The sequence below is a fragment of the Giraffa tippelskirchi genome, chromosome 8, assembly GCF_054371585.1.
Source record: "Giraffa tippelskirchi isolate mGirTip1 chromosome 8, T2T-mGirTip1v1.2.pri, whole genome shotgun sequence".
Taxonomy (NCBI): domain Eukaryota; kingdom Metazoa; phylum Chordata; class Mammalia; order Artiodactyla; family Giraffidae; genus Giraffa; species Giraffa tippelskirchi.
The window spans coordinates 155,657,509-155,883,414 of NC_137282.1; the positions used below are offsets into that span (position 1 = coordinate 155,657,509).

Consider the following 225,906-nt stretch of genomic DNA (forward strand, 5'->3'; position numbering starts at 1 on the left):
TAGAGGTTGAGAAAAATCACCAGTGGCCAACGAATTAATCAATCATGCCTAAGTAATGAAAGCTCCATCAGTTCAGTTCAGTCGCTCAGTCGTGTCCGACTCTTTGCAACCCCATGAATCGCAGCACACCAGGCCTCCCTGTCCATCACCAACTCCCGGAGTTTACCCAAACTCATGTCCATCGAGTCACTGATGCCATCCAGCCATCTCATCCTCTGTCGTCCCCTTCTCCTCCTGTCCCCAATCCTTCCCAGCATCAGGGTCTTTTCCAATGAGTCAACTCTTCTCATGAGGTGGCCAAAGTATTGGAGTTTCAGCTTTAACATCAGTCCTTCCAACGAACACCTAGGATTGATCTCCTTTAGGATGGACTTGTTGGATCTCCTTGCAGTCCAAGGGACTCTCAAGAGTCTTCTCCAACACCACAGTTCAAAAGCATCAATTCTTCGGCGCTCAGCTTTCTTCACAGTCCAACTCTCACATCCATACATGACCACTGGAAAAACCATAGCCTTGACTAGACGGACCTTTGTTGGCAGAGTAATGTCTCTGCTTTTTCATATGCTATCTAGGTTGGTCATAACTTTCCTTCCAAAGAGTAAGTGTCTTTTCATTTCATGGCTGCAATCACCATCAGCAGTGATTTTGGAGCCCAGAAAAATAAAGTCAGCTACTGTTTCCACTGTTTCCCCATCTATTTGCCATGAAGTGATGGGACCAGATGCCATGATCTTAGTTTTCTGAATGCTGAGCTTTCAGCCAACTTTTTCACTCTCCTCTTTCACTTTCATGAAGAGGCTCTTTAGTTTTTCTTCACTTTCTGCCATAAGGGTGGAGTCATCTGCATATCTGAGGTTAAAAAGCTCGATAAAAACCCTTAAATGACAGAATTCAGACAGCATCTGGGTTGGTGAACATAGCCACTTATTTAGTCAGAAGTACAATCATCCCTTGGTATCCACAGGGCACTGGTTCTGAAACCTCTGGATACCCAGATCCACGGATTCTCAAGTCCCTTATATAAAATGGAGTAGTACAAACAAGTGACAACCTGAGACTTGAAATTGGCTTGTGGGACTGAGCTCTGAAATGCATGTTGTCTGACACCAACTTCCCAGAGTTGCTGAATTGAATTCTAAGACATCCAGTTGGTATCTGCAGAGTTGGAGAAAGTGGCTGTTGCAGAAAATATCCCCACCCCCATGATGTCAGAAATGTGAGTAAAAATGGCTCAGAGAGGATAATGCCATTTACTGAATGGGTGACACTGGAAAAATAGAGCACCTGAAGTCAATTGGTTTTCACTGGTTTATTAAAAATTGGATAAAATACAGACCAGCTTTTATGTCACATAAAAGCATAGTCACAAATGCAAACCACACATGTAATTTAAAGGTGTTTTTTTTTAGTAGGCATGTTTTAAAAAAATAAAAGGAAATACATGAAGTTAACTTTAATAATATATTTCATTTAACATAATATATCCAAAATTATCATTTCAACATGTAATCAATGTCTAAAAATACAGGAGGTATTTTGTATTCTTTTTTTTTTTTGCAGTAACTCTTTGAAATTCATTTTATGTTTTACACTTACAGCTCTTCTCAGTTTGTACCAGCCACATGTGAAATGCACAAATCACTGAAGTTTCTCTGGTCAAGATTTCAAATGAAACTTTTTAATAATTTTCATGACAATTTGCATAAAAGATATATACTCTAATATTTCCTTTTTGCAGCTTCTTCTCTATTATAAAAGCAATGCATGTTCATTTGTAGAAAATTTGAAAAACAAAGTACAAAGAAAAACAAATGCATCTATAAACCCTCTTTCAGAAATAATCATTGTTAAATATTTTAATACAGGTGCTTCTAGAATAACATATCTTTATATATACTCAGCACTTCAACCTAATTCATTTCTCCCCTACATTACCACAAGAGTTACCTCTTTAATCTCCCTGAGTCCAGTCTCCTCCATTTCAATCCATCTTGACTACTGATGCAAAACTAATCTTCCAAAAATGCTATTTTCCAGCTATTGAAGGAAGGCAGGTAAAATGAGAGCTTGCATAGCCAGGTGTGACTGACTCATTCTAACAGAAACATACACTCCGGGAAATTTTTCCTTCTAATGGAAATAGAATTACTCCTCTGTTACCTCTTCCTCATCATCTAGCCCATTATGGTGATGCAGTCTATTGCAAGATACTTAATAAGATCTCAGAAAGATGTGAGAGTACAATCTCTCTAAGAGAGGCTGGAGGCAATAGCAGCTGAGCTCTCTCCCTTGAGTGTTACAGCTTCAGGCCATGGCCCAAGCTGAAGTACAGACATTGAGACAAACAGGTCTCACAGGAAAATCAGTCAAGATGTGAGGCGAGACCATCCAAGCAAACTGAAGGTCTGGTTAGGGCTGCCTACATTAAGTATGTGTGTGTGAATGCTAAGGCGCTTCAGTCATGTCCGACTCTGCGGCCCCGTGGACTGTAGCCCACCAGGCTTCTCTGTTCATGGGATTCTTCAGAAAAGAATACTGGAGTGGGTTGCCATTTCCTTCTCCAGGGGATCTTTCCAGCCCAGAGATGGAATCCTGGTCTCCTGCATTGCAGGCAGATTCTTTACCATCTGAACCACCAGGGAAGCCCAACCTTAAAATAACTTCAGGCAAATATTTCCTTTCTCGTATTAGCGTACAGCTTTGTGCCTCTTGCCTTTATAAGCCTTTGACTCTCTTCCTTGGAATACTCATTTGGTTTTATTTTAAAAAGTGTCTCTCAAATTGCAATTTTGAAGACAGCAAAAAAAAAACCAACTTTCATTTCCAGCCTTTCTCAGTTTTTTTGGTTGACGTTACATGGTGTCAGATGTAGGTGTAGGCTTTCTGGTTTTTTTCATTTTTGATTGACATTATTCACAACTGTTGCACATGGTGTCTAAGGAATTTACTGTTTTGCAATAGTAAACAACTCACACATTATTGTTAAGTGTATACACATATACATACAAGATACAACATGTGTGAGGCATGATCCTAATTCTTTACACTGGTAACTATGTAGACATTAAAAATTAAAACTGCAAATAATTTCCCAATACAAAAAGATTTACATGATTATATTCAAATGTATACAAATTAAATAAACTGTCAACTTTAATTTTGAAATAAAATTTTGATTTTTAATTGTAATTATTTTTGTCTTTTAAAAGAGAAATTCCATAAGACTGCATAGAATAGTCTTATGGACTCTGAGGGAGAAGGTGAGGGTGGGACGTTCTGGGACAATAGCTTTGAAACATGTATATTATCATATGTGAAACAGAACACCATTCCATGTTAGATGCATGAGACAAATGCTCAGGGCTGGGGCAATGGGATGACCCAGAGGGATGGGATGGGGAGGGAGGTGGGAGGGGGGTTCAGGATGGGAAACACATGTAAACCCATGGCTGATTCATGTCAATGTATGGCAAAAACCACTACAATATTGTAAAGTAATTAGCCCCCAACTAAAATAAATAAATTTATTAAAAAAAAAAAGAGAAATTCCAGTATTTTCAAAGAAAATATATAAATTATCAAAGCAATCTACTTTTACATTTTTTGCATTTATCTGATGTTTTTGATGTAAATCGTTCAACTTTTGTTCAATTTGAGTACATTTGGCTTTTTAATTATTTAGATCTTTCCTATCCTAGAAAACAAACTATGTGAAAGCCTCCACTATACCAAGATAATTTGATTTTGTTGAAATGAAGGAAAAAAATTAATTTTATAGAGTAGGTAAAAATGCATAGAGTAGGAAAGTGTTTCAGTACTCATCTAAACATCACTGGTTCAGGAACAAAACACTCAAATGTGCCAAATGATAATTACATTCATCATCTTTAATATTTTGCCAAATTTCAGTTATGTAAAAATGGCAAAACCATGAAAAATCAAAAGTTTTACACATTTTCTATTTTTGTAGTCTGAAAGTATATTTGTCGAGTGTAAGGGAAGAAAAACTATTTTACCATCTTAAGAGTCATAGGCTAGGGCCCTGTATATTAGGCTGATTAAAAAGATAGATTTACAAGAGAAAAATAGAGAAGCTTATTAACATGTGCGAAGAACATACACATGGGAGTACTCAGAGAGGAGTAACACAAAGGAGTGATCAGAACTTGGACTTACATAAGATCTGAGCAAAGAACAATAATTTTTCAGGGAAGTGGTAAGACAGAGGAAAAGGACTTTGAGCATCTAGGGCAGCAAATTGTGGGAAGGTCAATATATGGAAAGTAATGGTAGATAAGGGCTAGTCTGAGTGAGCTGATCATATCGATTCCTCAGATGCTGTCTCTGGGCTGCTAAGAGTTCTCTCTGGTGATTACCTCTTCCCTTCACAGTAGAGAGGGGAGGGGGGACACCCTTTACAAATTTATGTCCTGCTTTTAGGCCAGATTGAGGGAGAGTAGAGAGATTTTCTTGTATCAACTTTTTCTTAACAGCCTTCAGTTCAATATAACCTTCATGCCAAAGTGGTGTATTTTGGGGTGGCATATTCTGCTACCCTTCAGAAGGAAAAGGATAAACCATATTTTATTTAACAGTATTTTAGCTTGATTTTCTCTGGTATAGCTAATTTACATTTCATATGATTATTACTGTATTTGAATTTGGGTCTACCGTTTTACTATTTGCTTTCAGTTTGTTTCCTCTGGTTCTTTATCTATTTTCCCTTTCCTGTCTCTTTTTGGGTTATTTGAAAATTTTTTATTATTGTGTGTTTGGACTATATCTCTTCATATAATATGTTTATAGATTACTTTAGGGATTACAGTGTACATATTTTTTAACTTTTCAAAATCTATTTACAATCAGTATTTTAGCACTTCAAGTGCAATGTAGAAAACTCACCACCACAAAGATCTCTTTATCCCCGCCCCTTTACTTTGTAGTTACATTACAGAGACGTCACCTTCAGGTCACCACATGGTAACTCACACTGGCCAAGCCCAGGGCCTCCAGGGACAGCCCTGCCATCCTTCACTCTTTTCTCCTTGGTGACCTCGGAGTGTGTGAGGCCTGCCTAGCGATCTCACAGCTGGTGGGTCTCAGAGCATCTGCTCTATGAACCCAAATTGGCTCATGGAAGTCCCCAGGTCCAGTTGTGGGGAGACAGCAGGAGGGCCCCATGTCCAAACATATTCTCCAATCCAACTTTGTCAGAAAGTTCTGAGCCCTAGGGGCTGTTTGGTCCCTGCCTGAAGCCTTAATTTGTAGATACTTCTTTTTCGTTTGGCCTTTTAATCCCTGTATCTAGTCTGTCCATTTATTAAGATTTCTGTGTTAGGATAAGAGACAGAAACCTTACTCTATCTGGTTTAAGCAAAAACAGTTTATTGATTTATGTAAATAAAAATGTTGGTTTCAATCTCATTTTTTTTTTGTATCTCCTAGGCTGGTGCCTTGGGGATTTCATTCCTTCCTTCAAGGAACACCTCTGAGTTCACACAATGGACCAGTAACTGAGACAGTAACCTCAGTAACTGAGGTGCAGCGGGCATTCAAAAAGCTCACCGAACTGAACACTGCTAGTATCAGATATCCTTTTATACCAGTAGGTTTCATTTAACACTCAAACCCCCACGTTTTAAATTCCCAGATTGAGACTTTCTCACTTGATCCACTAATCCGGAAACAAAAGCTCTGAAAGTTTAGATTTAAATGCGTTGACTACCTTAAGTGCTACACCCTCGGCCCTGTTAATAATCTTTAAAATGCACTCCGGCGCCAACACTCTGAGGGACTTCAGACCGGGAAAGTCAGGAAAACCCAGGGCAGTTCGGTGGACTTTCCACGGAATTCTAAAGGGCCCCAAGATAATTAATGTCTTTATAAGGACATCAGTGTAATAAAGACGCAAATCGTGGCAGTTCCGAGCTCATTCCAGCTCTGTGAAGGCCCACGACCACCTCCTGGTCTCCCCGGTCGCCGTCATTAAGCAGGATGCGGGTTTGATCTGTACCGGACTCTGAATGAACTGTGATGTTGGAGAAAACTCTTGAGGGTCCCTCGGACCGCAAGGAGAGCCAACCAGTCCATCCTAAAGGAAACCAGTCCTGAATATTCATTGGAAGGACTGATGCTAAAGCTGAAACTCCAATACTTTGGCCACCTCATGCGAAGAATCGACTCACTGGAAAAGACCCTGATGCTGGGAATGATTGAAGGCAGGAGGAGAAGGGGACGACAGAGGATGAGATGGTTAGATGGCATCACCGACTCAATGGGCATGAGAGTTTGAGTAAGCTCCGGGAGTTGGTGATGGACAGGGAGCCCTGGCATGCTGCAGTCCATGGGGTGGCAAAGAGTCGGACACGACTGAGCGACTGAACTGAACTGAAGCCTCGCCTCTCTTCGGGTGCTGGCTCGGGGAGACTAGCCCTGCCCCGCCCCCAGTGCGCCCGGAGCCCCGCCCCTCTGCCCTGCCCCGCCCCCCGGCGCTGACCTGGAACCCCGCCCACCCACTCAGCCCTGCCCCCAACTGCCCGGAGCCCCGCCCCTCTGCCCTGCCCCGCCCCCGGCGCTGGCCTGGAACCCCGCCTACCCATCAGCCCCGCCCCGCCCCCGGCGCGGGTCCCGAGCCTCGCCCGGCGGGCAGGAAAGGGCGGGCTTGGCGCCGCCGCCAGCGCTCGGCGCCGCCGCGCGTGCTCGCTTCTGCCGTAGGTGGCGGGCGGGGGCCGCGCGTGACCGGCATGAGCGCGCTCCCGGGCCAATGACCGCGTCGGGGATGGACTGCGGCTCCGTCGCGGCCGAGAGGCCGAAGCGCCCGTCTGGCCGCCGGCGGCTCCTGCTCCTCCTGGCCGCCGGCCGCGCTGGAGGCCCGGGCGGCCGCGGCTTCCCCGCGCGCCGCCTCCTGCCCGCATTCCCCAGCGGTCCGGGGGCGCTGTGCCCGGGCGCCCAGGCGGCCCGCGGCGGCGCGGCACGTGCCTCCCCGCTGCTCCTCCTCCTGCTGGTGCCCTGCCCGCGCCGGGCGGCCACGGCCCCGCGCCGGCCGCCGGCGGACTGGGAGCGCCCGCGCGCCGGGCTCCCGGCCCCCTTGGGCTCCCCGGGCGGGCGCGGCGGCGTGTGGAGAAGCCAGCCGGGCCTGGCCCCGGGCCTGGCGGGTGCGGCGGGCGCGCTCCCCCGGTGCCTCGGCCGGGTGGCCGCCCTGGCGTCCTCCAGGAGAGGTGAGGTCCGGGCCGGGGCGGCGGGAACTAGGCGGGCCGGCCGAGGTCGCCGGGCTCCTCCCGGGTGTGGGGACTGTCTGGTCCCGCCGTCTAGGCCGCGCGCTAGCCGGGGCTTCCCCAGACGGGAAGGTCCGAAACCCCCGGAAGGCGGGCGCACGGTGTCCGGCGCAGGCAGTGACTGATGGCTGCGGGAAGGGGGTGCGTACCTCTGCAGATCCCCCGGGTCGGGTGCACACACCGCGTGTAGTAGGCTTGCGATGGGAGGTGCGAAGCGGTGGGAGACGAACGATTGTTTCACAATTTAATTTTAGACCCCAGTTTGGGTTCGTTACTCTGCCTGGCATTTTTCTAGGTACTCAGGGTGTATCGGTCAGCAAACTCTAACTTCTTGGAGCTTAATTCGAGCAAAGGAGATTATATGCATATAATATAATAACGTTATAACACATAAATATTATATATATAATATATAAATATTATATATATTATATATAATTCTATATATAATAACATCTGATTGATGCTATCGGAAAAAATAAAGGGGAGTAAAGTTTGGGAAGTGGAGTGGTCCTCCAGTTACAAATTTAAATGGAGTCCTTGGTATAAGCTTCATTGAGAAGTTGGCATTTGATTAAATTGAGAATGTGAGATCAATCACTGCCCTGCATGAGATGAGGAAAGTCTAAGCAGACTCAGTGTACTAGATTGAAAACTGTTGATTTAAAAAAAAATCATTTGGGGTAATCGTTATTAATTAGCAAAAGTCTAACTTTGGGGAAATGGCAACCCACTCCAATGTTCTTGCCTGGAGAATCCCAGGGACGGGGGAGCCTAGTGGGCTGCCGTCTATGGGGTCGCACAGAGTCGGACACGGCTGAAGCGAATTAGCAGCAGTAGCAGCAGCAACTTTGGGGAATCTATACATATACATCAGTGGCTCTCCCTAACCACACTGATGGCTATTTAAAAAATGTTTTCCTCAACAGAGAAATGCTCAGTAAGTGTTGGTTGCTTCTGAAATTTAAGAATATCTTTGGCTGGGCAAGAAACTGGTTAGTAGGGCAAAGGTGAAGGAAGAGTTATGTAGGAGACAGAAATGAGTGGTCAGCTGTCAGTGTGCTGCAGTAATTGTGAGTCTTTATTTCTGTACTTTGGCTTTTGTTGCCCTTTTTTTGACAAGCTAGTAACTTGTGATTTCTTTTCCTCTCATGATCCCATCAGCTAATGAGAATTTTCTTTCTTGGTCTTCAGCCTAGTGGTCTGTTTGGTGTCCAGGATTCTCTGCAGAGCTACTTAGGCCTAAGGATGATTTATGAATAGGAACTTTGTGCTTAGTCTCTCCCTCTGTCCAGGGCTGACTTCAGCCTCCTTTAGTGTATGTGTTTTAATATCCTTTTGATGTGCTGAAGGTCCCCAAAGGAGAATTACACATCATAGCTCAGTTTCCTCGTTTCCTGGTTATTAATTCTGGGAATTCATAGTTCTTGGACCTCGATTTGTTGTCACAATAAAGAAGGAAAAGTGGGCCAGAGCCGCTTCTGGTGCCAGAGGACTGCTGTGTCCCTAGGCCCTGCCCTGTGATGGAGGAAGATAGACTTCACCTTCCATCAGCGGGGGTTGGAGGGTCAAGTGGCACATGACTAGGCCATCTCCATTTTTCAGCCGATAATACTTATTTAAAATAAGCTTGCGGTATTGTTTTAAATTACATGAATGATCACTGTTATTCAAACAAAGGAATTTGGGACTAGAATAATCACATCACTTTTCACAGGCCAGTTCTAGACACAGATATTTTCATGCTCTCTAACCCATGAGACACGTCCAGCACAGTTGAAATGGGTGGGGTGGCCTGCAAAGAGCCCTGTAAGAGGTGCGTTCGTTCATTCACCTGCCATCCGGCTAGGGCTGTTCTGTGTCAGGGTCTCTTCTCATAGAGGCTGGTTTTTGCCCAGGGCTGGAGATAAAGGATGAAAAAAGAGGTACCAGATTTAAGTGACCTCACTTATGTGAAAAGGGAAAACCATAGGTGAAGAGGAGAAATTAGTTCATCTCAAACTTTCTTTGTAGACAGTCTATAGATCTGGATCTAAGAATTCATACAGTTGCAGTTTTTGTTAAGTTATTTCTGGCCTGCAATGTACCAGGACCTCTGCTAAATGCTAGTGATACAAAAATAACTGACTGGACACTCTTGGGGAGCTTGGAATGATACACAGACATGGAAATAAATGTAGTAAGTGCTATGATAAGGTTGTCTGTCCTGGGCTGAGAACACATATAAGGAAGGAATAGAGGCTGCTCCCTTACCTGGGAGGAGTTAGCAGAGAGAACCTTACAGGGTAGCATAATGCCCTGCCCAGAACATAATGGATGCTTAGCACATTGTCAGATTAGATGAGGAGGGGTAAAAGGAATGCTTAAAATTTACCAGTTGAGAAAGGGGGGCAAACCAAGCTTAAGGATGGAGTAGAGTCTGAAAGTGCAGGAAACAGAATAGCTGAAAGGGAGAGTGGGCTAAATTAGGGTGAGCTTTGTGTGCCTTGCCAAGGGCCTTACTCTACTGTAAGCGAGTGCTTCTTTGAATCTAAGCAACTGTCAAGTTTTTTTGTTTGTTTTGTTTTTACTGTTTGACACACACATACACACAGTAGTTACTGCATTTTATATTTTGTTGGTCTGCAAACAGTGCTTGGTACAAAGTGACTATTGGTTTTCTGGTCCTTATCTTGGTACAGACTGTGACTGCAGCCACCCCACTCTTTCCAGTAACTTGGGAACCACTGCTATCGTCTTACAGAAAAGCATCAGATCTGTAGGATGCTGTCCATGTCACATTTTTGCTTACTTGGAACTTTGAATGTTTAGGGGATGAGAATAAGAGTTGATCAGCTGAAGGATGTTTAGGAGAGCTACTGAGAAAACCTGTGAACTCTGAATTAGTAGATGACTCTTCTGTCATCTTCCACTCTTCTACAGCACCTGGCATCTTAGAAAAGTAAGAACAAAGATGTAGTAAGATGTTTATATTCAGTTCAGTTCAGTCGCTCAGTCATGTCTTGCTCAGTCATTGCGACCCCATGCACCACAGCACACCAGGCCTCCCTGTCCATCACCAACTTGCGGAACTTACACAAACTCATGTCCGTTGAGTCGGTGATGCCATCCAACCATCTCATCCTCTGTCATCCCCTTCTCCTCCTGCCCTCAATCTTTCCCAGCATCAGGGTCTTTTCCAGTGAGTCAGTTCTTCGCATCAGGTGGCCAAAGTATTGGAGTTTCAGCTTCAGCATCAGTCCTTCCAATGAATATTCAGGACTGATTTACTTTAGGATGGACTGCTTTTTATATAGCTATGTTTATTACATTTAAATGAAAGATTTTTATTTTATATTATCCATCTCTCTTTTTCTTTTGCTGTCAATTTTAGTATGCTTGCAAGAATAAGAAATGATTATGTTTAAATGGCCTTTCTTAACAAAAATTACAAGTTCATTTTGTGGTTGTTCCCTGTCTTTTTAAAACTGTTTTTATGGTTTGTGGAATACAAAAACCAGGAAACCATTACTATGCTGCCTCCTTCAAATGAGCGCCTGGAGGGATTTCCTGGGCTGTCCAGTGGTTAGGACTCCACCCTTCAAGTAAAAGGGCTGCAGGTTCAATCCCTGGTCAGGGATCTAGGATCCCACATGTCACGAGGAGCAGCCAAGAAAATTAAAAAAAACAAATGAGCATCTGGAAACAAATTTGCAAAACGGGTTGGATCTGTGGTTAAATACACAGAAATTCATACAAAAGGTAGTATATGAATTGTTAGAACATGTCTCCCCAAAGGTAGACTTTTGCAAAGTCAAGGAAAGAAAACTACAGACAAATATCTGTTATGAAAATACTAGCAAACCAAATCCAACGATTTGGCTTCCATTTCAGGAACAGCAGGTTCACTTATCGGAAAACCGATTTGTGTAGTACACCACATTCACAGTGTAAAGAAGAGAAACCACATGATCATGGAAGAAGACAAAGAATTTGATGAAATTCCATAATCCACTCATGTTAAAGAACATGTGAGAAATTTGGATCAGAATCCTCACCTGATTAAGGACATCTGAAACACCCATAGTGAGCTTCATACTTAATGGTGAAAGACAAGATTATTCTCCCCGCAAGGTCAGGAACAAGGATGTCTGCTCTCACTATTTGACTGAACACTGTACCAGAAGTTCTGGCCAGTACAGTTAGGCAAGAAAATGAAAAGACATCCAGATTGTAAAAGAAGTAATTATTACTATTCACAGATGACATGACCTTGTACCTGAAAAACTCTAAGGAATTCATTAAAATACTTTCACAGCTAATACACAAATTTAGCAAGATTGCAGGATAAAGATCAACATACAAATTGTACAAAAACAAAATTCAGTTGTATTTTTATATGCTAGCAATGAACAGTCTGAAAATCTAAAGAACAATTCCAGTAACAGTAGCATCAAAAAGAATAAAATCCTTAAATTTAACAACAACCAAAGCACAAAAGTTATATTCTGAAATCTATATATAACATTATTAAAGGAATTAAAGACCTAAATAAATAGACATCCCATGTTCATGGCTGGACAACTTTAATATTTAAGATGGCACTACTTCCCCAAATTGACCTACAGATTTAACACAGTCTCTATCACAGTTCCAAGTAGCTTCTTTGCAGAAATTGATACGATATAATCCTAAAATTCATATGGAAATACAGTGGACTCAAAATAGCTGAGACAATCTTGAAGAAGAACAAAGAGAACTCACTTCCTGGTATCAAAACTTATTACAGAGCTAAAAGTAATAAAGAAAATGGGGCACTAGGAGATGGACAGACATATAGATCAATGGAATAGACTGGAGAATCCACAGATAAACCCACCCACTTAAAATCGGTTGACTTTTTGATGAGAGTCACAAGACAGTTTAAGGGAGAAAATAGTGCTGAGACAACTGGACATCCACACGTGAAAGGATGAAGTTGAACCCCCATCTCACACCATATACAAAAACTGTCTCAAATGAATCAAAGACCTAATGTGAGCGCTAAAACTGCAAAACCCTTAGAAAACAGATGTAAAGCTCTATGCTCACATCAGCCAGTGGCTTTTTAGATGTGACACCAAAAGCAAAAGGACCAAAAGAAAAAGATAAATTGCACTTACTTAAAATGGAAAATTTTTATGCTTCGAAAGGCACCATCAAGGAAGTAAAAGCCAAGCCACAGGATGAGAATATTTGCAAATCATACATTTGATAAGGAATATGTATCTTAAGATATGACTTCCTCAGTGATCAGTGCAAAGAAATAGAGGAAAACAACAGAATGGGAAAGACTAGAGATATCTTCAAGAATATTAGATATACCAAGGGAACATTTCATGCAGAGATGGGCTCGATAAAGGACAGAAATGGTATGGACCTAACAGAAGCAGAAGATACCAAGAAGAAGTGGCAAGAATACACAGAAGAACTGCACAAAACAGATCTTCACGACCCAGATAATCACGATGGTGTGATCACTCACCTAGAGCCAGACATCCTGGAATGTGAAGTCAAGTGGGCCTTAGAAAGCATCACTATGAACAAAGCTAGTGGGGGTGATGGAATTCCAGTTGAGCTATTTCAAATCCTGAAAGATGATGCTGTGAAAGTGCTGCACTCAATATGCCAACAAATTTGCAAAACTCAGCAGTGGCCACAGGACTGGAAAAGATCAGTTTTCGTTCCAATGCCAAAGAATGCTCAAACTACCGCACAATTGCACTCATCTCACACGCTAGTAAAGTAATGCTCAAAATTCTCCAAGCCAGGCTTCAGCAATAAGTGGACTGTGAACTTCCAGATGTTTAAGCTGGTTTTAGAAAAGGCAGAGGAACCAGAGATCAAATTGCCAACATCCACTGGATCATCGAAAAAGCAAGAGAGTTCCAGAAAAACATCTATTTCTGCTTTATTGACTGTGCCAAAGCCTTTGACTGTGTGGATCATAATAAACTGTGGAGAATTCTGAAAGAGATGGGAATACCAGACCACCTAACCTGTCTCTTGAGAAACCTGTATGCAGGTCTGGAAGCAACAGTTAGAACTGGACATGGAACAACAGACTGGTTCCAAATAGGAAAAGGAGTACGTCAAGGCTGTATATTGTCACCCTGCTTATTTAACTTATATACAGAGTACATCATGAGAAACGCTGGGCTGGAAGAAGCACAAGCTGGAATCAAGATTGCCGGGAGAAATATCAATAACCTCAGATATGCAGATGACACCACCCTTATGGCAGAAAGTGAAGAGGAACTAAAGAGCCTCTTGATGAAAGTGAAAGAAGAGAGTGAAAAAGTTGGCTTAAAGATCAACATTCAGAAAACTCAGCTCATGGCATCTGGTCCCATCACTTCATGGGAAATAGATGGGGAAACAGTGGCTGACTTTATGTTTTGGGGCTCCAAAATCACTGCAGATGGTGATTGCAGCAATGAAATCAAAAAACGCTTACTCCTTGACAGGAAAGTTATGACCAACCTAGACAGCATATTAAAAAGCAGAGACATTACTTTGCCAACAAAGGTCCATCTAGTCAAAGCTGTGGTTGTTCCAGTAGTCATGTATGGATGTGAGAGTTGGACTGTGAAGAAAGCTGAGCGCCGAAGAATTGATGCTTTTGAACTGTGGTGTTGGAGAAGACTCTTGAGAGTCCCTTGGACTGCAAAGAGATCCAACCAGTCCACCCTAAAGGAGATCAGTCCTGGGTGTTCATTGGAAGGACTGATGTTGAAGCTGAAACTCCAATCCTTTGGCTACCTCATGCGAAGAGCTGACTTATTGAAAAAGACCCTGATGCTGGGAAGGATTGAGGGCAGGAGGAGAAGGGGACGACAGAGGATGAGATGGTTGGATGGCATCACCGACTCGGTGGACATGGGTTTGGGTAAACTCCGGGAGTTGGTGATGTACAGGGAGGCCTGGCGTGCTGCGATTCATGGGGTTGCAAAGAGTCGGACATGACTGAGCGACTGAACTGATCTTAAGATATATTAAAAAATACTCTCAGTAATAAAGATAGCCCAGTTTTTAAAAAATGGGCAAAGGGTCTGAAATTATATTTCTCCAAAGATAGACAGATGGCCAGTAAGCACCTGAAAAGATGTTCAGCATCATTAACTGTCAGGGAAATGCAAATCAAAACTACAGAGAGATACCACTTGACACCCACTTGGATAATTATAATAAAAAAAGATCGATAATAACAGTGTTGAGGATGTGGAGAAATTAGAACTTTCATACAGTTAGTCCTTCAACTGGTGACTACGTTAAAAAAAAAAAAACTTGGTATATCTGTACAATGAAATGTATTTGGCAATAAAAGGAAATAGGATACTGACATAGAACATGGTGGGATGAACCTCAAAAATACCACTCTATGTGAAAGAAAGCAGTCACAAGGTATCATATACCTAATAATTCTATTCAAATGAAATGTCCAGAGTAGGCAAATTCATAGAGACAGAAAATAGATTAAGCGATTGCTGAGGTGGGGGGCCACGGAGTAGGGAAATTAGGGAGAGTACCTAGAGGGTCTAGGATTTCTTTGGGATTGATTAAAGTATTCTAAAGTTAGTTGTGGGTCAATTGCACAGCTCTAAATATACTGAAAACAACTGACATATGCATTGGAAATGGGTGAGTCGTATGCATGTGAGATGCGTCTCAATAAAGCCATTGTTAATTAAAAAAACAGGCTTTTGAGGTATGCCTTGTTTTGTTTTTTTTTTTTCTGATGCTGAGTTGCTTTTGTTTACCATCAGGTCCTGTATTGAACCATAGTGTCCTTTCCTTTCTAGAGCTGAGCCTCTGTGCTGGGAACCTGCAGCTGAACAGCAAAAGGAGAGAGTTCACCTCTCCTGGGAACCGGAAGCTCTACTTTGACACCCATGCCTTAGTGTGTGTGCTGGAGGAGAATGGTAATCCTCTGCCAGTCGTCACTGGTGCCATCCAGAAACGCTACATTACAGCTTCCTTATGGTCTTACCTAATTTCTCATGTTTCTCTTTGACTTTGAAGTCTACAGGTTGCCTTTTGATCAGTCTCCATTTTTTTAAGTCCTTGTTTTTTTCTGTTTAAGGGCATTTTTGCTTCATCAGTACAGTTGAGACTTTGCTCCTACGTTTTCTCTTTGTCCAAGTGAAGTGTATGTTTATAACATCACTCTGGAAGTATAGTGTTACAGGTTAAAAATTAGACACAAGCCAGCAACACTCAGGAATGACTCCTAGGACAGCTGTCTAAGCCCAGAAGGGACAGTTTTATTCCTGTGCATCTCGTGTGCTTTAAAATTTTTCGTGAAGTTAAAATGTTGCAGAGCAGCAGTTAATGATCATTTCAGCTTCCTGTGGTTTTTAAAAAATATTCAGCCTGACATTTTCTCTTACTGCTGTTGAACCAACTGATGTAAAAGATTACTCCAACATGTATGGCAGCTATTGAAAGTACACTTAGTATATAGGAAGCATTCTCATATTTATTCTTGTCTAGACAAATGCATGGTGTAAGTCAAATACATATTATATTGATAATTCTTGGTACCGTGAAACACATATGCTCTCAAAATCGGAATCTCAGATACCATAGCTTATGCCTTTGAAATAAATCAGTCTGTGCTATTGTATAGTCATCCATCCAGTTGTGCGTGTTCATATCTGAAAAGCTGCCCTGTGTTGATGTGCTTTATCTGCTCAGAATACGGTGATGGGGTGGGTCCTTCTGTGCCTGTGTGGGTTAGTTAGCAGCTCTGGGTTCAGGCTCTGCCAGCTTCCAGCTGCGTGGCCTCACAGGCTCTCTCCCTACTTAGGTCTCAGGCCCCCACCTTTGGAGCATGGGTGTACTAAGAATTCCAGAGAGCCCTTGTGAGTGTTAAGTAATATGCTTGAATGCACGTTAGGAAAACTGTCACATGCTCTGTGATAATTTTTACAGCTTTTTCTCCTTAAACTTGAAACAGTCAGCCTTTTCCACCAAGACTTCTTTCTACTCAGAATTTTAAAAAGAAAAGTAGAAGAGGGGCATCTAAAATTATCTTGATAAGCAGAAGACTTTTCTTTTTCTTTCCTTTTTTCTTTTTCATGGACCTTTTGTTCTTGTATTCGAAGTAACCAATTGTAAAAAGACATTCCAGAGATAATAGGAGCATCTCTACATGGACTAGATGTCTGATGATATTAAGAGAACGTCATTCATTTTATTAAGCGTGACTGTGGCCAGGTAGCTGCAGTGGACCCAAATCCTTTCTCCCATGAAAGGCGGGGTTTGTTTCTCCTGCTACCTTTCAGAATCCATTTATTTATTTTTGACAAATTAAAAATAATAGATGTTGAATGTTTCAACATCTCTATGTCCTACTTTTCTTGATTTAAAACCCTGGCCTGTGAGTATTTGCGTATTTCAAAACCAGTGATGTAAGGACCCCACTGGGTATAGGACGTGAAAGTGCTTATCTGGATGATGGCTGGGTTAGGGTAAGACCAGGAAGGACCCCTTGGGAAATGTTCGGTCCTTTATCCTTTTTTTTCCCCTCTGGAGTTATGTGTCCTGATTCACAGAACTTCCTCTGTCCATAATCTCACTGGCCCTGATTTTGTCCCACCTCTCTTTCCTGTTAATACAAAGAATTCATTTGCATCTGGTAACCCAGAAGTTGTCAGGCTTAACTTCTCCTTATTCTTATCCTTTCTCCTCCTATAGGTGGTTCTAAATTATAAGGCTGTAAAGTTTATCTCTTTTCTTATCAGCGTAAGTCCCCTTTGGTTTCTCCTATTCTTTTCTTTATAATCCCCAAGCCTAATTATGTTTAATTATGAACTCTTATTAATAAATTTTAAAAATTGCAAAAGACATGTTGATTTTTTTTAAATTAGGAAAACAAAAGAACCAAGAAAAACTACTCTGAATCCCAGTGCCAGAGCTAAACTGTTAACATTTGAGTGATGTTTTTTGCTAGCTGTTCATGCCCCACACATTGAAAATTAAAGGATTTTGAATAAAGTGAAAAGAATAGGTTTTTGGAGGTCTTTTTGTCTTCTTTGTTTCTTTGTTCTTTTTCAGTATAGTCCCATGTTTAATCTCATCCAGATTGAATCAGGTATAACTTCATCCAGACAAATATGCCATGAACTAATTATAAGAATCAGTACATTCTTCTGAAGCTCTTATAGACGAAAGTGTTTAACGGAAAGAATTATATACCAGGTACTTACGCATCTTAAGTATTTAAAATTAAGCATTTTAATTAGAATTTTCAATGTGAAATATGTTAGTACCTAAAGTTATTAAAAACAGTAGCACTGCTAAGTTGAGTCTTTAGGTAATTCAGTTCGGTGTCATTTATTGAATATAAAAGAATATATTCCTTCCAATCTGGGCTTTCCTCACTAGTGATTGAGGAGGATTGTGGATGAAAAAATGTAAGAACTGATTTTGTCTTTTAACATTAAATAAATTAACAGCTGAATTATTATATAGCCAGACTTGACCGATTTGTGCTAGAAATAAAAAAAACAAACTGTCTCTACTTAATGTAATCATTTTTTACTAATATATACATTTTAAAATTAAGTAATATCCACTGCAGAAAATTAAGACAGCACAGAAGAAAATAACAGCTACCTAGACTTGTTCATAAATTACAAAAGCAATAACTTGTATAATATCTGTATTTTTGAGTCTTGTATCTTTTCACTTGACCTTGCACAGCAGGTATCTCCTGTCATTAGACGTTCTCTGAAAACATGGTTTTTGACCCCTAGGAGGGACGTCAGAGCTCAGTCAGCCCCGCCCCTCATTTTACATCCGGAAACACTCGTGTAAACACTCAGGTATCCTGCTTGCCCCAAGTGACAGACACATCACAGCCTATGACTAGACCCCACCCTCCTGCCAGGCTAAACTTTCCAGCTGCTTCTGAATTCAGACATTCACCTGCATGTGTAACTTTGTATTTTCTCCCTTTCTATGAAGGATTTTTTTTTTCTTTATTCTGACAACTATGGTCTCCTGAGTAATTGTCTTTGTGTGTTTGCCTAGGCTTTACTGCTCAACAAGCAGAAGTCATTGTATCCGCCTTGATCAAGATCATGGAGGCCAACATGGATATCATCTACAAAGATATGGTCACCAAGATGCAGCAGGTAGCTCTGCTGGGGCTCTTGAGCAGAGTGAGTGAGTGGGCCACCAGGGAAGTCCCAGCGTGTAGCAATTTTAATATAGATGAGAGGCAAATGGCTACAGTGGCATAAAATATATTTACTCAGAGCTATTTTTGCAACTTCTATAGAAGCATTAAGTTTGAAAACTAACTCTTCTAGTCAACCATGCAGTGGACATGAGTTTGAGCAAACTCCGGGAGATGGGAAGCCTGGCATGCTGCCATCGGTGGGGTCACACAGAATCAAACACAACTGAGCAACTGCACAACAAAATGCTGTAATAGATGGAGATGTGGCCGGAATTATAGCTGGGAGTCCTCTGCCACTCGGTTAACTGATTCATCTGGTGCTGATACTGGCCTTGAGTTCTTACACTTTTCTCATTTGGAGACAGAAGAGGACCTTGCTGAACCTCTCCCTGTGTGCCCATGTCCTGGTTTCTCATTAATATGATCCCAGGTTGAGATGGTAGGAGGTGGACTTCCTAGGCCAGACTAGGTTATATGTTTCGTTTTTCTTTTCCCAGGAGATCACTCTTCAGCAAGTAATGTCTCAGATCGCTAACGTGAAAAAAGATATGATCATTTTGGAGAAGAGTGAATTTTCAGCCCTCAGATCAGAAAATGAGGTAAAACTAAAGAGCCACTCATATTTATCAAGTGCTTTCTATTAGGATATGGAGATATAATGTGCATACACAAAAGTGTACAAAGAAGTGTACATCTCAGAGAATTTTCAGTAGGGACTATCAGATGAAGAAGCAGTCCTTGACTGGCACCCCAAGACCTGCCGTCACCCCCTTCTGGTCACTCCTCCCACAGCCAAAACCACTATCCCAGCTTACATGGCCATTAACTAGTTTTGCTCTTCCAGAACTTTATCAAAGGAATCACAGTGTGTCTTGCAGCAATAGATCACTCTCTTTCATCGTTGATAGTATTATCGGAACATGCCGCATTATTCCACTGTGATGCATATTAGAGTTATTTCCAGTTTGGGGTTATTATGAATAACTGCTGCTGTAAAACAGCTCTTCATGTCTTCCTGAAAGTGTGGGCGTATGAGATCAGTGTTTAAATAGGCACTGTCTTCGCATCTTCCTTTTGTTTTCAGCCCTATTTAGAGTCCCATGAAGGAAGTTCATTTATCCCCTGTTGGTCTTGATCTTATAAGCACCCACCTAGCAAAAGATTCCTTCTTTTGCTAGAAAAAAAGATAAAGTTTGAAACTGTCTTGAAGTCATTTATTTGAGGGCAGAATCCGTTAAAAGGAAACTTGAAAGAGGTACTAAAGCATCTCTGGAGGGAAAGAGACTATTGAAGACAGTGTGTTACTAATTGTATGTGGCCTTCAACATGAACTGAAACCCCTCAAGACACCGTGACTATAGCACCATCCTGGCATGACCAGTGATCATTTCTGCCTCTGAGACTGTTCAGTTACGGTTGTGTTCTAAACGTGGCTAAATTCATGTTGAATTGAGGAAAGAACTTGAAGAACTTGCTCATAAGCACTTGTTGTAATATTTATTTATTACCAAGTTTTATGTTTTTCTTCTAACCTTCCAAACATCCTTTACTGACTTCTTTTTAATGTGTTTTTTAGAAGATAAAACTTGAGCTCCATCGGTTAAAACAACAAGTAATGGTAAGATCCTCATTCCTGTTTGCTTGCTCATTTATAATTACATAAGTTCAGTAATAAATATAATGTTCAAAATATTTATGTATTCTTAAAAACTTACTTCTGTGTTAAATATTTGTGTGATGTGTCTCAGAAGTACACATTGGAAGATTTAACCAAGGACATAGCCAAAGAATAAGTTACTAATGTCTGTAACCAGATCCATTAAGAAAATTGTGATCCAGAAGGAATGAAGTCGTTTTTAAATAAAGTTTTTCTAAAACAGCCACATGGAATCCTTACATTCTCTTAGGAGAGACTGTCTTTAAAAGAATTACACGTGATTTTAAAATGCTGACTAATGCCAGCTGCTTGATTTTTTTAAGTGGAAAGGACATTGGTGTTAAATATGAGAAAGGTTTTGATGAGTGTCAGAAAGCTTTATTTGAACCAGAATCTAATATTTCACTTGAGTCCATCTCTGCTTTCCAAAGTTGTCCAGAGAACAGCTTGATTCATAAATTCCACAAGGCGACTGTATTGGGAATCTTGATGTTAAGAGCAACAGTAACCCACTGTGATCTGACTTGAACCTAAAAGGGGATTATCTGTATAAATAACCGGGAAGTCCCCGCAGACATGGCTGAACCAGTCTCTTGACCTGACTGGTCTCCAGCTCCATTTCTCCGCACACCCCTGGCCCCCCAGTCCCCAACCCCTCCGGTGGAGCGGTGGAGACAGTGGACCAGGCTCACATCTTCACAGGCTTTGGATCTCTTACTTTGCATTTCTTTCTGTCTTTGATGTTTGCCCTCCTACTAGGATGAAGTGATCAAAGTCCGAACAGATACCAAATTAGACTTCAATCTAGAAAAGAGCAGAGTGAAAGAATTGGTATGTTTCTTTATTTAAAAATAGACTATGAATTAATTTCTTTGCAAGACGGAACATTTGGTCAAGTCTAAGGTTATTTACAATTCATAAGTACCTGTACATAAGTACAATTCATATTTACCTGTATATGATTGTTAGACATGGTGTTTCTTTATTTCAACTGTATTTTGGATTAGGACTTTAAAAAGTAACATTAAAATTAAAATCTTGGGCAAGTCAAGTTTGAATCTTGTTTGTTTCAGAGATACAAACTATTTGTCACTTAGACATGAATAAATTAAGTTTTATCTTGATCTATTTGATATTAACTTAAATCTCCACTGGTCCTGATTGAACAGAAGTTAAGTTGATTATCTGATTGAATCATATTAAATTATAAATATTAAATAATGTTAAATTATACATTAAAAATTGATGGTTTAAAAAATATTTCCATGTAGTTTTTTTAATAGAGAAATCTTAATGACTTTTTTGCATTGTTTTGAAATACAAATTCTAAATGATTCTTTAAGTTACGTTGAATTGGCATTTTCAATTAGGAAAAGTAATTGAAAAGTAAAACTTCCATTACCAAAAAGATATCACAAAATGTGGGTTGTAAATAAGCAGAAGGGATATATATATATATATATATGTATGACATATATTTGTTGTTATTGTTTACTTGCTAAGTCATGTCTGACTATTTTGCAACCCCGTGGACTGTAGCCTGCCAGGCTCCTCTGTCCATGGGATTTCCCAGGCAAGCGGGTTGCCATTTTCTTCTCTAGGGGATCTTCCCGACCCAGGGATCGAACCTGCGTCTCCTGCATTGGCTGGCAGGTTCTTTACCACTGAGCTACCAGGGAAGCCCCCATATGATATACAAAATAATTATTATGCCAATGTTATCTGCCTTTCTAGTCTTGAAACACTTTTAACCATGAAGAGGAAATCACTTAGTATCACTAAAATATATAATGATCACTAGCATATGACTAGTTTCTAGAAGATGCAAAACTCCTTTGGTAACCTTTGCCCTTAAGGGTTATATATGGGCTTAGCAGGAACTCTGAATTCACTTGATGTAGGAAGATGGCCTGTAGCAACGAAGTCAGGAAGAACTAGATCTCAAAGATTGGGAGATACAGGCTGTGAGCATGGATTAAAGTCAGTGAATTTGTGTGACTTATTAACCTAGCCGAGAAGTCCTTTTTGGTAATCCTAAATGCAGAGGACTCTGAAGTGCAGGACGGCAGTATACTAGTCTGCAACTAGCATGAGTTGAACGTGCCCTGAGGAAGATGAGCTATTCAGCCCTCTTGTTCTTTTGTTTAATGCGATAATACTGTTCCAGCAGCATTGACTGTGGGGATATTTACAGCCAGTTTCAAATGCAGTATAGCCTATAAACTGCTTTGGGGTGGAGGGCGATGGGGCCAGATAGATGCTACTTTTATAATCGTGGCAGTGTCCGAGATTTGGTCTTTTCTCTTGTGGCTGAGTCAGTATTAGTGAAAGCTGGAATTTTAAGGGATGCAGAAAATCCCATTCCACCCTGCCCTCTGGTGGTAATCTGACGCGTAGCTCTCTCTGAAACCCTGGAGGTGAGTGTTCTTTGGTCCTGCAAGTAGTTCTTGGTTTGGGGTTTGGGTTGTTGTTTTTTTTAACTCCTAAGCAACGCTGTTTTTATACTCTATCCCCCTGGTAGGCATAGAGGGACATTTATAGCTAGAAAGTGTCTAGAGACTTCAAAAGCATTAATTTTCCCCCTATAACAACAGTGTTAATATATTAAGGATGTTTTAAATTCTTCACTTAAATTACAAATTTTTATTTGCTTAGGCAAATCCTGATGCCTACCACTAAGGAAACATGCCTGATTTTGGTCTCAGTGTTGACAGAATTACAGTCATTAATAGCAAAAAAGGCAAGATATCATTTTAATTCTGAGTTGCTAAGTTGTTGCTAAGTCACTTCAGTCATAGAACTAGTCAATTCCCTTAATAAATTGGATTGTGACGGTGCCCACATGGATCTGTTTTTTGGTGTTTTTTTTTTATTCAATTAAAACCAACATGTGATGGTTTAGTGTATTTCTTGAATCTATGTATTTACATAGTGTTTTATAATCAGAAGGCAACATCTATGTCACAGAATAATCTTGAAATTATTTTTTCCCATCTTATATCTTTTCTCTTTTGTCTAAGCCTCAAAGAGTGCTAATTTTGTTTGTAGTTAGATGGGATAGCTCCTAAATTGAATTGTTACCCTACTTTTTTCAATCCTCCCAAAGCTGAAAAGCCTATGACTCGGCATCCATCTAAATTGGTCCCAGGAAATGCTGTTATAATAGTGGGAGGGACTTAGAGACATCACGGCGAAGAGATGAAAAGAAAACCAACCAAGAGAGAGGTAGAGGATGACAAAAGGAAATCTAGATGTTGAAGCAATGAGTGAATATAACGAAGATAAGAAAAAAGATCAAAAGGAGAAGGCAGGTAGGCTGCTTTATCCTAGGGGTGACTGCTAGTGGTACATATTCTTGGAAGTACTGAGACCAGAATATTTAAGGTACCAGAGGAAGAGGAGAGAAATAAATAAAGGAATAAATCAGAACCTGACCTGTGTTCCATGTTTGTTTCAGTATTCGTTAAACGAAAGGAAGCTGCTGGAAATAAAAACAGAAATGGTGTCACTGGTAAGAAAAGATTCACTTTTCACCTTGCAGAGCTGAAACTCTGCCCATTAAATGCACTAGCTCCTCACTCCTGCTGGCTACCATCATTCTGTTTTCTGCCTCTATGAATTTGAGCACTCTCGGTCCCTCATGTAAGTGGAATCATACAATATTTGTCCTTTTGTACTAGCTTATTTTGCTTAGCTTAATGTCCTCAAGGTCCATCCATGTTGTAGCAAAAGTCAGAATTCCCTTCCTTTTTAAAGCTAAATAATATTCCCTTGTATGGACATACTACGTTTTGATTATTATTGTGGCCATTGTGAATAGTGCTCTAACTGGGTATGAGGATATCTGTTGGAGTCCCTGTTTTTAATTCTTTTGGGTATACATACCCAGAAGTGGAGTATCACAGGATTTTTTTGGTACTTAACAAAATACTTAGTGATTTTAATTGAAGAATAAATAAGGAATGGAGTTGTTGTTGTTGTTTACAATATTTTTAATTTATGGCATGCATAACTTCTTTTCCGTCCTTATTACCTGGGTCCTCTGAAACCTGGAAGAGACTTCCATGAGAAAATACTAAACTCGTCCTCTGGAATATTTTACTCCTGCACGCATTTATATCCTTATTCATTTCCTGAACTGTTCACCACAGGGGACTACTTACTTGCCCTGGGATTTTTAGTTAAGTATTTCCCATGCTTTTACGCATTCACATTAATGAAATCTTACAAACCCTTTATAACATCAGCCACACTCACTACACTTTGGGTGTTAACTATATATCTGGTTTAACTATTATATTTGGGAAAGAACTCATATAGGCCCTTGGTATAACCAAGCTTCATAATAAAACACTGGGTATTTGAATAATAAAAGAAGAAAACTTTTAAAAAATGTGAATAGAAATAGTGTCCAGCAAGCCCTGTTGCTTTTAGATTACCTAAGATTCCATTCATTTTTTAAAGCATGTTTTGTATACTTTTTACTGAGAGGAATTCAGAAGGAGGAGGTATATTCATTGCCATTGAGAACAGACCAGCTTCCTAATCTTAATCTTACTTGTAAAGCTGCCTATAATTTATAAAAGCTTCCTTCCATCAGTAATCGCACTTGATTCTCTAAACAGCCTTTGTGAAGACAAGGCCAGTGTTACTTTTTATCTTTGTTTCAAACCAGAGGACACAGGCCTAAAGATAGCCAAGGCCCTGACTAGCACAATATAGCATGAGGCTAGTGGAGCTCGGGACTACAGCCCAGGTCTGCGTAACCTGACCATGGGTGTGCCTCGACTGCACCCTGTCGAGAAGGGACTCAAGGACTGTGGGCAGAGGGGACAAATCCAGTGTGGTTTAATGCTGTGAATCTCTTTGTTTTAAAAGCACGCCCAGCAGGATCGGGCCGTCACGCAGACAGACAGGAAGATAGACACCGAGGTTGCTGGCCTCAAAACCATGCTTGAGTCACACAAGCTTGATAATATTAAATATTTAGCAGGTAAGCCGTCTTACATTTAGATAGTTAAAATGAGCTGAAAATAAAATAAATAAAATTGTAAAGTTTTTTGGCCGAGCCATGCACGATCTTAGTTCCCCGACTAGGGATGAAACTCGTGTGCCCTGCAGTGGAGATGCAGAGTCCTAAGCACTGGGCCACTAGGGAATTCCCAAGATAAATAAAATGTATAGATTAAGTCAGAGACAGTGTTGCATTTCATTGATTCTAGCACATTTTTTTGATGCTTTAACAGCTCTGAAATTAGAAAGCATCTTAAACAGTTTCCAATAGATAAAGTATCATACTAATAATGTCATTTTTTTTTCTTTCTTTGTAAAGTACATGACTTTGTTTACTACTACTAATGGCATCTTAAATTTGATAAGATACTATCACCAAACAGTTTGAGTTACTATCCCAAACTGTTATTGGGAATTATTTTTAGTGACATTCAAGGTGGAATATTTTACACATAGTCGAGTTGTGATCTTTCTACTTCAGTGGGTGACACTTCTTACAAGGAGTTATTTTGCTTTTGCAATTTTTGAGCCAAAAGAGGGAAAGAAGATTCACATACCAAAAAAAAATTACTTAACCATTATTTTAACTCAAATTTAACGTTGTGGATCAATATTTTGAAGTCGAATAGTATTTAAAAGTAGAATTTTGCTCACGAAGTTAAAGGGTGTGCCCCTCTGTGGTACATGTGCATTTACTTTGTGACCACAGAATTCTTGGGATTCTGTACTTTTATTGAGAAGTTTCCTTGGATATTGAACGCATTTGTACTTTGGAGATGACAATATCAGATGTGGGGTTTTTTAATAGGAAGGTGTTTCGTGGAGTGTGGCACATCAGTGAGCAAGCCAGGTTTCTTGGGTTTGGTTTTACTTTCTTGAAGGATAAATGTCTGCTTTTTTTTAGTAAAATGATGTTCCTGCAAATAACTTTTAATAGAACTAATACTGTGCACAATTGTTTTTTTTCTTCCAGGATCTGTATTTACGTGCCTAACAGTAGCTCTGGGATTTTATCGCCTGTGGATATAATAAAGTGTCTATTTAAAGAGCGTTCTATTGTTCTGCCTTAAGAATACCAGATTCTTGTTGTACTTTTTTTTTCTCATTTCTAATTATAATGCTGATTTTTTAATTTAATGCATATTATTTATTTTATGCAAATGATGGACATATAACCAAGGCAGAGAAGTGAGAAATTTCATAACTGCTTCTTTCATCTCTTCTATTTAGTTAACTTTATAACTCTGAGTGGTGGACAAAGCAAAGAGGACTCCACTCCCCTGGACCAGTGAACTCGATCTAACTTGTAGGACACAGCAACAGTAAATATGTGTATAACTCTGCAATTTTAAATCTTCTGTCTCATCAAGGATTTGGGGTCTCTATGTAAAGGCACAGGAGCTTTACTAAGTGCTGAAGAGTCAAGGTGACCAAACCAAGAGCACCGAATCTTCTTCACCTGCTGACCCAGACCCTGACGTCAGCCGGTCCCTGCGCTAGAAGTTGTGTTTCAAGTCCAGTCCGTCGGTAGCCTCATGCTACGCTGTACTTGACACCAGAAAGAGATTTTTTTTTCTTTTAGTGTCCATTATCCTTGTTATTATTCTACCTATTGTTTATGTGCCTTCCAGCTGGAAGATCTTGTTTCCTAATGAAGTATTATGATGAGGATGGAGACTGTGTCAGCCTCCTGGTGTGCTGACTTCCTCTGCCTCTTTCCCCCTCACTCAGTCCCTCCTCCTCTCCCTCTTGATTTAAGAGCTATCATAATGCTCCAGGGGTGACACTGTCTCCCTGGAAAATGTGCTCACTCTCAGCGTGGAAGCCTACTTCAGTGTGTGTGATCATCACCCAAATGGCCTTCTTCAGCTTTTTACATGGTACAAGGGAAGCACACGGTATAATGTCTGTAGCAATACTGAGATAGATAGTGTATGTACTGCTCAGAAATATCTTTAATGAAGATGCCTTTGCCCATTACAAGCTCAGGTCATAGGCTTTGAAAATTAGAGAACTGTCCTCCCAAGTATCAGCCTGATGTGGATTGATTTCTTCGGTTGTTAAAGACATTCTCATAGCGACCTTACCTCTGCACTTAGATTACTGGATACAACTGGGGGGGTTTGGAAACGCACATTTTCGTCTTCCTTGAATGACCTGCGCTTAATGAGAATAAGCATTCAGGAAGTGATGACATCAGATGTCTCCTTCCTGTCTGCCTCACATGAGCGTGTGCACACGTGTGCACACCTGGTCCAGTGGGGAAACCACATGGAGACTTCTGGATCACACTGGTAGAATACAGTACCCATCAACACTCTTCCGTCCACAGTGGTGACTCCGTTGTCCTCTGTCCTTTGGATGCCATTTCTAAACTTTGTAAGTCATTGCCTTGTTTGAGGACATGTGTGTAGCTTAAAGATCCTAGCTCCAGATAAGTATGAAAATCAAATACTTTGGCATTTGTGGTGTCAGTTTCAAAGCGAAAAATAATCTTTTTTCAACTAGATCCAAAGTTGTCTTGACTGCCTCAAAAGATACTTTATCAGTATATTCTTTCCCTTTCAGAGAAGGCTCTCCAAAAAATACTGTTCATTTAACAGTTGCCCTGAATCTTAAAGAGTGAAGTAAGTGACCTCCCGCTAAGCCCACCTTTGCAACATAACTGGCCAGGGAGACTCAGAAGGAGGCTGGAGCACCCATGCTCCAACCAAAGAAAGTCCCTGGAGGAAAAAGCACTGTCCACAGTTCTGTTTCAAAGCGAATACTAACGCATTCGCAAAGTGACCTTATATTCTGATGAAATATTTTTTAAATAACATTCGGTTGGATGACTTTCTGTCCTCTGCCAAAAGTATTCCATGTGACATTCCTATGTCCTCCTAGTGAGGATGGGCCACACCTGCCTGTCACTTGGTCCAAGCCTCTCACTGACTGCAGTGGAGTCCTCCAAAGTACCAGCCCGCACCTCCCCGGCCTCAGGAACAACAAACTCTCCTCTTGGTGGCCTGGACTGCAGGTTAGGGACCGTGTTCTCTATTTAGTCAGATATATTCTATCTGAAAGCACAGGAGCTAGAAATGCAAGTATACCCTTCCCAGCGCTTGCCCGGATGTCTGTGAGCCTGTAAGTGGCTGGGGCTGGATGCCATGTGACAGTTCCTGAGCTCAGCTGGCTTAGAGGAAATTTGGCATTAGCACTCAGAAGGGAGAAGATGCCTGACGAAACTCCCTGCGTCTAGCGCATGGGGGAATTGGCCGTAGCAAGGTCCTGAAGATCACCCCTTCAGGCACAGGTTCCTAACCCTGAATGTCAAGTGGCCTAACGCCTTATTTCCTGTTCATGCATGAACCGCTCAGAAGGTTCCTCTGTACCTTCTCTCCACTCCCCTGCTTTTTATCTTTTTTATAAGAGCTTAAACTTCAGCCCCAATCCTCTCCTGCTCCCTTCATAAGCCAGCCTGTTTGTGCGTATGGTTCTTTAGAGGAAACGTGAATTCTGACTTCCTTGCTGGTCTTAGCTCTCCACTAAGTACTCTCCCAGCTCGGTGGCTAACAAAACAACATCTGAAGGTCTTCGTCTTTCCCCTTAAGGATGTCAAGTAAAGTACCTCAGTTGAGAAGTCTCCAGTTCAGGAAGAAAGGCTTGACTCAAACCAGCCACCTTGCTGGAATTTATCTCCGAGCTCTGAAAACCAGACTCGTGAGCCGCAGTGTCTGTGGCCCACCTGGGCTGTGTCCCTTTGCTGCCGCCCAGAGGGACGAGCTCTTCCTTCCGTCCCAGGCTCCTCTGCAGCCTCTCCTGCTAACGCTGTGTCAGCATTGGCAGGGACCTCTCTCCCCCCCGATATGCCGTGTTCTGAGAATTTTGGCGTCATTCCTGAACAAATGTCATATAGACGGCACTATGGAACTCATGTCTAGAAAACTGGCTCTTAACATACGTTCATCACATGTGTTGTGACTTTCTGACACCTAAGCAAAAACATGTTAATCAGGAGTGATTTATTCTTTATAGAAAATGTTTGAGCCTATTTAGCCTTTTATCAGGGTTTCATTTGGAAAATACCAACCTTCCTGCAGATTTATAACTTATGTTCCTCTCATTATAACCCAAATTGTTTCTTAACCCTTTCATTACTTAAGCAAATGTTTGGTTACATTTTACTGTATAACAGAGGGGGCCTAATATTCTTATGATCTAAAATAAAATATTTAATTTTATGTGATTAGAATACTTTTCTGTTTGTTCACATTGAATATGAGAAACTAGAACAACTGCCTACACCCTGTTTCTACTGTTTTTCCTTCCAGTTGTATATGATAATGATGTATTATTTTAAAAATCTAAAACCTAAACCTAGTTGAATTTGCATACAGGATACATTTGAAAGTGGTTATTTGATTTAAAAAATAAATTTTTATTCAAAAGACTCTCTTAGCTTGCTTGTGTGAAGTGTTTTAACTCCTTGTTTGAGGGCAAATGTGGTTTATATGCAAGTTTCTACAAAAGCTGGAAGATCAAGTTACAAGTGATAGAAATCCGAATCAGATGAGCTTGAGCAAAGAGTTTGCTTTTCTTGGCCTACATGATCAAACTTCAGGAAGAGCGAGACGAAGCTACCACGGGAGCTCACCTCCCGGCACCTCACGCTTCCACTTGTTACCAGGGTGGGTAGTTCTCTCAGACCAGCTTCCCGTTGGTGAAGTTGCCGGCACACACCCTGTGATTTAGCAGGGGAGAGTTCCACCGTGAAAGGGCCTGGAAGGAAGAAAGCGAAGCAAGCGGCTGAAGGAGCAACCAGAGGAGGGGTCCTGAGAGGTTTCTCCACGTTCCTTCCCCAGGACGCACCTGTTCCACACAAATGCCACCTCCGAAAGTTGGGGCTTTTCTGAGTCACCTGCACAGGCTTAGCTTCTGTGTGACAGACGCCTGCTCGAGAGGGAAGCAGAGGGATGGCTTGAGGAAGTGGATAAATGAGAGAGCGCCTGGAAACTAATTTTGGGTCCCTTTCATTTTCTCCAACCAGAAACTCCTCAAGTTAGGGAGTCACCAAGAACTGTAGATTCAAGGGGGGGGGCATCTGGTCTCTCAAAGCCCCTAAGTGACCCACAGACGCAGCCTTCCTGTGAAAACCGTGCCGTTGAAGTTCCAGACGTCAGTCTTCTGTCTGCCTCCTCACCTCAGTCCCCCTTCCACATCTGTGGCGTGCAAACTAAAAACCCGCTCTTTACCACTGCTCTTTGATTTCTTTGACACTAAGGCATTTTCTAAAAACAGCGTTGTCTCTGGACTCTAAACCCCTGGCGCTCCACAGCAGAGTCTGTGCCGGCAGCTGTGTTTCCACCTTAGTTCCACAGTTTCCACGGAGGACCAGACTAGGACCCCAGCAAGGGGTCGTGGTGGCCACTGTCAGCCACCGGGTCTGAGTTCCAGCATCTCTAAATTAAGTAAGGAGCAGGGAACTTCCACTCTTTTGCACTTTCCAGGTACATGAGGAACTATTTTTAGGTCAACACTCAGGGGTAAGAAGTTGATACATGCTCACATTTTACAAGGTTCTAACTATTCCTTTCAGTTTATTTTTTTCTTTCTTCTAGCACGCAATCTGTGTTTCAGTAAACCCTGATCTATTGTTCTATGATTCTGAAGTTTCAAGTCAGCTTAACATAAAGCCCAAGAGCTGCACTCAACAGCTTCAGGTCAGCGTGGTGTTTCTGCACTTACCATCTCTCAGGGAAGGCTTTTTAAAAAACTTTTCTCTTCAGCCATCTCCGACTCCTCAACACCCATTCCCCTAGGAGAAAAACTGCTGCTTAGCAGCCTCTTGTCCCTCAGCATGGAAGCTAGTGTCTACCTAGCACAGAGATATTTTTCACTTACCTGAAATGCTGTATCAGGCAGTGTCTAGCTCAAACCTCAAGAACCTCTACCTGTGAAAGCAGTGGTAAAAACTTTGTGGGATAAAGATGGAAGCCTGGGGGAATCAAGATACTCAGCGATCCCATGAGAACACTTAGAATTGTTATTTTTTTTTACATTTGTATCAGTTGGATGCTTTCAACTGTAAGTAGCATAAAACTAACAGTGATTTATACCTCATGAATTTACTACTTAAGTCTAGAAATAGGTGATCCTCAGGACTAGTTGGCAGTTTAACCCTTCATCTTTCCACTCTTACCTTCCTCTATACAGTTCAGTTTAGTTCAGTCACTCAGTCATGTCTGATTCTTTGCAACCCCATGGAATGCAGCATTCCAGGCTTCCCTGTCCATCACCAACTCCTGGAGCTTGCTCAAACTCATGTCCATCGAGTCGGTGATGCCATCCAACCAACCATCTCACCCTCTGTCATCCCCTTCTCCTCCTGCCTTCAATATTTCCCAGCATCAGGGTCTCTATACATTAGCTTTCAACTTCAGCCATGGGATTGCTGATCACAACATGGCTGCTACAGCTCCAGACATCACATCCTCACAGCAGCATCCAAAACAAAAAGAGAGAGATGAATAAAAGGGTTCTTCTCATATATCTCTCTCCTTTCAATCAAGGAGAAAGGTTTTCCATCCCTCCCACAGAAATTCCTTTATGTCTCAAAGGCCAGGACTAGGTCACATGACCATCTGTAGCAAGACAAGTTACCAAAGGGAATGTTTAGCTTTTCAGCCCCTCTGGTAGGAGGTGGGCCAGGAAGAAGGAGTTTGGAAATGATTGTTGGATTGGCATTCAACAGTGTTGTTTACAATGTTTGTGAAAATTTAATAAAACACAGGCTACACAGTAAAGACAGCCATAGGACTATCTTGATCTGAAATTTGAGTGGTCGCAGGAAGTGTGAAAAATAAGTCTACATTTGGTATAATTCAAGGTCAGGAAGGGATGACTGAGACAACAGCCCTCGGGCTTGTTCAGGGTGGATGGACCTAGAAGGCATCTTGCTCTCTATGGAACAATATGTTCTTTGTGAAATGCTGTAAATTATTGGTGTATCTAATTCCTTCTTGCGACCCAGGATGGGTGTACCTGCAAAAAGTCTACTGATGCACGTATGCAATGAAATCACACAAAAAAAGTGGCTGTTGAACCAAGCGTGGACAGTGGGTTCTGGGTTTTCTGCATAAATACTTATGTGAATGCCTTGACTCGGCTATGAACACCAGCCGGTGGGAGAAGCAAAGCAGTTGCAAGTCCACAAAATTTAAGAAAACCATTCCATTTTCGATGCATGAGACAAGGGCTCAGGGCCAGGGCAATGGGATGACCCAGAGGGATGGGATGGGGAGGGAGGTGGGTGGGGGGTCCAGGAAGGGGAACACAGGTAAACCCATGGCTGATTCATGTCAATGTATGGCAAAAACTATTACAATATTGTAAAGTAATTAGCCCCCAACTAAAATAAATAAATTTATAAAAAAAAAAAAAAACTAAGGGAAAAAGAGACAGACAAAAGTCTACTAACGTCTCCCTTCCAATGAATAAAGCCATGATTATTTTGTCAGGGCAGCACAATATCTTGATCTGGTTGCTACACACCAGTTTTTACAGGCAGATCATTTCACAATCACTGGTAGGATGAGTCAGGAGCCCTGGTTTCAGCCTCCAGCCTTGCCAGTTGCTTTGCTCTGGGGAAGCCATCTAACATTGCCAATCCTCAGTCCCACATTTTTAAAATAATAGCATCAACAACAATAATGACAATGGGAATAATTATAGGGCATTCGTTTACTGTCTTAGAGGCACAGTTCTAAAACCTTGGCATGCTCAGTCACTTCAGTCATGTCCAACTCTTTGTGACCCTGCTGACTGTAGCCCACGAGGCTCCTCTGTCCATGGGATTCTCCAGGCAGGAACACTGGAGTGGGTTGCCATTTATCTTCATCGCATCCCTAGGAAGTAAGTGCTATAATGATCTCTGTTTTACGTTGAAGGAATCAAGAAAGAGAGAGTGGAAAAAACTTGTCCGAGAGCACTCAGCTACTAAGCGGTGACTCCAGATTCAAGCCCAAGCCTCCCAACTCCAAGGAATAGAGACCCCACCCAACTGAGAGCCCTTGGTGAGGATCAACTGAGGTCAAACATGTGAACACATTCTGTAAACTATAAAGCCATACATTCATGGAAAACATAATGCGGTCCACGTGTAATAACTGGAATCACTTACTAGTAATTACTAGGCATATTAGTTACACCACCACCCAAATAAGTAAACTGCCCTTAGTATTCTCTCTAGCAACCACCCCAGAGCGCTGAGACAGATGATGCCATATCCCAGCAAAAGAACATCATCCTTTGAATGGCTGGTATAGAGACTGCAGTAGATATTAGAGGAATATAGATAACCTAGAGGAAATAAGTGTTATACTGCACCAGCCCTTCATAGAAATCCCAGGGTAATTGTGACTGTTCATACTTCTCTTTGGAGGTCTTTCTACCAAAGAGTTGGTGTTGGCATGGAGCCCACTGTCCAAGCCTTAGCTTCATCTGACGTTTAGGCCTTAGGTAATTCCTTCCTGCTTAGGAAGGAATTACCTTCCTTTCTGTGATACGATCATTAACTAGGATATTTCATTCTTAACCAACAACGTCAACCATCTGTAGCACTACATGAGAAAATAAAACAAATTTCAGCCTCTTTTCAAAATTTTCCCAGAAAACTGGGCTCCCCAGATCCTGACCCAGGCCCCTTGGGAACATTCACATCTCATCTGAATTCTGTTTTATTTGTATAAAATGCTTCTTGCTTGCTCTCAGCTTTCTGTGGAAACTGAGGGTCTCCTCTTCTCAAGCCAAGCAAGATTTCAGATCTCAAAGAGGTGGAGGGAAGAATTGGTACCCTTACAGAGCACACCATGCTTTCACCCCAACCTCTTGCGTGTTTAAAAAAATTATGTATATGTAATTATATATATTAAATGTTGTAAATAATATGTATATATTGTACACACACATATACACAACCTCACAAGAATAGGCAAATTCCATAAAGACAGAAAGTAGACCGATGGTTGCCGAGGGCTGGAGGCTGAGCGTGGGGTAAATGAAGAGTGAGAGCTAATTCTACAGGCTTGCTTTCTGGACTGATGAAAATATTCTAAAAACCCATTTTGAAAAAAAAAATTTCAGAGGCTGGGGAGGTGGGCACAGGGGGCAGAAGGGCAATGAGACCTGGATTTGTTTTTCTAAATTAAGCTGAGAAAGCAAAAACAAAATAAAAACCAATTTTGGTGATGGTGGTGCAGCTCGGTGAAGGTACTGAGAGCCACTGAATGGCACATTTTAAATGGGTTAATCGTAGGTTGCATTCTAGCTCCATTAAAGCTGCGCTGTTGGTTTTGGTCTTTTTTGACGTCCATTCTACACCTCCGGTTTACAGATGAAGCCCCGAGGCCTGAGACGTGTCCCTTTGACTGCATGAGTCACACAGCTGGGCCCGGCGGCCCGGCTGGAATCTGACAGGACAGCTCCTCCTGGGGCCTCATGACTCCTGACTAGTCTCCTGAGGTGATGCTTTGGTTGCTGTTAAGTCCTAAATGACTTTTTATCAGGTCTCAGTGAGAACTAGATGCCATAATGTAGTCATCCTTCTTCTCTTTGTAATATTTTACAAGGGGCGAAGTCAACTCCTGGTCAGTACAGGGAGAGAAGCAGGAACGCGGCCATTTGTGAGTTTGTCTCCTCAAGGGCACTGGACCCACCCCCTTGCCCGGGTACTCCAGAGTCAGCGTCAGGACTGGCTCCTCTCTCATCCCCAGGATGGCAGGAGAGAGGTGGTACCCACGTGGGCGGCGAGGGTGGAGAGGCGGCCCATGCTGACCGCAGAGGCCTCTTCTAGGGAGCGAGTCAGCGTGTGGCCAGAAGGGGGCGCAGTACCAGGCAGGAAGGCTGAGACGTACGCCATTCGTGGACCCCACCGCTCGGTTCCAACAGGAGCTCGGTGATGCCATCCTCACACCTCCAAATCCAGACTAACCCAGGCCTGGGTAGGCAAGATAAACGTTTCATGATTCCCCAGAGAATCAGGAGACCGGGGCATGCTGGCCTGGGCACCACAGAATCGCTTTCCGTTTCAGTTTCTTTGTCTGTAAAATAAGGAGGGTGAAGCTGGTGGTCTTCTTGTCCTTTCCAGACTCATAGCGACCTTTCAGAAACATCTTCGGAAGAACTGGTCCCTAACTGGTGTCCTTTCCCGGTGTCAAAATAATGCCCAGCACTGCCCAGCTGTTGTTTAATCGCTCAGTCCTGTGAGACTCTTTGTGACCCCGTGGACTGTAGCCCACCAGGCTCCTCTGTCCATGGGATTTCCCAGGCAAGAATACTGGCGTGGCTTGCCATTTTCTTCTCTGGGAGATCTTCCCGACTCAGGGATCGAACTGGCAGGCAGATTCTTTGCCACAGACCCACCGAGGGAAACCCACGGAGAGTCTCAGTAAATGCGTGTGCTGTTTCGTACAGAAATCTGTTTCAAATTAGGAGAAAGTCCAACACTGGATTTTTTTTTTTTTCACTGAAACAGATCATTTGGTTTTAATGAGAACCAGAGACGTTAAGTGACTTACTGTAGTTACTCGGCTAGTTAATGATAAAAGTCAGAGTCAGAATCCCGTTCCTTTGACTACCGGCCTGTAGTATTTCCATAATGGCACAATACCTTGTGAACTTCATTTTCCAGCAGAGACACAGGAACAAATTGAAGTGAGAAAACGAATTTAGGTAAAGTGACCGAACATTGAAATTTTTATCAAGGATGATCTGCCCCTATTCCCAGCTGGCGCTATGGGTAAAGTATCCGCCTGCCAATGCAGGAGATGCAGGAGTCAGGGGTTCCATCCCTGGGTTGGGAAGATCCTCTGGAGGAGGAAATGGCAACCCACTCCAGTATTCTGCCTGGAGAATCCCATGGACAGAGGAGTCTGGTGGGCTACAGTCCGTGGGGTCACAAAGAGTCGGACACGACTGAGCGACTGAGCACACATTGTAAACTCTGGATGTTTGTTGGAGAGAAGAGCTGTCACCTTCTCATTTGCCTTGCTCCCCTGAAGCCTGAAAGTGTCTTTAGCTGTGCCACTCGAGTACCTCGGGACTGCCCTAAACAGGGCTTCAGATTACAGGTTAAAATTGGCCTCCTCCCTCTCTGAAGACCAGAGGAGGCAGGAATGCGGTGGGAGTGGGTGGCATAGTGGGAATAGAGGCGAGCGTCCTCCTCAAATGTTGGCATCCACTGAGGGGTTAGGGGGCCCAGGGATCCCCGGGTTATAAAAATCCTGACTTCATGTCATGGCTCAAGTGTCTTTGCAAGGTCTGCTGCTGCTGCTGCTACATCTCAGCAGCACCGACAGCTGGAATCCTGCAGATTGTTCCCTTTGTGATTATAAACTGTCTCTGGAGTAGCGTGCTGTGGGCGGTTGCCGTTTATATTAATAGAACTGCCTGGACCAATCAGCCTGCTCCTCGAAAGAACACGCGCCTTACTGTCTTCCAGGATTGTTCTTGCAAAACAACATGCTGTGCCGATCTGTTTGGGAGGAAAGGAGGAGAGAGAGGGCATCTTCCAACTCAGGGACGTGAAGAAATACCAGAGCCCAGGCCAGCCCTGAACAGAACTCAGTGAGAACGCTGTCTTTTATCTATCACCTCTGCCCGCCTCCTGCTGCCCACTCTCTGGGCCTTCTCCCCGTTCCATGGTCTCCACCTGCTGTCAGATGCCCATTCCTTTCGTGTATTCTCAGGACCCCAACCCACCAAAGCCAAACCCCAAAACGTCCACTCTCAGCAATAGTGCACATCTCACCCTTTTGAGGCGGCCTTATGAGGGTGGGACTTCACAAGGATCCTGCATGCTTAGTCACTGAGTCGTGTCCGACTCTTGCGACCCCACGGACCGTAACCACCAGGATCCTCTGCCCATGAAAGTCTCCAAGCAAGAACACCAGAGTGGGTTGCCATGCCCTCCTCCAGGGGATCTTCCCAACTCAGGGATTGAACCTACATCATCTCCTCCATTAGCAGGTGGGTTCTTTACCAGTAGCACCACCTGGGAAACCCAACAACAAGGAGACCTGAGTTCAAATCCTTACTCCTCTGCTTCCTAGTTGTCTGAACTATTGCAAATTACCTTCCTTCTCCGATATAAAATATAGGTCGTGTGTGTGTGTGTTAGTCACTCTGTCGGGTCCTACTCGACCTTAGCCCTCCAGGCTCCACCGTCCTTGGGATTTCCCAGGCAAGAATACTGGAGTAGGTTGCCATTTCCTTCTTCAGAGGATCTTTCTGACCCAGGGATCAAACCCAGGTCTCCTGCGTCGCAGGCAGACTCTCTTTACCGTCTGAGCTACCAGGAGCCAGCCATACAGGTCAAAACACTCACCATACCTGGTAGTGTGCTTTCAGAACCAAGTAACCAAAAAGTCAACCCATAAGGAAATGTGTTGACCCATATAATCAGAAGTTCAAAATCTTTTTTTAAGGGGAAAATATTTTTTAAAATAAAATATAAAGTCTTGAGTATGAATGTAAGTGAAGAACTTAGCATAATTCAGTGCTCAGGAAATGAGTATTATTACTATCGCTATTCTTTTCAGGGAACTTTGCTTATTACACTTTAACAGTATTGAGGAATTTAAGACTCTCTCAACTAGTAAAAAATTTTCAGGCACTAGTCAGCAGGTGAGGCAGTATTTTCTCAGAGAGTGATCTTGCTAGGGTCCCTCAAAACCATACCTATAAGTAACTATTTCCTTAACTAGGAATAAGACCTGCACTCATGAGTGTTTCCAAGATACAGTGGGAAGGTATCCTTTCTATTGGCTTCCACGTGGCTCCTGGATTAGAATGCTGGCTATTTGATGAGGTTCCTATGGATTGACTGATTTTACTAATAATTATGAAGGCTCTTTTATTCTGTGTAGTACTTAGGTAAAAACTAGTCCACCAATGTCCTCATTCACATTTCAGTTATGGCAAGTCTCTAGAACAACATCTTATCAAAGTACCAGTCAGGCATCTCCACTCTAAAGACAAATACACCTTCCCAATCTGAACAACATTACCCATCCCTGAGGGCTTCCCAGGTGGCTCCAGGGGTAAAGAATCTGCCAGCGGTGCAGGAGATGTGGGTTTGACCCCTGGGTGGGGAAGACCCCCTGGAGAAGGGAATGGCTACCCACTCCAGTATTCTTGCCTGGAGAATCCCGTGGACAGAGGAGCCTGACAGGCTACAGTCCATGGAGTCACAAGAGTTGGAGATGACTTAGCGACTAAACCACCACCCAGTACCTATCACTTAGCTTCAGAATAGCCTGGTGGATAGAACAGTTTCTCTTGTTTCTGCCAAACATGTACCTATATATCCTAACTTTCTACTTCCCAGGTTGTTTTCTCCCTTTCCTTCAGAGTGTGAGAGTCAGATGGGTTTTTATCCAACTCTGTGAACCAGAGTAACTTGAGGGGTTCTTGGTTTCTGCATGTTGCTGGGATGGGGGAAGAGCAGGTGCCATCGAGAAGAATCTACCAGTTCACCAGGAAAAAACCAGGGGAGCCTGAGGACCTGGAGTGTCCCCTCTGTCAGCTAGTGTGCGCCTGCGGCCCTGCCAAGCTCTGGTGTGTTTAGACTTGAACTTCACAGGGAAGGTCGCACAAAAAGCAAGTTCCCGGGATTCGTTCCGTAGTCTGAGTGGGCTGGCGTGTTCCCGCTGGGCTATTTCTGTACAAAAAGCTGTCTGGAACCATCTGAGAATCACTAACCACTGCGGTTTATGGTAATATATTTTCTAGTCACTTTCTGTTGCATCATTTCCTCTCCATTTTATGCTTAAGAGAATGAGTGTGTGTGTGTACTTGCCTGTGTGTGTGCGAGTCTGTGTTGTGTGTGTTCCCAAGTTACGTTACCATGGAGAGTTATTTGGAAAAGGTGTCTTGTGAACCACTTCAGCTGATGTATGAAACTGCGTTTTAGAAATCAAAGCTCCTCTTCTGTGCATAGCTTCTGTCTGGAAGGACACATGAAAAATGGCAACAGTGCTTGTCTCTGGGGAGAGAACTAGGGGTTCAGTGGTTAAGGGACACTCATTCTTCAATGTGTATTTTTTTTTTTTTAACCATGAGGATGTAATCCTTTCTAAAAATGAAATCTGAAGATTCAGTGCCAAGGCTTCTCTTGGAAAATATTCACTGACTCAGATAGTCCTCTTGGGGGGCTTCCCTGGTGGCTCAGTGGTTAAAGAGTCCACCTGCCAATGCAGAAAACATGAGTTCGATCCCTGGCGTGGGAAGATCCCACATGCCTCGGAGCAACTAAGCCCATGCACCACAAGTACTGAAGCTGTCCTCTAGAGCAGGAGGCGAAACTGCTGAGCCCAGAAGCCACAACTACTGAAGCCCCTGTACCCTAGAACCTGTGCTCCGCAACAAGAGAAGCACTCATACCTCAACTAGAGAGTAGCCCTGTCTTGCCACCACTAGAGAAAAGCCTGTGCACAGCAATGAAGACCCGGCACAGCCAAAAATAAATAAATATTTTTAATATACTACTGTTTAAAAAAAAATTCCCCTTGACTCCTGCACTCAGCTCCCCAGAAAGAATCTGGGACTCTCTGAACAACCATGAAGTGAATATGAAGATGGAATCTAACTGCCTTCTTGGGTGCACGTGACTCATCGTCAAGGATACTGTCCTCAGCCCAGTCCACTGGGATGGATAAAGGTTGTTGAGTAGAGACACGGTATCTGTTAGATTCAATAGTCGCATTAAACACATTCTTGCTGGCAGTATCGCAAAGAAAGTGCAGCTGGTGGTGAATGTGGCAACCTGCTGACTGCAGGGAGCCGGGCATACACCTGACGCCTGGGTTTCTGCCAAGCCAAAGCGAGATAGCTCATCCAGGCTGGACAGGGAAGCCCCATACCTGGTCATGTAGAAGAATATTAAACACTTTCATGATGTGTCTACACATGTTTTGATTCCACAAGAGATGATGGCTCCGACTTCAGAAGTTGTGGTGACCTTATTGTGTATTTTTATATTCTCTGTGCTGAGCGGATGACCCACTTCCAAACCAAGAGTCCAAATTACAAACTAACATCCCAATAGCATGTCATTTTCCATCTTCACTAGACTGGGAGTCCATGAAAATAGAGTGTCGATACAGCACCTCCCATGGATGCTTGACATTCAATGTGGGCTAACTGAATTGCGCTGGACGCATTTCTATTCACTGGAAATCATCAGCCAGCTCAAGAGGGAGGAAAACATTGCCCATCACAAAAATAACTTGAGAATTGTGTAATCTGCCAACATCAGTCATTTGTGTTGAACTTGCTTTCAGCACTCTGCTAAATATACCACACCCTACCACGGAAGCGATCATTCCCTTCCATTTGAGTCGCAAAGTGGTGGGAACTAGAAAAGCTTCTGTGAATTTGGCAAGGATTGTGATAAATGTTTCCAGTCCCTCTGGCAAAGGTGAGGCTGGCAGAGGGAAACCCGTCTATTTATTGTGCTTTAGTGCCACCTGTTCATTAAGGGCTATGCTTTGGGGGTAAAGCTGTGCTTTCCTGTACCTGAGACAATGCCTGGACCTCGTAAACTTAGCTGACAACATAATTTTGCCACACAGGTTATTGTTGTGTTGTTCCAATATTCTTGAAGTGATCGTGGAACTTCATGGAATGCTGAACGTTTTCCCACGGGAAATACTTTATTTTGCACACAGAGCCACCAGGTCTGAGAGTCCCCTGCTGGGGACGTTGTGCTACTCCGTTGAACATGAGGGAGCAGATGTTTCAGAGGATTTCATACAGTTGGGAGGAATTTTACTGACTGCCAGCCATGTGCTAGACCCTTCTCCCTTTTTCAGGTCTGCACGCGTTGTTGACAGCCTCTCTGCAAGGCTGACGTCACTGACTGCCGTCTGAGGACAGAAGGCGGAGCACAGGGAAGGGAGGGGCTTGCCCCAGTGTGCCCCACTGCAAGCAACGGAGCTGGAGTGCTGCACACCCAGGCCGTCCTTGTCCAAATGCAAACTTCTTTCCCTACTGCAGTGACACCGCCCTCCAATGCTTCTTTGAGGCTGAAGGGCAAGGTCTGCTCACAGTTTGGACGTGACTTTCAGGAAGGCTGCCCAGACCATGGATGGGACATTGATGAGAAAGAGAACTTGGATTTTTTTTTTAGGAGGGTATCCACGAGTTGATAATACAATGACATCTGGAGAGTGAGAGGTGAGATTCCTGCTAATCGAATAGCAAATATATAGAAAGTGGATCATAGAGGCAGGATTGACTCTCTAGAAAGACTGAGGAGGAGATCACAAGGTGGTCTGTGAGTCACAGAGGCTATAAACCATGAAGGCATTGACTCAGAATCAAAAGGATCAAAGGAGTCAAGATGGAAACCCACAGGGAGCACAACATTGGCCATTCATTGACATGAGCGGCCAATGACTAGAAGCAGCAAGATCAACTCTGGCCTGCTGTATGGCAGGCACTATTCTGGTTGCTACGGAAATAGCCATGAACAAAATAGACAAAGTCCTTGCCCTTATGGAGCTACGAGTGTAAAGATGATAGAATGGCACGTAGTTTGAAAAAAGCTGAAACATGGGGCAGGAAAGTCATTTTCCAGATGTCACTGAGCAAACCTGGCCAAGCCTGGCATCGAAGCAGGAGAACAGGAGTTCAGGACCAAAAGGCCAGTCCACCCCAGGACCCAAGGGAGATAAAAGCGCCTTAGGAGACATATGGAGTGGTTTCAAGGCTGAGGTGCCAGACTGTCTTTAAAAATTTAAGGACCAGCATCAAATATACAAACAGGATCTTGGATGGCAGCCTGGGGCATGGGAACAGAATACACCCTGGAAGGGCTGCAGGGCAGATGGGCTGGTGGCTTCGGTTTGCACTAAGGAGAGGATGCCCATCCCATGCTTAGAGACTCAAGGCAGTAGGGTACCACCCTGGAAATGAGGTCCTCAAAATTAGCGGGCCTCCTCAGGGCCTTTGATGCGCTGTAACCTCTGAACTTGGCCCACCTGCCCTTCCCTGAAGCCCTGGCTGACTCTTCTTCACCCTTCAGGTCCCATCTGAAATGCCGTGTTGTCAGGAAAGCCTTCAGCCAGCCTCCTTCCACCCAAATCCAGTCGTGAGGCCAATGAATTTGAAAGCTACCAATATTTTTTTCTGTGCAATCTAATGAAAATCCAAATTTTAAAGATGGTAAGCATGTCATTCTAGTCAGGTATCATTGAGGGCCGGACCAATGCTTCGTGAGCTGGGCCATTTGTGTAGATGCTGGAGGCCAGTATAAGATTCTGGGCCCTTCCACATCTCCTGGGATTGAGGTCCATAACGTTTCTGTCCAAAGCACTTTTCCTGCTTCCCTGGTAGTTCAGATAGTAAAGAATCTGCCTGCAAGGCCGGAGACCCATGTCCCATCCACGGGTCGAGAGGATTCCCTGGAGAAGGGATTGGCAACCCACTCCAGTATTCTTGCCTGGAGAATTCCATGGACAGAGGAGCCTGGTGGGCTACAGTCCATGGGGTCTCAGAGAGTCGGACACGACTGAGCGGCTAACACAACAAAGCTCTCTGCCTGCAAAGGTCTAGAGAGCCTGCCCCTTCTTTCTCGAAGTCTGCTGAGCATCATCAGAGCCAGCATTCCTGAACTCTCTCTCTAAAAATAGCAGATGCACCCAGGCCGCCCCATCTCCATCCCTCTAAGCTCCCTTCGTGGTTCTCCACTGATTCTGCTGGCATTTTCACATGTCTGTTTATTGACCAACTTCCTCCTTCCCATGAGGGCAGGGCATGTTCACCGTTGTATCCCCAGGGCCTGGCGAGGAATAAGAGCTTAACAAATATTTGTTGAATGAGTAAGAAGATTAATCGATGGCAGACGACAGGGAGAGCAGGCTGCCCAGGCACAGACCAGCCCATCACACCCCAGGCCCCAGCCCCCAGGCTCCAGGTGAGGAAGCTTCCAGACTTCCCCTCATCTCCTTTTGTTGCTTTTTCTGCAGCAGAAGGTGGTCTGTGGTCTCCTGGATTCTCCTCCATTTCTTGGTTTGAGTCTCACCTTGAGTCTCACCTGATTTTCTGGCTCCTCTGGGATTAACTGACTTCCCTGGTGGCTCAGATGGTAAAGAAACTGTCTGCAAGGCAGGAGATCTAGGTTCGATCCCTGGGTCAGGAAGATCCCCTGGAGCAAGAAATGGCAACCCACTCCAGTATTCTTGCCTGGAGAATTCCATGGAGAGAGGATCCTGGTGGGCTACAGTCCATGGGGTCACAAAGAGTTGGACATGACTGAGTGACTAACACACTGGGATTAAAGCAAGGCTCTGGCAGCCTGTTCACGTGCTGCTGTTTCTCTCTGGCTCCAGCTGCCCATCCGAGGTCAGTCCCACCTGTTCCACGGGACAAAGCATCTCAGCAGCGCCCTATCCAGTTCCTGAAAAGATTCCCACCTGTCTGCTAGTCATGCTGGGGAAAACGTCGCAAGGAAACCCCTCACTCTCCTGGCTAGATAGTGATCACCAAAGGCTTTCCTGCAAGTAAATATTCCAAATATCACTGAGAGGCACTTTGATCTGTGTTGAGGTCACTCCTAAAACTTCCCATTGCTTCGCGACCACCTTCCTGTGTGGAATTTTGAAGAAGTTCTGACCAAAGTACCAGCAGAGAACAAATCTGTGGGAAGAAACTTCACGAGGTCCCACGTCATTTGCTGTTTCAAATACTCAGCTAGAAAGGGGAAGAATGAGAGAGGTGAGGGGGTTATCTTCTGAGGCTGCCACTCAGCGGAGCTGACTCTCCCTCACCATAATTAGGACAGGACACAGACTGTGAGCCTGTATTAGGATGCCCTGCTCCTGAAACAAAGCCAGGGCACCCAGATCTCCTAGCCCTGCTGAATTTCTACCGGGTCTTCCTTCTCCCCAAGAGACAACATGCCTGAGACCCTTCAGACCCTAGCAGCCAAGGACTTCCGATGGCTTTGGTTTGTGGTCCTGAGGCCTCTTCCTAAAAGGCCAGGGAGCCGCCAACTGCCTTCACCCACTGAGACCACAAGCCATTGCTTGTTACCACTTTAGGTATTAGGGCTCAGCCACAAAATGCCAGCTGCCTCCAAGCCATCTTTTATTTACTCCTTGAAAGCAATGCCATCCACAGGTATTAAAACAGGTAAAGAGGGCTTTGCAATCACTGAGGAATTAAGAAGTCCCACTCACGCTCTGTGGCTGCATCTTGACACGAGTGGATGTCAGAAGCCTCCTTCCCAAAGGCCCTCAATGCAGCGCCATTTAATAAGCACTGGACATTTTTCTGCGTGAGCCTAGGAAGAGGACACAAACTCTCTTTACCCATTGTTGAACATCCAGCACCGAGCAGAGTGCCAGGTATACAGAGACCAGATAAATATTTGTTTAACGAGCGAGTGAAATTTTAAGAATGGTCTTTGGTGACAAGACTGCAACCTACTAGCTGAGTAACCTTAGGAAATTTATGGAACCTCTTTAAGCCTCAGTTTCCCTGTATGCAAATAAGTAAAGGAAGGTGACCCACTGCAAGGCTGTTTCAGAGACTAAATGTGACTGGACAAGACAGCATGTAACACATGGGCATGGCAGCTGGCACATGGTAATAGCTCAATGCAATATCCTTATTATTTCATTGTTATACTTTCAACCAGCCCTGTTCACCTCCTAAGGCCTAAAATTCCTAGATCATAGATTCAGGAACCCAATAATAGGAACTACTGTCTTCTATATGTCAGTGGCACTGTGGTTCAGTGTTACGTAACTGTGCTTTCTTGCTCAGTCGCTCAGTCGTGTCCAAGTCTTTGGAACCCCATGGGCTGTAGCCTACCAGGCTCCTGTGTCCATGGGGTTTCCCAGGCTAGAATACTAGAGTGGGTTGCCATTTCCTCCTCCAGGGGATCTTCCTGACCCAGGGATCGAACCCATATCTCCTGTGTCTCCTGCATTAGCAGACAGATTCTTTATCGCTGAGCCATCAGGGAACTACTCCTTTTCAATTCCTACTGTTGAATGTTTCTGTGATGTAAGATGAGAGTTAGCTAAAATAGTTTTTCAGGAGTAAAGGACTCTCTTGTTGAAGGTGTTCTAATCCCATCCAAAAGCACTCTCACAGCCACACACTCAGAATAATGTTTCACCAAATATCTGGGTCCCCGTGGCCCAGTCAAGTTGACCCACAAAATTAATCATCACAGGATCACAGACTAATGATGAAGCAAAGAAGCATGTTCGTGTTAGAGATACTTCCTACTAGAGTTTTCCTAACGGAAAGGAACCTAAGAAAGAAATCCTCTTGGACAAAGGAGTAGAAGTGTTCCACTTAGGCCTTTCACTGGCTGCCTGATCACTTTTTATCTGAATGTCTGGAAGGCAGGGAGCTACTGCCCAGAGGGAGCAACCAATGATGATTGCAAATGGGTAGAGAAATACCCTGGCTTCCTCATCCCTCATGTCAGGCACATCTAATGTACGTGTGTACCATTTGCAACAGGAACATAGTGAAATTGGGTCCCAGTTGTCCAATGGTAACTTCAGTCTCATTAATACACCATATCCAATTCCTTTTCTTGTCTAATTCTCCACTCCGCTACTGGGGCTACCCAAGATATCACCTCTAAAATAAACTGCTTGCACTCCGATCAGGTCTCAGGTTCTGTTTCCAAGGAAACCAGACCTAAGAAAAGAGAATAAATTAGACAATCATAAATTCATTTTTACATGGGTTTAAGGTTGAAATTCACATACATGGTTCTCCAAAAAATCCTACATGGAATTTGTGTTTAATGTAGGCCAGAAAAAATGCTTGGAAAAAATAAATGCAAAATCTCTAATAAACATATTTTAAATACAGGCCTCAATGAATTATCAGAGACAGTTTTCCAAGGAAAAAAAGTCACAATAAAACTATCTGAGAACATACAAGGATTCAAGTCTTCATGCTTAAGAGTCTCTAAAATCAGAATGAAATTTTTTAAATGAAAAAAAATTAACCCATAGATTCACTGAAATCTCTTTCACAATCTCAGCACATTTTTTTAAAACATTGACAAATTCATTTTAAAATTTATATGGAACTGCAGAACCAAAAAATTTTGAAATAGAACAAAGTTGGAGGAATGACAGTAACTGATTTCAATACTAGCTATAAAGCTACAGTAATTAAGACAATGTGATTTTGGTATAAGAACAAGCATAGTAGCTATAAAGCTACAGTAATTAAGACAGTGTGGTTTTGGTATAAGAACAAGCATACAAATAATAGAATATGGTAAACAGTCTAGAAACAGATCTTCACATATATAGCCAATTGATTTTTGACAGAAGTACCAATGTAATTCAATGAGCTGAGGATATCTTTTCAACAAAATGCCCGGCAAAAATTGGATAATTGCATAGAAAAAAAATGAACCTTGGCTTTTATTGACTCCAAACCCCAAGGTTAACTTGAAATAACCAAAGACCTAGACCTAAAAGCTAAAACTATGATACTTCTAAAAGAAATGATAGGAAAAGGTTTTCATGATCTTGGATTAAGCACTTGAAAAATGCTCAGCATTTTCATTCATGAGAGAAATAAAAATTAAATTCACTAGAATGACCAAAATTTTTAAGTTGACAACACCAAGTAAGTATTGGGAAGGATGTAGAGCTGGTGGAAATACGAAATGGAACAACCACACTGGGAGACAGTTGGACTGTTTCTTAAAGTTACACTAATCATATGACCTAGCTATTCTACTCCTTTTATTGTACCCAAGAGAAATGAAGAATATGTCCACCCAAAGACTTGCACATGAGTGTTTACAGAAGCTATACTCATAATATCAAAAGCAAAACAAAACTGAAATTAACCAAAATGTCTGTCAGCAAGTGAATCAATAAATGTGTTTTGCTGTAATCTATCAAATATAATGAAATACTTGTTTCACTAGATTGTTTGACTGCTAAGTCATGTCCAACTCTTTGTGACCCCATGGACTATAGCCCTCCAGGCTCCTTTCTCCATGGGATTTTTCTGGCAAGAATACTGGAGTGGGTTGCCATGCCCTCTTCCAGGGGATTTCCTTCACCCAGGAATTGAAACTCCATCTCCTGCTTGGCAGGCAGATTCTTTACCACTGAGCCACCGGGGAAGCCCATAATAGAACACTACTCAGCAATAAAAAAGGGCGAACTGTTGGAATACCCAACATGGGTGAATTTCAAAAACATTACACTGGATGAGAGAAAACAGATACCAAAGTGTGTACACTCTATGATCCCATTTATGAAGTTCTAGAAAAGAAAAAGGGAATCTACAATGACAGAAACATTCTCAACATCATGCACAGTTTTTAAAAGGCAAAGTAAAACCACAGTGAGGTATGGTTTTTCAGTCTTCAGGATAGCCAAAGTATGTGCTTTGAACAAAGCACAAATCTACAACAGAGGTCAGTGGTGGAATTTGGGAACTGACTGCAAAGGACCTTGAGAGAATATTTTGATTATGGCAGAATACCCAAGAGTATACATTTGTCAAAATCCAACAAAATATACACTTAAAATGAGTTTTATTGTAAGTCAATTATACACCAACCAGGCGAATGGGAAGTTACTGTTTAATGATCATAGCTTCCCGTTGGGGAAGCGGAAAAAGTTCATCTTTTTTCATGATGGTGATATATGGTATTTCATGTGAATTTCTAAAACAACAACATGAATATACTTAATGCCATAGAACTATGCACTTAAAAATAACTAAAATGGTAAAATTTTTATTGTATATTTTACTATAATAAAAAAATGTATACCTCAATGATACTGATTTTGCAAAAATGAAAAGACGGTGTCCAAGGTAGAAGTTTGAAAAAGAGTGAAATACAATATCTGGAAATGAATTAGGGGTTTTCTTGATGGCTCAGCAGGTAAAGAATCAGCCTGCAATGCAGGAGACACAGGAGACATGGGTTTGCTTCCTGGGTCAGGAAGATCCCCTGGGGGAGAAAAATGGCAACCCACTCCGACATACTTGCCTGAAAAATTCCATGGACAGAGGAGCCTGTGCGGTCCTGAGGAGCTTGTGTGGTCCACAGTCTGCGTGGTCACAAGGAGTCAGACACGACTGAGTGACTCACGCATGCTCATACAGATATGAATATGTAATATTTGGAAATATCTATGGAGGATCTACTATGTGTTAGCAAGATGTTTGATGCTGTCGAAGAAGACAAAAATGGCAGCCATAGAGTAGAAAAAGAGCTGGACTTAAAAAGCCAGAGTTCTAGCACCTTCCCAGTTCCCTGTGTGGGCCAGTTACATTATCTTTCTTCCTTGAGCTTCAGCTGCCTCACCAGCAACATGTGGGGGATGGCAAGGGCTCTTCCATTGCCAACACTCTGCTTTTATGTCCACTGGGGATTTACTTTCTTACAGGATAAGAGATGGGAAAAGGAAGATCCAAAGCTTGGGTTAGACAGATGTAGGACATTGCATGTGGTACTAGTGGTAAAGAACCTGCCTGCCAATGGAGAGGTAAGAGATTCAGGTTCAGTCCCTGGGTCGGGAAGATCCCCTGGAGGAGAGCATGGCAACCCACTCCAGTATTCTTGCCTGGAGAACCGCATTGACAGAGAAGCCTGGCAGGCGACAGTCTGTAGGGTCGCAAAGAATCGGACACAACTGAAGCGACTTAGCACGCACGCCCAAGGAATGCTTTAAAGAAGTGAACGATATTTGCATTCATGAAAAAAACAATATGTCTTAAAGAAATCATGCTAGTTTTTTTTTCAATTAATTTTTATTAAGCACTCATGGTTTATCCCAGGCTTCTCTCTCTCTTTTCTCTGACTCTCTCCTGCCCTCCCTCCCTCTCTCTGATTTTCCTTTCTTATGACTCAAGTGTTAGTCGCTCAGTCGTGTCCAACTCTTTGAGACCCCATGGACTATAGCCCACAAGGCTCCTCTGTCCATAGAATTCTCCAGGCAAGAATACTGGAGTGGGTTGCCATTTCCTTCTCCAGGGGATCTTCCCGACCCAGGAATCAAACCCGGGTCTCCTGCATTGCAGGCAGATTCTTTAGCATCTGAGCCACCAGGGAAGAATCAAGCCTCCCCCAAACCTGCTCTACCAAAGGTCACAGTGACCTGCTTCCTCATTGGGAAGCACTCTTAAATCTTCGTTTAACCTGAATTCTTGACCAAACTCAACACTGATAACTCCTCCAATCTAATAAAACTTTCGACTCCTGGCTTCTCAGCTGCCAGTCTGTCTGCATCTTCACCTGTGTCCCTGACAGCACCGTCTCAGCCTCCTCTTTTTCTCTTCATCCCAGATTTCAGGAATTGACAGATGTTTTCTGTAAAAGAAATGATGGTTCATATTTTAGGTTTCATGGGTCACAGGGTCCCCACTGCACATGCTTTGCTTTTTGTTTGCCTGCTGTTGTTTAAAATCCTTTCAAATGTTAAAAGCCCTTCTTAGACGAGTGTTTCTGCTCTGTGTGGGTCCCCCCGCGCTCTGAGGGTTCTTCGTGGACCACTCCACCCACTGCCATTGTTCCAACACCTGTAACCCAAAGACCTCAATAGCAATGCCCTTTAAATTCCATCTTCCCACCAAGGCGTGTTAAGGATGTCCCATTTTCTGCATTCCAAGAAAAAGAGAAAAAGGGCCAAGTACATGAACAGATGATTTTAAGCATATGAAGACTTTCAACCTACACGATAGAAGAAAGACAAAGTCAAACCACAATGAGATGTGGTTTTTCAATCTCGCAGACTAACAAACATGGAAGAGTGATGAGGAAAAGGGTTGATGGGGTATTGGAGAGATAAGCATCATCCTTTTCAGTGGCCAATTTAGCAATATCTCTCAAAATATGAAATGCACACATCTTCTGACCCAGAAGGTCCATTTGTAGGTAGTTATATGAGAATGGCAGAATGGAGAAAACCTGGGTGGCATGTTACTACTTGTATACAGAAGGTACGGAGACAACAAATGCATATACAGCAGATTGTTAACAGTGGTTTGGGTGGGGCAGAAACTGGTGAGGAGTCAAGGATGGGGGAGAAATTGAGGTTTTCACTGTTGCAACTTTCTGTATTGTTAGAATATTTTGGTCTTAGGCATACAGTATTTTTACCAAAAAATTAACATAAATAAATGAGAGGATAGATAGAAGAATCTGATAAACAAGAAAAGGAATAGTTGAGTTAGAAGGGGCCTTTGTTGTTGTTATTGTTGTTCAGTCGCTAAGCCGTGTCTGATTCTTTGTAACTCCATGGACTACAGCATGCCAGGCTCCCCTGTCCTTCACCATCTCCCAGAGTTCACCCAAGTTCACGTCCATTGAGTCGCCGATCCCATCCAACCATCTCATCCTCTGCTGCTATCTTTTCCTTTTGCCTTCAATCTTTCCTAGCTTCAGGATCTTTTCCAGTGAGTCAGCTTTTCATATCAGATGGCCAAGTATTGGAGCTTCAGCTTCAGCATCAGTCCTTCCAATGAGTACTCAGGGTTGATTTCCTTTAAGATTGACTGGTTTGATCTCCTTGCAGTCCAAGGGATTCTTAAGAGTCTTCTCCAACACCACAATTCAAAAGCATAAATTCTTCGGCATTCAACCTTCTTTATGGTCCAATTCTCACATCTGTACATGGCTACTGGAAAGATCATAACTTTGACTATGCAGAACTTTGTCAGCAAAGTGATGTCTTTGCTTTTTAATATGTTGTCTAGGTTTGTCATAGAAGGGACCTTAAGGGCTATCTAATCCAACTGCACTTTTTGCAGATGAGGAAACTGAGCTCAGAGTAATTCTGTGACTTTCCTAAGATCTTCCTGTTACTGGCTGAGCTTGAACTTAAGTCCAGGCCTCCAAATTCCAATCTGGCCCTGGTCCTTCTACACATACTATGTCACATTTCTAAGTTGATCCCCTTGATTCGGGAAGTTTATCTACATAATTTGAATATGACAGAGAAATAAGGCATTTATAAAATTAAACATTTGCAATGTATTTTCTTTAAAAAGTCCATTCTTGTATTTTATAATATCAAAGTACAGGCATACCTCATTTTATTGCCTTTGCTTTCTTATGCTTCACAGATACTTGTATGTGTGTGTGTATGTTTTACAAATTGAAGGTATGTGGCCACCCCGCATTGATATTGGTGCTGTTTTTCCAAGGCTCTGTGTGACATTTTAGTAATTTTCACAATATTTTAAGCTTTTTTGTTATTGTTATATTTGTAATGGTGATCTGTGACCAGTAATCTTGTACTATTGTGAAAAAATTGACTTGCTAAAGGCTCAGATGATTTTTTAGTAATAAAGTATTTTTTAATTTATGTTTAAATAAAGATTAAAGGCAAAAGGAGAGGGGAGTGGCAGAGGATAAGATGGTTACATAGCATCACCAATTCAATGGACCTGAGTTTGAGAAAACCCCAGGAGATAGTGAAGGATGGGGAAGCCTGGCGTGCTGCAGTTCATGGGGTCCAAAAGAGTCAGACATGACTTAGCAACAAAACAACAACAACAATTTTTAAATTAAAGTATGCACATTGTTTTTAAAACACAGAATGCTATGGCACACAATAAGACTACAATGTAGTGTAAACATAACTCTTATAGGCACTGGGAAACCAAACCTTCATGCTTTATTGCAATATTTGTTTTATTGCAGTAGTCTGAAACTGAACCTGTTGTATCAGTTCAGCATTCAGTCATGGCTGTATTAGATGATTTAGTATCTAGAGAACTGATAGAAAATTTAAATATTGCAGAAGCGTATTGCAGTGTTTCCTCAACAAACATTCCAGGCTTTTCCCATCAGGTGGCAGCCACGAGTGATTTGCATGGGACCAACGCCACTCCTACTTCCAGGGAACACCCTGATTGATCTAAGCAAGGCTTCTTGCTACAATCATTTATTTAGAGTATATAGGCCTTAACCAATCAGCATTTGCCATTCCCCTGCCCACAGGGATTCATTTAGGATTGGTCCAATCAGTGTCAAACCTGAAGAGCTTTACTGAGAATCATGGAACAAAAACATATTCTTCTTCTGGATACCATGGTGTGTATATGAGAAGCTTGGAACTGCTGCAACCTTTTTGCTACCAAGAGGGAACCTTGCCTAAGAACTCAGCTGACACAACAGAAGGCAAAGTAGAGAGTAAGAAACCAACTCCTTGAGGACATTATTAAGTTGCTAAATCATACCAATCCTGGCATTGTCAACCGGCAAAGTCACATAAGAACTCTGGTCCTTCTAATTATGTGAACAAAATTCCCTCATGTATATTAGAGCTAATTTGAGTTCAGTTCAGTCGCTCAGTCGTATCCAACTCTTTGCGACCCCATAGACTGCAGCATGCCAAGCTTCCCTGTCCATCACCAACTCCTGGAGCTTACTCAGGCTCATATCCTTCAAGTTGGTGATGCCATCCAACCATCTTATCATCTGTCATCCCCTTCTCCTCCCGCCTTCAATCTTTCCCAGCATCAGGGTCTTTTCAAATGAGTCAGTTCTTCACATCAGGTGGCCAAAGTATTGGAGTTTCAGCTTCAGCATCAGTCCTTCCAATGAATATTCAGAACTGATCTCCTTTAGGATAGACTGGTTGGATCTCCTTGCAGTCCAAGGGACTCTCAAGAGTCTTCTCCAACACCATAGTTCAAAAGCATCAATTCTTCAGCGCTCAGCTTTCTTTATAGTCCAACTCTCACATCCATACATGACCAATGGAAAAACCATAGCCTTCACTAGACAGACATTTGTTGGCAAAGTAATATCTTTGCTTTTTAATATGCTGTGTAGCTTGGTCATAACTTTCCTTCCAAGGAGTAAGCGTCTTTTAATTTCATGGCGGCAGTCACCATCTGCAGTGATTTTGGAGCCCCAAAATAATAAAGTTTCTCACTGTTTCCACTGTTTCCCCATCTATTTGCCATGAAGTGATGGGACCAGATGGCATGAGCTGAGTTTTCTGAATGTTGAGCTTTAAGCCAACTTCTTCACTCTCCTTTTTCACTTTCATCAAGAGGCTCTTTAGTTCTTCACTTTCTGCCATAAGGGTGGTGTCATCTGTGTATCTGAGGTTCTTGATATTACTCCCAGCAATCTTGACTCCAGCTTGTGCGTCATCCATCCAGTACATGAGCATTTCTCATGATGTACTCTGCATATAAGTTAAATAAGCAGGGTGACAATATACAGCCTTGACGGACTCCTTTTCCTATTTGGAACCAGTCTGTTGTTCCATGTCCAGTTCTAACTGTTGCTTCCTGACCTGCATACAGATTTCTCAAGAGGCAGGTCAGGTGGTCTGGTATTCCCATCTCTTTCAGAATTTTCCACAGTCTTTTGTGGTCCACAAAGTCAAAGGCTTTGGCATAGTCAATAAAACAGAAGTAGATGTTTTTCTGGAACTCTTGCTTTTTCGATGATCCAGCAGATGGTGGCAATCTGATCTCTGGTTCCTCTGGCTTTTCTAAAACCAGCTTGAACATCTGGAAGTTCCCGGTTCACATACTGTTGAAGCCTGGCTTGGAGAATTTTGAACACTACTTTACTAGCATGTGAGATGAGTGCAATTGTGCAGTAGTTTGAGCATTCTTTGGCATTGCCTTTCTTTGGATTGAAATGAAAACTGACCTTTTCCCATCTTGTGGCCACTGCTTAGTCTTCCAGATTTGCTGGCATATCGAGTGCAGCACTTTCACAGCATCATCTTTTAGAATTTGAAATAGCTCAACTCGAACTCCATCACTTTCACTAAAGGAAATCAGTCCTGAATATTCATTGGAGGACTGATGTTGAAGCTGAAGCACCAATACTCTGGCCGCCTGATGCAAAGGACTGACTTATTTGAAAAGACTCTGATGCTGGGAAAGATTGAAGGCAGGTGGAGAAGGGGACGACAGAAGATGAGATGGTTGAATGGCATCACCAACTCGAAGGACATGAGTCTGAGTAAGCTCCAGGAGTTGGTGATGGACAGGGAAGCTTGGCATGCTGCAGTCCATGGGGTCGCAAAGAGTCGGGCAGGACTGAGCGACTGAACTGAACTAAGAAAGGCTTTCTAGTGCCCAGCCCTGGGGGGCTGTAACTGTGCCCACAGCTCCCCCTTCTGTGTGCCACAAGACCCTCAACCTAGAACATGCCCAGGGCAGGGAGGGTGCAGGTCTCTGGCCTTCAGTTAGTTCAGTATTTGCTGAGCTACTGAGCATGGTATTTAGCTGGGGAATACAGGAACAATACGGGATATAGAAACAATCAAGTTCCTGCCCCAAGGATGCCTGGAGGGCAATGGAGGAAGTGATACACAAAATTCCTTTCCCTTTTTCCCTTATGTCTGATTAACCATCTACCTTCACAAAACATTTAAATATAGATACTGGGGCTTCCCGGGTGGCTCAGTGATAAAGAGTCCGCTTGCCAATGCAGGAGACCAGGATTCAATCCCTGGATCAGGAAGATACACTGGAGAAGGAAATGGCAGCCCACTCAAGTATGCTTGCCTGGGAAATCCCATGGACAGAGGAGCCTGGCAGGCTACAGTCCATGGGGTTGCAAAAGAGTTGAACATGACTTAGTCAGTAAATAACAACAGCAATAACAAATGAGGTTGACTAGATAATTTTAGCATTCCAGAATTCTACCTTTAATTTTTCTCTTTGTATCCCACGCAGCACAGTGTCTAACATGCAATGGTGTTCATGAACAAATAAATAAAATTTTTTACAAACATTCACTCTTAAAAATGATTACATGTGGTAACAATAAATGTTTCTACTTTAAAACTTCTACTTTAGCTTCCCTGGTGGCTCAGATGGTAAAAAGTTTGCCTGCAGTGCAGGAGATCTGGGTTCAATCCCTGGGTCAGGAAGATCTTCTGGAGAAGGAAATGGCAACCCATTCCATTATTCCTGCCTGGAAAATCCCATGGTCGGAGGATCCTGCCAGGCTACAGTCCATGGGGTTGCAAAGAGTCAGACACGACTTCACTTTCACTTTAAAACTTAGTTGCAAGAAATAGTTAAGCTTGAAACAAAGAAAAACACAGGACACATTTTTTTACATCTGAGGATGCATATATTATGAGGACCTTATGAGGACAAGATCATTGGCATTTGGTTAATCCTGAACAGTAGATGCTATTAATAATGGTTGGTAAGGAATGTCACTGAATTTCCATATTTCTTGACCTTTCCCCTCTGTTTTGGTTCAAGGAAGTAAGTCTTGTACTGGGTTCAGTTTAAGGGTTTAAAAAAATGTTAAAAGGAACTCTCCGGCCATCGAGTGGTTAGAACTCGGTGTTTTTTAAACTGTATTCTGATTAATACAGGTAGAAGTTAAGTAAATCTCATAACTGGAGAGTCTGATATCTAGCCAAAATCTTGGCTGAACAGAAGAACTCACCGCAGAACCTCCCTTGAACAAAAGCTTCTCGTCGCTTCTTCAGTTTCCAGCTAGAGAACATTTTCAGCTGCACATGCTTCTGAGGAAGTTTATGCTGCCTGCTAGGGTCCAGCCTCCTTTTTTCAAGGGGTCTCCTTCCCATCATGAGAGTGTGTTGATTTAAAATGGTAGTTAAACCAACAAAGGACTCAGAGAATCTCAAGAAAATGTTCCTTGGAGAGCTCACCCTCTCCTAAAACACTGCAGCCTTTCCCTTTGTGCTTCTCAAGGAATAAGGACACTCAGAGGCCACCCCTGTGACCTCTGGCACCCAGAACAGTCAAAATGCTGGTTCCATTTCTTCAGACATCCCCTGGCCAACTACATGGGCAACTGTGTGTTGTGTACATGTGTATTCGATTACTTTATAAAACCAGAATCAAATGTTCTATTTAAAAAAAAAAAAAAACTACTTTTGAATTTGCTGAAAAAAACCTCTAAAAACAGTCATAACTAGCACATCTAAAAATTCTGTTTCTTTCTCCCCCGTGGTGTCTTTTGTTTTTGCCAAGAAGAAAGGGCTCTGTTTACATTTTGCATCACCCTCTTCACGTGTCCGGGATCCTCTTCGCCAGGCTCATGGGTTCTGGCAGCCCGCAGGCATTCTCTCTTGCTCCCACCCCTTAAAGGAGCCTTGTGCAGCCGTGTGGAGCTGGGGCTGTCACCCCAGCAGGCAGCAGGAGGATATGCTCCATGTCCTGATTGCATGATGCTATTCTTTGGGTCTGTTTTGACTAGCTGAGTGCTAGATCAGGGTGATTAGGGAAGACTTGATAGTACTGCTTGACTACAAAGTAAATACAGCCCAAAGCCACTGTCTTATTCATGATGAACACCAATAAGGAAAAAAAAATGATAATATCCACAAAGCCTCTTGGAAGGTGTTTCGGTCACAAGGTCAAGATTTTCCAGGTCTGATGCTTTTCAGTGACTTGGGTCAAACTAGTTAACATTTCTATGGTGATGACTAATGTTCACCCCCTACACAGTCACTAGGGATTTTATTATAAGAAAAACTTTTGGTTTGTTATTATAAATAAGTCTGAAATTCAAGTCATGTGCAGCTCCATCTACTGAATAGCTCCGAAGGCTCCACAAGAAGCAATTGCCTTAAACACTGTGGCTATGACACAATCAAACACTGAGGGTATGCGTCACGCCAGAAGATTGTTCTTGTTATTTTTTAATCGCAATCAAAGCTGCTGCCTTTCTTAACTCAGACTGTGTCAGAAGATGATCTGACTCTTTGATCCCTCTCTTTTCAGTGGTTTGCAAATGTGATTGTGCATCCATGTTCAGTGAGACTCTTTAAATTATGGCGCTCATGTTATATATGGGGTCCTGAAAACCAGGGATATAAATAAAACCATCCATCCAGTTTTATACATATGTCACTGACCATAAAGAAGGCTGAGCACAGAAGAATTGATGTTTTCGAGCTGTGGTGCTGGAGAAGACTGTTGAGAGTCCCTTGGACTTCGAGGAGATCCAACCAGTCCATCCTAGAAGATATCAACCCTGAATATTCATTGGAAGGACTGATGCTGAAGCTGAAGCTCCAATACTTTGGCCACCCAATGCCAAGACCCGCCTCATTGGAAAAGACTCTGATGCTGGGAAAGATTAAGCTCAGGAAGAAAGGGAGACAACGGAGAATGATATGGTTGGGTGGCATCACTGACTCAATGGACAGGAGTTTGAGCAAACTTTGGGAGATGGTGAAGGACAGGGAGGCCTGGCGTGCTGCAGTCCATTGGGGTTGCAGGGAGTTGAGCAAGATTTAGTGACAGAACAACAATACTGACCATCATCCACCAACCACTGGGGTAGGTGAAATATGATGTAGAGATAGTTACTGTATGTACTAAATTCTAATTCAGTCCATATTTATTGAACTTTTGAATGCTGTGCTTGCCTGCAGCCTAGAGACAGAACTAAACAAAGGAATAAAAGATGAAAGAGTTAGTGGCCACTCTTCTGAAAAGATTCCCATCTTTCTCACCTCAGCCCAGTAGCATGTGCCTACCCAGGGCAGCTGGTATCAATCACTCAACAAGCATGTGAAAGACAGAACGAAGTAGGAACTTGCTACCTAGTTTAGGAGAAAAGATGTGTCTACATAAAAGAGCTAGAGATCAATGCAAGGTCATATAGAATCAAGCGATGGAACGCGGTGACAAAGACAGGAGCATGGATGGAATTTGAAAAGGGGATAAAATGGCTGGGCTCAGGTTAGGGAGCATCTTCCATGGAAGATGGAGCCTTGGGAGCTGTCACTTGAATGAAGTGAGGAATTGAACTAATACAAAGGACAGCAAAGTGGGTTCTCTGGCTGGAAAATAGATGAGCTCGGAGAAAGCCTAGAGCTAGAATGAAAGGGCTGAGCATACTTGTTTACCTTGGTCCTTCTTTCATATTTTTTCTATTGCTTCACACATTAGACTTCCTCCAACTCCAGCTAATAGGCTGCAGATTTATAGAATAGCCACCTGTATTTTACACCATCTGCTCAGGGAATGTTTTATACCTATTCTCCCATCTTTTCAGGGAAGGAAGGAGCATCGTATCTGATGAGGAAATATAGAACCATTGAAGAGAAGTGGCTCTTTTCCTGTCTGGCCCTTCCCTCCTCTTCCCAAATGATCCAGTCATCCTAAAGCATTAGATGGGGCAGAGCGAGGTGGACATTCACGGCGCGGGAGAGAGAGTTACCTGTGGCATGTTGGCACCCACTCTAGGTAAAGAGGACCTCTGTGCCAAGGGGAATTCTGATCGGGGGTCAGAGCCCGTGAGGGTGGGGCATCCACAGACAGGGTGGCTCCCTGTGTGTGTCAGGGTGTGAACACAATGACCAAGTCATCCTCATGCGAGCGTATTGGAGCCTGAGTGGAGAGGAAAGTGTCCATAAGAGGAAGGGGTGGAGGTGAGCCCAGGAAACTGATCAGATAAATAATTCTATGAAGGTTTCTCACGCTCGAGAAAGGAGTCGTAAAGAAGGAAAGGGAGAAAGCCAGAATGAACATGGTGGTGTTGGATTGGAATTGGACGTATGAACACGAACCATGATTTTCAAGATAGAAAGACAAATGATAGAGAGATGGAGAGACTAGATAGATAGGAATATAGGCATAGATGTACATATGCAAATTTGCGCGGTAGCATATGGACTCCCCAGTTATGCACTTTAGGAGGCCTGGGTTTCCCCCTTGCCTTTGCCTCTTATTAAAGTGATTAAGTTAAAGATTCTAAGGTGGTCCCTAATGGTCCATCCCTCCTGGAGCTCATGCCCTTGTGGAACTAATTCCCTCCCCTTGAGTGTGACATGACCAATGACTTGCTCTCAACCAACAGAATACAAAACGAATAGGATGTCATTTTTGTAATCATATTGCATAAGATTATGTCTGTCTTGCTTGGAGACTCTCTCCCTTGCTAGCTTTCACAAAGCAAGCTGCTATGTTTAGTGACTTGTCCTGTGGAGAGGCCCACATGGATAAAATAATTGGAGGCAACTTTATTCTTTGTGTCCTTACCAAAAACTGAGGGAGACCCACAAGAGAGGGTCCTCTTTGATCCTCCCAATCCCATTACAGAAGGAACCCACTCCAGTATTCTTGTCTGGAAAATCCTATGGACAGAGGAACCTGGTGGGCCACAGTCCATGGGGTCGCAAGAGAGTCAGACATGCGTGAGCAACTAAACGACAACAACCTCTAGCCAATAGCCTCCAAGAAACTGAGGCTCTTTGTCCAACAAATCCACAAAGAACTGAGTCCTGCCATCACATGAGCTTGGAAATGGGTCCTTCCCCATTTGAGCCTGGAGACAAGACAGCCCCAGCTGACAGTTTTTGGGACCGTGTTGCAGAGGAACAGCTAAGCCGTGGCTGGACTCCTGACCTCAGAAATGAAACGATAATAACGGAGTGTTGTCGTAAGCTGCTAATTTGTGCAGCTATAGAGACAGAGGAACCTGGCGGGCCACAGTCCACGAGGTTGCAAAGAGTCGGACACGACTGAGCGACTACTACTCAACACTCAATGGAGAACCGGCACAAGCACTCCCTGAGGATGCCTAAGGGATCAGCACTCCAGCAGCAGTGAGCACAGATGGTGCCCAAATTTGGACTTTAAGGCCACTTTCAACTAAAAGGAACCATGGCTCCTTAGAGAGATGGCTGATTTCAGGACTGCAGCAGAGAAAGTACAAAATGAACCTGGAACATTTTGTTGTGCCAGAAAATAAGAAAATGCTCAAAGAATGATCAGGGCATGTCAAAAGGGTATAGAAGCCGAATTGAAAGGGTTCCCATGAGCCAAGTCAGGGATAATTTGAACATCAGGATGAATGATCATAGTAGCAGATTACGAATCTGTTGAATAAAATGAGAAGCCATGTGTCCATAGAGATACAAGTAAATAATCTAATGAATAAATTGAAAATTTGACAAGAAGTTAGATATTTAGATCAGCTCAAGATACTTCTTCACATAATAGTTATTAATGAGAAAGAGGAGAGAAATGTGGCAGATACCACCTTTATTCCACAATGGAAGTTCACCTTATCGTTAATAGGAGAGACTGAAATCATGCAGCCTGAGAGGATGCACTGAGAGGAACACAGAAGCATCCATTTGAGATTCCTGCTCAAGACACATAACTTCATCCTACTCATGAGGAAATATCAGACCAATCCAAATTGGGGGCTGCTCCAAAAATAACTCGTCTGTGACCTTCAAAAGTGTCAGGGTCATGAAAGTCGAGGAGAGACTAGGAACTGTTCATGACTATGGGAACATGACAAGTCCTGCAATGCATGATTTTGAACTGGATCCTTCGGCTGTAAACAATGTTATTCGAGCAGTTTGCAAAATTTGAGTAGTATGAAAAGATTGGGTGGTAGCAATGCATCAGCGTTGCTTTCCTGATCACAGTGGTCATACTTTGGTGATGTAGCAGAATATCTTGGTTTGTCGGAATTCCACAATAAAGTTTTAGAAGGTGATAGGTTGTGATGTCAGCAACTTATTTTCAAATAGGTCAGTTTTTTAAAAAGTTTTTTGTCCTTTATTTCCAGCTTCTTTGTTGTTGTTCAATCACTGAGTTGTGTCCAACTCTTTGTGACCCTATGGACTGCAGCATGCCAGGCTTCCCTGTCCTTCACCATCTCCTGGAGTTTGCTCAAACTCATGTCCATTGAGTCAGTGATGCTATCCAACTATCTTATCCTCTGTTGTCCCCTTCTCCTCCTGCCTTCAATCTTTCTCAGCATCAAGTTCTTTTCTAATGAGTTGGCTCTTTGCATCAGGTGGCCAAAGTATTGGAGTTTCAGCTTCAGTCCTTCCAATGAATGTAACTTCTTTGTAAGTTTGTGATTGTTTCAAAAATTTTTAAAAATTCATTAAAAAAGAAAAATTCCAGTCCAGGGATTCCCAGAATGTGTTGCCTAGAATAGAAGCAGCAAGGCTACCTGGGAACTTGTTAGAAATGCAAATTGTTGGGCCCCACTCTTTAGGTGATTCTGAAGCACTCTTAAAGTTTGAAAACCACTGTACTAAACAGCATTCAAAAAGCCAGTTTTTAACTGAGTAAACTTGAAATGTTGACTACCAGTAAGATTGGTCTTTTTGAATTCCTTCCTCTCTTTCTGGGCCTCCCTGTGGCTCAGATGATAAAGAATCTGTCTGCAATGTGGGAGATCTGGGTTCAATCCCTGGGTCGAGAAGATCCCCTGGAGAAGAGACTGGCAATCACTTCAGTATTCTTGCCTAGAGAATTCTGTGGACAGCAGAGCCTGGTGGGCTACTGTCCATGGGGGTTACAAAGAGTTGGACATGACTGAGCAACTAACACTAACTAACCTCTCTTTCTGTTAATGATCCATTATGAAGCTGACATTTGAATACAGAGTTCCAAAGAATAGCAAGGAGAGATAAGAAAGCCTTCCTCGGTGATCAATGCAAAGAAATAGAGGAAAACAACAGAATGGGAAAGACTAGAGATCTCTTCAAGAAAATTAGAGATACCAAGGGAACATTTCATGCAAAGATGGGCTCGATAAAGGACAGAAATGGTATGGACCTAACAGAAGCAGAAGATATTAAGAAGAGTTGCAAGAATACACAGAAGAACTGTATGAAAAAGATCTTCACGACCCAGATAATCACAATGGTGTGATCACTCACCTAGAGCCAGACATCTTGGAATGTGAAGTCAAGTGGGCTTTAGAAAGCATCACTATGAACAAAGCTAGTGCAGGTGATGGAATTCCAGTTGAGTTATTTCAAATCCTGAAAGATGATGCTGTGAAAGTGCTGCACTCAATATGCCAGCAAATTTGCAAAACTCAGCAGTGGCCACAGGACTGGAAAAGGTCAGTTTTCATCTCAATCCCAAAGAAAGGCAATGCCAAAGAATGCTCAAACTACTGCACAATTGCACTCATCTCACACGCTAGTCAAGTAATGCTCAAAATTCTCCAAGCCAGGCTTCAACTGTATGTGAACCGTGAACTTCCAGATGTTCAAGCTGGTTTTAGAAAAGGCAGAGGAACCAGAGATCAAATTGCCACCATCTGCTGGATCATCGAAAAAGCAAGAGAGTTCCAGAAAAACATCTACTTCTGCTTTATTGACTATGCCAAAGCCTTTGACTGTGTGGATCACCACAAACTGTGGAAAATTCTGAAAGAGATGGGAATACCAGACCACCTGACTTGCCTCTTGAGGAACGTGTATGCAGGTCAGGAAGCAACAGTTAGAACTGAACATGGAACAACAGACTGATTCCAAATAGGAAAAGGAATATGTCAAGGCTGTATATTGTCACCCTGCTTGTTTAACTTATATACAGAATACATCATGAGAAACGCTGGGCTAGAGGAAGCACAAGCTGGAATCAAGATTGCCGGGAGAAATATCAATAACCTCAGATATGCAGATGACACCACCCTTATGGCAGAAAGTGAAGAGGAACTAAAAAGCCTCTTGATGAAAGAGAAAGAGAAGAGTGAAAAAGTTGGCTTAAAGCTCAACATTCAGAAAACTTAGCTCATGGTATCCTGTCCCATCACTTCATGGGAAATAGATGGGGAAACAGTGGAAACAGTGGCTGACTTTATGTTTTTGGGCTCCAAAATCACTGCAAATGGTGACTGCAGCCATGAAATTAAAAGACGCTTACTCCTTGGAAGGAAAGTGATGACCAACCTAGACAGCATATTAAAAAGCAGAGACATTACTTTGCCAACAAAGGTCTGTCTAGTCAAGACTATGGTTTTTCCAGTAGTCATGTACGGATGCAAGAGTTGGACTGTGAAGAAAGCTGAACGCCAAAGAATTGATGCTTTTGAACTGTGGTGTTGGAGAAGACTCTTGAGAGTCCCTTGGACTGCGAGCAGATCCAACCAGTCCATCTTAAACGAGATCAGTCCTGGGTGTTCATTGGAAGGACTGATGTTGAAGCTGAAACTCCAATACTTTGGCCACCTCATACGAAGAGTTGACTCATTGGAAAAGACCCTGATGCTGGGAAGGATTGGGGTCAGGAGGAGAAGGGGACAACAGAGGATGAGGTGGCTGGATGGCATCACTGACTCGATGGACATGAGTTTGGGTAAACTCCGGGAGTTGGTGATGTACAGGGAGGCCTGGCGTGCTGCGATTCATGGGGTCGCAAAGAGTCGGACACGACTGAGTGACTGAGCTGAACTGAACAGAAAAAGCTGACAAACGTGATACTAAGTAAAGAAAGTGGAATACTACGAATAGGTTTTAAAACTGTTTTGGAAAAGGAAGAAAAGAAGTACTACTTACTGAGATGATGTCACATTCCAGGTTTTGTACTAGGTTCTTTCCAGTAGGAAAGAAAATCCGTAACTTTCAGGATAGCCTCCAGAAATGTTGAAAATTGATCAGAATCTCTTAACCCAATTCACTGAACATTCTAGGTTTTTAGAAGTCTATTCAAGATTTATTCATTAAGCATCTTTTGATCACCTACCATATACCTCATAGTGAGCAAAGCATTGAAAGTTGTATTGTAGCTCATTCCTATGCATGAGATTTGGAGGCTAGGACAAAAACCTCCATAATACATATAATCTTCTTTTAAATCACAGCTTGATTGAGATATATTTCACACACCACAGAATTCATCTATTAAAAGTGTACAATTCAATGGTTTTTAGTATATTCAAAAGTTGTACAGCCATCACCACAATCAATTTTAGAACATTTTCATCATCTCAGAAAGAAACCTTATACTATTAGTAGTCACTCCCCAATCTCTCCTCCCCTCAGCTCCTGGCAACCACTCATCTACTTTCTGTCTCTGTGGATTGGCCTACTTTGGACATTTCATATAAATAGAATCATAAAATACGTGGTCTTTTGTGACTGACTTCTTCACTTAGCAGATTGTTTGCAAGGTTTATCCATGGTGTGGCATGTGTTAGAATTTCTTTTTATTGCTGAATGCTGTTCCACTGTATGGATGGACTTCCATTGTGTGGATGTCCCATTGTATGGATGGACTTCCACTGTATGGATGTTCCATTGTATGGATGGACTTCCACTGTATGGATGTTCCACTGTATGAATGGACTACTTTGGTCCATGGGGTTGCAAGAGTCAGACACAACTTAGTGACTAAACCACACCACCACCATTTCCTTGTTTATTCTTCCATTGGAGGACATTGGGATTGTTTCCACCTTTTGACAGTTCTGAATGATGCTGCTGTGATACTTTTGAACAAATCTTGTTGTTTTCACCACAGTGCTTGGCATGCAGGATCATAGTTCCCATGGAAACACGAAGTCCTAAACACCGGACCATCACGAAATTCTTTGGACATGTCCTTGTCCTTGTCATTAGTCTCATCATTCATAGAAGTATGGCTTAGTCTTGTGGTCCATGGGCTATTGGAAAACTGTATATTATGTGTTAATTAAAAGAGCAAACATCAGTTCAGATCATTCTGGGCAAAAATGTATACTTTAAATTTTACAGTAAAACAAACATACCTCTAAGTGAAGATTTCCCCATATTTCCTAAAAGATAATGTTGAACAAACCTTATAGTGAATTTCACATTTGACCTTATTTTTCAGTAAATACAGTTGTGAAAATTGAGTCAGACTCTTTCTTTAAAAAATTCTCCCCTTAACATGCACCACTGTGATTGGTCAAGACAATATGGCACATTCAGGCAGCAACATCTGGACATATGTTTTCATTCCTTTTGGGAATAGAAGTGGGATTTCTGGATCACATGATTGCTCTGTGTTTACCCACTGTACTGTTTTTCAGAGTGACTGCCTCATTTTGCATTTCTACCGGCAGTGCATGAGCGTTCCAACTTTCCACATCCTCACCAACACACTACCCGTACATGTAATCTTGGCATCGTAATAGACTGAAAAACTTCATGCTTAAAATAAAAGCCACACGGTGGATTAAAGACATGGAAGCAAGTATTATGAAACTAGCTTGTTCAAGCATCAGGAAGTTTTTAAGGAAGGCCTACTAGATGTAGGGCATTGTAATAGGAAATGGCTCTTTTGAGGTGTTTCTCGCAGCTTGTTAAGTAAAGGGGACACCTATGACTCAGATTTCCCTGGCAAGCCAGGAAGTTTCTCAAGATCACCTCTACATCTGGTTTTACAGGCAGAGAAGCGTGACTGAAAACACTGGTTCTTCCAATCACCCATGGGGCAGTGGGCAGAGGCAAATGTAATAGTTTCCAAAATAATTTTTAACTTTTATACAACTGTAAAGGTTACTTTCCATTTAGAGTCGTATAAAACATGGACTATATTCAACCTATTGTACAATAATACATCCTTGAGCCTGACTTAGACCCAATAGTTTGTACCGCCCACTCCCCGGGCCTGTAATGCCCCCTCCCCACTGGTAACCACTAGTTTGTTTTCTGTATCTGTGAGTCAGCTTCTTCTATGTTATATCCACTAGTTTGTTGTATTTTTTAGGTTCCACATATAAATGATATCATATAGTATTTATCTTTCTCTTTCTGACTTATTTCACTAAGCATAATGCCCTCCAGGTCCACACATGTTGCTCCAAATGGCAAAATTTTGTTCTTTTTTATAGCTGAATAGTATTCCATCGTATATATGTACCACATCTTTTTTTATCACTCATCTGTCGATGGACACTTAGGTTGTTTACATGTCTTGGCAATTGTAAATAATGCCGCTATGAACATGGGGGTGTGTGGATCTTTTTGAACTAATATTTTTGTTTTTTTCCGTTTATATACATAAGAGTGGAATTGCTAGGTCAGATGGTAGTTCTGTTTTCATTTTTAAAAAGAAACCTCCATGCTGTTTTCCACAGTGGGGGCATCAATTTACAGTTCCACCAACCATTCTCGTGGGTTCACTTTCCAACACATCTTCATCAACATTTGTCATTTGTGGACTTTTTGATGATAGCCATTCTGACAGGGGTGGGGTGATATCTCATGGTGGTTTTGAAATAATAATAGTTTTTGACTCTTCGGGGAGCCAGACAAATGTAAGACAGCAGAGCCCATCCAGGACATCTGTAATTGGCCTGATTTTCCAGCTCTGAGCTCCGATCAGCCTTTAGGCCACTAACTGGTGACATTTTAACCGGGTCTGATCCACAGAAGTGTTTTGTTTGGCCTGTGTTGTGTTTCAAGCTTTCTAATTTGAATTCCTTTACAGTCTCTAGTCTGTGACAGCTCCCACTGATCTCTATTGCTTTATATACCATCATCTTCACTCTTTTACATTGTCTGTCTGATTCCTGGAGTTGTTTGAATGTGTGCCTCCTGCTTGGAGGCTGTCTTAGTCACATTGTTAAAACCTGGGCAATTATTAAGTAGAACATTGTTGCCATCACCCCAAAGCAAATAGGGCTTCCCCGGTAGCTCAGTGGGTAAAGAATCTGTCTGCAGTGCAGGAGACTCAGGCTCAATCCCTGGGTCAGGAAGACCCCCTGGAGAAGGAAATGGCAACCCACTCCAGTATTCTTGCCTGGAGAACCCCATGGACAGAGGAGCCCGGCAGGCTACAGTCCATGGAGTTACAAGAGTCGGACACAACTTAGTGACTAAAGAACCACCACCAAAGCAAATAGTCACATACCTATACTGCATCATCAAGAAGCAGTAATTAAGCAGATAATCGTGCAACATTAGACAACGATACATACATTGGGACCTGTCCCCACTAGGACCTTACAGACTAAAATAATCTACACTGACACAGACAGACATTCGTGTGGCTGACAGACCATGAAAATAAACATGATGGAACTCAGCCTCGGCCACAGCAGCACTACCAGACTTGTGACTGGGTTCCTGCTCACACGCATGTTCTGACAACCGACTTCTTTACAAGAGACGCTCTTCCCACGTTATTCCTATTAAGATTTGAAAATATTTGCTGATTATGTCTCCATGACATGATTTGAAAGACTCATGAAATTCCAATAATCTTTTGTAATGCAAGCATTTTTTTTTCCTTTCATTGCGTTCCCTGATAGCTGACGTGACCACTAATATGATCAACCGTATGATTAGAGACGCAATTTGAAGCAAAGTCCCTGCATCCTTGGGCTTCCCAGGTGGCACTAGTGGTAAAAAAGTCACCTGCCAGTACAAGAGACTTAAGAGACTTGAGTTCGATCCCTGGGTCACGAAGATCCCCTTGAGGAGGGCATCGCAACCCACTCCAGTATTCTTGCCTGGAGAATCCCACGAACAGAGGAGCCTGGCGGGCTACAGACCATGGGGTTACAAAGAGTCGGACACGACTGAAGCAACTTAACATGCACACACTCTGCAACCTTCGATGCAGCTGATCCCCTGATCAGTTCCCCTTTACCTGCTGGTGTGCCCATCTCAGGCTGCCATGAGCACTACTTACCAATGACTCACACCACATCCTTCTCCAGAAGGAGCCTCCTTGCCCAGAGATGCTCAAGATGCCATGCTTTCCCAGGAGGAAGGTAGCCTGCAGCTAATGAGTGATTAATACAGGTTACAAAAGTCCTGGGCTCTTGCCAGGGGTGGGGTATGGAATTCTGTAGTGCTACACCCACTCCAGCTCCTTAGACTGAAGCCAGACTTCCCCGAACCTTCATTTTTGCCTGACTTTTTCCCCTGCGGTCTTCTGCTTCCGTTATTTCCTAACAGATTTCACTTGCAAGCATACTCCTCCCAAAGTCACTTGCATCAGACACTCCTTCTCATAGACTCTTGGGGGAAACCTGATGCAAGACCCCTGACCTATCCTATAAAGTTATCCTCATAAACTCAGATGTTTAAATGGTTGTTAAAGTATAACACAGATGATATTTAGGCAGGTAATGGTTAAAAGGTAACAGCCCTGCTTCCCTGGTGGTCCACTGGTTAAGAATCTGCCTTGCAATGCAAGGGACACTGGTTTGATCCCCGGTCCAGGAAGATTCCACATGCCACAGAGCAGCTGAGCCCGTGTAACCCAGCTACTGAGCCCATGCACCTCATACCTGTGCTCCACTACAAGAGAAGCCACCGTGATGAGAAGCCTGCGCACTGCAACAAAGAGGAGCCCCTTCTCACAGCAACTAGAGAAAACCCACGTGCAGTGATGAAGACCCACACAGCCAAAAATAAAACAAAAGTAAACTCAAAAACAATAAAAAGGAACAGCCCTGAACTTTGCAGCCATGGTGACCCACTAGCAGTATTCCGAAGGCAGCGTTATGGCATTTATGTTTCTGCTCAGTGGAAGAGTAATTTCAGCTCATATCTTCATCAAAAAATTACTTTTCCATCAAACCAGAGTGCTTATAACCCCCTTTTTACTGAAGAGTGGTCAGAACCCAGAGGGGGAGAGAGAGACAGAGTAAACTATAAAATTATGAAGACAAGTAGTGAATTTAGATTTGCCTTTACTGATGCGTAAAATTTACATAACATATGAGCTCTGCGTCTTACAGAAAAATACATTTCAATAAAAAGCATTGCAGTTCTGATGGGGAAGATGCACTGCTGTATCGCTGATATCACTGATGTATCACTGTAGCTTCCACAATCCCCTGGTACTGTTGATCTTTTTAACAACATTGAACAACTCTTTTTCCCAAGACCCAAAAATCTGAGCAGTATGTGTGTAATAGTTTCCTACAGCTGCTGTAACAAATGACCACAGTCTTGGCGGCTTAAAACAACAGAAGCTTATTCTCTCAAGTCCTGGAGGCCGGAAGTCCAAAATCAAGGTGGACTCCCCCCAGTTCTGTGGTGGGGGATCCAGTCTTTGTCTCTCCCAGCATCTCGTGGCTGTTGACATTCCTTGGCTTGTGGTTCCATCTCTCTGCTCCATTTTCACACGGCCTCCTCCTCCTCCTCATCTGTCTGTCTCAAATCCCCCTATTCTTCCCTTCATAAGCCCCTGGATTCAGGGCACACTGAGATAATCCATTATATCTACTACTGTGGGCAAGAATCCTTTAGAAGAAATGGAGTAGCCCTCATTGTCAACAAAAGAGTCCAAAATGCGGTACTTGGATGCAATCTCAAAAACGACAGAATGATCTCTGTTCGTTTCCAAGGCAAACCATTCAATATCACGGTAATCCAAGTCTATGCCATGACCAGTACTGCTGAAGAAGCTGAAGTTGAACAGTTCTATGAAGATCTACGAGACCTTTTAGAACTAACACCCAAAAAAGATGTCCTTTTCATTATAGGGGACTGGAATGCTAAAGTGGGAAGTCAAGAAACACCTGGAGTAACAGGCAAATTTGGCCTTGGAGTACAGAATGAAGCAGGGCAAAGGCTAATAGAGTTTTGCCACGAGAACACACTGGTCATAGCAAACACCTTCTTCCAACAACACAAGAGAAGACTCTACACATGAACATCATCAGATAGTCAACACTGAAATCAGATTGATTATACTCTTTGTAGCCAAAGATGGAGAAGGTCTATACAGTCAGCAAAAACAAGACCGGGAGCTGACTGTGGCTCAGATTATGAACTCCTTATTGGCAATTCAGACTTAAATTGAAGAAAGTAGGGAAAACCACCAGACCATTCAGGTGTGACCTAAATCAAATCCCTTACAATTATACAGTGGAAGTGACAAATAGATTCAAGGGATTAGATGTGATAGACAGAGTGCCTGATGAATTATGGACGGAGGTTCGTGACATTGTACAGGAGACAGGGATCAAGAAAATCCCCAAGAAGAAGAAATGCAAAAAAGCAAAATGGCTGTCTGAGGAGGCCTTACAAATAGCTGTGAATAGAAGAGAACCGAAAGGCAAGGGACAAAAGGAAAGATACACCCATTTGAATGCAGAGTTCCAAAGAATAGCAAGGAGAGATAAGAAAGCCTTCCTTAGCAATCAATGCAAAGAAATAGAGGAAAACAATAGAATGGGAAAGTCTAGAGATCTCTTCAAGAAAATTAGAGATACCAAGGGAACATTTCATGCAAAGATGGGCTCGATAAAGGACAGAAATGGTATAGGCCTAACAGAAGCAGAAGATATCAAGAAGAGGTGGCAAGAATACACAGAAGAACTGTACAAAAAAGATCTTCATGACCCAGACAATCACAACGGTGTGATCACTCACCTAGAGCCAGACATCCTGGAATGCAAAGTGAACTGGGCCTTAGGAAGCATCACTATGAACAAAGCTAGTGGGGGTGATGGAATTCCAGTTGAGCTATTTCAAATCCTGAAAGATGATGCTGTGAAAGTGTTGCACTCGATATGCCAGCAAATTTGCAAAACTCAGCAGTTGCCACAGGACTGGAAAAGATCAGTTTTCATTCCAATCCCAAAGAAAGGCAATGTCAAAGAATGCTCAGACTACCGCACAATTGCACTCATCTCACACGCTAGTCAAGTAATGCTCAAAATTCTCCAAGCCAGGCTTCAACTGTATGTGAACCGTGAACTTCCAGATGTTCAAGCTGGTTTTAGAAAAGGCAGAGGAACCAGAGATCAAATTGCCATCATCTGCTGGATCATCGAAAAAGCAAGAGAGTTCCAGGAAAATGTCTACTTCTGCTTTATTGACTATGCCAAAGCCTTTGACTGTGTGGATCACCACAAACTGTGGAAAATTCTGAAAGAGATGGGAATACCAGACCACCTGACCTGCCTCTTGAGAAATCTGTATGTAGGAAGCAACAGTTAGAACTGGATATGGAACAACAGACTGGTTCCAAATAGGAAAAGGAATACTTCAAGGCTGTATATTGTCACCCTGCTTATTTAACTTATATGCAGAGAAGATCATGAGAAACGCTGGGCTAGAGGAAGCACAAGCTGGAATCAAGATTGCCAGGAGAAATATCAGTAACCTCAGATATGCAGATGACACCACCCTTATGGCAGAAAGTGAAGAACTAAAGAGCCTCTTGATGAAAGTGAAAGAGGAGATTGAAAAAGTAGGCTTAAAGCTCAACATTCAGAAAACTCAGCTCATGGCATCCAGTCACTTCATGGGAAATAGATGGGGAAACAGTGGCTGACTTTATGTTTTTGGGCTCCAAAATCACTGCAGATGGTGACTGCAGACATGAAATTAAAAGACGCTTGCTCCTTCCTTGGAAGGAAAGTTATGACCAAGCTACACAGCATATTAAAAAGCAAAGATATTACTTTGCCAACAAATGTCTGTCTAGTCAAGGCTATGGTTTTTCCATTGGTCATGTATGGATGTGAGAGTTGGAATATAAAGAAAGCTGAGCGCTGAAGAATTGATGCTTTTGAACTGTGTTGTTGGAGAAAACTCTTGAGAGTCTCTTGGACTACAAGGAGATCCAACCAGTCCATCCTAAAGGAGATCAGTCCTGAGTGTTCATTGGAACACTTCAACACAAAACTGAAACTCCAATATTTTGGCCACCTGATGCGAAGAGCTGACTCATTTGAAAAGACCCTGATGCTGGGAAAGACTGAAGGCAGGAGGAGAAGGGGACGACAGAGGATGAGATGGTTGGATGGCATCACCGACTCAATGGACCTGAGTTTGGGTAAACTCTGGGAGTTGGTGATGGACAGGGAGCCCTGGCGTGCTGCAGTCCATGGGGTCATGAAGAGTCAGACACGACTGAGTGACTGAACTGAACTGAATTGAACTGAGATAATCCAGGATTATCTCATTTCAAGATCCTTAATCACATTTGCAAAGACCCTCTCTCCCAAGAAGGTCATGTGCACAGATTCATAGGTAAATCTCTTGAGGGGGCATTTTTTGGTCTGTCACAGTGTGTACATGTGTGCAGACACAACCACACCAAGATAAAGAGAGACATGTACACTGGAAGTATCTGACCAGGGCAGTACTTGCACATTTATATATAGGTACTTACATACTTATATTGAACACCCACAGTCTTTAAAGCAGTCCAAAAAGTTCTTGATATAATTCCGGTTCATAATTGTGCCCAAGCACAAATTGCATCACATGTGTGATGAGGTTAGTGCATGACTTGGAAATATGCACTGGTCATTGAGTGATTTAGCCAACCACTCAGCGCCCACCTGTCAGTGTGATTTTGATGTTCTCTAATCATGTAGATTAGTCTCATTATATTTATTCAGTTTTATGGGGTGGCATAATGTGCTATGGTAGAATTAGGAGTTTGAGGATTTTGGAAAGGTCTTGGGCCTCTTAAGAACGGCCAAAGATCAATTACCTATGTGGGATTTTCAGATGGACAGTGGCATAAGGCATATTTGAGGGACTGAGACTGTTGATGACATTAGGAGACAGACAAGTAATTCCTCAGCAAATGCGGCTCCTCTTTAAACAATTGATATCTAAGTTAAATATTCTTAGGATAATTGCAGCCAAAGCAGAGAAAGACTGAAGAAGTCTTTGAAACAGTTTTTAAGATACAGATGTTCTGACATCTTTGAAATAGTAAAATTTTTAAAAGCTTCACATATTGCTAGGCATATTTTTCCTTGCATATCTTTAAAGGCAGCTAAGGAAAAAACAAGCAAAAATGGTTAAAAAATTAATTACCAGGCAGAAAATGACATAGAACCATGATGAAAGACATAGTGAATCATGAAATAAATCACTTCACTAAATTACTTTCTTCCTATATTTACTGAGATTGCAAATTAGGCTTTGTACCTTCTTTGAGGACCATAATGATGAAATATATACATATATATGTGTAATAATTGATGCTTTTGAACTGTGGTGTTGGAGAAGACTCTTGAGAGTTCCTTGGACTGCAAGGAGATCCAACCAGTCCATCCTAAAGGAGATCAGTCCTGGGTGTTCATTGGAAGGACTGGTGTTGAAGCTGAAACTCCAATACTTTGGCCACCTGATGTGAAGAGCTGACTCATTTGAAAAGACCCTGATGCTGGGAAGGATTGGGGGCAGGAGGAGAAGGGGACGACAGAGGATGAGATGGTTGGATGGCATCACTGACTCAATGGACATGAGTTTGGGTGGACTCCAGGAGTTGGTGATGGACAGGGAGGCCTGGCGTGCTGCAGTTCTGAGCGACTGAACTGAACTGAACTGATATATAATACATATGTGTATATATATACAGTAAAAAGTGTTAGTCGCTCAGTCATGTCCAACTCTTTGTGATGCTATGGACTGTAGTCTGCCGGGCTCTTTTGTCCATGGGATTCTCCAGGCAAGAATACTAGAGTGGGTTGCCATGCCCTCCTCCAGGGGATCTTCCTGACCCAGGGATTGAACTCAGGTCTCCTGCATTGCAGGTAGATGCTTTCCTGCCTTAGCCATCAGGGAAATCCATATATACATATAGTTATCTCCATGCTGTTACAGATACAAAGAAACTCACACTGGAAAATTCATTTTATTGATAAAGGGTTCGGCTGGAGCATTACTTTTCCTTCTCCTGGGATATTAAAAAAATAGCCCTGGTGCTCTTTGTCTCTATTGTGGCTCTTTTTATATTCCACTCTGAAAAAATGGTTGTGGAAATAATGTCTTTTTCCAGAAAACTTAAGGAGCTTAAGTTCTTTCTCTCTCTTATCCCTCTTTCTTTTTAATTTCCACATGCTGCCTGGCGCTGTGTATTGCATATATGTAGGCACTAAATGAATGATGACTGAAATGCAGCCCACATGTCAAGAAATAGGTGGCTAACTCATAGAAGGAAGGCAAGTTACAGCCTCTGTTTCTAAAGAGCTTCCCCTGTTACTCTAAGTCCTTGTTAGTCAAAGGATGGTCCATGGACAAACAGCAGTGGCATCCCCAGAAGCCTGTTAGAAATGTAGCATCTCGGTGCCGCTCAGCAAACGCCCACCTGCAGATCTGAGAAGCCCTGTTGTTATCCATGTGTACTACTCTTGCCTCTCCAACTAGATTCAGTTCACTGAAGGAACAGATTCCAAATTGCCCTGTTTGTCTTTGTAATCCTTCTTCATTCTTTCCCTGACTCTGTGCCCAGAACCTAACACAGGGTTCCAAATGTAATACGTGCTTAATAAATGATGACTGAGCATTACTCCCAACCCCTTCCCGCAGCAGTTTCCTAGCATTGTTCTGCCGTTTGCCATCCAGTTCAATTTGTCACACATTTGCGGCAGAAACATTTTGACTCTGTTCATGTATGGCATCAGGCATGTCCAGGACCCTAGGGTGAAGCATATGTCATTGGTCATAAAGTCAACTTGTTGCCTTCTGGGATTTCATTGCTAGTGGCTTGGTCTTGCCATTTAGTGTTGAGGATGGTTTATAAGAGGTGTTTTCTAGAACTGGGATCACAAAGTACAGTCTTTAGACCAAGTTCAGCCTGCTGACTGTTTTTTGTAAGTGAAGTTTTATTGGAACACAGCCACACCCATTGGTTTATGTATTGTCTGTGGCTTCTTGTCAGCCACAAAGGCAAAGTTGAATACTTTCAACAGGCACACGGAACCTAAAATATTTACTACACAACCTGTTACAGAAAAAGTTGGCCAATTCCTGGTCTAAGAAGATATATTTGATGTGTGTAAGGCAAGAGCAGTATCCCTGAGTCACTGGAAGTTGTAAGAACCCTGTAAGAGGCAGTTTTCAAAGACACCCTGCAAGGAAATTCCCTGCTGTCTGGTATCCATGCCATTGTGTCAAACCCTCCCTTTAAAAGTGGGCTGGACTTAGTGACTTACTCTGAACAAACAGATTATGGCCAAAGTAATGGATGTCATTTCTGCTATGCAGTTACTAAAGGCTGTGACTTCTGTCCCTCGGCTAGTGCTTCCTTGGCTGGCATATTTTGATGAAGCAAGCTGCCATGCTGGAGAGCCCCATGCGGCAAAGAATAGAGGGCCAATAGCCAGCAAGTAACCAAGACCCTTAGAACAATGGTCTCTAGAACACAGTCCAATCCTCCAGAGACAGCTGTGTGAGTGAGCTTAGATCCTTTCCCGTCAATCCTTCAGCCCCAGCTGGCACCATGAATGCCCATGAGGTTTGTTTTTTTTTCACCCCGCTGCACCTCTCAGCATGTGGGATTTTAGTTCCTGGACCAGGGATAGAAGGCATGCCCCTGCCATGGAAGCGAGAAGTCTTAACCACTGGACCTCCAGGGAAGTCCCTCCCCACTGCCCTCATGAGCTTTCTGACCCACAGAAACTGTATGATAATAAGTACTTTAAGCCACTTATTTGGGGGATAATTTGTTCAGCAGCAATGGATAACTAATACAGACCCTAACACCATACGACAGATGGTACACTCTGCCATCCCATTTCCCAGGGCCTGGAAGGATACTGTAATGGACATTTACTGAAACTGACGGCCCAGGGTCTGAACATCTTTCTTGGTACTGGAAAATCCTCGACTGTGGACAGCAGTGGTCCCTGTCCCATTAGGGCAATATGTTGTAACCTCTCCATGTCGTGCCAAGCATAGAAAATGAATTAGATGTGTCAAGTTCTCTATGAACTCACGTGGCTGCTCATGGCCAGAAGGTGCCACAGGCTCTAGCCACTCCAGTCCCACCCTGAGTTGAAGGTCTCAGTAACTCAGCACCTCTATAAGCTGGGAATCTCTACTCATTGGCAGCCCTTGGCAGGAGGTTGCAACTTAGGCTTGGCCAACTTTGAACCTTGAGTGAGTGATGAAAAGATTGGGGGTCAGAAAGGTGGCAGAGGTAGCATCTGATGGTGGCTGATGTAACCAGTGGTGGGGCTACTCTATTTATGTTGCCTGACCCCTTTTGGTCTTGTTTTAGGCCTGGTTGTCTAGCCTTCTGGTCAATCCTGAGACTCACCCAATATGTTTCCAATGAGTTCCTTCCGCTTAAGACAGTCAGAATTGGCTCCTAATTGTTTACTACTGAGAACCTCAGCAGATATGTGTGTATCAGTATCATAGCAATACATGGGAAGGACTGAAAATATAGGTGCAAAATGATTGTGGACAGGTTCAAGGCTAGTAGGTTTTTACCGTTTAGGTCCCTAAATGAAAGTCTCATATTTTTGTAATAAAACTTTACTTTTAATTATGTATTATAATTGCACATGGTAGAAGAATTTTGTGATTTTTTTTCCCCCTCATGTCTTTTTGGTAATAATTTTGGCAAATTATTGTATAGCCTTTTTCCATTTAGAACATCAGAATCACTTTTCCATATCTTCATCTTTAAGAGCGTATATATCTACTTCAGACTGTGCTTATGCAAGAGGCCTGGAAGGACTGGGTATGAAACTGTGCCCTATATCCACTGACTGATTCAAGAGGGAGGAGTGCCTGTTCTCTAATTAGTTGTCCACCTTCTTTTGGGGATTCCACTGCCCAGGGGAGATGCATTAAAAAATTTTTTTTGAACAAATTTGCTAAATATGCTTCTGATTCCCTTGAGTGGAATTTCTTCAACTAGTCCCTTCATGCTGGGCATTTAGTTTGCTTCCATGTTTGATCTATCACTATTTCCTATTGAACTTTTTTAGGCCTAAATTTTTTCGACACTTCATATTTTGCTACTTGGTTTTAATTTTTTGGTGGGAATATGTCAAAATGCATGGGTACCTTTATGTCTCTTTATAAATATGATCGTGCTTCCCTGGTGGCTCAGCTGGTAAAGAATCCCCCTGAAATGTGGGAGACCTGGCTTGATCCCTGGGTTGGGAAGATCCCCTGGAGAAGGAAATGGCTACCCACTCCAGATTCTTGCCTGGAGAATTCTAAGGACAGAGGAGCCTGGCGGGCTGCAGTTCATGGGGTTGCAAAGAGTTGGACACGACTGAAGCGACTAAGGACAGCACATAAACATGATAAATTTGTGGCTTTCTAAAATGGTGTTGATGTTTTCTGAAACTTTCAGTATAAGGAAGGGCCTGCTTTACAGAATCCTGAAATTTACACAACTGAAATCATTAATTTCTTGAGGCTGCCTGTTTGGTAAGTAACTAGTCACCGCTATAAAAAGCTTCCAACAAAATATCAGCTACTTTTCTTCTCTCAGTTGTTCCTAAGCATATGTAAAATTCTAAATGGTTTCTCAGTGTACTTACTGACAGGAGAAAATACACCCTCATAAATAAAACCTTGGTGACTACTTTAAGCAAGTTGGATGAGACTTGAAGCTCACTTATTCTACCTTGGCTAGCCAATATTTAAATAAAGCTTGGCTTACAGATAACTCCTTACTGTAATATAAATGACAGTCTTCAGTTCAGTTCAGTTCAGTCGCTCAGTAGGGTCCGACTCTTTGCGACCCCACGAATTGCAGCACGCCAGGCCTCCCTGTGCATCACCAACTCCCTGAGTTTACCCAAACTCATGTCCATCAAGTCGGTGACGCCATCCAGCCATCTCACCCTCTGTCGTCCCCTTCGCCTCCTGCCCCCAGTCCTTCCCAGCATCAGGGTCTTTTTCAATGAGTCAACTCTTCGCACAAGGTGGCCAAAGTGTTGGAGTTTTAGAACAATTTAAATACAATGACATCATGTAATTTTAAGTGCAGTGGCTTGAAAAAAGTCATCAAGTGCTAGGTTAGAATTATCGGATATTTTTATTAAAGAACAACAGGGCATCTAGTGGCTGGATAATTGGGGGAGAAATTAGACTGAGTGACTATTAGTTCTGGCCAGCCCTTGAGGGCCTTAAGTTAAGTCACCATTTACCTATTCTATTCAAGACAAATAATTCTCTATTCAGCAAAGAATGTTCTTTGCTTATTTGGCCAAACAATTACCAACATAATATCTTTGGAAGCAAACAAAACACCAGAATTTATATCGTGTAAATTACACACTGTAAAGCTCGATTTTGCCAGCTAAGTAAGGGATAACTTAAGGAGAAGTGGTGAAAACAAAATAGTAACCTTGGGAGGGGTCGGAGAGCAATGCTTTACCAGTTGTGCCAATCAGTCGACCAAGCAAAGCACTGTTGGAATTGCAAAGTAGAAGTCCTATTTTTGACTCTGCTGACCTCAGTGGATAGTTCCTTGTTTTAAAAATGGGCATAATTCATTGCTACCTAATAAAGAGGTCTGTTATGAAAAGTAACGAGTCTGCAAAGTGTTTGGACGCCTCTAGAAGCCCTTCCTGGAGAAGGAAATGGCAACCCACTCTAGTATTCTTGCCTGGAGAATCCCAGGGACAGAGGAGCCTGGTGGGCTGTCATCTATGGGGTCGCACAGAGTCGGACAGGACTGAAGCGACTTAGCAGCAGCAGCAGCAGCAGCAGCATCAGAAGCCCTTCCTAAATACAACTTGTAATTTCGTGTTCCTGCTCTCCGATGACATGCCACTCTTTATTAGCACTCCTAAAAAATTATTGACCCCTTCTGCCACCCAAGGTTCACTTTTAAGTCCTCATAAAGTTACTTAATAAGAGGCTCCCTGGTTTAAGTGGGAGACGTTCCCTTTATAAACGGTTATGTTAAGGTATTAAACACTGTGAAGGATGCGGAACAGTTGGCTCGTCAAGAGGGAGGCGGCAAACAGGGCTCTGTCCCGGGGCACGAGCTCGAGCAGAGCCCGGGCAACCCCCGGACGGCTCACTCACGGACCCGATTTGGACTCCGGGAGCCGGGGCGGTCCCGGTGGTCTCGGGGGCCCGCCGACCGGGCTCGCGGCTGCCCCAGCGGGGCTCGATTGCTTTCGCCTGGATGGGAAGCGGCCCGGCCGCGCCAGCGGCGACCTACAGTGGCGGGGGCGGGGCGACGGTAACAAAAAGAAGTCAGGTAGGAGGAGAGTCTGCCGGGCTGGCGGGCGGGGAGACACGGCAGGCTCCCGGCAGAGGCGGGGACGCCAGAGGCCGGCCCGCCAGCAGCCGGCGATCCTCCTCCGACCGCGCGCGTCCCACTGGCAGCCTGGACCCCGCGCCTGGACCCGCGCGGACCCGCCCTCCACCGCCCGCGCGGCTCCGCCCCCCCGACCCGCCCCTCGCCCGCCCCCGCCCCCGCCCCCGCCCCCGCCCCCGCCCCCTCGCGCTCCGGCCCCGCCCCTCGCCGCACCGCCCCAGCGCAGCGACTCGCGCTTCGGCCCCGCCCCCTCACCCGGCCCCGCCCTCCGCTCCGCGCTCGCGCTCCGGCCCCGCCCCCTCGCAGCGCCGCCCGCGCGCAGCGTCTCGCGCCGGCCCGGCCCTCCCGCAGGGAAACAGCCGCGAGAGCAGCGGCCGCGGCGGCCGGCACCGCTCTCTCACCCCCCGCCCTGCCTCGCCCGCGGCCTCGGCGCCTCGTTCCGGGCCCGCGCTCCGGCTAACGTTCTCTCGGGTCCCCCCCGGGCCCGCCGCCCACCCACTGCCCCGGCTGCGAGCCCCCCAACCGTCGCGCTCCCTCCGTCTGGGCGCGCGGCCGGCCGCCTGCTTCCGGGGCGGGCGGACTGGGCGCCTGGTGCCGGCGGCCGCCGCCACAGCGCCCCCGGGAAGCGGAGGAGGAAGGAGAGAGGAGGCGGAGGCGGCCGCAGGCTGAGTCGCGGCCGGGATGTCCGGGCAGCCGCCGCCGCCGCCGCCGCCGCCGCCGCCGCAGCCACAACAACAGCAGCAGCAGCTCCCGCCGCCCCCGCCGGCGGCCGCGGCCCCGGTGCCCGGAGTCCTGCCGGCGCCCCCGGCCGTCAGCGCAGGCTCGTCTCCGGCCGGCTCGCCCGGCGGCGGCGGCGGCGGCGGCGCGGGCGGCGGCTTGGGGGCCGCGGCGGCCGCCCTGCTCCTGCACCCGCCGCCGCCGCCGCCGCCGCCCCCGGCCACCGCGGCCCCGCCGCCGCCGCCGCCGCCCCCGCCGCCGCCGCCGCCCGCCTCGGCGGCCGCCCCCGCCGGCGCGCCCCCCGCGCCCCCGGGCCTCGCCGCGGGCCCCGGCCCGGCCGGAGGCGCCCCGGCCCCGGCCCCGGCGGCGGGCGGCAGCGCCGCGGCGCCCTTCCCGCACGGGGACTCGGCCCTGAACGAGCAGGAGAAGGAGTTGCAGCGGCGGCTGAAGCGCCTCTACCCGGCCGTGGACGAGCAGGAGACGCCGCTGCCGCGGTCCTGGAGCCCGAAGGACAAGTTCAGCTACATCGGCCTGTCTCAGAACAACCTGCGGGTGCACTACAAAGGTGCGGGGCGTGCGCGGATCGGGGGCCGGGCTCGGGGTCCGCGGGGGGCGATCGCGGGAAGGGGGTGGTGAGGGTTAAGGCTCCCTGCGTGTAGAGTGGGAGCTGGTAATCCCAGGCCGGGAGCAGGACACCTCGGGGGAATCCAGCATGACAGGACATAACTCGCTTTCCGATTGCCCTTTGAGATAAACCGTCGGGCCGGGACGGAGGAAATCTGGGTTCCCAGTTGGGTTTACATTGTTCTCCAGGTGGTGGTGGGTCAGGCGCTCTCCTCTTACTTGGGGGGTGGGGTGGGAAGAGAGCCACGCTTCTGGGGTATTAATTTCTAATCTAGGGAGAGCAGGGATGTATAGGAGGGGGGAGAAGTGATCCGTGGAGGGTTTTTGCCCCAAATGAGGCCAGAGATTGTCTAGAGGGGACGACAAAAGGACCGGCGACCGAAGTTTGTCGTCCGTGTTATCTCCATAAAAGCAACTGGAGGGTGAGAGGTTGAAACCTCAGGAAGATGAGTTGTCTTGGGGGAGCAGAAACCTACCACTACCGATTGGAAATGCCCTATATTTGTCTGTTGGCGTTATATAAAGTCTGGTGGAGAACAGGAATTTGTTAAAAAAAAAACACGTTATTTAGTATCTTAAAGAAAATTGGCTTCTGTTTTCCACCTGCAGTTTAAAAAAAGGCCTTGGGGCTAGTGCTCTTGGGTCCCTCCTCCCCTCACCTATCTCTCCTATGTTAAAACAAAGCTTTAAGCAGATTAATTGTATATAAAATTATTAATTGCCATGGGAATTTTTGAAATGTAGCCCAAATTAATAGCATGCATCAAGTTTACATGTCTGGGGGAAAAAAAAATCAATACAGTATATCAGTCAATCTGAAAACAAATCCGGTTTTTTAGGCCCAAACCTGCTGCTTTTACATTCAAAGCAGCCTCATTTTTGATTGGCTTCAAAGGGAGGGTCTTACTCAGATCCTAGTGACATGGATATAGAGGGTATAAACAACCATTGTGGTGAAATTCTTAAAGTTTACCAGACTGAAATTTGAGAAGAACCTTGATAAATAAGTTACTATTTAATCAGAAAGGAGAATAGCCACAGAAATCTTCCAAATGATTTGGCAGCAAAGAATATGCACAAAAATAGGCCTTGTTGAATATTTCTTCCTTTTATCCAGAGAAGAACTTTCAACTTTAAATGCTATGGCTCTTAGTCTAAGTGACTGAAAATTTCAAATGATTAGACCTTTGTTATTTTTTATGTTAGGGTATTTTGTTAATACCCTCCTCTGAAGGCTATTATTTAATTTTGTGTTTTGTGTGAACAGTGCTCTTAATGAAGTGTTCACTTCTGATCAGACTACCAGAATGCTTTTGGTTAGACTCGGCAGAACTTGAAATTTTATGGTTGATGGTTGATAGTTAGCTTATAAAATCAGAGACAGAAGATACAGGGGATTATTGAACAAAGAATCCTAGCTTTCTGAACCCTGCCATCGTTTGTGATTTTAGGCATATTACCAGACAGGGCCTCAGTTTCTTCCTCTGAGTTGATGAGAGAGTTGAACTAGGTGGTTGGTTGGTAAGGAAATTTCCAGCTCTGAATTTCCATGGTATCTAAGATTTGTGATTATTTAACACTGTAACATGCCTTGACTAGTTTTACTAACTCCTTTGACATAAAATTGTTGATTTGGGTCAAGGAAAAGTACAGCTTATGTGAAATTGGTTGGAGTTTGGAATATTTATGACACTGCTGTCTCAATTATTTTTCCCGTTGGCCTTTTTATTACTTTCTGTTGTGTCATACTAAGATTCACTTTCTGGAAACTTCACTATTTTGTAAACATAAACCATTATTTCTGGAAAAAAAAGATTTTGCTGTTTGTCATCCTTTCCTCTCCCTTTCTCTTTCTCCCCTTTGTCTCTCCCTTCCCCCTTGTCACAAATACAGGCCCCTTTCCCCCCCTCTGCCTCTTCCTCGTCTTGTTATTTTAATGTGTGCATGTGTGTTTTTTCCTGTTGTTTTTCTGTGTGCCTTCTGAATGGACCACACGAGAAGTTACTGGGCATCTGAGCAAAGGAGAGGTGTCATAGGCAGTGGTAATCAAACCTCAAGGCACAAAATAACATTGAAAACTACTGTTCATGAAGCATTTTTTGCATGCTGTAAAATTTCAAAAGATTGAAGGTAATTATTTTCCAGAATGGTGAGGATTTTCCCTACCTTTGAAATAGAAATTTCTTTTGCTCTGAATGTATTCTGGTTTGAAGATGTTGTTCTTCTCAATAGGAATTAACTCCTTTTGGAAGCTGTGGGGTTCCTTAAGTGATTTGAGGGAATTTATGTTAAACAATGCCAGCCATGCAAAGTTGATTAGATTGCAGGGGAATTGGGTGTGTTTACTCTTAAAATTTTTAGAAAGACTTCTTGCTTAGCAGTCATACACCAACTGTTGAAATCCTTAAACATGGCCCCTTTTATTTTTAAAATTCTTGTTAGCTTTGAATAAATACAAATATGACAAGCTTAGACCTAGTTATAATGATAAGTTTATTCCAGCTTAAAGCATTTTAACAAATATGACAATAGGTTTGATTATTCTGGATGTTTCAGTTGCAGGTTGGATTTTTGTATTTGTGAAGTTACCACAGTCTGGATACTTTGTGAAGCTTTCTGATACGTACAGCAAGAGCATGTTATTGGATTTGGATAAGATGGTAGAGCTCTCATTTAAGACGTGAGAAGGTGGGAGCACCTGGAGGTACAGCTCCCGCATCACAAGCAAGCCAGGAATGGAAACTAATTTTCACAGATTCTGAATTTACTGTTCTTTCCACTGTACCGTATTGACTGTTTCAGTTTGTATGAGACTTAATTGTCTCAGCTAGATAAAATCCAATGATCACATTTAGAACTTTCTGGAGAGTAGTTGACTTTGAAGAATAGTTGATGTTGAAAGGACTCCTCTGGGGAAGGTGCTACCTGGGGCACACTAATGCCGTGGAGAAGTCCAGACACCCGGGTTATGCTGATTTAGGGCACCTTAGAAGAAATGTGGAAGTTGGGAATGACAGGAAGAAGTGAATAGTGCGTGTCACCTTTTAATTGAAGTGTTATCAACAGTAACCAAATAGGTTGAACTATTGGTATGCCCAACTCGCCCCCCTCCCCCTAACCCGGTATCACCAGTCACTAGACCTTTAACACTTCCTAAATTTAATTGCCTATCTAATTTCTTGCACTTGTTTATGTAGAACAAATATCTCAACACATATTTGCTTGCTTACCAGTACAAATGTCTTGAGATTTATGGGAGGTGATTCAAAAAATGTTCTTTAAAATCAAGGAATTTAAAAACTGAGTCCCCCCCCCCCAAAAAAAAACTTGCTTTGCCAAAATTTTGCTTTAAGAATGCTAGTTGAGGAGACTTCCCTTTCCAGTGCAGGGTTGGATCCCTAATCTGGGAGCTAAGATCCCAGATGCCTCAGGGCCAAAAAGCCAAAGCATAAACAGAAGCAACATTGTAACAAATTCAATGAAGACTTTAAAAGTGGTCCACATCAAAGAAAATCTGTTTTTTTTTTTTTAAAGGAGTACTTGTTAATAACTTCAAGAATTAAGTGATTCTGATAATCATGATTTTTTATGTAGTGATGATTTATTAAGCAGTTGATGTATATAGTGCTTGTTGTGTCTAGTCACTAAGTCATGTCCGACTCCTTTGCAACCCCTTGGACTAATAGCCCACCAGGCTCCTCTGTCCACAAGATTTCCAAGGCAAGAATACTGGAGTGGATTGTCATTTCCTTCTCTAGAACTACCCAGCCCAGGGATTGAACCCACATCTCCTGTATTGCAAGCAAATTGTTTACCACTGACCTACCTGGGAAGCCCAACTGTCTATTTATTTAGCAAGCTTTTAGTGAGTATTTATTTTGTGCCAGGTTCTGAGTACTCAAAGGTGAGTAAGACACCATCTTTGAATTCAAAGCGCTCAAAGGACTTTGCGCAGTGTGTGGTGGGGAGGTGTGTTACCCAGTGCTGTGGAAGATGGGAGGAGTGTGCCCACTGCAGGCTGCATGGGCAGGGATGAAGGTGGTGGGTCAGGGACAGCTTCTTGAAAGGAGTGAGGCCAGTGGTCAGTCTTAAAAGATGGGTATGATACAGGGGAGGAGGAGGGGCTGGACATTACAAGGGAAAAGGCATAGACAAGAGTGTAGAGGCGAGAATTATTCTAAATGTTTGGATCTGCAAGCAATATGAGGTTGTTGGAATGTAAGTGTGTGACAAGGAACAGCTGGGAAAAGATCCAGCAAGGCCTTACAGAATATTTCATTGAGCTTGGATCTTATTCTGTAGGAGATGAAGAATCATCAAAGGATTTTAAATAGGAAGTGACTGGCTCATTTTCATCTTTGTCAGATTACACAACTGACACAACTGACACAATTGGAAGATGGATTCAGGGGCCATAAGACTGGAAGTGGCAGACTCATTCAGAAGGCTGTTGAGACCATAGAAGAAATAAGGACCTGAATTGGTTGGTCAGTGTTGGGTGTAGAGAAGAAAGGACATATCTGTGATCTGTATTGAAGTCGCCCTGACAGGATATGATAGAATGATTAAAAAAAAAAAAAATCAAGGCCAATGCTGGGTGTCTAGCCCTGTTAGTTTTTTGTAGTGAATCGTGAAGTAAATAATGATGGCAAGGAAATATTACAGTATATTTAGAGATAAGTAAAAATGTGAATCTTAGCCATGTGATCTGATCTGACTTCACGTAAACCAGAAGAAGCCAAAGAAGTAGCATTAGAGAAAGAACAGATAGTGGTCCTCTGGAGTCAGCGAGGTGCAGTGGAAGCATACAGCTGGAGTTCATGATTTTTCACTTTATTGTAATGTTAAGGTGACTCAGCGACGATGCTAGTTTCTGGTGGTTTTCTTCTCTTCCCTACTAGCCGGTTGGTCCCTTTTCCTATTTTAAGCTCCCAAGAGCCCTTTCAGGTTGGCCTGGCTAGTTGGCATCATTCTCAGTTGGACAGATGTTTTCATTATATGCTGTGATGCGAATTGGTGGCCTTCTCATGGGTACTCGCTTGTGTTGAGTCAGCTGTAGGGGTGTGATGGTTGTTACGAAATGTCCTCCTGGCACAAGGGGAATGTGGGTCCCACTTGTTTCAGCAGGGACAGCGTCGGGGGGGGCAGTTTCTCCTCGGAAGGGCTGGCACGTACCACCGTGGACGGGATCCTGGGGGAGAGGTCGAGGTCACGACTGATTTGGGAGTCACCACTAGCTGGTGGTTGAAACTCACGTGTCTGAGAGAGAAAGTCAAGTCAGAAGAGCAGTGGGCCAAAAATGCAATCCTGAGCCAACACCAACACTGGAGACTGGAGGGAGCCCAAGAGGGAGTAGTTCAGAGGCACCTGCACGGAGAGCAGGGTTGTGTCACAGAAGCTGAGCGGGGAGTGAAGAGTCAGAAACGAGGAAGTGAACCTGAGCGTCAGAGGTGACAGACAGGTGTAGTGAAATAGGCACAGGAAAGTTTCCACTGGATTTGGAAGTTAGATCATTGGGACCCTAGGCAGAGCAGTGTGAATTGGGTGGCAGGGGCAGAAATCAGGGTGAATAGAAGGGACCCAGCAGAAAGTATGATGAATACAAATTATTGTTGAGAAACATAGACGAGGAAAGAGATTAGGCAGTGCCTGGAGGGGATGGAGGATAGGGCTGATTTTTTGTTTTTTCTTTGTTGTGGCTGATACTGTTGTGGCTCACTGATACCTGAAAATTAGCTTCTAACATCAGCATATACAATGAAAATCCACATAATTAAAATTATCCCTAAGAATCCTTTGGACAGTCTGTGTTAGAGACTACTGTGTCATTTCTAAGTAGGTCTCATTTTAGTCTGGTTGTGGGTATAAAACTGAAGTGACGTAAGTTAGGTGACAGTATGATGTTAGTGCAAGGTATGGAGTCATAATAAATGTCTATAGGATTTAACATGTTTTAACAAATAAGTAGTAACGAAACCTGGTTTTATTACCTTAAAGTTAGGGGGGAAGAAGTTCGGTATACTCACCACCAACCAGTGATGTCAGTGCATCACTGACAATGGTTTATAACACAGAGGCATATAGTTTTATGAAACATGTATGCATTTTGGGGACACTGTGCCCTTATAGCTTGAAGGGAAGGAGAGTAAAGAGGAGAAGGATGAAAATACGAGCTTGGGAGGCTGACAGAGTGAGGACGTGGAGGGAGGAAAGTAGTTCAGAAGCTGAAGATGCTTGGCCTTGAAAAGGGGAGAAATACATACTGGCCCTTCAGTAATAGTGAAAGAGGCCACCAGTTAACAGTAAGGGAGCGGAGAGTAGAACATAACCATGTATAACGGTGGAGTCCCATTTAAGTCCTGTTTTGTGAGACAGGAGGCGAGGCAGTTTGCTCACTGAATTCAGATAGAAGACTTAAAGCCTAAAGTGAACAGTGAGGGTGTGAGCCATCTCCATCATTCTCAAGATGTCTGTGTGATGTGGATAACAGTGGGGGTCCCTGCTGACATCGTTTATTCACCGAGGTGACTATTTGCAAGATGTTTGGGCTTGTATTCGGCAAAGGCCAGCCACTTGGTGCAGGAGTGGGGAAGATGGCTTGTAACATTGATTTAAGGCTGTGATTTTGCTGCCTGGCTGTGATGGAAGGGTAGGCATATGAGGGAAATCAAGATATTTGAGCGCTTTAAAATAATTACCATGTATATCATCCTGAAAGAGGAAAAGCAAACAAGAAAGGGTTCAGTGAGCTGAAGTTCCCTGGATTTTGAAGTGCAGAAGTGAGTTCTTTAGGAGCAGGAACGGATAGGAGGGTGTGTCCTGGGGAAGACGTCGGTGTTGCCGCTGTAATGCCAGAGTTGAGTTGCTGGGAAAACCTCATGTTTTCCACAGAAATGCACACTAAAAGTAACAGGGCTTATGGGGAAAAAAGGGCTGGAGCAGACCGCTTAAAACCTGTGGAACTTCGTAACCAGAGCACTACAAAAAAAACAGTTCTAATACAAGCCTGGTTAAATTTCCACTCCTGTGTGTGCCCCATATCACGGGCTGCTGATCCCTCACAGTGTTCAGCCCTCAGGCTTGCTCTTCCTTATTAGAGATGTAAGTTCCTGTTTAATCAAAAAGAAGCACGTGGGGTTTCCCTAGTGGCTCAGTGGTAAGGATTCTGCCTGCCAATGCAGGAGAGACGGGTTCGATCCCTGATCCAGGGAGACCCCACATGCCTCGGAGTAACTAAGCCTGTGCACCGCAACTACCGAGCCTGTGCCCTGGAGCCCGGGAGCCGCAGCTGCTGGAGCCCGAGTGCTCTAGAGCCTGTGCTCCACAGCAAGAGAAGCCGCCGCGGTGAGAGGCCCTCGCTCTCCGCAGCTAGGGAACGTCTGCGCAGCACTGAGGACCCGGCGCAGCCAAAACTAAAATTATTTTTTTTTAAGGTGAACCTTAATACGTGCATTTTTCCCCCCAAACTTTAAACGTTTTATTTTGTATTGAGGTATAGCCAATTAACAGTGTTGTGGTAGTTTCAGGTGACTAGCAAAGGGACTCAGCCATACATACACATGTATCCATTCTCTCCCAAACCCCGCTCCCATCCAAGCTGGCACAGAACGGTGAGCAGAGTTCCACGTGCTATACAAGAGGTTCTTGTTGGTTATGCATCTTAAGTATAGCAGTGTGTACATGAGCTTCCCAAAGTCCCTAACTGTCCCACCCCTGCCTGCTGCAACCATAACTTTGTTTTCTAAGTCTTTCTGTTTTGTATGTAAGTTCATTTGTATCATTTCTTTTTAGACTCCACCTATAAAGGATGTCATTCAATATTTCTCCTTCTCTGTTTGACTTGCTTCACTTGGTATGACACTCTTTGGGTCCATCCATGTTGCTGCAAATGGCATTATTTCATTGTTTTTAATGGCTGAGTAATACTCCATTGTATACATGTTCCACATCTTCTTTATCCTTTCCTCTGTCGATGGACATTTAGGTTGCTTCTATGTCTTGGCTGTTGTAAACAGTGCTGCAATGAACATTGGACTGCATGTTTTTCTTTTGGATCATGTTTTTCTCCAGATACATGCCTCGGAGTAGGATTGCAGGTCATATTGTAGCTCTATTTATAGTTTTTTAAGGAACTTTCATATTATTCTCCATAGTGGCTGTACCAATTTATATTCCCACCTAGGGTTTCCTTCTCTCCACACCCTCTCCCGCATTTGTTATTTGTGGATTTTTTGAGGATAGCCATTCTGAGCAGTGTGAAGTGATATCTCATTGTAGTTTTGGTTTAGTACATATTTTTTTAAAAATTACTTGGGAGGAAGGTTGGGGGATCTCAGGATAGAATGTAAAGTGTGACAAAGCAATCTTAACTATGTTACAAATAGATGGAACAGTCTTGGGAAAGGAGGGAAAAGGCGCTGACCTAAGTAAACAAGTCACTGGAAATCAGTGGAGTCTGTAAAACTAAAAAGGTAAATGAAAGTAGATAAGCACCAAATTCTTGTCGATAAGCTGTACCTCAGGGGGATATGGGTTAACAGTTCTGATACTGTTATCCACATAAACTGGAATTTAATGATTAAATCAACAGATGGTGGACAGTAGGAGCTAGGTTTCTCAGCGTTGAAGTGGTTAGAATGATCCACGTGGTAATGGATTAGAGTTGGTTGTTTAATATGTACACAGGTAATTACATAAAAAGTATAGATGTGTATAGTGTGTATAGTGAAGTGAACGTGTTAGTAGCTTTCTCTAGTGAAGTGAAAGTGTTAGTGTCCAACTCTGTGACTCCATGGCCTGTAGCCCGCCAGGCTCCTCAGTTCATGGGATTCTCCAGGCAAGAATACCAGAGTGGGTTGCCATTTCCTTCTTCAGGGCGTCTTCCCAACCCAGGGCTCGAACCCATGACTCGTGTCTCCTGCAGTGGCAGGTGGGTTCTTGACCACTGCGCCTGGGAAGCCCAACAGTGAGCATACCTAGTACCTAGATCTTGGATTCTAATGCCATTTGTCCTTAAAAGGAGCCAGGGCTCCTTAGAGAAATGACTGATTCTAGGACTGGGGCAGGAAATACACCAGATGAGCTTCTAGCATCTTGCATTGCCAGGAAGTAACAAACAAAAACAAAAAAACACAAATGGAGGTGTATCAGAGCCCCAGAGCAGCCAACTGAAAGAGCACCCAGTGGCTGAATGGGGCATGGCTGAATAGCAGAAGACGTGAACCGGCCTTGAACTGTAACCCGAAGTGTGAAATAAGTAGGCATGAGATGCATGAATCCATACGGATATAAACAGAGAAGAAGTATTGTAGCACTTTTGGTCTGTACTGCTGTCGAATTTTTCCCAGATGGCTTAATATGGTGGTTAGTGTAGCAGTTCCTGAAGCCACCAAACACCAGGGACAATAGGAATGCACTTCTGTAGGAATCCCAGCTCTTTTGATTTAGGGCCTTTTGTATATTGCTAAAATTTTCCCTTTAATTCATTAATGTACTGGGAAAAGCTGTTATGAACTGAATGACTTCTTTATTATGCTGACATCATTCCCATATTTATCAAGTGCATGTGAGCTAATTTGTATTCAAGTAATGTGTTTAGTAGCAAGACAGACTTTATTAGAATTTAATGTTTCTGCGGTGGAGTAGTTTCGGGTGATGTCTGAATCCAGAGTGTGGCTCCAGGAAGAATGGTCAAAATTAGAGTGGAAGTTCATGGGGAAAAAAGAGGTCCAGGAATTGAAATGCAGAAACAAATGAGTGTTATGTGTGTGGATGTTGTGTGGAGGGCCTATAAACAAGGTAGGACTGAGTCAGAGAGATTAGAGAAAGAACTGTTGAGGAAGTAAAGCTTGAGCTAAGATAGAAAGGCTGAGAAGGAAGGGCGCCGCTCTCCAGTTCAAGGGAGCTGCGTAGGCACTGCCTGGCCTGGCCAGGGTGGCTAGAGCAGAAAGGAAGAGGTGGGAAATGCAGAGGGAGGGAGAGGTCAGACAGGGGGTTTCAGGAAATTTATCTTTTTCTCGGCTGAAAGGGGAGGACGTTAGTTGTACTGAAGGCTAGTGGTACAAGGAAGACTGATGTAGGTTTTCAGAAAGGCACTTGGCTGCTCATTGGAGAGAGGTGGGTTCTAGGGGTGGGGGCTTTATTCAGAACCGTCCAGTTAAATGCAGTCAGCAGATTGTGTGCTTAGGAGAAGCTGACCTTGCTAGCCTTAGCGTCCTGAAGCAGCACATGTATTTTCTTCTTGAACCATCTAGAAAACACTTCACCTTGAAGACTGTGGTTTTAAAAATGTGCACTTTGGTCGTGTGAGGTTGTACTTTCGTCACCACAAAATTTAAGGTCATAAACTTCCTGCTGACAAACCTTATTAGAAATAGGCTCTTTGCTATGATACTACTAGTCTCACCTAAAAATAGTACTTCGCTTTTCTCCCGGGTCTTTACCTTTTAAAGTTAATTTGAAAATGAAGTAAATCCTTTTAACCTTTACAGAAATTTTCTATAGTGTCTTGGTAGAACATAATGAATATACTAGTCTTGGAGATTTATAATTGTGTAATTCTTTACAGTTATTTTTGCACAGTAGTAAAATGTAGGGGATTTTAATTCAGACGTGGTGGCTCAGAGGTTAAAGCATCTACCTGCAATGCGGGAGACCCAGGTTCAATCCCTGGATCGGGAAGATCCCCTGGAGAAGGCAATGGCAGCCCACTCCAGTATTCTTGCCTGGAGAATCCCATGGACGGAGGAGCCTGGTGGGCTACAGTCCACTGGGTCGCAAAGAGTCGGACATGACTGAGCAACTTCAGTTTCAATTTTCACTTTCTACCAATTCGGGGTAAGTTATATTACCTCTGTAAGAATTTCTTCATTTTTAAAAATGAGGTTAAATTATACCTATTTCACAGATGTTGAATGAGAAAAATCTATACAAAAGCACCTAATGCTTTGAGAGATTGTTTACCCTCAAATATTAGTTTTCTTTTTCTTTTCTGATAGAAGTAGCTTAAATAGGAGGTGGGAATACTTGTGAAGTGTATGCCATTGTAACTAAATCCTTCCTGTGGGTTCAGGGCTGGCACTGGATCAGGCTTCTTGAATTTAAATCCCAGCACAGATCCTGGTTTGGGACTCACTCAGCAGTGAGACCTGAGTTTCTTCCTTTGGCTTCCTCAAGTGTGAAATGGTAATAAATAGTACCTACTTCATGGGTTGTTTTGAATATGAAATGAGCTAATAAACACAATGCTTTTATTTACTTATTTACCATTTTCAAAATTGAAGTACAGTTAATTTACATTGTGTGTGTATGTGTCAGATGTGCAGCATGGTAATTCAGTTATACATGCATATGAATTTTTTAGATTCTTTTCCATTGTAGGTTATTACAAGATATTGAATATAGTTCTCTGTGCTATACAGTAGGTCTTTTGTTATCTGTTTTATGTATAGTAGTGTGTATATGTTAATCTCAGACTCCTAATATATCCACTCCAGCCCCATCCCTTTTGGTAACTGTAAGTTTGTTTTCTGTGTCAATACAGTGCTTTTAGAATGGTGCCTTTCATATAGTATTAAATATATGTCATCTATTATCACATACTGTTATTAAGTATACTTTTAGATTCCTTATCCCTAAAAGTTTTGAGCACTTCTCTTCAGAAAAGCCAAAACCAAAAATGAAGGCTGGTCAATTTAGGACTCCTGGGTTAATTGGGGTTTTCTTTAGATTTATTTTTAGCTGTCTAAATTCTAAAAATGCTTTTCGTTTACAAGACCTTTTCCCAGGCTGCGCAATTATTTGAACATAATTTTACTGTAGAAGATGTTTTGCTGAAACCGTAATTTATAAAATTTGAGTTTTTAAAAAGTGATTAGCGTATCATTCTGCAGATATGTGCTGTTATATTTCTCTTCCACTTAGCTCAATATAAATATTACCTACATATGTTAAAGCAGTTTTATCAGCGTCTGTACATTGCCACTTCCATTTTTATCTTCCTAGCTAAGTTTATCACCTCTCAAGGGTCCCCCGGGCTGAAAATTTTGTATCCATAATATGTATACTTAAGACACCTATGAATGGTAATATACTAGAGTGGCTGAGTTCATTCTGTTTCTTTTAGGCCACGTGACCATGTGCTAATTTGCACTGCAAGTGTACACTCAACTGTTTAATGATAGGATATGCATTGATAATTTGACAGAGTGTATGGTAAGAAAAGATATGATCTCATTGATGTGTGATGGTTATTGTATAGCCAAGATACAATTTTTGACTTACAAGAAGGGTTTAATTTTAAAACAATCATGTTAAATTTAAGAAGGGGAATTCTGCCACCCATGAAGGTAGTGGTATAGTCTGACTGAAAGATTAATGACTGTACTGGGTGAAGCATATCTAACTGGAACACCTGAGTAATGACTTAGAGCTTTATTTCTCATCAGCTCTTTTGGGGCTTGTGGGGCTTGTCTTATTCACTCTGAGCACTTTCTGACATGCTGCTTCAGCTTCTGTCTTTATTCTTCTGGTGGTTTTATGGGCATATGTGGGCACATTTTCTCTTGCTCACGTGGTTTTGTTCACATGCTAGCTTTCAAGATAATTTGTGTCTTGGGTGGTAGACATAGTGGGGGATGTATATTAGTAAATAAAATTCTCTGGGATTAGATTGGGGAATAGCTAATATGTAAAAGTTTAAAAGCCATTATCTGATTTCCTAAAGATGTCAGCAATAGTATGGTATATTCATTTCCTTTCTTAGAAAAGACAACTGGAGGGTAGATACCTTTCTCGGTAGGCCATAATTGAGCAAAGAGCTTTTATGGACCAGTCTCTGTATAGAATTAATGATCAAAGTGTGTCAAAGAACAGCATTGTAAATTCTTAAAGGAAGAAAGCTGTTTCACCAATTCAGTCTAATTGTATAAAGTTTCACTTTAAAAAATAATCAGTGATACAGATGCTTCTGGTTTAAAAAGTAGGGCATTTGGCAAAAATGTGCTGTTTAGGAATTTTACAAATTATATGCAAGTTTAGATCTAATAAAATAAATCATATTCTCATCGTGTTCTTAAAGTGTATCCTTTTGTCTCTTAAAAATATTGTCTACCTTAAAATATTTTATTTAATTTGTATAAGGGATTACTAGGTTCAGTGTGCTTATTAGATTCTGAAATTTCACGAAAACTAGTAATTGTGTGACGAGTTCCATGTTTAACTTGTGCTGTTTTGCATATTGGATTAATTGTGATAAGTGTGTTACAAAATCTTTGATTATTTGTACTAATGAGAGTACAAATGTATATATCATTCAAAAGGTGTGTTCTTTGCTAAGTTAAGATTTTCATTTGAATATCTGTCTTGATTGTCTTTCTTCCTGTTCCTTATGCAGGTCATGGCAAAACCCCAAAAGATGCGGCGTCAGTTCGTGCCACGCATCCAATACCAGCAGCCTGTGGGATTTATTATTTTGAAGTAAAAATTGTCAGTAAGGGAAGAGATGGGTAAGTGTAAATTTTGGTGGGAAAAATTTGTTTATGGGTAATTATTTTTGTTTTCATTCATAACTGTTTATGATGTAATTGGAAAATTGGAATTTTTTCTTAAATTTTGGTAATTGAAAGAGTGGAATCTGAATATTCTAGTATAGCAGGTTTTATCTGGTTCTGCTTAAATACTCGTTGAAGTTGACACTTGATTTGATAAAATTTCCTGATTTTTCTGGTAGGTTTGTTGTTAAAACGGAGAATTGGAATAAAACAACAGAGAGATAATGACTCATTTTCCATGCCTTTCTTACACTGCCATTTTCTGAATTCCGCTGAGAAGTTAAATCTTCTCAAAGATAGTTAACCAAAAGCAAAAGGTGATTCATAGGTATTTTATAGGGGTGGAGACTCAGAATTTTAGGTTTAGGTCAGGGAAATGTATGATAGTACACTCTCAGCTGTTCACAAGGATTAGGATGTAGTTTAGAAGGTTCCAATTGACACCTTTGTGTAGATGCTGGAACTAACTTTTGTATCATTGCTTTTCAACTTAGGATCAGTGGTGTGTGGTGTATACACAGCAGAGTACACACATGTGGTGTGTACACACAGTATACACACCACTCTGTGTGTGTGTGTGTGTGTGTGTGTGTGTGTGTGTGTGTGTGTGTATACATCAGAGTCACTTAGGGGACTAATAAAAATATAGTAGTTTGGGTCTTACCCCCAAAGTTCCTTAATCAGTATTTTCAGGTGTAGAGCTTGGACATGATGGACATTTTGAGGACACTCCACAGGGACTTTCGGTGCATACCTCTCTCTGAATGAGAGCTGATTATATAGACTCATTGGATCGGTCCTGTGGTATTTCCTGATAAATTCATTGTGGTATCAGTGATCCTTAAAAGCATCTCTAGAGTTGTTGGTCCAGCTCCCAAGGTGAAGTTACTAGAATGTGTAACTTTACCTGTATTTGAAGTGAATCATTTCACCCCTTTTAGTGCTTCTTATGGGTTTAATTGACAAAATAAGTTGTTAAATAGATTATTCCTCTTACTTTATTTGCTGAACATTATCAACGTCAACAATATGGAAAGTACAAAGTGAAGCCTTGGATTCAATGGTAACTTTTTAACTACTTCAGTTTTCCCAGGGTGGTCAGGCCAAAGATAAAATCAGAGAAGCCAAGAGTAAAGTGGTTGAGAGACCCCAGATTGAAATGGCACATAATTGTAACCATTTCTAGTTCCACTGCTGCATACTCACCCAGTTCTTTATACTTCAAATTATATCATTAGCTCCATAATGCTGGTGTTGCTCAGGATGATTCCCAGAATTCTCTTTACCTTTAACTCGACATACTCTGCATGAGCTTGACCTTATATTTTCATGGCTGCCAGTACCCTGACGAGTCTTCAAATCTGAAACTGCATCTCAGGATATTCCCTTGAGCTCTGGACCAGATGTTTGTATTTGAATGTCCCACAGGCATTTAAATTTAGCTTATTTAAAATCTTTTTCTCAACCTTAGCCTGGCTCATAGTTTCACTATTGCTAGAAACTTGCAAATTTCCTGCCTTTCTCTGTCCACTTCTACAGTTTCTGCCCGAGTCAGGTTTTGGTCTTTTGTCCCCTGAATGACTGAGACCTCCCAGGTACTCCCTGTTTTGCTCTCACTCCAGTCTGTAACTGTTGTCCATCTTTCTCCTGATACAGAACTGAAGTGTCTGTCCCTCTCTTAAGATTGTTTAATACACCGGTTACTTTGAGAATAAAATCTAAAACTTCTTAGCAGGATCCTCATGATGTATGACTAATGCCTTGCTAATTTTTTAGTCTCATCTTTTTGTGGCCAGAATTTCTTTCATTTTTAAAACTAGGTACATTTTGTATGTAGTAAAACTTAAAACTGTTTTAGCGTGCAGGTCTGTGAGTTTTGACAGATGTGTACAGTCTTGTAACCATCACCACAATCAATATATAAAACAATTCCATCACCCAGATTCCTCCATATCCCTCTTCAGGCAACCTTTGCCCATCTCCAGCCCCTGGCAACCACTGATTTGTTTTCTTCCTTTATAGTTTGCTGTTTCTAGGATGGTATATACATGGAGTCATGTATTGTAAAGAGTACAGTAGCCTTTTAAGTCCAGTATCTTTCACTTAGTATAATGCATGTGAAATTCATCCCTGTTGTTGTATGTATTGGTAGATCAGTTCTTGTTATCGCTGATTGTATGGAGGAACCAACCACAGTGTCCTTACTCACTCTTCAGTTGAAGGACATCAGGTTATTTCCAGTTTTTTTGGCAACTAGGAATATAGCCGCTAGAAACATTTATGTATAGGTGTTTGCGTAAAGTGACTTTTCACTTAACTTGGGTAAATACTCAGGAATGGGATGGCTGGGTCATTTGTTAAGTGTCTTTTTAACTTTATAAGAAGCCGCCAAACTATTTTGCAGTGTGGCTCTGCTGGCTTCTATTCCCACCAGCAGTGTGTGGGGTCCCGGGGGCTCCCGGGGGCTGTGTCTCCTCAGAAGCCCTTGGTATTGTCAGGATCATTTTGTTTGTTTGTCTTTAATTTGCTGCCATTCTAATAGATACCTAGTGGTTTCTTGTGATTTTAACTTACATTTCCCTAATGACCAGTGATGTTGAAGAATCATTCATTCTCATCTGTCCTTTTTTTTTTTTTTTTTTTTTGAAAACAAACAATAATTCTATCATTTTCATTTTAAATTAATTACTTGTCAACAACTATGGACATGGTTAAGAAAGGATGTAACCGATATACTTAAGAATACTGAATTGACGACCGCAATTGAATGGAGTGCTTCTTAGGGCAATTCTCATTTTAGCCTTCACCCTGATTAAATTTAAGGTCCTTATTTCTCCTCTCTTTCCTGAGCTGGGGGGCCACAAAGTGGGGCACCCAGTTACTCTTCATTCCCACTTTCCTGCCAACTTGGGCTTGGAGAGGCAAGCCCCAGAAAACAGAAAGTAGGTGTTAAACAGAGCGGAATCAATATACAGTGACCCGACAGGAGAGGGATGGGACACACTTTAGGTTAGAAAATGTTACCTAACCAAGCTGGGGTCCACTTGCCCAGCACCCAGCAATGCCAGTCTGCTGACACCGGGTTGTGGTGAAGAACAGTGTTTAGTGAGAGCACCAAGCCAGGAGGATGGGCAGCTTATGCCCCAAGACCCAAACTCCCCAGTGGCTTTCCGGAGAGGTTTTTTATAGGCAACATTAGAGGTGAGGGCTGCAGGGTGTCTGATCAGCCTGTGGGCTGTCTTCAGTTGGTGGTGAAATAACAGGGTGATGCTTTGGGAATCTTAATCATCAGCCTTCTGGTTCCAGCCCATCCAGGGTCAGCACATAGTCACCATCCACCTCCTGGGGTGGGGGGGTCTTAGTTTCCGCAGAACAACTCAAAGATACTCGTCAGCTTGTTACATGTACCCCTTGAGGGAGACTGGGGCTCTGTTTTGTCCCTGAACCAGCAAGCTGTCAGCACTTTTTTGAATGACCGCTTTTCATTTGTTCTGCATTCCCTCACATCCCTGGTTAGTAACTGCTTGCATCTGCTCTTCGGAACTCAGGAAACCCGGAAGGGCTTTCGGACCCGGGAAGGCCTCACAGGGGCCTACCGGGCTTCAGTCTCCCTTTCCCTGATAACGTCTCAATCTGGAGGGGACGAGGGGTAAGAGCAGAAAGGGAATAAAGTTTTGGATAGAGCGGTTGACCATAAACCTGGCGAGAAATTAAAAAATGAATTTCTCTGTCCCTTTCCCCATTTGCCAAGCTTATTAGCTAATTTAATACTCTTCAAGTCCTAGTTTACAGGTACTTTTTTTTGGTGGCACTTTCTCCTTCCTAACATAAGATTGTGCCTTTATCATGCTTCCTTTCCTTTGGGGGCAGACAAATTATAGTACCTATACTGCTGTAATTGTCACTTATTGATTCAAGAATAAGGGACTATTTTATATTTCTGTATTCCAGTGCTTTATTTTTAGCCAGCTCTCATATGAATGAATGAACAAATGGATAGATGAGAAATAGTACCTACCGCCTGTATATTCTTGGTGAAAATCATTGTTTTTTTGGTCTGATTTTGTTTATTTCTGGTAGTCTTTTTGAGTGCAGTTTTAGGTCCAACCCAATGGTTTTGGAAGCGAAGAACAAACAGTTCATTTATGGAACGAAAGCAAGTCGTGTAGCTTATTTTGGCCAAGTAAGGTCTTTCTGGAGATACACTGAACTGTTATCAAGAGATACAAGAATTCCTTCCTAAAATCCTAACGTTGTGAAGATTTAACCAGAAAGAGCAGCTGTCAGTTATCTTTCATTTGCAGTGATATATGCTCATCTGAGAGTTTATTATATTTAATTTAAAATTGAATTGTTTTTAAGCAATGTGCTTATCCAAGATAGGGACAGATAAATAAGTATTTGGATCCAAGATGGCAGTTTTCTTAAGAAAAATTGTCATTGTAGCAGGTTTTTTCATAAAGTGGCAGGAGTTGGGTATGAATTGCTTCTTGGTTTATTTGTAAAATGCATGATTTCTAGGTTGCCTTGGAAAATTAGGAATATGAGTGTGATGATTAGTACTTGTATTTCTTCACTGCCTAAGAAGTGAGGCTTGAAGGAAGCTCCTCTTATTGAATAAAACAGTAAGTTTTGCTTTCTGCCTTGGATTTTCATTTATTTTTCAATTTCATTTAAATGTTTATTTTCGTTTAAAGATAATTTTTTTGTATGTTCAGCAAAGTAAGCTTACTTTATTAGGACAAAATCACCAGTCTAGATTTTTTAATTTAAAAATGAATTTCTGACACATTTTGCAACCAAAAAATTAAGTCCCGTTATCTGCATAAAATCATTTTTTAGGAGACGTATTTAAACGATATATATTTACTTTGCTGCTAAGTTGCTTCAGTCGTGTCCGACTCTGTGCGACCCCACAGACGGCAGCCCACCAGACTCCGCCGTCCCTGGGATTCTCCAGGCAAGAATACTGGAGTGGGTTGCCATCTCCTTCTCCAGTGCATGAAAGGAAGGGAAAAGTGAAAGTGAAGTCGCTCAGTCGTGTCCAACTCTTAGCGACCACATGGACTGTATAGCCTACCAGGCTCCTCTGTCCATGGGATTTTCCAGGCAAGAGTACTGGAGTGGGGTGCCATTGCCTTCTCCTATATTTACTTTATGTTCTTGTTAATTCTTATTGACCGTCAAGATGAATTTCTAATAGACTTTGTCTCATGAATGTACTTTCAGTTCAGGAATTTCATTCAGGTTTTAAATTATGCATACTAATAGAGGCAGTGGAGATAAAGTTAATTATAAATGTGAGAGATAATAAAATTTTTATTTGGAAATTTTTAGAATAATTTATTATGAGTGTGATATTTTTAGCTCTTCAAACAAAATATTGATGCCATTCTGCCAATGTGATTGAGGAGAAATCAGCAAGTAATCTAGTCTCTGTTCTGTTCCTAAATTCTGCTGATAATAAAATGTAGTCTTCAGAACATTCCTTCTTTGCTTCCTGACTTTTCTGGATTATTTCCTGGGGGAGTAGAAAAGAAATCAAAGGCCTTTTTTCCCCATCTATCCTTAAAAGGTGTTTCCTTCTAGTTTCTGTTGGTGATGGCAGTGAAGGAAACACAGATGCAAACTGAAAAAGCCATCAGATGAGCAATATATTTATTAATGTAGTGAATTTAATGAATTGAACAAGAGTGATATATGGTATGTCAGGCACTGTCAGCAACTGAGTGAGTTTAAATAAGAACTTATTTATCTCTGCCTTCTCCCTAGATTCTAGTAGAGAACCTGGCAGCAGAAGCACAGTAAATGCATTGAGTGAACCGAATTGGGTTCTTGTCCTCAAGGAATACAGAATTCAGTATATGGAGGGTACAGTGGTGCAGGGCAGGGAGCAGATATGTGCGACTAACTCTAGATGAAGACATAATATATTAAGTACTTAAAGAATGAGAGACTATATGGGATCACTGAGGAGATGATGATTCTAGCTCCAGGAAACAGATTTATAAAGGAAATAGTATTTGATAGGCCTTAGCAAATGAGTTAGAATTTGAGACACTTTGTTGGGGAAAAATATTGCCGAGTGTCCTAAGTGGGAGGAATGGAGCTGTGGTGTCTTTGGCTGAGGAACATGAGCCAGTGTTGGTGGGGACTCGAGGGCTTACGAGTGGAGCTGGACTCGAGCATTGGAGAGCCTTGATGATAGCTCTGTGGGCAAACGCTCTGTGGGTAGAAGGGGGCCTTCAGTCTTCTTGAATCAGGCGGTGATACGGTATCTGTTTAGAAAAACAGTACCGGGTGGGGAGGGGACAGTGTGGAAAAGAGCCAGGGATGGGAGTGAGACGCTGAGGCTGTTGCCTAGGATTGAATCGCGATAGAGGTTAAAGAAAATAGAAGAAGAGGAGGTAGTTCCCCTTGTTGGGTACCTCTTATGCACCAGCTGCTGTGCTAGGAACCTAGGGTTTACAAGGAAGGGTTGGCCGAGACGGGGTCCCTGCCTTCCAGACGTGTGTAGGTAAGATGAGAAATGAACATGTCAGTACGTTATAACACATGTATGATAATAGCTGTATGAAGAAAGTAGAGAAGTGTGGTGGAGAAAGTGACCAGCTCTGTTGGAAGATGGGGTGGCAATCAGGGAAGCCTCTAGAAAGGGTGCATGTAGTTACGGAAGAGGAAGAAAGCTGAATACAAGTCTCTCTCACTTCCCTGTCCTTCAGCCACCTGCTCACCCTCCTTAGACCGGTTTCCTAGGAATCCCTCCAGAGATCGTCCCTGAGCAGAGTTTTCAAAGACAAATAGCTGCTTTAGAAGCTGATTTAGTTACTTTTGCTAAAATACAGTGAAGTACTTTGGGATTAGAAAGATAGAGATTTGGATATTGGCTCTGCCACTTTAACCGGGGCTTCCCTGGTGGCTCAGAATCTGCCTGCAATGTGGGAGGCCTGGGTTCAATCCCTGGGTCGGGAAGATGCCCTGGAGAAGGGAATGGCTACCCACTCCAGTATTCTGGCCTGGAGAATCTCATGGACGGAGGAACCTGCCCGGCTACAGTTCCTGAGGTTGCAAAGAGTTGGATTCTACTGAGTGACTACATCACTTTCGCTTTTCTGCCACTTACTAGTTCTGTGTCCTTTTTGACAGACTTTTTTTACCCTTTTCTGTAAAATGGAAACAGTGCCAGCCTCATAGGATTGTAAATAGTTCAGGTAAAACAGCTGTTGCCATGCCTGCTGCAAATCCTTGATGCTGCTATTGCCGATGGAGAAAGAGAAACACAAAGGTTTGTGGCAGGAATGTGTCTAGGGTTGATCATGAAGGGACTTCTAATGGATAATCTCTACCTGTTAGGTGTTCGTTTTAATGGGGAATGATAATGATTGGATTTGCATGTTGGGGCGGTTACTCTGATATGGAAAAGAGAGGTCTGAGAGACACAAGAGGACCAGTTGGACCATTATGATTGGCTTAATCTGTGTAGTGGAGTTAGTGAGGAAAATAGACGGATTTGTTAGCTATTTAGGACTTTAAAGAAAAAGAAAAGGCTTGATTAGGAAGTGGGAATAGTAAGGGTAGCTGTTAAAAGCAAAGAATGAAGGGTGGTGACTGGGACAGTCGATTAGATAGATGGTACTGTGATTGAACATAATAAAGACTACTGGAGGGAAGTGGAGCTTTGAAATTGCAGATAATGGGAACAGTGTGAGACATCCAGATGATGAATTAATAGTAGGGCCTTGACTAAAAATAAATGGGATTTAGGAGAGAGAAAAGCTGTCAGCGGATTTTGGAGTCATCAGAATGTAAGTTGTTGAAGCCATGAGGATTGATATCATCACCCAAGTATGTGGTGTAAAAAAGAGGAGGCCCGAGGATGGACATCTAAAACACCGTATTTATAGGAAATGTAGAAGGGTGTTAATAGCTAAGAATTCTAAGGAGGAATGGTCAGAGTCAGAAGGAAGGTCATAGAGAGTCCTGGGTGTTAGAAGCCAAGGAGGTCAGTTAAAAGGAGAACTGAATTGTCTGCTGGTCGGTCACTGCAGAGGTTGTTAATCCTTGTTCTAGCAAATTCCTTAAAGTTGGGGTGGGAGTGAGTGCAGTGTGTTAGAGTTAAGAGTACGGAACAGAGTTAATGGAACCAGAGGGCCGCCTACCTGTGTGGCTATTATGGGAAAAAGTCATTCTCTGTCCCTTCAGAAAAATAGGAAGAAAATTACATCTTGTATAAATTCTATTAATGATTCAACCTGTTTCCTTCCAGTGTTGACATTACACTTTTATTACATAGCTCTACTCTTCCTCAAACAGTTTTATAGCCTATTTTTATTATTGATTTACTTTCTATGTATTTTTTAACTACTTACAGGTGTAAGCCTTTTGCTATAAGATTAAAAGCTCTGGTCATCTTGCTTCTTTTTGCTTTATTTTTTTCCTGCAGTATCATCTATTGTATGTGTATTAAGGCCCATCAGAGCTGTTCTCCTCTTGTTATTTAAGTTGTTTCTCTAACTTTTCACTATTCTAAGTGATTTTTTTGCATGATGTTTATCTTTCTTAGGGAAGATTTCTTGAAGTAGAATCAATGTATCAAAGAGTATGTACACTCTTAGATGCATGATGCAATGGCCAAATTACTCTCTAGAAAAATGAGTTCAGCTTCCGTTTGGGCAGGAGAAGCTTGGTCATACGTGTAAGTTAAGGAGAGGGAGTCACTGGGGAATCCAAGGCAAGTTGAGGAAACAAGCTCCTTTGCTGACGGAGTGGAGTTGAGGGGTTAAATGTAAGTTAGGAATGTGGGCTGGAATATGCAGTTGATTAGAACAGAAATATCTCTGCTTTGGGAAGCCTGTCTTGACAACCTTTGCACCTCCAAACTAGGTTAGACTCCTCTTTTATCTGCTTTCAAAGCACTTCTACTCCCCGTTTATAGCATTTCATCATATTCATAATTGTTTATGTGAGATCTGTCTTCCTTGTTAGAGTGTGAGCTCCACTAGAGCACAGACTTTTGTCTTTTTCACAACTTAATCTCTGTTGTCCCACACATAGTTACTTAGTAAATATACACTGATCAGAGAAGTAAAAATGTTGAACTGTGAGATTTAAAGCCATGAATTTGTTGTGACAGCAATTTACATACATAACATTTTTCACTATGTACTCAGCTTGCTGGGGAGTAAAGTTGAATTGCATGATTGATGCAGAATGGAAAATTACAGTTTAGGAAGTTAGAAGAACAGTTGCAGTAGTTGAGGTTTACTGGTGAAGGAACGTTCAAACGGACAGTTTTAGTTCAGGCTGGGTGAAGGAGAAATGAGATCAGTAAAGAGCCAGTAAAAGTAGACAAAATGGAGACATTTGAGGTTTAAGAAGAGGTGTGGGGGGATATTTGAGGTGGAGTTCCTGGAGCTGCCAGGTAGGATGTACCAGTGAAAGACAGCCTATGTGAAGAGAAGACGAAGGGCTTTTTGGTCAGTTTTTTTCACTAGTGTATCCTCAGTGCAAAATGTCAGGCACAAAACAGGGGCCTGGGTGAAGGTGGTGGGAAGAACAGCTTTTCCTCTGCAGACCCCAGCCCTGTGTCACGTGCAGATTATAGACAGGTGTTGGTGTTTATAAAATGGACAAGGTGAAGCTTGGGTTTTGGATACTTCTTTCCCTACATTTTGAAACCACCAAAGATGCTTGGGAGCTGCATTTTTGATGGTGAGGAGGAAAGTATTACTTAACAAATGCCTAGTGAATGTGGGAAAAGTGCCCTAGAGATATATAACCACCACGTTTCTTAAATTATTCTTGAGTTGGTTATCTATCTTCAGTGTTGTTGAAATCCCAAGTCACCTCTACGCCTACTCCATCACTTATTTTATGCCCAGCTAATGCATGTGGATTTTTTAAAGAACATTTTCTCCCGTTGTAAGGTAATGTATTCCAAGGAATATATATATATATGATAAGATATATATATATATATAAGATATATATATATATATAATGTCATTGCTTGCAGCATGTGGGATCTTAATTCCCTGATCAGGAATCAAACCTACTCCCCTTGCATTGGAAGCTTATTGGAGTCTTAACCAGTGGACCACCAAGGAAGTATCCTGGTAGTGTATTCTTATGCAAAAGAGAAAAATCAGACAAATCCTGTGAAGTAGAAAAAACATAACTATTTTAAACAGCATTTGCAGTCCTACCACTCATACTAAACTACAGTTGATATTTTGGGGTATATTCTGCCTTTTTTCCTTCTATTCAAAGAATGAAAAATTGGTTTAAGATATATGCGAATCGTGTATACCACTACCTATTCTTAATATGAGTTTAATTAAAAATTGAGAGAAAATTCCATTTTAATAATGTCTTGAAGATACCTACAATCGTTCAATATAACATTAAGGTTATATTTGTTGTTCATGTTTGGTCCCTAAATCGTGTCTGACTCTTTGTGGTTCCATGACTGTAGCTCTCCAGGCAAGAATACAGGAGTGGGTTGCCATTTCCTTCTCCAGGGGATCTTCCCTACCCAGGGATGAAACCCAAGTCACCTGCATTAACAGGCTGATTCTTTAGCACAGAGCCACCAGGGAAGCCTATTAAAAGTTGTATAGCTTTGTTGTAATGAATATATTATTACTTAGTCATATTTCAGTTATACAGAATCAGAAAACAGTTTGTAACCAGTCTATTTATGTTTATTTCAGATATGTTGCATGCTTGCTGTTTGCCTACTGCTGAAATCACTTACATAAAAGTATATGTTCCAGAATAGAGAGATGTGATCTGTTAGTCCTGGACCTTCTGATTTTCTGTGGGTGATTTGGCACTTGGATAGGTTTTTCAGGAGGGCCGGTTGAGATGTTTGAAGTGATGACAGAGTAGTAACTGTTTGGGATAGAAGCACAGGCTGGCGAGGAGTTGTCCCTCATCCTAGGGCTGCCCTCTCTGTGATTTAGATGGTGCGGAATCGCAGCAGCTTTCCTCCCCAGCATTTTCACATGTCGAGAAGAGTTAACACAGTGAACACTCACATAACCACCTTAATTTTAGAGTTAGGATTTTGCTCTATTTGTTTTATCCCAGATCTGTCCATCCAGGAATACTTTTTTTTTTTCCTAAATGCATTTCAAGGTCAGAATTTCCAAACCAGTTTTAATTCTCCAGTTTTACACTTGAATCTCTCTTTTCTTACTCTGAAAATCTTGTTTCTAATCCTATTGACATGATTTTATTTGCTTTGTCCTAAAACATAACTATACATTTCTGAATGAACATACCAGTACTATTACTAAAAGAATGTTAATACCATATGGTTTTTTTTACAGTTTCACACCAGTTGACATTTTATTAGTTTCACTTGTTTAAATTTATCTTTCTTTATAGGGATTGCTTTTTTCTTTTTGATTTTTGTTTAAATTAAATAACACTTCTGAACATTTACATTGTTCACAAATTAAAACTGTACAAGAAGGCACTTCACAGAAGGTCCCCTTTATCCTGGTCTTCCCGCATAGGTAACCATTTTCACTGATTCTTGTTTTTTTCTATTATTACCTTTTGAACTGACAAGCAAATATGCCAGAGAAGACTATGAACGGGTCTCACAAGTCACTGGTGACACTAATTGCCGCTAGATAGGGGAAGTGGTTAGGTGGAAATAGGAGTGAAAGGAAGCTTTAAACATTTTTGTCACGTTTGAATTTTGTTTTTTTATTATGATGTGATCTGTTTGCGTGTTGTTTTTTTTTTTTAAGGCGGGGCATTAGTGTATCTTAGAAAATTACTTTATAGTAATACCTGTAGTCTCCTCTTTAAAGATATTCTCTGTTGTGAGCAGTGATGGAATTAATTACTAACCTCTTTTGGACCTTCCCTTCCCTCTTTCCTAGAATCTTTTTATTGAGTTTTTCGGATAACCAGCCTTTAGGTTTCTTTGCTGGGGGGCAGAGGGGTGGTGGGGATGGGAATCTTTCCAGTCTTTCTCTTTATTGATTGAAGTATAGTTGCTTTACAGTGTTGTATTAGTGATTGAGTATTGTTATAGGTTATACTCCATTTAAAGTTATTATGAAATATTGGCTTTATTTCCTATGCTATACAATATGTCCATGTAGCTTATTTAGTGTATACATAGTAGTTTATACCTCTTAATCCTCTACCCTTATCTTGTTTTCTGTATCTGTGAGTCTGTTTATGTTTTGTTATATTCATTCCTTTTATTTTTTAGATTCCATATATAAGTGATAACATATAGTATTTGTTTCTCTTTGTCTGACTTATTTCGCTGAGCGTAATACTCTCCAAGTCCTCCATGTTGTTGCAAATGGCAGAATTCTTGACTGCATAGCACTCGGTGTGTGTGTGTGAGATCACATCTTCTTTATCTATTTATGTGACACTTAAGTTGCTTCCATATCTTGCTGTTGGAAATAATGCTGCTGTGAACATTGGGCTGCATGTATCTTTTCGAATTAGTGTTTTCATTGTCTTCAGGAGTGGAATTGCTGGATCATATGGTAGTCTGTTTTCAGAACTATTTTTTAGTTGACTGCATCAATTTATATTCCCATGAACAGTGTACAAAGGTTCCCTTTGCTCCAAATCTTTGCCAGTATTTGTTATTTGTGGTCTTTTTGATGATGCCTGTTCTGACAGGTGTGATGTGATAGCTCACTCTGGTTTTGATTGCTTTTCCCTGATGACTAACAGTGTGAAGAACCAGCTTTTGGTTTTTTTTATTTTCTCAGGTTTCCTGTTTTCAATTTCATTGATTTCTGCTCTGATTTTTATTATTTCTTCTCTTCCTAGGTTTATATTTTTCTTAATTACTGATTTCCTAAGATAGAAGCATAAAATATTGATTTTAGATTATTATAATGTTCAGTACTATAAATTTTCCTCTAAGTACCTTTTTTAAGCTGCATCCCACAAATTTTGACAAGTTATGTTTTCATTTATATTTAGTCTAAGATATTTTAAAATTTCTTTTGATAAATCTTCTTTGTGACCTTTTTGTTATTTAGAAGTGTGATGCTTAATCACTAAATAATTTGAGATTTTTCAGCTTTTGATTTCTTGTTCAACTTTATTATTGGTTTCAGAGTGTCCCTTGTATTATTTCAGTTTTTAAAATGTGAATCTGATCTTTCCTGGTGAATGTTTTTGTGAACTTGAAAAGAATGTGTATTGATGTTTTTAGATGTGGATGCCAGTGAAACCCGGTTGATGGATGGTGTTCTCTGCATCCTTACTAGTTTTCCTCCTGTTCTGTCTGCCAGTACAGATGTCTCCAGTTATAATAGTGGATTTGACTATTTTTCTATGTAATTCTATCAGTTTTTGCCTCACATCTTTTGACATTTTGTTATTAGGTGCATCAGCATTAAGAATTGTTATGCCTTTTTCAAGAATTGACACTTCACATAATGCTTCTCTTTATCCCTGATAATTTTCCTTGTTCTGAAATCTGCTTGGTTTGAAACTAATATAGCTAGTCCAGCTTTCTTTTGATTAGTATTAGCATAGTGTACCTCTCTCCATCCCTTCATGCTAATCTATCTGTGTCTTTATAATATAAAGTAGGTTTCTTGTAGACAGCATTTGTGGGTCTTATTCTCTTATTCAGTCTGTCAGTTTCTTTTGATTGTTGTATTTAGACCTTTCACATTGAAAATGACTCTTGTTAGAGTTGGGGTGATATCAGCCTTGATTTTAACTCTCTTATCCATTGCATTTGTTCCCTGTTGCTTTTAAAAAATCTTTTCCCCACTTCAGTGTTCATTGAGCATTTTAAAAAATGATTGCATTTTCTCTTCTATCTTGAGATAGCATTTATAGTTCTTTTAAAAATTTTATTGGTAGAGTTGCAGTAGACATTTTCAACTATTATTAAGTCCATTTTCAAGTAACACTTCACCACTTTACAGGTGATGCAGATGCTTTCTGACAGATTATAACCAATTGTTCCTTCTCAGCAGTACCAGCTACGTCACCGCTGCTTTTCCGCTTGCTTCTGAACATCCTTGAAATAATGATACTGTACACAAAAGCACAACCACTTGTAGAGGATGCACGCACGTGACCGTGTACGCCAGATGCATGAACTAACTTACGTGATTGGACATGTGAACGCACATTTGCATCTGTGAAAGTTCGCAACTTGAAGATTCATATGTAGGGGACTTACTGCACATACTACCACAATAAGCTTCTTGTCCATCAGATCTCACTCTCTCACTGCTATTGAGTTTGAGCTTGTTTTTGTATGCCATGCAACTCCTCGGACAGCTACTCCTGGTTGTGAGCCACAGCCCTCCACATCTGGTGTTGCAAATCTCCCCTGTCCAATAACTCCTTCCACCACTTCGCAACTCACAAGCTGCAGTTCTATTTCACCGACTTCCCCAAGTAACCTTTAGGTCTTTCTCAGTGTAAGGTGCCATATTTATTATAGTATTTATGTATTTCTTGACAATTCAGCATGTGTAAAACCATCTTTATTGAATTTTGGTGGTTTTTTATTGGATTTTTACCTTTTTAAAAAGAGATATGATGATGTTTTTGAATGTTGTACTCTTAAACCCATTTTCTCCTTAAGCTCTGTGGTTTTTATTGCATGATGTTGTATACTGCAATGATTTTAAGGAACTCAGACATCATGATAATAGCAGAACTGACTGTAATTGCTCTATCCCATATCTGCCCATTCCTCTGTCCACCCAGCCATCCATCTTATCTTTGAATGCATTTTGAAGTAAGCAGACTTAACTCCTAATGATTATGGCATGCATAGCGTTAACTAGAGTTTGATACTTGCTTACTGCTCTTTTTAAACTTATCATAGAAGTTACGTGTTGTGAAGTCTGAAGTGTACCATTTGATGAGTAGAAGTGTTTCCTCCTCGTCTTTCCCGGTTAGGCCCTGTCCTCACTGTCTCAGAAGTGCGATTGTTTTCATTTTGCCTGTTCCAGAACTTCATATACAGGCGTACTTTGGAGAAACTGCAGGTTCAGTTTCAGACCACCACAGTAAAGCAAATATCACAATAAAGCAAGTCACATGAATTTTTTGGTTTCCCAGTGCAAATGAGTTATGTTAACATTATACTATAATCTGTTCATTGTGCAGTAGCATTATGTCAACAAAAAAGTATATCCCTTGATTTAAAAGTACTTAATTGCTAAAAATGCTAATAACAATGGAAATGGTTGAAATATTACAAGAATTCCAAAGCGTGATAGAGATGCAAAGTGAGCAGATGCTGCTCGAAAATCTGTGCTGACTGACTTTGTGGACGCAGGGTTGCCACAGACCTTCATTTGGCTTTTTTAAAGCTGTATCTGTGAAGCTGAGTAAAATGAGGTATGTCTGTAAAAGGAGTCACACAGCATAGACTCTTTTGTAAGACTTCTTTGATTCAGGATTACATTTCTTAGGTCATCCATGTTGTGTATATCAGTAATTCATTTTCCATTTTATTTCTGAGTAGAGCATACCACAGTTTGTGAATCCTTTCACTTGTTGATAGACACGTAGGCTGTTTCAGTGTCTTCTCTTTTGTGAAGAAAGTTCTTAGGAACATAGTTATGCAAGTTTCTAGGTGCACACGTTGCCTTCATTTCTCTTCTGAGTGGAACTGCAGGGTCTTGGGGTAAGCCTGCACTCAGACTGACGAGAAACGGCCAGCCATGTTCCAAAGGAGCTGTACCATTTTACATCCCCACCAACAGTGTGTGAAAGTTCTTATTGTACCAAATTCTTGGCAGTGCTGGTGTGGTCAGTCTGAAATTTTAACCATTCTCCTGGATGTATAGTGGTAGCTCAGTGTGGTTTTAATTTCCCTTTTGTAATGACTAATAGTGTGTAGCAGTTTCATGTGCTTCTTGTTTATTTGCAGTTTTCTATATTTTGTGAAGTGTCTATTCAGATCTTTTGTTCCTTTATAAAAATTGGATTGTCTTATGTCTTTGGGACAGAGTTTAATTTTGCTGATGTCTGACTTACGAGTTTGTTATTTTATGGTTCTTGCTTTCTGTGTCCTAATAGGTATTTGCTTTATCCCCATGTAAGTAAGATACCTTTACGTGTTTTCTTTTAGAAGCTTTATACATTTAATCTTTGTGTTTAGGACTGTGATCCATTTTCAGTTGAGTTTTATATATCATGTGAGGTAAAGATTAATGTTTACTTTTCCAAATGGATATCAGTTCTATCACTATTGATAGAAAAACCTTCCTTACTCTTTTGGACTGTTTTGGCACCCTTGTAAAAATGTTGCTGCTGCTGCTGCTGCTAAGTCGCTTCAGTCATGTCCGACTCTGTGCGACCCCATAGATGGCAGCCCACCAGGCTCCGCCGTCCCTGGGATTCTCCAGGCAAGAATACTGGAGTGGGTTGCCATTTCCTTCTCCAGTGCATAAAAGGATAAAGTGAAAGTGAAGTCGCTCAGTCTGTCCGACTCTTAGCGACCCCATGGACTGTAGCCTACTAGGCTCCTCCGTCCATGGGATTTTCCAGGCAAGAGTACTGGAGTGGGGTGCCATTGCCTTCTCCGGTAAAAATGTTAAGTGATTGTATAAGTGTGGTACTCTTTTGGGTCTCTTTCTGAATCCATTGCGTTGATTTGTTTGTTGATCGTTAATGCCAGTACCACACTGTCCTGATTACTCAGGTTTATGCTAGGTGAATCTTGAGGTCAAGTGATGTAAGTCCTACATCTGTATTCTTTCTCATACTTTCTTTTGGATATTTTAGATCCTGTTTATTTCTGTATAAACGTTAAAATCAGCCTGTCAGTTTTATAGAAACCTCCCAGCATGCGTATAATTTGGATTGCATTGACTCCTAGAGATCACTTTGGAGAGAATTGTAGCCTTAGTAATACTGAGTCTTCTAGGCCATAAATGTGATGTATCTCTCCATTTATTTACATCTTCTTTAATTTCCCCATCGTTGTTTTGTAATTTTCAGCTGAGAAATTCTACATGTCTTTTGTTCAGTTCTTAAGTGTTTTATGCTTTCTGGTGCTATTGTAGGTATAATTGTTTTTGAAATTTTATTTTCCTAGTGTTTGCTGCCAGTATATACAAATACAATAGATATTTTTATATAGTAATTCTGTATCGTGCAACTGTATTAAATTCACTTATTAATTTTACTGATTATTTTGTGTTTATCTTTTGTTAAAGTAATGTTATTTACAAATAAAGTCAGATTTATTTCTTCTCCTTTTTCTTGAATAGGATGTTTTCATTAGATGAGTATATTTATCTGTCTACATTTAGCTTTTAGCAATAAGCTATGCTGAACTCTAAAAATGTCATACCATTAATTTATGCAATTTTTTTAGTCAAACTAACCATTCATTTATTCATTCATTTGAAAATGAGCATTGAGCACCTCCTGTGTGTTAGGCCTCCACTCTGCACAGAGAATAAAACGCTAATAGTCATAGAAACACAGTCCTTGTTATAAATTTGGCACACCTCTGAGTTGTTCCTTGTATGTGAAAGCCAATGAGGTAGGTTTCGTTATTATCAACATAATGTTCAGATGAATATCTTGGCCAGTAAGTTCTCTTTACTCTTGACTAGGGATCATGTGTCTTTATATGTCAGGTAATTTTGAATTGCATGTTGTAACTGGATTATAATTTTTTTAATTAACAATATTTTTTCAGTAAGTTTAATGACATTTCATAATTTCCTTTGCTAATTGTCATTTCTTTGCCTCATGCATTTCCTTCTGGTTTCACTGGACTTCCTACTGAAGTCTACTCTCAAATAGTTCTTTCGTGAGCATTTGTGGATAGTAGAGTATTAGCTTTATTATGCCATAAAATACCTTATTTTGCCCTCATTCTTGGATGCTTTACCTGGGATTAAGTTCTGGGTTGACAGTTCTTTACCCTCAATACTTTGTGCCATTGTTTACTATCATCAGCTGTTGCTGGAGAGAAGTCAGCTGTCATTTTAACCGTCATTCCTTCTGACATGATCTGCCTTTCTCTTTGGAAGCTTTTAGGATTTTGTTTGTATTGATAGTCTATAGTGTATTTGTGTGTGCATCTATTTTTATCTTTCTTAGTGTGTGTGATGTGCACTTTCAACTTAACCAAAATATTTTTTAGTTGTGGGAAGTCACTAGCTAAACTATCTCAGTAAATATTGGTGTTCCACTGTACTTTTTAATAATGGTGATTCCATTTTTTTCTTTAACATAATCCTAAATGTATGTATTTTTAAAATGCTTTTTTAAAAAAATCGTACTCTCCATTGATTGATGTCTTCTAGAATGAATTCATGTTCCAGTTGTGTATTTCGTTGGTCTTATATACCTTTTGGGGGGGCTTCCTGGGTAGCTCAGCTGGTTAAGAACCTGCCTGCAATGCAGGGGACTCAGTTCAGTTCCTCGGTTGGGAAGTTCCCCTGGAGAAGGATAGGCTACCTACTCCAGTGTTCTTGGGCTTCCCTGGTGGCTCAGACGGTAAAGAATCTGCCTGCACAAGAATGTACAATGGAGAAAAGACAATCTCTTTAACAAGTCGTGCTGGGAAAATTGGTCAACCACTTGTAAAAGAATGAAACTAGAATACGTTCTCACACCATACACAAAAATAAACTCAAAATGGATTAAAGATCTAAATGTAAGACCAGAAACTATAAAACTCCTGGAGGAAAACATAGGCAAAACACTCTCTGACATAAATCACAGCAAGATCCGCTATGGCCCACCTCCCAGAGTAATGGAAATAAAAGCAAAAATAAACAAATGGGACTTAATTAAACTTAAAAACTTTTGCACAACGAAGGAAACTATAAGTAAGGTGAAAAGACAGCCTTCAGAATGGGAGAAAATAATAGCAAATGAAGCAACTGCCAAAAATCTCAAAAATATACAGGCAGCTCATGCAGCTAAATTCCAGAAAAATAAACGACCCAATCAAAAAATGGGCCAAAGAACTAAACAGGCATTTCTCCGAAGAAGACATACAGACGGCTAACAAACACATGAAAAGATGCTCAACATCACTCATTATCAGAGAAATGCAAATCAAAACCACAATGAAGTGCCATCTCAGGCCGGTCAGAATGGCTGCTATCAAAAAGTCTACAAACAGTAGATGCTGGAGAGGGTGCAGAGAAAAGGGAACCCTCTTACGCTGTTGGTGGGAATGCACACTTAAGAGAGCCCAAGAAAAACATCTGTTTCTGCTTCATTGACTACGCCGAAGCCTTTGACTGTGTGGATCACAATAAACTCTGGAAAATCCTGAAAGAGATGGGAATACCAGACCACCTGACCTGCCTCTTGAGAAATGTGTATGCAGGTCAGGAAGCAACAGTTAGAACTGGACATGGAACAACAGACTGGTTCCAAGCAGGAAAAGAAGTATGTCAAGGCTGTATATTGTCACCCTGCTTATTTAACTTATATGCAGAGTACATCATGAGAAACGCTGGGCTGGAGGAAACACAAGCTGGAATCAAGATTGCCAGGAGAAATATCAATAACCTCAGATATGCAGATGACACCACCCTTATGGCAGAAAGTGAAGAAGAACTAAAGAGCCTCTTGATGAAAGTGAAAGAGCAGAGTGAAAAAGTTGGCTGAATGCTCAACATTCAGAAAACTAGGATCATGGCATCCAGTCCCATCACTTCATGGCAGATAGATGGGGAAACAGTGGAAACAGTGGCTGACTTTATTTTTCTGGGCTCAAAAATCACTGCTGATTGACTGCAGCCATGAAATGAAAAGACGCTTACTCCTTGGAATAAAAGTGATGACCAACCTAGACAGCATATTAAAAAGCAGAGACATTACTTTGCCAACAAAGGTCCGTCTAGTCAAGGCTATGATTTTTCCAGTGGTCATGTATGGATGTGAAAGGTGGACTATAAAGAAAGCTGAGCACCGAAGAATTGATACTTTTGAACTGTGGTGTTGGAGAAGACTCTTGAGAGTCTCTTGGACTGCAAGGAGATCCAACCAGTCCATCCTAAAGGAGATCAGTCCTGGGTGTTCATTGGAAGGACTGATGTTGAAGCTGAAACTCCAATACTTAGGCCACCTGATGCGAAGAGCTGACTCATTGGCAAAGACCCTGATGCTGGGAAAGATTGAGGGCAGGAGAAGGGGACGACAGAGGATGAGATGGCTGGATGGCATCATCAACTCGATGGACATGGGTTTGGGTGGACTCAGGGAGTTGGTGATGGACAGGGAGGCCTGGCGTGCTGCAGTTCATGGGGTCACAAAAGAGTCGGACACGACTGAGCAACTGAACTGAACTGAATATTTATACTTGTTATCTAGTTCTCTTATTAAACTAAAACCTTTAAAACAGTGTTTAACAGTTGTAGGCATCTCTGTGCCTGGTTTTATTGGAAATGACTTCAGTGTTTCACTGTTGAATACTTTGCTTGTTGTATTAGATTTGGCATAAAGTGTGTCTTATTTAGGTTCTTCCCTTTTATTTTTATTGAGTTTTTGTTAGGGGTGGTAGCTAAATTTATCAAATACCATTTTAAATCTTGATACAATCACAATTAGCAATTTAACTAACTGTTAACTAATGGATTCAGTTTGCTTTTTTAGTTTTTCTTTTTTGCATCAATACTTGTAAATGAATTTCTTTATACTTTTTATAAAAGTATACTTCTTATACTTTTATGTACTTTATACTTAAAAAAATTTACATTATACTTTGAACTACCTTTATCAGATTTTATTAATATTTTTAAAGTTTTTAAAATGAATTGCATACTTTAATGATTACCTTTTGCTCTAGTATTTCTTTTGTAGAGATAATTTTGTTCTCATGTTTTATAAATTAATAATTAAGACTTTCATGTTTAAGTCCATATTGTCAATTTGCCTAAATATTTTTGGAAAACCAATACATAGTTACCCTATAGCACACACTTTTTAGGATATTTAGGTATTGCAGATGCTTTTATCTGAATCGAATATTTTTTTCAGATATGTCTCCATGACTTTGTTTAGGGAAGGGGAGGAACTAGATTTTTACTCTGTCCTTTTAAAAACCACATGCCCCTCTGTACTTTTTGTTAGAATTGTTAATTCCAAATATTTATGTGTAGATAAGTTGGAAAGATTTTTATAATTGTAAGAATACATAAGTAATTCTTTGGGTATGTTTATGAATGATTGCTATAGGAATTTACTGTGAGTCTGGGTTTTGTTGTTGCTTAATATTGCCCTTGTTGCTTTTTCATGAATTCTAAGAACTTTTTTGTAGTTACCCTATGCATTTCGTCTTGGGCTTATTAATTCTGGTAATGTTTGAGAGTGTTTTGTAACTTATACATATGTATAACTATAATCACCAGCTTTTCTTTCTTCCTTTTTTATTTTTTTAAACAGTTACATGGGAATTGGTCTTTCTGCTCAAGGTGTGAACATGAATAGACTACCAGGTACACTTGTAATTGAATTATAGTACAGTCTTATGGCTAACTCTGGCTAAAAATGCCAAGTGATAACTTGAGATAGTTAAGTACATTAGTCTTCTATATTTTGAATCACTTTATGAGTACAGAGTTGAAGCTAAATGATTTTAATAAATTCTGTGCTGTTTTGCAAACTATGCTTGTTCTGTTTTGCTTGTTTTTGTTTTGTTTGTTGTTATTTTGAACTTCTAGTACATAGTGATGTCAACTACTTTAAATGTTTTAACGTGGTTGGTTCTGTCTCCTACCCAACACATACCTGACTTTTACCCCATTTTCACTTGTTTAATACTCTGGGTATCTAGGCTGATATTAAAAGTAAGCTAAGGAGAAAAAAAGCAAAGTAAGCTAAGGAAGGTGTGAAACACAATGGCAGACTGTTTTCCTATAACCATTAATCATACTGAAGTGATTCTTCAATTATATTTTCTGATGTTCTGTTTACTAATGTTAAAAATTAACTTTAGAGGAAACTGCTTGAAAATTGGAAGAAAAATCTTGTGTGTTATTTTAAACTCTTTGTGTTTAAACCAAATCAAAGCAAAATTCCTTTGGTCTATTAGCAAAGGAAGTATGCATGGAGACTGTGTCTTGCTGTTTGTTTGCTTTGTTAAGAGTCCTCTCTAAGCCATCGCTTAGCGTTCTGTGGGGCAGATTTATTTTTGTTAATGTTGTAAGCAGTGTTTTAATACAAATTTATGTACTGTGATCGTTGAAAATTTAAATGTACTCTTGGGAATTTTACCTTTCTAAAGGTGAAATTTACAGAGATTGTACTATTCTTGCTTGTCTTGTTATAAATTTACTGAATAGTTCTAGTATGGGGGAATCTTACTTTGCACTGTAAATATACTGAAACTTTCTCTTTTAGGCTGGGATAAACATTCATATGGTTACCATGGTGATGATGGACATTCATTTTGTTCTTCTGGAACGGGACAACCTTATGGACCAACTTTTACGACTGGTGATGTCATTGGCTGTTGCGTTAACCTTATCAACAACACCTGCTTCTATACCAAGAATGGACATAGTTTAGGTACTAAAATAACCAGATGTTATGGTTATTGTACTTATAACATAGTAGTGATGTTTGTTGTGTAATTCTCCTTTATGAGTAGATGCCTCTGGAAATTATTTCTTTGCTCTTTCTAGGTAGAAGTTGAGAAAATGATGAAAATTTAAATCTGAACTATTATGTAATGGGCACATATTCAATTAAAAATCTTAATTTTTTACAATGAAGGCCACATTGTATCACACTTGTGGGATTAACTAGAAATAACTGCACGTTCAGATATTTATTCTAGTAGTGGAAATGCTACATGTTTTCTGCTTTGCTTTGAGTGAAGTCCCTCACAGTATGATTCAGTTTTCTAGATACTGGGTGCTGAGAAAAAAGCTGTCAGTTTTTAGTATAATATGAGGGTAATGACAGAGCATGGAAAAGCTTGATGCTACCAGCGAATTGAAGGGCATTGACATACTGAAAAATCAGGCCTACTAACAAAAAATTAATAAAGATAGTAACTACAAGCTAGTTTTGCAAAAGGGAGCAGAACTGAAATGACCAAATGACAACAAAACTTCTAAAAGACAGCTGGCAAATAAATAGATTAGTGAAAACATGAGAAAATCACTCCACTGTGAGACTAACAGGAAATTAGGGGTTTTGGTCGAATATCTGTACTACTTCATATTTAATACTGTTATGCTCCCTTTTCTTAGAAGATTTTTTTTTTGTCTTTGTTTCGTGTTAAAGTAAGTATAAAAGATAGCAAGGTTGATGCTTTAAAAAAAAGTTTCAGATTTTTAACTGTTTAAAACATTCTTGATTTATAGCAGGCTGTCTCTGATGAGATAAAGTGAAAGAAGGCATAAACTAAGTAATCCCAAAGGCAGAAAATTCAGTTTGCTTATAAACAGTATTTAAAAATAAAACTGCAGATAGTATGCTTAGACATATAATAAATATTCTTTAATAAAATGCAAAAACTATTCTGTAATAGTAGAGAATTCTAAATTTTGAGTTATGTTGGTAATAGTTATTTGGGTTTTTTTTAAAGTGTCTCAACATACTCCTTATATAACATTACTGTCTTCATCATAGTTACATTTGGCTTAAAACTTTTCCTTCTGATTATGACTGTTGCTTCTGAAGTCCTGTGCTGGCTAACTTAAAAGCTGTCACAAGTCCACAAAGATTCTTAACATTCTTTTCAGTACAGGACCGTTGATAAAGGATGCCATGTATAGTGTGTGTGTCTGTGATCTGATTGTTATTGGCAGGCTGGTTTCCAGAAGGAGACCGTCTGCCCGTTTAGTTTATTTGTTGTTGCTCTTCAGGCTCTGTCTGACTTGTCAAAGCAGTTAACTGGGGTCATCTTCATTGGCTTGGCTGCTTAAGGTTAAGATCTTAAACCAGAAGTCTGCCTTTAGGTAGGACCTTTGGTTCAGTAATGCAAAGATGACATTTTTAAAACCAAAGCTAATCTTTTTCTAGTTTGCAAACTTTATTCCAGAGAAGAAATTTTGTTTTGGGAGTTGACAAGATCATAGGTGATGTGATATTATTTTTTTCCTATTAGATTTTCACAAGCATTTACATTGAGATTTTCTTTTTCGTAAGGAAGCTGTTTTTAAAATATGTTGTTGTTGTTCATTCCCTAAGTTGTGTCCGACTCTTTGCAACCCCGTGAACCGCAGCATGTGAGATGCTGTTTAAGAACAAAGGTATTTGATGGAATCACGTCCTAAAATTGTCAGTTTGAAACAGTTGGCATTATTCATTCATAAACCTAATACGTATTTATCAAGCACATGGAGAGGCAGGATAACGGTGGTCAGTATGGGAGTTCAGTTGTCTGGGTTTATCTCCTGGCTTGGGCTTGTGACCTTATGCGAGTTACTTAAACATTTCTGTGCCTCAGATCATACAACCAGATCACTATAACATGTACCTTATTAAGGTTGCTAGGGCAGACTGAAGTGATGCATGTGAAGTTAAGTGATTGCCGTACACATAGTGAGTACTCAGTAAATGTTGTTTATTGTCATTTGCCAGACTCTGGCCCAGGTGCTGGGGATGCAGTGAGCAAAAATTATTCCACTGGAGCAGAGGTCAGCAAGCTATGATGGCCCATGGGCCGGTTCAGTCTCGTGTCTGCTTTCTAAGTCAAGTTTCACTGAAACACAGTCACCACCCCCCCAGCCTCTGTTCATTTGTTTTCTGTAGATGGCTGCTGTCCTGCTACTGTAGCAGAATTAAGTAGTTGAAACAAGCCTAGAGAGCTGGAAATGTTTACTTTCTGATCCTTTACAGAGTAATGTGTTTCTCTCTGGACCAGATTCCAGCATCTAGAAGATAAAAGACCACTCAGCTCCTTTTCCCTTGTATTTCACAAAGTGGAGAATTTCTGCCCCAAAGCTTGGTACATCCTTAGTTTCTGTCTCCTGGAGGTTTTCAGAATGTATCTTTACTTACCATATAAAGAGAAATGAAAAGGGTTATCATTCTTCAGTTGACAATTACTTTTCTAAAAGTCTCTTGATAATAGATTAGGAAATTGGGAAAAAATTGTTTTCTGTGTAAAATTTAAATAATCGTTCAGCTTGTTAAAGTGCCATTTTTGTGGTCTGAATATGTATAGGTTGTGTTCAATATGTTTGACAGTGTTCAAAAGTGTTATTCTATAGAATTAAGTTGGATATTTCATTAGAGATTTTGGTAAAGTGAGGAAGGATTTCAGTAATTACTGACAAAAGGGAATTTTTGCTTAAACAATATAAATTTAGACAGTCTTTATTGGTAGACATTTTTGAGGGAAAGTGATCAGGGTGCTGTTTTATGAAAGGTGGTAAAATTATATATGGTCGTGTTTTATTTGGAGAGGGCAATGGCAACCCACTCCAGTACTCTTGCCTGGAAAATCCCATGGACAGAGGAGCCTGGTGGGCTGCAGTCCATGGGGGTCACGAAGAGTCGGAAACAACTGAGCGACTTCACTTTCACTTTTCACCTTCACGCACTGGAGAAGGAAATGGCAACCCACTCCAGTGTTCTTGCCTGGAGAATCCCAGGGACGGCGGAGCCTGGTGGGCTGCCGTCTATGGGGTCACACAGAGTTGGACACGACTGAAGCGACTTAGCAGTAGCGGCGGCAGCAGCATGTTTTACTTATTCTTGCTATTTTCTTTGTTCTTTTTAGTTTTCTGAAATTTTTAGGATAAATTCTCACATTTGTTTGGCCCACAATCACTTTGCTTTCTGTTTATTAATGAAACTAAAGGTAATCTGAATGTTTTCATTTTTGACAAGTTAACATATGAGTTTACTGGTTTTTAAAAGTCATAAAGACAGTAGAGTCAGATCATTGTATTTTCTGGTGGTACAGCACAACTGTAGAGCCACAGACTCTCAACTGGGAAGAGACCTTAAAGATAATGTTTCAACAGAAAGGTCCTCATTTTTTAGGTGGTGATCATCACCATAGAGGGAGGGATGCTGGCTTGGTTTTATTTTTGTCTTTATGTTTAAACTGAAAAATTGCAATTGGCCAACTCACCCATATCACCCCCTCTCATTATTATAGAGCTCAGTCTTTTTAAACATATGACTGAGGTCCTGTAAAAATATCTGGTTTGTTTATTATCTTATTTTCAGCTAAGTAATTTATTTGAATATTTAAAGGACGATTACATCATCACTTTGGGATGTTGCCATTGTTCAAATGTATTTGGTACATAACTATTGAAATTACTGTCAGAGGGCATTTAAGAGGAATTCTCGACTATATTTTTGTCCTTTGAAGGAGGAATTAATTTTGTTTTCTAGAGTGATCAAAACTTTGAGAATGTATTTTTATGAGAATTTTTTTAAGTAAACAAAGCTATTGTATTTTCTCTTCACCCCTTTTTGTAACAGAAAATCTTTCCTTTTCCTTCAAAATTATTTAAAAGCTAAATCTAGGTAAGGAAGATTTAGATAACAAGGCTGGATAAAGCAGCTTAGGTGTCAGTCAGAAATTAAATGTAATTATTTTGCAACCAGTTTTCTTTTGTGGTTCCTCACATAGCTTTGAATATATATCTGAAACCATTTCAGAAATCCTGGAGGCAACAACCGTACCCCAGAAATAAAATTGGCGTGTACCTAACAAGGGTCATGAGCTTGACACAGGATGGCATTCATTCAGACCTGTATTAGTGTTATAGAGAGAAAAATGAGTCTTGTTATTTTATATTTAGCTTTTTAATTTTTTTCTTCCTTTGCTATATTTTCCCTTCTTTTTGGTGAGAAATTCAGCTTGTCACCATACTCTGCCTTTGAAAAACAACCTCTAATGCCATTTTCTTTTCCTTTTAGGTATCGCTTTCACCGACTTACCGGTAAGACATAATTTCTTGTAAAAGTAGTTTTTGTATTTTTAATTAAAAGAAGTGTATAGAAACTAGTACTACTCACATTTAAAATGCAGTCTTATTGATAATTAAGTTTATAAACCATGCTGCACATAGACCAGAGCGCCTTTCTTGAGCTACCATTGGTGTGGCCCATCGGAAAGTAAGCCCAAAGTTGCACTGGGCACCATTGCCCAAGGGAACTTAGCTGTGGCTAAGAATTAAATCGGAAATGATTATTTAGAAGACACTTTTTAGTATCACTGTGGATTCATTTGAAATATGTTTCTTTTTTATTGTTGGGCTTTTTAGTAACTGGCTGTATGACAGTCATTTACTAATTCAGCATCTATTGATGCCACTGTGTGGCGAGTTCTGTGCTTGCTTTTTATTCAACAAAACAGATGGAGATCTCTGTCCTCTCGGAGTATTCAAGTTGAGGAACTTAGAGAATAAATAATGCATTAAAAATATTTTTTAAGATTTAAATACTTTTTAAAAGAAGAAAAACAGTAGCGCTTGAGAGGACCAAAGACAGAACCCAGGTGGTACAATTTTCTCACCATTGTTCAAGGTCATTGTTGAGCAGAATCTTTGGAGAAAGCAAGGATACGGAGAACAAGAAGGTTCCAGGCAGAGGGAGTAGTTAGGGAGCTGGCACTCAGGCGGGAGCACATGGGGCGTGTCTGAAGAGCGTGAAGGGAGGTGGAGAGACTGAGGCGGTCGGAGCCGGGTCAGACCCGAGGATGGGGAGTGGGTAGATCACCTCGGTCTTGAGGGACATTGTGAGCACCTGGGCATTTACTTTGAATGAAGTACACTGACATTGCAGAGCATTAGCTGTTATGATACACTGGGATGACGAACAGACAGCAGTTGGGGGAATAAAGACAGAAACAAGCCGACTTTAAGGGGCTGTTGGCAGAAACTCAGGCAGGAGATGCTGGTGACTTCAGCATCTAGAGACATAAGGAGTGGTTCGATTCTAGACACCTTACATCCCAAATCTAAGCCTCTGTTAGTTGTAATATGCATCATCTATAGCCCTAAAGGGAGTGGGGACTAATAAACTCTGATACAGAGCTTTCTTATCATTTAGAACTGATATTTTAAAATCTATTAATAAATTTTTGATCGGTATCACTTATTGTATGCCTGAAACAGGACATTAAGAAGCAGCGACCAGTGAGTGAGGCAGGAGGAGGACTAAGAATTGGGTGTCCTCCTTCAGAGCCAACTGAAGAAGATCTATCCAGAAGGAAGAAGTCAGCGTGTCAGATGCCACTGTGATGTATCACATCACACGGGCTGAGAATTGACCGGCGGGTTTATTGTTAAGATTTAGCAGAGTGTTTGCTTGCTGTTGAGAATGGTATAGAAGCAAGAACAGGGGATGTCGTGTACTCAGAGGAAAGGTAGACGCGATCCTGCCCTTGAGTGGACAGGGGCTGATCCCATGGGTGAGTGGAGAGGAGAGGCTTTCAAGAAGAGTCTCTGGTGGGTGCAGGTACCAGGGCCCACATAGCTCAGTCTTGTTGCAGGGGTTTTGCTCAGACTCACCTTGTCACGTGGATTTGGTGAAAGGGCATATGTAGCTGGTTTGATTTTTTTTTTTTCCTTCCCCTAGTTTTTGTGGCACTAAGCAAGTAAGATCAACTGGTCAGTTAGCAGATTTTGTTCTTCACTGATAGATAGTGGTGATCATTTGAAAAAGGCGTAGCTAGTTGTAGATATCTTGACTGTTTGGGGTTGCCTTCTGATTGTTTCTTGTCCCATTTTAGAATCACTAGTTATATTTTTTGCCTTGTCTGTAATTAGCCAAGGGTTATGTTCATCTCTGCAGCAGTGGGTAAAGTGGTGGTTAGGGTGGTGGTTGTAAGTTTTCTGTTAATAACACAGTGGTTCTGAGAGCTCTTTATTTTTGTGACTGTGAGATCTTCTGGGACTTCCACACACAACATATCATTCTTCTACTTAAAAAGGAAAGAAAAAGTGAGTCTTTCTCTTAGACTCCCCACCACCTGTGATCCTTCACTAGCCAGTCATAGCAGTCAGCCTCAGTGGAGGGGATGTTTACAGAAGAAAAGCTTACCTGTTATGGAACCAGAGGGTGCTTTACATCTCTCAAAACTGGAGATATTTTTCAAAATGATCATTCTTCCCCAACTCACCTCACCATCCTCAGATATGATGATTCTGTTGAGTGTATGCCCTTCTAGATCTGTTTTAAACTTATGTTGGCCAGTATGTTCATACCTGTCGTCTGGAAGAAGACGGGTCATAGGTGATGCGCTGCTCTGGTAGCTTGCTTTCTTCATTTAGTAATTGCGCCTCTTTCTGTGTCAGTATACACATTTTTAATGCTTTCTTTTTGCTTGTTTTTATAATATCTTATTGTAAGATGTACTGCAACGATTTAAAAATGTATGTTTTTGCATATTTGACATTTATGAAAAGGGGTGCATCCTAGAAATCTATGGCCTGCCACAGTTTAATGGACAGTGTTTCTGCTTAGACATAACATGATGGTAGATCTTACAGTCAGTGGGGTCTGAGCTTCCCTGATTGTGGTATGTAATACCACCTGTGAATGGACATTCTTTTTAATTTTTTATTTGCTATTAAAAATAATGTTGCAGGACATATATCTTTGCACGTTTGTTTTTCTGTAGGGTTAATTTCTTACAGGAAAAAGACTAATTACCAGTAAGGAAATTGAATCTGTAATTTCAAAATCAGACAAGAAAAAGAAATGAAAGCAATTCAAATTGGAAAGAAAGAAGTAAAGTAAAATTGCCTTGTCAGTTTTAATAGATTTTGCCAAATTTCTTTCTTACAAAGTTATATTGGTTCATATTTCTGTACAGTGAATGAGAGGGCTTATTTTCTCAGCCTTCATCAACACTGGGTATTCTCAGCTTTTAAAATCTTAATCTGTCGTGCAAAAAAATCTTATTTTAATTTGCATGTAAGAAATTCAGTGTGTATCTCTTTATATAATAATCATCTTATGTTTCTTCAAATTGCCTATGTATCTATTGCCAATTAAATTTTTTTAACTAGTAATTTTTTGGGGTTTTTATTTTTTTATTTTGTATGGGGGTATAGCCACTTAACAATTTTGTGATAGTGTCACGTGCACAGTGAAAGGGGCTCAGCCATACATGTACACGTATCCATTCTCCCCCCAAACTCCCCTCAAATCCAGGCTGCCACATAACATTGAGCAGACAAACTAGTAGTCTTTGTTTTACTATATTCTGAGATTATTTTTTCATATTTAGAATATTGATCCTTATGTGTGTGGCAGATTTTTTTTTCTATAAATTTCATTTTTCTTGATGTAAGAGTCTTTGTTTTAAACTATGTCACAATTTTGTAATGGGCGTTAATGAAAAGAATCCTGTGCTCAGAGTAGAGCCATGAGTTTCCCTCTCTGCGCGTCATTAACAAACTGGTGCTTTTGGAGACACCATGCAAGCTCTTTAAATCTCCGTTTCTCATTGGTGAAACGAGAAGGTTATAATAAGTGTCTCACTTGTCTTCACCTTCAAATTTTATTAACTTGTCAGTTTTGTTGATTATTAAGAATCAGTACATTTGTGTATGTTGTGTTACCACTAATTTCCCTAACCCGATGTGATTATATTTCTCAATATATTACCACAGTACTCCTTCTATTTCTGATTTTGGTTGCTTGATTCGTCACCTGAGTTTAAAAATACCTCCTTAACTTTTTGCAGTGAAATCTATCTAAGCATCTTATATTTACACACATTATATTCTCTTAATCTTTACCTGATTTTGTACTGAAAATACCTGTGATAATCATTAAAGCAAAGAAATAGGCATAAAGACAGAGACTGAAGGTGAAGTAAGGTTTGGAGTTACAGAAAGGAACACTGAGCTTGGATTTCGATGTTAAATAAGCCTGTGTTTCAGTCCCAGTTCTACGGTAGTGTAGGACAGTTGTGAGCACGTGTTGGACAGTTGTGAGCACGTTAATTTACCCCAATCCTCCGTTCTTCTATCTTCATAATGCAAATAATAATGATGATGATGACTTAACAGGGTAACTACAATGATTAAACTCAGACATTTAGTAGACATTCAGTAACTTATTCTCTCTTCAGATTTGACAGCTAGCGATAGAGCCAATAGAAGGACTCCTGTATTTTTTGTACAAAGTTTTGAAGCTGTTGAACTTGTTTCACCCTCAAGTCTGGACTATATCTTGGAGGAAATGCATTTCTTTATGAATTTGAATGTTTAAACCCTTTCTCGAAATGTGTGCATTTTATTTTTATGTAAAGAATCTCTATTCTTAAAGGCACTGTTTTGCATATAATTAAGTTCTTATCACCATCCCTTAATAAAGGCATCCCAGATGTGCAGAGAATAGCAATTAGTAAACTTACAATAGTGTGTGTCCAGTCAGGATGTTCTTCGGTGGTAATCAGCTTCCACGCGCACTTTCTAGAAGCGTATCGCATGTATCATACGTAAGAGGATAAACATGAGTTGTGCTTGAATCTATTGTATGACATCTTCTTTTTTTTTTTCAATTTTTTAATTGAAGGATAATTGTTTACAGACTTTTGTGGTTTTCTGTCATACATAAACAAGAATCAGCCATAGGTACACCCATGTTCCCTCCCTCCCAGACCTTCTCCCATCTACCTCCCTAGCCCACCCTTCAACCTGTCACAGAGCCCCTGTTTCAGTTCCCTGAGTCTGTATGACATATTCTTAAGAGCAGGATATTTATTAGAAGTACCTTCATTTATTAGAAGTATAATGCCATATGGTGTGAATAAATAAATAACTTAGGTTGCTGTGTGTTTTTCTTGATCATTTGCTTTAGTTCTACCTCTACTAGTTTCTGATTGAGATCTTAAAATATTTGTGGAGCAAATTTGCAATTCTGTTATTTTAAAGGTAGCATTTGAAAGAATGATTTTTTTTTTTTAACATAAAAGGGATGGATATTTAGTGAATTGTGTTGTCTTACAGCCAAATTTATATCCTACTGTGGGGCTCCAGACACCAGGAGAAGTCGTCGATGCTAATTTTGGGCAGCATCCTTTTGTGTTCGATATAGAAGATTACATGCGCGAGTGGAGAACGAAGACACAGGCACAGATAGACCGCTTTCCTGTCGGAGATCGAGAAGGCGAGTGGCAGACCATGATACAGAAGTGAGTGGAGAGATGCGCAGGGACGTTTTCAAGAGTTCATCTTTTATAAAACATTTCAGCCTTTCAGTGTGAAAGACTGATTATCGAATGAAGCTTCTTAATCTATTCATATGTGTCCTAATGATCTTAATGTATTAATAATGCTCGATTTGGTGACACACGTCCCAAATTGTATTTTAGTCTGATTTATTAATTTGCTGGAGGAAATAAAGTGACACTAGATCGTGTAGGTTAATTCATTTGCTATCCTTAGTAATGGGATTTAACAGTTTCCATAAGTTACACGATTCAACTACTAATAGCGCCAGTGCAGAAGACAAATTCAGAAAGATAATTTAGATTGTAGAATTCACATTGTGGTTTTGGGGCACAAACTTGGCTGTGTTGTTCAGCAGTGGTATAAACACTTAGGAGAAAAAATAATTATCGCTCAGTAAGAATAAACATCAGAATAATGCTGTATTTTACATCCTGGAATAGACATGATGTGCTCATGGCACCTTTCAAGATTTGGCTAAAGTTTTCCAGTGAATGGGTAACTATGTAAGAATAATATCAGCTATTTTTGTTTACTTGGATCCCTTTTTTTGTCTGACAAAAAATCTCCAGCCTAAAGAATTTTCAGAACTCCATTTACTTACTGTATATTCTATTACACATTTAAGAGGAGGTAAAGGGAATACAGATCAAGAGACAGTGAGTGTGGAGTTTCGATTCCTCTGCTGCTGCTGCTGCTGCTAAGTCGCTTCAGTCGTGTCTGACTCTGTGTGACCCGATAGACGGCAGCCCACCAGGCTCCCTCCTCCCTGGGATTCTCCAAGCAAGAAGACTGGAGTGGGTTGCCATGTCCTTCTCCAATGCATGAAAGGGAAAAGTGAAAAGGAAGTCACTCAGTCGTGTCCGACTCCTAGTGACTCCATGGACTGCAGCCTACCAGGCTCCTCCGTCCATGGGATTTTCCAGGCAAGAGTACTGGAGTGGGGTGCCATTGCCTTCTCCGTTAGATTCCTTAGTTCAGTTTAAATGCTTAGGAGTCAGTGTAACAGGGTGGAGGACAGGCAGCGGCAGAGCAAATAGTGGGCGTTAGTAAAAGTACTGTAAATGAATGACCTTTGTCTCAACTCACTCTTTACCCCCAATTTACAATTTGTTTTATTAGGCAGCTTTTTATGAAAAAGTAGAATTTCAATATGGGAGTCAGCAGGAAAATACAACCCCTGTGACAGTCACCTTTTTTTAGACTACGCCTTTGCTTGAAAGGCTCAAGATGACATGTGAATGTCAGTCGTACTGAATAGCAATAGCTCTTAAAACTCCAAATAGTGCAGACTTCAAAATAAATACTGTTAAGTTTAAGTAGTCATTTTCACTATCATAATCTAACCCAAGAAAATTCAAGATACCCTCAGTCCGACACAGTTCATCTTAAATGTCTGTATAACTGCTTTGAACAGTCTTAAATTTACAAATCTCCTAAAACTTGGCATGTTTTTTGGAGGAGATAATTTTGGGCAGGATGATGATTCCGAGAACGAGCTTCTTCCCCGGACCTGTTATCAGAGTCTTGACAGCAGTGTTTCTGTCCTGCACGGTTGAAAGAGTAGTGACGTTGACTCAGAATCCCCCAGTCACCGTGAGTGAAGAGTGTGCGCTGGGCTGGACTGCTCTCTGGGGGTTCTTCATGCTCTCCAGGGGTTCCTGCTGAGCATCGCGGCAGGGTGGCTATAGAGGAAGCATCACCTCTCAGTCCTGCAGCCAGGGTTCAGGGAGAGCACCCTCCCCTGCCCCATTCTTCACAAAATAGATCCTCACTGGGGGAAGTTCATGTGAAAACGTTCTCCCCTGCCCTCTTAAATTAATCTAACATTTAGATGAAATAAAATGAAAAAAAATCTGTTAGAAATTTCCCTGTGCCACCGCGGTCCCCTTCCTGAACCACTGTTTCATACCATTTTCTATTGGGCCCTTAGTAGTGCCAGATGGAGGCAGTTTCAAAAGTTGAATATTTATAGATATATTGGATATTTCAGTTAATATTGTTTGGTCAACGGTTTTTCTAACATTTTGTCATTAGGTCCAAATACCATACGTGTAAATACCACTTGGTTTTTAAAAAATCAGTTTGCTCTTAGGAAGTGTCACTTACTCATCAATCATATTTGAGGAATTCATCTCCTGCGCACGAACATACTACCTGATTTAGATTAGAAGATTGACTCTTCACTGATTAATATTGTCACCCTCATAGACTTTGTTCTGAAAGATTCTGTCTGTAGGGTCACCTTCGTATTTCTTGTGTTCACACCTTGTGACCCATTTTATGTAATTGGTGGACAGAACGTGAAGAGTTAATCTATTGTTTTTAAATTTTTTATTTTACAAAATGCCAACACTTTACAAGGTAAGTCATATGATAATGATAAAATAGAAATTATGGTTAGTACGATTGAGTAAGGGTGGGAAATAATAGGAAGGACCTGGGGATAATGGAGTGCTAAGAATCAAAGTTATTTCGTGTCCTTGATTGTCTGGTAATACTTGTTTTTAGGCAGAGTAGACTCACCATAGCATTTGCAGTTATCTTTTTGGAAATAACTCTGTGAATAAGACAAAATGATGTTTTGAATTGATTTTGAATGAGGTAATTAAAGCCTTCATTGTTCCCAGGGCATAGATTGGTTTTGTAACAGAGTAGACATGTGTATATAAATTGTAGTATGAAGCATGTATTCTCTTGACTAAAAGCTGTGTGTTTCTTCTTTTTAAGAATGGTTTCATCTTATTTAGTCCACCATGGGTACTGTGCCACAGCAGAGGCCTTTGCCAGATCTACAGACCAGACTGTTCTAGAAGAATTAGCTTCCATTAAAAACAGACAAAGTAAGGACCTGCGGTGCATGGCTAACACGTGTTTTCAGATTATAGGTTTGGTTACATTGACTTTTAGAAACCTGAGTTTTTTAATGAAAGTTTTTTTTCAAATTTATTAATTTGAAATTATGCCTCTGAAATTGACTTTTTTTTAAAAATAAATTTATTTATTTTAGTTGGGGGCTAATTACTTTACAATATTGTAATAGTTTTTGCCATACATTGACATGAATCAGCCATGGGTTTACATGTGTTCCCCTTCCTGGACCCCCCCCACCTCCCTCCCCATCCCATCCCTCTGGGTCATCCCATTGCCCCGGCCCTGAGCATTTGTCTCATGCATCGAACATGGAATGGTGTTCTGTTTCACATATGATAATATACATGTTTCAATGCTATTCTCCCAGAATGTCCCACCCTCACCTTCTCCCTCAAAGTCCATAAAATTGTTCTATGCATCTGTGTCTCTTTTTCTGTCTCGCATATAGGGTTATCATTACCATCTTTCAAATTCCATATATATGCATTAGTATACTGTATTGGTGTTTTTCTTTCTGGCTTACTTCACTCTGTATAATGGGCTCCAGTTTCATCCATCTCAGTAGAACCGATTCAAATGTATTCTTTTTAATGGCTGAGTAATATTCCGTTGTGTATATGTACCACAGCTTCCTTATCCATTCGTCTGCTGATGGACATCTAGGTTGCTTCCATGTCCTGGCTATTGTAAACAGTGCTGCGATGAACATTAGGGTACACGCGTCTCTTTCAATTCTGGTTTCTTTGGTGTGTATGCCCAGCAGTGGGATTGCTGGGTCATATGGCAGTTCTATTCCCGGTTTTTTAAGGAATCTCCACCCTGTTCTCCATAGTGGCTGTACTAGTTTGCATTCCCACCAACAGTGTAAGAGGGTTCCCTTTTCTCCACACCCTCTCCAGCATTTATTGCTTGTAGACTTTTGGATAGCAGCCATTCTGACTTGGTGTGAAATGATACCTCATTGTGGTTTTGATTTGCATTTCTCTAATAATGAGTGATGTTGAGCATCTTTTCAAGCATTTCCCCTAAAGTCAGGAACAAGGCAAGGATGCCCACTTTCACCACTACTATTCAACATAGTTTTGGAAGTTTTGGCCACAGCAATCAGAGCTGAAAAAGAAATAAAAGGAATACAGATAGGAAAAGAAGAAGTAAAACTCTCACTGTTTGCAGATGACATGATCCTCTACATAGAAAACCCTAAAGACTCTACTAGAAAATTACTAGAGTTAATCAATGAATATAGTAAAGTTGCAGGATATAAAATTAACACACAGAAATCCCTTGCATTCCTATACTCCAATAATGAGAAAACAGAAAGAGAAATTAAGGAAACAATACCATTCACCATTGCAACAAAAAGAATAAAATACTTAGGAATATATCTACCTAAAGAAACAAAAGACTTATATATAGAAAACTATAAAACACTGATGAAAGAAATCAAAGAGGACACAAACAGATGGAGAAATATACCGTGTTCATGGATTGGAAGAATTAATATAGTGAAAATGAGTATACTACCCAAAGCAATCTATAGATTCAATGCAATCCCTATCAAGCTACCAATGGTATTTTTCACAGAACTAGAACAAATCATCTCACAATTTGTATGGAAATATAAGAAACCTCGAATAGCCAAAGCAATCTTGAGGAAGAAGAATGGAACTGGAGGAATCAACCTGCCTGACTTCAGGCTCTACTACAAAGCCACAGTCATCAAGACAGTATGGTACTGGCACAAAGATAGAAATATAGATCAATGGAACAAAATAGAAAGCCCAGAGATAAACCCACGCACCTATGGACACCTTATCTTCGACAAAGGAGGCAAGAATATACAATGGAGAAAAGACAATCTCTTTAACAAGTGGTGCTGGGAAAACTGGTCAACCACTTGTAAAAGAATGAAACTAGAACACTTCCTAACACCATACACAAAAATAAACTCAAAATGGATTAAAGATCTAAATGTAAGACCAGAAACTATAAAATTCCTAGAGGAAAACATAGGCAAAACACTCTCCGACATAAATCACAGCAGGATCCTCCATGACCCACCTCCCAGAATATTGGAAATAAAAGCAAAAATAAACAAATGGGACCTAATTAAAATTAAAAGCTTTTGCACAACAAAGGAAACTATAAGCAAGGTGAAAATACAGCCTTCAGAATGGGAGAAAATAATAGCAAATGAAGCAACAGACAAACAATTAATCTCAAAAATATATAAGCAACTTCTGCAGCTGAATTCCAGAAAAATAAACGACCCAATCAAAAAATGGGCCAAAGAACTAAACAGACATTTCTCCAAAGAAGACATACAGATGGCTAACAAACACATGAAATTGACTTTTACTGACATTTTTGAAGGTTACCTTAAAAAAATTCACGGGACTATAGTAGTATTCTAGATGTATAAAGAGAATTTTGGAGAAATTTTTGTTAAAATGTTTGCCGCTTTTTCTTTAAAAATGTTTTCCTGAGCTTTCAGAAAGTAAACATTTAATAAGAAGTGTGTGTGTGTTTTTTTTCCAACAGGTAAAGTAGTCCCATAATTATTAGATGTTAGTGGAGATAATGTGTGAGATGTTTGCACTTAAACTGCTTTCTAAATTTAAGATAGTATTGGTCTTAAGTATTTATTGCTTAGGTCCCGATGCGAGTGGCCAGTGCTGTGGGGCCTGTTCCGGCAGGGGCACATCAGCATGACAGCTGATCCACGGTCAGCCGTCCTAAAATGGTGCTGTCAGTCCACCAGGGAGGGTGTGGCTTGATGAGGGTGTCGAGACAAAAGCAAGACAGGAGGGATGCAGGCAAAACTTTCGTAGGTCAGATTGTTATAAAACACTGATGACATTGTGTTGTAGCTGACTGTATACCTGTCTTTCTCACCACGTAGCGAACGGGAGATGTCCGCTTAATCTTTTCCTAGCCTCATCATCTGGCCTTCAGGGCATGCTCATTCAGTGGCTGTTGAATTCAGATCTTACTCAAAGGCTAATTTTCATTTGGTACTGGGTTCAAAAGGCTATATAGTATTTGATAAGACATTTTGAATATTATTTCTTTAATGTCTCCTATGGTCCTTTCTTTAAAAACCACTTTATTGAGGTATGCTTGACATATGAAAAACGATGCCTATTTAGGGTATACAGCCTGATGAGTTTGTATATGTCCATGAAACCATCACCACAGTGTATGGCATAATATACCCATCTTTTTCAGCTTAGTGTATTGCTTAACAGCTATTTTTCCTATATTACTTATATGTTTGATTTTTTTTTTTAGTAGTTTATTACAGTACTTGTTTTTCTAATTGGTTATTTTGTCTGAAAATATTCCTTAAAATAGAAACTGAGTTAGAAAAATTAGTGCAGACTCATCATAATTTAAAGATTTTTTTTTACTAATTTTTTGAGTGTCTGCTAAGTTTCTTTTTCTATTCTTACAAAATTTATCTTTTGCTTTCTTTTTCTAAATAGGAATTCAGAAATTGGTGTTAGCAGGAAGAATGGGAGAAGCCATCGAAACAACACAACAGTTATATCCAAGTTTACTTGAAAGAAATCCCAATCTCCTTTTCACATTAAAGTGAGTTTAATAAATGTTATATTAATTATATATGTGTGTTACATAACCAAAGTTACTTTCTTGCTGTAATAGTTTTAGTTTATGTTTTACCTTCTTTCAGGTATTGAGATATAATTTTGTAATGTAGCACATATAAGTAACAGGTTGAGGTATACACTTTTGTGTTGAGGACTCTTAAGTAGAAGGCATTTTTCTACTTTGTGTTTGCTTTTCTGTCATTCTATCCCTGTATTTAAAAAATGTGAAACTCTTACTTAGAATATGGGTATCTGTTTTTTTCTCTTGTAAAATTCCTTATAGTAAGTTTGCAGAAGTTTGCAGCATTTTTAAAAATTGCAGTAAAAATATGTGTGAAAGTCGCTCAGTCATATCCAGCTCTTTGCGACCCCATGGACTCTATAGTCCTGAATGCTCCAGGCCAGAATACTGGAGTGGGCGGCCTTTCCCTTCTCCAGGGGATCTTCCCAACTCAGGTATCGAACACAGGTCTCCCACATTGCAGGCGGATTCTTGACCAGCTGAGCCACAAGGGAAGCCCAGGAATACTGGAGTGGGTAGCCTATCCCTTCTCCAGTGGATCTTCCCGACCTAGGAATCGAAACGGGGTCTCCTGCATTGTGGGTGGATTCTTTACCAACTGAGCTAACAGGGAAGCCCGGTAAAAATACACATATGATAGAATTTGCCATTTTTACATGTACAGTTTTCTGATATTCATCTTGTTTCTGGTACACTCACATTGTTTTTCAGCCACCACCAGCCATCTGCTTCTAGAACCTTTTTCATGATCTCAGTCTGAAACTTGGTACCTGTTAAACACTGACGCTGCATTTCTCTCTTCCCTCAGCTCCTGGCAACCACCATTTTAGTCTCTGTCTCTGTACACTTGAATTTGAGTACTCTGAGTACTTCATGTAAATGGAATCATAAAATGTTTGTCCTTTGACACTGCCTTACTTCCCTTAGCATAATGGATGTACACATCTGTGTTGGAGTTCCTGCTTTCATTCTTTTGCATATATGCTCAGAAGGGGGATTGTTGAATATAGGATAATTCTGTGTTTAATTTTTTGAAAATTAGTCCTCACAATTCCATAGCCCTGTATAATTTTACATTCCTGCCAACAGTGACAAGATTTTAGTTTTTCACCCTCACTTACACTTACTGTTTTCTGTTTCTTTCATTTTTTTAAAAATAAGTAATAGCTATTTGGCTTTTTCTGTTGGTTGTATGAATCTTTGTTATCTTAAAATTCAGCTGTTATTAAGTTTAAGATTTAAACTTTTTAAGCATCAGAAACTCTAAACACGATGTCAGAACTACTTTGCTTTAGAATAAAAGTTTAGATGTGGCCCGTTTAATTAAGAGGTTGCAGATGGGAATAGGGGTGAGGAAGCATGGGGAGCAGGCCGTTACTTTGTGTGAAGGTAGGTGTGTACATAAAAGTACATCAGGTGCTTCTTAGGTATTATTTGATTTGTGAACAAATGCAAATATTATTTTAATTATTTTAGCTAGAAAAAAAAATGAGGTCCATTTTGGTTTATTATAGCTACAGATAGATTTTCAGTTTCTTAGTAAATCTGGATTAAAAGTGATACAATGTCTTTTGCATTATACTCTCATTTTTCAGGAAATTTTAAAATAATATTGTAAGCAGTACAGTATATGGAACCATATTTAGCATTTTTAGTATACTATTGAAAGGCCAGACTTACTGATAAATGCAGATTATTAAAGTATTTCCTTGTAGGAGTCTGTTGCTATTAGGTAACTAAAAGGTAACTAAACAGTAATCTGAAGATGATGTAAGTAAACTGTTGTTCTCTCTTTTTAGAGTGCGTCAGTTTATAGAAATGGTGAATGGTACAGATAGTGAAGTACGATGTTTGGGAGGCCGAAGTCCAAAGTCTCAAGACAGTTATCCTGTTAGTCCTCGACCTTTTAGTAGTCCAAGTATGAGCCCCAGCCACGGAATGAATATCCACAATTTAGCATCGGGCAAAGGAAGTACTGCACATTTTTCTGGTGAGATTCAGTCTTACGACATTATCTTACAATTTTTACCCTTCTTCATGACTTTGAACAAAAATAAGTTTTTTTTTTTCAAAAATGTAGACATTTCTGCTACCCATTTTGCACATTTGTAATTTGATCTCAAGAGATTCTGGAAGAAAAATTGTGAGCAGGTCACATTTGTGCGTTTTTGGTACCAAAAGTAACTTCAAGATGAGCTGTCTCTAAGAGGGGGTTACTAACAGATCCCCATAGATGAAGGGCACCATTCGAGTTTTGTCTCTAGAAGTCAAATCAGAGATGTCTGGTAATGAGAAGGCAGTGGTGTGTTGGTGAAGTATACAGGTAAAGGCAGTGACGTGGCCGTGGTGTCTGAACCCCCGACCCCCACACCTGGCTCCCAGCGGGGCTGCCTCCCTCCTCCTTTCCCAGCCCGGCTGCTAGCAAGAGTCCAGCCCGCCTGTCCATTTCCTCCTGGACTCACTAAGGCTTCTGGTTCTCTCCTTTCTTGGCTTTTATGACATCACTTCTGCAGATTCATTTCTGGTCCTTCTCGGTCTTTTTGCTCTGCTTGTCTCTCTGTTTTTCCTGAGGCCTTACCTTTCCTCTGTACGTTTAACTTTCTGAAACCCAGCTCAGATGCTGTTTCCTGTGCTTTCACAGAGGAGAGCAACATCTTTGCTGTCCTTTCCTCAGCAGCACACTTTCTCTGTTGCTGCCTCTCAGCTTGTTTACATCACCACCCTGCATGGTGTGTGTGGTCTCATGTTTGTGTCCTTGGTCGGCGCCCCTCTGACACTGTGTGTCCTGTCAGCCTGGGACAGATCCTTGGCCTCGGTGTGCTCTTACGTGAAATGGGGTTATGGTAACGCTGGGCCTCATGGCAAGGACTAAAGGAGATGCATAATTAAGCCTTCAGTAAATACAACAGGAGATCACAGCTCACGGTTAAGTATCCTGATGTTCTTTTGAAGAAGTTATCCGCTTGTTTTCTATTTAAGTAGTCCACTGACCTTCCTACGTCATAAAAGGTTTAAGTACATCATCAGAACATGGTAGATCTGTTGCAGCCTGGTTTATTTCTGTTTTTATAAAGTGTCTTCTTTTTTTCCCCAGGTTTTGAAAGCTGTAGTAACGGTGTGATATCTAACAAAGCACATCAGTCGTACTGCCACAGTAAGCACCAGCCGTCCGGTCTGAACGTACCGGAGCTGAACAGCATAAACACGTCCAGGTCGCAGCAGGTCAGCAGCTTCACCAGGTAATGAGTCCCGTAGCGTTGCCATCACTGTGAGCAACCTTGGTTACGGGGTGGCATCGTCTGAAATAATTTGGAAAAATGGAGTTAGATGGCCACAGTGGGGGTCTCAGAGAATGAGAGGGTAGCAGTCAGTTCCCTGCCCGTGCTCCTCGTGTTCATCCCAGAGGCTCCCTTCCTCTTCCTCTGCACCCCTCTCCCTCTAGAGGGGTGACGGGGACAGATCCAGGCGCTCTATTGCCTTCCTGCCACCGCAGACCCCTGCAGTGGTCACAGAAATGTCATTTATTAATGTTTCCAAGTTAAGTCACTGTAGTGTATTTAAGCTCTGGAGTTGACATATGATACATATACAACTATTTTTTCCTCTCTGTATGGGTTTTTCAGTGTGAGGAGTATTTCCTGAGTTGCAAATAACTAACTTTACAAAAAATATTTGTTGATGAGACCCTACCTTTAATTTGAATAGCTTGCATATAGCAGATAGTTAAGTCATTTAGTAAACATACAGCACGAGGAGAGGATTGAAAGCTTGCTGGATGTCAAACACCCCACTGCTGGGTGTGGTCTCCACGCAAAGAGTTTTGCGAGAAGAGGTGTTCCCGTCACGGGGCTCAGACACACTCGAGTTTCTATGCATGAAACCTAAAGGTTCGTGAGATGCAACCGTTTGAATGAAATGCTAGTGTGTGAGGGCAAGTTCTTATGGATTTTTATCAATTTGATTGATGTTGATTTGGTCTTAGAACATGAATTGATGGGTCACACTGCGTTTTGGGGGGATATGCAAAGTTCTCCCATTGAAGGAGACAGAACCTAATGTTTGCAGTGACTCTCAATGGAAATGTGATTCTGGAGAAGTGCATGTAAAAATCTGTATTTACAAATTTGGAGATTATTCAGAATTTCCAGCTTATCTGTTACAAATGACAAGTATGTATTGAAATAATGGCATTATGTGGTACGGTTGTGAAATCCACAAAAATGATCCGAGAAGAACAGTAGGAAAAGGGACTGTCTTGCTGAGGAGGTCCGGGTAGGCAGTAGAGATGACACACTGCAATATGAAATTAGAATATCGTAGTAACCATTTTGTATGGAGAGGTAAACAACTAAGCCTTTAGTGCATCATCATACTTTATAGTATTTATTAATAGTACTTTATGATTGTTAGACGGTTCTACCATAGTTTGAGGGTAGAATTGCAGTGACTTTGTTGAGTTTTTCACTTAAATACTATGCTCATGGCAGGAAGTTGCTAAAGAGACCTGTAATTACCTGAGTTGAGGGAAGCAAGCTGAACGGAAGGGGTTGATGACACAGCATCCTCTTTTGTGTGCAGCATAGAAGAAAGTAAGCTCTTAAACTGCCTCATACTGTTAAGCAGCAACAGTTATTTTCCAGTCGATAATGACTTTCCTTACGACAGTGTTGTGAAGTAGGCAAAGATGGTATTAACTAACTATGAAAACCATTTTACAGATGTAGAGCTGAGTACCAGAGAAGTAAATGGCTTTTTTAAAGGTGAATAATTAGTAACTAGTAAGTTGCAGAACGATGACTACTTCCCAGGGTGTCTGACATCTAGACTCGCACTTTCTCCATTGGACTCCCCGTGAGAAATGCTCTTCTCCCCACCCGCCTTCTCCTCCATCCCAGCTTCTAGTCAAGCTGTAAAATTCCACTTCAGTTGTTACCTCTTCCAGGACGATTTCTTACCAATTCTCAAATTTCATGAAGATACTAAATGAGCTTTTCTAACTGACGGAGATGTGCTGGGGCCACGCCCCGTTCTAGATCTCTGAGTGTCCCTGTACCTTGATGGTCTTACGGACAGAAGTGTGTATGCACCCACTCACCCAGGCTGGCGACCAGTGGTTACCTTTGCCGGCATTATGCATAAAGTGCTTTTTGCTTCTCTGCATTCGATGTTGTTGGTTTTTTTTTTCTCCTACAAATGAATATACATTGCTTTTTTAATGAGAAATGATCATTTTTATTTATTTAAATATTTTCTCAGTTTTCATCAAGTGTTTCCTTCTGGACTGTATAATCATTACCTAGATCTTCATAGGAGAAATCTGGAAGGTTAGATATTGTTGCTTGGGGTGTGGATGGAATGAAGGGCGAATGTCGGCAACCTCAGTGTGGCCACTTAGAGCTGTTGGCACGTGTTATTCGTCCAGTCAGTGTGAAATGGGCGAGTTGGAAACGCCTTAGGTATCTCCAAAACAGCATTTCAAAAATTAAGACTCTGCAGTATATTTAGACTCTTCAGCCAATAAGAAAGCCAGTCAGAGAAAAGTAATGTTGGGTTCTGAAAAGGCTGAGGGGATGAGACTGAGTAGTCGTTTTTCGTGTTACCACTTACCTTTGAGAAAGAGTCTAATTTTGCATAGTAAGAACAAATGCCAAAATGCCAAGACCGTTAGAGAAAAAAGTCGTCTAGAAGCAAGCTGAGTATGAGGGCAGGGAGAGAGGTGAAATGAGGTGGGTCCCAGGAGTAGTTTGTTTTGTCAGGGAGGTTTTTCCCTCACATGCTGGAAGTGAATGCTTGTGGGGCTGGGGGTGGCATTTTAGGGCAGGAGTTGATTAAATGAAGTGCAGATCTAAGTTTGAAAGATAGTGGGAAATACGTGCTGAAAAACGATTTCTCCATAGTAATAGGAAGTCTTAAATCCACTACATTTTAGTACATGTATCTTTTTCCTTCTTTATCTCCAGGACTACAAATTCGTTACAAGTTAGCTACATCTTTGGCTTTGAATACATTCAAGATTTAACTAAATACCTTTTTTGCAGATTGCTATTGCCTTATGAAGTCAGTTTTATAAGTAGGCTCTGTAGTGGATATTAAACTAAGCTGCAAGTGTGCTATTTCTAAAATTAGGTTTGTTTTTTCATTTTCAGTAATGATGTAGACATGGAAACAGATCACTACTCCAATGGAGTTGGAGACACTTCATCCAATGGTTTCCTAAATGGTAGCTCTAAACATGACCACGAAATGGAAGATTGTGACACCGAAATGGGTCTGCAGTGATATTTCTTACATTTTTAATAGAAAATGATGACTACAAGGTTATGTTTTTACTTGTACTGATTCACAGCTGATGAACATAAATCAAATTTAAAGATGTGTGTGCCATTGGATTTGATAGTAACATATTCTCTTAGAAGTCTCTGAGAGTGGATTGCTAGAGAGAGTAGAGTTTAATTTTTTAGTATCTTCTGGAGTTTCTTTGCCGAACTGTTTCTGCACAACTGTAGCGCTTTCAGTAGTGCAGCAGTGCTAACTTATTAGTTAGTGTTCACTATCCTGTAAAAGGATCGGTAAGGTTGGAGATAAAAAAAGTTTGTGTACCTGTTTCAATATAGCCAATATAGATAGGCCACATGGGTAGAGATGATTTTATAAATTCTAATCAAATTTTCTTTAATTCATTTAACCTGAATATATGCAACTGTTCATAGTTCGGTGCCTGGCAGGTAGTAGGTGCCTGTTTGACACCCTCCCTTGGTTCCTTCCCCCTCAATATTATGTGGCTGAAAAATACATTAGCATGCATAATTTTACTTTGTGGACAACTTGTGTAGTAAATTGTACCATAAAGTTAAACAATAAGCAAACTTTCCCATCAATTGGAGAGTGAAAATTACTGAAGCTTATAAATTCTTATTTGATTTTATAGTATTTTGATACTAAAAGGAATTTATTAAAATTGCTGGAAACTATTTTATAAATGCAAACTTAATATTACTTACACAACCACCTTCTTGTTTAGGATCATATGTTCCAATGTATAATTCACTCTTTCAAGCAAGGAGTATGACTGAAAGGCAGCCTAGTTTTACCTTATCAAATATTAGCAAGCAGCTTCAATATTCCAAGAATATTGTGCCTAGGGATAAAGAGCAGGAGTTCTAGAGCCAGATCACCTGGATTTGAATTCTGCAACTGCCACTTACTAGCTGTGTAACCTTGGGTGAATTACTTAGGAGCTCTTTGCCTCAGTTTCTTCATCTGTAAAATGGGTGTAATGATGACTGCCTGTAAGTGCTTCATAAACATTAACTGTTACCATCATGATTAGCGATTTATATACTGTTATTAGTGATGTATACTTTTCGCATTATTGATCAGTGATTAGTATACTACTTTTTCCTAAAAGTAGTATAATTAACCCTTTTGATTAGGTACAGCATTGTCTGTGTTTTTATTGGAGTCATTTAGACTGTCTTACCTTCTAACTGTTCTGTGTCAGCTAAAGTAGCCTGGGAAGCAGTTACTTATTCCTTTTTGTTCTTTTTTTGCAATGTTGCTGTATTTTTAGAAAATTGTGCTTAATTTTTCATAACATTTTCCTTGAGACATGTACATCGGTAACACTGAAAGCTTGTCACCTGACTTTCAACTCCAAGCTAGGTAGATATTGGGTCCTAGACTCATAAGTCCTAGAGAAAGTATTCCTTGTAGCTACAAGGTTCCATATTATAAATTAAAAAGAAACCTCATATTTAGGTAAAATATTAGGAAGTAGTTACTAAATGAAACATCCAAACTGTTGTAAGCAATTTATGTTTGTTTCTCCATTGTATGCCAAACGTAAGGTAGTGAAATACCTGTTTGTTTCGCTTACAGAAGTTGATTCAAGCCAGTTAAGACGCCAGTTGTGTGGAGGAAGTCAAGCTGCCATAGAAAGAATGATTCACTTCGGAAGAGAGCTGCAAGCGATGAGTGAACAGCTGAGGAGAGAATGTGGCAAGAACACAGCAAATAAAAAAATGTTGAAGGTAACTTTGTCTTCCCTTGAAAAATTGTAAATGTGTGGATGAAACTAGAATGTCATTTTGTAAAACACTGAGCAGTACTGGAGTTACTGTGGGGAAACTTGGACACGAACTCCTCCCTGGCTTCCTGCCCAGTCGAGTGAAAACGTGCTGCGATGGGGTGAGGTGGCCAGGCTCTGCTGGAGAAAGCGCTGGATTTCAGTAAAACATGTAGATTAGACCCCAGGTCTGCACTTCTCAGTGTCATGTGCCTCTTGTCAACTTGGTTTCTTAGTTTTATTTTCTCAGCTGTAAAATTGGCAGAGTTCTTAGGAGAAATGTGAGTATGCTGATGAAACGGTAAATGTGAGATGTTTTGATTTTAGTAAACATTGCTTAGGGTTGCAGCAAACTGAATGTATGATATGTGGCTTTTATTTTGATGGTGATTGGAGAAGGGTTGGGTCGTCTTTCACTGAAGAGTGAAAACATTCTCAGGTCTCTTCTGGATTGATGCCTGTGCCGGGTGGTGATAACGGGGAAGATGGAAACACTTCACTTAGTTAGCCACAGCTCTGTGTAGCAGCTGAAGATGGAGTTTTGCCGCCCTTAAGTCAGCATTGCAGTCAGCTGTAGAGATGAGATTTTTTTTATGTTCACAGCAGTCCCACCAGCCCTGCAGACCTGTGAGACAGGAGCCTGGCCCTTGGGGTGGTGTGTTTGTTTTGTTTGCCCTGCATTAGGTTGGGCTCGGTGTTGGTTTGTTATAACATTTTCTTCTCAGTGTTTTCAAATAAGTCCAAAAAATGAAGGAGAAATGGCACATAGTGGCCTTGACACTGAGACTTTGGGTACCGAAGGGGAGGGCGAGCCCCGGGACTCCCACCATCCCTTCCCGAGGGCCGGTGAGCAACACCGAGGAGCGCTAAATAGGTATAAAATCAGAGGAAATAACCATCCCAGCTACCTGCACTCATAGCTTTAGTACAGCACCTGTGTAGGCAGAATGTGCCTTTCTTGGAAGGTTAAAGAAAGCACTTTTATACTTCCAGATAAAAAGGCATGCATAACTTGATTTTTCCAGATTGCAAATTTTCATCCTTTTATTAGGTTGGTGCAAAAGTAATTGCGGTTTTTCATTGTTGAATTTTGCCATTTGCTGTTGGAATACATTCTTAAATAAACGTGATTATGTTATATACATCATTTTAATGTGCATTTGTTTGCTTTTTTGCTAATGACTTATTTTAGACTGTAGAAATGATGTTAGACAAACAGAAAATTCGAGCAGTTTTTTTGTTTGAGTTCAAAATGGGTTGTAAAGGAGTGGAGACACCAACACCAACAACAACATTTGGCGCAGGAACTGCTAACGAGCGTACAGTGCAGTGGTGGTTCAAAAAGTCTTGCAAAGGAGACAAGAGCCTTGAAGACGAGGAGCGCAGTGGCCGGCCATCAGGAGTTGACAACAGCCAGTTGAGAGCCATCATTGAAGCTGTTCCTCTTAAACTACATGAGAAGTTGCCAAAGAACTCAGCGTCGATCATTCTGTGTTCATTTGGCACATGAAGCAGATCGGAAAGGTGAAAAAGCTTGAAAAGCAGGTTACTCTTGAACTGACCGATAATCAAAAAAATTGTCATTTTGAACTGCCTTCTTCTCTTATTGTACTAAACAACAACGAACCATTTCTCGATTGAATTGTGACGTGTGACAAAAAGTGGATTTTATGTGACACCCAGTTGAGTGCTTGGACCAAGAAGAAGCTCCAAAGCGCTTCCGAAAGCCGAGCTTGCCCCAAATAAAGGTCCTGGTCACTGTTTGGTGGTCTGCTGCCCGTCTGATCCACTACAGCTTTCTGAACCTGGTAAAACTGTTAACATGTGAGAAGTATGCTCAGCAAATTGATGAGATACACCAAAAACTGCCACGCCTGCAGCTGACATTGGTCAACAGAATGGGCCCAATTCTTCTCTGTGACAACGCCCAACCGCACGTTGCACAACTTACACTTCAAAAGTGGAACAAGTTTGGCTACAAAGTTTTGCCTCATCTGCCATATTCACCTCACCTCTTGCCAACCAACTACTACTTCAAGCATCTCAACAACTTTTTGCAGGGAAAATGCTTCCACAACCAGCAGGAGGCAGAAAATGCTTTCCAAGAGTTCGTCAAATCCCAAAGCATGGAATTTTATGCTACAGGAATAAACAGGGTTAATTCTTATTGGCAAAAATGTGTTGATTGTAATGGTTCCTATTTTGATTAGTAAAGATGTGTTTGAGCCTCCTTATAACGATTTAAAATTCACCATCTGAACCAGCAGTTACTTTTGTATCAACCTAATACAACTTTGTAGAATCTTTTCAGCTATCAACAGTGCTAAGAAACTTACTTCTTAGGCTTTATTATTACTTCATATATCCAAAGCTATCCATCTGGGAAACTTCCTTACTAGGTACTGGGTTGTTTTAGGGCAGTGGTTCTCATCCTTTTTGGTATCTAAACCCTTTAAAACCGATTAAAGATTCCCAAAGGACTTTTGTTTGTATGACTTATATTTATTGATTTTTCTCTACTAGAAATTAATACTAAAATTATTAATTCACTTTAAAATAACAAATCATTATAGGTATTTTTCATAAAAGTGTTATTTAATCTTTCTAAAATAAAACAATGAGAAGAGAGTGGCATTGCTTTACATTTTTATTAATCTCTTTAATGCCAGGTTTAATAAAAGGTAAGCTGGATTCTTGTCCCTACTTCCGCATTCAGTCTTGTATGAGCTCACGCATCATGTCACCCCTGGAAAGCCCCACTGGGAGAGCTGTGGGGGAACAGGAGGGAGAGAAGAGCCAGTGCTCTCCCAGTAGTGGCGTCATGAACATAGTTTGGGCCTCAAAAGAGCCCGTGAAAGGGTCTTGGACCCGGTGTCTCTGGAGAGAACTGATGTTTTAGGAGATATTTTGGAGATAGGAAATGTTTTTTTAAAAAGAACTCGTAGACATTTTTACACTGTTTTCTTGTTAAAACTTTATGCTAATTGAGTATCATTTTATGTAGTCCCTTTGAAAATTTAACATTTCACTCCATGGCTTATTCTTTGATTGTAATTTGTGTGAAGCACAGAAAAGGGCATTACATGGCCTGTTCTCAGAGATTCTCCTTGATTATATGTTGAATCAAGTGAAGAGGTAATTTATCATCTCGGGATCGCGGGTGGCTTGGACTTTGCACCTCTGACTTCCGTGCAGATGCTGCCTGCTGTCTCAGTGTGCTGAGCCGCTTCTCACCCTCCCCGGGCTTAATCTCCTCCCAGGTAGACACAGACCTGAGCGACTGACCCAGTGGTGTCTCGGCACCTAGGGGACAGTGCTGGAGGATTTGTGTTGGAGGGGGACACAGAGAGGACTTTTGTTTGCCTTGATTAAGAAGGATTAGAAATTAGTGCTTTTTTCTTTTATTCTTCACTTCAGGTCATGGGTAGCTGAAGTGGGTTTTTTTTATCTTTAATTGTTTTTGAATTTGCACAGACTTGTGAAGCATATATACCTATGCAGAGACAGATGTCGTAAAAGCTGAGGTGAGGTTTGCCTGCGGGACCGAAGGGCCCCTGGTTGTTCCGCTTCTCCTCAGGCGTGGAGTAGCAGGCACCCGGCAGACCCTTGGAGTAGCCCACCCCCCCACCCCCCGTGCTGAAAACGGGCTGGAGGCTCCTGCTGCACCGGGCCTCGCTTGACCTTTTTCTCATTTTCTCAGTCTTCCTCTCCTGCTTTCCTGTTGTCTTTGTTTTTCTTGCTTACCCGCCTGAGTCTGCCAGTGGCTCCCGAGAGAGCGCCCTAAATTGTTCAACAGCTGTTTATTGAACTTGGCAGAGCGGAGGGTCAAGCTGGAGGGCTGGGTGGGTCAGGTTAGAATGCGCAGCGCGTCTGCAAGTAGCTCTTACTCTAGTAACTGAAGCAGAAATTGAGTCATTTAGACACACCTTGTTGAGAAACTGCTACTGATTTTAAGCCAAATGTAAGTACAGTTTGAGAATCTTACCTAAATGTCGTATTTCCCTCAGAAATTATTTCCACTGAGGTAATTTTTCTTTCTAAAATAACCCATAATACCATGATATTTTACTGGTATTTTCAGTTTTCTGCCTTAAATGCATGGGCATATATTAGTATTTCATCTGGCTGGTAATTGTAGTTATCCTCTCTTGTATTGTTCTTACTGTCATAAAAATGTATTTCCGGTTCCCAGGTGGTGCTAGTGGTAAAGAACCGGCCTGCCAGTGCAGGAGACATGGATTCAATCCTTGGGTCAGGAAGATGCCCTGGCGGAGGGCATGGCAACCCATTCCAGTACTCTTGCCTGGAGGATCCCAGGAACAGAGGAGCCTGGTCGGCTACAGTCCACGAGGCCCCAAAGAGTCGGGACACGACTGAGCGACTAAACAACTCCTATTGCTATACTGGAAAAAATTGAAGTTTTCTAGGTGTTTTAGGATCCAAGCTCATACCCATGGCTCCCACATCCAGGGCTTTTCTTTTCCCTCAGCCTGTTTCTGTGTAGCTTGAGCCTGTTTCTGTGGCTGCTTCTTGTGACACAGTACACTCGGTTAATAAGCAGTACACGGAGCATCACTGTTCACACGTCTGCCTTCCTCCCAGGACTGTGAGTCCTTGGAACAGTGACGAGGTCCTGGTGATGCCCATCTCTGTCCAATACATACTCGTTCAACCGTACTGAAAATATGGGGCCAAAATCTTAGACTTTTTTGCTTGTAATATTTAGATTGGTAATTGAAAGAAAGTGTTTTTACTAAACGTACAGGAAGTACTAGCTGTGGTGGTAACCTCTCACGGCCTCAGTTTGCTTCTAAGATGGGCATAAACATCCGCCTCCTAAGGTTATTGTGAGGATTAAATGAGATGGTACACGTTAGCCCTTGAAACAGTGCCTTGCACAGTGTTAGCGCACAGTGTGACTACCATCACAATCTTTTTTTTCTGTTAATGTTTTAAATACCAGGAGGTGTAGACAGAATGGTCTTGATGGGAGATTTGGAACTGCAGCATCACACCTTTTGGGGAGCAAGTAAGGATGTAGATTCAGGAGCATAGTCTTGTGCTTAAAGTCTTATGTAGCGATTATTCCTTGGACAGATTCTTCAGTCTTTTAAAATTTACCTGCACTATAGGGATCGCAAAGACTTAGACACAACTGGGCAACTGAACTGAGCTGAACTGCACTATAGAGATGTACTTCATGAGATGGCTGTGGGTGGGGTGAATTAAGTCTTGAGCAAAGCTCAGTCTTTAGAAATAGTGATTGATCAGTTAGCTTCACAGGATAATCAGATATTAGTACTTTCTCCATGAATAAATTTAGATGGGGAGGGAACCAGAAACGGAATCTAGTAGCTTTGTGGGATGCAAAAGATATCTTAAATACTGTTAAGCAGGTCTTGGAATCAGCAGGTGTATGAAACTTTTTTACCCCCCTTTGTATCCAGCACCTTGAGTAGCTGCAGGGGATCAGAATAGTATAAGTTCTTCAAAGAACTTTCATTAATAGCTGGGGCAGGAAGTCTAATGTGAATGAAATGCTCAGCAGTGTAGGACAGTGGATGGGGGAGCCTAATGTATTCCTGTTGTCAACCTCAGACCGCACAGCTTTGCTTAATGGGCAGTTCTTCTCTCGTCGCCACAACATAGAGGCCAACTCAGATGAGCAAGGACAAGGACAGACTTGACCAGGAAGCCTTCTCCTACTAGCAAGATGACTCAAAGGGTGCTGGAGCAGTTTACCTGGGAAGATGGTCTTCTTCAGGAATTTGTCTTCCACATTTCAGTGACCAGCATTTTGAGTGTTGTTACTGGATTCACTGATTTAGTTTCCTTAGCACTTCTCCACGTACCCCTTGTGAATTGGGAAAGTGTCCTATGTCTAACTGTCTATATCTGTATCATAATATTACTTTGGATTAGGGTGTTGATTTCTGGCAAAACAGTGGTTTATCATTCATTGAAAGATTAGAGTGAACTGACATGGCTAATTTCTTTAGCTCAGTGAGTCCTCATAAACTGCAACAGGACCTCTTATAATCCCCAGGATGTGTGTGGGGGGGTTGTGCTCAGTCGTGTCTGACTCTTTGCAGCCCCATGGACTGTAGCCCTCCAGGCTCCTGTGTCCTTGGAATTATCCCAGCAAGTATACAGGTTGCCATTTCCTCCTCCAGGGGATCTTCCTGACCCAGGGATTGAACCTGCAGCTTCTGTGGCTCCTGCGCTGGCAAGCGAATTCTTAACCACTGAGCCACCCGGGAAGCCCAATCCCCATTATACAGATGATGAAACTGATACTTAGGGAGGTTGTTCTTGCCAAAGGCTACACTGGTGATGCAGCTTAACTTGAGGCCAACGTCTAAAACCATTGTAGTTACGTCCTCCCACAGAAAGACAAGAGCCATCACCTGAAAGGAAGGCTGTATGTCAGTTACTTCAGGAGGGGCGGTCTGAAGATGGTTGGAACGCCTGAGTGTTCCTGAAGGGGAGCTGGTTGGTTTTTTTTGATCACTGAGTTTGAGAAGACGTCCAGTAAGATGTATCCAGTTTCCCCCGTCTATTTTTTAAAAAGTATATGGGCAGGTTGTATCCTTTTAATGTCACATTCCTATCAGTGGTCATTAATTGTAAAGCGTCTGAATGTTTTGTCTTTATAGTAGCCCATTCCACAAGAATGAGTTTTTTCTGTTTTTATTTCTGTTCTATATGTTTTGTAGGTATAAGTGGTGGATGGTGAAAATGGCTGTTTATAAAAAATATGAAAACAAATCAGATTTTGCTGCAAAATCTAATTGTTAAAAAACAGTCTCATAGTCACAGGGGTAAATGAGTTTTAAGTGTTAATCCAGTGCCTTAAGGTTGTATTTTACCTGTCTCTCAAGTTGAAACCATAGTGAGACAGACACTGAACTATCTGAATTAATCAACTTGCTATGTTTTCAACAGGATGCATTCAGTTTACTAGCCTATTCAGATCCTTGGAACAGCCCAGTTGGAAATCAGCTTGACCCAATTCAGAGAGAACCTGTGTGCTCAGCTCTTAACAGTGCAATATTAGGTAAGTGAAGCCAGAAAGCACAGCTTCAACTAGTCTCTTGAGTATTTGAGACAGTATTTGTGCTGGCTGGCATTTATCCTGTGGTAAAATCTTAAGGGAAATGTTTTCTACGTTTAAAAAAAATTACCTCACAGCATAGAAAGATTCCTGTTATCTCAGTCCCAGATTAAATGGATTCAAATGGAGTAAAAACAGTACATTGGGGTGTATCCTGTGATGTCTGGAAAACAACTTTCTGTGTGAATGTGGACACAAGCATTCCTGGCCTGGGTCACCCGTGCCCAACCTCCCAGCACACTGAAGATACTGGCTCCGGGCTTCCCGGCTCTTCAGTGCTGTCAGCCCCAGCTCTTGGAGACGCAGGCTATGTGCATTAAAGTTCAGATTTAACTACATGCCCTTACCTAGTGAAAAAGGGAGGGAAGGGGGGGAGAGTAGCAATAAGGAGGCTTAGCCAGAGGGAGCCCAAAGTGACAAGCAGGGACTTGCTGTCCCCTGACTGGTGGCCATTCCTGTGAGCAGAGTGTGGTGTTTATAAACTGAACAGATACTCTTTAAATGAATTCAGTAACTGCACATTTTATGCATTTATATATAAACTACATAGGGTTGATTGTTTACATAAAATGACATTTTAATATCTGGGCAGCTTTTTTCAAAGGGAATTCGGTTGAGAGTGACTTTTCACCTTACATTTTAGAATGTAATTCCTCAAGAAAAGTGGGAGCTACCAGTTGAAAGTCTGTCGTGTGCTGTTTGGCCCTGTTAGGCTTGGGAGCTTTGAGGAACACGTGAGACACTCTTAGGTGAGAGCAGCGCACACACAGTTGGTGTGTAGGCAGGAGACCTGGCGCGAAGGCCAGGGCGTAGATGGCTGCAGTGTAAAGGGAGCAATTTCGAGTTCTGGCACTGGGGCCTTCATCTGCTTCTCTGCCCTGATGAAGTTCATTATTAACTCACTGTGTGGTGGCTTAATACTGACGTTTTGGCGTAGAAAGTGGTATTGTGTTACAGTTTTCTCACATTTAGAATTCATATATAATAATAACTTTCTTTGGTTAATATGTTGTCTTTGGTTATACAAAATTAATTTAGCTCTACTGGTAAAAAATAAGTATACTTAGTAGCAGTGCTGGGATTGTAGGGCAAATTATAGTTTACTGTAACTGTGTTTTTGAAATGACTACATTATAGGTAATCATGAAGCCCTAATTGCTTTGTATGTGGGTAACACTCAGACTTGGAAAGAATTTTGAAGAAAAGTGACCAGTTTTCATATGACAGTTAAGAATCTTGGATTCTCCAGGGGAATTAAAATTTCAAGTAGTCAATTGCTTAGGACCATTATCCAAGATATATATATACTCATATATTGTGCCATAAATTATGTAGTTCCACTATAAATAGTGTTTAAATTTATTAAACATATATAATTCCTGCAAAAGAAATGACAAGACTTAAGCTGCTGTGGGTCTGTGTGTGCATATTTATAAATACTGTGCTATATTATAGAGCTTCATGCCTCAAGAGTGCTTCAAGTTACATTACTGGTATGTGATGCCTGCAAGTTTTGTATGCCAAAAAAATCTCAAGGACAATTATAACAGATGTGCCTCCCTTGGCCAAAATAAAACTGTACCAAAGTGCCTACCAACCCAAATAGCATTCACCACTATACCCTGGAGAGGAGTAGGCAGCCTCTTACTGGGTTGTATCCCCAGAAAGAGGAAGAATCCATCAGTGAAACTTGACTGAAAACGGACGCTGGTCAGACAGAACAGAGATACTGAATAGTCCTTACTCCCCAGTGCAAACGTTAGTTAAGAAATTACATCATTCCCGTCATAGGAAGTATGGAAGTAAAAGTTTTTGAATATCTAACTTCAAGTCTTAATTCTGCAAGAATTTGTTATTACTTGAATACCCAGTGACCATAGTACCTTGTCAAAGTAGATGTCCAAGGTATTGTTTGCTTAAAAACCGCTTTTGCTACTTAGCTTGTTAAGAGCAGTACAGGCATCAGTAATTTTGTAAGCAATGCAGTCTTTTCCTGATTGACAGATGCTGTTTAAGGTGTCTGGCTAATTGCCGTTTCCACTTTTAATCATTTTTCCTCAGAAACCCACAATCTGCCAAAGCAACCTCCACTTGCCCTAGCCATGGGACAGGCTACCCAGTGTCTGGGACTGATGGCTCGATCAGGAATCGGATCCTGTGCTTTTGCCACAGTGGACGACTACCTACATTAGCTATGCATTTTCGGAGCTCACACTTATATTGTGGCATATAGACAACATGGAAGTAGACCAGCTCTGCTGATTTGAAATTTAGATTTTTTTAATTATGTACTGGGGACAGGTTTTTGTCGCTTTACATTGCTTCCTAGTTTACAGCATGATGCAAATGATTTTCTAACTTAGTGTTAGGAGAAATTATTTTCCATCTTTAACCTCTTAGTTGTCTAAGAGTTAAATATTACTGAATTTCAGACATTCAAATTGATCATCACAAATCCTTTAAAACAATTACCTAAAAGAAACCAAAAAATCCTGCCTTCTTTGTTGGGGGGAGAGAGGGGGGGAAGGAAACGGAACAAGTTGTGTTTGTGTTAGCATGTGGGTGATGTAAACTTCAAATTGGGAGGTATTCTGACCCCCGCTCCCATATAAGCATTCAATCAGTGTAACTTGCAAAATGCATAAACATCTGACAGTTTGAATTTATAGTGTTGATGGAAGAAATCATTTTTAATGTGTACTGTAAAACTTGAAATACTCAGGAGCTGAGTGAATATGTTTGTTGCTACTTACAATCCCAACCTGTTAGTCCCAGTAGTTTTGTTTTAACATGGTCTTTCTCAACTTTGTTTCCTGTTTAACTACAGATGACTTCTGTTGTAGACTCACAAGTTGAACTGTTGTATTATAACAGTATTACATGTCAACAGTGTGGTTATGACCTTTATTTATATAAAAACCAAATATTTAGTCAATTTACCGTGTCTTAATTTAATCTTTGTACACCTTCCATTTTTAAGTGCTTAAAATGAGTACTATATTGCAATAAAAATGTAGTGATATAATTAACCAGCCATTAAAAATTTACTTCTACAGATACCAGAGTGTCAATTGAATTTATACATTAGGTACTTGCATACTTAGGATTAATATAAAGTTAGAACAAGTAAAATGAATGGTTGCTACTATAAATCTGAGCTCTGCAACCTAAGACTGCCTTGCTTTTACTGGCCTCCCTGGATTAGGGCCAAACCTGATACTATAGGTGATACAGAAAGCAGGAAGTTACTCTTTTTTTCATAATCATCATATAGCATGTGACTTGCCAGTTTTAAAGCAAACCCCCAAACTGGTTAAAAGTAAAATGTAAACAAGCTCTGCAACAGAATGACCATATCCTTTGGTTTGGCAAAGGTGTCTGTTGGCTGTACACTGAGTCTTAAATCTTCTTTTAAAAGAACAGATTATCTACACTTGGATACTGCACTCTTCCACACATTCTGTGACATTCTCACCAGTGGCACCAAAACACCCGAGACAAACGCATCTGAGAGCTTCAGTAAGAGACGCCTACTGCCATACCAGGGGTCGGGGTGTAGCAGAGGTGCCCTGCTGGTGTGGGTACTGCTTGTGGTCAATAAAATGGGAAAACAGTTACAAAAAGAAAGGAAAACAAGTCCTTTTAAATTGCTGCTTCCAGGATGCTCAAAGACTAGGAGGCACAATTATACGCCAGGTGGATGAAGTGTGGCTAGGTACTGCCCCTAAGAGACTTGAGATTCTTATAATGACTCTTCAGAAGGATTTATAAGTGATTTATTTATTTTTTTTTCAGAAAAATTAAATTCTTTAAATAACTAGGTTCTGTACATACAAAGTACTCGTTCTTCATCTAGCTTTGATTTACTTCTTAGGAGTTTTCATCTTTCTGACCATCCAGCGTTTTGTAAACCTCTTAGCATTTTGTTTTCTCTGAGATCCTAGAATAAAAGGTTTTGTGCAGTTAAGAATAAAGAAATAAAATTTCCAAGAAACAATTCACAAATTTTCTACATAATTAAAATTTGTTGTATGTACACATATACTAGACTTCCCTGGTGGCTCAATGGTAGCAGAATCTGACTGCACTGCCAGAGACATGAGTTCAGTCCCTGGGTTGGGAAGATCCCCTGGAGGAGGGCATGGCAACCCACTCCAGTGTTCTTGCCTGGAGAATCCCATGGACAGAGAAGACTGTTGGGCTGCAGGCCCTGGGGTCCCAAGAGTTGGACATGGCTGAGCATACATGCACGTATCTACTACACTGACCTGTTCTTTAGACTAAGCAACTTTAAAATAGTAACAGAAGCCATTATAAAGAAAAAAAGATACTTCATGAGTATTTACTATCTCCTTAACAAAGAACATCATTCAATATATAAAACTCAGATTCAAGAGAACAAAGCCAAATCTTACCCCAAGTATTATTCAAAAACTGGGCTGCAGCCTTTTTCATCGGTAACCTCTTGTTTTCAAGAGACAGGAACTTGTTTACTAGGAAAGAGGATTATTTCTCATTTTTTTGTTTAATTCACAGTTAGAAAGGAAGAAAAACAGTCTGCAAAGAAATTACCAGTAGTTCTGTTGGTTCCAGGACCATATAAACAATTTTGTATGAAGGCTTTGGCTGCTGCTTGCCTTGAATCCCTCAAATCTTGATCTTTTAGCCTTACAGCCACGTAGCTTTTATTCTGGCTGGCAATCAATACAAAAGGTGAAAATGAGGCCATGCTTATTTTCAAAATAAAGTATTTCTGTTAGTTGACTCAAATAGTGGAGAAAAATCCCCAAATCCTAATTTTGTATAAGCACAGGTTAGACGATAAAAAGAAATTACAGGGCTATTTTACAACTAATGTTTACATTTTAGTAGAGCAAATACTTTTTTTTTTTTAAATACTAAAAATTTTCCACAGAGGATCTAATCTGAAACCGCTACTAATTGAGGTCATACCCCCCTCAAAGGTCACCTTTACATCCTACACACAAAGAAGACTTCTTACCCAACAGTCTGCACTTTCCGCACTTTAGCTTTCTTAGAGTCACTTCCTTTCTCTCGTTCTTCATTTTTCTTTTGCAAATTAACTAAAAAATTGAGTTAATATTTCTCATTAGCATTTGTGCACAAGTAAATCAAGAATATATACTGGAGTTTACTTTAAATATCCACTACACACCAATTTGTGTGATTGTACAAAATAAGCTAAAATTTAAAACTCTGTGCTCCCAGTGCAGGGGGCTTAGGTTCAACCCCTACTGGGAGAACTAGATCCCACATGCCAAAACTGAAAGATGTGCGTGCCGCAACTAAGACCCAACATAGCCAAATAAATTATTTTTTTAAAAAAAGAAACAAGCTAAAGCCTGCCAGGCCTGTTCCCATGCTCCTTCTCAGGGTCAACAACATTCGCAAATATCAGCAAATGCCCTTGACACTGAATGAGAGGTTACTTAAATAGTTCATACCTTCTTTCAACTTTCCCGGTGATTTCTTCACACTAAGGAAGAACAAGCAAAACACTGATTGGGATGGCCGAGAGCAATGATGACTCAAGTTATCACAAAATTTCAGCTGGTTTTACAAATAAGATAACCCCCTTTTACTACCACCATTCTCAATTTTTACTTAGCATCCTTAAAGTCACTCCCCAATGAGCTGTCAACAACTCCCAATCAACAAACTATACTAGGCTAGGAGGTTCAGAATTTAAAATCTGAAAGTATATTAGCAGGCTTCCAAAGAAGCAGATTGTTGTGGTTGATGGAGTTAAAAATATTTAAGAATTATGTAATACAGTATTTGAAACATGAAGTGGAAGGTGGTAGGCCTGGCTCACTTTATGTGGAGAGAGCTGAAAGGATTAATTGAACACTTCAGACACAAGAATGGAGACAAGCAATGGTAGTCTCAAGAAGTGTGGTCTAATGGAGAGAGAGTCAATAGGCAGAACCCAATGAGATGTCTAGACAGAAGTGGAAAAGCTGAATGGCAGGGGCAGTGATGGGGTAGAGGCAATAAGAAGGGACAGGTGACATCTGAACTTGGTTTTCAAAGATGTAAGGGACTTTGCCACCATGATGTATTCCGAATCTGAGTAACTCTTTGGAAAAGTTTTTCTACGGAAAAAGAACCACTGTCCTAGCAGGGCTAAGCTAAATTGAAAGCAGTAAGAGGAGACAAAAGGGAACAGGAAAAAACCAGCAAATATTTAATCTAAATATTCCATAGCACAGAGGAGAAAGAGGAGCTTTAAACATACAGTGGATGGCAAAGCTACTAAATGAAAAGGGGAACAAGGAGGAAAAAATTAGATGGCTTAGATGGTAAAGCATCTGCCTACAATGCGAGAGTCCCGGGTTTGATCTCTGGGTCGGGAAGATACCCTGGGGAAGGAAATGGCAACCCACTCCAGTACTCTTGCCTAGAAAATCCCATGGAAACAGTCCACAGGGTCGCAAAGAGTTGGACAGGACTGAGTGACTTCACTTTAACAAGAAGGGAGAAGCAGGTAAGGCAAGCACGGGGCAAGCTGACTTTTAGCAGCCTATGGATAACAGACTAGTACTCCACACCCCACTAAAGGATTCACTTCAAAACACTTTTATTCACACCATCTACCCTGCCCCTAGTACACTGACAATGGGCCACACTTTACTGTAGGAACTCATTGAGATCAGCAACTCAGAAGCTACAGTTACCCATGGGAAAAACAAAAATAAGAAACAGCCACAGAGAGAAAAGAAGTGGAACATTTCCCTCCATCTGTCTCACCAAATTCAAGGATCTCCCGTGTAGCTTTTTAATTTACACTTTAAAACTTCAGTTCAGACAAATGTACCAAGACAGCATTAAAACACTGTATGTAAACAAGTAATAAAATGAGATCCACCACTTACCTAGTTTGTGAAGCTGTAGTTAACTTCTCTAGAAGAGTATCTGGAAGGAGTTTTCTTTTCTTAAAGACATTAAAAAAAGAAATCAATAAAAAGTAAGGAACAGGACAACACACCCTGAACTGCTTTTGAAGTTACCATTTTAAGGACAGCCGTACCTCTAGGCAAATAAATGATCCGAACACTGCCCTCCACTACCTCTGAGCTGTGGGAAGACTGGGGCCCAAGCAACTCAGAGCCTACTCCTACTTCACTTGGAAGACGTGAAGGCTGGCAAGGGTGCCCGCTCTATTCCAACCCTCGGGTCACGTTATACACCGAGGGCAGTTCAGTCACGTCCACCTGTGGCCAATCTCCGGAACGTCAGAGCGCGAATCAAGCATCCTCTGCACGGCCCTCCGTTCACCCAGCGCGGCCTTCTCACAGCGACCCAGGTTCACATAAACCACCTCCGCCGCGCGTCAGAGGTGGGTCTGACCCTACGATATCAAGTGCACACACCTCTTCCCGACCCTATTTTGAATCGGTGGACAGCGAGGCGCACGAGCACGCTGCTGTCAGTGCTGTCGGAAGAGACCACCGGCGGCTCTCCTCCACCCCGCTCCCCCGCAGCCTTGAACTCTCCTCCGAACCGGCCCGTGAAACGCGCCCCGCTTTGCAAACCTCTAACCTTCTGTTCGATGAACAGCTCCTCGCGCCGCTTCCTCTTCTCCTTCAGAAGCGCTCTGTCCCTGGAAGAGACCGCGAAGAGTCAGAGGGCGGGGAAGAGAAGGGGGACGGTTAGGCGGCGCTTCCCCGCCGGCCCGGCCCGCCCGGCCCCCGGGGCTCCGAACCTGCGCACCGTCTCCCGAACTCGCCGCTCCTCTTCCTTCGCTTCGGCCTGGGCGCTGGCGAAAGTCAGCTCCTCCGGGGCCTCGTCGTCAAGCTCGTCGTCCCCCTCCTCGTCTTCCTCCAGCGGCTCGGCGGCCGCGCCGCTGCTGGGCTGCCCGAGCAGCAGCCCGTGCCCCGCCTCCTCCTCCGAGGCGGGCTGGCCCTCGTCCACCATCGCCGAGGCCGACGCCGGGGCGCGGGACGCGCGCGGCCGGAGCTGCACCATGACCCGAGCTGCGGAGCCCAGCGGCCGTCTTGACTTCTGACCCGGAAGCCGCACGCACGCGGGGAGTGACGCAAAGGGTAAGTGCCGCCGGGCCTCTCCCGCCCTCTGCAGGTTCGGAGGCCCCACCGCGCCGTACGGAGGCGCATGCGCAGAGCCGGGGAGGGGCGTGGCCTAAGGAAAGCGCCGGGCGTGCCCTTCCACCAGGCTCGGAGCCTGCGCGCCGTGGCCCTGCATGCCGGGTCCCCGCCCACGGCTACGGGAGCGGGTGGACTTGCTGGCTTGTGTCCGGGCAGGGGCGACCCGCGCTGCTGCCGCCTTGGCGGGGATGCCGAGAGCGTTGTTGCTTGGATCCCTGGGCTCCTCGGGGCGGGCTGGCGCGGGTCACCCCGCCCGGTGCCCAGGAACCCGGGGACCTCGAGTCCCGGTCGCCCTGTCGCCGCCTCTTTCCGTTAAGAGAGCCGCTCAGTTCAGTTCAGTCGCTCAGTCGTGTCCGACTCTGCGACCCCATGGACCGCAGCACGCCAGGCTTCCCTGTCCATCACCAACTCTCGGAGTTTACCCAAACCCATGTCCATCGAGTCGGTGATGCCATCCAACCATCTCATCCTCTGTCGCCCCCTTCTCCTCCTGCCCTCAATATTTCCCAGCATCGGGGTCTTTTCCAAAGAGTCAGTTCTTCACATCAGGTGGCCAAAGTATTGAAGTTTCAGCTTCAGCATCAGTCCTTCCAATGAATATTCAGGACTGATTTCCTTTAAGATGGACTGGTTTGATCTCCTTGCAGTCCAAGGGACTCTCAAGAGTCTTCTCCAACACCACAGTTCAAACGCATCAATTCTTCGGGGCTCAGCTTTCTTTATGGTCCAACTCTCGCATCCATACATGACCCAGAGAGCTGCTGCTGCTGCTAAGTCGCTTCAGTCGTGTCCGACTCTGTGCGACCCCATAGACGGCAGCCTACCAGGCTCCTCTGTCCCTGGGATTCTCCAGGCAAGAACACTGGAGTGGGTTGCCATTTCCTTCTCCAATGCATGAAAGTGAAAAGTGAAAGTGAAGTCGCTCAGTCGGGTCTGACTTTTAGCGACCCCATGGACTGTAGCCTACCAGGCTCCTCGGTCCACGGGATTTTCCAGGCAAGAGTACTGGAGTGGGATAGAGAGCCGCTGGGTCGATCTAATAATCAGTATTTGTAGATTCAGCTTCCTCCACTCCACACTCCCCATACAAGTGCCGTTTCAAAAGGAGGAAGTGCGCCATAGCAGCAGAACCCCATGCTTTGCAGTCCTGTTGTCACCAACGAGAAACAAGGTGGACAGACCCGCACTTACACAGATCTCAGCACCAACGTGCACGTGGCGACCCCGGCCGCCCTCTCGCAGGCATCTCTGCCCAGCCCTCGGCCGCTGCCTGTTCTGGGTCCGCACAGACTCTCCCTCCAGACTGACTGTCCCCCGCCACCGCCCCCTCCCACACACCTTTAGAACGTGAGCTCAGTAAGAGCAGGGACCCCCGCTTCCCGGCTGTGACCCGGGGACCTTGCCCAGTGACTGCCCATCGCACCCCCACTTAGTGACCGAACCCCGGGTACTGTGTATTTTTATGCCCCGCTCCACCCCCACTACACCTATTTCATTTCTTAGGGTACGTGGCCATTCAGTGATCTTTGTGTTTATTTTCTCCCACCTACTAGGCCAGTAAAGAAAACGCCTGCAATGCAGGAGACCCTGGTTCGATCCCTTGATTGGGAAGATCCCCTGGAGGAGGGCATGGCAACCCACTCCAGTGTTTTTGCCTGGAGAATCCCATGGACAGAGGAGCCTAGCGGGCTACAGTCCATGGTGTCACAAAGAATCGCACAGGACTAAACATGTGCCCATTATACAACAGCAGATGATCCATCATTCTCTGGGAACAAACCAAGCTGTTTCATGCTTACCTTGCATTTGGACATGCTCTTGCTGTACACAGTCCTCCCTTGGAACTCCTATTTATAACTGAAAAACCAATACCCAGGCTGACTTCCTCTCAAAGCCTTTCAAGCACCTTAATATCCACCCCATCCCCACCCTGCTCATCTCTAATTGCATTCTCGTCTGAATCTTTTCCTGTTGCTGTAGCTTCCATGATATATAATAGTTTCTGTGCCAGTGGTCCCAACCAAGTCCTTGTGAACTCCTTGAAGGAAGGTCCATCCCTCTTAATCACTGTATTTCTAATGTCTATCATAGAGTAGATGTTTGATAAATATTAAATTGAATAATTCTTCCTCACATAAATTTTGCAGTATTTTCAATTCGCTTTTCCTTTTCTCTTGGAAGCATTTCCTAGTTTAAAAACAAGAAGACCAAAACATGAACAAAAAGTATGAAATGGAACCAAAAAAAAAAGCTATAGGTACCAACGGCCTAGTAGGAAGGGGTTTACAAAGGATAGTTCTGAAATATCTGGGCCTTGGTCAGATAGAAATTACAAATTAAAAACATAGTCAGGCTTCCTCCACCAGTGTACTGGCTTCCACCGCTGCTAACACTAGGGCAATGTAGATAGAGTGATCTTTTGAGAAGCTCAACAGCAAACCTATTAGAAGGGAATGATGGTGTGTTATGTACAAAGAAGTGTTAACTGTTAGTCGCTTAGTTGTGTCCAACTCTTAGTGACCCCATGGACTGTAGCCCGCCAGGCTCCTCTGTCCATGGGATTCTCTAGGCAAGAATACTGGAGTGGGTTGCCGTTCCCTTCTCCAGCGAATCTTCCCAACACAGGGATTGAACCCAGGTCTCTTGTATCTCCTGCATTGCAGGCAGATTCTCTACCATCTGAGCCACCAGGGAAGCCCCATTTTACATACCGAAACTGCATTATAAGTATTATAAGTCCCCTCCTACCCATGCAAAGGATCCTTAGCATTTATTAAAAGGCGTGACTTGCAAATGCAGCACACGGTTTTATGTCACCATGTGGTCTCTCCGAAAGCCAAGGGTGTGAGAGTAAATGCACTTTTGTAAGGGCCAGAAGTGATGTCACTCAGCTGCATAATCCCCAGGGAGCCCACCTGGTCTAAGGGAGTTAGTTCTGTCCAACCTTCACGCGCTGGGTGCTGATGGCCACTCCCCACGTTGGTCTCTGGTGCTCGCTGACGGCGGGCATCCCTGGGTCTCCTGGGTGGGAGTTGAAGAGGGGGCTGTGTTCTTCCTACTTTACAAAAGAGGTACTCTGAGCGTACACTTTTTAAGTCCCATGGGAAAAACTCCCTTCCAGATTCCATGTCTGGGGAAGCTTGGCAGGCCCCGCAGGGTGTGTGTTTGTAACAGTGAGAAATGTCCTTCTGGGTATATGATACTGAGAAACAGCCCACCACCGCCTCTCCCTTTCCTTTTCAGCTGTGCTCAGTTTTAGGAAGCTTTGTTTAACCTACATTTGCATCGTTCTTTTTTCTCATCCTGATTTTCTACTTTGCTACTAATTTTCTCTTCCATCCTTGCATGAGTTCTTATTGTAAGCTATCCCCGCCCCAAACTTGAGGTAAGGCAGTCAAACAGATAAACACTGAAAAGAAAAAGTCCCAGACAGAGGCATCTCTTGGGCTAACATTTTTATACAATAAATTACCTGCATAGAGAATGATTTTATTTTCCAGCAAACCTTGCGCAACAATCAGAAATACCCGAGTTTTACCCCTCTATTTCTACCTTTGCCAAAATAGCAAAAACACAATCAGGAGAATCACTTTGTTTTAGACAATCTAATTACAAAGTTACCCAGTGACCAACCAAACACATCAGACTTATGTTTAGGATCAAACAAAATAACAGGAACTGACTTAAGAAGTCCTGTGACTTCTCCTTCTAAACACGGTTACTACTGTTGCTTCCAAGTCCCCATCAACCATCAGCAGTTTGGACTCCAGCCCAATCAAAAGATATTTTCAGACTTTCCAGTATTTGGCTCACCATCCACAAGACTGCCTCGTCTGCTGGTGGTTTGGTACTTAGATGCGCTGAGATTTCTTCCTTCCCCAGGATGGCTATGACACAGTTTCAGTTTCATGAGGAGCGAGGGCTTCGGGAAGAGTTGTCCCACACGGCCCCTGGAAATGAAACCTGAAACAGAAGGACGAACACAGCAAAGTTATGAGCAAAATGAGCATTCTGCTTCAGCGAGTCAACTTTCTTAATTACAGCCAGAATAAAATCTGGATTCTCACAGGAGTCTTAGGCATTTTGGAGCCCAGTTCTTTCATCAAGTTTCTGACAATGCCAAATGCAGACACTTCAGTATAGGTTGGCACCCTCATCCCCAGGGGAATTTGGGAAAGCAATTGCTTAGAATTTCACTTCAATTCAGTCGCTCAGTTGTGTCTGACCATTTGCGACCCAATGGACTGCAACACTCCAGACTTCCCTGTCCTTTACCATCTCCCAGAGCTTGTTCAAATTCATGTCCATCAAGTCAGTGATGTCATCTAACCATCACATCCTCTGTCATCCCCTTCTCCTCCTGCCTTCAATCTTTCCCAGCATCAGGGTCTTTTCCAGTGAGTCAGCTCTTTGCAACAGGTGGCCAAAGTATTGGAGTTTCAGCTTCAACATCAGTCCTTCCAATGAATATTCAGAACTGATTTCCTTTAGGATGTACTGGTTGGATCGCCTTGCAGTTTGAGGGACTCTCAAGAGTCTTTTCCAACACCACAGTTCAAAAGCATCAATTCTTCGGCGCTCAGCTTTCTTTATAGTCCACCTCTCACATCCACACATGACTACTGGAAAAACCATAGCCTTGACCAGACGGACCTTTGTTGGCAAAGTAACGTCTCTGCTTTTTAATATGCTGTCTAGGTTGATCATATCTTTCCTTCCAAGGAGTAAGCCTCTTTTAATTTCATGGCTGCAGTCACCATCTGCAGTGATTTTGGAGCCCAAAAAAAACAAAGTCTGCCACTGTTTCCACTGTGTCCCCATCTGTTTGCCATGAAGTGATGGGACCAGATGCTATGATCTTAGTTTTTTGAATGTTGGGTTTAGAATTTAGGTGCCTATAAAGGAGAATTTTATTTTAAGGAGGAAGGGGGAGACATGATTGTATTTTGTGATTGCTTTGCCAAACTCATAACTGTAAGTTTTATAAACTCTTATACAACTACATAAAACCGCCTTCATTGGTACTAAGGACAAGAGAAAATGAACCTCATACACCATAAGGATCTTAACTGAGTCAGCTGGCCCATGCCAATCACTGAAATTCACAGCTAGCCCTAACTTGTAGTTAAAAAGTAGGAAAAAGAGAAAGATCAAAGAAAGAAGAGAGAGAGAAAAGAAGAAAAACCAACGATTTCTGCTTCCTTCAAGGGAAAACACTTGTGAGAGGGGCAAAAAAAAAAAAACCCAACTAATTCTACTGTGTTATTAATAAATGAAAATCAACTGAGCACAATTAAAAACAAACAAAAAAAAGCATCTGGTTCTATTACTTATTCTTGATACAACACAGATCAAGAATGTTCCCTCTGTGCCATGAATGGATGGCCCTGAGCAGCTGGCATTTCTGATCCTTCTGCCTCCCCTCCCTCAGCCCCACCCCATCCCCACCACCCCCAGCACGTGGAAGGCTGCCCACTAGAAAGCTCCTCCCAGCACAGTCCCTTGAGGACTTCCCAGGAAGCCTGGCAGAGAGCACTCAGGGACTTCCCTCGACTCGCACCTGTTCTTTCGTGTGCCCCTTTCCACATTCATCCTCCTCCCGTTTACCAAAGCAAGCTGCACCTGACCTCACCCATCCCAAATTTTTCATGGTGCCTCTTATCCCAGCATGTGAAAACTTATGGGCTGCCAAACCAAGGGATGTTTGAAACAGAATTGCCAAACAGATCACTCAAGTAGATTCAGGAGTACTCTGGATATTTCAGCATATAAGATGGAAGGAGGTCCAAAACCTGAGGGGCCAGAACAAAATTCCTTTCATGCCCGGGGTTTATGTGGCCCAGGTTTCTGAGTATTTTATGTATGGTATTGTTGTTCAGTTGCCAAGTCGTGTCCAACTCTGCGACCCCATGGACTTCAGCCTGCCAGGCTTCCCTGTCCTTCACCATCTCCCAGAGCTTGCTCAAACTCATGTCCATTGAGTCGGTGATGCCATCCAACCATCTTGTCCTCTGTCGTCCCCTTCGCCTCCTGCCTTCAATCTTTCCCAGCATTAGGGTCTTTTCCAATGAATCAGCTGTTTGCATCAGGTGGCCGAAGCACTGGAGTTTCAGCTTTAGCATGAGTCCTTCCAATGAATATTCAGGACTGATTTCCTTTAACATTGACTAGTTTGATCTCCTTGCAGTCCAAGGGATTATCAAGAGTATTCTCCTGCACCACAGTTTGAAAGCATCAATTCTTCAGTGCTCTGCCTTCTTTATGGTCCAACTCTCACATCTATACATGACTACTTAGTTTTTGCTTTTCTCTATAAAAAGCAAAAACTAAGAATTACAGTTGACATTGAAAAGGTAAGTGTTTAGCTTGGAAAATCTGGCCTGCGACCCCTCAGACTGGAATTAGAGACACAGATACTCAAAACACAACCCCCTCTGCCCCCACTCCAGGACAAGCTGCACAGGGTCATAGCAGCTCCCTTCTTCGAGCGACCACTGCTTTGCTGCTCACTGAGGAAGTCTGTCCTCTCAAATCATACACTATCAGACACTTCACTGTTGGAAATGACGGCAGTAAAGAATGAAAGACTCCTGTGCCTGGAGGACCTAAGTCACTTGGCCACAGAGAAGCAGCCTGACTTCCAACCCAGGCGTGGAGCTCCAGGTGAGGGGTGTCTGGGCCCAGTGTTTCACATCCACCTCCAAGGTCACAGGACCCTGCGACCACGTTGCAGCCAGAGCGGATCTGACCCCTCTCCACACACACACACACACACACACACACACACACACACACTCACAGTCCTACTAGTTGTTGAGTTGATCAAAAGGGGCTTCACTGAAATTTCACCTAAACTCAACCCTCCTTCCACATCCTACAGTAACTCCATCTTTTCCTGTTTGGGGACATGCCACAGGGCTCTCTGGGGTCCCCTGCGCTGCGGTGAGTCAGGAAACCTGATCTTCTTAGCATACGGGTTTATTTCCCGTGACCACAGGCCTGTTAGGGCTGCAGCATCAGGAACTCTGTCTCCTCCGAACGGTACGCAGTACCCAGAGTGGGTGTGTGTATGTCTCCGTTAGTCACTCAGTCGTGTCCAACTCGTTGCGACCCCGTGGACTGTAAGTCGCCAGGCTCCTCTGTCCATGAGATTTCCCAGGCAAGGATACTGGAGTGGATTGCCATTCCCTTCTCCAGGGGATCTTTGCAACCCGGGAATCGAACCCGGGTCTTCTGCATTACCAGGCAGATTCTTTACAGTCTGAGCCACCAGGGAAGCCAGTGGACACTTGAACTAATTCAAAAACCTCATGCTCCATGCATCTATTAAGAGATGCATTTGCCATAGTTTGACTTTTATGGAATTATTAACCAAAATGTATTATTTGTTGTTTTCAACAACTACATACGATACGATAAATGACTGCAGTGATAATTCCATCTAGAAGAGCTTTTCTGTGGAACAATTTTTAAGTTTTAAGGAAACTGAGAATAAATAATTCACATACTTTGAAGCAGAAGTATAAAAGGATAGTCAACAAAAGATTTTCAAGCATAAAAATACATTAGTATAAATTTCTGTGGTAGAAATAGGATGATGGGGATACAAGTTCAAAGAGAAAAAGAAAAAACTGTGAAGGTTCTCACTGTGAAAAACTGCTTACGTATTTGTTTTGTAAATAATGATGGTGGGTGTGAAGTTGCTGTGTCATTCAGATGCGACAGGATACAACTAAAACCAGGACAATGGCAGATTTACTTTTGAATGTTGGTATCCTATTTCTAGGGCTTCCTTGGTGGCTTAGTGGTAAAGAATCGCCTGCTAATACAGGAGACTCAGGATAGATCTTTGGGCCAGGAAGATCCCCTGGAGGAGGACATGGCAACCCACTCCAGTATTCTTGCCTGGAGAATCCCATGGACAGAGAAGCCTGGTGGGCTACAGTCCACGGGGTCACAAGAGTCAGACACAACTGAGCGACTAAACCACCTCCGCCAGGAGGATTATGAGTATGATTTATGCAACAAAGGTGAGCCCCGATCTGCAGATTTCCACTCAAAGAAAAGGCCTTTGGCTCTATCAAAAAAAAAAAGCAAATGAATGCCCATTTATGCTTTAAATGAAAATGAGATGCTTATGTGTCCTTTTTTTACTATTCTTGCTTTAAGTGACTTTTTGGGTTAAGGGACCACTAGGGCCCCACTGCATGGACTAACAGGGTCCTACCAGCTACCCTGATGATCAAGGCAGGCAGAGCCCTGGCCTTGCCTATCAAATGCAGCCAACCATAAACTACAGGTGACCTCTTCACCCTCCTGAGGAGTGCAAACATAAACAAGACCCTCTATGAGGCCGTTTTCTAGCTAAGAGCTCCTGAGACTTCCAAACTCCGCCTGTAGGCAGCTTTCTCTGGGGACACGTCCCGCACACACGTTACGTGCCCTCCACACATGCTACTGACCACCTCCACCTCCTAGAGCCCCCCTCCCCGCCCCCTCTCCACACACACTGGCCTCCCAGGCTGGCTGCCCCCTTGGGGCCTTTGCCCAGGTCATCCTGGCACCTGCCAGGCTCTTGGCTCACAGGTCTCCTCAGCAAACCGCTCTTCCTCCTCCAGGGCTGTCAGACCTCTTCTCTACCGCCCACTGGATCCTGCGCCCGCCTGCTCCCTCCGCCCCCTTCTACCTCTGCTTTTTCCCACAGCCCGATCCCACTTCTCACGGGCCACATAATTTGCACATTTTTTATCTTATCGTTCACTATTTGCCTTCTGCCACTAGGATGCCGGGGGGGGTTATTTTGTTTACTAATATATCCTATCCCAAGCACTCAGAACAGTATCAGTGGTAAAGAATCTTCCTGCCAATGCAGGAGACACAGGTTCGATCCCTGGGTGGGGAAGATCCCTTGGAGAAGGTAATGGCAACCCACTCCAGTATTCCTGCCTGGAAAATTTCATGAACAGAGGAGCCTGGTGGGCGACAGCCCATGGGGCTGCAAAAGAGTTGGACACAACTGAGTCACTAAACAACAACCAAGTCTAGGACACAGTAGGTGCTAAATAAACACTTGTGGACTTGGACTAAATTCCAACGTTTAGAGAAATGCAAAGCAGCATGACTGGGGGTCACAGGCCGTGGGGGGCCCACCGTCCTTGGAAGGCCTTGCACACCAGCCCCTTGGGCGCACTAATCTCATTTTTGCCTCAACAAATACACAGATCCTTACATGTCAAAGACCCCTGGGGTTGAGAAACAGTCAAAATCCTGATGCCTAAAGCCCCAAATGCCTGGTCTAATGGTTTTTTAGAAAATCATCCAAGATAACCATCTGGGACAGGGGAAATGACAAAAAACAAAACAGGAACTAATTAATACCTTGAAAATATTAATACATTTCAATGGGAGGCAAATACCATGATTCTGTTTCTAAATTAAAATTGGGGCAAAGAATCCAAACAACTTGTGCAAGGTCGAAGGAGTCTTGTGAAATCCTAATTGAAAATGTAGGCAGAAATAAATACATAAAATGCAGGCATCATCTCCTGCAACCTATTTAGGTAACAAAGAAATCAGGTGAAAAGGCAGTATCTTTCAATTTTCATTTTTCCTACTAACCTAGAGCTGGGGCTGGCAGAATGTTTTCTGTACAGAGTCAGAGACTTACTATTTCATCTTTGCAGGCCAGACAGTCTCTGCTGCAACTCCTTACTTCCACTGTTTAAGTGCAAAAGCAGCCACAGACAATATAGGAACATGTGGCTGTGGCTGGGTGCCAGTAAAACTTTATTTACAAAAATGTAGTGGGTGAATTTGGCCTACAGGCAGAAGTTTGCTGACCTCTGACCTAGGCTAGAGTTCAGCCAACATTCGTTACATGTGAGATGTGAGAAATGTCAGCCTTTGTTAAGATGCGTGTTTAAACCAGCTTCTCAGTCACTCTGGGTTTGGTTCCCTGTTTGAAAACCCGAGTAGGATGAGAAGATGACCACCCACGTCTCTTCTAAATGTCAGCTTTGATGACGCCCAGACAAAAGCATCACTGGCTTCACTGGTCAGTTATACTCATCTGGGGAAATTCCCAGACATGGTGGTACAGAGAGTCTTGGCTCCCGAAAAGGTCCACTGAGCATCTGTTGTGGTTCCTGTGGTTGGTGCTGTTCAGATCTGATCAAAGTCTCAGACCAGCAAGAGGCCTGTTTATTTGAACCGAGGCACTGCAGGTTTTCAGGATGGGAAGCTGAAGAATTTCTGTTGAAGAGGAGTAGCAGCTGAAGCAGGTTTGCGGTTTTAGGAGGCCTAACTTATGAAATGATATCATTACCCGCCAAGAATTTTGTCTGAACTTGCAGGGAAAACTGCCAAGTTCATTTTCCTTTCACGTGAAGATGTACACAATGGATGCATATCAGAATCACCCAGGAAGTGTATAAAAGGAGGGGCCCAATTATATCAGAATCTCCTGAGTGGTACCCAGTCATCAGATTTTAGAAAAAAAATTTTTTTTATATTTTTTTAATGTGGACCATTCTTAAAGTCTTCATTGAATTTGTTACAATATTGCCTCTGTTATGTTCTGATTTTATGGCCAAAAGGCATGTGGGATCTTAGGTCCCTGACTGGGGGTGGAACCCTCACCCACTGCACTGGAAGGCCAAGTCTTAACCTCTGGGCCACCAGGGAAGTTCCCAGGCATCAGATTTTTAAAAATATGCAGTTGAGGTAAAAGTCACTGACTAAAGTAATGACAAGAAGCTTCAGTAACGTTTTACATTTTACTTATTCATATTTATGTATTAGTTTATAGTCTACCTTATGCTGGAAAGGAAATTAGACTATTACGTATATATGAACTACATTTAAAGGGAAGACAGAAAAGCAGCAGTGAAAAAAAGAAAGCAAAACAAAGGAGAAGATGTGAACTGGAACCTCGACTGAGACAACATGTGAATATACTATGATAATCTATACTTTCCACACAAATTTGGGGGGGCAGGATCAATATCATTAAATGGCCACAAATACAGACATTCTTGGCAATAAGACCAGAGAGGAATTTGCCCAGGGAGCCCCATGGAGAACAGTGGGTGACGGAGTTGTGTGTGGGTATCTCCCTGGCTTACGTGCTGAGTCTTCAGCTGACTGGCATCTAAATGCCAGTACTATACTTAGCTTCAATGCATGAATAAAAGTAAAGTCTAAAGCATCAAAAAAGAACTTTCAAAATGTGAAAAACAAAAACCCTATGGCAAACTCCCTGTAAAAAGACATGGCTACCTCAATCTACAGTTAACATGTTTTCTTCCATCAATCTACAATTAATATGCTGTTTTCTTCTATCAAAGCAACTACAGACCTAATAAGAAAACAAAGCAACTACAGACCAAATAAGAAAACCCAAACTCTGTGTTACAAAATTAGGACAGCAGGTAAAACCTGCTTGGATGACCATGTCCAAACCTCAGTGCCATCCACCTCCCACCCTGGTAACCCCGTACCTGAATCTGTTCGTGGCCGGGGTGGTTTCCATGTTGAATTCGGCCACCGGCACGCCGCGGGCTGACACCTGGGGGGCAAACATGGCAGCGGGGTAGACCACGGAGGAAGTCCCCACCTACAGAGCAGACAAACGGAAGCGGACAACTGACCACACTGTGGAGAAGCAGCGTCCTTGCAGAAAACCTTACAGAAACCCGGGCCAGTTTGTGGTTGCTGATGTGAGGGAAGGTAAGCTGGGCGGGATAAATGCATAATGTCTGGGGGACAAGAAGGGAGGTGGGAGGCTCCCCATTGGCTGATCCCTAGAACTCAGGAAGGATTTTTTCATGTTTAGTCACCAAGTCATGTCTGATTCTTTGCAACCCCATGGACTATAGCCCTCCTGTCTCCTCTTGTCCAAGGAATTTCCCAGCAAGAACACTGGAGTGGGTTGCCATTTCCTTCTTCAAGGAATCTCCCCAACCCAGGGCTCAAACCCAATCTCCCAACCCAGGGCTCAAACCCATGTCTCCTGCCTTGGCAGCGGGTTCTTTACCACCAGTTACATGGTATGAAAAAGAGAGCCGAGCTCGTGGCAAGAGTGGCAAAGAAATGATCTGATCATCACCCAAATGAGTTTGAGTTGTTTCTGCTCTTTGAAAAGATCAGGGAAGGCCATGACTTACCACTAGACACAAGTCACAGAGGGCCAGCTCTTTGTCCACCTCCTCCAGGATGGCAGGGTCCAGGTTTTCTCCAAACCACACTACGTGAGGTCGCAGCAGGCCCCCGCATCCTGCCTCTTCACACCTGTAAAAGTGTCATCCTTAACCCACTCCCAAGACCTACTCTTGGGAAGGCCTGCCTAGGTGGATCGGGGGAATGATAAAGTCTCTATTGTGTCTGGAGGCACTGGGGTGATTTGTGGGTGAATGTGTCTCGGCCAACCTTGACCTTCTCTTTCTAAACAGCTTTCTCTTTCCCAGTTACTTCCTTCCACTCGAGCACAGCCATGCTCACGGTTAGCTGAACCCAGGAGGAATACTGGGCTCAGACTTGGCGTCAACACATAAACCACTTGCTAATGTCATCAATGACCTCCCTCATCTTCGCTCAAATTCACCTCTCTCTTGCCTTGTCGGTAGCCAAGTTCTCCTGTGTCAATTTCCCAAAATCTCTCATCTTTCACTAGCTACTAGCCTAGGTCATCTCTAGTCAATGTATTTATTTATGTTCTAAAATAATTTCCCTCAAACTCCAATTTTATCATATTAATTGCCTAATCAAGTTTATTTTAGATCAAAATTTTAGAATTTAGTAATGAAAACTTACTCTTTTAGGTGAAAACTCTGATTTTAGTAATGAAAATCCTTATTAAGAAAAATTCAAAAGGTTAAGTAAACCAGGGAAATGTTAGCATAATTGCTCTTTAGGGAGTAACAATGTACTTTCACACATTCAGTGCTCTGAGTAGCTCTGCAGCAAAGCAAGATGCTTCAAACTTGGTTCACTCTAGTGGTTCCATATTTATTTGGGCATGTGACATCTTTTTTCTCCGAGTCGTGCCTATCAACGTCACGTGGATCCAGTGCCCTATGAAACACTTTGGGAAGGGCCATTTTAAGGCCAAGTTTTGAAAAGCTGACATAAAAATCTTTCCAAGGTTTTTTGCTATTGTTAATCTGCACAAATTCTGCTCGGTCCCACAACTTCACCTCTGCAAGACTTCTTATGGCCTCCGTAGCCCTGGATTAGCAACACTGATGAGGAGGAGAGGGGGAGGAGGACAGCAGCTGAGGCTTCCTGACCAGTTAGGTCCGGGATGCCAGCCTCTACGCTTCACACACGGCGGACGAACGTCTACAACACAGCAGCTTCTGAAACTTTCCAGACCTCAAATGATCCCACCACAACACAGAGGAGAAAGCGACAGGACAGATGTACTTCTCGTAAGCCTGGTTTGGTTCACCCTTTGTCCTTTCACCCTTGACCTCATGGATCAGGGCTGGTTTCTGCACTGGCCCGGTTCAGAGGCATCTACCAAGTGAACTTATATTTTTGACTCCTACTAATTTTCTTTCTTTTCTTTTTTTTTTTTTTTTTGCAAACTGGAGCACCAAACACAGATCAAAGTCTTTTTACCCACCGGGGCAGTTTCTCCACTGGGATTCCGGCATCTTGAGTTTTGGGGTCCGGAGCCCTGAAGTAAATAATATTAGAAAAGGAAGAATGTCACTGGTCTAATCAAAAAACAAAGAAATAAGATAACCAAGTAAGATTGTCTTTTTGCCTGGCCATCTATGGCACAAAACTCCTGATGAATACACACTGGCTTAGAAGAAGATGAGGAGGGTAGACACAAACAATTGATTATCAGTGGTTCCACCACAAGGGAGGGAATCTGTATCGGGGAGGGGGTGTAGTACTGTTGTGCTAAGGAGAGTTTCATGATTTGCATCATATATGTCATTGCAATTTCAATCACCTGCAATGATATTATATTAATAAGTTACTTGTATAACTTAACAGCGATTTCAAATGGCTAGGTAGAATTTTTCTCAATATTCTGAATCTACTCTTAATTTTTCCCCAATTATAATATTTACAACAGTAAATGTTCACCATAGACATGTTACAAAGTTCAGAAAGATATAAAAAAGAAATCAAAATTGCCATAATCCTACTGTCCCTGTTAATATGCTGTTGATTTTCTTCTGGACGTTTATCTACATACAGATACATCAACATTGTAAGGGTGGATGTGTGTTTAAATACAAAGTTGGGATCTTAATGTTTAGAGTTAGAGCCTGTTATTTCCACTTATTGTAACCTGTGAGCAAAATATCTCCCTTACAATACAGCTGTACTGTTTCTAGTTTTGTGTCTCATAAATATCCATGGGAGTCACAGATGAATGTCCAGTTTCTTCGTGTTTATAGTCAACTGAAGAGACAAAACAACACACACCTATTCCAGAGTATAGTATAGTTACCCTTTCCCCAATAAAGCCGGACAAATTGGACTCTTATAGTTCTCAGCCACAATTCCACAAGAGGTACATCGAGTTTTAAATAAGCTACCTGAAAAACACAAGTCAAACAAGACCAGAATTTAGTATAATCAGGAGCAACTGACTCCACATCTAAGAGTACAAAATGATTTAGTTTCTATACATCACTTCAACAAATGGGCCCATCCCAGCTTTCATGGGAAACATCAAGGCATGTAGGGAGATTGAAAAAGCCAGAACACACTCCCTCCTAGACTTCGTGATCTGGAGAGGAGAGGGGGTGAGGAAGTAACTTACGCATGGCCAAGGAGCTCTCCGATTACCCAGGTGTTCAGGTGGAATTGAAATGGGCAATAGGGTAGAAGAAGCCAATCTAAACCTAAGGGCAGGATTTACTGAGAATATGCCTGATAAAGGCTCAGTAGATGTTTTACAAAATTTTAATTTTGACTTAATAAAGCTTGAATCTTTTCTACAAAAGCAGCTCAATAAATAATCAACTAATAAATGAAGAAAATAATTATTAAAACTAGCAAAGACTTCCTGAGCTTAACTATATAAAAGGTGACCTCAGTTCACTACACAGTCACCGTGTGCCCAGCATTAAGCAGGTCACACTGCAGGGGACAGACACTGGTCCATTCTCTCCAGGGCTCCTTCTTTGAGAAACCACCTCCTCTGTCCCATGCCAAGCTGATGGAGCTGTCAGTCACATTCCCCAAATACAAGCTGGGGTACAAGTTCCAAACTGGTCTAATTGTAGCATCCTGTCCCTCCAGCCGGAGGAGGCAATGGCACCCCACTCCAGTACTCTTGCCTGGAGAATCCCATGGACGGAGGAGCCTAGTGGGCTGCAGTCCATGGGGTCGCTACGAGTTGGACACGACTGAGCGACTTCACTTTCACTTTTCACTTTCATGCCTTGGAGAAGGAAATGGCAACCCACTCCAGTGTTCTTGCCTAGAGAATCCCAGGGACGGGAGAACCTGGTGGGCTGCCGTCTATGGGGTCGCACAGAGTCGGACATGACTGAAGCGACACAGCAGCAGCAGCAGCAGCAGCAGTCCCTCCAGCAGTAGTGTTTGGTCAAAAAGGATGATGATAGTAAGGCCATCCAGAGATTTGTTTTCTGAGGAGATGGCTAAACTGGAAGGAGGGGGCCCAGAGCCCCACTGGGTCACTGCTTCTGGAAATTCTGCAACTTGAAATGCATTTCTTTGGACTGAATTTTTGTAGACTATTAAATGGCTTCCCTGGATGGCTCAGCAGTAAAGAATTTACCTGCAATGCAGAAGATGCAGGTTCAGTCCCTGGGGCAGGACGATCCCCTAGAAGAGGAAATGGCAACCCACTCCAGTATTCTTGCCTGGGAAATCCCACAGACAGAGGAGCCTGGCGGGCTCTAGTCCAAATGGTAGCAAAGAGTTGGACACGACTGAGTGACTCAACACAGCATCACAGACTATCAAATGCCCTTGGGAAGAAATTCTGGCATACCCATTTATGCTTTTGTGTGAACGAATTTATTAGATTTTCAGTGAGAAGAGGGAAGAGGAGAGTGTCAGTGAAAGCAGAGAAGGGAAACCAGAGGGACCCCAGACAAGCTCCTCAGTGTCATAGACCTGGTGGGCTCCCGGGAGGGAAGGTCATTGAGCAGGCAGCCCCCTTAAGGCTCCAGGGCAGAGGAGAAACAGCCCGAGCGGACAGTGCCCACAGAGCAGGGGCAGGACAGGGAGAGTAAATGGATCTCCCAGGGATGCCAGGCTTTCGCAGCCTGAATCCTGCTAGAGTCCCAGCCGTTCAATGGCCCAAACCTCCTGCTTCCCCCCACCCAGGCAGGGGTCGGGTGGGGGCCACCTGGGAGCACAGGGCCCCCTTAACAGGACCCAGGGAGGGGAGAGCACGCAGGAGTGCAGACCGGCTTCTCCAGGCCGGGTGGTCTGCGCGCCAGACCCGGGGGTCCTAGCACCATGCTGCTCTGACTTGGCAGACCCAGCTGGGCCCCAGCAGCACATGTGTTTTCACGTCTGGCTTCCCCTCCCATGGAAGACCGAGGGCCTCTCACCATGGATTTCCAGAAGGTTCTTGGTGCCAGCCTTGCGGTGCAGCTCGTCGATGTTCTGGGTGATGACCACCACCTGTCGGCCCTGCCGGTGCAGCCGGGCCTGGCACTCAGCGATGGCCAGGTGCCCGGCGTTGGGCTCCTTGCTCTGCACCACCTCCCGCCGGTAGTGGTAGAACTCCCATACCTGGGACGGGTTCCGGGCGAAGGCCTGCGGGGTGGCCAGGTCCTGGGGGGCAGGGAGGAGGCGGGGGTCACAGGGGGAAAGGAAGGGCTGATGCTCTGGAAGCTGGGCAGCGGGGGCACTGGACTTGGGTGGGAGGACACTCCCAGGCGCCCTTCGCTGTGGGCAGGAGGCACCTTCCAGGGGTGTTGCGGGAACACGTCCATGTAGGTTCACGCGGGTGGGGGCCCGGGGCTCCTGAGGGGCCCTGGAGAAATTAGGTTTAATTTCCCAGCAAGATCGCAACCCGTCCCATCTTCCACTCAGGTGAGCTACGGACATAGAGAAACACATGGGGAGGTACCTTAGGCGGGAAGCCACGTTTTCATGGAGCTCCACGTGACATGATGGCTATCTCATTTATCCAGGAAGAAAAGTCAAACGCAAAATGCCCAACTGAACTGTAATGGCCACCGTGGGAAAACTCGGTTTTTATAACTACAATTGTAGGTGTACACACACATACAACTACACATTAAAAAAAACAGTGTATACATTATAGTAACAGGATATATAAAATACATATGTTTAAAAGTACGATTCCTACAAACTTCCTGGTGGTACAGTGGATAAGAATCCACCTGCCAATGCAGGGGACACGGGTTTGATACCTGGTGAGGGAACAAAGATCCCACCTGTGGCACAGCGTAGCCAAGATAAATCAATAAAAATAAATACTCGACAAAATAAAGTTAAAAAAAAAAAAATGTTGTACACCTTGACTGTGGTGGCAGTTGTACCACTATATATACATTTGTCAAAACTCACTCAACTGTACACTTAAAATTGGTGATTATTATTGCATGTACATTATATCTCAATAAAAATTGAATTTTAAAAACTCTGTGCCCCCAGAGAACTTATATTCTAGTGACCTTTGTACAAAGTTTTGAGCATCAAGGCCTAAGCCTTTAACAACTCAACACTGGTTTTCATTTGGAAAGTTCACAGAAACTTTTTAAAAATGTGTAATTCTTAATTTCAACATGAATAGAAAAGTAATGAATTAGGCTAACCAAAGTTTCCTGGTTCCACTTTGGTTACTAGAGGAAATCCAATTGTTGTCTGAATAAGGGCAATCAATACATGCCGAGAAAGAAAGAAAAGAGGCTGCTTTGCTGAAGTCTCAGGTTTTAATCCTAGGGAATTTGTGTCGATGCCGAAAAGAACAGGACAAAAGGGTCACAGTAAATTTCAAAAACGTTCCCCTCTGATCGAGATTCTGAGTCAAACCGTTACACCTTCGTTCAGAAAGAGCCTTTCAGAGCTCTGGAAACATTACCAACCTGGGCTTTCCATTTTCTCCAGTAACCTCCCGCTCCTCTGAACGTCGGAACCCCACTCTCAGCACTAATGCCAGCCCCAGAAATGACGGCTATGTGCTTGGCTTTTGCAAAACACTTCCGGAAGTCGGCCATGTCTAAAGAGAGTAAAATCTTGGTCAGTCCAGGGTTTCATTTGGACATTTACGTCCCAAATCAATTGCCTATATTTTGAAACTTGACCTTGCATGAAATTATACTTTTAAGATAACCAAATAAAAATCTTCCTATGCAATGAAGATGGCCGCGTGCACCTGCCGTGTGAGAGTACAGCGTCTGCAGAAAGGGGCAGGGGCCTGGGGTGAACAGCCCTAGCTCTGAGCCCCACTCTGCCACTCCCCCGCCCCCCCGCTCCCGTCTCCCATGAGTGGGATCCTATGTGAACCGCTGACTCTCTGCTGTCTGGGTCTCCTTGGCTGTTTGATGTGCACAAGCGTGCTTTCCTGAGAGAGCGGGGCTGCTGTGAGGATTAAAAAAGGCTTCCCAGGTGGCACAGTGGTAGAGAACCTGCCTGCCATACAGGAGACAGAAGAGGCGTGCGTTCGATCCCTGGGTCGGGAAGATCCCCTGGAGAAGGAAATGGCAGCCTGCTCCAGTACTCTTGCCTGGGAAATCCCATGGACAGAGGAGTCTGGCAGGCTACAGTCCACGGGGCCGCAGAGTTGAACATGACTGAGCACACACACACAATGAGTGGGAATGTATCTTCCTTCTTAAAAGTAAAAGCAAGCTTGTGTGGTGTGAGGGCTAACCTCGGGCCCACTGGACCCCAAGGCCGTCCCTTCCTCCCCAAATTCACTTCCCTTGGAGGATCCTGCTAATTCCAGCTTCCCTCAGCATCACTACCAGGGTGAGGATGAGGGCCCCTCCCCGTGAACAAATGCTCTGTTCCACTCTGGACACACTCTCCTTTACAGCTCAAGGGAGACTTGGTCTTTTTAACAAGACGGCCCTGGAGACCTGGGGTAACAGAAAGGGACTGAAAGTACAGAATGACACGGCAGCAGGGAGCTGTGGTCACAGCCTGCGGCTCGCGCCCCAGGACACGAGGGCTGGCCCTCCATCTCCAGGCATCCTCCTGCCCGACCTCAGACCCACAGGGGCGGCAGCTCACCTTCCGTGAGGGCTCCCTGCGCCCAGGCTCTGTGCTGAGCACGTGAGCATCACAAGGTAGACTCTGCCTGAGACAAACATCATCATCCCAGGATAAGGATGAAGAGGGAGACTGGGAACTGCCGTTGCCTCTCCTGGCAGCACAGACTGGGTCCTGGCACAGCCTGTGGCTCCCGCTGTCCCGGGCACTGTGGCTCTGCAGCCCTCATGCAAGGGATAAGGAAAGGTGGTGTCCCAACCGGCCAGGCCTGAGTGGTTCACAAGCTGTGGGAGTCCCCCTCCACTGCCCGCTCTGGGAGAAGCCAGTGTGGACCAGCATTGCCTCTGGCTGGCCCAGGCCACCCGGTCAGGTGGCCATCTTCCAGGTGTAGCTAATCTGTGCTAAGGCATCGAAGGTTTGAGCAAGACCAGAAGCATGTTCCTCAGTTGATCGAGCAGGCTCTCTGGTCTCCCTGGGAGGCAGTGGTGACCATGGCTAACTAACGCTTGGACCGATCAAGCGCCCCTAAGATGTGAAACCGGTGATGGAGAAAAGGAAGGAAGAGAGTGGGCTGAGGGGGGAGGTGATATCAGCTTGTATGAGAGACCTACTTGAACTTGGACGAGCCATTGTTAGGCAAATCTTGGTTTGTGTAGAGACTGGCGACTTCAGTCCACCATACAGCTGGGAAAATAATCGGTTTGGGATGATCCAGAGTGGTGGCATCAGGTTTTCTGTGTTGCACTAACAATTGAGACAGACTTTAGAAAAATCACAAAACAGAAACAATCAGAAAACACTCATATTTCTACAAATATATATATATACACATACACACACAAACACACATATGGGCTTCCCAGGTGGCACTAGTGGTAAAGAACAGGCCTGCCAATTCAGGAGCTATAAAGAGGTGCAGGTTCCATCCCTGGGTTGGGAAGATCCCCTAGAGGAGGGCACAGCAACCCACTCCAGTATTCTTGCCTGGAGAATCCCCATGGACAGAGGAGACTGGTGGGCTGCAGTCCAGTGGGTCACAAAGAGTTGGACACAACTGAAGCAACTTAGCATGCATGCATGTGTATACTCATACACATATATACTAAAGAATACCCTTAACAAAAATGTTCAGTAGCAATCTTCCTGGTGACATACTGGTGACGCTGGTGGTGCTGGCTTAGTCGATTAATAATGTGTCTCTTGCAACCCCATGGACTGTAGCCCTCCAGGCCCCTCTCTCCATGGGACTTCCTGGCAAGAATACTACAGTGGGTTGCCATTTCCTCCTCCAGCGGATCTTTCCAACATAGGGATCGAACTCACATCTCCTGCATTGCAGGCAGATTCTTCACCAGTGAAGAAGCCCATCTTGATGTTAGAAAGGACTCATAAAAGGGTTTGGGCTTGTGTTGGGTAAGGCTGGGAAGTCATGGAAGGAGGCTCTGACCTACCCTGGATGTTGTCAGAGAAAAGGCTCCTTTGATTGGATATTTCAGTGAACATGATCTAAAGAGGAAGGAGTGAAGTAAAGCTTGAGCTGGGGTTGGTCAAGAGGCAACAGGCCCTCCTATTAGCCGAGATAGGAGGGTGTTTTGTCATTTTTGTCATTTAGACAAAGTTCTCATTTATATCTTGTTTCAGACCTAATTATCAAGTTGTCTTATTTTTGTCCTGATTCATCGTGATCACAGTGTAGTCTTGTTTGATGTTGGTGTCCTGTGAAATTATTTACAATCAACAAGCCTATCGGATAGTAGCAGGTCAAAAGCTGGAAGTATACCAAAGGCCTATCAATTTATAAATGGATAAACAAACTGTGGTTCATCCATAACAGATGTAGCTCATCACTGGATGTGCTTCATCCAGGGAAATACTATTCAGCCGTGTAGTTTAAAACTACAAGTTTAGTTTAACTAAAACTGTAAGTTTTAGTTTGATACTTAAAACTTGAAAGTGAAGTCATTCAGTTGTGTCCGACTCTTTGCGACCCCATGGACTGTAGCCTACCAGGCTCCTCAGTCCATGGAATTTTCCAGGCAAGAGTCCTGGAGGGGGTTGCCATTTCCTTCTCCAGGAGATCTTCCTGACCCAGGGATTGAACCCGGGTCTCCCGCGTTGCGGGCACATGCTTCACCGTCTGAGCCACCAGGCAAGCCCAACTTAAAGAGGTACTAAAAAGCTGGAGTGTTTCAAATGGCTGCTGATTGTCAACTGGAAATTAGATAAAATTTGAAATTGTAATATTAAATAAAAAACATTTACACGAAAAAAATCACAATTTTTTTTTAATGATGTGGCAATTGTTTTGCTAAACTTTCCATTAATTTACAAGATGTTCTCCAAGTCTCTCAATAAATGTGGAAACAAAGGAGAGGTTAAAAAAAAAAACTTAAAAGTTTTTTAAAATAAATACTGTTTCAGAACAGTGCCACCTGAAATTAAATGCTCAGAGGTCTATTTTCAATATGCTTTGTTGCTGCTGTTGTTTAGTCCCTCAGCCGTGTCTGACTCTTTGCAACCCCGTGGACTGTAGCCCTCCAGGCTCCTCTGTCCATGGAATTCTCCAGGCAAGAATACTGGAGTGGGCTGCCATTTCCTCCTCCAGGCAATCTTCCCAACCCAGGGACACAGCCAGCCTCTCCTGCATTGGCAGGCGGATTCTTTACCACTGTGCCACCTGGGAAGCACTTTCAAGATGCTACTGCAAAGTATTCATCGGAAGAATCCTCTGTGTCAATATTTATGTGCTTTTCTGGGGGATAAGAGTGGGCAGTGGTTCTAGTTGCCAGAAACTCACAACCCAATTCAAATGCCAAAGCAAATACCCCGAGGGTAAGAAGGCCCTCACTGTGCTAAGTCAGAGGAGGAAGACATCAGTTTATCTGGTCCAAAAGCCCTCAAGGTGAAAACTGCCCTGGGTGAAGCCTCCAATTATCCTGCGCTGATTTGACCTTCAGGTGGCAAATAAGGCCTCAGGGAAGAAAATAAACTCATTCATCGCAGTCATTGGGAGCTTTCTGAGTGCAAGATAGGTTATCAAACACTGATATTAGTCTGGGTGAATGGCAATCCTCACTTAACCAGGCTTTCTTGGGAAACCTGAAACTCCCCTACCCAATCAGAAAATCAGAAAAATGTCTCTAGGTTCCCTGTTGAGAAAAGGGGCACCCCACCAATTCTGAAAAATACAATAAATACAATACAATAAATGTAAGGTTATATGAGGAATTCGAGAGAAAAAGCATTTACAAAACACTGATTTAAAATACATTAATTTAAAGTACATTGCAAAGGAACCACAAAAACTCGAACACCTATGAGCCAAACAAATGCAAAATACCAGCCCCCAGCTATCAACACTGGGAGACTCACTTCCTCTCCCCAGTCCGCCACTGGCTCTTATCTAGGTCACCAGTCCGCTCCACCTCGCTAAACCCAACGGTCCACCTTGATCAGGTCCAGCCTCTGACCCCTTTGATCACCACTCGCTGCTCCCGGTTTTCCTCCTACTTCGCTGGATCGCCCACCTTCCCGGGCCTTCACAACTGCTTCCCGCCTCGGATGTCCAACACAAGGCTCCCAGCCCACACGGTCAAGCCTCAACTCTTAAAGGATCCCCAAACCTCCCCGCAAAGCTTTAGGACGCCATCCTCCTTGGCCCCCGCTGCTCCCTTCGGCTCACGTCTCACACCCACAGAACCCGATATACCCCAGCAAGTTCCGACAGCTGCAGCTTTAAACTGTGTCCCAACCCGGCCGCTCCTCCCACGCCCACCACCCGGTCCAGGCCGCCCCAAGTGCCACCCGGCCTGCAGCAGGGCCCGGAGGGCCTCTACTCAACGGGGGCACCCTGCCCCGAGTCCCCCGGGCCACCCCCTCCTTCGCGGCGGCCTACCAGGCCCACCCGCCCCGGGCGCCTGACTTTCCAACCTCGTTTCTGGTCCCCTCCCTCGTCTCTCCGGCCGCAGCTAGCCCCCCGCCCTGTGCCGGGAAGAACCCCGATCTCCGGCCTCCGCACGTGAGTCTGCCGGCAGGGTGGGGTGCTGCCAGCTGGATCCACCCGAAGAAATGGGGTCCGCGCCCCTTCCCCCTCCCCCCTCCTCCCTCCCCCTTCCCCCTCCCTCTCCTTCTGGCCCCTTCCCCCTTTGCCCCCTCGCATCCCCCCACCCTCCCGGACCCCTGAACCGGCAGATGCAATTGATCCGCGCATGCGCGCCGCGGTGGGCCGGCCCCCCCGCGCCCGCCCCGGGAGCCCCCCAACGGCGCCCACCCGGCCCCCCCTGTGCTCGATCGCGACCCCCGCAACTGGAGTCCAGAGAAGCGGCGGAGAGTACGGCCGGGCCCCGGCGCCCACGCACCTGCAGGAGGCGGGGACCGCGGCGGATCCCCGCGCCGGGGCGGGACGACGAGCCTGGGGGCGGAGCGGCTCGAACCACCTCCCCGGGGCTGCAGCGGCCCCTGCCGGAGGCCCACACCTAGTCCGGCTCCCGGGCCCTGGAGGCCCTTCCCTGGGCCCGCTCCTCGAACAAGATTGTTTCTTTGCATTGTTTTCTTTAGGCGGATGTCCCGGCGGGAGAAGGGACGTGCTGTTGCTTCGTCTTTGTGAGCTTCCCAGACGTGTCGTGAAAGACGGACGAGCTGCTTTCTTCCTTGAGCCTGCAGCTGGACCGCACTGCTTGGCTACAGAGCATGTGAAATATTGGGGCGGCTTTCCCCGAAACGCTATTTCCAGTGAAGGTTAGCGGGGGTTCCCAGGCCAACCCGACAATGACGAGCGCTGATGCCGAGATCCTTACCCTGCGTGGGAAGGGACCAGTTTCAAGGCCTCGCGTACTCGTGATCGCCGTGGCTCCCCGTGTCGGATCGCCCTTAAAAGCAGTCATCTTTCTTTGTCTTTGATTCAGTCTTACCACCAGAACTAATTTTCCCCAGAATAGAATTGTTTCTGGACTGGCCTGTAATCCTAAAGGGAGGTTGTCTGAGAATTTGGGTGCATAGAATGTGATGTGAGCATTTGTTTTTCCGACTCTGACCTCAACCACTCCCCTCAATTTACCTGGAAGTCCCGCCGGCTTTGGAACCCCTCTTGCTCCTACACGTTGTACCAGTCTCCAGGGCCCTATGGCGTCCAAGAAAAATGGAGAAGGGTCTTATCTCTGGCTGCTACTTGTACTGTAACATGTATATGGCAGTTTGTACCAGACACCTCTAAGAACTTCACATGTCTTAACCAGTTAAAATCTTCCCCACCCAATAAAATATATATAGTTATTCCCACTTTACAGATAGGGAAACTAAGGCACAAGGTGTAAAGTAACTACTCAAGATAGGCTGTTGAATAGCAGAGCTGGGGTTTGAGCCTAAAAGCTTTGGCTCCAGCCACAAGGGTCTGTGCCACTGCATATACTGCCTCTCATTAACATGTTAAGCTGCTTTTTGTGGTTTTGATGCTAGTCATCAGGTGTCAATCCTTGTCTTCATTCAGACACTGGGGGGAGGGTGGGCACACCGTGGGGGAGGCCCTGTGTCCATCACTGCAAACTTCCATGGCACCATCCACAGGTTGGATCCCTTCTGGGACATCACATTCTATCAAGGCCCAGGAGTCACCACCCACAGCTACCCGCTACATATCCCTCAACCACATACCTTCTCCCAGGCTTCAAAAAGCTGACTCTTCTGCTGCCAGTATCAGGCTACTTTCTCTTCTTGAAACATCAACCACTATCCTTTCCATCCTCAGAGCAACTCGAGCTTAATTTTTTGGTGGTCTTGTCCTTTCAAACCAAAGCCCGGTCCCTCTTTCTGGAATATTCGTTTTTCATTTCCTCCGTAGTAATGTTGCAGGGAAAAGTCATTTCTTACTCCATGCTGAGACTGTTTCTTTGATTTGCTTTTCGTTGCTTTTGTAATTGTAATTATACATAATGGCCTGCCTCAGAGAATCCTGCCCCTCTACCTGACTGTAAACTAAAGTGCCTTTGTTCAGATCCCTGTCCATCTGTAGACTGCAGGGTGGAAGAAATTAACACATCCCTGCCTGAGGCTTGCCATTCTAGGAGATATTTGCAAGATTAATGGCCTTTTTGTTCACTCACCTCCCCTCATCTCTGATTCATAAAAATACCTGGCATCCAGACCCCCGTAAAGATGATTGTTTTGAGATATTAGTTTACCATCTTCTCGGTCAGCTGAATAAAGTCATAATTCCTTGCCTCAATAACTCCTCTCCAATCCATTGGCCTGTTGTGCAGCAGGCAGAGCAGCCCTGGACTCAGTAACAGTAACTCCTTTCTCATCCTTCCAGTCTCAGCTCAGTTGTCACTTCCTCAAGGAGCCTTCTCTGACCCCATCTCCCCCAGCCTCCACTAGGTAGATCCCTTGTCCTGATGCAGGCTCTTAAAGCACCATAGCAGCACTATAAAGCACCGTTATCCCAATGAAGACTTCAAATGTATTTCTGTTCATTTGATTAAATTTTATCTGCCCTCCAGGCTGTGAGTTTCCCTGAAGACGACCCTTTTGTCTCTATGTGCTCACAGTGATATTTCCAGTCCCTCGCGGTGCCCAATAGAAGCTAAATTTATGAATTCATTTAATATGTTAAATAAATGAGGATGAGATGGTTGGGTGGCATCACCAACTCAATGGACATGAGTTTGAGTAAACTCCGGGAGTTGGCGATGGACAAGGAGGCCTGGTGTGCTGCAGTCCATGGGGTCGCAGAGTCGACTGAACTGAACTGAACTGAAGTGAATGAGCAGCCTCACAGGAAAAGCAGCCGAGAACTGAGAGGATAACAGCTTGGCTATCTTTACCAAAATGAAGGCAAAGCAAATCAATTTTTCTTCCATGATGCTTATGGGTCCCTAGCAGCACAAAACAATTAAAAAAATAAAGAAGCATAAAAGTTATAAACTCACCCTCTCTACAGAGGATCTCCTGGCATAACCAGGTAGGAGATGTAAGAGTTTAGGAGCACATATACTGGGAGTTGGTACTGCCGCCTTCCTTTAGTGAACTGCAGACAGGCCAAGCTTTACCTCTGAAAAGACAGTCTCCCCCCACCCTGACTTTTCCCATCCTCTTGGGGCCACTCGCTTTGCTGGCTGTCATGCTGCCCCTCGGGGTGGACTGTCCTCTTTAAGTCTCTGATACAAATATAAACTTGGACATAAACCCCTAGGCTTGATGTCTTTCATTGATTGATTGATTTTGACACACTAGGAGAAGGCTAAAACTTTCTAAGGGAGAATAAGAAGAAAATAAGAATCAAGATCACAAAACTGCAAGAGACACAACACGATCCAGAAATTGTGCAAAAGACCAGCCCCCTGGTTCTATTCTATTTCCCAGCTCCAACCTGTTTCCATGAGACCATGTCAAGGTAACATCATCGCCACATGGCCACTCCCACCCCTGAACGTATGGGGTCCTTCTTGGAGGAAGGTAAGAGACCAAGGCCCTCTCTGCACAGCCCCTCAGGTTCTTTGGGTTCCAGTATGAGTCCTGAGCGGGTAGCTAACACCAAGTGTGATCCTGCCCTAAGAGGGATCCATGCACACAGCACTGCAGCTTGCGGCTTTCCCCCCCTGCAGCTGGTCAGTGCGTCTGCACAGAATATGACTGCGTATATTACAGCAACCAAGCACACAGCCCAGGCTGAAGGAGTAACATTGACAGGAGCAGCTGAACTGAGTGGTGGTGGACAGGAAATGGGGTTGAAGGTGTCGGCAGGCTCTGCGGTAGGGAACACAAGGTAGTGAGGCCAAGGCTGCATTAGACAGTCTGGAGCAATGAGGACAGTCTTTCAGGACTGTATGGTGGGCTGTGGAGGAACTCACACCTGTATTCTTAACACTCGAGAGTCTCGTCCTTTCTTTTCATGTTTAAAACATCCAATGTATTGTTGATGTTTTGGTGGGTGCACTAACTTTTATCTTTGTAAAGAAATTGAAAGAGTGACCACACTCATGCAAAGAGAATTTCCCCATTGTCTCTTTTCCTTTCCACCTTTACCTTAAGAAATAGCTCTCCTTTCATCCCTCCATCCATCCTCAATTAGATGTCTGAATTCTCCACACTTATGAGTGTTTACTGCCGAATGGAAGGCTGTTCACACTTGTTTAGTAGGGGGAGGAGAGAGTTGAGTGGAGAAGGTCTGTGCTTGAGGACATCTCTCTTCTGAGACCCCTCCACATTGCTACTTGGCCTTCTGATTTGTTCTTTGTATCACTTCTTCAGTTTTCAAAGTCTGGTGTAGGTGCCTCTGCCTGCCAGGCCTCCGTCCTGTAGTTGTCCTTTGGGAAGCCGAGTAGCTTTGCATTCTCGCCTTCTAGAGCAAAGGCAAACTCTACCTCCCACCAAAACCCCTAAGGCAGGAGGATTCCCCCAGCATTGGAATGGGAAACAGACTCTGAACGGCCAAAAAGAATGACACGTCCGCTGTGACAGGAGGTACCATCTCTTTCAAGTGTTGTCTTAAAGGCCTCTTTTGGTCTAGAGATGCTTCACATTCCAGTACAGGGAAGTCTCCAAATTTACTTCACAAGTGTTTACTACACATCAAAACACTAAGATGCTTGACAAGATATTCACTTGTCTGCCCATCTCTTCTTCCACATGCTCCACTAGTTTCTAGACAGACCCTTGTTTGCTCCCAACCTGTTAGCATTTTCTGCTCTGACATGTTTAAGAATAAAAGCTTTGCTTTCTACCTTCTTGGTCAAAAAAAAAAACAGAGGCAATGAGGAGACTCCAGACTGTGTGGCACAGAAAGAAACTTCGGGTCACACCAGATCATTACAGAACAGCCACGGGGAAATAAGTAGAAGCAAAGTTTACAAGTGTCCACTACTTTGATGTAATTTTTCTTTGGTGAAAACCTTGTGGTGGAAGAGGGCTATCTTCTTTTGTTTAAATGTCACAGAACACCAAAATGGCACCTAAGTGGTTCATTTCCACTCTAGCAACTGGCTGTCGTGCTTCGCTTATGCTATCCGTCGATTATCGCGGGAGGGATTTTTATAGTGTTTTATACGTCCTAAGTGCTCTCCAATCATTCACAAGTTATTCCTTCCTGAATCTTCAGGTCAGTGTTAACATCTTCCATTTTAAGAGCAGCCACCTGGATGTAGAGATTAAGTGCCTGGCCCAAGGTCAAGGGGTGTGAGGCACTGTCAAACCTGGGACTGTGTAATTTAATAGAAAAAGAATCCAACACTATCTCACTTATCAGAAGAAGGCTACACTTAACCCAGGCCACTCTAACAGTCAAAGGAGAGATGAATTAAGTGCTGAGCTGGTTTGTTTCAAAGCTTGCTTAGGGGAGTATCAGCCAGGGAAGAGTCAGTTACTTTGCTGTGATCGGACTTCTAAATCAATCCTGTTCAGCGCCTTGACCACAGACACTAAGACTGTCACTTGTGATGTCTCTCCCTGTGTTTTTATATATTCACAGTCATGTTCTAAAAATGACCTTCTGAGGGATTGATGGAAGAGGTGATTTAGATCCAAGGTCACTAAAATTGACAATAAAAGAAGGAATTTTAGCTTTTTGTAGTAGTCATTTCTTAAAGGCTATGATTAGGTGATATTCTATTTATTTTTTCTTACTAGGAGGGTCAATTTAAAATATATTTGGCAAGAATACTGTACTTTTTTGTAGGACTTTTCAGCAAGGGAAGGTTAAAAGCACTAAAAGGAATCCTCAGGCGTTGTCAGGCAAAATCGATAGTTGCTTCTTCTGGGTTTCAGCATCAGAGGAGTGCCTGTCTTCCAATTTCCCTTCTTACATTCCTCTGAGAGGCCGAAGGAAAGCTCTAGAAGCGAATTCAAACTCAGTTTCCTTGACTTTCCAGCAATCCCTATAATCAAGCAATTGTGATTTAATGAGAGGATCTAAGAACATGGATTTATTCTTCAGTCTCAGTAGAAAAAGCTTCTGCCTAAACTAACTTCTCTGTTCACTCTTGCATTCTGTCCTCGCAGGTACCTATGGATTTTCTCAGTTCGTTCTGTCCTCGTGGGTACCTATGGATTTTCTCAGCTCGTCACTGTGAGTTATTTGTGAAGCAGCATGAAGCAGTTTTTCTAGAGAAAGCAAGTATGTGGCTATTTCATCCAGAGCAGGTGGAAACGGAGTCTGGTGAGTGAATCATGGGGACCAGGAGGCTGGAAGAGGGTAACTGGGCAGACTCGGGTCACATGTCCTCCTGTGGCCCAGGGAGGTGGATCAGCCTGTCTGAGTCACATGTGCTAAGTAAGAATAGAAGAGGATGACCACCAGGAGAAAATGAAGAAGCTACCAGAAATCAAAGGAGAATTAGATGCTGGGCAGACAAAAATAACAGAAATCCATTTTATATATGAGGATAATAAGGCTCAGAATGTTTAAGGAACTTAGTTAAGGCAGTGCAGGTCGTGGTTCATCCAGGCTTCAAACAGCTCTGATGAGAGGTTAAAAGTCTAAGCTTTGGAATCAGACATATTGGCTATGTGGTCTTGGTTAAGTTACTTAATTTCTCTGAGCCTTGGTTTTTTCATCTGTAAAGTAGGAATAATAATACATGTTTCATAAAATTAAATAACACATAAAGAATTTGGCAGGGCACTTTGTACACAGAAAGCTGGTGATAATAGTAGTTACAATATTATTACTAGTATTAATTTTGGCCTATCTTCAGAGCCCATTACTATCACAAAATATGAGTAAACTTTGACAAGAGTCATTAGTAAACTTAGAAATGTATAACTAGTAATGTTTTAGGACTCCAAGACTTTTAAAATAAAGGTTAGAATTTTAATTAATTCTGATTGCATGCTTTCTCCTGTTTTCTTGTGACCATCTTCTGGTGAAAATATTCATATCTTTTTCCTGATTCCACTTTGAAACCTTTTAAAAACTAGGATCTTACTGTTCTGTCCATAAGCAGCCGTAATCCCAGAGTGAAGGCACCAATCTCTTTTTGGCTTTTGTTAGGGATCCCTTTCACCTGTGAGCAAGATATCTGCATAGCTTCTAAGCTCGTTTGGGCTTCCCAGGTGGCTCAGTGGTAAAGAATCTGCTTGCCAATGTTGGAGATGTGGGTTGGATCCCTGGGTCTGGAAGATCCCTTAGAGAAGGAAACGCCAACCCACTCCAGTATTCTTGCCGGGGAAATTCCATGGACAGAGGAGCCTGGCAGGCTACAGTCCATGGGGTCACGAAGAGTTGGACATGACTTAGCGACTAAACAACAACAAGGTTTTCAAACATTGGAACGAGAAACTTCTGATGATTTAAAATTCAAACCACATACCATCCGTTTTGAAGTAAAACAATGGATGTCAATCAAGACCCCTCTCTTTTCCAATCTGTAGCTCTTTTATTGCAAAACAGTAGTGATAACCTCCACCATTTGACTGTGCTGTGCTGTGCTTCATTGCTCAGTCGTGTCTGACTCTTTGTGACTGCAAGAACTGTAGCCAAGCTCCTCTGTCCGTGGGGATTCTCCAGGCAAGAATATTGGAGTGGGTTACCATGCCTTCCTCCAGGGGATCTTCCCAATGCAGTGATCAAACCCAGGTCTCCCGCATTGCTGGTGGGTTCTTTACCATTTGAGCCACCAGGGAAGCCCATCTGACTACTCAAATATAAAGTGACACAGAAACAAAGCTTATGACATGATCACTTTTATTAGTATGATTTTTTTTCTTGAGGATATTTTAAGGACGGGGAATGCATGTCAGTCTCAGAATATATTTTAATCATTTTGAGAGTTACATAGAGTCATTAGGACACTCTTTACTATATCATCTTGCATCCATGACAAATATTTTCACTGCTTATGACAATCTGTTATTGTTGAAACTGGCTAAAATTCAATTTAATGCCAGCTTGTGAGCCAGACATCCTGGAATGTGAAGTCAAGTGGGCCTTAGGAAACATCACTATGAACAAAGCTAGTGGAGGTGATGGAATTTCAGTTGAGCTCTTTCACATCCTAAAAAATGATGCTGTGAGAGTGCTGCACTCAATATGCCAGCAAATTTGCAAAACTCAGCAGTGGCCACAGGACTGGAAAAGGTCAGTTTTCATTACAGTCCCAAAGAAAGGCAATGCCAGAGAATGCTCAAACTACCGCACAATTGCACTCATCTCACACGCTAGTAGAGTCATGCTCAAAATTCTCCAAGCCGGGCTTCAGCAATACGTGAACCGTGAACTTCCAGATGTTCAAGCTGGATTTAGAAAAGGCAGAGGAACCAAACATCAAATTGCCAACATCCGCTGGATCATCAAAAAAGCAAAAGAGGGTTTCAGAAAAACATCTACTTCTGCTTTAATGACTGTGCCAAAACCTTTGACTGTGTGGATCACCACAAACTGTGGAAAATTCTGAAAGAGATGGGAATACCAGGCCACTTGACCTGCTTCTTGAGAAATCTATATGCAGGTCAGGAAGCAACAGTTAGAACTGGACATGGAACAACAGACTGGTTCCAAATAGGAAAAGGAGTACGTCAAGGCTGTATATTGTCACCCTGCTTATTTAACTTATATGCAGAGTACATCATGAGAAATGCTGGGCTGGAGGAAGCACAAGCTGGAATCAAGATTGCCGGGAGAAATATCAATAACCTCAGATATGCAGATGACACCACCCATATGGCAGAAAGTGAAGAAGAACCAAAGAGCTTCTTGATAAAAGTGAAAGATGAGAGTGAAAAAGTTGGCTTAAAGCTCAACATTCAGAAAACAAGGATCATGGCATCCAGTCCCATCACTTCACAGCAAATACATGGGGACACAGTGGAAACTGTGGCAGACTTTATTTTGGGGGGCTCCAAAATCATTTCAGATGGTGACTGCAGCTATGAAATTAAAAGACACTTACTCCTTGGAAGGAAAGTTATGGCCAACCTAGACAGAATATCAGAGAAGGCAATGGGAAGCCATTCCAGTACTCTTGCCTGGAAAATCCCATGGACAGAGGAGCTTTGTAGGCTGCAGTCCATGGGGTCGCTAGGAGTCGGACATGACTGAGCTACTTCACTTTCACTTTTCACTTTCATGCATTGGAGAAGGAAATGGCAACCCACTCCAGTATTCTCCGCTGGAGAATCCCAGGGACGGTGGAGCCTGGTGGGCTGCCATCTATGGGGTTGCACAGAGTTGGACACGACTGAAGCTACTTAGCAGCAGCAGCAGACAGCATATTAAAAAGCAGAGACATTACTTTGCCAACAAAGGTCCATCTAGTCAAAGCTATGGTTTTTCCAGTAGTCATGTATGGATGTGAGAGTTGTACTATAAAGAAAGCTGAGCACAGAAAAATTGATGCTTTTGAACTGTGGTTTGGAGAACACTCTTGAGAGTCCCTTGGACTGCAAGGAGATCCAACCAGTCCATCCCAAAGGAGATCAGTCCTGAGTATTCATTGGAAGGACTGATGTTGAAGCTGAAACTCCAGTACTTCAGCCACCTGACACAGAGAGCTGATTCATTGGAAAAGACCCTGGTGCTGGGAAAGATTGAGGGCAGGAGGAGAAGGGGACGACAGAGGATGAGATGGTTGGATGGCATCACCGACTTGATGGACATGAGTTTGGATAAACTCCTGGAGTTGGTGATGGACAGGGAGGCCTGGCGTACTGTGGTTCATGGGGTCACAAAGAGTCGGACACAACTGAGCGACTGAACTGAACTGAACTGTGAGCCACAGTTAGTGATTGTTTATGCCTGGCATTCTTGGATCTGAGGGCTCAGGTCTGTCCCCAGGCAGCCCTGTTCCTTCTGGCCTTACATCTTTGACTCAGCCTGCAACTGTGACAGGGAGGAAAATGTGCTTAAGGACCGTCTACACCACATCGCTGGGTGAACCAAACTACCAGTGAAAGTGCTAGTGGGTCTCAGCCCACCCCTAAGAGCTGTGGGGCAGGGGTGACCCAAGGACACAGACTTTTCTGTATCAGCTTGGAGAGTATGCTTCAAGAGGGTCGGGAACTCCCAGAAGGAAGAGATGCCAAAATGATATAAGGGGTTAAAATAAAAAAGTTATTAGCTCATTTAACTTGGAGAAAGGAAGCCTGAGAATAGTTCTGATTCATGATGTTAAATATCAACTTCAACCCAGAAATATTTATCAAGACCCCACCGCACAACTGAACTGGTGCTACCCACGAGGAATCCTTGCCTGGGGAACAATGTCCCACTTGTTCTGTCTCCACTGAGGATGGAACAAAGGAAACTGATCTGCGTGGAAGAAGAAGAGTTCCAAAGTAGCTGTAATGGAGACTTTTTGACATCACATAATGAGCGTCCATTAAATCCAGGCTGGCTTGCCAGGGGGATGGCAAAGCCCAAAGCATACCTGGGGCTGGCTTGCACGAATCAGTTCTGGCTGTTTTGAGATGCGAAGTTTACAGCAATCAATTGTCCAAGTAGGGTTGGGGTTGAGATAGGATGATGTTGTTTTTCTTTCTGTGTTATTTTGAAACTTCATTTTCATAAATACTACCGAGCAACCTCTCAGAAATGTTAAAAACAGGTTACTTGGAGAAAAGAGAAGTGAGTAGCTAAACTTTACATGAAGGATGTTACAATGGAAAACACCCAGAGGTTTAAATAAACATTTTCAAGTGTTATGAAAAAGATATTCAAATATTAAAGGAAATAGCAATCTGAGGACAATACTGAGACTATGACCAATGACAAAATATTTGCTGTCTAATTGTTCATTGCAATTGGTTAGAAAAACATTACAACCCCAATAGATATTTGGATTAAAAATTCATTAAAAAGGTTTATATCTGGCCAACAAATGAATGAAAAAAATTTTTTGACCTGATTCCTTATAAAGCAAATCCAATATAAATAATGTACTATAAGTCAACTATAAAATGTACAATGTACTATAAAAAATCAACTATTTTTTCAATAACAATTTCCATTGCTGATGAAAAATTAAGTAGCCCATTTGGACGTCAAGGTGACTCGTATAGGCAAGAGCTCCTTTCAAAACATTTTTGGTAGTTCTATTTCCATTTTTGGAAGTCTATCCTTAAAAGCATCTAAATCCAAAAATAGCTTTGCTCAAAGATATTCATTGCCTTATCCATAGTCACGGATAAAAGAAGTTCAACATTACCCATAACCACAAGAAACTGGACATAAACCCAAATGTCCAATGGTAGGTGAATGTTTCGTAAATTGGGATATAGCAACTCATAATACTGAACAACAATGAAAAAGAAATTTTAAGTAGAATTTTAATATGGAAAAGATCATGCTCAATGTTAAGTGGAAAAAGTTGGATATACCTTGTTCGGCTGCATATTATGTGGTGAGTAACAGGCTCAGTTTCTCGTCCATAAAAGAGTAAGTAACAACAGTTATCTTCTTTATCAGGTTTTTGACCATTAAGTGGAATTATGTACATAAAGTTCTTAGCCAAGTGACTAGCAAATAGTAAATGCTCTGTAAATTATAGTTTCTATTTTTTGAACACAAGATATAACCTTGGATTTAAAGAGTCATCATCACAAGATTTTAAGCCAAAATCTAAGCTTAGAGTGAAACTTGGAAAGAAATAGGTCAAAAGCAAGGGTCATCTCTGTAAGTATTCAATTATGGGTCAAATATGATTCAACTATTATTTTCTCTCCTTTTTACTTTTTTTGTATTTTGGAGTTTCTCCCCTTGGATATCACTACTACTTTTATAATGGATGAAAAAGCCAGTTTTTTTAAACTAATAATTTGGTTTAATGGAGTATTACTCAGTCATAAAAAGAATGTAATATTGCCATTTGCAGCAACATGGATGGACCTAGAGAATATTATACTAGGTGAAGTAAATCAGACAAAGACAAATATTATACATTATCACTTGTATGTGGAATCTAAAAATAATACAAATAAATCTATATACAAAACAGAAACAGACTCACAGATATAGAAAACAAACTTCTGGTTACCAAAGGGGAAAGGGACAGGGGGTGGGATAAATTGGGAGCATAGGATTAACAGACACAAACTACCGTATATAAAATTCAACATCTTATTATAACGTATAATGAAAAATATTCTAAAATACATATGTGTATACCATATATAACTGAATCTCTTTTGCTGGACACCTAAAGCTAATGCAATATTGTAAATCAACTATACTTCAATTAAGTAAATAATTTTGTTTGTAATACTTTCCAGAAAGAAATACAGTAAGTCGCTAAAATGTGGAGAGAATTTACAGACATTACATTTGGCTTTACTGGACCAAAACCGCATGAAAGGCAGTGAGAACACCGGGTTGCCATCGCCTCCCACCCAGCCCGACTCCTCAGTCTCCCCGTTTGTTGTAGAGTCCATGCTAGGCCACATCTGAGCCTAACCGGGTGCTTAGAAAACTGTCTACCCGGCCCCTCTTCTTATGTTTCGTGTCTTGCATTCTTTTCTCCAGCAATCAGAGAACTGCAAAGACAGATTTCCCGTAAAGAGCCAAGTTTTTATACAACCAAAAGCCTGATTCATCTTGCTTGACTTAATGAATACCCAAATAGAGTTTTATTTTTAAATTCTCAAAAAACCCTGTTCTCTCTTCTTGAGTCAGCAATTAGTGGCTAAAAAAAAAAAAAAAAAGTTTTTTCTATTCCTTAGGTTAAAAGTTAATCAAAGAAAGGAAAAGAACCTACAAGCAGTTTCTCCCCTAGCGACATGGAAGTCTGTAATTTGGATGGCTGAGTGTGCATGTTCATTCTTTTGTACATACACCAACACGTGTGACACACGGGTCCCTGGGGAGGGAAGGGAATGGGGGCTGGTTGTTGCAGAAGGAGCGATGACCCCTGAATGCTAATGCTCTGGGATTCATTTCAGGGACAACTGTGAATAGGGCTTGGGATAAATATCCTCAGATAACCTCCCATGAGTTTATACACATCTCATAACCAGAAAACATCCAGAACCTCCCCCACCCGTGTGCTTCCTTCCTCTCCTGCTCTTTTAAAAGCTGTTTGATTAACAGCCGCATCACACCATCCCCACCTTCTGCTGCCGGCTCCCTCCCACCCCCATCCCTGGGCCTCGCAAAGAAAGAGTCTCTTCATGAGATGTGCAGCTGCATGGCTCCCAGGCAGGAAGGTACAAGTCTGGCCTGAATGAGATGGATGAGGGCCCCCTGCATACCCAACCCCAGCTCCTCCGGGCTGCTTTGTGAGGCTGGCTCTGAACTGGGACTTGCCCAAAAAGACGCTCAAGGCACAGCCAGGCCCTCATACCCCTGAACTGAACATAAATGCTGTCTTATCTTGGCTGGCGTGTCCTTGGTCTGTTTGTGAGCTGTAGAAGAAAACTAAGAGGAAAGAATGCTTGAGTCTCTGCTGCGAACGTGGGTAATGGGTCATGCTGAGATGTTAAAAATAAATGACTGTGCTCCCACTCCGGGTACAGAAAGTCAGGCAGGAGTCTTGAGCTTTATTTTCTGGGGAAGCTGAAAGGAAAAGGCTTTCCCTTAGAGCAGCCTTGACACCACTGACTTCTTGGACCAGATAATTCTTTGTGGTGGGAGACATTCCCGGGCACTGTAGGATGTTTAATAGCATCCCTGGCCTCTACCCATCCCAGGAGTTGTCACAACCAAAAATGTCTCCAGACGTTGCCAGCACCATCCCTTGGGTGCCACCAGGTTACCAGATAAAATATAGAATTACCAGTGAAATGTGAATTTCAGATAAATAATGCAGTATTTGGAACTGACTTATACTGACTAATTATTTGTTGTTTATCCTGAAGTTCACATTTGACTGGGCACCCTGTAAATTTATTCACTAAATCTGGCAACCCTACCTGGGGAACAAAAATCACTCCCAGTTGAAAACCACTGCCTTGACGATACCAGCAACTGGAGGCATAGTCTTGAGGCTTGGGGTTTTCATCAGGGAACTGATTACTCGATCAATCTGAGTGCCTGAGAAGGAAACAGAAATTAATTACCACGGCACTCTGTTTACTACGTCAGGGGATGGGGAGAATTCCACTCTTTCAAGAAGTAGCATGAAAGACCTCCCTACTTTCTTGCAAAATTAATTTCTCAGTAGAAATAGGCTCCCAAAGAAACATAAGCAGACAACTCATAGATTCTTGGGGTTAACTGGTTCTCTACCCTGATCAGGTTGACAACAAAACTTTCTCTGCCCTCTTTCAACACTCAGCTGTCAATGTCATTGGCAACATCAACACGATGGTTTCTTAAACACAATTTTTGCCTGGATAACTGCCCTAAGGACCACAGTTTTGCTTGGATTTTTTTGTGTGTTTATTTTTGCTTTGCCAATGACTAGGTGTGGGGCCAGGGCCACCCACAGTCTTGTCTCTTGGGAACGCTTCTGAAAAGTGCCGTGATGGATGACGTTCCGGATATCCTGTAGGAACATAATCACTCCAGGCTGGCATTCCTAGGGAACAAAAATCACTCCCAGTTGAAAACCACTGCCTTGAAGATACCAGCAACTAGAGGCATAGTCTTGAGACTTGGAGTTTTCATCAGGGAACTGATTACTTGATCAATCTGAGTGCCTGAGAAGGGAATAGAAATTAATTACCACAGCACTCTGTTTACTATCCTAGGGGGTAGGGGAGAGTTCCACTCTTTCTTTTCAAGAAGTAACATTAAAGACATCCCTACTTTCTTTATAGAATACCATACCATTCCTTGGGTAGTCTGTCCATCTACCCAAGGCACCAAGATTCCCTCCAGTTGGAACCAAGTAGAAGAAACTGGGGAAAGACTGTCATTTATTTTAAAATTAACCTAACGAATTTGAATTTCAGGCTTAACTTGAAAGGGCAAAAATACTTGATTAATTCCTTTGAACTTGAATTTAAAAATTTTAGACTTCAACTTCTTTGAGATTTTAACCTTCAGACTTCAGATCCATAGTGGACATTATGATAGAAGGAATGTCTTACTGACATGTTTTTATCATTATGATAGCATTTGAGCTCATGATGGAGCCTCTAATAGATGACACTGAATGACCTGACTGATGACTTGGGATGGGAAATAGACTAGGGAAAGGAGTTTTTAGCTTTGCAGAATCTTGGAGTTAATTGGAGAGGGGAACAGGAAATGAGTCTGGATTTTATGAGATTCTAGATTCAAAATCTAGGTTTTTTGATACTTATATGTGACTCTTAAAAAAAAGAACAAAATTGTGAATATGAAATTATACGTGAAAGCATATACCTATTTAGAATGAGAAAAGAAATCATAAAAAATTACAATTTTTAAAAGCTTACAGGTACCTCGAATATCACAAATCCAGAAAGCAACATTAACATTATTTTTAATTAATTGCTTGATTCTATCCTATATATATATATATATATATCAGACTTCCCTGGTGGCTCGGATGGTAAAGCATCTGCCTACAATGCTGGAGACCCGGGTTCAAACCCTGGGTGGGGAAGATCTCCTGGAGAAGACAATGGCAACCCACTCCAGTACTCTTGCTTGGAAAATCCCATGGATGGAGGAGCCTGGTGGGCTACAGTCCACGGGGTCGCAAAGAGTCAGACACAACTGAGCGACTTCACTATCTATCTATCTATATATACATATATATATATATATATATATATCTACATATACATATATTTGCTGCCTACTCTTTGTTATCTCCTCACAACAATGTTTTCTAATATTTTGTGTAGCAAGAACAGAAAGGTAATCCAGTCTTTCTTCTGGTGTGGTTAATTAAATTTTCCTCAGTTGCACATTTTTCCTCAGCAGTGAAGCATCACTTGGAGATGTAGAGCTTGACTTTGAATCGTATCTTAAAAGGAGAGTGCTTTCTGCAGGAACTCAGTTTCCCAAAGAAAAAGGCAAAGGGATGACTTCTAGAGTCACCGATCTGATGAGTGACTGCTCCACCCCTGAGGATGAATGGGTGATGGGAGAAGACTGTTCATGGACAAATTCCTCCTCTTAGAACCAGAAAAAAATGGCAGTGTAATGAGCATTGCCCGCTACCTGTCTCAGCTTTTTATTCTTGTAACCTGGAGGGCTTAACCATTCAGTCTGTGATCACAAAGAGTGGGGTTGGCCCCCTTCAGGGAGAAGACCCAGTTGATCAGGGAAGACCCGCTCCCACCTTCCTTCCAAACCAATCCCTCCTCTTCTATAGCTCCTCTGAGCAATGCTGGTGAGCAGCCTTGATTTTGTCCTCAGAAAAGTTCCCAAGTGGCTCAGAAGCCCAGAGGTGGACTGACTTTGAAGCTAACGAGATCTAAGCTCCAGGGTCCAACAGCTGTGCAGGTCTCTCTGGGGCCTCACGTATTCTGTCAAGCCCAAATGGGATCTTTATTTGCCTTCTCAAAAACTAACAAAAATCTGGGCTTCATGTAACCCAAGGCATCTTTTTGCTTTGGGGAAATTGGAAGATGTTACAGAATTAATAGAAAGACAAAGATGATACTCTGCTTCTGACATGCCAAGTAGGATTATGCTTCGAGATTTCAGCCCTGGGAAGCAGGCTAGGGTCTTAATGGGTGACTTTCTCAGTGCCTTTATCCACCACCCTCTCCCCTCATTCTATGTCTTCTTCCTGCTAAATTCCTAGTGCTTCCCTAGGTCCTGAGGTACCGCTGGCACTCAGAGTGCAATTGTGCATCAAAGGATGCTATCAAGAGAAGGAAAAGACCACCCACAGAACGGGAGGAAATATTTGCAAATCATGTATCTGATAAGGGATGGATGTCAGAATAATGTGTATAAATAACGTTCACAACACAAAAGCAAAAGTAAACGAAAAAAGCTTGCAAACAACTCAGTTAAAAAACGGGCAAAGAGGGAATTCCTTGGCGGTCCAGGACCTTTCCAATACAGGGAGTTCGGGTTCAGCGCCTGGTCAGGGGCTGAGATCCCACCTGCCTCGGAACCAAAAAACCAAAACATAAAACAGAAGCAGTGTTGTAACAAATTCAATAAGGATTTTTAAAAAATGGTCCACATCAAAAAATCTCCAAAAAAATAAAAGTAGGTAAAGGACTCAAAAAGTCCCTAAAGAAGATACAGAAATGGCCAATGAGCAATGAAAAGATGCTCAACCTCACTAGCCATTAGGAAAACACAAATCAAAATGACAATGAGACATTACACCCATTACAGTGACTATTATCAAAAAGCAAAATTGCAAAATAGCAAATCTTAGTGTGGTGTGGCGATATTAAGAGCATTCATACAGTGCTAATGGGAATGTGAACTGGTGCAGCCACCATGGAAAACGAGTTTGCTGGTCTTCAAAGAGTTAAACACAGAATAATCACAGGACCCAGCAATTCCGCTTCTGGGTAGATACCCCAAAAAATGGAAAGAAGGGACCCAAATAGATATTATTATACCAATGTTCATTGGAGCACCATTCACAATATCTGAAAGATAGAAGCAAGTCAAGTGTTCACCCACAGAGGAATGGATAAACAGCATGGTGGTGTAAACATATCATGGAGTATTATTCATCCCTAATTAGGAAATTCTGGCACATGCTACAGGTTGGATGAACCTTGAATATGTTATGCTAAGTGAAATAAACCAGAAACGCAAATGACAAATACTTGCCTGAATCCACTGATAGGAGTTATCCAGATCAGAGAAATTCATAGAGACAGAAAGGCGAATAGAGGTTGTCAGGAGCTGAGGAAGGGGGCAGCGGGAACTTGTTCCGTGGATGTGGAGTTCCTGTCTGGTGATGATAAAGTTCTGGAGATGGACAGCAGCGATGATTTGACAACAATGTGAATGTACTTAATGCCACAGAACTACCCACTTAAAATGGTTAGTGGTAAATTTTATGTTATGTATGCATGCGTGCGTGCTAAGTCGTTTCAGTCATGTCCGACTCTTTGCGACCCCATGAACTGCAGCCCGTCAGGCTCCTCTGTCCATGGGATTCTCCAGGCAAGAATACTGGAGTGGGTTGCCGTGCCCTCCTCCAGGGGACCTTCCCGGCCCAGGAATTGAACTGGCATCTCTTACGTCTCCCGAATTAGCAAGCAAGTTATTTACCCCTGAGCCACCTGGGAAGCCCATGTTATATATATTATACCACAATTTAAAAATGAAAAATAAAAAAGATTCAGGAAGCCACCTGGAAACAAAAATCCAATTATGTTGATTCTATTTACGCCTCGCTCAAGTAGATGTGCTTTTTCGTTCCTTAAGGCTGCTGGGAAAATCCAGCTCCCCATCGTGTTTACCTAGATTACTGTAGTAGCCTCCTTGTCTGTCACCCGATGTTCATTCTTACTCTTTCTAATCTGTTCTCCACGGAGCAGCCAATTATTGTTTGTTATTCAGTCACTAAGTTGGGTCCTACTCTTTTGCAACCTTGTGGACTGTAGCCTGCTAGGCACCGCTGTCCATGGGATTTGCCAGGCAAGAATACTGAAGCGGGTTGCCAGCTGCTGCTGCTGCTGCTGCTGCTAAGTCACTTCAGTCGTGTCTGACTCTGTGCGACCCCATAGATGGCAGCCCACCAGGCTCCGCCGTCCCTGGGATTCTCCAGGCAAGCATACTGGAGTGGGTTGCCATTTCCTTCTCCAATGCAAGAAAGTGAAAAGTGAAAGTGAAGTCTCTCAGTCGTGTCCGGCTCTTAGCAACCCCATGGACTGCAGCCCACCAGGCTCCTCCATCCATGGGATTTTCCAGGCAAGAGTACTGGAGTGGGGTGCCATTGCCTTCTCCGCGGGTTGCCAGAGGGGCCTTCAAAAGTATACATCTAACCGGGTCAGCCCCCTGCCTACTAAGCCAGCACACGGGGGAAGGTTGGAGGGTTTCAAGCAAAGGGGTGCCATAACTACATTTATACTGTTAAAAAACACTGGCTTCTGTGGCAGGGAAGCTGGATTTGTAAGAATTCAAGAGAAGAGGTAATCAAACTTCAGGGCCATCAGCTGGAGGGCTTGTTAATACCCAGATAGCTGGGTCCCAGGGTTCTGATTTAGTAGGTCTGGTGTGGGGCATCCCAGGCTAGGGTGAGGAATCTGCATCTCTAATCAGCTCTCAGGTGATGCTCTTATCAGGTTGCTTCGGACTGATTGCAAACCAGGGAATGTACTTTGGGAGCCCCTGGCCTGGAGTGAACAAAGCAGGGAGAACAAAGCTCTCTGTGGCCTGGCCCTCCTCTCCCTCAAAGAGACTACTTATGGAAATTCTTCTATTTTCTTAGATGCCTCGTGTTCAGGACTTCATTCTTATAGTCCCATTTGCCTGGAACACTCTTCCTTTCTCCCCTTTTCTCTCTCTCTGTGCTCCCACTTTCTGCCTGGTTAACCATCCTCCATCTTTCAAAGATCTGCTTATACAGTATGTGTGCATTTTTTTCTTTTAAAGCAGCTTTGAGATATAATTCACACATCATACATTTCACCCATTTAACACACACAGTTCATCAGTTTTTAGTATAGTCACAGATAAGTGCAACTACTACCACAGTCAATTTCATTTATTTAATTAATTATTTTTTAAAGGTGAAAGCATCCATTTTACTGCATGACAATTACAAAATACGAAATAAAAGAATAAACAACAAAAATTATTTTCATAAAAGTCAGAATAGTGACACTTCTGGGAAAGTATGAGAATGTGATCATAATGGAGCCAAAGGAGCCCCTAAGATCCTGATAACATTTCCTTTTTACTGAACTATAGTTGATTTACAGTATTGTGTTAGTTTCAGATATATAGTACAGTGATTCAGTTATATATATACCTGAAATACATACAACTTATAAGGGAAAATGTTATAACCTATTACCTATAGGTTACAGGTTATAACCTATAAGGGAAAAAGATCTTCCCTGATGGCTCAGTTGGTAAAGAGTCTGCCTGCAGTGTAGGAGATCCCCTGCAGAAGGGAAAGGCTACCCATTCCAGTATTCTGGCCTGGAGAATTCCATGGACTAGAGTCCATGGGGTCACAAAGAGTCAGACATGACTGAATGACTTTCTCTTTCACTATAAGGGAAAAGAATCTGTAAAAGAAATATGTATTTATAAATATAAATATATATAATAAAAATAAATATAAATATATATTTGTCTTTTTCCGGTTCTTTTTCCTTATAGATTATAACAAAATATTGAGTATAATTCCCTGTGCTATAGAGTAGGTCCTTGTTTGTTATCTATTTTTATATATAGCAGTGTGTATATGTGAATCCCAAAATTCTACTAATTTATCCCTCCCTCCTTCCTCTTTGGCAATCATTAGCTTGTTTTCTTTGTGAGTCAGTTTTAGACTTTCATAACCTCAGATAGAAATCTTGTACTCTTTAGCTATCACCTCCCTAGCTCCCCTTCTTGCCCTTCTAACCCCCAATAGGTCCAGGGTGGGGGGGTCTGGTAATTTGCATTTCCCCTGGGTTATTCTGTTACAAAGGAAGCTGAGACTCTCTATTTAAAATAGTCTGTGAAGGAAAGAACCACACTTGCTCCCCATTATTGTGTCCCTGCACCGAGAAGGGCAGAGCGATGGTACCGTGCATGGATTAACAATCAATGAATTTTGTTGAATAAAGAAGTGATGCAATTTGACCAAGGTCACGTAACCAGGAGATGAAAGCTTAGAACCGCTGCATTTTTGCTTTGGTTGTCTGGTTTATCTTGTGAGCTTGGAAAGATTATCCCAGTCCATTCAACAAGCATCTGTTGAGGAATTACTATTTACTCAGCATTTTTCAAAATCTGGCCAAATGTTCTAGCTTTGGTAATAATCTGTAAGGCATCAATGGATAGCTCTTAAAGATAATTAGAAACACTTGGAGTCCAAAAAGAACTGGGGAAAACTGGACTTTATTAAACACCAGGGGGAGCTTTGTTAAGACAGTGCTGAATAGCAGACCACATTGAAGGGCAAATCACCCCAGCATAAGGCACTTATTATTTTTAAGAATAAATTTGTTCAAAGTTGCCTGTACTGAATTTTTTAATAGACAATCTTTTCCCCTACTAGACCTTATTATTGGGATATTTTCATTTCCTAGGCATAATAAAATCACTTAAGATTGAAACAAGTTTTTAAAGAACACATTTATGGAAAAATAATTTTGTAATTTCCCGAAATAATAAAATTCAGTTAATCACAAAACAAATGCATGGTAGCTAGGGTTACTTCTGTTTTGCACAATAGTTTCAAGTTCTAAAAGGGAAAAAGTGAAAGATGAAACAAACACATTGTTCTTCCAGAATTCTGAGTGGTTGTGTGGAGTTCAAGAATTTCTATGTCAAGAATTATTAGAACGGTGATGCTCTTCTGATAAATCCTTGAGAATATTGGAAGTCTAATCTAAAAAATATTAGGCACAGTAGAAGGAAACCACTCCCATGAGTTTTATTAGCTTGCTTTAGGGAAGGCAAAGGTTATCATTCCAGAGGAAACTGAGTTATGTGGAAGGGAGAACACACTGTTCATGGCCAAGTTCATCATCCACTCATAGAGCCTCATTACTAAGGAAAAGCCTTCCTCAATCGTCCAACTTTAATTTGACAATACTGCTTTAGTAGAAGTTCACACTCTTCTGCTTTATCGGAAGTAGATCTAATTCTGGGAAAGTGCCAGTACTTTGCGGATGACCAACAAACAGCAAATGAATATATGGAATCTGCCACAAGCTTTCTCTTGAACTTCCCAAGACCTGTAACTGTGTTCAAAGAGGGAGACCTACCTGTTTTGTGTGACTTGGTTGCTACTAAAGCAAGACAGATAATACAAAGCGAACACAAATTTAAAGCTACAAACCATGAACTTTCAGATCAAAGCCCAGTGTCCAGCCAGTCATTCTGGAAATATTTCACTATTCAATAAGAAAAGGTTATTCTCAAAAACTTTAACTGTAAGTTGTTAATTAAAACGGAGACTGAATTAATGGATGGATGGACTAAAGTGATTTTAGGCAGATTACTTAGCCCACCCATGCCTGTTCTCTGATTTTGCGCCTGCAGATAGTAATAATACTTACCTTGCAAGGTTTCTGTGAGAGCTATGCATGCCCAGAGCTTTGTAGAATGTGTGGCAAATATTCACTCTTCAACAAACGTTCATTATTATGTACATACATTTATTTCCTTTGATGCTCCACTCTACAATCCTTTATCTGTAACTCCCAAATCCCCCAAATCTCTGAAAATCCCAAATTTAGTGGTACAATCATGCCTGATGATGAAAGGCTGATCTGAGGCTTCTAGACCCAATTAGTGAAAATATTACTATGTTTTGCTACAGAAGTATTAATGTATATAAGTTTCTAAAATCTCAAAACTTCTAAATTGAAAGCTACTTAGTCCCTTGAGGTTTCAAGCAAGTGACTGTGGGCCTCAAATATGATGCTAACACAATTCAGAGAAAAACCAACCAACTTCTGATTCACAGACAACCTGGCTTTGAATCCAGGATTGGTCATCACTTTGCATCCTCAGGACAGCTACTTAACTTCTCTAAAACCTCCGTGGATGGATAATTCCTTTTATTGCACAGGATGTGAACCTCCTCAAATTCCTGCACCTCCTCACTGCCACCCCCACCCATATATCTTTCTCTTCATTCATTCTCATGAACAACCCATTTTTAGAGACGGCTGCATGACCGAGTTGTTCAAGGCCACCCTCCCCCTACACGCTTCACCAACTGAACCACAGGTGGATGGCATATGAGCCAAATGAGAAAGTTCTATGGAATTTCAAGAATTAAGAGAATGGTTCAGATGAAGGGTCTGGGTTGATTTGTCAGTATTTTTCTATTTGTCCTTGTCTGACCTTCTGCCATTAGCAATTGATGAGTTAACTTCCCAAAGGGCTGCTGATCTACAGCATAATGCATAAAGGTATAAATGTCTGACAGTTTAAGGTGGTGCTGGTTTTAATTCACATATGAATTAGAAGGAGGAAAACAAGTTTCACCTTCTATCATTGTTGGCTACAGAAATCAGAAATAGAAAGTTGGAGGATGCGGAAGAGGCAAGATTCAAGACAGGTTCATTGCCAATCAACCAACCAACAAGTTTGCCTGAGCTCCCTGTGCTCCGCAGAAGCCAGTTCCCATTAGAGTTACAAGTGATAGTTTAGTAGTGAGCTCCGGTATGTGGAAACAGAGGAGAGGGACATCTAGTCCAGCTGAGGGTCCAGGGGTAGAAAAGTAGGCAAGAAGCCTTTCCCACAGAGGTCACTGTGAGCTGAGTCCCAAGGTTAAGTGGCAATGAGCCACACAAGGGGCTGGGGCATACAAGACAGACCTTCTAGGTTAAACACGGAACAACTAGATTGGGAGGGAGGGATGGCTTCTTCCAGGGGTTGCAGAGCCTGAATTCAAACCTTGGTTCCACTACTTCTTGACATAGGACCTTGAGAGGGGTGGGCGGAATCACGGCTCCCTAAAGACATGCCTGCTTAATATCCGTGTCCTGTGACTATGTTATCTTACCCGGCAAAAGGGACTTTGCAGATGTGATTAAGTTAAGGATCTTGAGACGGGAGATTATCCCGGATTATCCAGGGGTGCCCAATGTAATCACAAGGGTCCTTAGAAGGGGAGAAGGAAATCAGAAAAGAGAGAAGGGAAGGTGATGATGGAAACATAGGTCAAGCAATAAGGCCAGGAGGCAAGGAACACCGGCAGCCTCTAAAAGGCGGAAGAGGCAAGAAAAAGCAGCATCTCTGGAAAAAACACTCTGCTCCTGATGTCTTGATTTTAAAACTGATTTTGAACTTCTGTCCTCTAGAATGGAGGGTAATGAATTATGTAGTTTAAGCCACTAGGTCTGTGGTAGGGTATTACACATTCCATTGTTTGATTACCTCACCTGTACGATGGGGCTAGAACAGCATTTCCTGAGAGGTAAGTTAAATAACAGAAAGTGCTTAGAACACTGCCTTGCATGTGGTGAGTATTCAATGATTTTTATCACACTAAAAGTTATTTTATTCGGTGTGAAATAAGGAGATATAGAAGCATTTTAACCAATAAAATGACATAAGCAGATTCCCATTGTGCGTGCGTGCTCAGTTGCTTTAGACTCTTTTTGACCCTGTGGAACATAGCCCATCAGGCTCCTCTGCCCACTATCCAGACAAGAATAGTGGAGTGGGTTGCCATTCCCTCCTCCAGGGGATCTTCCTGACCCAGGGGTGGAACTCACGACTCCTCCATCTCCTGCATTGCAGGCTGATTCTTTACCGCTGAGCCACCACTGGGGAAGCCCAAGATTTGCATTGCAGGCAGATCCAATGGGACAACGTGAAGAATGGGTTCGTGGAGTAGGCGGAGGAGAGGGAAGGTCAGTGGCTGGAGGTCCAGTTAAGAGGCTACAACCATAATCCCAGCCAGTGGCAATAAGGTAAGATCTAAGGCAGCCTTTCCTCACCCCTCTATCTTGTTACCTCATTTAATTCTGAAATGCTCTTTATATATTGTAATCAACATAGCTGGCTGCCAACCCAGAATTTGCTCCCCTATTCTTCCTTCCTGAAAAGAACTCGAATTTTGGTCCAATACTTCCTCCCACACACCCCCTTGGGGCAGAGACTCCCTCCTTTTTGATCTAAAGTTAATTCCATTCCTCTCTGCTAGTCTCGGTTCTGGAATAGGCTGGTGGCCCCATTATAGCTAATGAGATTTGAGGGAAGTCTAGGGGGTGGTGGCTCTAGTGAAGGGTCTCTCTCTCCTTGGAATGTCACAGGAGAGAGCTCTTCTCCCTCTGGCTTTGGTAAAATCTGCATGTGATGCCTGAGGCTGCTACAATCATCTCGCTTCTGGCTTTAGGATAAAGCGAAACAAGGTGCTGGAGAAGAAAGATGGAAAAATCCCAGGTCCTTGATGACACTTTTGAACCGCCGATCGTAAGTTCCTGAAGACTTCTCCAGAATGGAAATTAAGCCAGTTCCTTATACCCAATAGACAAAAACAGTTTGACACGCAGTCTGAAATGACTGTTTATATATTGATCACTGTCTCACCTGATAAGATGCCAAGCTTCTTAACAATGAGGTCCTTATGCCTGTAATTCCCTCCACTACCTCGATTGTGCTGGGCACATCATAGGTGTACAATAAATATGTTTTATTTGACTTTTCAGTCAGACCTGGTGACTGTTGGAATATGGGATGTTGGGGAAAGGAGTCCAAGATGACTTCTTGGTTTCAGGCCCACGTGACCAGCCCAACAGCCCTGTCATGAACAGAGCAATACTGGAAATGGAGCAGCCCAGACTTCTGACACCATTGGGCATTTTTCCAGGGACTTTTTTGGCCTCTACCTCCACCACATCCTGGCTGCTACCATGGATGCTTTGTGAAAACAGTAAGGGAAAATGGGTAGGACCCCCAAGACCAAGACGAAGAGACACGGCCTGGCCACTTACAGTTCCTCGTCCCTCCTTTCGCCACACCTGTACTTGGGACTCCCAGCATGTTTCCGAGTGGGTCTTATCCTGACCTGCCATTTTATAGAACCGTCCTCCACGGGAGAGAAGCTCTTGTCAAAACTCATCAGGTTTCTGATCTTCCAGGTGCCCTGGGAAAATCTAACAGGGGGTAAGGAAACCGCCCTTTTCCACAATTTAAATAAAATCCATCTTCATCACCAAAAAAAGAGATACAATACAAAACCTCCCCTTCCAACCTGCCCTTTCCCATCACCACACAAAGGTTTCAAAGCAGCTGTCACTTAAGCTTTGAGATTCTCAGGTCTTCAAAACGGCTGGGTCAGGTACTGGGAGGGCCTTCGGGTCTGGCTCCAAGCACTTCCTCTAAAGCGGGTATTTTGTATTCAGGCCTTGGAGGTTTTGTTCTGCCTTGAAGCTTGTTTCTCTCTGTTTTCCTGGTTATCAGGAGAAAGTCGCTTCTCTCCTCTCTCCTGGGTAACACTTTGAGCTTCCGGACCGTCCCGCTTTCTCCTCCCTCCTCTCCTTCCTCAGCAGAAATCCTTAGCAGACACGTGTGCCTCGCCCGAGAGGCCCAGGGGCCTGCTGTCCCACGACGATGTAAACCCAGCCAGTCTGGAAATGGATCTGGTCTCTGTCGCTTCCTTTCTCTTGAATTAAATTAAAAAAATCAAAGTGAGAGAGACGCCAAGGGTTAAGAGACAGGCGCAGAGAAGAAAAACAGCTCTTCAATGCTGCTTCCCTCATCCTTGAGAAGGTGGGGGAGACCTGGAAGAACGCTCCTTTGTTAGGGGAAGCGAGGCTGGGAGACTGCTGAGTGAACCCCGCGGGCCTGTCCCCGGGAGAAGAAACACAGGAGATGGTGATGCTCCCTTTAATGCGACTTTTTGGCCGGGTTAGAGAGGCAGCCAACAGTCCCGGGGTGGGCGGGGCCGGGATGAGACGAGTAGGCGTGGTCATAAGGGAGTGGGCGGGGTCAGGACCAGACGACTGGGTCACTGGCTGATGTTCCGCACCTGCGTCCCCCGCCCCTTCGTCTTCTGCCCTCCTCTGCCGTGTGGTCAGGGGCACCTACAGGGCAGCCTCACCGAGGCCCCTCTGTCCTGGGGCTTCCCAAGTTGTCCGCTAAGGGGAGGCACCAGCAGGAGATGGAAGGGACCGGGTGGTCCCCTGGGTGGCCGCAGCCCCCTCCCGGCCCCAGCGCTCCCTGCCTTCTTTTGATCCTGTCCCTCCATCATCAGCCCACCAGTCCTAGAGGTGGTGACCGCTTCCGGCATTTGTTGTTTCCGGGGCCTCATCGCCACACGCTGCTTCCTTTCATCCTGCCTGCCCTTCTGTAAATAGTCCCTCCATTACATTCTTTTCAGCTGAACACTCTGGATTGTGCCATCTGTTTCCTGCCAGGTCCTGGCTGATACTGTCAGTAAACCTTCTTTCCCTTAGGCTTGAAATAAGTTGGTGTCGACTGTGTACCCAGAGTCAGTAACTAAAACCTGTAGCAACTGACTGCTTGTGGGCTGAACTTTTGGCTGTGCACCCCCTGTCCACTCATCTTTTCCCACACTTCCTATTTGGGTCATTATCTGCTGATTACTTTGTTTCCTAGCCCGAGTTTGTGATTTGCAGGAGAGTAGGAATAGGAAAATTGTAGGTAGCTATAGGATACTGTGGTATAGTGTATGACCTTTGGGCAATGATGCAACTTCCTTGTGCCTCAGTTTTCCTCATTCCTAAAATGGGTATTATTAAATGCTATTATTAAATAGCATTGTCTTATATGGTTTTCATGAGAGTTAGCTAAATTTAAGTGTGGAAGGACTGATGTTGAATCTGAAACTACAATACTTTGGCCACCTGAGACCCTGATGTTGGGGAAGATTGAAGGTGGGAGGAGAAGGAGACGACAGAGGATGAGATGGTTGGATGGCATCACTGACACAATGGACATGAGTTCGAGTAAACTCTGGGAGTTGGTGATGGACAGGGAGGCCTGGTGTGCTGCGGTTCATGGGGTCGCAAAGAGTCGGACACAACTGAGTGACTGGACTGAACTGAACTGATGGCACATATGATAGGGCACAGCACAGAGTAAGTGCTCAATAATTGGGAACTATTTTTATTACCTTATTAGAGAAAGGATTTTACTTGGAATTAAATCATGAGGTTTGAATTCCAGTTCTGTTACTGAGTAAGTGGGTGACTTTGGAATGACCGCTTAAACTCCTCAAGTTCAAGTTTCGAGTTTGGAGCATGGGATCACAATAATTGCCTCGCTTGGTGGGAAAGGGTTTTGTAAACTTGAAAGCACTATACAAATATGAGGTACTCTCACCACATGGTGGTAGAAAATTCCCTTCTGTTATGTGTGGGTCTTTGCTCTGGTTCATGTGTTACCATCTTTCTAGGAGTGTGTCTCAAGAGAAAAATAGGTATTTGTTCCCCATCCAGTACTTGTGGGTACATAGTTTTATCCAGGGCTTCCTAGGAGGCGCTAATGATAAAGAACCCACCTGCCAATGCAAGAAACCTAAGAGATGTGGGTTCGATCCCCATGCTGGGAAGATCCCCTGGAGGAGGGCTGGCAACCCACTCCAGTGTTCTTGCCTGGAGAATCCCATGGACAGAGGAGCCTGGTTAGCTATAGTCCATGGGGTCGCAAAGAGTCGGACGTGAGTTATATCTAAGGAAGAGAAGAGAAAGGCAGGGTGATGGTTATGGAGGGAACCTGTAAGGGGTGTGGTGGTATGTATGGGTGTGTGTGTGTGTGTGTGTGTGTCACTCCTGTGGTACTTCTTCTGTTTTTGGAGGAGCCATAGTCTTCAGGAGCCCAGGGCCAGCTCTCCTTGGCTGAGACTGAGGATGTGTCTGGAAACCTGAGTGACTAGGAAGGAAAAGACCCAGAAAAGACATGGAATATTCGGCCATCAGGAGAGAGAGGGTGCAGTCTGGCTGGAACAGAGCAGGCTACAGGGACCACTGCAGGTTCCCCAAGGGTCCAGCCCAGTGGAACCCTGAGACCCCGTGGGAGCCTCAGGTGGTCACATGACGCTGGAGTTTGCACTTCCTCTTCTCTGGTCCCGTCTCTACCAACCAGTACTGATTTTGGATGCTGCTTAGCAGATAGACCCTGATGCTGGGAAAGATTGAAGGCAGGAGGAGGAGGGGACGACAGAGGATGAAAGGGTTTGATGGCATCACCGACTCGATGGACATGAGTTTGAGCAAGCTCCGGGAGTTGGTGATGGACAGGGAAGCCTGGCATGCTGCAGTCCATGGGGTTGTAGAGTCAGACACAACTGAGCGATTGAACTGAACTAGCAGATAGATCCTCCCCCCTCCTCCTCAGAGTGGTCCTTTCTTGGTCCCCAGGCATTTCTGGTACAAAAGTGCAGGATCATCGCTGTTACTTCGTCTGAGGTTATCCCCCGACTCTGGGCCCAGACCACCCCCATGTAATGTGCCCGGTGCTCCTTGCTCTCGGTAGTTTCTGGAAAATCCTACTAGCTCAGTGTCAGCAGAGCCTGCACGGCTCCCCAGTGACCTGCCGCTGCTTGTGGCTTTGCCTGAGGCCTGGCAAACTCCAGAGCTCACAGCCGGCCCTGCCGCCCTGACGCAAACGCTCCCCTGGCAGCAACCCAAAGGCTATTTCTGAGGCTCTCCCGGCATCTGTGTCCTGAGGGCTCGTGTGCCAGCCGTTGAAGGACCCATATTTCTCCGTCTCCAGGCTCTGCTTCCCTCTCCCGTTGTCCTCTTTTTCTGGCAAACCACTCGTCTCTGATTTGGACTTAGTCGCCCAGCAGCGACGGGTGTTTCTCTGCCCGGACTTGGATATTTGTCGATGCTGTCAGACCTACCCACTCCTCCTTTGCAGCGGGGTTTGTTTTTTGTTGATTCAGTTGGCAGAGACGCCCGCAGGCATTGGTGTCGCGTCTCCTAGCTTGTCAGGCAGCCTGGTGAGTCTACAACGTTTGCGCTTCTCTGGTGAGGCCTGGGAGACCCTTGGTGCCTACGCCCCTCCCAGCAGCCCAGGTAGACTCACCCGGGACCCTGTGACATCTCAGAAGCTTGACTCTCGCCTTGCCCAGCCCACACCTCTCAAAACAGATAAAGACAGACAGAGGTCTGGAATTCGGGATTGAAACATCACATCAGGGCACCTGGTTGAAAGGCTCTTGTTATCGGTCCAGATTTCCCACCAAACAATTTTCCTAAAAATGTGATTTCCACTTTCACTTAGAAACCATTTTGCTGAGTCCTGTCCCTTAAGCCTGCTTGGACCCCATTGATGAATTATTCAAGGAACAGAACAGATGGGATTGTCTTCCTTTCTGTCCACTTCAACAGGTTATCTGACCTAGTTCTGCCTATACTGAAAAAAATATAATGATTATTTTTGTTTTCAGATTCCAATATACAGCATAAGGTTTCTGAAAATGCCTATTCTTAAAGTATATTTATTATTAGGTGAAAAGGCTGTTATTCTTCAAAAAAAAAAGATCAAAGATCCTAAATGCTTTGTTCTGGCTCTTTTTTTTTTAAACAGATGAAACCACTTAGCATTCCTTAGCTGAAACAGAAAAGTCGTCAGAGGAAGCTGAATGCAAATATTTGCATTTATATACAATTTTAGTAGGAAGTATGTGGCTCAGCTGGTAAAGAATCTGCCAGCAATGCAGAACTGGGTTAGAACCCTAGGTTGGGAAGATCACCTGGAGAAGTGAAAGGCTACCCACTCCAGTATCCTGGCCTGGAGAATTCCATGGACTGTATAGTCCGTGGGGTCACAGAGAGTCGCACACGACTGAGCGACTTTCACTTCACTTCACTTTATTCTAAACTTTTCCAAAGTGTGAGAACTATAGAAGCATAAAAACGATATTGAATATGTTTCAAATTTTGTAACAGGGATTTACATGATAATGTGGTACATTATCTAGATCTTTAGAAGGTAAATCTCAAAAACCCTCATCAGCTACTGGGCTTTTTCAGTTGCAGGAAACCCTGAATGACATGCTCTGCTGGAGACAGAGAATTTTTTTTGACAGCGTTCTACCCACCATGTGATATGATGGTCATTTTAATGAACTCCATGTCCTTGAGTCATATCTTAATGAGAACTTGCTGGCTGAATAGGAAAAAGGAAGCTACAGATTAGAGCTGGACAAAAGTACTTAAAGAATTTCATTATTAAAACATTCATCTTCCAAAGAATAAAGGGTGTGTGTGAATTCTTCCAGTCATTATTGAGTTGAGACACGGTAGCCTCATGAATATTTCTTTTAAGTGGATCATGATAGAAAATTTCAGATAATAATGTAATGAAATTCCACTTCTCCAGCACCTAGTTTCGACAGTTATCAACATTTTGCCAATCATATTTCATCTATCCTTCCTGGATTATTTTTTAAATTAAAAAGAAATTGTTTTCGAGTATTTTAAAGTAAACTCCAGTTAATATAAATGCTTGCATGATGATTAATTCTATGTGTCAGTTTAGCTGGGTCACTGTATTAGTCTGCTAGAGCTACTGTAAGAAAATACCAGAGTGGCTTAAACAGCAAAAGTTTATTCTCACAGTTGTGGAGGCTGAGTCCAAGATCAAGGTGCCAGCAACACAGGTTTGATTCTGAGGCCTCTTTTCTTGGATTGCAGGCAGCAACCATCTTCCTGCATGCTCACGTGACCTCTACTCTGTGTGCGCTTCATAAGGCTTGTAATCCTATTGATCCAGGCTCCACCCTTAATTTAACCTTAGTTACCTCCTACAGTCCCTGTCTCCAAATACAGTTATGTCAGGGGTTAGAGTTTCAACATATGAATTTGGAGGGTAGAGGATGGAGGACACAGTTCACCTCATAACAGCCACTGTACCCAGAAATTTGGTCAGATGTTATTCCAGATGTTTCTGTGAATGTGTTTTTCTAGACAAGAATAATATTTAAGTCTGCAGACTCAGAATAAAGCAGGTTGCCCTCCATAATGTGGACAGGCCTCATCCAATCAATTGAAGGCTTTAATAGAACAAAAACCGAATTAGAGTTCTTTGTTAAGCCCTGTGTTCTCATTTGGGGCTCAGACTATATCCTCATCTCTTAATAGAATATTGTGCATTGAATGGTCAGCTGGATCATTTGACAGTAGGCTTTGTTCCAATTCCTCCTCACCCATTAAGTGTATGGGCATTTGCCTTTCTCTGTGGACCACTTTACAGGGAAGGGAGTACATTGACCAATAGACATGAATATTTCAATTCTCAAGGCAGTTGCATTACTGACAAAATTAGGCCGGAGAAGGCAATGGCACCCCACTCCAGTACTCTTGCCTGGAAAATCCCATGGATGGAGGAGCCTACAGTCCATGGGGTCGCTAAGAGTCAGACATGATTGCGCATCTTCACTTCCACTTTTCCCTTTCATGCACTGGAGAAGGAAATGGCAACCCACTCCAGTATTCTTGCCTGGAGAATCCCAGGGACGGTGGAGCCTGGTGGGCTGCCGTCTATGGGGTCGCACAGAGTCGGACACGACTGAAGCGACTTGGCAGTTATATATAGGCATTTTGATTTATACATCGGTTTTCCATGACTTTGGTCCATGTGAATCAATCCCCAGAATCTGATTGGCAGAATAAAATGAAAGACACTGAATTACTTGATATTCTCCGATCAAACTCTGCACTAACAACCCCACCAAGGTCCTGGCATTGAGGGAAGCCCTGCCTGCAAAGCCTGCCGACCTCTCTTTTTGAAGTAGCATGTTATTTTTGTCCTCTTGGGAAGAGAACCTTTCACCATCAAGAACACTGACTGGAACATTCGTCTTATTTTCTTTGATTCTAATCACTTCAACTTTTTTACCCCCAAAGGGCTCTGCTGTGCGTTCTGTGCCTTGCGTGCTTCAACCTCATGGCTCCACGGTTCCGCCTCAGAGACCCCGCCCTGCTGTTTCTCCAGCCTGGAGCCATCTACCACCTCAACACACACGAACATAATTACCTTTTATTCATTTTTCAGATCTCAGCTCAATTATCATCTTCTTGGGGAAATTGTCCCCAGTCCTTAGATTAGGTGATATCCTTCTGTTATATGCTCTCATGGCACACAACACCTTTCCTCCCTAACACCTGTCACTGTTTGTAAATTTATTTGTGTAATTATTAGATTAGCGTTGAGAGAGAAGGCCCACTTCTGTTGTGCTTACCCTCGCATCTTCTGTGCCCAGCACAACAGTAGGTGCTGATTACCGACATCAGTGACTAAATGAATGACTGACATCTCCCCAGGAGAGGACGATTAATCCAGCACACTAGGAATCCAACACACTTGGGCGCATGTGATGGGTAACCTGCTTCATCTAGACTCCTTTCCTCACCTGCAGCTCAGCAGTCCTCAAACCTGGACCAAGGCCAGACATCTATTAACATCCTCAGATTCACCTGTTGGCTTAACCACGGAGCATAACCCTTCATCCTGGCTTAGTCAGGTGCTGTAGGCTGGTGTTGAGTGTGTTCTTGGGGGTAGCCCTCCCCATGCAGTCTTGTATTCACACCGTATTGGTCCTGGTTTCTGACCGACTTCCCTCCTTAAACTCCAGTTTTCTTCTGTGATGAATTCAGTTCATTTCAGTCGCTCAGTCATGTCCGACTCTTTTTGACCCCATGGACTGCAGCATGCCAGGCCTCCCTGTCCATCACCAACTCCTGGAGTTGTCCATTGAGTCGGTGATGCCATCCAGCCATCTCATCCTCTGTCGTCCCCTTCTCCTCCTGCCTTCAACTTTTCCCAGCATCAGGGTCTTTTCAAAAAAAGCACTCTGTGATGAGTGCTCTGCCCCAAATGCCAGCCCCCTTGATGCTCTGCTCAGCATCCATAGTTCTGTCCCTCTAGGGGACTGGCCCACTGTCACGTGACCGGTCCATTGTCAAATCTGTCACATACTGGCTGTGTGAACATGCCTTGAACATGCCATATCAGCTCTATGAGCCTTAGTATCCTTAATGAAAATACTGGGCCAACAGCCTGGTCTTCTAGGGTGCTGGAGGAACTAATTAGAAGAATACAGATAGCAATACTTCCTCACTGAAAGTAAAAAAGAGAACCTTGCAAGTCTGGATTTGGGGAAAGCATCTGTAAAAAGGAGACACTTGAGGTGAGATGGGAAGGACAAATAGGAGTTAATCTGAAAGATGTAAGGTGGCAATGACGACAAATTAATTCATTTCAATGAATATTTTGGGGAGCAATTGCTGTTTCTCCAAAATTGGGTTATTAGTTTGGAGAATGCAAAAAAGGCATGATATGTTCCTGACTTTGTGTTGCTGACGATTATGTTATGGTGACCACATATTCACACAGACCAGTGACTCTCAACCACAGGATTTTGTCCACTAAGGAGAAAAATCTGGAGACATTTTTGCTTGTCATGCCTGGAGGAAAGAGATGTGCTACTGGATCTAGTGGGTAGAGGTCAAGGGTGCTGACAGACACCCTATACTGAGTTCACATCCTCGCAAAGGTTCTTAAACAATGGGCCATAAGGCTGGCTCAAGACACCTGGGGGTGGCTGCAAGGGTGAGACGAGAGATGAATCTTGAGAAATAAGTTGGATTTTAAGAAGTGGAAGTGTCTGTAGCCTCCACTTCGGCACCTAGTGACGTTTATCATTGTGTTTTGGTAATTGCTTTGGTGGGGTCAAACCAGTCACTCAACACTGTGAAGGTTTGTGGCAATGACTGTTCTGACAGTATAGGCCAGTTAGCAGCACCCTTGACCTTGCTGATCTTGGCAAGAAATTGCTTAAGAACCTAGGAGGCGCTGGTGAGTCCTTTCTCTTACAGTCCTGCCAGAGAGTGAATTCCAAAAGCCCTGGGAAGAAAGACAGCTCTACTCGGAATAATCAAGTTGGCAGGAGACAGCCCAGTGGGCCTTGTAGTGTCCTTTGAAAAACTTCAGTTTCCAACTTCATTTGTCTGTTTCTACCTGTCTTCCGTATCAGGGAGAAGAAAATTTCCAAACTCAGAAACTTTTTTTTTTAAACTTCAAGTTTGCCCCAATTCTTGGTGGGGTTATGGCTGTATTGAAAGTGTTTGCTTATTTGCTTAAGTTCTTGGGTGTGATATTGGTTTTGTATGGGGATCCTAGTATCTCTTGGTTTTGTTTGTTCATGAGATTTTCCAGGCAAGGATACTGGAGTGGGTTGCCATTTCCTACTCCTACTTCCTACTAACAGAAGCAGAAGATATTAAGAAGAGGTGGCAAGAATACACAGAAGAACTGTACAAAAAAGATCTTCACAATCCAGATAATCACGATTGTGTGATCACTCAACTAGAGCCAGACATCCTGGAATGTGAAGTCAAGTGGGCCTTAGGAAGCATCACTACGAACAAAGCTAGTGGAGGTGATGGAATTCCATTTGAGCTATTTCAAATCCTAAAAGATGATGCTGTGAAAGTGTTGCAATCAATAGGCCAGCAAATTTGGAAAACTCAGCAGTGGCCACAGGACTGGAAAAGGTCAGTTTTCATTCCAGTCCCAAAGAAAGGCAATGTCAAAGAATGCTCAAACTACCACACAATTGCACTCATCTCACACGCTAGTAAAGTAATGCTCAAAATTCTCCAAGCCAGGCTTCAGCAATACGTGCACTGTGAACTTCCAGATGTTCAAGCTGGTTTTAGAAAAGGCAGAGGAACCAGAGATCAAATTGCCACCATCTGCTGGATCATCAAAAAAGCAAGAGAGTTCCAGAAAAACATCTATTTCTGCTTTATTGACTATGCCAAAGCCTTTGACTGTGTGGATCACAATAAACTGTAGAAAATTCTGAAAGAGATGGGACTACCAGACCACCTGACCTGCCTCTTGAGAAATGTGTATGCAGGTCAGGAAGCAACAGTTAGAACTGGACATGGAATAACAGACTGGTTCCAAATAGGAAAAGGAGTACGTCAAGGCTGTATATTGTCACCCTGATTATTTAACTTATATGCAGAGTACACCATGAGAAATACTGGGCTGGAAGAAGCACAAGCTGGAATCAAGATTGCTGGGAGAAATATCAATAACCTCAGATATGCAGATGACACCACCCTTATGGCAGAAAGCGAAGAAGAACTAAAGAGCCTGTTGATAAAAGTGAAAGAGGAGAGTCAAAAAGTTGGCTTGCTGCTGCTAAGTCGCTTCAGTCGTGTCCGACTCTGTGCGACCCCATAGACGGCAGCCCACCAGGCTCCGCCATCCCTGGGATTCTCCAGGCAAGAATACTGGAGTGGGTTGCCATTTCCTTCTCCAGTGCATGAAAGGGAAAAGTGAAAGTGAAGTTGCTCAGTCGTGTCCGACTCTTAGCGACCCCATGGACCGTAGCCTACCAGGCTCCTCCGTCCATGGGATTTTCCAAGCAAGAGTACTGGAGGGGGTGCCATTGCCTTCTCCGAAAAAGTTGGCTTAAAGCTCAACATTCAGAAAACTAAGATCATGGCATCTGGTCCCATCACTTCATGGCAAATAGATGGGGAAACAGTGGAAACAGTGTCAGACTTAATGTTTTTGGGCTCCAAAATCACTGCAGATGGTGATTGCAGCCATGAAATTAAAAGATGCTTACTTCTTGGAAAGAAAGTTATGACCCACCTAGATAGCATATTAAAAAGGAGAGACATTACTTTGTCCACAAAGGTCTGTCTAGTCAAGGCTATGGTTTTTCCAGTAGTCATGTATAGATGTGAGAGTTGGACTATAAAGAAACCTGAGTGTAGAAGAATTGATGCTTTTGAAGTGTGGTGTTGGAGAAGACTCTTGAGAGTCCCTTGGACTGCAAGGAGATCCAATCATCCATCCTAAAGGAGATCAGTCCTGGGTGTTCATTAGAAGGACTGATGTTGAAGCTGAAACTCCAATACTTTGGCCACCTGATTCAAAGAGCTGACTCATTTGAAAAGACCCTGATGCTGGGAAAGATTGAAGGCAGGAGGAGGAGACAACAGAAGATGAGATGGTTAAATGGCATCACCGACTCAATGGACAACTCTGGGAGTTGGTGATGGACAGGGAGCCCTGGCATGCTGTGGTTCATGGGGCCGCAAAGAGTTGGACATGACTGAGTGACTGAACTGAAATGAACTCCAGGGGATCTTCCCACCTGAGAGGTGGAACCCACGTCTCCTGTGTCTCCTGCCTTGCAGGCAGGTTCTTTACCCGCTGAGCATTCGGGGAAACCCATTTTATTGAAAACCCGAGGTCAATATCAGGTCAGAAGCTGGCCAGCCCAGCTGTGGATGATTTTGAGTGAGCAGCTGGAATTACTTTTCAGATATTTTGGCAACAGGGAAATCCCAAATGTATTTTGCCCCAAGCACTTTTACACTTCTTAAAAAAATATATTTTTAGTGTAGAAATAAATTTAATCTCTGAACCCTTAATTACTTTAAACTTGACTCATTCAAATAGTGTTTATATTTAAAAAGATATTTCGTTCCAAGAAACCTGTAAGACATTAAAAATCCTACCCACTAAACTTTCTGTTGCCAGAAATAGAAAAAGAGTGACTGCCAAGAATAAATGAAACTTCACAACCACTTCGTAAAACTGTTTGGCATTACTTCACAAAATCAAACTTTCATATAACCTATGATCCAGCAATTTATTCTTAGGTATATACCTAACAGAAATTCCTGCAGGATATGCATTAAAAAGACATGTACCACGCTTGGGCTTCCCTGGTGAGCCAGTGGTTAAGAGTCTGCCTTTTGGAGGGACGACTCGAATTCTATTTGGAGGCTTCTTTTTTCTTGCCGGCTAGACATCACGAGCAAAGTTTACCCTCCCCAGATGAAGAAATTCATGGACAAGAAGTTATCATTGAAATTAAATGGTGGAAGACATGTCCGAGGGATATTGTGGGGACTTGATCTCTTTATGAATCTTGTGATAGATGAATGTGTAGAGACGGCAACTCGTGGGGAACAGAACAACAGTGGAATGGTGAATACGAGGAAACAGTATCATCATGTTCGAAGCCTTGGGACGAGTATGAACAATGGTTGTGTTCCCCAGAGAAATCAGCCGCTTCCATGCGTCCCCTCTTCACATTTTACTATGAGAAAAAATTGAGTCGTGTACATTTTCTTACTGAACTTTTTTGTTAAATAAACTTTTGAAATAGTCAAAAAAATATATATATATAGAATCTGTCTTGCAGTGCAGGTGTTATGGGTTTGATCCCTGGTCCGGAAAGATCCCACATGCCTCGGAGCAACTAAGCCCGTGTGCCACAACTACTAAGCCCATGAGTTGCAAGTACTGAAGACTGAACACCTAGGGCCCGTGCTCCGCAACAAGAGAAGCCACCACAATGAGAAGCTGGTGCACCGCAACTAGAGAGTAGCCCCCGCTTGCCTCAAGTAGAGAGAAAACCCTTGTGCACAGCAACGAAGACCCAGTGCAGCCATAATCAATAAATAATATTTTTAAGAAAAGAAAAAGTCCCACACTCATATCGCTACTGAGAGTCCTAAATAAACACTGGGGTTTCTATTTGACAGCTTATCTGTCTCCATTCTTGTGTGTGTTTTCTCCCCAGGGTTGGACAGGTCCTAAGAGGCTTCAGCAGATCCTCTGAACTATTCTACCAGTTCTCTTTACAACATTCAACAAAAATGTGACCTCATTTATATTTCTGTAGTACAAGCAAGAAGAGGCAGGTTACCTGCTCAGCACTCAGCCCAGGCAGAGTCCTTTGCAAGTGGAAAATAACTGAAAATAAGAGTTATCCACGGAAGGAAGAAATCCTGAGCAGGTGAACGCCAACTCATTAACAATGAAACTGGCGCCTCTACTTCTGGCGCCTCTACTTCTGGATCCTCTTGAGTAACAGGGTAATGCCACCACTGGGCAGGCCCTTGCCTCCATCTAGGTGCTCAGCGGTCACTGGTTGACGAATCCCGCAGAGGCGGGTCCTGGTAACTTACACTGATGTCACCCTCGAGTCCTGGAGCATCCCATGACTTCCAGGAATGCAGGTCTTATTTCATAAAGGAGCCAGAATTTGGTTAACAATTCTGGGTATCGTCACAAAATATTTGAAATTAAAATATGTGGCTCCCAAGAAAGGAAATTCTATCCACATAAGGTGAAATAGGACCTGAGGACCACGCACATATATATGGCTTCCCTGGTGGCTTCTCTGGTGGCTCAGGTGGTAAAGAATTCGCATGCAGTTCAGGAGACCTGGGTTTGATTCCTAGGTGGAGAAGATCCCCTGGAGAAGGAAATGGCAACCTGCTCCAATATTCTTACCTGGAGAATTCCATGGACAGAGGAGCCTGATGGGCTATAGTCCATGGGATCGCAAAGAAACAGACATGACTGAGCAAATAACACTTTCACTTTCATATACATGTTAATGGTATTCTTGGATTGATCCCTTGATCATTATGTAGTGTCCTTCCTTGTCTCTTATAATAGTCTTTATTTCAAAGTCTATTTTGTCTGTTATGAATATTGCTACTCAAGCTTTCTTGTGATTTCTAAAACAGGACTGGTTTGTGCCTATGGTATACTAGGTATTAAATAATTCTGCTATCATCCCTGGGTGAGTGAATGGCCTTGGTTTCTCTCTACTCCCAGTGTGCTTGCGTTGCATGATATGTCCTTTCTGCCATGGTTGTCCCAGGCCACGCTTTGTCCCTGTTTCTCTCTACCCAAGAACAAGCCTTGGGTCTCCCAGCCGTTTGAACCATAAAACTACAGGGCCAGAGTCTACATTATGGTATCTCTGCCCAGATATGCATGGTTCAAGGGCTTGATTTTTGGGTTCTGTGCTCAGTCGCTAAGTTGTATTCAATTCTTTGTGACCCCATGGACTGTAGCCCAGCAGGCTCATCTGCTCATGAGATTTTCCTGGCAAGAATACTGGAGTGGGTTGCCATTTCCTTCTCCATGTTGCCTGTAGCTCAGCTGGTAAAGAATCTGCCTGCAATGCAGGTTCGATTCCTGGGTTGGGAAGATACCCCGGAGAAGGGATAGGTTACCTACTCCAGTGTTCTTGGGCTTCCCCACTCCAGTAGAATTGCCTGGAGAATTCCATGGACAGAGGAGCCTAGCAGGCTACATACAGTCCATGAGGTCGCAAAGAGTCAGACACCACTGAGCAACTTTCAGTTTCTTTGATTAATAAATAGGAGAGAGAGGGATGTCCCTGGTGGTCCAGCGGTTAGGACTCCAGGCTTCCAAAGCAGGGGGCGTGAGTTTGGTCCCTGGTCAGGGAACTAAGATCCCACATGTTGCATGATGCAAACAAAAAGTAAAAATTTTAAAAATTAAATAAATAGGAGAGACTTCTTTAAAATGGAGCATATATTGTTTTATGTGCTAACCATTTAAACCAGAAATTGTTCCTAAAATTTGAGTTGCAAAGGTTACATCATTCTTTTCCCAATAGTATTTACTTTCTGCCAGACTGTTACAAGGGTTATTTTTCTGGTGTGCTAATCTGCATATGTAAGCAGTGTGTTAATGATTTGGGATGATAAATAGTTTTCCTATGAACTCATTGATCTGTCCGGATAAAAGCAACCTGCATTCTTTCTGTTTATTTATGGAGCAATTACACCACCTGCCCCCCATGCCTTCTCATGTTGACCGAGAGAGCAGAAAGTTACACAGAAGGGCATTATTCCAGAGAAATCACGGGTGTGAAGAAGCAAAGGGCCCTGAGGGTTTTCACACTATAAGAAGAAAAGTTCTGCATTTTCCCCTTAACCTTGTGATGCCTAGGCCCCTGGGCATTACTTGAAAGCCATTTCTACCCTTTAAAGCCATTCCCACCCTCCAAGAGACACGGATTTGTTGTCGGTGCTTTAAAGGGTACCTGAGTTTCTCTTGCCGTGGTGAGAGAAAAAAGTAAGAAATCTTTGTCTAATCACCTAATTGAGTCAACTATGCTTTTTGGTGTTTCAGAGCACTTGTAACTAATTACACACATTTAGTCACTTTCAGTCACTTTTCAGGCTTCTTCCCTCAATGAGTTCACTTACTCAGAGTTAGACCTGGAGGTGAAAGAAATTTCTGAGCATGTGGCCAGATGTGTTAGGTCGTTGAAATGTTTACATATTTTTCTTTTCTTTATATTTTCCTTACATTTAAAATAGACAGTAGAAAGGAGCAGATTTCCTTTCACTTCATAGGTGATGTCTTCTTAAAAATATGTAGTTGAGTGCACAACAATCTGAATGTATTTAACTCCACTGAATTGTATACTTCATGATAGAAATGGAAAATTTTATGTATATTTTATCCCAATGAAGATTAAAAAAAATATATTTTCAGTACTACTATATATGCAATATTGTTTTGGCTTTTAAACATAACATTGTGCTATAATTGTTTTTTCCATGCCACTATTATATAAGAACATTTTACTATCTATGTGGTTAATCTATTCACTCAACAAAAATTTCTTATGTATCAGTGAGGTACCAAGTACTGTTTTAGGTCATGAAAATATAGCAATAGATGAGACCAACAGGAGCCCTGGACCCAAAGAGTTTATATTCCAGGCAGGAGAGTCACGTAGTGGTCAAGAAAGCAAACTCCAGAAGACTGTGTATGTGGCTGGAAGGAATTAAGCACAACAGTGTTGGAAAGCGGGCTTCCCAAAAGGCTCGGTGGTAAAGAATTCACCTGCAGTTCAGGAGACACAGGAGATGCAGGTTCGATCCCTGGTTCAGGAAAATCCCCTGGAGGAGGAAATGGCACCCCACTCCAGTATTCTTGCCTGGGAAATCCTATGAACAGAGGAGCCTGGTGGGCTACTGTCCATGGGGCCGCAAAGAGTCGGATGCAACTGAGCAAGGCTTTCCTTTTCTTTCTCTGATTACTTAACAGATCAGAGGTGTCAAGAGTGGGAGGTTTGGGCCTTCCTGGTGCTATTGTTAGTAGCTAAGTAGTGTCTGACTCTTTTGCGACCCCACAGACTGTAGCCCGCCAGGCTCCTCTGTCCATGGGATTTCCCAGGCAAGACTATTGGAATGGGTTGCTATGTCCTTCTCCAGGGGATCTTCCCAACCCAGGGATCAAACCCACATCTCCTGCTTTGCAGGTGGATTCTTTACCGCTGAGTCACCTGGTCCTGGTGACCCAGCAGTAAAGAATCCACCTGCTATTTCAGGAGACACGGGTTTGATCCCTGATCCAGGAGGATCCCACAGGCCTCAGGGCAACTGGACTGGTGCGCCACAACTATTGAGCCTGTGCTCTAGAGCCCGGGAACCACCACTACTGAGCCCCTGCGCCCTAGAGCCCGAGCTCTGCAATAAGAGAAGCCATGTGCACTGCAACTAACAAGGAACCCCTGCTTGCTGCAACTAGAGAAAAGCCCTGGCAGCAATGAAGATCCAGCACGGCCAAAGAGAAATATAAATGAATAAAAAAATTATTTTTTAAAAAAGAGGGGGAGAGTCAGTCCTGTTAGGAGGGGACTGTGGGCATCCTGGGGTGCACAGTCCTGTCCCTGCCCTGTTCCCCAGGAGCAGCAGCGCCACTGGGCACCACCTCTCTCCTGGCCTGGATGGCAGCGCTAGCAAAGCCCTTCTCCAGGGGGTCACTGGCTCTCTTTCAGGGGAACGGAAGAAAGACATTGCCATCTTCTCTAGAGGCCCAAGGGCCCCGTTGTCAGGGCAAAATAGAGACTGTTGTATTTAACCATAGTTACAGCCCACCCGGGCTTAGGTTCCAATGCTATGATTTTAGAATAAGGGGATTTTAGTCAAATGCTCACCTTTATGACCACACTCGGGCAAATTACTTTTTTATACAGCGGTTTCTTTATTTGTGATAATGGGGATAATTCTACTTATCTGAAAAAGCTCTGAGGCGTAAATGCATACAGCATGCTTAGCTTACGCCTCATATATAACAAACACCCAGTAAATGGTAGCTATTAACAGTAACAATAGGACTTCCCTGGTGGTCCAGTGGCTAAGATTCTCTGCTTCCAAAGCAGGAGGCCTGGATTTGATCCCTGGTCAGGGCACTAGATCCCACCTGCTGCAGTTAAGACCTGGCACAGCCAAATAAATAAAAATAAATATTTAAAACATCAACAATCCTCCCTCCCCTGAACTGAAAGTATAATGATGAATAGGCATTTTAAAAGAGTTTACTAATGAAAATAAGTTTGGGAATAACTTTGAGCATGATACATATTAGAGCTGTTCTGAATTGCTCTAGAATCGTTGGCAGTCATAACTATGCTAGTTTTTCAACTTGGCAAAGCTCTATTTCCACAAAGTGCAAAAGGATTTCATTCCACAAATACTAAGATTCATAAGGATATTGAATATTTATGGATAACTCAGCTAAAAATAACCAAAGCCTGTTTCTACTTTGTATCAAAGAAATAAATGGATTTAAATAGCAAGACTTTCTCTTTTTCATCAAGATATTTCCAAAATTGTGGAAGTAAATAAACCAAATTATTTACAGGATCTATGTAAGGGTAGAGAGATTAAGGTGGAAGTCATCCTGTTTTCTGAAATTTCTGTAATGTGTGTAAGTGACTTTTATAATGAAAACTATTTAAAATTATCATTAAAACTAAACTAATATGAGAAAAATTCCATTTCATAATCATGCAAGGGCTGTGAATAAAAAATAAATCCTTTCTATTTTTATTTCTAAAAGAAGGTTTAGGATGCTCTGTTTGGAGTCATATGACAATTATCTGAAATTAAAATGGGCTTCAAATCTTCACCCAAATGCAAACAGTAGAGGTTGGCAGCTAATCCACGGATTGAGGGGAAAGAAAATTCTAGGCCTATTTTCAGAACTATTTTAAAATGTCAGGTTGTGTTGGGATTCAGGATCGAGGTGAGAGAGGATTTTGCAAGCAGATGTGGAATAGCCAGAAGATGTTTTGGAGGGTATCATGGGTATAAGCACGATGGTGGTTCAAAGGTCAAAGGTCTGTGTTATCAGGAGCTGAGAATCGATGTGTGATCCTCTCAGCTCAGTACTGATCAAGCAAGACCTGCCAAGCTGGTGAGAAACAAACATCCACCCAGCTTCTCCACTCTCCCAGGAAGTTGCCCCAACTGCTTCTCACTTACTTCCGCATCCAGTTAGCAAGGAGGCCCTGGAGATTTCTTTCCCTAAGGAAATGGTAACTCACTGCAGTATTCTTGCCTGGGAAATCACATGGACAGAAGAGGCTGGCAGGCTGCAGTCCATGGGGTCGCAAAAGAGTCAGACACGACTTAGTGACTAAACAACAATAGCACAAAGCGCCCGGTTTTATCACAGGCACCTGTGCCTGCATCTCCGGTCCCCTGCCTGCTGCGTTCATTCAATCTCCTTCCTTCACTCTCTGAAGACTGCAGTGGTCTCCTTGCGGGGCTGTGATGAGTACAATCTACCCTCCACTACAGAGCCTTGAGCAACAGTTCTCAAATGCAGTCTGACTGAGCACTCTCTGCTCGAAGTCTTTCAGTGGTTCCCCACCACGTCTTGGCCTCCTCCACACACCCTCCCACCTTGAGTTAGCTTGTTTTCCGCCTCCCTCTGTCTGGAGTCTCCTCCCCTCTTTCTTCTAGCTAACTCCAGCAAGTCTTTCAAAGCCTGGGTCCAGCCCACTCCCCTCTCTGCAAGTCTTCCAAGGCTTCCCAAGCTGATTTCAAAGCCCTTCTCTGCTCCCGAGTTATCCTCTGCAGGTCCCTACCTTGGCCTGGGTGGCTGTATTGCCATGTGATCCATGTTCCCAATCAACAGGCCACCAGGGCAGGAGCATCGCGGTCCTCAGCCTTACTTCTCCAGGGCCTGAACCATTCTTGCCCATGGCACTTGGCACAGTTCTAAAGGGTTTATAAATATGAACTTACACAATCCTCATAATAGTACATGGTTATTAGAAGAACCACGTGTAAACATTTGTCCAACAAATATATATTGTCCAGCAGGGGCCAGATACACATTTTAGGCACTGGGGGATTCAGCGATGAACAAGACACACAAGCTTCTAATCTCAGTGAGTTTAATAGTCTATTGAGACAAACGGATGATAAACAGATAAACAGGGATCTAATACAATGCGAGGTGGTAAGAGGAGCTATAAAGTGAAATAAAGCCAGACAAAGGGATGAAATGTGACAGAGGTCATCTTAGATAGGATGGTCAGGCAAGGTGAATGAGGAGGGGACATCTGAGCAGAGGCCTGGGTAAAGTCAGTGAGTGGCCACACGGATACGTGGGGAGTGGGGGTGCGAGTGGGCAGAGGAACGGTGAGTTCAAAGGCCTTGGGGAAGAGGACAGGCTGTCTGTGGAGTACATGGTGAGGCAGCCAGTGTGCTAGGGTGTAGGGTGTGGGGCAGAAACTGCGAGGAGACAGATGAGGCAGGGGTGGGGTGGGTGAGTCCAGTAGAGCTTATCAGGCCATCCTGAGGCCATGGGAGATGTTAAGCCTGGTGGGATACGATCTGACTTATCTTTCAAAAGATGACTCTGGCTGAGAAGTAGAGCATACAATGAGGAGCGAGAGTGGAAGCAGGTAGAGCATTGAGAAGGCAGATGACATGGTCCAGGTAGCGATGAGGAAGAGGAATCAGGTTCCCCATGATGACAGAGGTGAGGTCAGACTCTGGAAGTGCTATGCAAGAAGGGCAGACAGGGTGTGCTGGTGCTTGGCTATAGAGCATATAAAGAGAGGAGTCCTGAATGGTTCCAAGGCTTTTGGCCAACTGGTGGGCTGGCAGTGCCATAACTGAAGGATAATTGAAGGAGCAATAGTTTGGGAGGTGAGTTGGAAACAAAGCCTTCCGTTTTAGACCGTAAGCTTGAGTTGCTGCCAGGATTCAGTTTTATCTTCTGTGAAATGGGGGTCGTGTTTATTTTACACGTTTCTTATGAGAATCAAATGTGATCATTTTCTTTTCATATCATGTAGATGGAAGGTTTATTTTTATTCACACTGTAGCTAGGGATAGACTTCCCTTTAAAAGAACAGAATCACAACTCTTTTTTATTGGCTAGATGTTGCTGCTCATATACAAGCATCTCTCACATCACATCAAGGAATGATGTTGATAAAAGACCCACTCTCCACATTCATTTAACATTTATGTAGTGCTTATGATGTGCCAGCGGAGAAGGCAATGGCAACCACTCCAGTACTCTGGCCTGGAAAATCCCATGGACGGAGGAGCCTGGTGGGCTGCAGTCCATGGGGTCGCCAAGAGTCGGACACGACTGAGCGGCTTCACTTTCACTTTTCACTTTCATACATTAGAGAAGGAAATGGCAACCCACTCCAGTGTTCTTGCCTGGAGAATCCCAGGGATGGGGGAGCCTGGTGGGCTGCCGTCTATGGGGTCACATAGACGGGTCGCAAAGAGTCGGACACGACTGAAGCGACTTAGCAGCAGCAGCAGCAGCAGCATTATGCGGCAGGCAAAATTCTAAGGACTTTACAAGACTGGCTCATAAATCCCTAGCAGTCTATATCATGACTACTCCCATTTTAGAGATGAATCTGGCCCAGAGAGGTGAAGTCATTTGCTTCAGAGCTAGTTAATAGCACAGCCAGGCACCAACCCCGGGTGTTCCAGTTCTGTTTCCAGCCCCGCGTCCCCTGTTCCCCGTGAGCGGTGCCATCTTTGACAAGCGGCCTGGCCTCTGGGTACTGAGCTGCCAGGTCACTCTGTCTCCTATCTAACCTCAGTGCCTGCCCCCTGCCCCCCGTGGGCATTCCTGCCTCGGTTCTTAGAAAACCTCTGCTCTCAAGAAGCCTGACAGTATTGATGGCCACACCGCTTTCTTCTCAGCCGCCCCAGCCCTGTGTCCTGCCAGCATTTCTTCTAAAGCCCTGAGGTCAGCCTCCTCCCTGCATTGTTACAAGCATTTTTTTTTTTTTTTTTGTATCCTGCTCTCTCCAGGGCGCCCGGCCTCATTGCCAGTTGTTACAAGCTGTTTTTAAAGCTTCCGAGTATTATGCTTTTCACTCGTGCGTTCAGGCGGACCTTGTGCCACGTTGAGTGCCCGACCTTTCCAGAGACTTTGAACTAAAGGCCAGGTCCCATGCCTTTCAGCTTGAGTCAACCCTTCCAGCACCACGAGGGGGCAAAGCGGGCATTCAATGAGCATTCGTTCATTCATTTACCAAACGTTTATCGAGCGCTTACTAAGAGCCAGGCAGGCCGAGTGATGGGTACCCAGGATAGCGCAGGAAACCATACGCTCACAGGGTCCCCACCGCCACTGGGGTGCAGGGCCAGCCTCGGCCTGCCCACCATGGCTCTTCCACGAGGGCTCGGGGAGGCAGCTGAGGGTTGAGGTGGGGGGACAAGCGAGTGGAGGGCCCGGAAAGTGACGGCGAAGGAGCCAAAGCGCGAGGCGAGAGGCTAGCGAGGCCTCTGGCCGAGCGACCCCCTCTGTCTCCAAACCCAGACGCGACACACACATGCCACAGCCGTTTCAGGGACCCCTTTCTTCACGGCGGGCCGCCGGCCCCCCGGGGAAGCAGAACTTATCAAGACGAGACTGTCTGGGAGGCAGGTGGCTGGACCTTGCGTGCGCGGCCCGGAGAGGGTGGCGCACGATCGGAGATCCTCTTGGAGAGGAGGAGAACGCCCCCG

General features: G+C 42.8%; 5 protein-coding genes and 1 pseudogene across 33 annotated transcripts; 4 read left to right on the forward strand and 2 right to left on the reverse strand.

The window, feature by feature from the left end:
* The first annotated feature begins 6,647 nt into the window (after positions 1–6,647).
* On the forward strand, positions 6,648–29,583 carry MCUR1 (mitochondrial calcium uniporter regulator 1). Of its 2 annotated transcripts, none has more exons than XM_081517488.1 (9): positions 6,648–7,217; positions 15,095–15,214; positions 18,330–18,433; positions 18,978–19,079; positions 20,057–20,098; positions 20,897–20,968; positions 23,595–23,648; positions 25,016–25,130; positions 26,381–29,583. In XM_081517488.1, the coding sequence occupies exons 1-9, from the start codon at positions 6,764–6,766 to the stop codon at positions 26,440–26,442; spliced, it is 1,125 nt and encodes a 374-aa protein (XP_081373614.1). In that variant the 5' UTR covers positions 6,648–6,763; the 3' UTR covers positions 26,443–29,583. The 2 variants fall into 2 exon arrangements, with proteins under 2 accessions (XP_081373614.1, XP_081373615.1); XM_081517489.1 differs by lacking the exon at positions 26,381–29,583 and adding an exon at positions 26,124–26,200.
* A 49,626-nt stretch (positions 29,584–79,209) lies between these two features.
* On the forward strand, positions 79,210–150,613 carry RANBP9 (RAN binding protein 9). 3 transcript variants are annotated; one of them, XM_081522214.1, is made up of 14 exons: positions 79,210–79,602; positions 79,957–80,144; positions 93,597–93,708; positions 115,150–115,202; positions 116,107–116,274; positions 125,629–125,833; positions 128,601–128,713; positions 132,230–132,338; positions 134,177–134,367; positions 135,472–135,616; positions 138,524–138,645; positions 140,256–140,407; positions 147,388–147,499; positions 149,618–150,613. In XM_081522214.1, exons 1-14 carry the CDS (start codon positions 79,544–79,546, stop codon positions 149,746–149,748), a joined length of 1,860 nt encoding a protein of 619 aa, XP_081378340.1. In that variant the 5' UTR covers positions 79,210–79,543; the 3' UTR covers positions 149,749–150,613. The 3 variants fall into 3 exon arrangements, with proteins under 3 accessions (XP_081378340.1, XP_081378339.1, XP_081378338.1); XM_081522213.1 differs by having other exon boundaries at positions 79,212–79,605; XM_081522212.1 differs by adding an exon at positions 120,601–120,623 and having other exon boundaries at positions 79,443–80,144; positions 125,649–125,833.
* Positions 150,614–151,314: 701 nt separating this feature from the next.
* NOL7 (nucleolar protein 7) lies at positions 151,315–155,599 on the reverse strand. The gene is made up of 8 exons (XM_081522231.1): positions 155,283–155,599; positions 155,120–155,180; positions 154,453–154,511; positions 153,022–153,053; positions 152,559–152,640; positions 152,129–152,250; positions 151,972–152,049; positions 151,315–151,496 (listed from the first exon to the last, which is right to left on the reverse strand). Exons 1-8 carry the CDS (start codon positions 155,543–155,545, stop codon positions 151,420–151,422), a joined length of 774 nt encoding a protein of 257 aa, XP_081378357.1. The 5' UTR covers positions 155,546–155,599; the 3' UTR covers positions 151,315–151,419.
* A 3,525-nt stretch (positions 155,600–159,124) lies between these two features.
* SIRT5 (sirtuin 5) lies at positions 159,125–179,274 on the reverse strand. 15 transcript variants are annotated; one of them, XM_081522227.1, is made up of 10 exons: positions 179,229–179,274; positions 176,322–176,376; positions 175,482–175,614; positions 173,742–173,875; positions 172,236–172,461; positions 170,153–170,240; positions 169,307–169,360; positions 167,847–167,970; positions 167,181–167,296; positions 159,125–159,645 (listed from the first exon to the last, which is right to left on the reverse strand). In XM_081522227.1, exons 3-10 carry the CDS (start codon positions 175,594–175,596, stop codon positions 159,570–159,572), a joined length of 933 nt encoding a protein of 310 aa, XP_081378353.1. In that variant the 5' UTR covers positions 175,597–175,614; positions 176,322–176,376; positions 179,229–179,274; the 3' UTR covers positions 159,125–159,569. The 15 variants fall into 15 exon arrangements, with proteins under 15 accessions (XP_081378353.1, XP_081378352.1, XP_081378355.1 ...); XM_081522226.1 differs by having other exon boundaries at positions 179,168–179,274; XM_081522229.1 differs by lacking the exon at positions 179,229–179,274 and adding an exon at positions 179,048–179,096 and having other exon boundaries at positions 175,482–175,631.
* LOC145518259 (uncharacterized) lies at positions 178,249–203,978 on the forward strand. 12 transcript variants are annotated; one of them, XR_014062787.1, is made up of 6 exons: positions 178,311–178,888; positions 179,428–179,607; positions 182,098–182,319; positions 184,861–185,017; positions 203,069–203,241; positions 203,667–203,978. XR_014062787.1 is itself a non-coding variant. In XM_081522232.1 (6 exons), the coding sequence occupies exons 3-5, from the start codon at positions 182,242–182,244 to the stop codon at positions 184,940–184,942; spliced, it is 321 nt and encodes a 106-aa protein (XP_081378358.1). In that variant the 5' UTR covers positions 179,093–179,200; positions 179,428–179,607; positions 182,098–182,241; the 3' UTR covers positions 184,943–185,017; positions 191,065–191,368. The 12 variants fall into 12 exon arrangements, 3 of the variants coding, with proteins under 3 accessions (XP_081378358.1, XP_081378360.1, XP_081378359.1); XR_014062786.1 differs by lacking the exon at positions 178,311–178,888 and adding an exon at positions 179,060–179,200; XM_081522232.1 differs by lacking the exons at positions 178,311–178,888; positions 203,069–203,241; positions 203,667–203,978 and adding exons at positions 179,093–179,200; positions 182,469–182,629; positions 191,065–191,368.
* A 12,112-nt stretch (positions 203,979–216,090) lies between these two features.
* Positions 216,091–216,317, forward strand: LOC145516491 (small nuclear ribonucleoprotein G pseudogene; annotated as a pseudogene).
* The last annotated feature ends 9,589 nt before the right edge of the window (positions 216,318–225,906 follow it).

Bases quoted from the DNA above. Each gene is read 5' to 3' on its own strand.
- SIRT5 (XM_081522217.1), bottom strand. From the start codon at position 175,596: ATGCCACCACTCTGGATCATCCCAAACCGATTATTTTCCCAGCTGTAT. The intron at 172,462-173,741 runs GTTGGTAATGTT...CCTGCCCCCCAG, and splicing joins GGAGAAAATGGAAAGCCCAG to GACCTGGCCACCCCGCAGGC. The intron at 167,971-169,306 runs GTGGGTAAAAAG...ACACTTTTACAG, and splicing joins CCAGTGGAGAAACTGCCCCG to GTGTGAAGAGGCAGGATGCG.
- LOC145518259 (XM_081522232.1), top strand. From the start codon at position 182,242: ATGAGACCATGTCAAGGTAACATCATCGCCACATGGCCACTCCCACCC. The intron at 182,320-182,468 runs GTAAGAGACCAA...CCCCCCCTGCAG, and splicing joins GGGGTCCTTCTTGGAGGAAG to CTGGTCAGTGCGTCTGCACA. The intron at 182,630-184,860 runs GTAGTGAGGCCA...CTGTCCTCGCAG, and splicing joins TCTGCGGTAGGGAACACAAG to GTACCTATGGATTTTCTCAG.
- MCUR1 (XM_081517488.1), top strand. From the start codon at position 6,764: ATGACCGCGTCGGGGATGGACTGCGGCTCCGTCGCGGCCGAGAGGCCG. The intron at 18,434-18,977 runs GTAGCTCTGCTG...TTCTTTTCCCAG, and splicing joins TGGTCACCAAGATGCAGCAG to GAGATCACTCTTCAGCAAGT. The intron at 20,099-20,896 runs GTAAGATCCTCA...CCCTCCTACTAG, and splicing joins GGTTAAAACAACAAGTAATG to GATGAAGTGATCAAAGTCCG.
- NOL7 (XM_081522231.1), bottom strand. From the start codon at position 155,545: ATGGTGCAGCTCCGGCCGCGCGCGTCCCGCGCCCCGGCGTCGGCCTCG. The intron at 154,512-155,119 runs GTTAGAGGTTTG...AATGTCTTTAAG, and splicing joins AGCTGTTCATCGAACAGAAG to AAAAGAAAACTCCTTCCAGA. The intron at 152,050-152,128 runs GTAATTTCTTTG...CCTCTTTCCTAG, and splicing joins TGGAACCAACAGAACTACTG to TAAACAAGTTCCTGTCTCTT.
- RANBP9 (XM_081522212.1), top strand. From the start codon at position 79,544: ATGTCCGGGCAGCCGCCGCCGCCGCCGCCGCCGCCGCCGCCGCAGCCA. The intron at 115,203-116,106 runs GTACACTTGTAA...TTTCTCTTTTAG, and splicing joins GAACATGAATAGACTACCAG to GCTGGGATAAACATTCATAT. The intron at 128,714-132,229 runs GTAAGGACCTGC...TTTTCTAAATAG, and splicing joins TTCCATTAAAAACAGACAAA to GAATTCAGAAATTGGTGTTA.